The sequence below is a fragment of the Bombyx mori genome, chromosome 12, assembly GCF_030269925.1.
Source record: "Bombyx mori chromosome 12, ASM3026992v2".
Classification (NCBI taxonomy): Eukaryota; Metazoa; Arthropoda; class Insecta; order Lepidoptera; family Bombycidae; genus Bombyx; species Bombyx mori.
Window position 1 is genome coordinate 7,556,102 of NC_085118.1, and position 220,326 is coordinate 7,776,427.

Genomic DNA, 220,326 nt, shown 5'->3' on the forward strand with positions numbered 1-220,326 from the left:
AAATTTTCGAAAAAGTTCTTTATAATCGTCTCAATGAACACTTAACATCACTCAGTTTTCTTTCTGATCGCCAATACGGGTTTAGGCCAAAATCAAATACACTTTCAGCAACGATAGATCTAGTTACTACTATCAAAACAAACATTGATAAGAAAAACATGGTCTTAGGAGTGTTTATAGACCTAAAAAAGGCTTTTGACACAGTCAGTCACCCATTACTGTTGAAAAAACTAGAGAGCATTGGTGTGACCAATTCAGCTTACGAAATATTTAAGTCTTACTTGGAAAACAGGGTCCAGATAGTGAAAATTGATGATCATCAAAGTAATTCTCACCCTATTAACTGCGGAGTTCCCCAAGGATCCATATTGGGGCCACTTTTATTCCTAATTTATATTAATAATATACAGACAGTCGCACTACATGGTGATCTAACACTGTATGCTGATGACACGTGCTTATTTTACTACGGACACTCCATTCACGATGTATTATCCAAAGCCCAGCAGGACCTAGATTTATTATACAATTGGTTTCAGTACAATTTGCTGACTATAAATGCAGCTAAGACTTCTTACGTAATCTTTAAACCTAAAAATAAAATTATTCAGGATTTTGCACCGCTTACTATAAATGGCGAAAAATTACGAAATAGTAACGAAGAAAAATACTTAGGATTAACTATAGACAGCGGCTTGACGTGGAAAGCACACATTCAACATATCCAAAATAAATTGTCGTGTTTAACAGGATCTTTGCGCGGGACCGCCCAGTGTTTTCCTCGTCGAGTCTCTCTCATGATCTACAATTCGTTGGTTAAACCTCATCTTCAATATCTGATTGAGGTATGGGGTAGCACTGCTGACACGAACTTAAAGGAATTGCAGCGAACACAAAATAAAATAATCAAATTATTATTCCACTACGATTACCTGACACCCACCACAAAAGTCTATAGTGAAACCAAACTTATGTCTGTAAAACAACTGTATACCTATAGCACTTGTTTACTAATAAGAAAAATATTACACAAGGAGATACATTCTAAATTGACGTTTACTAAAAAAAAGGAACTTCAAAACTATCGTAATCGAAATGCCGAAAACTTAATCACTACCAGATCTAGAACTAACTATGGACAACGAAATATATCATCTGAGGGTGTCAAACTGTATAATATGCTGCCTTTAGATTTAAAAAATATCAAGTCATTGAATGTATTTAAAAATAAATGTAATGATTATATAAGAAAAAATGTTCCCATAATATAGTTTCTAAGATAAATTTGTTAATAATAATAATATCCATTTATTTCAGACAGTTACATCCATAGAAATGATAGTATTGTTACTTAAGCCTACGTTAATAACTAAAAATACTAAATTCAATTTAAAGTAATTACCCAATTCCATTAATTTATTTTCGTTTATTTAACAATAACTTCATATTTATACCTAAATATAAACAGGAAAGAAATATAATAAACAATGAAATGAAAAAACAACGAAACTAACAACCTGCAAACATTTAACCAATGCCACATCCATGCGAACTAGCTCCTTGTGGCGCCAATATCTACCCGCCACCGAGCGGCCGGCCGGCTGGTCGAGGCGATCTGCTGTGGTAATTAATCTACCCTGTTTATACATTTTAAGAAAATAATAATCTTTATAGTTTTTGTTAAATGTATTGTTTATAGCATAGCGTCGCATGTTGTTACTGTAAATTATTGTCATGTACTGCACGATCTGAAGTAATTGTAACTATTTTAATGTTCTCATTTAAGTGAATTTATGTAATTCTTTTGAGAATAAAGAATATCTTTAACCCGAATTATCAAAATAAAACAACTCACAAAAGTTGGTGTTTTTGCCAAAAAGTCCTTTGTCTCACTTCATATTCAAATTATTTTCGATAATTAGTATTGATTTATAGTAAAATGACTAGTAATGTCGGTAATTAGCGCGTTCCATTTACGGACAACAGACAAGGAATCGTGTATTTTTCACATAACATTTCGTTGTACGGACGTTATTTCCTTTGCCTATCCAATTGACGAATTATTTGTCATCTCAATACCCACTGTCAATTTCTGATTTCTAGTTTCTAGTTTCGTCAGTCAACCAGTTTGTCGGGGATATGGTAGATTCCTTTTAAAAAAATATAAAAATAATATAACAGTTTAATTTGAAGCTACCGTCTTTTTTTTAAATTCCATTGCAACAATGAAATGGACAGTGCATATCGAAGGGGGACCGATGAGAGTCAATCATGCAGCTGTATGTATTGGCGATAAAATCTATTCGTTTGGTGGATATTGTTCCACTGAAGAATATAAAGATTGGGAGCCAATACCAGTCCATATATTGAACACAGCAACTCTAAGATGGACCTCTGTAAACTATAAGAGATCAGACGTAGTCCCATTTCAAAGATATGGGCACACAGCAGTTGCCTATGGTCACAAGGTATGTAGGTATAGTCTTTCTTTTAGGCTATTGTAGTCGATGTTATTTGTATTCTGTCATTTCATTGTTCCAAACAGTTTAAATTCTTAAAAATATCTCGCCTATTTGATTCTTCTATACCTACTATTCTGTGTTCAGGTATATATGTGGGGCGGCAGGAATAATGCGGTAGCATGTGATACTCTCTCGTGCTTCGACACAAAGAAACTCGAATGGAGCACCCCGCAAGTGACAGGAATGGTGCCATATGCTAAAGATGGACATTCAGCATGTGTCATTAAAAATAAAATGTATATTTTTGGAGGATTTGAGTATCTCACTGATCAATATTCTCAAGAAGTCCATTGTCTTGATTTGGACACACTTCAGTGGACCTTTATAGATGCACAAGGCACTCCGCCTTCCCACAGAGATTTCCACACTGCAGTAGCTGTCGGAGACCGCATGTTTGTCTTTGGTGGTAGAGGTGATTTAAATAGTCCATATAATTCTCAGGAAGAAATTTATTGCCCGCAAGTATATTATCTAGATACAATAACAGAGACATGGGTAGCCTGTAATCCTACTGGGATTTGGCCAGAAGGGAGACGCAGTCATTCTGCATGTAAGTTATAATATTTATCTGGTTATCAAAGAATCTCACAAATATATTACATATAACTGTGACCCCTTTTAAGTGGGTAGCAAATCAAAAGTTAAGCTTAGCTTAGCATTATATTTAGTTATTTTTCATACATGTCTACAGACTGCAAATTATATAGACTAGCTGATGTAAACAATGTGCACTCAAGTTGTCTATCTTATTTTGCTGCTACTTAAGCTAATCTTAGTGTCTTGTTTTACTTTGTGCACTTGTTTCTCATCTTTTAGTGTCGTAACTACTCAATCAATACTTACTTCGCCTTGACATAATTGTGGATGTAGGTACATGCAAAAAATTTCTACTTTATCTACTATTCATTTAGCTGAGCTTTGCTGCAACTTATCTGTAACCAGCTTTAGGATAGAATTTTAAATAATGAATCTTAAAATTGCAGTATTGTAATATTTTAAATAGCTTATTTTTTAATGTAAATTAAATCATATGCTATTTTGTTGACAAAATGAATATAATTAGTATATTAATTTATATTAATATAATATTTAATAATTAAATATATTAATTTATAATTAATATTTATTAAAGTTACTTTCTTGTACTTTAGGGCTCTACAATGATTTCATGTACATTTTTGGTGGATTCAATGGAAATACCAGGACACACTTTAATGATCTTTATAGATACTCAATTAAAGGAAATTTTTGGCAGTTTATAAATGTGACTGGTTCAGTTCCTTGCAAGAGACGACGCCAAGCATGTCTTATTTATGAAGATAAGGTATACCTGTTTGGAGGCACAAGGTAAAATATTTTTTTCCATAACTGTCCTCAGACACACTTAATTACTATCAAATGTAGGAGACCATAGATTGTGCTGAACTGAATTTATCTTTTACTTTGAGAGGGTACAATTTCAACAAAAGATTTCAGTGTAAAAATAAATAAAATTTTCATTAAAACAAAAAAATACAGTACATCTTTCGTGCATTGCAATTTTAAAATATTTAAGGCTTGAAAAAGTTAAAGTATGAATTGATTGTATGAGAGTTATTCCACCATACAAAACATAGACACATCCCAGTTAGACAGCAGAAACAAGCTGGATGGTGATGTCTATTTGTGCAGTTTCACAATGCATAAATAATTACGCAATGAATAAAATTTTCACGATTTTGTGCTTAGATCACTAGATAGCTAGATTTCACATGACATCTTAATAGTTTAAGCCAAAAATTTCTTATTTGACTTATTGCTTAAAAATACGTTATGCCCTATGTACAAATACATATTTGTTTTTCAGCCCTTGCCCACATGTTAACAACAGGCCCATTGATGAAAATGATGCAAACCCCGAGAGATTAATTGATAACAGTGATTTACATATACTAGATTATACCCCAAGTCTGAAGACTCTATGCATCATAGCTGTACTTGCTAACAACCTTGACCAAAGCACACTTCCGCGTGATATAATGTAAGTTACATAAATGTATAATTAGTACACAACTTACAAATTTAAATTTGAAATCAGTATGTAAATTTCTCGAATTGTCCAATAGTGTTACAATACTACACACATAACAGTTATTTAACTTTACAATTATTCTTTCAGTATGGATATTTGTGCCATGACATTACCAAACCGCATCAGCAGGCCCATTAATCAAGCAGGCTGAAATAATCTATTAACTGAACACTTCTATTGATAACTTTGGAGCTTATAAATATATAATATGTAGTACCTATCAATATCAATATGGAAATGTTTAGTTGTTTTGATTTTCCTTTTTTTAGACTGATAGTTTAATATAGTTATTGTTTAAAGCTTGAAGCTACGTTATTTATGTATCTCAAGCAGTCTAGAGGCTGCTATTAGTCATTATGAATATATTAATAGTTTACATATAGTAAAATTTTGTATTTTCGATGTCCCAAACAAATAAATATTTGTTGTTCGAAATGTGTTTTATCTATCTGCAGATTTGAATGGTCTACAATAGTCTAAATAACACTTATGTACTTTTTTTTGCATAAATACAAATTCAAAAATCGATGACTATTTCAGTTCCTTCATATAAATATGTTTCTACGAATATTGTTTATTTTTATTCTTAAGACGGGTTGACGAGTTCACGGCTCACCTGTTGTTAAGTGGATGCCAGATCCCATCAACAACGTATGTATAGGCTGCCACCCACCTTGAGGCATAAATTCTAAGTCTATTTTTCAGTACAACGGCTGTCCCACCTTTCAAACCGTAACTACAATACAATACTGCTTCACGGCAGAAATAAGCAGGTTGTTGGAACCTATCCATGTGGGCTCACAAGACACGCTACATAAATGTATAATTAGTACACAACTTACAAATTTAAATTTGAAATCAGTATGTAAATTTCTCGAATTGTCCAATAGTGTTACAATACTACACACATAACAGTTATTTAACTTTACAATTATTCTTTCAGTATGGATATTTGTGCCATGACATTACCAAACCGCATCAGCAGGCCCATTAATCAAGCAGGCTGAAATAATCTATTAACTGAACACTTCTATTGATAACTTTGGAGCTTATAAATATATAATATGTAGTACCTATCAATATCAATATGGAAATGTTTAGTTGTTTTGATTTTCCTTTTTTTAGACTGATAGTTTAATATAGTTATTGTTTAAAGCTTGAAGCTACGTTATTTATGTATCTCAAGCAGTCTAGAGGCTGCTATTAGTCATTATGAATATATTAATAGTTTACATATAGTAAAATTTTGTATTTTCGATGTCCCAAACAAATAAATATTTGTTGTTCGAAATGTGTTTTATCTATCTGCAGATTTGAATGGTCTACAATAGTCTAAATAACACTTATGTACTTTTTTTTGCATAAATACAAATTCAAAAATCGATGACTATTTCAGTTCCTTCATATAAATATGTTTCTACGAATATTGTTTATTTTTATTCTTAAGACGGGTTGACGAGTTCACGGCTCACCTGTTGTTAAGTGGATGCCAGATCCCATCAACAACGTATGTATAGGCTGCCACCCACCTTGAGGCATAAATTCTAAGTCTATTTTTCAGTACAACGGCTGTCCCACCTTTCAAACCGTAACTACAATACAATACTGCTTCACGGCAGAAATAAGCAGGTTGTTGGAACCTATCCATGTGGGCTCACAAGACACGCTACTAATAGTAATTATGTAAATTAAACTTTTTGGTGGTTTTATTTTTGTGACATGATCTTATTCCTTCACTGGAAGTCAATCGTGAACATCTGTTCAGTATATGTTATATCAGAAAAATTATTACCCGCCTGCGAAATTCGAACGCCGGCACAGTCGCATCGCTAGATACGAAAGCACCGGGCGTCTTATCCTGCAGGCTACGACGACTTCAGAAGGAAAGAAAGGTAAGGTTAATGAAAAATAAAATAATTATATCTTATATATTTTATTATAACATTCACATTAACACAATCATTCGTCTTCTTTAACGACATGTCTCTTTTTCTCAGAAACAACCGGTATTGTCCCCTTTTTACTGTGGGCGCGTCTATTTGCTTCTTTTCTCTTCGTTTTCTCTCGGATAGTTCGTAGTTCTTTCTGCGCATTCAGTATGTGTTTAGGGACGTGTCTGTGACGAGCGATACGCTTCACTTGTGGATGCGTCGCAAACTTCTCCTTTAGGGCTTCCGCATAATTAAGAGCTTGTCTTTCACGAGGCTTAAGCTGTAATTAAAAGTTTTTTTTTTTAACTTTGTTCAGTGATGGCATTCACTACAAAGATGAAACTTGGTAGTTATTTTTGCCACTCTAGTGAAAGTTCCTGTCATAATAACTTTCAACGTACGATAGGTGGTGTGCGACTAGTTTCGAATAATCGGTGTTTTTCATACAATTAGCGATAATCAGTGGAACATGACTGGGTATATTACTAGGGGACTAGTAATATTATACAACTTGGATGGATATGAACCATTGTTCACACCATAACCATAATAGGACACAACCTGAACATATCATATTACTTATATAATTACTTACATTGGAAGTCGTCGTGGATAAGACGTCCGGTGCATTCGTATATAGCGATGCACCGGTGTTCGAATCCCGCTGGCGGGTACCAATTTTTCTAATGAAATACGTACTTTACAAATGTTTACGATTGACTTCCACGGTGAAGGAATAACATCGTGTAATAAAAATCAAACCCGCAAAATTATAATTTACGTAATTACTGGCGGTAGGACCACTTGTGCGGTAAGACCACCGCACGGGTAGGTACCACCGCCCTGCTTATTTCTGCCGTGAAGCAGTAATGCGTTTCGGTTTGAAGGGTGGGGTAGCCGTTGTGACTATACTGAGACCTTAGAACTTATATCTCAAGGTGTGTGGCGCATTTACGTAGTAGATGTCTATGGGCTCCAGTAACCACTTAAAACACCAGGTGGGCTGTGAGCTCGTCCACACGTCTAAGCAATAAAAAAAAAAAAACACATTTTTAAGTGTGCATTTTTTACAGAAAGACAATTTTGCTATACGATGTTCAATCTTAAAAGTAACTTAAAATAAGATCTAGAATCACCTGTGCTCGTTTTCGGTAATTTTTCATATAAATATAAAAAATTCACATACCACACCAAGTTTTTCAGATGCCCTGGCCTTCCACATTCTTATATTCATTTCGTCAGATCCACTCATTACATATTTATTATCTAGAGACCATTTCACGCAGGTTAATCGCTGCATTCTTTTTGTATGGTAAACATCTCGGGAGTGTCCTTTGTCATTCTGGAATATTCTGATAGTTTTGTCATAGCTACCCGCGACAAATTCACGGCCAGTTGGCGCATAGTCAACATCAATCACGGCAGACGTATGATCCATGTGAATGGCCACTGGTTCTTTTAGTCTCCTTACATCAAATGTGTACAAACTGAAAAAAGGTATATGAGAGTGAGCTTTTTTACCATGTTTTAGTTGTATAAAAAATTAAGCACTGTAGGCAAATAGAGGCAACTCATTATGGAACCATAGTCAAAACAGAAGCTGCCATGGTAATATCCATAAAAAGGCTATTACCACACTAATACATTGGAATTTCCTAGATGTTTAATATCTTTCCTACCGAATGCTCTATTTTATTATAAATAATAGTGAATTAATTAATTATATTCTGTAAGTAACATGCATAATGTAAAATTATATGTACACATTATTATCTACTGGTGTGACCATGAAAAACATCTACAGGTTGCTGGTGTCAAGCTAATTATTCTAGTGTACCCACATTTGCATATATCAGTACACAACAGTTAAAACTTGTATTGTCCCCAATCTTGTTAGCCCTGGACAGTTCAAATCTAGTAATGGGATAATGCTTTGATGGCATCTTTAAAGACTTCTAAAAACCACTTTTGTCACTCTGAGAATTGAGCAGTCAGGATGTTAAGTATTAGATAATCAGTAAATTTTAATTATCATCGATTAACAGAGATTTTGATTAATATTAAACCAGATACCACAATTATTTATGACTATAACTTCTACAGAGAAGCCAAAATACACATAACTCAGGAATTTTAACCAGTTTGGATCAGCTAGGTAAATTAAGTGTTCCAATCTGTTAAATGTTCTATAGATATAGTTCTTTATATTATGTTCAGAACATTTATCAGTTTTTTTCTGTATACTCTATATATAGGGTTTACAGAAAAAAAACACAATATTGCCATTTACACAAACATTACATACTCTTGGTCATATATACTTTAGTTTGAATTCAATGGCTATGAATGCTTAACTGGTTCATACATATTGATTGCAAATTAATAAAAATATAAACTAACTTATAGTCTTCATTAGCTACTGTAAAGATGAATGCTTCCATAGGGTTCCAGGAGAGTGCATTGGATCGTAACTCCAATACAACTTTCCTCAGAGGACCAGATTCACGGCAGTCATATAAAATAATACTTCTGTCACTAGCACAAGAAGCCAACAAATTGTATTCAACCTGAAATAATACAGAATTTCCTTTTTGACATCATATCAAGCCCTGTGTTCCCCGTGACCCTGTCTTCCCAACCTTGAATTATTCCTATTATTGTCTGACTTGTAATGCATTCACTGCAATAATATTCTTACCAGATATATATGAGTCGACTATTATCAAAGCCGGCAATGTGACTTTTGTACAATTATTGGTAAATCAGAAAAACGAATTATTGACTTTGTATTCCATTGGCAGTCACAAAACTCTTCTGAACGACATCTTAGATAAATAACAGGTTAAGTATTAACCTTTATTTAATGCAGGTTTTGAACCGTATTCTTTGAAGGAGACGATTATATTCAAATCAATCTGTATTGACATATCAATAAATTTTTTTTGTCTAAATGCACAGATTGCCACCTTTGATAATAGACGACTCATATACAAGGCTTCCTCTATTCATTTCTATAAATCTATTTTAAGTACTGTCAAACCAGAAAGTATAGCTTTGTTGAAAAACAAGGTTATTATGGCATAGGCTGGTTCAAAAATTATCAACATACATAGCTATTGTTGAATATTTCTATTAATAACCATAATAGAAGGGTAAGATATATTGTAATTGAGAGTTCAATCATATCAATATCTCAAGGTGGGACCACTAACTGCTACATACTAACACTTTAATTCTAGTGCATATGCAGCACTAATTAATGCTATATGTATTTTTTTTATTGCATAGATGTGTGGACGATGTGTGTGCTGCTCACAGCCCATCTGGTGTTAAATGATTAGCAGAGCCCATAGACATCTACAACATAAATGCTGCCACCCACCTTGAGATATGAGTTTTAAGCTCTCAGTATAGTTACAACGGCTGCCCCACCCTTCAAACTGAGACCCATTACTGTTTCACGGCAAAATAAGCAGAGTGGTGGTACTTACCTATGCGGACTCATAAGAGGTCCTACCACCAGTAAAATAAAAATAATTAAAATTTTAAATAAAAAATTTAACAATAAAAACATTTTTAAAAAATGTTCATTGACAAACATACCTGGTTAAATGAAACATGATGTAAGCTATCTACGCCCCATTTAAAAACTTTAATCGGTTCATTTCTTGTGTTCTCCCACAGTTGACATTGTTCACCACAGGTGGCAAAGATTGGTTTGTTTCTATGATGTGTTATACCAGACACCACTGACATGCTTAGCAACGTATTAGTGGGTTCCTCATCTTCCTCTGTGACAGCTTCAGCTTTCCACGTTTTAATAGTTTTATCATCACCAACACTCATAAAATGCTTTCCATCTGGATTGTAACATAAAGCTCTCACCCATCCCTCATGAGCAACAAAATTTCTTGTACACTTCCGTACAGTTAAGTCCCAAATACGTACTTCACCATCAAATGCTCCACTAGCTAGAACTGCTAGTTGGCTAGGATGCTTGGCCATAGTAGAAACCCCATCTCTGTGACCATCTAAACAACCAATAAAGGGCTTGGCAAATACCCTCTCTAATTTTACAGCATTCAAAGCACGCACATATTCACGGGGTGCTTCTAGTGGATGCAAGCTCGGGTCATAGTTGCGAGGTACTGGAAATTAGCCTTTAACTGTTAAAATATACAGATTATAATATTTTATCAATGAGACACTTTTGAGCAGTTAACTTACTTTTCTGAATATCTCGTTTCGTAGCGCGCAAATAATCTTCTGGGTTACGACTTATAACTTTAATTTTTACGTTAGACATCTTAATTTGAACTAGTAAACAGACATAAATATTAATTCCGAAAAATTAACAGCAGATTACAAATAAAACTAAGACTGTGTATGTAACAAAACAATATTGTTTTTAACATTAAAATCAGTAATAACACATAATATTAAATTCTAAAACAGGCAAGTATTAAGTACCGTACCGTACTCTTTCATAGAAATGCCATGTGTGTTGTGACTTTGACTGTTGTTTATTTTAAGTGTCAATGTCAGCGTTTTTGTTCATTGATACAGGCGAAAGGAACATAGTATATACCTACATTAAGTTTTTTTCTAAGTAATGTATCTATCTATCTTCTTCTTCTATATATATAAAAATGAATTGCTGTTCGTTAGTCTCGCTAAAACTAGCAAACGGCTGGACCGATTTGGCTAATTTTGGTCTTGAATCATTTGTGGAAGTCCAGAGAAGGTTTAAAAGGTAGATAAATATGAAAATGGTCGGAATTAAATAAAAAAAGGATGCGTGTACTTATGTACGTGCGTAAGAAGTTATACTTTATTTTTATTTTTATTTTTTAAATATTATATAATTAATAATAAATATTTAACGTTAATAATTTAATAATATTTAGTATGAATTATATTAAATAATAATGTTGTCATTTATATTACTAAATAATACATAGGGATAGTTAACCTCAATTGTATTAGAGCACTTAGGAAGGTTGATGAGCACAGCTTTTTCGCAAACATTTTATAATATTAATTAGTATTGATTTAAATATTCAATTTAAATCACTTCTGATTATCATTCAGACGCACATATAAAATTCGCAGTTGTATAATGAAAACAAAATGAAAACACGTGTTTTAAATGTAGAAACTCAAAGCATGTGGATAAATATTATAAATATAAATACACAATGAACAGAGGCGGCGTTCGTGCCAACATGCGCCACTAACAGAGGTTCCATTTTTGTTTTGTTTGTAGCATTTTTTCTTTAGTGGGCAACTTCATTTCTGTTAATTTTGTGTCACGGTGCGCGCGCATTTTTCGTAACGCGCCTAAAGAAGTATAACTTCAAAAAACCTGTGGTACTCAGGAACTGCCGCGGTAAAGCTATTGCATATCATTTTTTATCAACTTATGCAATTATAATTAGACAATGATAATTTAATATTAAAACCATAAAACAAGACCACGCTATATTAAACATTAATAAAAGCAAAACCTTAACTGTCCTCTTCACACTCATAAGCTAGACCGCGCGAGAGAGAGATGGGCAGACTTTTCATGATGCGCATGCAGTGTGACGTCACGCGACGCGCTTATTCACAAACACTACACAAGCGCAACGTGAATCTGTTGAACACGAACTCCATGGTAGGCGGAGTGAGGGGTGTAAGGTTTTTTCGTTACGGAATTTTATGATTCGGTCGCCGCGTTCAAGGCCCGCGATAAAAGCTATGCAATAGCTTAAAATAACAATTTTGTTTTTCCTTTGATGTGTCCCCCGTCGGACCGATTGCTTTTGTTTGTTTTAAGTTTATTTACAAAAATTTAAGTCTTTTATTTATCGATTGAGGCACTACGAAGTCTACTGGGTCAGCTAGTAGTCAATAAAATAGGCACTAACGTACAAACTACAAACAGACATTTTTTGGCGGAAACGCGAAAAGTGAAGTTGTGTGATTTGTTTTATTTTGTCTATTTAGTGTTTCTTCAGGTTTAAATGTGTAATATCGGTGGTATATTAACTATTTAATATGTGTGAAAGTGCACAAATATGGGAAACTGAAACAAAGCCGCTGGACGTAACTTCTCAGGATCCTCCAAAAAGTCCACTGAAAAAATTTCATTAAATGACCACCATTTTACTAAGATTATAATATTTCATCCCATATCATCTCATCTCATTTCACTCTACGAAATTTTTTATTTTTTTTATTCCGAAGATGTATTATCATAAAATTCCATATTAACATTTTTCATATAATTATGAATGTAAATTAAAATAAGACATGACCTAAAGGTCTTCGTTACCAGGTTACAAATCCCTTAAAAAAAACACATTTAAGACAAACACTGAAACAGTACGTAAACATTGCTAAGAGCTTTTTAACTCGTAAATTACGCTTTCTTAATAATTTGTCGATTAAAGTGATACATTTTAAAATATGAATTTTCAATTAAGTAAATTCAGTACGGGAACGGAAAATTAGAACAAATTGGAAGATTATGAAAATATAAAACAAAACGGCACACCCGGTTAGTACATACGAAAATCTTTTTATATAATTAGGTATTTTTATTCCATCCAATGATGTTCTCTGCTTTCTAAAAGTATACGCAAAACCTTAATAAATCGCCTAAATATACTATGACTCCGAAACTACTCTTACTGTGTTAAGCAATAAATTAAAAAATTCAAGTCAAATCACAATACTAGGATGATTGTGTAATGAAATAATTTTCGGTATCTTTCAAATATAAACAATATTAAATTATCATACATTACATGGTCTGAAAGATTGTTGGAACTGAAAGAACCCTTTTTTGTTAGTGCTTTATTATATTCAATGTGTATCTAATAATTCAATTTAATTATAATAAAAATTCCCATAATTCATTCATATTACAAAGTAGAAATGTAATGACAGAATGGAACTCTCAGAGCGTTCTTTGTTCTGAGGTGTGGTGTCTGGGTTATAGGGGGTTCCATCTAGCATTTCACATACCAGTCAGTAACTTATCTGAGAAATAGGTGATCATCATGCCTCGTAGTTTTCCTTCTTGGTCTTGACGCAAACAATCCGAGTCTCAAAACGTTTGTTTTAAAAAAATCGCTAATCCTGATAATCCAAGTAAGGATAACGGATCAAACTATTTAAAATATTGAATTGTCAACGGTCCTTAATAACTATGCCAAATGTCGAGTTAATCCGACGTTTTGAAGGGGAAATCATGTTCAAAGATTCCATTACATACCAACATACGTATGAAGCTAATAAAAACGTATTAAAATACGAATACGAGCTTAAACCGTAAAACTAATTTTAATCACAATATAAGTACAGTCAAACCTGGATAAGCGAGAGTTCAAGGGAGCACAATCTCATTCTCGCTTAAAGAGGTTTCTCACTAACCCGAGTTTCTCGCTAATGCTCCCTCTGAATTTCATTTCGCGATTTTCAAACGCATTCACTATTTTAAGTTTATCACTTAATGACAGTACTTTAATTTTCCGTTTTGAAATGATGCAGAACAGAACTTTCCTTCGCAATTGATTAACGATAAACTGAGTAAGTCCGGCAAACAGGACGGTACACAGGCACACGTGTCCACTCGAAAAGAATGTGATAAATTAACAACGTTATTTGGTTCTACGAAATAGAACAAGTTCAATATTGACGAGAAAACAATACAAAAACAATGGTAGGAAGTTTGACAAAAGTTCAGACTGAGTCATAAAATTGCAGATTTAAAATTTGTAATTTGTTCTGTTATTTATTCCTCCTAAATAATATAAATAAATGAAGCTTGACTGTCGCTTATAGAGGTATAGATAAGTAACAGTCTCACTTACGGAGGTCCATGAGGGAAAAACGACTCTCTCTTACAGAGGTTTCTGTTTCTCGCTAATAGAGGTTTTGGAAGCTTAAAATGACGGGTCCTGGCTATTATTCTCACTTATAGAGTTTTCTCACTTATCCAGTTCTCACTTACCCAGGTTTGACTGTACTTATATTACATTTAGGATATATTTACAGACCCACTGTTATGCAACGGGCACGATTTTCACATTTAATGAGTTCCCGAAATTTCGGCGTCGTTGCAACCAATTGTAAAAAATATTATTAATCGACGTTGTTATGCAAATTATGTAAGTTCTCGTTGTTTATCCACTTAAAAGTATATTTATTTGTACTAGTCTCTTGGTGTAATTCCTTTCGAAATGCGTAGGTTTATGTTAAATCTCCTTTTTTGGGCCTATTGCCAAATCTACTCACGAGATCCTCGTGTCTAAAGGGAGCGCCAGGAATGTGATGTTGTCATCGCCACCCACTAACTCTAATTTATATGCACTAACTGACTCCTCGACATTCCTGCCCAAACCTCCCGATTTTTTTCCTACCTATTCTAGTAGCCTTGGGGGAGTTATTCTAGATACACTGAGCTAGTAGGTGAGCTCACGGGGCTCAAACCGATAGTGTTGCTAATACTGGCCCTGGCAAGGGTAGTGCTTCGCAGAATCTATCACCGGATCGGAAACGCGACCCACTGGGAAGCTTCGGCGAGAAACTCAGTGGGCTGTGTCTATAGATTAATTTACTCGTCGAGACCTTCGTCGCAAGCGACGGGTTCGGCGAGGACGGCGACCGGTGCTTGAGGTACCTCAAAAGCACCGTTAATGGATCGGGGGGATCCGTAATGACGTGTTTAGGGCGACGTCGACTATTTACAATTCGGTCCACAGGATCTGGTATGAACGTTCCATGCCCGTGTAACACAGTACCCCAAAGAGATAGGAGGGACTTATCCCATCCTTTTTTTCTTCGGGCCGGGGCCGTACCTCCTACGGGGTCCCCACGCCTAGGGGGCGCGCGGGGTATGTGGGACTTGACGATCTGCAAGGTGCTGGGAGCAGACCGCGGGCCCAAGGAATGTTAGGGCTCTACCGCACTAAACGACTCCCCTGCACTCTTACACCCGCTGTCAATACTACAACCAGACACGCGGCGCCACCCCGAGGACGCCTGACCGACGGGTCGTCGAGGCGATAGTCGACGACCAACGACGTCGGTCTCCGCGGTAGGGCGGCCCCACCAGGCCGCCCGCGCGATGATTTATACCCCATCCTAACCTAACCCCGCCCTATGACTTAATGAAACTAGTATTCACGCAATGATCGAAATTCGACTTTTGGTTGAATTATGTATGTCACTCATAATATAGATTGGGTTTAGATATAATATTTTATCCATTGCATTATAATTTTTTATAGTTTTTATTAAACCGGTATTTCCTGTGTCATGTTATTTACCGTGTTCAAAAAATCATATTTTATAATCCAGGCTACAAATGATTTTATTTCGATATTTCCAGAAGCTTTTGCGTGAAAGTGTAACAAACAACCGTCCATCCACATAAAATTTTACATTTATAATAGTTGTAGATTTGATTTTATCTAAGCACGTTACTTTTTAGCGTAAATTAAAAACACCTATAAATTTAATAAGATAGTTTTATATTTGTAACAATAATTCTGCAGTTCTTACTTCCGCAAATTATATTCAACACCATACGTTATCTTTTGACTTACAGCTCCTTGGTTACCAGAAGAAGCATCGGCTTCATAGGAATAATAACTGACAAAAAAACATTTAAAATTATTTAACCTTCAATAAAATTTCTTAGTTTTTTAGTTTTTATTACGCAACAAATAGTAAAAAGTAAAGTGTATTACTGATAAGAAAGTTTACAAACAAATAAAATTAAAAACACTATATTTTCACGTACGTACCTACTCGTTCAAAAAACGGATTACAAAACCTACTCCCTTTAAAAATACATTATAAAAAAAAACATAAATACTAAAAAATACATTATAAAAAAAAACAACATAAATACTATATAAATATTAGAGAATGCATACATATTTTTAAATTCCGGTCAAGATATTAAGCCAAAGTGAATAAATTATTGTTTTGTCATCAGTCATACGTTTGAAAAGTTTTTAAAAGGATCGACCGTCTTGAAGTTGGTCAAGATTACATTAAATGATTCCAAATAGTATAAAAAAACTCAACAAAAGGAGGAAGAACTATAATTATATATTACTTTGTTATATATGCTATAATAAATGCGCCACTATCACCTGATTCATGAATTTAGGTACTGTCGAGTAGACCAGATAGTCAAGGCAACTTTATTCAAGGAAAATGCAACGTGTTTCCTTGATTTAGTATAAAGATACTGTGGGACACATTAAATCTAATTTATAAATAAACTAAGACAAAATGGTGAATAATTATTCAGTATACCTTGTTCAGTTCCTATTAACGAGCTTTAGTGTTATCAAATATATTTTTTCAAAGTGTCTTTGCTATAGATCTCAAAACGAATCCGCGTTACATCCTATATTTATCTCCAAGGAATACTGGGCTATTTTTAAAAACAACTCAATAAGCAGTCTTGAATCTAATTAAACTTCACACTTGCAACGGAGCCTAAGATTTTTTGTCTACAAATATCGGAAACACGCATGAGACGAATATGACGCGAGACGTATGACCCAGACCTCGAATGCCAAATATCTTTAATAAATATATTTGTTTCGATCGGAATCTAGACCTGTGGGCGCAGCAGGCTATTAAACATTAGAGCTATAAAATGATCTAATGTTATTTCTTAAACATGGCAGCTATGATTGTATAATCAAGTACAGAATTACTATTTGCTGACACAAATCTTAGGTGCAGTGGTACTAAAAGGTACTTTGAAATAAGTTTCAGTTTCTGTATGTACGTATATTAAATAACCTTTTAATTCGACCAAAAGGAAACCCCTATATGATCTTAAAAAATATCGTTTTGTTGGCGACTGATAAATGCAATCTAATTGTATTTCGGCGGAAATGTTTTAAGCTGTTTTGCAACAACTGGTAGGTACTAGATTGTTCTACGATCGATAAAACACATCAACGAATAACGTGGCACGTTCGCATGGGAGTCGGGACGTCACGTCATCTCGTCAGAAGCTTCATATGATAAGGTCAACCCGTTACTAGCTTCCGAACGAATGTTTTGTTCGTTGAACCGACCGACGTCGGGCTGCGTGGACGCACGTATCTTTGCCAGATTGTCGCTTTATTTAACGTTTATAATTGTGAATTGATTGCAATTCAATTTGTGGTGAATGAGGTTAAACTGCAATACGTTTTTCTAATAATCCTTAATGATGTACGTTTGTCTGTAAAACAATTTGCTGATCTGCAAGTTCTAGAGTAAGTAGAAGTAACATTTAGCTTATATTCCTTACTAAATAATCAGTCATAGTAAGCATAACTATTCTAAACTACATTAATTCAGTCCGTCTAACTGTACATGAGTATTTTTTTATTGTCTGTTTAATTTAGTAATTTTTGTTACATTTATTTAAATAAATAGAAACATCGATGAATCTGGAAAAATCTAGTAAGTACGAACATAAAAACAATTCAGCACACCACCCATGTCAAATGTTATCTAATTAGTTACAATTTAGAAACTTTGTAATATAAGTAAAGTGTGAATTGAGATAGTAGTTATCATCTATGATTTCGCATGAGTTTATTAAATAAACGAAACGAGGCGAGGCTTCGCGACATTTTAATCGAATCACAGTAAGACAACTTATTTCTAGATAGCACTCGCACTCTCCGAATTTGATGACATGTGAACTCGTCGAACAACGAGTACAAATTATTTAACCCTTCCGGATGGTGTTCTATTTTTCCCTTTTACAATCGTTATCAATTGGCACTCAACATTCGAGTTGGGTTGAATTAATTTTCTATTTCATTTAGTTTCATATTCAGTTCAAAATAGTTACACTCTAACAATTGGCTTATCTATTTCTAAAATGTTGACTAGAATGCGATCTTATGACATTATTTAATGAATATTCATGCCAGATTCATAGCACATGTAAGTTTTTAACCGCCTTTACCAATCAATTTCATAACACACACACAATATATTGTTATTTGTACCGACTATTATATTTAACGCCAAAATTTGCTTTTAATAATATTGCCATTATAAAGTACAGAATACAAAGATTAGTTCTATAGAAATCGAAGCTAACAAAAATTTTTTTTTTTAATCGCCAATGTCTAAATGTTTTAGATGCACACTTGTACGTGTACAATTTCTACATAAATATGTGAGTCAAATCTTTCGAAGATGTTCGAAGGTTCTTCTATTAGACCATTCCAAGTTTCTGCTGTTTATACACACTGTTTACTAAAACAATACACAATTGGTAGATTATGTTATTCGCCATAATCCTAACTTCCGTAAATTAATAACGTATTCGGAACCAGTGCTATTTATTATAGCCAACGAATACATATATACTTGAGATATTAAAAATACCGTAAGCAGTCGTTGCCCTGTAGACGGGTCTTCATTTTCGGTTCAAAAAATAAACAATATAAACTCAAAAATTTAACATCGTAAAAATATCTACCCAAAATAATTTTAGGTATGTTTAAAAATTAACATATTTTTTTTAACTTCGTTTGTGTCACTTCATGCTCAAATACTGCTGATTTCAAAAAAATATGTATTGGGCAGTGTGTTTAGGCATTCAAGTTCGATTTTAAGGACGGCTTAAAACTAGATTTTTTACAATAAGCATTGCTTAAAAATTTAAATATGTATAACATAACTCTTACATGGTTATTATAATTTATAATAATAGGTTTATTAATAATTTAAACTTTGTCATGTTACTTCAATCAATCAATTCTCCTATTTTTAAGTTGTTGATGTTTAAATTAGTTGCGATAGAAATTTATTTGAAAATATTAGCCTATCGAGGAAAATTAATGGGATACACTTTACATAATTATACAGCTCAGCATAATATTGACATTAACACGTATTATTAAAAAGTGTATATATAATAAATATTGTTAAAACAAAATTGAACTTTTATTTTTTTTATCAGACAAGAAATTTTTTTATCAGACAAGTTATTAAACCGGTCTGGTTCACATATTAGAATTGTTAAAATTTTCAAAATTTCTATTAAAAACCATAGCATAATTGAATACGATATGTATAGATACATTGTTTTCCACTCGGCAAAATGTTTTTGTAACAGTTTTCCCCGCATTGTAAGCTCGCCTGGGTAATTACAACTATCCTGCCTTTTTCTGCTGCGAAACAGTTTGAAGGGTGGGATAGTCGGCATGCAACACAACTTAAAATTTAACCTCAGTTCTGAGGGCGGTAGCCTTTAGATTGTGATTTCTATTGACTCTGGTAACCACTTAAGTTACATCTTAGTACAAAAAAATACTAATTAAAGTCGTGTATGTGTCATAGATTATTCAACGAATAGGTTTTTTTTTCTACCAATTCTAGTGACCTCGAGGGGTCATACTAAGTTAGATTCACCGAACTACAGGTGAGCTCACAGGGTTCTAACCTGAAGACGTTGCTAACACTATCCACAGCAATAGCAGTGCTTGGCAGAATCTACTACCGGATCGGAACGTAATTTATTGAGAAGATCCGGCGAGAAACTCAGTGGTGTAATATGTGTATATTATGAATATATATATGTACTATCAATGTGGTTAATAGTGCACGTAAAATAACGATAAATATACCTAATAGCGGACTTAAAATAATTATTAATATAATTAATGTTACATCTAAAATAACGTTTAATATGTATAAAACACGTACACGTAAAACATTTCTTTGTTTACAGATCGTTTTCATATTTATTTCTGCAAAAATGGAAACAGTAAGAGCGATAGCTTTTTTGCTTCTGTTTTTCTTTACTTGGGCCAAAGCAGAGCTATTCACAGCCATAACGGATGTTGAACCGCTACTGGAAACCCACAAGAGGATCATAGACGATTTAGATGATTACCTGCAAAAAGAAGAGAGGAGACTTTTCACTTTGAAGAAGTAAGCCTTAGCTGTTATTAATTGCACGTGTAATGTAAATTTGTAGGGCTCATTAGGCATATAGCTTCACATTCATCATCCATTTTTAATAATATCAGTTTTATAATACAACGGCTTCAAACCGGAACGCATCAATTCTTCACGCCTAAAATAAGCGAGGTGGTACCTACTAGTGCGGGCTTAACGAACCTAAAGGTCTAAAAAGATCCTCCTAATATTGAACGATTGAAATTAGAAAAGTAATCTCTTATCATTTCAGTCTTAGATGTCGACGTAATCAAATTAAAAGGGTTTTCAATTTAAAATCTTGACATTTAGTTTTTCTAGTCAATGTCAAGTCTCATCTACTACCAAAAGTATACGTTATTATCAGTGTCAATAAATTTGTTGGCAGTTGTCAGCTAACCGTAAGCACTTTTGAACACACTTCATACTGCGAACTTGTACTATTGTTATCGAAGCTATTGACGGAATAAAGAACGCAACAACATATTAATATGTACAAGCGTTCTTCGAACCTGGAATTCATACTCAGTGACGTCATGATTTAGTAATTTAGCCAATTAGATGGATAAAAATCGTTTGATTTTTTACTGTAGCTTTTTTTATTGCTTAGAAGGGTGGACGGTTCACAGCCCACGTGGTTTTAAGTAGTTACTGGAGCCCATAGACATCTACAACGTAAATGCGCCACACATCTTGAGATAAGTTCTAAGGTCTCAACTATACAACGGCTGCCCTACCCTTCAAACCGAAACGCATTAATCCTTCACGGCAGAATTAAGCAGGGTGTTGGTACCTACCCGCGCGGACTCACAATGGGTTCTACCACCTTATTAATTACCACCTGCTTAAACTAATTCCACCTTATTTGTTTCACAGACACTTGAATTTATATAAAAGGGAACACGAAAGGGCTATGGATGACATCCCTAACTACCTCGGCAACCCGATCAATGCTTTCACGTTGATAAAAAGATTAACGGCCGACCTTGATTTTATAGAGGATAGCATTAAAATTGGAACAGGTTTGTTAAGATTGAAGTCAAATAAACGCTAATCAAAAACAAAATTGGAAAGTCGAGATAAAAATTTTTGAATTTTATTATAGTCTTAATTAAATTTGAGGTTGGAACGTGAATCATTGCGATTGGCAAGTCAATAACTTGTATCGGTCACCGTTTACGATTTCGTATACTTACTTCTATTTTAATACAGTCATTAATTATATGTGATTATGTTAATTGAAAAGTTTTTATTTGTTTAACGAATTTGAAATTTTACTTGTGTTCTAAAATGACAATCAATACTTTTTAAGGGATTTTATGACCTGGTAACTAAGACCTTTAAGTCATGTCTTATTTTAGTTTTTATTCTTATTTTTATGAAAAATGATAATGTGCAGTGAAAAGAAACGAAGATGATTAATTATGTTAATCAACTGGGATGAAACTAAAGGAAAATAGATGATATTGGATGAAAAATAATATCAGTAAAATGGTGGTCATTTACTGAGATTTTTTCAGTGGACTTTTTGGAGGATCACGAGAAGTTACATCCAGTGGCTTTGTTTAATTTTCCCACATTTGTGCACTTTCACAGATATTAAACAGTTAATAAACCACCGTTATCACACATTTAAACCTGAAGAAACACTAAATAGACAAAATAATACAAATCAGACAACTTACTCCTCGCGTTCCCGTCAAAAAGTCACAGTCAACACTATTCATTGCGTTTGATTCTACCCTCTTTTTTTTAGAATACATAAAGAACGTCACAATGAACCACGTGGACGTGAAATATCCGTCATTGGAAGATCTGACGGGAGCAGCTCAGGCGCTGACTCGGTTGCAGGAAACCTACTATTTAAATGTACACGATCTAGCCGAGGGTATATTGAATGGAGTTTCATACAGGTAATTAATTGACTCATAATTTCTATTGGAGTTTTTTTACTGGTGGTAGGTGGTTTTTACTTGTGAGTCCGCATGGATAGGTACCACCATCTGGCCTATTTCTGCTGTGAAGCAGTAATGCGTTTCGGTTTGAGGGGTGGGACAGCCGTTGTAACTATACTGAGACCTTAGAACTTATATCTCAAGGTGGATGGCGCATTTACTTTGTAGATGTCTATGGGCTCCAGTAACCACTTAATACCAGGTGGGCTGTGAGCTCATCCACCCGTCAAAGCAATTTTTTTTTTTTTTTAAAGTTACTTTTTAATCTTGGACATCGGCTATTACAGTTTAGTACACGGCTTTCAATGTAATTTTTGTGTCATTGCACAGTGTCATTGATATGAATAAAGTATACAAATTTAAACGCAATCAGATGAGTGCATGCGAGGTGAACGAACGAACACGGAAACATTTTTTTTTTTATGTCTAAAACAAACAAGACGAACAAGTTTTTTGGTAATTTTTTATATAAGAATTTTTCATATCATAATTTTCGATGACGCAACTTCACAATATTTGGTAATCGTTAAAACAAAACGAACAATTTCATTGTAGTGTGCTCTCACTTTGCATCAAGTAGAAATATGTATTATCATACTAAAATAATCTCCGATGAATTATATGCCCCATATTTTTTTTTTCACACACATAAAAATATAATGATATTCATGCAAAACTGTTGAACGTCGCTGTGAATGTGAAAAGATAACAGATTTAGTTGTGTGTTGAAATTACATAATTAAAATTTATCAAACCCAACTAGATTGTTAAAAAAATCTTTATTTTACTGGACTAATTTCGGTAACGTCCATCAATCGGTGTTTTTTTCCAATATGTCTTTTTATGTTCCAGCCCTGATTAAGTTGGAACACAAGTCGAATGCATATTTAAAAAAATGACTAGTGCTCTGGGGATTTCCGGTACAAGCTAGACTCTTTCTGCTACCAACCCAAAAAATATCGATTATTAAATCAATTTTAACCAATAAACCGCTCCAAAATATCGTATAGAAAATCGGAACTCTATTTTTTGTGTTTCTTAATTGACAGCAACATTTTTTACGTAATTCATCATAGTCTCGATAATTATCTACCCAAATTTAGTTCCCTGCATCTAATCTGAATAGCGTGTATAGAAACCAAAACAAGTTTTCTTTTTTGAGATTAATCCGTTTCTTCAGATACAGACAGACAGATGGACAATACCTAAGGATTACGATTTATACAATCTGGACACTTCGACCTCACCGCATACGTGTGTCGATGGGGTCTCGGATAACAGCTTAATAGTGGGATGTTAGCTTGTCAATTCCTTTGCACATAAAAATGCAATGCTTATTAAAGTAAAAAGGAGAACGAACTTGAATTTGAATCGAAGTATTTCAAATGATTCATACCTATGCTGTTCTATCCGTTTTAGTTACATAATATGTATTCTGTAGGTACATATTATAGTTTACTTTAAAAAGTTGAAAACATATTCCCGAAGCTCTTTAAGAACTGAGAAATTGTTAACATTTATTGCGTATAAATTGTTATCATTTATCACACGAGCAACCATTTCATAAATTGGAATTGATTCAAGTATTTTTGTCTTGTCATATTTGTGCAATTAACAAGATCGCCACAAAAACAGGCGGGAACTATAACTTTTACAAATATTTCACACGCTCATACTAAATGCTAAAATTCAAATTGTACTTCGTAAAATTGAGTACCACGGAATAATTTTATAGCACTTAACAAATTATGAGTTGATTATTGTTACTAGGTTTTTATTTTTTTTGAACGAAATTAAGTAAACTTTGACTTACCTATCTTCATTTTTGGGCAAGATTATGTAAACAATATATGTTTTTAAACGACTATAAATGATAATTAAGAGATTCTGATAGCTTAATTAGGTATTTATGTCACACGTAATAAATCATTCAAATAAGTTTTTTTTAATACTGATAGAAGTAGCAGCTCCGATATGAATATCGTGTTACTTTTATGTAAATGATACATGTAACTTTTTTTTTAATATACAGTGTTTGTGAACAAATATTATTAATATAAAATATGATCAAACATACCGAATTAGTTACAGTAAAATAAAATAAAATCTAAAAAAATATTTTCATTTTTTTTTTGTGTTACGATGTACATATATACGTACATTTATTATTTGGAGAAGAGCAAACCTTCGTTGTCGGTTCTTTTCATTGGCGAAACTGCTTTTACTTTGGCGTAAAATCTTTCGATTTTATTGCAATGTGGATTCCAACGTACACATCTCCATCGTGAATTCGTCTGATAATCCAACTAATCATAGTCGTCGTGGCCTAAAGAATAAGACCAGTGCATTGGTATCGAGCGATGCAACGATGTTCGAATCCTGTAGGAAAGTACCAATTTTATCTAACGAAATACGTCTATTTTTCTTTTGTTTCCTACCTAAGCTTCATCGCTGAGCCTTGAGAGGCTATTTCAGCGTCACCTTAACTGGTAGGTGAGTTTACGGGGCTCAAACCTGACGACGTTGCTAACATGAACCCTAGCAAGAGCCGTGCTTCGCAGAATCTACCACCGGATCGGAAACGCGACCCACTGAGAAGATCCGGCGAGAAACTCAGTGGGCTGTGTCTGTGGGTTAATTTACTCGTCGAGCCCTTGACGTTCGACGAGAACGATGACCGGTGCTTGAGGTACCTAAAAGCACCGTTAGTGGATCGGGAGGATCCGAAATGACATACGTACTTGACAAATGTTAGTGATCGACTTCCACGATGAAAATAACATCGTGTAACATCGCACAGGTAGATACCACCACCCCGCCTATTTCTGCCGTGGAGCAGTAATGCGTTTCGGTTTGAAGGGTGGGGCAGCCGTTGTAACTATACTGAGACCTTAGAACTCATATCTCAAGGTGGGTTGCGGCATTCGCGCCGTAGATGTCTATGGGCTCCAATAACCACTTCACACCAGGTGGGCCGTGAACGTCAAGAATTAATGTCATTACTGAATGATTGTTCGCAGTACTCCTATGACGGCGAGCGATTGTTACGAACTCGGCCGGACTCTATACAACGATAAAGATTACACAAACGCCTTGGCCTGGATGAAAGAAGCGCTAAGGAAATATAAAGATGAAAACGTCATGTACCCGTTCACCGAAGTCGATATCTTGGAATATATAGGATTCGCATATTATTTAAACGGTAATTTTTTTTTAATTTTTATTAAATCTACGGGTGCTAGGCTATTTAGCTTAAGCGTCATTTTTGCAACTTTACAGGATAGTCGTTTAAAGCTTAAAATTTGGAAAAAATATCGTCTCAAAAAGACTTCTTCAGATAACTGAAGAGGTAAACTTAATTGAAGTTCAATTAAAAGCATCGTACCGTTGATGCTAATACCAAATAAAACGGACCTACAATTACAAAGATAAATGTTGCGTATTAGGCGCAATTTCGCTTAAACCAAATAGTTTTTCACCCATCGATAAGTTCGCAGCTATGAAGATTTTATTGATTTACAGGAGACGTCAAAACCGCTCTGGAATGGACTCAGAGACTTCTGTCCGTCGATCCGAAGCACGTACGAGCGCGGGGCAACATACCGCACTATCAGAAGACGATAGCCGAACAAGAGGCCGAATTAAAGAAGCAACAACGTGGGGTATACACGTATATATACACTATACAATTATTTTAATCAGGACTGTCCTTCAAAGTTGGAAGCATTATATGAAAGCACAAAAAAATAAGTAAAAAAAAAGTAATATTCCGGCAATGACAAATATAAACTTTGATGTATCTAATAGAAATGTTACCACATATATGCATTGGCAACACTGGCTGTAACGACGATGTTTTATGTCGTTATTTAAATCAGTTTTTTCTTTTTTTATTCTAATTTATTGTGTTGTCTATGGCATTGGTGAAATCAAAGTTTTCATGTGAATGATGTTATTTATAGGAAACCTCGGATGAGCCTGAAGAAGAAGATGGTCAAGATTACGAATTATCAGAGTACGCAAAGGAACGCAAAGTTTACGAATCGCTGTGTCGGGGAGAAATGGAAATACCCCATGAGATTACTAAGAGGTTCGTGTTAATACTAACATTTAGTAGCACTCAAACAAAATTAATAAAAATACATTTAAATACCCACCTTGTCTTATAATACCACCATGATAATAGTAGACGATCGCAAATCATTTTTTTTTTGTAAAAATCTACCATTCTAAATAAAATTCAGTGAAGCTTCCGTGGTCCTTCTTGATAAGAGGCTAAGTTCCCTTCTAAAGCGAATAGTTTATTTTACTATCGACCATTGGCAAACGTGCCCTTCCCCACTGGCACTGTTAGATGGTAGGTAGGTATCGATTCTTATAAAGAAAATAGCTGACCCGGCAAACGATCTTTTGCCATATAAATTATTTCTAGGAAAGATAAATAACCTATAAACCGACTGCAGTGCCATCTGCCGAGCTGATTTCTGAATCTAAACCATCCAGGGCGCCACTCAAAATGCATACAAAAAAATCATTCAAATTGGTCCAGCCGTTTAGTGGAAGCTCAGTAACAAACACACGCACAGAAGAAATATATATTTATATATATAGATACATCCGTGAATACGGACGAGCCCTAGACACGTCCTTACGGATAGGCAGCGTAGGCAGCGGCTTGGCTCTGCCCCTGGCATTGCTGAAGTCCATGAGCGACGGTAACCACTCACCATCAGGTGGGCCGTATGCTCGTCTGCCTACAAGGGCAATAAAAAAAAAAAATCCATCAGATCCAATAACTCTTGCATTAGACGCCTTCAGCTCTAATACTAGGAGCAGGTTCAGGGACCCCGGTAACCGTACTCGTCGAACTCGACAAAGAGTTCGACGTGCAACCTAATCCATGCGTCAGCCCATTGAGTTTCTCGCCGGATCATTTCAGTGGGTCAGGATTCCGATTCAGTCGTAGATTCACTCTTGAAGCAGCTGCTCTTGAGTTGTTAGGTCTCCTTCAGAGGCGCTCGGGTAGCTTTTAGCAAATCTCACCCCTCCTGGCTGAGCCCGTGATCGTCCACCTGTCCTGGTTGAAATGGAAAGCCCTCCGGGCCACCAGTAATCCTTCAATCATTAAAAAAAGGACGACTTGACAATCAATCGAAAATACCGTATAATTAAATATAGTTATGTTCGATTAATTGAGTAGTGGGTGGTGGGGCGTATTGTGATACCGCACTGGTAGGTAGCATCATTCTGCCACGAAGCACCGCGTACCGACTTCACCACGCATACTGTTTACGAAAACTCTGAAACATTAAAGTCAAAATAATCAATCGCGAGAAAAAAATTTTTTTTTTATTTCCAGTGTATAAGTATTGTTTTAATATAACTCTTAATAAAGTACTTATCTCTTCACTTGATAATAAATCAACAAAACACATGGCGTCTGTTGGCAAATAACTTGAATTCGATGATACTTTTAACATAAATATTGCAAATTTTGTCTAAATAAAACCTTACAAGTCTCTAAATAAAAAGTCCAGATCAATGTTTACAAAACAAACGAAACTACGTAATTGTTGGCTGAGCAATTTAAAAAAAAGGTTAAGCAAATGTAATACGTACGTACTTATGTATGTATTACCATCCGAACTCGGTATTATGTAGGCGTGGTATGTTTCATCAAACAAATTTGTTACATATTTAGAATAAGCGAATGTTTTAAATGTAAAACCGTATTATATGTATATTATGTATTTTTTTATTGCTGCTAAAGACAAACGAGATGATACGCCTGCCACGTTTTTTTTTTTTTTTTTATGATTGATGTATTACTGGTGGCCCGGAGGCCTTTCCAGTTTCACCAGGACAGGGCCTGCCATGTATAACAGAACTGGAACCTCGGTATTGTCTTAATGTGGGTAATAAACATTGACTTTTCTATGTCTATGGGCTCCGGTTACCAGCTAACATTAGATAGGCAGTGATACTAGGTCGATACCTAGTTAGTTAGGATATTATCAGCAAGAAAACTAGCCCAACTAAACCCACCCGCAATCATCTTTCATATTTTGTATTTAAATTAGCGACAGGCAGGAAATTAGAGATAGGTCCGTTACTAAGCCCGCAAGGGTATGTTCCACCGCCCTGTCTACTTCTACTGTGAAGCGGTAATACATTTCGGTTTGAATGGTGAGACAGCCCTTATACTGTACCCTTAGACTTCGAACTCATGTCTCAAGGTGAGCGGCGGCATTTTCGCTGTTGATATTTATGGGCTTCGATAACCATTTAACACCAGATGGGCCGCGAGCTCGTCCACCCATTGAAGCAATTGATATAGGCTTCATATCGTAGCGTGTAGGCGTCTAATTTATATAAATGTAAAGTTAATTGCGATGAAGCTAGTGTGAAATATAAAATAAATTCGGTCAAGCGAAGTCAAGCGAACTATCTAACGCGAGGAACACAATGGGTGAGCAAAATCGAAACCACGTGGACAGCCTTTATGTTTGTACATAACCGGGTAATGTATTTAAATTTCGAACGGCTAAAGTTAAAACTCGTTTTAATCAAACACTATACGTTCGTTGACCTCGGTTTGCTTTGTCGTGCAGGTTGAAATGTTGGTACGTCACCGACACGCATCCGTTTTTAAAGTTGGCCCCAATCAAAGTGGAGCAGATGTACGTGAAGCCCGACATATTTATGTTCCACGAAGTGATGACCGACGACGAGATTGAGTTCATCAAAAAACGAGCAAAGCCGAGGGTGAGTTGGAAATATAGATAATTTCCTGAATATAAATAACGGTCATAATGTGTTAATTTTTATAAATAAATAGTTACCGTCATACCATACGAATACTATACTTGAGGTATAGGGTAACTATACTTGAAACTTTAGAACTTATATCTCAAGGTGGGTAGCGCATTTAAGTTGTAGATGTATATGGGCTCCAGTAACCACTTAACACCAGCTGGGCTGTGAGCTCTTCCACCCATCTAAGCAATAAAAAAATTAAAAAAATATGTACAGTTGACAAAACACTCCTAATTTCAACTTTCTGACAACTAAATAAGTGACAATGTCATTATCCAACAATAACGCACTATTCTGTAAAATCAAAATATAAAATAAATAAAATCTCAACAGATTTCAGTTAGTCTGTTTCCCTGACCGCAAAAAGGGAACTGGCAGAGCGTTTTTGTGCAACCCCTTGGCTACCTTTGACTTGATGATTTCAAATAATTGGTCATAAATAAATCATACATTTAATAGGTATTTGGTAGTCGATGATACAATTAAAGCTTCACGTCTCCATTGTTGTTGAGGAGACCACTTCAGCAATTATATAATTTTTTTGTTAGATAAAAAATACAAAATGCCATAAAAAAGAAGTAGACCACAGGCCATGAATAAAATCCGTAATAATTTCTCAGTTCAAACGGGCTGTCGTTCACGACCCTAAAACTGGTGAGCTGACACCGGCCCATTACCGCATCAGCAAGTCGTCGTGGCTCCGCGACGAGGAGTCTCCGGTCATAGCGCGCATCACGCAGCGCGTCACCGACATGACCGGGCTCAGCATGCTGCACGCCGAGGAGCTTCAGGTCGTCAACTACGGCATAGGGGGACACTACGAACCGCACTTCGACTTCGCTAGGGTAACACATCACATTTTGATTTGTGTCAACTCAGTGTTTTTTTTAAGGGATTTTATGACCTGGTAACTAAGACCTTTAAGTCATGTCTTATTTTAATTTATATTATATTCTTCTTTTTATGAAAAATGATAATATGGAGTGATATAAAATGAAGATAATTAATTTGAGACATTAATCAACTGTGATGAAATTAAATTAAATGAGATGATATGGGATGAAATATAATCTTAGTAAAATAGTGGTCATTTACTGAGATTTTTTCAGTGGATTTTTTGGAGGATCCCGAGAAGTTACGTCCAGCGGCTTTGTTTCATTTTCCTACATTTGTGCACTCTCACAGATATTAAACAGTTAATAAACCATCGTTATTACACATTTAATCCTGAAGAAACACTAAATAGACAAAATAAGACAAATCACACAAGCATCGCCTTCGCCGCAATACTCATGTCCTTTCATTACTATACTGTACTCTCTTTAACCCCTATACCCCTACATATCTCAAAGAACGTTTCGAGTTCCTAGGTGATACGCATAATTTTTCTCTGATACCATCGGATAACCTGAGACTGAAAATGCCGGTGCATTCATTATCATTCTTTGACAATTCATTCACCGTCCAGGCGGTTCGATTGTGGAATGCTCTGCCGGATGCAGTGAGAAGTGCTCCAACTTTAAACTGTTTTAAAAGAATGGTGAAGGAACACTACTTATCTGCTTATAGTGCTGTTTGTTGCATCATTATCATTTATAATTTCCATACTGTTGATTTATTATGTGAGTGTAAGTATATTAGTATGTATTGTATGTAAGTATGTATATTGGTATATATTATATTATGTAAACGGTACATATCTGTTTATTATATGTATATATTTTCTATAATAATGTATTGTATATGGTACACCGCAACATACCTGCTATATTTTACAGAATTTCTGTAAATTAAACGGTTGTCTGGAAGAGATCGCTTTTAGCGATAAGACCGCCTATTGTACATATGTGCTTTTGGACTGTTTTTTTTTAATGTAAATTGTGTTGGTGTGCAATAAAGTGTATTCTCTCTCTCTCTCTCTCTCACGCAACATCACTTCTCGCGTTCCCGCCAAAAAGTCCTGTCAACTCAGTGACAGCGGGTGGGGTGACCAGGATGGACAGAGTTCGGAATGAATACATACGGGGGAGCTTTAAAGTCACATCAATCACAGACGAAATGACGGAATCTCACCTTTTTTTTATTTTTTTTTATTGCTTATATGTGTGGACGAGCTCACAGCCCACCTGGTGTTAAGTGGTTACTGGAGCCCATAGACATCTACAACGTAAATGCGCCACACACCTTGAGATATAGTTCTAAGGTCTCAATATAGTCACAACGGCTGCCCCACCCTTCAAACCGAAACGCATTACTGCTTCACGGCAGAAATAGGCGGGGCGGTGGTACCTACCCGTGCGGACTCACAAGAGGTCCTACGCCTTACTTGGTATGGCCATATCATGAGACGGGACGAAGATCATGTATGTGGTGAAGGTCGCATTGGGCTTGCCGGAACAAAAGAAAGGTAGAGGCAGCCCGCCATCGACCTGGTGGTCAAACATCGAAAGAGACCTTAAGAAAGCCCAATTGCCAAAACCGACTACCCAGGACAGATCAGCCTGGCGCCGTAGAGTGAGGAGACCCGACACCAGATAACGGGAACAGGGACGGATAATAGTAGTAGTGTCAACTCAGAAACTGACGAACGAGGACGATGCACCCGGAAATAGCATCGCGATAAAGTCCAGCCACATATCGAACGCGTGTTTTTTTTTTTTTCTGGCTTAGATGAGTGGACGAGCTCACAGCCCACCTGGTGTTAAGTGGTTACTGGAGCCCATAGACATCTACAACGTAAATGCGCCACCCACCTTGAGATATAAGTTCTAAGGCCTCATGTTTTAGTTACAACGGCTACCCCAACCTTCAAACCGAAACGCATTACTGCTTCACGGCAGAAATAGGCAGGGCGGTGGTACCCACCCGCGCGGACTCACAAGAGGTCCTACCACCAGTAATTACGCAAATTATAATTTTGCGGGTTTGATTTTTATTACACGATGTTATTCCTTCACCGTGGAAGTCAATCGTGAACATTTGTTGAGTACGTATTTCATTAGAAAAATTGGTACACGCCTGAGATTCGAACACCGGTGCATCGCTCAGCACGAATGCATCGGACGTCTTATCCGTTAGGCCACGACGACTTCAAAACCGTGTGTCGGTCCGGTAACCATTTCGATAAAGCGGCACGACATGAGAATCCTCTCGTTGTGGCAGCCGGTAACTACATAGTCGATGCTGCGGACCAAATGGTAAACAGTCGACTTCGCCCAAAACACGTCATTTTGGATCCTCCCGATCCACTAACGATGCTTTTAGGTAACCCCAAGCATCAGTCATAGTTCTCATCGTACCCGTCGCTTGCGACGAAGGGTTCGACGAGTAAATTAACCCACAGACACAGCCCACTGAGTTTCTCGCCGGATCTTCTCAGTGGGTGGTATATCTACCACCGGATCGGCTATCCTGCGAAGCACGGCTCTTGCTAGGGTTCGTGTTAGCAACATCGTCAGGTTTGAGCCCCGTGAGCTCACCTACTAGTCCGGCGACGCTGAAATGGTCTCTAGAGCAAGGGTAGGCAACGCGGCGCCCGCGGGCGCCATGGCACCCCTGGTCGATTTTTAATGCGCCCTGGCTGGACGAATGTAAATGTATGATAGCCAGAGCGATTTACTTACTCTTGTCAAACGGCGATATACAGCAAGTAGTCAGTTGAGTTTAGGATTGTGCATAGATTAGCAATTTGCTAACCTTGAGCGTATCTAATAACCCGCACGTATTTTTTGTTATTGTGTGATCGTATTTCGAATAGACCATGCGTAGACCGTGCATTTAAAACTACCAAGTAATCCGATATAATTATTTTCTTTCAATACCGAACAAAGCTTCATGACTCACATTTAGATAATTGTTTAAGGACCGGGAACTCTAAATATATCCCCAATTATAAGAAATTAGCTGAAAATATGGACACCCAAGTTTCACACTGAATTCTATGTATCATTATGTATGACACCAACAAAATAAAGTTATAAAAAAATCTGTTTTTAATGCCTATTGATACCTGTTGATTATCTGTAAAATATGCGCCCTCGATGATTTTCAAATTTAGTATTGCGCGCTTAAGGACAAACAGGTTGCCGACCCCTGCTCTAGAGCTAGACGATCAGCTTAGCAAATTTCTTTATCTCTAAAATGAGTTTTATACAGTAATAGCTCTTTATTCGCGGGGTATATAATATATTATGGTCCGTGAATATGCTGCGAATACAGAAACCGTGAATGTGGAATGGTAACTTACATTTATATGGGATACGTTCCTATATGACAATATAAAAACATACATTAGACACCGTTGTAATAAGGTTTATTTTACTTTTTTATTAGTCCATTTGACGACTCGTTTACACGCGCTAAGAAAAGCCTGCACTCTTCGGAAACAAGCCGGACTGATTCCAGTTTACAATAGGCGTCTAACCTAATCAGTGATTCCTCCTTCATATCAGACGACATTTGAGAATTTTTAGTGTCATTACTAATCTACAACTGTTATTGCAATTTTATATACTAACCACTGTATATTTTTTAAACATTAATAATATTTTTTAAACATTAATAATATTTTTTAAATATTAATACATACTTTTTCCCCCTACCTATTCGCTAGCAGCCTAAGGGGCTATTCCAGCTTCTCGCGGATGGGTAGGTGAGTTAAAATTTCTTGAAATTCGAACAGTGACATGTTTAAATCCGCAATCCGCAAAAATAATATTTTTTTGTGAAAGATAATCAAGTAGCCGGCACTAGAGTTCAACGAACGATTAATTGTTGTGTGAATTTACTATTTTATCGCTTCTTTGTTGCAGAAACGTGAGAATCCATTCACGAAATTCGGCGGCAACAGAATAGCCACCGTCCTCTTCTACGTGAGTATTCAAAGAAGCTGAAGATTAAAATCAAACTTATATTGCAATCATTTAATTTAAATTGATCTTGGGTACAATGAAACTCATTTTTCTTTTTTATTGCTGAGATGGGTGGCCGAGCTCACAGCCCACCTGGTGTTTAGTGGTTACTGGAGCCCATAGACATCGACAACGTAAATGCGCCACCCATCTTGAGATATAAGTTCTAAGGTCTCAAGTATAGTTACAACGGCTGCCCCACCCTTCAAACCGAAACGCATTACTGCTTCACGGCAGAAATAGGCAGGGTGGTGGTACCTACCCTCGCGGACTCACTAGAGGTCCTACCACCAGTAAACCAGTCTTATAGGATGTTGATATGTTGCTATTACCAAAACTAAAACTACATTTGTTAACAAGTGTGTTTGTTGATAACTCAAAACGGCTTTGATTGAAACTCGTGACAAGTAAGTGTTGGTGCATAGACGATGTGCAGAATTCTTCGAAGAGTGATCTTAATTCAACCATTTCGCTATTCCATTGGAAAGATACACATTTTTGGAACAATTTTATTGCAATGTTTTCTTTTAGAATTCAGTATAGTGAAGAGTACGGCAGGGAGAGTGTCCCCTCTTTAGATAAGTCTTAAAATGTTATGAAGATAAACCAAATTAGTTTGTTAAGTCACAAGTTTGTAGGATGGTCTCTCAGATGAGTCCGTGAGCACACATACCGATCTGTGAGTAGCTAAAATAGCCCCTTAGGCTACCAGCGATTAGGTAAGAAAAAAAATGTAAGACATGTGTCGTTTCCCCCCAATTTTTTCCTGTACAGGGTGTTAAATTCTGAAAATTGTGCTGAATATGGAATTATATAAAAAATCCTTGGAAGTATTTTTAAAACGATACTCTAATTCATCTAATAAAGGTCGGCCTCGTTCTCTTTTACTACTTCGTACTAAATTTGTAAGGGAATTTCATATCATTATAGGTAGCGGCTTGGCTCTGGTCTTAGTATTGCTAAAGTCCATGGGCGACGTTACCATTCACCATCAGGTGCTCGAATGCTCGCCTGTCTATAAGGGCAATAAAAAAAAAACAGAATATTGATTGTTAATTCGTTACTATAAACCGTATTGTACGCTTGTAGATGTCTGACGTGGCGCAGGGCGGCGCTACAGTGTTCACCGAACTTGGACTCAGTTTGTTTCCAATAAAACGAGCTGCGGCGTTCTGGTTGAACCTGCACGCGTCGGGCGAAGGAGACCTCGCCACCAGGCATGCCGCCTGCCCCGTGCTCAGGGGATCCAAGTGGGGTGAGTTCGACAAACACGAGTACTTTAAAAAAAAAGCGCGTGCAACTTGGTACACGTGAATGAAGTGTAACTTCTTTGTGTAGTATTGTGGTTTTCTTAATTTGTCCGTAAAAAGGGGGGGGGGGCGGTAAGAGACCCAGAAAAAAAAACGGCGCACGTGAATGAAGTGAGACTTCTTTTTCGATATGTATAATAGTATTGTGGTTATTTTAAATTTTTCATCTTTAAATAAGATTGCTCTTGTAATAGGGAATTTTGTGTATAAGAGATGCGACAACTTCAACATTTATACTATATATATTTTTTAAATTATAGATAGAAAAATAAATATATATATGTATATTTAAATACTTCATTAAAATATTGGACGCTACTCATTGCTAACGCTCGCGCTGGCCTGTAACAGGTATATTACGCGCATGCGTTCGAGTGCCACGCATTCACTCTCGCTCTGTCTCTTTCTAGTATGGTAGCTGTAAACGTTTAACGCAACCTTGTTGGAAGTCGCATTAGAAGTTTCACTTCAAAAATTCTGGAAATTTTGCTGAGAACCTACAAAATCAAAGAATAGCACAAAAAAATACTTGTATGCCGTCTTAACTTTGTAAATGCGTTGCTCTATAATACATTAACATAATTCAGAATATTAGTATCCTGGCCTATTACTGTTAATTTAACCCTTCCTATTATTTAAATTCTATCCATCCTGTATTGTCACGCTAAAATCACAGCCAAATAGGTTTTTTTAGCTTAGATGTGTGGATGTTAAGCCTGGTGTTAAGTGCTTACTGGAGCCCATAGATATCTACAACGTAAATTCGCCACACACCTTGGAATATAAGTTCTAAGGTCTCAGTATAGTTACAGCGGCTACCCCACCCTTCAAACCGAAACGCATTACTGCTTCAAGGCAACCAAATTATAATTTGTTTTTTATTAATTCATTATTTACAGTGTCAAATAAATGGATACATCAAGGCGGGCAAGAGCTGTTGAGGCCCTGCGACCTTGAGTACCAGGAGGAGGGCATCATCCGCAAGATTCCTCGTCCAGTGCCGAAGACATCCAGGTAGACTCCGAGCAACGTGTGACCGAACGGAACTGATCATAAATTGTTCGGTATAGTGCATTTTTTTTTTAAATAAAATAGATTAAATATTACATAGTATAATAGAATGTTGGGTCTGTGTAGTACACGTATTCGACTTCTGTGTCTCGTGCGATTTTACGAATAACCACAAGCATAATCGACTAGAATGCATAATTTTAATTAGTTATGGGTCAAGAAAGAAGATTCTCATTATGAAAGACGCCAAGAAAATTACGCCAACTAACTTTTAGGAGATGTTTTAAATAACCAATAATTTGAGTGCAATTTATACTATACTTTTAATATATTTATTAAATTGTTCCAATTTCTTTACTTTCCCCTATTTAGAACGTATAGTTTAAGTTAACGTTGATTTGTTTGATTGTAAAATATTAACAGTAAACTCACACCAGGCACACACAAAAAACCATCTATTGTTGCGAACAAATTCACAAATAAACATATCTAATAAAAAAAATGTTAAATAATAAATAAGTTGCAATGAAACACTAATATATTTTAACATATTATATATTATAGTGATATCTTAGAATAAACCATCGTGGCTCGATGGCTCGTGGCTTAGTGGTATCATGCCCTAATAGTTCAAGAAGTCCCAAGTACTTTATTTAAAACAGGCATAGCTTTCATGAATAGTTTTAATTGTTATGGTAATGCTGAAAAAACAACTAAAAAGAAAAATGATACAGTATACTTACAGATACATGATTATAATGCGCTGAAACAAAATGTACAATTTAATATTATTATTATTTTTTATTTAGAATGTAAACACGATGATCGACTAATGCTTGCCTAATTAATGACAGACATTTTTTTTTTTTAAATAATTTATTATTCGTAAAGTTTGTTTTAACGTAAGTAATTAATTTATAATACATATCTACTGGAGGCTCTTTCTCTGAATCTCTGTTGCAAAAATAATTAATATATTCATCAGAATTATATAGAATAAGACAAATAAAATAGTGATTATGTTCATAGCGCATCCATGTCAAGTTTTAACCATAAGAAAACAGATTACATTTTTAGATAAATTCTTAACTTTTGCAAGTCTGTCTGCTATTGATCAAGAAATGCGGGTAAGTTCCTGCCATTATATTACCTTAACTCATCCGTAGTAGAAATATAATTTTCACGATCACCATATCCACCCAGTCTTCCTGTCTTAATTTTACTAGTGATTGGGCGTATTGGAAGTCCCTACCAAAAGGTACTTGCTATTACTATATTACATCCTGCGTATTTCTATCACTAAGCATTCCATAGCGCGTTCCGTTTTGAACGGGTAGAGGAAAAAAACCAAGACTAATAATAATATTGAACAAATATTTACTTGGATAAGTTTATTTGCCATTATATACTGACGAATATAAAAGCTTCTAACTAATGATTATAAATTAATTTTATATAAACTTAATGTAAATAGTGAGTGTAAATTGGAATACATTCTTAAAAGAAAATCACTCATATTCTTAAAATATGATTTGCCTCTACACCAGTACTTTAAAATTATCAAATATAAGTTTAAAAACTGTTCCTATAACTAGAAAATGCATGAAGAAATATAGCAAAGAAAACCCTCAAAAGACCTCTAAAGACCAGTGACTAATCAAAATTTTGCATGTACTTTGAAAGATTATACGTCAATTAAGGCTATATACTTGTGTATGTATTGTACGTATTAGTACTACGTGTTAGTATTGTTAGTAACATTTACTAATACGTACACATTATTGACACCGCTTCATCCTTGTATGTCCATAATGTTAGTCATGATTTTTTTAAATGTTAACTTTAATCATTATACATTCGTGCTACATGTTTGTCATCTTCTATCTTGCTTTTTGATTTATTTTTATAATTAAAACTTAGTTGTGCATAATCAAGAGACTCTTGTACCATTAGTATATTTGTAGTTTTAAGTGAATTACATGACGAAAATAATAATAAAATGAAAGTACATATTATATTATTAGTTAAGACAAAGCCATTGTAATGCATTTAAAAATTGATATAAAAAGTTCAAATTTATTTTATTAATTTTAATAAATGTACCATCAGGGTCGACTATCTTTATAAGAAATAAACAACGCTTTTTAATATTTAATGTTTTATTTACCCAATTCCTCTATTACAACAAGTACATAATTTTAATAAGAAAACAAAATTTGGAACGAGCGTCTTTCACCGTAAATCAAAACTCAAGTATTTTTTTTTATTGCTTAGATGGGTGGACGAGCTCACAGCCCACCTGGTGCTATGCGGTTACTGGAGCCCATAGACATCTACAACATAAATGCGCCACCCACCTTGAGATATAAGTTCTAAGGTCTCACTATAGTTACAACGGCTGCCCCACTCTTCAAACCGAAACGCATTCCTGCTTCACGGCAGAAATAGGCGGGGTGGTGGTACCTACCCGTGCGGACTCACAAGAGGTCCTACCACCAGTATAGTACCATCAGTGTAGTATAGTAGCGTTAATGATGATTGCACTCAATAATTAGCGGTTTTTAAGTGCCAGGACTGGTGGTGATAACGCAAACGCACTAGGTAGTGAACGCGCGCTGTATAGAAATAATAATGACAATAATAAAATAAAATAAGTGTTACACGATAAATGTCAAATGACGAAAACTAAGTCAAATTATATATCGTCGTTGTGAAACCAAAATCTGCTATGTGCAATTTTTGAGATTTTTACTTTTTGAATTTTTCGTATAGTTCACAGCCCTATCTGCCGTATAAAAAAAACCGTTGTGTCTATAGCTTTAATATTTATCTATAGCTTTCATTTGATATAATTCTTAAAAATTCACTTTCATATAAAAATTTATACGAAAATATTTTACTCGTTAATTCAAAATAGAGTTTTTGCACATAGCAAATTTTGGTTTGACAGTGACGATATATCATTTACAGGTGTATGAAAATACCTAGTCAGGTCATAAATTCTGTCACATGTTTAATGTAAAATAATTGAAACAAGTTTATTCATTATGTAACCATTCATATACCAAAATGAACTTAACAAAACATAGATTCTTATGACACTAAAGTTTTTTCAAAATGACCTCCGTGATTTTGAATACAGGCCTTCAATCTGCGCGGCCAGTCGTCTATCGCAGCACGAACGAGGTCCATGTACCGCTTCAACAAAGCGCGGCATCTCTTCAGTCTCAGGTCCATTAGACGAGCATTCAAACGATGTCCTGTTTTTCTTCGATATGCCCGAAGCCCTAAGTCTTCATTTAACACCCTTTTCACCGTGGTTCTGCTTAACCCCATCTGAAGGGCCAACAGTTTCTGCTTACGTTTGGGATTTCTTTGAATTCGCGCCTTCACAGCTTTTATCACTGCTGGAGTCCTAAGAGACCGAGGGCGACCACTTCTTGACCTGTCATCTACACTAGAGCCTTCATTGTATCGTTTGATGGTACGATAAACGAATCTTTTGGTTATATTAAATTTTTTCAGTATGTTAAAAATTTGAATTGGCGCGTAACCGCAACGATGCACGCAATAACTGCAACACGGTCTTCTTTAAGCGTCTACTCCATATTTAAAAATGAGTAAAATTCTAAAAGTATACATTTTTATTTTCATGAACAATTCGAAATTCGAATTCAATAAATTTTTTTGTGGCCAGCATTCTAAAAGAAAAGTTTTTACTGTGTGACAATACTTATGACCTGACTAGGTATAATAACAATTCATATTCACATCAAAAATTTAATAACAATTCATATTCACATCAAAAATTATCTTATAAAACTCTCTTACACATATTAGACATCTCTCTACTCTAAACTTTCTGAGAATCAAAACATGTACATAGGTACTATATAGCATGCATGTAAAAGTGATCATTTACAGTGAAGTCGACAAATGAAAATTAAAGTTAGATGTCGCTAGCATAGCTTCATCCGTAGACAATATCTATAATGTCTATGTGGTTATTAGTTGTTAAATTGGTTAATTGTTTCTATTGGAAAAAAAATGGACAATACAGAGCACATTTTTCTGTGCATGCAGAAAGATTTTAGATCCATGCGTATTCTCACGTCTACTCTAGCGCTCACAAGTTTAATATCATTGAGTTCGCCGGTTTTAAAAACTTTCCTATGCTTCCTCCGATGTAGGTACTTTTAAACTTTAGAATGCCTCTATCACTTCCGGTATCCATGATATGTACCACATGCTGATATGTTTGCTAATGCAATAAAAATAATAAGAAATTTGTATCTAACAAAATCTGACGTTATTTACGCTAGTAATAAATTATTTGAGTTGTACTTCTCATTACATACAAGTGACGTAAAACTGACTCCCCTAAATGCATAAACGTCATAAGGGGGCGTCCATTAATTACGTGAGGCGTTTTTGAGAATTTTTTGATCCCCTCTCCTCCCTTGGTGAGATATCGTAAGATTTTTCTCAACTCCCTCCCTCCTCCTCTAATATCACGCGAGATTCTTCAAAACTTCTATTTGGACGGTAAACGTGTAGGATTATTGAGACAAAAAAACTTGCTCTGCGAAGTTCGGACGAATACGAACAATACTATTTTTCCAGATTTGTCCATATTTTATTCTAGAAATAATTATTCACGCAATTTTACACCGTTTTCTGCGAGAAATATAATTAAGTGATATTTGCCAAGACCCCCCTCCTCCCTAAGTGAGATTTGGAAAAAAATTGTTTGATTCCCTCCCCCCCCCTAGAAAACCTCACGTAATTAATGGACGCCCCCTAACTAGAGTAACACGGTGAAATAAAATTATAATAGGCCGCTCTGGAAACTTCGTGTGGCGCTCAAAACGGCTGGGTCACTTCACTGTACCCACAACATATACGAATTCATTTCAAATTAGGATTAATGAACATGCCAGAACTCGTGCATTCAAAGATAGCAGTTGAGGTAGTAGAGTAATTTAGGACAACAAAAACGTTACATATAGAATTATCTGTATACTGTACATAACATTCCTGTTGTTTATACATTACCCAAAATGTTCTTTCTTCATTATTAAAACCGCGTTTTTTTCTTCTTCTTCTATGAAGCTCATAAGAGTGTATCAGAACAAACAAAGTAAGTACATGCACGTTAGGACTTTAGCATTGCACACTACTGTGTTTGCTTTGAGACGCTCTATTGTCACTTGGTGTGTTCTTGTTAACTTCAATGGAAACGGACTTAGCTGTTCTTTGTTTCAACTCTGATTCATACAACAAAAATAGTTTGTTGGAATTCTGATATTAACACCCTAACCCAGTGTTAGTAACCACAGTCGGTATTGAACGAGCGGTTAATGTTCATGTATGAACAATGATATGATACATGAACAATGATACAATTCATGTTTTTTTTTTTTTTATGATTGAAAGTTTACTGGTGGCCCGAAGGCCTTTCCAGTTTCACCAGGACAGGTGGGCGAGCAAAGGCTCAGCCAAGAGGGGTGGGATTTGCTAACAACTGCCCGAGCGCCTCCGAAGGAGACCTAACAACTCAAGAGCAATTGTTTCGCGAATGAATCTACTACCGGATCGGAATCGCGACCCGCTGAGAAGATCCGGCGAGAAACTCAGCGGGCTGATGCATGGGTTAGGTTGCACGTCGACCTCTTTGTCGAGTTTGACGAGTACGGTTACCGGGGTCCCTAAGCCTGCCCCTAGTATTAGAGCTGAAGGCATCTAATGCAAAGGTTATTGGATCTGATGGATCCGTAAGGACGTGTCTAGGGCGTCGACGGTGACTGGCTCCTGCATGATCAGGATTCGGGGAGTAGTCAGCGGCGGCAACGATAAGGCCATTATCATGACGCATAGCCTTATCGAAGTATCGTTCCGACGCTGACTTCATGTATTTCCGAATTGATTCGAGGCCCAGGTCGTCGTGTAGGTCAACGTTCCTCACGAACCACGGAGCCCCGACAGCTAACCTGCAAAAGCGGGATTGTAGGGATTGGAGGGTGTCTATGTGTGTGCGGGCCGCGTGAGCGAACACCACACTCGCGTAAGTCATGACGGGCCTTATGCAAGTTTTGTAAAGTGTCACCTTGTTCCGAAGGGACATTTTACTCCGCTTACAGATCATGGGGCAATTCATGTATGAATCAATCAAAGCGATGTAAGTTTTTTAAGACACATCTATACTAATATTATAAAGCTGAAGAGTTAGTTTGAACGCGCTAATCTCAGGAACTACTGGGCCGATTTGAAAAAATATTTCAGTGTTAGATAGCCCATTTACTGAGGAAGGCTATATATAGGCTATATAACATCACGGTAAGACCAATACAAGTGGAGCACCCATTAATAACGGTTCAAAATATGTTGACTTTCTACGTAAATGAAGTGGGGGGTAAAATTTAGCGTTATGTCAAAGTAACTATTCCACGCGGACGGAGTCGCGGGCAAAAGCTAGTATTACATAACAGCTTTCAACAAAAAGATAATAAATACATACATATGTGCCGACGATAGAGTGACACGTAAATGTTATATGTAGTGGCTTGACTGGTGCTTTTTGCATTGTCTCTGTACAAGAAAGACGGTATCAAGTTTAGTAAACAACGACTCGGTGGGTGGAGCTTTTTGGCCTTCGTTGGTAATAAATAACGGTATATAATCTTGAAATAGTAAATTAGGTATCTCAACTTGAAAGTAACGCGATTAATTTTTATTTAGAGAGCGTACTTAATTTACATTTACAAGTTAAAGCAAACGTTGTGCAAATGCTATGAACAAGAAATTAACCACCAATTTTAAAATAATTTAAAATTTAAAAGTTCTTAAAGCTATGTTGTAGGTGGGCTAGCTCCAAATCGAAACGAAGCAAAAGATAGGAAATGATGTATTTACGAGTGACTATGCCGCCTTCAAGACAATACGCTTTCCGGTCTAAAAAGCATATCGGCTCTCCAATGTAGCTGAGCTGAGACACACCTTATATTTTAGCGGCATTTAGTTGATATTTGCCTCGTAATGGTAACTCCTTAATCTCAGCGAGCGGGCGTGCCTTTTTTATGATCACAATTATAAAAACAATTTTTCGGACTAAACGTTTTTTTTTAGTCGCACGCTATTACATAATTCTCAGCGTATCTGATTTTTAAAATTGAGCGTCGTATCGAACTCACCTATAATATTTTAATCACCTAATAAACTAGTGACTAAAATGGAGACACTACACACATGTATCAGCTGAGAGCTGGCAATAAACTGGTGTTGCACCTTAGTACTTCAGTGGGTAATGATGAAACCGGAGCTGTCTACTGTAAACATCCACTGAATGGAATTCGCGATGTCTGTCGCCCGGTTCTGTTTGCGATAATAATGTAATTATTTCAAACTTTTCATAGAACTACTAGCCACGCGTTTCAATGTTTTTTTTTTGTTTTATTGCTTAGATGGGTTGGACGAGCTCACAGCCCACCTGGTGTTAAGTGGTTTTGTGGAGCCCATAGACATCTACGACGTAAAAGCGCCACCCACCTCGAATATAAGTTCTAAGGTCTCAAATATAGTTACCACGGCTGCCCCACCCTTCAAACCGAAACGCATTACTGCTTCACTTAATTATGAACTTTAATAGGTTTCTGTATTTGTACAAAAATCACAATAACCAAATAAACGAAGAGAGAGCATGTTCTTTATTTATTTACAATAAGTATAAAGTTGATATTAGTGAAATTTACTCTGACGATGAATTCTGTGTTAAATGATTATGCCGAATCTATTTAACTATCAATTTCTATCTATCAGAGAAGCTATAATCTAATTTACTTAAAGATTTATACAAAATTTATTATTTTTGTATTTATTATACAAAATAATTCGAATACATTTAATGTCCGTATATCAATAGCCTAACAAAGGTTCTGAATCCGAAAGTGATTAAGATCGATGGCACTAGAATCGATGCGAGACAGAACATGAGAATTGTTTTAACCCTATACTAAAATGTATCTCTAAGCTTTTTACAATAGGATGTAAGAGGAACGCTACTTGAAGACTGGTGCTAGTGCTGTTCTAGATGGAAAGAAAAACTTAAATGCAATGCATCACAAATAACTGCCGCCAAAGCTACTTTCGATTTTGATTTAATTTACGATTACACGAATTCTTAATTTAATTTAAGATTACACGAATCTAAACGTCGATTCCTTAAACTCATAAGCAAGACTATCGGATATTATAACCCATTCCAACAAAAGTAAATATTATGATCTTTTATTTCTAATCTCGAAGTTTAGCTCCACCTCATATCTTTCTATGTGTGTTGTAGAAGGCGACTCAGGAAATTTATCGAAAAATTCATTCTCTAAGCATGCTACCTACTGCGATTGGCCAAAGCCATTATTACGTACTGTTCGTAGGACCTGCATATATAAAAGACAATCACAGCTTACTGGTGGTAAGGCGTTTTGTAGCCCCGCACATTTACCACACGGTACCTTTACCTCACCTATTTTTACCCTGAAGAAGTAATACGTTTCGTTATGAAGGGTGGGGCAGCCGTTGTACTATAAAACTGAGACTTAGCACTCATGCATCAAGATGGGAGGTGCTATTTTCGTTGTTGATATCTATAGGCTACGGCTAAAACAAAATTTGAAGTTTGAGATCGTCTTTATGCAATATAATTGACAGAATATATCCTCTTTATGATACTTATAGACTTCGATAACCACTTAATACCAGGTCGGCTGAAAGCTAGTCTGACCATCTAGACAAAAAAAAGCAATTATCTATTAACAAGATACCTAATTGTTCGCACGCGCTTGAATTGTTTTGCAACCAAAGAATCTCCGGAATTATTAAACAGGGCGACGCGTTGATATTTATTCTTTCTTAGGAATGTTGTGAGTTTTCAATAAGTCACGTGTCTGGCGATCGTATTAAAATTATCAGTATCGTTCACTGTCGTACCAAGAACCGTGGCGATGGGACAATTCATGGATGGATGGTTAGAGTTTAGGTACTATCTATTAATGCTAATATCTAAATATATTTAAATGTATATTGTAAGTTAGGCAAAGTTTTAACGATTGATTAAAATAACGATGTTGATGAGGAAACTATCTTATAACGAAATCTTATGATGTTTGTTCTTTTTTCTAGATTCTGTTTCTGTCCATCACCACCGGCAGGTATGAAAGTGAAGTAAAGGTATTTTCCATAGTGAAAATAAATTGTATTCTCTGACAAATGCCCAATCTAATTAGCAGAATCTGTTATTGTGGATATGCCTAAGCTAAGAAATTAGGTAGGCGAGCCACCGTTGTTGCTGCGTTAAATATTTTATCATACTATTGAAGGAAAATAGTGCGCTTTTAGATGTTTTCTATAGACGTGTATAGAGATTGTTCTTTGTTGTTTGTTCGGTCGTAAATAGGGCGAGGTTACCTGGGACTTCGAAACGGCGCATGTGCTAGGAAGCTCCCGGGCTGAGCTCAATGCATGAAGTTTCCGAGCGTATATAGGTACGTAAGTATTCCGAAGAATCCTCGACTCAATTTATGTAGGTACACATCGTTCACATGTAAAGACAATTCTTTCTAAAGGAATTTAATTTTCTCGACAAACACGTGAATTACGGTACATTTATGTAAGGTATTACGTTGATAAAATAATTTAGTCTTAACGGCTTACGCAGGGCGGTACGTAAAGAGCTTTTGGAATTTATTATTATAATTTGTTTACCTGAACAAATTAAATTGTATTTTATTTGTTGTATGTAAATGTAGCTTAAAATTTTTCGCCATATTTATCGTAATTTCGGTTATCATATAATTAATATACATACTAGCTCTGAATTAGGTGATCTATGCTAAAAGTCATGTTTCCTAGCTAGGGCAAACTTAAAAATCGTTCTCGCTTGAAGTTGTATGGTTTGTAAGAGTAATTGAAAAATGGACAAATTTTTTCTCTATTTACTTAAACAAGACAGGCTAATTTTATACCACAAATATCCACAATATTCGACTATTGAATTGTAGTTTGTAGACATGCACGCTCTAAAGGTTTCTACAAGGGCATAATACTGCTTCAGTGGTCGACCTTTGTTGTTTTACCATCAGAATTTCAAGATCACGACAGTTACGTAATACTAATAAAAACACAACCAGTAGTAATAATTTTATTCAAGTCCGACCAATTACTGTCCTTAACAGTAATCCACTATACTGTACACCGAAATTTTTAAATATAAAACGGTGATACATTTTACTTACAAACATGGAGATTAATTAAAATTTGTTTTCATAAAGCTAAAGATATAGATGATTTGTCTATGAAAAAAAAAAAACATTTTGGTGGCAGAACCTTTATTGTTTTAGATGCTTCACATAAATAAACATTATGAATTTGTCATTATGGCATATTACAATATTCAAAGAGTTAAAACATTTAAAATCTACTCTATTTAATAACATCAATACACATATTCAACACCAAAATTAAATACTGATTACAAGATTAACACATTTCATTCATTTAAGTTTAAAATACTACATCACTAACAGGGAACACAACACCTATTTTGGAATATTGATTTTCATAAACAAGTATTTGAGATATTAAAGAAAAAGGTAAAAACAAAACAAAAAACAATATAAACATACAGCCATGTCCCACATACCCTGTAGTTACACATATCTTGATTTTCACCACCATAATATTGTAAAAATAATATTATCATACTTATGAGTAAGGTAAACAGGATCAAAAATATAATTTTTAAATAGAGATTCATTAGAGCTTAACATATTATGTTCTAAAGAAATGTCAATAAATCAGACTCACAAGTTTTATTCCAGGAATGTGCAGGTCTTAAAGCTAAGAGGGGCACAGCTACGAACGTTTCATTCTAATTCATCCACTTTGGGGTATATAATTCTAAAGTTACCTCTAACACCGATTAATATTTAAAACATCAAACACCAAGAATATAGTAATTAAATTACGAGTAATATTCGAGACACATTGCGTTCGCGAGCTGACCTTATGGTTATAATTTACTTTTTCTAAATCACAATAATTATTCTATTCTCTTAAATAATGAAACTAGAAACAACTAAATAACCATAACAAAATTTGACAATTATAATGGCAAGATGTAACAGCCAGGTTTCTTAAGTACTTTTTTGAAGAATCCGCTACAATCTACTAAGAGCATAATTCATGAAAAATTAATTATGCTTCATCTGACAATAATCTTGACAGTTGTAGAAATCTACATTTAGATTTCATAGTTGCGAAACTTGGAGAGGACCTCAGAGGGTGGTTCTTGATTGCCAGTTCCCCAGCGTCCCCAGAGAGCAGCTCCACCCTCAGAAGCCCGACGTGTAGCAGGGTTACTGGGGCCAAGGCTAGATGGACCTGACGGCTTGCTTCCATCTCCTTCCAACATGCGATCCTTAGTATTAGGCTTGGACCAGTGCATGGACTGCTGCACATGATCTTTCATACCCAACCACTGCTTGAAGCCCATAGCTATACCACTACGACGCCACTTGTCATACAGAGCACGCTTGGATGGATCACACAGAATCTCCTTGGCTTCCTAAATAGAACATTAAGAAAAGATGAAACACAATTATAAACAACCAAAACTTATAATCTGGACATTAACATTATTTGAATTAATACATGCCTTCAACTTCTGAAACTTCATTTCAGCTTCTTTTTCACCATCGTTTTTGTCAGGGTGGTGTTGCAGGGCAAGTATCTTATATTCTGCAGTTATTTGCTCCACCTGTTCAAAATTACAAACATAATTCATTCAATCCCATCCAATACAGAGACAGTAAATATTGTATTTAATTATTTAATTTTAAAATGCAAAATAAATGTTTTTGTTTTTTTTTCACAATGTTCTTTCAAGTTACATTTGTATGGACTTGTATGTAATTATAGCATGTATATTGGTATCTAATTATATTGTGAATATTTAGGTGCTTAAGATATTAATTATAATTTAAAGTAATTTGTCAAGTTGTTTTTAATATTACTATGGGAGACCATGGCAGCAAAAAAAAAGAAAACAAATATGTACAACACAGGATGTCAATACTATTAAATAAACGACCAAAATCGAATCTAATTTCTATTATCTATCATTATTAATTACATGGAAACTAAATAAAATACCTGCATTTGAGTACATACATAAACCTAAATACCTACGTAAAACGTAAAGAGGAAAAACCTACAACCTACGTCATTCAGTTCATTCTCTTTCTCATAAAATCCAATTTAGATTAATAGTATCAAACCTATTGTGAAACAGATTAAAGTTAGTTTAAATATGATGTCTAGATGTAGGTCACCTGGGGCTCGCTGGTGAAATAAGGTCATTGAGCAGATCCGAGATAATCGATACCAACCTTTCTAACAATTTTGTAACATTCCTTTCTATGAAATATTTTTTTATAAAATCTATATAGGTACTTACAGTTGAGTTTTCATCACAACCCAGTAGGGCGTAGTAGTCATCATCTGGGTTTCTTTGATAATTCAATATTTCGTCTACGCCAGTCATTGTAACGACCCTCCCGTAGAAAACCCCAGCAAAGACTGACTCAGGCTGTCAGAGGGTGGAGGGGTGGCGGGCGGGGAGTTAGCTCTACTTTGCTAAATGAGTGAAGGAGGCGGAGGACGGAGTTACGTTTGAATTGGTAGGAACTGGGAGGAAAGGAGGAATAGAGGCTAGCATTGAGCAGAGACCCATTTCATTGACTCAGTGAGTCTTTTCATAATTGTTATTGTGATATTACTTAGTTTCTTTTTTCGACGCCTGGTTTGGTGCCGAGCTTTTTCTCATTTTAAGTGACTTATTGAGAAATATCTGTTTTGAGATTATTAATTGCTTTGATCCGTCGTTTAATTCTGCCCAGAATTTGTTCTATTCACGATTATTGAAGAGTAATAAACATCCCGTTATTTTCCTTACAGATCCTTTACAGATCGAAGATCTTTACTAAGTTCGGATAACCACTGGTACTGGTGACATAATGTGTGTTTAGATTACTTTAGATCTGTAGGGGTAGGGACAGAGGTTGTTAGGTAAACAAAATTCTACATAGTCAGAACTCAGAACATGCGGCTGCGCCCGCAAACTTCGTTGCCTATTACTTTTTAAGTACAGTCGCTAATAAACGCTCCGATTAATCAGTTGTCTTAATTAATTATCTCACTTCCGATAACGCCCTGAACCATTATAGAACACTACCAAAATAACACCAAAAGATCCAATCCTTAAATTTTCGATCTGGATTAGATTTAAATAACGAACAAGGTCGAAATTGACTTCTGTAAGAGTTGAAAACCTTGATGGGGGGCGGATCCATTTCAGATAAAATCAGAGACCCAATAACAAAATTTTTCAAAAATATTAATTCATTTCCGTTCAACTAAACGAAGTCTTAAGGAAAAGACACCCGAAGCATTCGTATCAAGCGATGCTGTAAGCTGATCAGCCGTTGCTGTAAAACTGAAACTTCAAACTCATGTCTGAAGGTGGTTGGCGGCATTAACGTGGTTGATATCTATGGGTTTTGGTGACCAATTAACATCAGGTCTGCCGTGAGCTCCGCCGTCCATTCAGCTTAGCAATAAAAGTAACATATAAGTATTGATTTTGTTTTAATTTTATTTTGGTGTACAATAAAACATGTTCTACTCTACTTTACTTATTCTGGTCCTATCTAGTCTGATCGCATCGTCACCTTTCAATCAGCCACACTGTCATCTTTGGTTCTCATCTAGTCAGCCAAAAAGCAGAGCATTTTTTTATTTATGTATTTTATTTTTGGTTAAAGTTTTTATAAGCATTTGTAGTATGTGCTCCAACTTGATTTGATAATTTGTTTTCTTATTATAAATATTACTTTTTTGTTTGAACTATTTTAGTTGTTGACTGAAGCGCCTGCAAGTGTTAAATACGAATGCAATGTCATATTAAATACTATTAGGACGAGCAAATGTCCAGGCGTTTTTATTAAAACAACCGCTATAACCTTTGAATGCATTTTTTATTGCTTAAACCAGTGTACAAGTTCACGGCCAGTGTTAAATGATTCATAGAAATCACAATGCTACCCATCTTGACTCTTGATGACTATACCTCAATTGTATATAATAGTAACTACGCAAATTATATTTTTTCCTAGTTTGATTTTTATTACTTACACGATTTCATTCCTTAATCGCAGAAGTCATTTGTGAACATTCTTAAAATACGTATTTCATTGGAAAACATTGTTTCTGTGGGCATTTGAAAATGATACGAGTACATCAGGCGTCCCAACTTAACGACGACGACTTCGTATGTTGGTGTAGGTCAAAGAGTATAGTAATAAGTAGGTGCATAATATAATTGTACGTCCAATCGATACTACTTTATTCTTTTGGACTTTTATTACTTTTGGAGTTTTATGTTGAGTTATGTAATGTGTGTTTTATTTTTTGAAGTGAAAACTTCTTTAGAATCGTTGTGATTTCAAACCGGATGCAACGGAAAAAACGACAGGTAAGAGACACAAATAGAAAAATGTGTAGGATGAAGCCAGCAAAGAATGAGACAGAAATATACATACTATTTAATACAGCGCCATCTGTGAGATTTTTTAATACTAACGTGTGTATGAAAGCTCTTGTAGTGAATTTTAATTTAGGATTATACGTGAAATTAAAATATCAATTCACAGAGGGCGCTACCTTACAATTATTTACTAATGACAAAATTTTACATATACTTAAGACGTTTAGGATAATTGTATTTTAATTTTGGAAGGTTTCACTTCTACCACGTGTGAATTGCACACATTTTGTATTTTTTTTTATTCCGTTTCACTATTTTCTTCGGTTTTCGCGACTTGTAAACATAATTAAAACTTCTTATAAGATATATTTTTTTTAATGGCTTGTAATGAAACCTGAATCGCGCTAACAACATTTTCAAGATAAGATTGCACATAGTATATAAGTTCCGCACAATCTGAGTTTCTCGCCGGATCTTCTCAGTGGGTCGCGTTTCCGATCCGGTGGTAGATTCTGCGAAGCACGGCTCTTGCTAGGGTTCGTGTTAGCAACGTCATCAGGTTTGAGCCCCGTGAGCTCACCTACAAAAGTTAGGGTTACGCTGAAATAACCTCTCAAGGCTCTCAGCTTAGGTAGGAAAAAAAAAAGAAAAAAAAATCAGGGTATCGGTCTACCGAACAATTTCACCTGCTCGGTGAAAAATCCCCCCTTTTTCGAATCCCCCAAATTATTTTTTTTTTATTGCCTTTGCAGGCAGACGGGCATACGGCCCACCTGATGGTGAGTGGTTACCGTCGCCCATGGACTTCAGCAATGCCAGGGGCAGAGCCAAGCCGCTGCCTATAATTGGTGGACGAGCTCACGTCCCTTCTTTTATTAAGTGGTTACCGGAGCCCATTGACATTGCTACGTGAATGTTGCCACCCACTACATTATAGTTTTGCTGATTGTAGGACGCTTTGCTATAATTCCACGGGTAGGTACTTCAGTATTACTATCATCATTATACTCGTACATACATCACCATAATGTAATATATGTGTCAAAGTACTTGACTTGGATGCCTCTACGGAACCATAGACCTATATAGTAGGGACACGACATATTGTTCTATACGTACAATTGCTTATATAAATAGCACCCATTTTGAAGGCACATACATAAACATATATCTATCTCGTTCTTACTCAGCACTTTACCTCGCAGGAAAACAATATAACAGTATTTCAGTGCGTACATAAAATGAAACATGAATATACGTAAATGTCTCCGTCTCCGTCTAATGAGGCCGAAAATCCGCCATGTTTAGCGCGCCAAATGTCATTGTCACGTCAGTTCGGCCGTCTGTTTTAGGTTGTACATTATTTATTGACTTTGATATCGATTTAATATGATTGCTTATATAAAATTTCTTATTTTATCATGCTTAAAACATACAAAAATAATAATTAAAACATATTTTATAGGATCTCAAGAAAGTCGTCGGAACTATTTAAATAAAATAGTTTTATAACACTATTATCAACTCGTTAAATATTTAATAATTAAGTGATTTTAGAAAGGAAGTCACAAGGAATGACGTTTGTAATTTTATTAACGAATAAATATTCTGTAGGTGTTTTTTTTCTCAGGCGGTCCCTTGATAAGTTTAAAATTTGAATCACTCTCAAGTGAGAGTGATTCAAATGGTGCGGCGTACCTTCCTTGAGGTGCGCTGCGGTAGTGTGTTACGGACTTTAGAGTCAGCAAAACAATTAAAATAGATTGTAATAGTCTAAGAAAAACACGTACTTAAAATACGATAACATTCAGCATGCTAGAAATGGGCAGATGGCACTGTACTACGCCATATCTTTATGTTTTGCGTCAAACGACAACTTTATAAAATCAGTGTAGCAAATGTTAAAAATCGTCATATCGTTTACTTGGCAAATTTGAAGCACGAACTCGTCTTAGATTTCACATAATATCTAAATCGCATCATCTTTGCACATAACAATATACTTACTTCCTATTAAAGTATAAATTCTACAAATACATTCACTCAACAATATTTAAAATAAAATGAGCCAAGAACGTTTATCGATAAAACCTACTAACATTAAAATCTTCTGGGCAGCACTAAAACCGCCATGTTTTGTGGCCAGATGACGTCACAGTGGCACGAATTTTTTGTTGACGTTTCATTTCCATAGGTTTCCTACTTCAGTGTACGGAACACATTTCGAAAAACGTTCTAAATTGTGGGACACATTGGATTAAACGTCAAAGTATTTTTAACATACCTACATATTTTATTATTGTACATTGCAATACACGGTCTGGCTATCAATACTCGCACAATAAAAAAATTATTACATTTGAAATTGGAACCTGTTATTTTCATTTAGTATCTACCTATTTATTCCGTTTAATCATCTTCGTGATTAAAATAGAGTGGGGCAACAGAGAACCGAATTGCTCTAATTACATGAAGTAGATATAAAGTCAAAATCATTTTGTAAATATGAGAGATGTGGATTTAATATTTTTGGAATGTTGATGTCCTTCTCCTTGCGTCGTTCTCCTTGTTACTGAGGGTCGTGACTCTCTCGCTGCATCAATCCTCTTGTACGACTGCTGCGATCCTTGGCCTCGTGGAGGGCATTGTGGAGCTTGACCGAGATATGAAAAAAATTAATATAACCTGTTTGTGACTAAAATATTCCGATAAATCCTACGCGTAAGTAAAATAAAATAATTTATAGTATAAAACCCAGAATCTAGTCGAATAATAGTCTGCTGCTAATAAGAGAAGCACCGGTTATTAATTAGTCAACCGAAAATCAAAATACAACAGGTTCATAAAATAAAACCAACTTGTCGGGCGGCATACCAGGGAAAGTCACAGTTTTTTTTTTGCTTTTGAGCAAAACACGCTTGGTGGAAAGGAACGTTTCTGACTGAAAACTGAATTCCTTTATATCATATAGTCCTGATCTACATACCTTTATTTATGCTTGATGTCTCTTTTAGATATATACAACATATTTTAAACGAACTATTCATTTGGAGTACCTAAAACATTTGATGCGAATGGCAATAACGAATTCTATCATAGAGAAATTGTGTGTTTTATTCGAAAACTGACCATTATTTCGAGGGAAATGAAACTGTAGGTATACTGGCAATGTTATATAAAACGTGAATGAAAATCATTTCAATGGAAGCTGCTATTTTTACTACATTTTTATATTAGTGTTATAAGCTAACACACACTGCATGTACAATAAAAGTTTGTGTAAAGAAATAAAAAATAATAATTGTAACTATAGTTATGATAAGGCTAACTGTAACATTCAAAGCTGGATATACCTACCATTTAACCTTAAAGGAGAGTCGTCAACAGGTCTAAAGCACAGAATACAGGTGACCATCAATACGTGCCCGTACACACGAGAAGGCTGACGACATTGCATATTCCATGCATGCTCTAGACATTGGCGTCTCAACGCGCTTTTGCATCAAAAATAGCCACTGAAGACGCGCTAAAACGAAGTTTACGCTCAGCCCGCCGACCGCCACGGCCGTGCGTTACACTCCGATCAATAAAGATCACGCGAACTACATTATATTACGAATGTTTTCTCTCGCGAGTTATGATTTAAATTAATCTTATGTTTTGTCGCCGTGCGCCCTGTCAACGAACGCCCGGTCGTACGAAGATCTTCCATCTTTGGCAGCGGAAGTAGCGGCGGATGTCCCGGCGATGGGTGAGCAGTGGCATATGTAATGCTTAACAACAATGCTCGCAGCCTCGTTCTCACATTTTCTATTCGGCGGGTGTCTCTGCCGAAAGTTTGTCAACCTTTTAATTTTTTGTTTAGATTCATTTATAATTCCTTAAGCAGATCTACACTGTCTATATGTTATACAGGGATATAACATCTTTACGTTGATATAACATCTTACGATTTACGTGCGATGACGTTGACGGCACTAGTGAATCTTTGGACGACCTTTTGTTTTTGATCAGTTGTTTTAACTTTTTACGATTAAAGATCTTTAAATGTAAATTGATTACGTGAGCATAAACAATTTTTCATTACAGTACAAGTTAATACCTATTAATATTAAATGTACAGAGACAGTACCGCCAATTTAACTTTCTTGTTTTCAAGTAAATAATTTTACAAGCAATAAGCTGAAAGTAAATATTATGCTTTGAATTTTTCTATGTGCAAATCTGAATAATAATTAAATTTAAGCTACTTATATATATGTTAAATGAGCAGCCTTACGTTTTATTCAAGCAACGAAAGTTTTCCGATAAGATAGGTAGATAACGTTCTTGCGTGTGTAATTATGTATCGGGTGTACGAGACATATCCCCGAAGACAAAGAATGGTGGCGGTAGTAGAGATTCATGTGACGATAGCGTAAACAAAAAAATATAGACTATACCCTACTGCGTGCTTAAATTATAATGAATACAAGAACATTAAAATAATAAATGTAAAACTAATAAAGCATCAAGTATTCGCATAGGTTCCTACTATGGATGTGACAAGGATACTGCAGTGCACACGAACGCGATCTGTGGCGCATTTGAGAAACAGTACAATACCCTAGTCGCAAAATTGAAAACAAACAACTTCTCTTTGCCGAGTGGGGCTACGATCTTTAATAGCGATGCATATTAATAATGTATTATACTAAAAACCTTTTAGAGTGTTTTTTTTTGTAAGCAATATTGTCATGTGATCTGATGTCGATGTCGATTTCAAGTCGTGACCTAAACGATAATATGTTATCGTATCGAGCGATGACTCTATGCTGATGTTCATATCCTGCATGCACTAATTTTCTAATGTACATACTTAATATACGAAATGTTCACGAAAAACTTCTATGATAAAGAATAGCATTGTGTGATAAAAACTAAATACGCAAAAAATATAATTTGCTTAACTGCTATACAACTAAGAGATAGACCTCAAGTTTCTGGGTGGCAACTTTCACGATCTTTAGAGTTTAGCTTTATCTATGGGCGCCAGTAACCTACGGAAATAAATTGTCATTCGGCTTCACGTAAGTTTAGTCAACCCGAAACGAAAAAAAAAAAGTTGTACCTAGTTAAAGAAAGATTGATGATGTAGAGATTGGACATGTCGTAAAATTGTAATTCATGATTTTAGGTTATTATTAAATAGATAATACCAACATTTTATATTCCAATGGATACTTAATACAATGACGATGAGATAAATTTTAATTTAACGTTTAAAAATGTGAAATGTCTGTCCTAAGTAAATCTCGGGCCAAATCGATACTTTAAGTTTCAATCATAATTATATAGTTTTGAATATTAAATACCCGATTACTTGACCTTCGAGCTCCACAAGAACTAGCCAAGTTTATGTTGTTTTTAGGAAACTAAATTTGAAAGCAAAATTAAACAAAACATACAAGGAGAAAACAATAAACATACAATAAATAATGTAATCAGTAAATTCATATAATTTTGATAAAATTAAATAATAAATGACACTATGTAGATAAGGGTGTATGAAAACAAGGGTACAACTCGGTAAAGTTATCGTCAAATCTATGGTACGTGTGACATTGAAGGAATGATGTACGGTTAGTCGCGCCAAATGCTACTGATACTCTTATGGTGACGGCTTGCTGGGCTCTATTCAAAGAAGGCATCAATTAATTGATTAACATGCATAGCTTGTAGCGGTGGGTTAAAATGGGCCCGAGTATAACGACTTAATCACTGGCTTCTGTAAATAAACCGATTTACCAACGTTGGCACGTGCGCATGCGGTTTGTTTACCTGCTCGTTATAACTGATCAATAGCCATAAGGGATTTTCGAGATGTTTACGAAGAAATGTTTCATGTAATACGTACTGTATAACGAAAATAGTACCTGGTATTCTGTTTATTAATCGTACTTTGATCTCTATCTCCTACTTGTCCAAGGGACAAAATGAGACATGAATTATTAAGAGCCCAAACAATAAAATAAAACAGCCGATTTGAAGAAAAGATTTTAAAATTATTTTTCCTATAGATGGGTAGACGATTTTAAAGCCTACGTGGTATACAATGATCACCGGAGCCCATGGGCATTACAAATCGAATGCCGTCACCTTGATTGAACCTTGATTCAAAGAAGGCTATCTTACTCATCGAACTGAAACGCATCGCTTCTTCGCGGCAGAAATAGATAGGATGATACCTATCCGTGCTGGCTTACAATACGCCCTAATACCAGTATAATCGACAGATCACGATGCTGCCCACTCTTCTATGAATGCCTCAGTCGCCTTTACGACACCCACGGGAACAGATTGATTCTATTCTAGTACAACATGACAGCCAAAAAATCACCTGCCCTTATTAATAACCGTGACGCAATACTGGTCCCATTGCGTTTATCTTCATGACGGTTTAGAGCATAATTTTCGCTACGTACCAAGCAGCTATAGATCGAGTCCCCTTTTCGGTGTTTCCGAAGAACATTTCCTAGAACTTAGGTTATCTATCTATCTATATATATAAAAACGAATTGCTGTTCGTTAGTCTCGCTAAAACTCGAGAACGGCTGCACCGATTTGGTTAATTTTGGTCTTGAATTATTTGTGGAAGTCCAGAGAAGGTTTAAAAGGTAGATAAATATGAAAATGCTCGGAAATAAATAAAAACAATAATTTTGTTATTCCTTTGATGTGTCCCCCGTCGGACGAATACCTTTTGTTTGTTTTAAGTTTATTTTATACAAAAGCTTAGGTCTTTTATTTATCGATTGAGGCACTACGAAGTCTGCCGGGTCAGCTAGTTAATAATAGTTATTAGCGACAGGTGGTGGCTTTTTTGTAATTTTACCGGTGTCCATAAATGATTGTGGACATTTACGATCATGTTAAAAATAAACTTATGTTCTTTCGGTGGCAAAAAACGAATGGGCACTGCTTAACAGTAAAACTTCACGAAATAACAGCAGGGAAAGATCGCTTTCTTTAATAAACATGTGGTACTCGTTATCTTCGATTTAGTTATATGTTCACAAGAAGTGTTCTTGTTCATTAATTAGTAAGTATTAAATCATTTATTTGTTGTTTCGTAGCAAGCTCGTTATGACGACTCGATAACCAAAATGTTTAACGCTTTCTAAGAATAATGTCGATACCTCTTTGAGGATTGATGTACCACATACCTACATGTCTATGCTTAATTAAACAGCGCAGTTATTATGAGAATGGTATTTAATATGCTATATGCTATTATATATATAATATTATAATAATTTAGGTTTTGAATTATTGTAATTGAAAAATGTTTTATGTAGGTATTTAATTAACCAAATTATTTACATATTCAATTTTGGCGGGCTTGCTATATTTACTACAGACTATAACACTTTATAGTGAACGCGTCCAGTGGTAGGTATAGGGTTGCCTAGGTACAATAGTGTATAATCTATGGGTACAATCCGCAATTTGATATCACAGCCAGAATGCCCGCTTTGAAACATAAGGTCGAAAACTTATTGACATATAGTTAATAATGTTAATTGATAAATAAAATTACGATTATGTGATACTTCAAATGGGTGATAGAATTGCCATTTCATTTATTTCACTGTTTATTTTATTTCTTGAATCACGTAAAGTCCATTTAGTGTATTGTTGTACCGCCAAAACTGATACTCGAAACTTTTACTGGTGGTAGGACCTCTTGTGAGTCCGCGCGGGTAGGTACCACCGCCCTGCCTATTTCTGACATGAAGCAGTAATGCGTTTCGCTTTGAAGGGTGGGGCAGCCGTTGTAACTATACTTGAGACCTTAGAACTTATATTTCAAGGTGGGTGGCGCATTTACGTTGTAGATGTCTGTGGGCTCCAATAACCACTTTTAATACCAGCTGGGTTGTGAGCTCGTCCACCCATCTAAGCAATAAAAAATATATGTTTTTATACAATAAGAAGTACATACGCGTGAAATGGAAAACTGTTATTCATTATGATATAGGTTATTGAACTTTGAATTTAGGTTGAGTAGGTGTTCATAAGCATCCGATATCTGGTTATTGTCAGTCTTACGATATAAATTTTATAACAATAGCTTCCACGCCGGAACTAGCTGACCCAGTTTTCAGAAGAAATGGTTATGTTTATTTACACACATCCACTTTCCAACTTGTGTTGTTGTAATGAGTTGTTGCTTCCTATTGCTTAAGTTTTCGATAAACGCGATCGTTACTTGTCGAAATGGCTAAAGGAACTTTGTGTTAGGAAACTTAGAATGTTTTATATCCCGTCTAGTTTTTAAACGTAAGCCACGTTTTAGCAGCAGTACCATTATTTAGAGTAGACAAGATAATCTAGCACATTTAATAATCTATTGCACAGAAAAAAGTTATATTATTGCAGGCACAGGGAAAACATACAGATTGTTTTCCCTGTGCCTACAATTTATATTACTTTTTAATAAATACATTACATTTAAATAAATACATAGGTACCCTATGTAATAAATAATTTTTTTTCACTTATTATGCTATTTATTTTTCATTTTATTTTTCAAAAACAAAATTAAATGCAAACGTGTAATAGAAATTTTAAAAAATTACAGCGTTTTATTAGATATTGTTTTACGGACCGTCGAGGCGGTTTACCCAGTCTTTGATGACTGGGTGAATTGTGGCTGAGGACGCCTCACCTTCCGTCTGGTGCAGGTGCTGACTGGGCACGGATGCTTCGGGTAGTACCTGCACCGGATAGGAGCTGAGCCGACGACGAGGTGCCACCATTGTGGATACGACCTGGACACGGCAGAGCAGGCGCTCGCTGTCTGCCCCGCTTGGGAGGTGCAGCGCGTGTCCTTGTCGCAAAGATAGGACCAGACTTGTCGCTGCCTAGCGTCGTGGCGTCGATGCTTGGCGGCGACGAGTCTTGGAAGGCTATGCTCGACTTCTGCGAGTGCACCATCTCGCAGAAGGAGGCGGCGGGGCGAGTGAGGCAAAGCTCTCCTCACTACGCAGAAACCCGCCGCCACCGAGCAGGGGGTCGGGACCGGGGTCCCGTCCGTAACCCGGCCCCCTAAGAGCTTCGGACTCCACCCGCTTTGTGCGGGGAGGAACCTAGGCGTGGGGCGGCGTGGTAGGTCGCGTTCCCCCGACCGCTCCGGGGGAAGGTGTAGCGCGGCACTATCAATCGGGCTCTTGGCCCGTCGACCGAGGGAACCGGCGCTTATGTTGCTGGCGGCCGCCGGTCCGGCGTCTGGAGGACGGCGGGATGGATGTAATGTGCTCTGCGTAAACTCTGTCCCGCCGTCTCAATAGCTCCAACTGGGTTCCCGCCCGGTCCGGGGTAGGGCGCCGGCTGTGAGCGGCAGGAGTTTTTAGTGAGGTTCGACTCCCACATACCCCACCTGCCGTGCGGGTGGGGATCCGGAGATTTTCTCCTGTGGAAAAAAAAAAGTATTGTTTTGTATTAAGTGATGCTTTAACGAAGAATAGGCGATCATTTGCGGCTACTAGGCAATCAGTTTTAGTACATACGTCAATTTTGTATTAGCTGATACCTCAATTCAGATAAAATAATGTAGGTATATTCTGAATTCGTTAATGATACTTTTTGTTCTCTAAAAAATCTACATATTAATTTATTAATATTAAAAAAAATACGTAAACATAAATTTTGCTTTGAATTAAATCCAGGAATGCAATTCATAATATGTATTATGCTGTTTTTATTTCTATGTTCTGAAAAGTAATTATGATTGAATTAGAAATTCGATTTTTTTGTTAAATAATTCCACGTTTGTTGTCACAATCCTTCCTTTCATTTTCTTCATTTTTATATGAAAAGGGAAATAAATAAAAATGGAACCTCGACAAAAGACGTTATAGCACCTAGCCACCATTTTCCCTGCACAAGTAACTATTGGAAATAAAATACGTTTTTTCCCAAGCTTTCGATTAATTGATTCTGATCGAACGGAAGCATCCAATTGTTTCTCCGGTCATCGGTCTGAGGTCCGTCTTACATACAATAGCCATCAGTTGTGAATGGGATTTATAATTCCTTTATCTTTGTCTGCTTTTATCTTTAACTAGCTGACCCGGCAGACTTCGTAGTGCCACAACCAAAAGGAATCCGTCCGACGGGGCCTTCGATCAACAGTTGTATTGTTGATCGAAGGACGGCGGACACGTCAAAGGAAAAACAAAATTGTAATTTTTATTTAATTCCGTGCATTTTCATATTTATCTACCTTTTAAACCTTCTCTGGACTTCCACAAATAATTCAAAACCAAAATTAGCTAAATCGGTCCAGCCGTTCTCGAGTTTTAGCGAGACTAACGAACAGCAATTCATTTTTATATAATATCTAGATTAAAATTATACGAATACTACAGATTTATTTAATTGAAGACTAAGTAAAGTAAAGTCGTTACGTTTAATACAGTTAATAAAGTTAAAGTTTGGTGGTGTTGGAGTCTCCTGGGAATACCAGACAGAATCTTAGTCTTAGTCGGTCAAATATCATTGCACTTGTCGCTGACGTCGTGGGTACGATGTCTAGCAGCAACGAATCTTGGAGGACGATGTTCAAATTCTGTGAGATCACTCTATCTCGCAGTAAGAGGTGGCGGAGAGTTACATACAGACTTTTTTCTCTATGTATCGATCTGCCACAATCGATCCGGAGCAGGCTAACCGCTTCCGCCCAGCTTCAGCTTCTGTATAAGGCGGCCTGAATGGTTGTCATGGACAATGTAGAGTCATCAGACATCCTTGGATTAGTCGTGTGTCTTGTTGGAGTGTTGACCGCGGTCGCCGCTTCTATTTCTTATGATTATTTCGCGGACGGAGCTTAGACGTTCGGGCGAGAGTGCAGGAAAGTCGTTTAGTGATGCTTTTATAAAAAAACTAGCTGTACCCGTCCGCTTCGCTGGGCATTTAAAATTAACATTATTATTTCTCACCCCCACAAAGATTCTCATCATTAACGCCCCCGCAACTGTTGTAGGGAGTCCAACACTCATATAAATATTAGCCTATCCATTAAGTACATGTATTTTCTAGACGGATACGAAGTTTCAAGTCGATCGGATGCATGGTTCAGTAGTTATAACGGCACATCCGTAAAAACCACTGTAAATTTCTATATTAGTATAGATAACTAATTAAATAAAAAACAATTTTTAGTAATATAGATTTACTCAGTCAAAAGGACGTTTCATGTTCTAATGAAGACCGGTTAAAACGGAATATCAATTAAGTAATTCTATTTTTAGGTCTAAGTAACAGCTGCTGGGTCTTAATCTAAATGTTGCTATTTCAATCAAAATTTAGTGCTTTGAGATAGTTCGTATGACTAATGAAGGATTTTAATCACACACCGAGGAGAGCTAAGCGTGCTCTTTGCAAAAATAAATCGCTGCACCGCATTCCGTGAACGCGCTGCGGATTTTGAACTCAGATCCAGTTATTTTAATACCGGTGACTAATGAAATTTATTTGTTGTGTTACTTGTTACTTGGGAATTTTCTTTAATCTAACCAAACGAGTTCGGATACTGAACAAATTTTCCAGCGTTCATAAAAATAAATATTTTCAATGGAATTGATATTTTTATTAATTACTAGCTGACCCGGCAGACTTCGTAGTGCCTTAATCGATAAATAAAAGACCTAAACTTTTGTCTAGATTAAACTTAAAACAAACAAAAGGAATCCGTCCGACGGGGGACACATCAAAGGGAAAACAGAATTATTATTTTTATTTCATTCCGAGCATTTTCATATTTATCTACCTTTTAAACCTTCCGTGGACTTCCACAAAATTAATCAAATCGGTCCAGCCGTTCTCGAGTTTTGGCCAGACTAACGAATAGCAATTCATTTATATATATATAGATTCGTTAACTTTAATCAGAGAAATCTTATGTTCTTAATTTAATTCAAGTGAACATTGTTTAACATTAGTAATAACAGTGGCATGATAATGAAATTGTACCGACAGGACCGCCAGCGGGTTCAGTATTTTAAAACGTTTGATGGTGTAAATCGTAAAGTAAGCTTTGTTTTGGAGCAGATGCAAGTAAGCACGGTCGCTCCAACATCTGGTGTATTTTTTTTGTTTCAACAAAACAGAGACGCAATTGTTGAAACCGTCGACAAAATTTTACCCATTATAAAATGAAATTGAAATCGTTTGTGCTTTCATGATATTTGTTTAAGCTTTATAATTTCTCGTCAATTAGTTCCTTTATTAGTTAATTATTTTCTCAACGCCTTTTGAAATTAAGATAAACGCCATTTAATAAGAAAAATGCATTCAATACGTACTTAAAATTAGGATAATCTAACTGCTATAATCTATCTGCTCTGCTACTGCTAAGCAAAATGGCTTCGGCTTCTATTCCTGTCGTTGGAAAAAGTTAGTCTTCTTTTTTTGGAGTATATGCCCGAATGCGACAACATTACCAAAGTACTTTTAAGATCTTTAAGCTCACGGGATTGTACGGTTGCTATATGTATGTTTAAAACTGGATTTCATCAATGTTTATATGAAATTTAATTGTGTAATTCTTTGCTTATAATTAACAATTAATTTCGGTAATTGGTCTTATTGGACTGGACAACAAAACTAGTTGTATGATCAAGAAGCTCACGATGTCATTCGACTTTTTGTCGCACTGAAATATCGCGATTTCAGAATAATAGCCTACGTCAAAGTTCTCATATTTCGGGTGGATGCAGTGAGGGATTGACACTGTAGTAACTTGTAAAAACATTTTTATGGATGAATGCAATTGATTGTTAAAAAATATGCCCTTCAATTCATCGTACAATGTAGTTAAATATCACATTGTAAAGATGATTTGTAAATGCATAAATTTTTTTAAAGATTGTATCTCTTCATTTTATTCTCTCGTATACATCTTTTAATTCTGGATAAACTAACAGATTTATATAATATTTATGTGCAAATGAACACACGTTAGTAAATATATGCGTATCGCAACAAGATTTCGTGTAATCAAAATAGATTATAGAAATAATTAAATCACAAAGTAGTTTTCGGCTTTATTAATTTCAAAGATTGTTCCTGTTTACTATTAGCTGCGTAGAAGGAAGTAGAGACAGCTATATTTAGACGATGCCATTCATTTATAACGCGCTCCGTCGCATGGTGTTCCATAGGGCACCCTCGCTGGACCGGACCGAGCTGTTATGAATGAGCGTCAACATTGTACAGAGTTAATTTACAAACAAAAACGCCTAGCGGGTGCTACCGACCTGGTCGTAAAACCTTTAATTAAACCTGAGACCAGGGTTCCCGATTTGGACTGCTCGGTTTCAACTTTCGTTTTTATTGTGGAATTTTTTCATGTACGCTGTTTTGAACACACATGCTTACTTAAAAAAATACGGAATATAAACATTTCGGCCCTTCGATATGAAAACGCAATTTAAAAACCACTCTGAAGTAATGTTCAAATGTTTGAATTTGATGGAAACGAATATTTAGAGCTCTCCCGAATTAATGGAACGCTTTCGTAGCATAACCAGAAGCATAACAGATTGCTCTCGTCTAGTCGAATGAAAAATAAACGTACAAACGAGCGGTGTCCGACGTTTCCAAACAGATTTGTGTAGACATCGCGTTTGGATTTGGAAGCTGAAGCGGGGTGTTTCCTGCGGGCGCGTGCTGAGAAAACTCTGCTTCCTCGAGAAAGGGCCGCACGTGTGCGCCTAAAAGCGTCGGATCGCGCAGGTGCGCTTGCGTCCCGCCGGAGATAGGCCACAAGCGCAGACACCGCCGCGCCTCCGACGGGATGTGTTGTGTTTAGTGAACGTATAGAGTGCTTGCACCATGGGTCCCCAATTCGAATACTGCCTGCGTGCGACCAGTGAGTTCCCAATACATATTAATGTTGTTGTGTCAACAGATTGTAAAAGTTCACAAGCTACAACCGCCGCGCAGTCACGGGCTTCGTTCGCGTTCAAAACTTTTATAATTTTCTTTCATATTACAAAAATTATATTGGTTTTCCTCTGTAATTCGATTGAATTCTGTTTTTAACGAATTTGTAATTAACAACGGCTCATTAGTTTGGCAAACAAGAAATGTTTCGGTACGGAGCTTTGATCAAAACTTTCAGGACGGGCTACGCACACAATATTTAGGTAATCTGTGGACACGACGATGTTTGTTACAAAGAAAGCCTTTTTACGATAAACATATTACTGATTTACAAAATAATCATAATAACAAACAAAATTCAGTATTACACTAACTATATAAAATGAAAATCATATTTACAGTAAAGTAATATTTATGGGAACACTTTTCAGTACTACGGTATAAAGAAGCTTAATAATAGTCTTGCTCTATCAGTCGATGCGCGCAAAATAGCTCGAAGAATACAAAAAAAAAATTAGTCATTCCTACTAATTCTAAAAACGTGCTGAACGGAATCATTTTCGCGTATTCTAAGAATCATGCTTGAATCATTAATCAAACCAATGTTTATCGAGAACGCAGTTATTCTGTTTTCTTAATTATTTTTTTAAACTAGCATCGTTTAAACAAAACCTGTACAAATAATAACTATCAACTCTTATATGTGTCTGTTTCAGTTACATAATTTTCCAACTGCATATTTATCAAATCTTTGATATATTTTACTAATATTATAATCGTAGCCGCTATAAATCGTAGCGGGCGTCCTATAAACCCACGCGGGTTGCTGTGAACATCTTGCCTAGTTTAAATTATCCTCAGTCCTCTATTTACCAATTATAAATACGCCGGATAATGCCAATGCTATAAACATCTTCGACCTCATGTCTCATTGAGTGGCGTTACGTTCTAATATACGTGGGTTCCGGTCATGGACGTTAATAATACAAATAAAAAGATCATTACTAGTACAACGAAGAGAATTACAAATGTAAAGTATTTATAAATAGAATAGAACATTATTCGCCATAGTGGTAATAAAGTGGACAGGCAATTGTTGTTCTTTAGTTGTTTTTATGTTCTACCATATGTTCCCATGGTGGATCCATTATCCTGCCGAACCCCTGAAATGAACCGAATATAATACTCCGCACATGCGGGCTCGGAGTTGGAACCACAAAAAATCCACTTAAGAGATTTCTTTCATAACGAAGATAAATTTCCAGAACAGAGCTCCCGTTAATAAAAATAAATAAACTCTCTATGTATGTATGTATGTGTTGTATGTATGTTAGCTGTTCTTGTATTTGGTCTTACATTTTAGTAGCTTTTTCGACTATTTAATCATTATTCAGATAATTAATTATACTCATTACAGAGCACGCTTTAATTTAGAAACCATGAAGTTATTTCTATTGAACTGTTTGACGTGTTCATGTAAAATATTGATTGTGAATATGTCTCTAACAAAATAGTTACGTACGTATTGAACGTACGTATACAAATCTATTCAATAATTATCAATATCTTCTATCTATCTCTATATATAAAACTGAATTGCTGTTCGTTAGTCTCGCTAAAACTCGAGAACGGCTGAACCGATCTGGCTAATTTTGGTCTTGAATTATTTGTGGAAGTTTAGAAAAGGTTTAAAAGGTAGATAAATATGAAAATGCTCGGAATTAAATAAAAATAACAATTTTATTTTTCCTTTGATGTGTCTCCCGTCGGACGGATTCCTTTTGTTTGTTTTAAGTTTATTTCATACAAAAGCTTAGGTCTTTTATTTATCGATTGAGGCACTACGAAGTCTGCCGGGTCAGCTAGTATTCAATAATAATTCATTAATATATTATACCTATATTCAATAATTATTAATATTTACAGACTAGGTATTAATATTTATCACCATACGCGAAGTACCGTTCTAAAGTGTTTAACGTTCCTCTAAAGATATCTGTGGGGTAGACAATAGGAGAAGATTGCCTTCAATTCGCACTTTCCGGCTTCGTAAAATAGGTCGGTACTCTGGCCCGCAGACGTAACAGAGAGCCGCTTGTAGCAGTTATTGAATAATTCCCGTGGAGCACGACGGTACCGTACACCGCGCAGGCCAGCTCTACGACACGAATCAAACAAACACTATGGCTATCGGTACATTGTTATAATTTAGACGTTGCCTATTCGAAGTATAAAACTAACAACTAACTAATTTATTGATTGTTACAGATAACCCTTCATACTTTGCGCTGCCGAATCAGGACATTCCTGATAGCGCCGAATCACATGGATCGTCGTCGGAGCAGTGCTCCAGGTCGGCCCCAAGCCGGGTTTGGCCAGAAAACGCACGTCCATTGGGATCGCCGCGCCGCAGAGAACCAGAGAGTCCGAGACGCAAGGAATTCAGAGCACTGCTGCGATCGTTGTCAGCAAGAGAGCCTGAACAAGCAGAAGCTTTCCTAAAAGGCCAACCGCGACCAGGAGACTGTGCCCCTGGTGATATGAGACACACGTTTACTGCCCCGAGAATGAAGTGAGTTTGTTTATAATCTACTAGCGACTCGCCCTCGCTTCGCTTCGGAAACATGAAATTTTATTATTGATTATTTACGACATCACATTAGAAACCTCAAAAATAGCAGTATTTCTCCACTACTTAATGGATGTTATTATATATATAAACCTTCTCCTCCAATCACTCTATCTATTAAAAGAAACCGCATCAAAATCCGTTGCGTAGTTTTAAATATTTAAGGATACATAAGGACAGACAGATATAGAGACAGAGAAAGCGACTTTGTTTTATACTATGTAGTGATCATCTAGTGATGATGTTATTGATGCTTTACTACTATCCAAGACAATCATCTCTAGCAATTTGAATGTTGAGTCTCTGAAATTAAGTTTTAAAATCTCATATCATATTAGTTGATGGTGCGGCTGAAGTGGCACTATTTTCGAGGGTTTTTATTAACGTAGCTGAAATCCCCAAAATTATTTAAAAGCAACTGACAAATCTCAAAATATCGGTCGGTAAATTTAATTCAAAGAGAATGCAGATCTAAAGGTACAAGTTGTTTTTTTTATTTTTCATTACAAAGGTCGTTGAACTAGCTCCCGGTTCATCTGGGTTTTTTTTTCATTCGCACTGCTTGTAGATGACCGTATGCTCATCTGATAGTAAGTGATCACCGTCGTGTAAGGACGTCAGCAATGCCTCAGGCATAATCAAGCCACTATCTACCTGGTATTCACCGGAACTAGCCAGTTTGCGACATGGGATCGCGACAGAATTAGCCAGGATCGTGGTTACCTACACACGCTGTCCTACTTTTTTTTTTTTTTTTTTTTTTTTTTTTTTTTTTTTTTTTTTTTTTTTTTTTTTTTTCCTACCTATGCTGATAGCCTTGAGAGGCTATTTCAGCTTCACCCTAACGTGTGTAGGTGAGCTCACGGGGCTCAAACCGGAGAGCTGCTAACACTGACCCTAGCAAGAGCAGTGCTTCGCAGAATCTACCACCGGATCGGAAACGCGACCCACTGAGAAGATCCGGCGAGAAACTCAGTGGGCTGTGTCTAGGGGTTAATTCGCTCGTCGAGCCCTTCGTCGCAAGCGACGGGTTCGACGAGGACGTTGACCGGTGCTTGTGGTGCCTAAAAGCACCGTTAATGGATCGGGAGGATCCGTAATGACGTGCTTTGGGCGACGTCGACTGTTTACCATTCGGTCTACAGGATCGGGTATGTAGTTTCCAGCGGCCACGACAAGAGGGTTCTCATGTCGTGCCGCTTTCTCGAAATAGCGCAATGATGCCGACTGTAGATACTTACTGACAGAGTCGAGCTCCAGGTCATCGTGGAGATCCACGTTCCTCAGGAACTATGGTGCTCCGACGGCTATCCTGCAGAATCGGGATTGAATAACCTGAAGGGGCTTCAAGTTGGTGCGGGCTGCGTGAGCGAACACTACGCTTGCATACGTCATAACGGGGCGTATGCAAGTTTTGTAGAGAGTTACCTTATTACGGAGGGACAGTTTGCTTCGCTTGCAAAGCATAGGGTAGAGACGTCCTAATATGAAGGCGGCACGGTCGCGTACCGTTTTAATATGGGGACGGAATGTCATCCCTCTGTCGAGGGTGACGCCTAGGTATTTGACCTGCGAGGCCCACGGTATGGGCTGGCCAAAGAGAGTGACGGGAAAAACGCTGTCCTACAATACGCCCGCTGAGTTTGTTTCGCCGGTTCTTCTCAGGACTGTGGCTTTTTTTGGAACCGGTGGTAGAGTTAACATTTTTATTTATATTTTGACATTCAACAAGAGGGCTATGCTGACATCCAAGTTGAAATAAATGATTTTGAATTTCAATTTGAATTTGCCCCCGCCACAAGTAATCATGTAAATTTAGAAATAATAATATGTATTGGATTTTATTACACGAGACTATTCTTAAATCGTGGAAATCTTGCGTGAACATGTCAAGTGCGTAAATACGCACTAAGAAATAGTACCTGCCTGGAGGATTTCAATACCGATGTACTCGCATCGCTTGATACACTGGGCGTCTTAATTTTTCGATTACCTACCGAGCGGATGTCATTGCTTGTTAGAACAAAGCCGCGATGCCGCGTGCTGGTACAAATATTGTTGTTCAGAAATTAAATATCATGACAAGAAATTGTTCTTAGCCTGGTACAGATTTTTGCCATATCTTTTTGAAGTTATACTTCTTTAGGCGCGTTATGAAAAATTGATGAGAGTGAAATTTTACGATGCGCGCGCACCGTGACACAAAATTAACAGAAATGAAGTTGCCCACTAAATCGCTCATTACAATACGACCGACGTAACTTGGCGAGTCTGAATATAGCCGCAGGTGAACTTTCGCGCATGTACACTCTTCAAAAGTGTTATTAGCATTCAATTTTTTAGTAATATAAATGACAAAATTATTATTTAATATAATTCATACTAAATATTATTAAATTATTAACGTTAAATATTTATTATTAATTATTTATTATTTAAAAAAAAAGAAATACATTTAATAAAAATAAAGTATAACTTCTTACGCGCGTACATAAGTACACGCACCCTTTTTTATTAAGTTCTTGATATCGCTACATCGTTCACTATGTTTTACTCTAGTGGACCACTATTGCAATCCCGGTCCAGAGATATCGTTTTTTCTTATTTTAATGAGTACGAAGTTCGAATGTTTAAGTTTGTAAACTGCATATATTGCTCTAAAACTTAGTACGCGGATCCACTTTTGCATAATAGGTACCCATGTATTAATGATTGTTTATTCCCATGACAGTATAGGTTAAAAAGAACTGAAATGGAAGTTCATTAGATTATTGTAGTTAACGTTTTTTTTTATTTCATTTATTACAGAAAGGGTAAGATAAGCACGTCAGTTGCTACACATGAAGGAATGCACGAACGCGAAGAAGTGTTTTACACAATTCCTTTACAAGGGAAAAGAAGACATTCCGTAGGGGGCTACCTAGCCACCGACGCGGCTGGTACAGGAGAAGTGACTTCTGTTCCTAGTGAAGTGCCACGGATGCCACCGCCGCGTTTTAATCAGAAAGACGACGATTCTGTTAGAAGAAGGAGGCCGAGAAACTTTTCGTTCAAAGGTAAATCACGACAAAGAAATAATCAATCATTTTTAGATTTCCGTAGTTTTAACATTCAAAAACCTCTTCTTTGAAACTCTATCAATTAAGTGAACCACTTGGGAAAATATCTTCTTGAAAACAGTGTCAGACGTTTGACCCTGTTTTTACCTTGACTTAGGAATCCTCCTCCAACTTTTATTTTTGAAAAATCAAAAAAGAACACAACGGACGCCATTAGATCAAAACGTAAACAATATCTAATCTAATTATAATTTGCCTATAAGCAATGAAAATTTTTCTCAAATGCCATTAGCTTATTATCATGTTACTACGACGAGATAAGCGATTGTTTATAAATAAATAAATGAAGCTTATCTATTCTTCGACACTTAAAAACATAATCGGAAACGATATAAGACGTGTGAAGGAAACTTTGGATGAAATTTAGACCATAAAAAGTGACATAAATAAATCGAAACACCCTGATTTGTTTGCTTGGGTGAAACAACAAAAAAACTGTTAAAGAAAACCAAACAGATAGGAAATCACATACGTTTGCGGAGAAATGTCTTGTGAATAATATATAGAGTACTAAAGGAAATCTTTGCAATTTAACCTATTAATAAGTAACATTAATTGTTTACGTAGAAACGAAGCTATGATAATAAATGAGTGATAAATGATCGTAAACAAGTCAATCGCGACGGGAACAGATAAATAGGGAACGATGCACCCGAGCTGCCCTTAGACATTAACTGATAAACATGTACATACATGCATAGTTCAAACTCTTGCTTACAGAGCGTAAAGCCTATTAAATGAGCGGCTCCTTTGATTATTACTCGATTAATTACCTAACACACCCTTGTTATCTCGAATAATGGATCTATTAAGATATCACGGCACTGGCTGGTAAAAAAAAAAAACATTTTCTTTCGCTCCAAATTTGTTTTTTTTTTCCATATCCAAATGAACAAATAAGTTTATGGCCCATAATGATTAATAGTAAACGGTTGCCAGTTGTTTATTGTGTACAAAACCAAAACTTGAATTTACTATTCATGGACCGTAACGATTACTTGGATATTAGCGAAGCGCATGACAAATACGATATTATTTTTTATTTGTTGATCGAAGGTTTTTATCCATCAATAATGTTTGGCCGTCGATAACGTTTCGGGAATATTGACACGGGCCCTTTTTTTTTTTTTTTTAAAAGATTTAGCCAAGGGATGGTCATTGCGAGCTACATAGTTGCGATTATGATTGTCGTGGGGGTTTTAGTATGCGTAGCGCGTGCGTGTGCGCCGCCGCCTGACGCCATCGCGCAGTCGCCCGGCGCGTCGGCTATCGTCGCGCTGCACATCATCGCAAACCGACACTTCTCCCTGTCACACTTCTGAGGGCTCTTGTTTTAATTCGTGCGCTTTCTAGTATTCGCCTGCAGTTCAGTCAGTGCAATGACAGGCGCTTAGCTTGAAAACGTGTTGAACAACGACTTCCTTCTCCGTTACTTTGTATATTGTCATGGAGGAAAAGATCTGTGAGACAATGGTCGATAAAAGTAAGTCTTTGTTTTTTTTTTTCTTCTTCTAAATTATTCAAAATTTGTTCACGATACGATTAAGTCGTTGTTGTTTAGTTTTTTTTGCTATTTGTTTTATACAGTAAAAGTCGGGTATATTATTTTCGTATATAATTTAAACAAACCAAACCAAATATATTTTTTCTATATATTTCAAAACTATTATGTTATTCAATAAATGTTTTTGGTATTTGTAGATACATATTTACAAGTTGTTATTTTCATTGGTGCATCCAAGCTAATTTTTCTAAAATTTCCTAGCTAATCCTAGTGAAATAACTTTTTTTACGTAATATATTTATAATTACTATAAATATATAATTAAAATTACTTTTATTTTGGAACCATGCAAATTAAATTAATATTAAATTCTAATATAAAATGTTTTGTGTACCTTATTCGCATAATGCACTTCTTATTGACGTCTATAATAACCTTCATTACCTACCCGACCCTTTGACGTCACGATTTGTTATTCCAAAATGTCAGGGCCCAAGCCAAAATCAATGTCAGAGGAACACCGTATGTCAACACCAAATTAGGTTTACCGTTGTTAAAATAGCCGTTAATAGAAATTGAGCTTTACGCCTTTGACCTTAGATGCTTACTCTATGGATATGTTTGTTTCCATGCTGGTATAACCGTGCACATTACCTATGCATGGCGTCAACTATGGCTGAATAAACATATTGTAATTTACATGCATCGAAGCGGACCCCGTAATGTATTCGTTTTGAAAATGCTAATGTTTGATCATCCTGTATATGTTAAGTTCTTTATTCTTTGCACAAACGCTCCCACGATTTTTACAAGAATGTAAAATTTTAATTATTTACAGTGTATAAATGAATTATTATTTACAAGTTTGTAAATATACAATTATTTAAAAAAAATCTTTAATTATTTAGTACTTACATATTTTTTCGGATTTTAAATAGTCATACTCATAAATCGAATTTAAATAGACTTCATTAAGAAATTTAAAGTATTATTTAAACTTGACAAAATATATTGATTAAAACATTCTATACATTGAGAAAAAAACCAACACATTTTATAAGCATTTCTTGTTTAGTTCTTTCTTTTTTTCGTTATGAGAAATAGAATGTATGTTATTGAAGGAAAAGTTTTCATCACTGTTGTTAGTGATTAAAACAGATAATAAATACAATGTCCTCAGACTTGAGACAAGGGACATCGACTTGTTATCGCGTGTGACCGCATTCAAGGCAAATATTGTATTGATAAACTCGTCATGAAACCTTTGTTAACATCTAACTCTACGACAATAATTTACTCTTTGATTCAATAGGGCTGTGTTTTGAGGCTCTCAAACTTATGATATCGCTTGAAATACGCTATAGTTATTAAATACATTATGTGAAAGCCAGCGCTTAAAGAAAACAGTGCTTAAATGTTACAAATAGTATGCTCCTTCTAACGTTCTGCGGATATTTCTTATGCGTACGCTATTTTGTGAAACCGAATCAATGGGTAAAACAGTATGACTCAAATATTTAAAAATAAACACAATTACGATATAATTAGACAGAAATGTATGATTTACCTCCTTCAAGCCGACACACGACCGAGAAAAAGGTTTTGAATCACAATGAATCACCCCGGTCTGGGAGACGCCAGATTTTACTAAGCATTAGCCATGTTTGAAGTGTTTTCATTGCGATTTGTTTGCGATTTTGAATGAAATTATATAATTGGCATTATTGAAAAACTTAAAAAGTCGTTACAGTTTCGATTGATTAAGTCGAAGAAAAAATGGGAATTGCGCTGTACTTGATAGCAGCTGTCGTGTTGTTGTACCCACAACACGTCATTAAGGATCCTCCCGAAGCTCCCGGCGAAGCTGATATAGCCTCTCAAGGCTATCAGCATAGATAAGAAAAAAAAAGTGTTGTTGTCGTCTTAAAACTTTCAACGACTGTCCATCCGCTCGACCCGCAGATCTTATTGTAATATGAAAATAAATAAATAAAGCTAAATAATGATTCGATAATATTTTGTAAGCAAAATAGCTATTGTTACGACAGTTGTAACGTCTCGGCTACCACATAACCCTAAGTGGGCTGTGGTCTAATTTGCCTCATGTACATCAATAATAAGAAATTAGTATAAGAGTACAAAAAAAGAAATAATTAACGAATTAAATGAGCTTCATTCACGAATATCAGTCTAAATGCTAATAGTCTCTCTATATCTGTTAGTCTCAGTAGTTATCGGCTTTATCTTGTGCTCATTTAGTGTGTACTCAAAAGGTTAGAATGAGATTTATATTTATATAATGTACACGTTTCACTATCCACGTTTTGATCCATTGGTTGTGTAATAAGAGAAACTTCATGGAACCTCTCTGTTTTCCGTATAATTCTATGAAATTTATTGGTTTAATTATTGAAAGTAAAGAGAGCGTCTATGCGAAGTTTCTCAGAAGGAAAACTTAACTAAATATAATTGGTAAATCCGAAAACTTTTCGAGTAAGTTCCATCGTTCAATTTATCGTGTTTACACGAAAACTCAAACATACCGCGTTCCCTATTAATTCAGGGAATCATTTGCTTTATATGTTTTTGAGAAATGTTCTCATTTCGCCTGAATCGAAACATAATCTTATTGATGTTTTTGTTTAATAGCAATAATTTGAAAAACCTTTAAATTAACTTGAAAAGCTTCTTTTTATACCTTTGAAAAATTATGATTAGCATTTTTGTTAACTTTGTTATACATGACTTTAATATAAAAAGCTATCAAAAAATAATTATGCGTGCGTAATGTAGTAGTAGTATTCAGATGTCCATTTAATGTAAGTGAGAGTAAGCTCTTAAGCCCATCTAGACAAATGTGCTCTTGTTTTGAAACACTATTATTAGTATTTTCTTCAGTTTTCGCGTTTCATAGACTTAATTAACATTACTTTTGCGGCTTAATCTCGCTTTTTGTTTAATTTTCATTATTTTACTTCCGACGTTTTCATATATTGCTTTACAGTTTTCGTGGTCTATGGTGGTGGTTCGAAGAGGTTACACAACCTCTTCATTTTAAAAACTTACAGAGTACACGATCAATAAGGTTTTATTTATAAAAAAAATATTTCATTAAGGCGGCTAATAATTAAAAAAATATTACGTTTCTATACGAACAGGAGGGAATATTAGAATGAAAGAAATAAACGCGGGGGATTATACCTGCAAATATTTTAAAGCGATAAATATTTTGTATAAGGTAAAAACTACATCGTCTACTATGTACCATGATGATTTAATATCATTCAGAACATCAAAGACGGAGGCCGTTCAACTGAAAACTGAAAGCGGTCAGTGAGCACGAATGATACAGATAAGCACAATGCATCATTTTGCTTTATTTAAATACACGTCAGAGTTTATCTATATATTAATACGTGAAGCAAAAACTTTGTATCCCTTTTTACGAAAATTGCGGCGACGGAGGACTATGAAATTTTCCATACTTATAGAGCATATAGAGAAGAAGTGCACAATGCTAATATTTTTTTTAAATAATGCATAATAGATACATTAAATCAATAAAGAAAACATTACACACACTACATACCATGTATTTGACGCACACACGCATGCATACTATTTATTGTCAAACTTTTGTTCTTGGCGTCTGTTGTCAAATTGAGAATAAATTAAAATATTGTTTGCTTTTGTTAATATTTTTTATAGTATAGTCTTGGCAAAATTTGTGATTATAGAAGTATAAAATACAATCATAATAGTGTACAAACTTACAAATCCAATTAATTATAGTCGAATTTCGACTACTGCGGCTCCTCTAGTATAATTTATAATACGAGAGCTGAATTGACACGTGCATGTAGAAGTACCTATTATATTTTTAAATACATTTGAAACTTTAATGAAATGAAAAAAACTTGGAGACGTAATTCATATTTCGAAATAATGGTTTAATGTTGTTTCGTCATTTTAAAATTGACTGCAATAGCAATTTGTCCAGCTTTGTAAAAATATCAATTTTGGAATCCCGATGAATCCCTTTTTTTCTACCTCTTCTAATAACCTCGAGGGGTTATACTAGATTTATGAACTAGTAGGTGAGCTCACGATGCTCAAACCTGACGACGTTACTTACACTGACCCTACACAAGAGCAGTAGGTACTTTGCAGAATCTACCACCGGATTGAAAAGGCGACCCACTGAGAAGATCCAGCGAGAAACTTGGAGACGTAATTCATATTTCGAAATAATGGCTTAATGATGTTTCGTAATTTAAAAATGACTGCAATAGCAATTTGTTCAGCTATGTCAAAATATGAATTTTGGAATTCTAATGAATCCCTTTTTTTTCTACCTCTTCTAATAACCTCGAGGGGTTATACTAGATTTACGAACTAGTAGGTGAGCTCACGGTGCTCAAACCTGACGACGTTACTAACCCTGACCCTACACAAGAGCAGTAGGTAGGTACTTTGCAGAATCTACCACCGGATTGAAAAGGCGACCCACTGAGAAGATCCAGCGAGAAACTCAGTGGGCTGTGTCTGTGGGTTAATTTACTCGCCGAGCCCTTCGTCGCAAGCGAAGGATACGACGAGAACAATGAGCGGTGCTTAAGGTACCTAAAAGCACCGTTAGTGGATCGGGAGGATCTGAAACGACAGATGAGTCCCGAGGAGTAGCCTGAGCCCGTACATTTTGCATATTTCTGTCACGTAACGGTCATGCGTTTCGATTTGAAAACCTAGGACTGCTTTTGGGCAATGGTTATCAGACTTCGATTTCATATGTGACTCCGGCAGCCAGGTCATGTTGTCCATGGGCTCCAGCAACCACCTAAGACCCAGCGAGTCATAAAATCGTACATCAGTCGAAAGAAAAAGTTACACATATGCACTGGCAAGTCTGTCTAGATTTTAAATTTTTTTGTTACGAAGAAATAGTGATTTTACTAAAACCCAACGGATTTCCTTACATTTAAACTTCGAAATAAATTCCTTAAAATGCAGCTCTTAAAAAAATTCGGATGCAGTTTCCGCCCTTTGTTACAAAGACCATCCATTCCAAAAATAAAGAATGTTTCTATACGTGCCTGTGTACACTGGGGGCCGATCAAAGAGGACAGAGAATTAAAATGTATGGACGTTATCTTACTTAATGCAAAACAGGTAATTTACTTTAAAGACCCTTTTATATGGTTTTATTTCCCTGGTCACGGAATAAAATAAAATTGATGTCTTTTAAATAGGTAAATGTGTTGAGGGTCTACCGCAGTTCGGATCGATACTAGAATACTAATACACTAATTATTTTGTGCTTATATTTATGTACGTATTATTAAATGTACATAGTTTAAGCGGATGTGTATGTTACAGTAATTACCAAAGAAAGGGCAGTGAAAAAAAAAGTTTTTTTATGAAATAACTGTCCTAATGCATTGTATACACGCATCAGTAACCACATGTAATTGAAGTGTCATATTCATCCCTCGTATTGGGCGCTGCATATAATCGGCTAAGTTATTCCGGGCGACGCTGATAGACGTTTGTCTATTTAGGAAACGGATATTACATTTAGTCGGGCCTTCATTTGGCGGCAGAGGTGGGTAAGTATAAACCGTATGAGTTTCCGGCGAGCGCGCGGTGCATAGCATATTTTGTAAGCAGCCGTTGCGTATGCACGGCACTGTTGCTATAAAAATTTTAACAGCCGTCGTATGTTTTCATTCGTGCATATAATAGAAAAGAAATAAGTATGTCTCTGGAACAACGTTTTACTTTTATTAGCATCTTGTTTTTGTCGTTATTATTTATGCTGACAGTATTCCTTTCAGAATATGGCTGTATAATTTAATGCCTAAGTTTAGAATTAAAAAAATAAGCACTTGAAATGACTGCGTAATCAAAATACGTATAGCGTTAGTCTTTGAGTGTACTGCAGTAATTAATCATTGGTCAAAGTTAATTGATTTCAAGTACCTACCCATTTAGTTACCACAGCGTAAATAGAACGAGCATGCCGGTACGGTTAACGCTCCGCCGAAATACATATATATTCTTTAATGGTTTTTCTTTTATAAAACACGTGTTAGATTAGATTTTTATCGTTAATATTAACAGCTGTATGCACACGGTGTTTACATAAATAAATCGAGCGGCATGCGTACAAAGCTTTACGACGGGCCTTCGTGAACTTCGATCCAGGCAATGACCCTCGTTCGATATCAAGTGAACGACATCTTTCATGTCTTGATTATCCCTTGACAACACTTCCTCTCAGTCGAAGGTATTAAATTTGATCGCTCTGACCGACCGCCTTTGAGATCGACGATTACAAACAATTTCAGTATTCAAATGTAGAACGATACAATGAACGTAACAGAAGAAATATTGCATACTTTAAGATAAACTTTAAGCAAGAAGCGTAGAAAATTTTAACAAAATAATGTTTTAATGATTTCTATTACTAAATATTCAAACAATCAAACAGTACACGTTAAAGGTATAAATAACTTGCCACGACACCCCCGTTCGAAAGAGTATCAGGTCTGATAAATTCATAGTCTTTAGGAAATATTTTTATAATAATTTTAAAGAATATTAGAAGTATATTTAACGTTTAAATTTGCATAATAATTCAACTGTGTTCTCTTTTCTACTTATTTCGCTAATTGATAACTGGGGTAATGAATAATATTCTACCCAATTTGGTTTCCTTTTTTTCTTATATATATTTTTAACTGAGTTATTCATATGGAAAAATAATCATGACAACGCTTGACAACAATGTTAAAAGCTCACTGAGGCATCAATTAAATTGTTCTCTTGTGTTCGTTAGCAAAATGGGAATTTCCGAAGCGAGCGACGAAGAGTTAATTGAATTTCCTGACTCAATTAACGTGTGTCCACTCGTGGCTTCCGTTTGACATTTAAGAGCACCGTGCACTATGTGATTAAATTGTGGTGGTCGGTGCAAACCAAGCACTTCTTTTAATTAAATAGGAATTCCATTGTTTGTGTGAAAGCTGCTTATATAAGCTAACAGAATTGCTGCTTCCATGGAATTTACCCGATTTACTTAGTGCGAAGACTGTTTCGCTTTAGGATGTTTTTTTTTGGTCAAGAGGAAATCGCCAGACTCCCACCCTCCACTGGGGATGGCGGGCGGGGTATGTCGGAGTCTAACCGACTAAAACCTCCTGTCGCTCAACAACCCACGTCCGAGCCTCGCATGAGACAGAATTAATGAAAAGGCAAAGGGGGGAGAGTGAAGCGTTTAATGCGGAGCACATCTCTCCCATCACCCTCCCCCAACTTTAGAATGTTATATGATATCAGTGTAGTTTATTACAGTTGATATAATCAGTGTAAAAATATTTTTATTTTACTAGAAAATAATTCGTGATTAATTATATGATTTGTAATGTTTTTTGGGTTACGTTCATCGGCACTGATTCACTTCTGAACAATAAGCCGATAAAGTATAAAGGTATAAAGATTATTTGGATATTAGGTATGTACTATAGTACATACTTTATAAAGTAATCCCACTATTGAGGTCCTATATGTATCGGTCTGATACTTGGGGATATTTAGTTTCATACTTACGTTACTTTACACACAAAGCATCACAAGAATATAATTTCGTTGTTGTTACAGAAATGGAAGATATAGCGATACTGTGGAGCTCGGGGTCTCCGGAGAGTGCTCTTTGGTCAGATTACTTGGTTGCCAGCTTCGACAAAATTATGTCACAAAGAGCCAGACACCATTATAGGTGAATAATAATAATAATCTTTAATATGGTCATTTTTAGATTCAAAATCGCAATGCACAATAATTCAAAAACCGGAATTGTATTGTATTAATTGTGTTTTTTATTAATTATTTTTTTAACAGGGTGACACCAGTGACTGCAGAGGAACTGTTGTCTTCCGATTCGCAGGAGAAAGTCGATAAACTGTCAAAAGCGCAACTGCAAATCGTAATCCTGTGTCCGAATTTAGCAACCAAAATGACTGATTTGAAAAAAGATCTCAACGCCGAAAATGTCTTTAAAACTGATAAAATTTTAGTCATGCTCCTCGGAGTTGAAAAAGGTCATATTATAGCTGAAAATTGTGAAGGTGAGAATCGTAAAGTTTTTAATATAGGTACATTAGCCACTACATACGCGTGCCTATTAGGTTCACACAACTGGATTAAATCTGCACACATAAACATTGAACTTATTTACATAAAATAATACATGATAGAATTCACCCTATTGGGTGTGAACACATCTTGCTTAAGAGCGTTTGTGCTTAAAATAGAAATATCGTTAACTAACATTAAAACTAAGACAAAGAAAAAAAGAAAAAGCTGCATATAAAAACTTACAAAAAACAATCAACAATAAAAATAAAAAAGTCATTGAATACATGAATTTAAAACAATATAGTTGAAACAATTTCCTATTTCAGAATATCCAACAATAGACCAATGGCATATGATGTCGGTACGCGAGAAAGACACGTCATTTGTTGACACCTTTCTGACGGCGGCCGTTGGAATTTTACGAACTAAAGACTGCAAAGATACAGCTACAGATAGAACAAGCTTCTCCATTGTACCAAAAAAAGTCAAAATAGTAAGTGACTTGCTAGTGTCTTGCAGAAAGTGAATGTAAATAACTTTCAGAGCAGAAATAGAATATAGTTTTTTTTTTTGTATGGAAGTTTTGCGTTTAGATCGAAGGTCATGTGGCTTGGCAAAATTTGATACCTAAATGATATTAAGAAATGTGTGAAAGTCACAATAAGCTCAAAGAAATATATTATACTTTTCTAATGTTTAAATTAGCATCTTGAATCTTACTTATAATTATATTTCAGTAATCAGTGTCGAACTCGTGAACTTTCAACGTAAATTTAAAAAGTTCCTAAAATGTGTCTTCAAAGTAAAAGGCGTACCGAATCCATCTCGAAAAGTCATTTATCTTCGTTCACAGGGACAGAGTCGCGTGATAGCGCTCCTTAACGATCCTATTCGAGAAGAAGACAGCATCAAGATAATGGTCGATAAGAAAGGAGAGGTCATACAAATACCGACCTTCAAGAAAAGAAACCCGTATACTTTGCAGTTTGATATTCCAGGTAAAAAAATATTGCAAGCAATATGTTGAATTTTTTTCCGTTCGTAATTTAGTATTATAATTCTCATCACTCTTACATATAAAATAATGTTAATAAGTGAATTAATGGAATTTTTGTTTGTTTAATTAGAATCATGTTTGGAAGTCTCCATGTTGGTGTGGGTTCGAGTTAGTAAAAACGGCCAGTCCCTCGGACGACGTCAGATCAAATGCGAGAGTCGTTTGCGGGAGCTAGATCAGCTGCTGCGGGCCTCCGATCATCCCTTAGAATTCATGTGCCAGGTAAAATATTAAAGTAAAATAAAAATGATGATGTTAACAGGTGGTCTTTCAATCAGTAAATCAAAAATCATTTAAAATTTTCCTATCTCTTAAAATTAACGTTAAATTCAATATAACGCTTTTATGTAATCAGAAAATAACATTATTGTTATTTATTTTATAGACGTTAGGATTCAAAACAACGAGCAAGGAACAACTGGATAGCTGGATGCTCAACGCTTTCCAAAAGAATATTCCACCGCATTTCAACCTTCTCTCATCGACGGACCAATTCAATCCAAAAGCAGACGTCTCCAGTGAGTTCAATTTCATTTACTTTGAGCTTAAGCATAGTGTTTTTTTTTAGTTTTTAGTCGTAGACATAATTAAAATTAATTTTACGTTTTAATCGCACGTCGTTTCGTAGTCACGTAATCACTTTAACTGTTCAAAACGTCGGCACTAATATGACCACAAAAAGTGTAATTAACCCGTACAAGCAGTTTTAACACGCTGAACGCCATAGGAAACTAGATGGCAAAAGTAGCTAATTTTCATCGCCCGTTATTTTTGTCTATCGCATTTTACAAATTTTGTATGAAAATCTTAAGTTGATAAAAATTACTGATTCCCTGATTTTTGCTTGGCTCGAATACTATATAGTACGCTAGGTCCATTGGTCGGTCCCCCATAGACACAGCCCACTGAGTTTCTCGCCGGATCTTCTGAGTGGGTCGCGTTTCCGATCCGGTGGTAGACTTGGGAAGCACTGCGCTTGCTGGGGCCAGTGTTAACAACACTCCGGTTTGAGCCCCGTGGGCTCACTTACACATTAGGGTTAAGCAGAAATTGCCTCTTAAGGCTATCAGCTTGTTGTAGTCCTAGGGTACCCCGCTGGTACATAGGGCCCTCACAAGTTGTCTCCACTTTACCCTGTCTTGCGCTTGCTCCTTGACATCACTCCAGGTCACGTTGGCAGTCCTCATCCCACTCTCTACGGTGCGTCGCCAAGTGTGTACAGGGCGACCAGGTCTTCTCCTGCCAAGCGGTTGCCACTCAAACGCGATTGATGCTGCGTTGACTCCACTGCGCCGTAGAGTGTGTCCTATACAACGCCATTTCCGATGAGCAATGTCTTGCGCGATGGGATTTTAGTCACATTTAGTCCAAAGGTCTTTATTAGAGATAGTGACTGGCCAGAATATGCGGAGTATCGACCTCAAGCACTTATTTACAAATACCTGCAGTCGGTTCGTGAGTGTCTTGGTCACTCTCCAGGTCTCACATCCGAACAGGAGAACACTCTTGACAATGGAGTCGAACAGGGTCAGCTTGATCCGACGAGTCATGACACTTGACTCCCAGACTGGTTTCAACTGCGCGAAAGCACCCCTGGCTTTCCTAATTCGTATCTATATCTTCGTCCGAACCACCCTGATTTGATATGGAACTCCCCAGATATGTAAACTTCTGTGTGTTGAATATCAGCTAAGGTAGAGAAAAAAATAATTACTTCAGTTAATATCAATATGGCATATATAATACATATATTTACAAAAAAAATATCACATAAAGGTGGTGAGGAATATCCTACTCTGCTGCATTGGGCGGCTCGTTTCGGGCTGGAGCGTGTTTGCTGGCAGCTGCTAGAATGTCCCGGGGGAGGAGCCGCAATCGCGATGCGGAACGTCCGACATCGCACTCCCGCCGACTTAGCTCGTGACTTCAAACACTATCGCCTCGCTGATATGCTCTCGGATCACATGGTAAATAACTTAGAACAACGTTAATCCAAACCCTAAATAATACATTCTTCTTCTTGTCCTTATCGGCGCATTGCAACGTGCGTCAGAGATTTCTTTTTGTGCTTCTTCTTTTGGTGTCCCTTTTAGTTTATCCTCTTTTGATTCTCTGAGTAATTTGATTTTTATTATTATAATTTAAAAAACATTTTTTTTTCTGTATTGTTACAATCAGAATATATATAGTTTATATTAATAAACATTATACAAGTGAATTATTTGTTTCTTTTCAGAAAATAAGCGAATTCTCCAACATGTACTATTATCTTAAAAATATGTCCGACAACGAAAAACAAGATAAAACAGAAGAATTAGAATCAAAAGAAGAGGACCTTCGAATTATTGAGACATGTGATACTGTGGACTCGCCTATCTGCGAAGATCCAGAACAAGATGTCATAGTGTCTCCCCCGGATCCCTTCAGCGAAACGTGCACGCAAAATTTGGAAGAAATTTCTGATAACTCTGATGAATCCGAAAAGCAATCTCGTGCGTCGTTCAAACTTCCAAAAGTCAAAGAACAACAACTGTACCAAAACGAATTGCCGTGTCACGACGACACAGCGGACAGGATCCAACAAGCTATTGAAAACGATTACCTCTTCCAGCCATCAAATATCAAAGTCGAAAGCCCGAAATTTAGACCAAATAACTTATATATGAATAGTTCCCGTCTCATGCCGCAACAACCAGAAGTGTTCTTGTACTCACCCACGGAAGAATCCAAATCGTTCAACATTGAAACGCCAACTAGTGATATTAGTCAGATAAATTTAAGTACCAAAGATATAAGGAGCAGCGGTAGTATTAAAACAAGTAAAGAAAACAGCCCTTTGACCGGCCAAGAGGAATTAGCGGAAATAATAAACGACTTCAAAAACAACGTTTTTACCATATCCGAAGTAGAAAAACTGGTGATGGAATGGAAAAACAGAAACGAAACTCAACAGTCGCTGAAAGAAAAACAGGAACAGTTGAACAAGATGCGGGAAGAATATGATAAAATTCAGCACAGGATTAAAGAAAACATGAAAAGACCGACGCCTTTTGAAAGAGTCAAGAAAATGTTCTCCAAAAACAAGAACAAACGTAAGTCAAACTCAAACATATCCGCCGCGGTACTAGTGAAGTAATTAATGATAATACACATACACGTAGAGGCTCAGTAGAAAGAAGTTCATTTACGTATCGCACCGCGACGGGGCAACGCAAACCCATCGTCGCCGGAAACATGTCTAGTCGGATCCAACGGATTCACTCTCGGTTCTTTTATGACCTTCAAGCACTGGTCACCGTCCTCGTCGAACTCGTCGATGAAGAGTTCGATGCGTGATCTAACCCATAGACACAACCCACTGAATTTCTCCCCGGATCTTCTCAGTGGGTCGCGATTCCGATACGGAGGTAGATTCTGCGAAGCATTGCTCTTGCTAGGGCTAGTGTTAGCAATTTCTCTCAGGTTGAGCCCGTGAGCTCACCTATCCGTTCGGGCGTAGCTAGAATAGCCTCTTTGGCTACCAGCGAATGGGTAGGGAAAAACATATACTTTTTTAATTTACTGACCAGATGGTTGAAAGAGCTCACGGCCCATCCTAAGCTAAGTAGTTACCGGAGCCCATAAACACCGCAGCTTGAAAGTTGCCACCCACCTTGAGCCTTGACTATATCTACACTGTAGATAATTACGAAAAAAAGATATCTGCGAATTTGATTTGATTACACAATGCTATCCTTTCATGATGAAAGTCATCGTGGGAGTCAAGTGCGTATTTTATTGGGTAAATTGGTACCAGCCTGTAGGTTTGATTCATAGTCGCATTAAAACGAGTACATCGGACGTCTCATCCTTAAGACCGCGAAACCTCAGACTTATTGTTTATTTGCAGATCACGAGAGCAACACCGGCACTATTGAAAAACGAAATGGCAATACGAGGCCGAACAGTAGCTTGAGCGACAGTAAGTGAACTGAAATTAAAAAATCATTAGGCACATACCTAGTTATAATAAAAACGCAATTACTTATAAGCGAACGTGTTTCTAGGTTCTTCTTCATCGGGCCGTCTGAGCACAGTTAGCGGGGGCAGTGCCGCCGAAACGAACAGCGTCCAATCTGAAATGGACGACAAAGCCAGATCGATCGTGAGTTTTATCGATTGTTTCAGCGTAGCTAAAAGAATGTAGGTCAGATATATTTTCTTGGTTTCACCTTGGCGGTGCTATCTGAGTACATTGTCAATATATTAACAAGGGCCAAGGGTGCGGCGGATCGTTAGTGAGAGCCATCAATCATTTCCCACGTGAAACCGAATTAATTTTCTAGAAATTAAAATGCAAATATTTTTATTTTATTTGCTATAAGGTCCCAAGGTATATGATGTAGCCTATTAATAAATGGCTCCCTTGCATTCTCGCCCAAACGTCTAAAACTGATCCCGGGAGAGATGGGAGGTTACAGGGAAACGTTTACTTAAGTAATATTTTTTTTTTAGATTTCATCAAGTACGCTCACGATGCATTCAGCTTGCGACAGCGAGAACAGAATGGATGACTACCTGATCCCACCACCACCGCGACCGCTCAATGGATGTCCACAATTCACCACATTCGGTCACCCAAAAACCGATGGTTTAAGGTAAGGTTTCCTTTAATGCAGCTGAGAAGATTACGTAGCAAAATGGCAACAAACGCAAGGTCTAGTCGAAGCTATAAAGTTTTCTTTTGTCCGATTATTCCGCAACGAAAATTTCTTCACAATCTACTTCTATAAGAATTAAATTCTATAATAAAGAATCAAATACGTGAAATTGACCGTATGTTTCATGATAGGCTTAGGTGGCGATGTTCATATCATGTTTCTGGTTCCGAGAATTGCTTAATCGTAAGACATCAATAATGTTTCTCGAAACAAAACCGGGTTTCACTGGTCCTAAAATAAAATAAGTGTTGCTTTAAAATATTTAAATTTCTAACATATCGTCCGATCGCTTTCAGGGGCCACATGGCGACTATAGTGGAACGAGAGACTTCAGCTTCCCGAGAAACCTTGGACTCCGACATGGACACGCATTTACGTTTGAGTTTCGGATCAAAGGACCGGTCGTCACACTCGAGATGCGACGACCGCGACGGCGCTCACATGTATATGAATATTTCCGTGACACATACATAATATCAAATGACGCACTGAATTCCTCAGTTTAGAGCCCCGTAAGCTCATCTACTCGTTCGGTTACGCTGGCATAGCCACCTAAGGCTACCTAGCTGAAGTAAAAAAAAAAGTACTGAATTCATAACATAGAGTATGCAAATAATTTGACGTTCCACAGACTATAACAAACTTATGAAATTTGTGCATTAATTTGATTGTTTGATAATATTTTGTAGCTTTAATAGATACTAGCAAATCCCAACGAATTTTAATACAGATACCTGGTCGTGAATGAAACGAAAATTAAAAAAAAGCGTTGCTATTGATTTTTTTAAATAAAATAGGAATTTATATTTCCGTATGTAAGTAATAGAAGACTGACATTTTATCCTTGTAAATATTATGTAAATATTTTCAGTATATTTAATCGTCTATTTATTTTTAATATTTCGGAATATTTTATAGTAGTAATAAGTAGTAGTTTTACAATATATATAACTACAATAATATGGTACAAATGTATACATTGTAATTCTGTGCGTGAAATAAAATGCATTTAGTTTCGAGGTCGAAGAATTATACATTAAGTGAAATTTGTATCAAGAATTATATTTCTTGCATTTATGTTAATTTTAAGTTATTTTTAATAAAATAGAAATTTAGCTATTTAGGCCTGGTTTTATTTACGCTCGACACAATTACTCAACTCCATTATGAAAAAACAATACAGTGAAAAATAAATCAAGAGACTACAAAGAACCCAAATCTATACTAATACTAGCTGACGCGGCAGACTTCGTAGTGCCTCAATCGATAAATATAAGACTTAAACTTTTCTATAAAATAAACTTAAAACAAAAGGAATCCGTCCGACGGGGGACACATCAAAGGAAAAAAAAGGGTGCGTGTACGCGCGTAAGAAGTTATACTTTATTTTTATTAAATTTATTTCTTTTTTTTTTATTTATATTTTAATCAATTTGAAAAACATCGATTAAACAACATCCTCAAACATGCATATTGGACATCCCTTTTCTTGACATTGTATAAATTCGGTAATTCTCGGTACGGTTCGGAAAGTTCACCTGCGGCTATATTCAGACTCGCCAAGTTACGTCGGTCGTATTGTAATGAGCGATTTAGTGGGCAACTTCATTCTGTTAATTTTGTGTCACGGTGCGCGCGCATCGTAAAATTTCACTCTCATCAATTTTTCATAACGCGCCTAAAGAAGAAGTATAACTTCAAAAAAATTATTATTTTTATTTAATTGCGAGCATTTTCATATTTATTTACCTTTTAAACCTTCTCTGGGCTTCCAGAAATAATTAAAGACCAAAATTAGCCAAAGAGGTCCTCGAGTTTTAGCGAGACTAACGAACAGCAATTCATTTTTATATATTATATAGATATAAGGTAGATAGATAGATTATAAAGCTGAAGTTTATTTGTTTATTTGAACGCGCTAATCTCAGGAACTACTGGTCCGATTAGAAAACTTCTTTCAGATAGATAGCTCATTTATTGAGGAAGGCTTTAGGCTATATAAAATCACGCTAAGACCAATACAAACGGAGCACCAATAAAGAATGTTTCAAAATCGGGTTTTTTTTCCTTTTTGAGAGCTTCCGCTGCGTGCGATGCGGAAACGGTTAAAGTTTCGCTAAAATAATGTAATATATTATCTCCTCTGTTTGTCAAGTAAATTTCTTTAATATTTTTTTTATTAATTGCTTATGAACTTCAGTATTAACAATAAAACAATGTGGTTTTTTTTTCGAAATGTCAATATCCACACAAACGAAGAAAGAAATAATATGAATATAGGTTTCCTCGGCAGCGATTACGGAACGGGACGCGCCAGCAGCGCCTGGTGCAGCGCCCAGACCGCCAGCGGGCGCATGTACGCGATGGAGCGGTGGTTGCCGTTCTCGTACAGCGCCTCCGGGGTCTCGAACGACAGACCCATCTGCGTCAGAGTGTGGTACAGACCACCCGCCGTCGCGAACGCCTCCTTATGCATACCTATGCCAGTTATAAATAGACATGAGGTTCGATAATAAGCCCCAATCTTTTGATGCGTTTTTTTTATTATTTATTTTTGACGTGACAACGTCTTATAATTCGATGGAGCCGGCTGCACGCACGAAAAAACATGACTCATTGAGGCGTTCCATTTAAGGCTTGAAGTGCAAGCGAGAGCGCGCAACGAGCGACAAAGAGGCACTATCGGCCTCCGCGTTCGGCAGCGTTCGACATGTGTCTCTCTCCTACTTGAGTGAGCGATGCATCCGCGTGGACAGCTGCTATACAATAATACATTTACATGTTTTCGCCAAGTATGAAGTTCAGTGAAAAGTGAATGTGTGTCAATTGTTTATAGCAACGATAATTGCGATAATTGAAAAATGAAACCATTCCATCAGTATTTTCTTATGACGTTGTCACGTTCAACTATCGTCAGTAAACCGACTTTACAGACAACCGATTTTTTTATTTATTCCTTAGATGGGTAGACGAGCTCACAGCCCACCTGGTGTTAAGTGGTTACTGGAGCCCATATACATCTACAACGTAAATGCGCCACACACCTTGAGATATAAGTTCTAAGGTCACAGTATAGTTACAACGGCTACCCCACCCTTCAAACCGAAACGCATTATTGCTTCACGGCAGAAATAGGCAGGGTGGTGGCACCTACCCGTGCGGTGGTGTTTACTAATTAAAAATCCCACCTTCAAAAATCATTAGCGCAGAGACACCGTACGTCGTGCCGACCCATATTTCTTCGCTGTGCATAGTTCGCGTTTCAATATGACCTTTGCCTTCTCTTACAAAGCCGTTGACAGCTCCCATGGTCCCATTCTTGAAATGCAACACATTATTCTCATAGATCGTTTTCAGTGCTTTTTGTACATTCTCTTCTGGAAATACGGACTCATTCAGTCCTGAAGCACGAAGGAACCTTGAATGAAATGAATATTTTCTAGGTTAAAAATAAAAGTGTAAATTATTAAAAGAGATATGTTAATAGAAATACGTTGTACCAGTGACCCGCCAACTGATCCGCCATGATTACATTCTCGTTACAAGGCTTGGTGTCGAAGCGGTAGTGTGTACCCGCCCAGAGCTTGTCTTGGTAGGCACGCTGCGCTCTCTGCAGCCATTCACCAAATTCTCGCTCGTCGTCCTCGTGACCGAGGATATTCGCCATCGTGTGCACCGCCTTCACAGACGCCACCCAAAGTCCGCCGCAATACGCGCTGCAGTCAAACTAAATGCATGAATAGGGTTCGCGTGACGTCATACTGTACAACTCGATGCGGCCCTCACCTGGGTCCCGTCATCACCCATATGTCGTAGGTCTGGTCGGGAGTGCCGTCGTTCTCGATGAGTCCGTCGCCGTCGCGGTCCCAGGCGGCGGCGCGGCGCAGCAGAGTGACGCAGGCGGGGTACATGTCGGCGAGATAACGTTTGCTCGGCCACACAGCGGCAGATGATCCGGTTTTCTCTTCACTCCTGTACGTGAAGCGAGTAACGCATATATGCAATCGAATAGTCTTCTTCTCAAGTGATCTATGCTACAATACCGATACTGTGATATGATATACATTAGTTACTATCATCTTTTATAAGTTTTAGAGTAAAAATAATTTTTCTCCTACCGACGCCGAAAATTCGGTTTTCGTCCCGCTGTACAGGGAAGAAAGTTTGTTTTACTCCTTGGGTACTGACAAGTGGGCATGCGCGTTAGTGTCTACGTCTGCTCTCACGCACCTAAAATTCTCCGTCATTGTTGTGCTCGGGTAATTTGCAATATTGTGTTTAGTGTAAAAGTAAAATAAACAAAAGGCAATAAAATTTAATAGTGAAGTATTAAACAAAGATGAGTTCACCAGACAGTTCTTATTCAATTAGTAGTAGTTTATTTTAAAATAAAAAAACAGTTAAATTGTTAATAAAATAGTATGTGCAACGCGGGAAAAAAGTAGGACATCTCATCCTGCGTGTTTGCCACCCTCGCCTTCGATTCGGGTGGCAATTTTACACGCGGGAGGAAATGTCCAACTTTTCTCCCTCGGCGCACAATGTACTATTACATAATTCTTCATAATAACGAAACTCTTACGTGTCCATGAAAGTCATCAAATGGTAGTCGCGTATCACCTGAAGGATGAATTTAAAGTTGAGATCTTTCCAATCACTCACGTCGTGAATATTGTAAGCATTGATGTGAAAAAAGGGCATATCGCCTGGAAGGTAAAACAAAAGGTTTCTTTAGAGACAGTCCAGTGTGTTTAGTGCGAACTTTTTAACGTTCTCGATAGCGTAAAAGTTAACTCAAATTTGTATGCAGTTCGGAACAGCGTCCCTAGCGACAAACGTAAGCAAACGTTCCAACTCCATACAAAGTTGAGTTAACTTTGACGCTATCGAGAGCGTTAAAAAAGTCGCACTAAGCACACGTAAGTTAATATTTAAACTATTATTTTAACATTAACTTTACCTGGATCACCTAAATCATGAGGTATTGAATCTTTGGTTTTATATTTCACTATTTTTCCATCATAGAGCGATTTTCTGCTTTTCTCGGTCTCCATTGCAACAGTGTCACGAAACATATACTGTATCACGACCTATATAACAAAACTTTAAATTTAATATCTCCCGAATGTTATTAGGGTGTTCATAATCGACCTGCACTTAAAACGCACTCTTAGTCCCAAAGCATTTTATTTACTTCAGGTTTTGCAAACGTTATATGTATACTGGTACAGTTAATCGCTTTCATATTGAGGAGTGAAAAGGTTATTTTGTTTAAGCGACATTTTACTTAATACGCGACATTTATCTTTGTAATTAAAGACCCGTTTTATTAGGTATTACTATCAACAATTCGATGTCTTTAATTGAACTTCAATTAAGTTTACACCATTCAAATAGATGAAAAAGTTTTTTGTTATATTTTTTCCAAATTTTAAACTTTAAATCGGTCTCTTGTAAATTTGCACAAACGTCGCATAAACCTTTGACCCCTCGATATCTATTATTTGTTTGTTAATTGATTATGAGATCGTTTTGATCTCGACGTGAAAAAAACCGATTCGCAGTAATCCTCAATTAAAGTACATAAAAAAACAACAGTCTTCAATGCAAGATAATATCATTCAGAATGCAATCATTTAAAATTGAAAAAAAAAAATGATAATTATGTTGTGTCGTATTCTATAATCTTACTGTAGCATTTGCTCCGTAACGATCTTGCATTTATTAATTTATTTTTATAACTAGCGACCCGCCCTCGCTTCGCTTCGGAAACATTAAAACACACATGAAACCAAAAAAAATAAAATAAAAAATAAAATAAAAAAAGTAGCCTATGTTCATCAGGGACAATGTCGGCTTCTAATGGAAAAAGAATTTTTCAAATCGGTCCAGTAGTTTCGGAGCCTATTCGAAACAAACAAACAAACAAATCTTTCCTCTATATAATATTAGTATAGATTTCCAACGTCTCGATTATTTACAGCATTTGTACTCACCACAGACAACTATGATTATGTTTGTCGACATTTGAATGTTTGTGATAAATTTTATTTATTAGTATAAAATGGCACACATCTAAGCAACTAAAAGTATCTTGAGACATTAAGCAGGTTGCTCGTTTGATCTTCACGATAAAAAAATCACAATTATCTCTTTTAAAAATCGTCACAGTCTAAAGCAGTGATTCCCAAAGTGGTTTATATCGACCCCTAGGGGTCTATGACAACATGCAAGGGGTCTACGTCAGCGAAAAAAAATTTGGGTGTCCACGATAGTGGATGTCAACACATACACTGATAGTACCTATTTACTTACATCATACTATCTTATAATATCAAGGCATCATTAGCCGAGGAGATTTAAGATTAACCCTTACAAAATTGACGCCAAAAGTTGATAATTTATTATTAAAGCATCAGGTTCATCCTTCTCACTAAAAATATTGACTTATTGCTTATGTTATTTTATTTATAGTTTATTTTATGTAACGTATATTTTACATAACAGATACAAAATTTTATTTTGATTAGTTTTAATTTAAATTCAATTAATAAATGTATAAATTAACATGTGTTTTTACTTTAAGTTTTTAACACTAACTTTACTACAGTTAGAAATTTACAGGAAATCAATATCAGGTAAGTAGGGGGTCTACCCAACACGGAAAAACATGGCAAGGGGTCTACGACACAAAAAAGTTAGGGGAACTCTGGTCTAAAGGATAAGACGCCAGGTACTTATTTCAAGCGATGTAACTGTACCGATATTTTGAACTTGTTGGCATGTACCAATTTTCTTAAGAAATTCCAAGTAAAAGGAATGACAATTTTTCATAAAAATAAGAAAAGTAAAAACATATAAGTTTTGCGTAATTCATTCTGATGTTCTAAGGTGAGTAAGGGCATTTATGTTGTGTTGTCAAGATGAATTATGAGATCGTTCACGCGACTAAGCATTCTGTAACCTCACCTGTAAATTAGGCCACAGCTGTGCCAAAGCAAAAGATGCGTAAAAATGGACGTCATACGAATTGTACATTCTGTATTCGTGGCCTTCTAAATAACCGAACAGACCAAACTCTTTCCTGAAAAAAACCGAATACTGTAAAATCAAATGCACTCTTCTGAAATACAATTGATTTTCATGCTTATTTATATTATACCTAGGGTCTGTATCCGGATACTCGTCATGAACGTCCAGCCATATCGTACCTCCGTCTGCTACGTAATAGAGTTCGTTGAATAACGCACTTTTCAACCAATCCGGTATACTCCTGAAATTTTATATACATATATTTATAAGTTGTGGTATACATACCGGATTTTAGTTTTTTGATCAAATAGCATTTTTATAATTTCGGCACTAAAAAGTAAAATTAATCGAAAATTATGCTATTTTCCTTATTTTAAGCGACACTAACTAAATACTAGATCGTAGAATCATTCAAGCTTTTTAATATAATTAAATGTCACATAATAAAATTAGGCAACTTAAGCATGAAGTTAAGAAGAAGAAAAATAAGAAGCTTTAAAGCTTTGTAACGGAAAATAATTTATGATTTTGTACTTGAGTTTTTTTTTGCACTAATTTGTCAAATTTTATTAAAGTTCTTACCCATTATTCAAAATCGATTCTTGCCAAACATTCAACTGCGTCTCCCAATTCGTAAAATTATTCAGAGCATAAGTAGCTATGTTCGAACCAGCGTTTCCATCGCTGCTGTAGAATTTTGTGTAAAACCTGTGCAACCGAGAATTTGTTTATTACTACTCAACCGTTTACTGCAGTCTACGTCTTGGTAATAAGATAGTCCAAATTGCATTATTACACATTCATTTCGTTAAACATTAGCATATTTAACGAAATGAAAAATTATATGGAAATTTACTGTAAACACGATTATGAACTTTAACAGCTTAGTGTAAGATTTACAACCCACGGAGTTTCTCCCCGGATCTTCTCAGTGCATCGCAATTCCGATCCTGTGGTACATTCAGTGAATCGCTGCTATTGCTAAGGCAGATAATAGTCAAGCCTCAGGCTGAGACCCTCGAGGCTATCAGGGATTAGGTGGAAATTAAGAAAAAGAAAAGTTTTTTTTTTGTTGTAATTCGGACCAAGTGTCGTGGAAGTAAAACTGACAAATTCATTGAAATAAGTCCTGTCACTTCTATAATTTTACATAAGCAAATGATACCGTTGAAAAAGCAATTTATTTAAATTAATATTACGTGAATCACTAATTGATCTATTTAATTTGTACGTTGTTTGTTACCTCTTATGTTTCTTTTCGTCCTTTCTGTATTTTATCGTGGGCATATCCCAAACGAGACTTAGTTCGGTTGAGCCCGTACTTTGCGGTTCCAGAGATAAAACACTAGAAAGCGCTATTGAATCGCCTGAAAAATTTCATCATTGAGGGTACGATCGTAATTAAATAAAAACAAAAAGATGTTCTTATTTCCTAGTTGGTTTGTTTTTGTTTAATTTACTTCCTTTTAAGACTAATTACTAATTGCATAGGGCTAATTTAAATTTTCTGTAGCTAATGTAACAATTGATTAATAGAAGAGCGAACTCTTTGCTCTTTACTCACTGAAGCAGAGTAATCGAACTAAATTGAAGAAAATCTTCAGAGGCAAACCACTCATCATCAAGTAAGCCGTGCTTCTTGTCTTACAATTACAATAAAAAAAGTGAGATATTTTATTTCATTAGTTCATAAAACACAGACTTACAGTAAATGACTTTATTTTGTTTTTGCTTATTTTCTTTCTCAGAACTACATCTTGGCGTCGGAACAGTTCTAGGATCGGGTGATAATTTTCCATGTTTCTGAATACATTCCCAAACGTAGTGTGATGTTTTAGCAGAGTTCCAGAAAGTGTAATCTTCGGTGAGACTTTGGCTTTCAATATTATTTTTACTTATTGTAAAAGTACATGGACTCTCTCCGATTTTTTGTCTAAGGTATACACCGCAGCTTTTAGTTTGGGTGTAGCTCCCGACCTCTGAAATTATAGCGGTCGCCAAATAAACCTCGTACCGTTGCTGGTAACAACTTCAAAAATAGTTTTTTTTTGTCAGTGCAAAGAATAAATTTTTGGCTTAAGTTGGTAGATGATTTTACAGAGAAGCAAAATAGATATATACAAATAGACCTTAGACAAACAGAGACAGGCAAGTTTCAATAAAATAGATGGCGGAGGAACAGAGGGCCCATGTCAAATAGTACTTAACACGGGCAATTTGGAGTACAAAATCCACTGGTTTTTACTGATGGTAGAACCTCTTGTGAGTCCGCGCGGGTAGGTACTACCACCCTGCCTATTTCTGCCGTGAAGCAGTAATGCGTTTCGGTTTGAAGGGTAGGGCAGCCGTTGTAACTATACTTGAGACTTGAGAACCTATATCTCAAGATGGGTGGCGCATTTACGTTGTAGATGTCTATGGGCTCCAGTAACCACTTAACACCAGGTGGGCTGTGAGCTCGACCACTCATTTAAGCAATAAAAAAAATGTCAAGTGGTAGTTGATAGGACATATCAGCGGTTAGAATATCTTGAAACTGGAACGAACCTGCGTTTTTACTTTTGTTCAGTACTTCAGTCCAGGTGAGTGTGACACTGACGTTTCTATGTTCATTGCTTACATTCAGTGCGCTGAACGCGAACACCGCACACGGTAGACTGCTGTCCTGCAATTCGTTGCAGATATGTTCTAAATACTTAGCAGTAGGAAGCGGCTTGGCTCTGCCCCTGGCATTGCTGAAGTCAATGGGCGACGATAACCACACACCATCATGTGGGCCGTGTGCTCATCTGCCTACAAGGGCTTTTTTTCCTACCTACGCTTGCCTTGAGAGGCTACATAAGCTAGCCTTGAGAGGTTATTTCAGCGTAACCTTAACGAGTAGGTGAGCTCACGGGGCTCAAACCTGACGACGTTGCTAACACGAACCCTAGCAAGAGCAGTGCTTCGCAGAATCTACCACCGGATCGGAAACGCGACCCACTGAGAAGATCCGACGAGAAACTCAGTAGGCTGTGTCTAAGGGTTATATCTTATACCTTTAAACGAGCAATTCTTGTATATTAATATATATATAAAATCTGAATCTCGGAAACGGCACCAACGATTTTCATAAAATTTAGTATACAGGGGATTTCGGGGGCGATAAATCGATCTAGCTACGATTTATTTTCAGAAAATGTTGTTTTATTCGTGTTTTCAATAATCAACTTTATCACTCTTCCCGACATCTATTGGCGAATAATAATACTATTTTTACTGATTTAAAGACACAACATGATGGTCATCATCTAGAAAAGCTGTTCAAAAATAAATACTTTAAAACTGTCGGACTACTTTAAAATTGACATAGATGGTGTTTGGTTACATACTTCGTAATTATGAGGTATGACCGGAGATATTTGTCGACAAACGAGTTTAATTCCGTATTTTGATAAATCGTACGTTGTCCAAGCTCTCGGATATAGAGCCGTGTATTCACAATCGGCGCCATTTAAGTTCCATTCCCACGATTCAGGGGCATTCTTGGGCTTACTGAAAAATAAATGATTTGGTAACGCAAACTACATTTTACAATAAATGCATATTCTTACCCTTAAATCAGAGGAAAGTTATTGATTTTTTTCTATATTGCATACTGAATGGAATCTAATATAAAATGTAAATGATAAACTTATACTACAATGTTATGTAAGCGCGAAACCATGGGACCCACGCTTTTTGTGTTACATTGCGGGCATTTCTAGAAATTTCGGTCGCGATTATTTTGATGCTATCGTTTGATTAATCATTGTTTTATTAGAGACGGGCTATACGACAAAGTGACGCGGTATAGTTAAAAAAACAAAAGAGGTGTAGTTGCATTGTATTGTTCGTAATCTGGAAATGGAAGCTAGGCAACGAATGTCTTGTTTACGGTTAGCCCTTTCTATTGCTAATGCTGCAATTAAATTATCCGGCACATTGCTGTGGTAAAGTGGTAAAGAGAATTTCAAAAGTCTTTCCACTAGTCTCACTCTTGGTAATAAAGAAAGCGGAAGTTGTTGCCGTATCGGTGCTCTGCTAGTTGCCGTGGCAATAGGCTGAATATAAACTAATTATAATTTCCAATAAAACAGTGTAATGAACTTTTTAAAAAACAATACGAACCTGTAAGTAGACAGAACGGTTTGGTATATCGTTTCGTTTTTATCATTTTTAATGTTGACAATAAACTGACATTCCGGTACTGTAACATACTCGTATAGACCAGGCTGTAACTGAAAACGGCAGAACTCGCCCTTAAAACCTCTTCCGATAGTACCTCCGCCTATACCCCCAATAGGACATCCTAAAACACCAGTTGCCACATTGTTTTAAACTTACAGATATATTGACATTATTTATTATTTTTTAAATTAACAATTCTGGATTGGTACGATTAGCTTATTACCCACGTTATGACAGTTACTACATAGAGCCTTTAAACAATAAAGTGACGGCTGTATTACTACGCACACGTTGTCAGGGGAAAGTCACAACCGCGTAGTATCTGATTTTACTGTCTCATAAAAAGCTAACTATTAAGACAAATGGTCACCAAAGAAAGATATAATTTCACGATAAAAATCGAACGCCTTATTCTTTAAGACGTCACCGTATTCCGTTATTCCCTATCCACAAAATTTAATCGGTTATTTCGTACATAGCTATTGTACTTAGAAATATTTTTGTCTGGCCCATGATTGATCTTCAACATCATGAAATAGCCTATACCTTTTTAAGTATATAAATACCATTACAAAGAATTCAAGGACCAGTTGAGTTTGTGTGTCTCAAACAAAGTCGAATACAATGTTATTTTTTTTTATTAAAGTAACTAGGAAGCAAAATCTCATTTACGTAATCAGAGCTACTAATAACATAACATATCAATATAATAATATAGATAAATAATACGATGTCTAATTAAATATTTTTAATGTTTATCATGAGATGTCGATATACAGCATTCATCCATAGTTGAAACCCATTAATACAGGTTATTGGAAGAAAATTTTCACATGATCTTCTACCACAACACAAACGAAATAATTTGACGACAACTTATGTTCTTGTAGTATTTCATTCGATCCACAATATTATATACATTGGTAAAATCGTTTAAATATCTTTTAATTCGATAATTGTAGTTACAAAACAAAGAGCAATAGATTAAAAAAATTAAAAATGAATAATCTTACCGTACATTCTCTGTGCTGAAACTCTATGCAAAAAATCCATAATTGGACGTCTGTTATTTAGCTTCATACCAACACAGTATTTGAAATATCTGTAATCGATAAAAAAATATACATACTATAAAATAATTATTTCTGTGAAAAAGTGTTAGAAAATTCATTAATACGAAAAATTATTTTGATTCCGAAAATCGACATTATCGTCTGGTTGTGCCTTTTGTTGCGGCTCCAGGATATCCTTCTCTACTCCTGTATACCTATGTGTGCCGTAACATACTCATACTATACTAGAACCTACATACGTCGAACCTACATAGTAGGTACATTGTGCACCAAGGGAGAAAATAGGATATTTCCTCCCGCGTGTAAAAAATAATAATAAAAAAAACACGCGGGATGAGATGTCCTACTTTTTTCCCGCGGCGCACATACTATTTTTTCTCCTACCAGGCCGACAGTTCGTAGAGTACCGAGCCGGGGTCCAGGGGCGAAGCCCTGGCAAGGGGTAGGGGGGGCGGAGCCGCCCCATACTCATAAAAAACACTTTAATTTAATACTTCACTATTAAATTTTATTGCATTTTGTTTATTTCATTTTTACACTAAACACAATATTGCAAATTACCCGAGCGCAGCAATGGCGGAGAATTTTAGGTGCGTGAGAGCAGACGTAGACACTAACGCGCATGCGCACTTGTACCCAGGGAGGAAAAGTTTCTTCCCTGTACAACAGGAGGAAAAGTTAGACTTTCTTCCCTGTACAGCGGGAGGAAAACCGAACTTTCGGCGTAGGTAGGAGAAAAAAATTATTCTTCAACCAAGGCTGAAATTCTTTCCCGTAACTTGTAGTCAGAGTCGCGTAGCTTGTGGACAGGACCAAGGAGGCGATTGAAAATATTAAAACTAAACTTATAGCTTTTATGAACCCGCAATCAAAGCGAAGCTAGCTACCTAGCAGACAGGTTTATCTTACAACGTAATTTTTGAGGAAGCTATACAAAACGAACTTTTATTATTATTACAGAACATAACTACTAGTCCAAGATCCCAGAGCCACTAGACTTCACTTATTTTCTGACGAACGAGATGGGTGCTGCTCAAGCACGCGGTTAGTCCCCTCTTGCACATGCTCAATCAGAGCTGAACCTGCATCACTGCTGTGGGACCTGCACAGGCACGCGTAGATTCGGGTACAACCCCCGTGATCTACGCGCAGCCACAAGAGGGATAGGTCTCGTTGTTCGAGGCCTCGTAGACGGCGACAACAGAAATCAGCCCGGACGAATACACACACCCCGGCTTTACGCAGGAAGTTGTGCTCTAATACGAAGCCGGCGTATTTAAGGTACGAGGTATCATCCGGAGCAGATATCTGCGTCTCCGTCAGAAACAGTAGGGCAGGCTGCGTCGTCTCAAGATGGTGGTGTATGGCGGATACTTACATTCGGTCTACGGATGTAAGTAGTAGACCTAATGTTAACGATTACTGGAGTTAATGGACAAAACAAGAAAAATGTATCTATAGATATTATGCCTATAATTTTATTGAAATAACGACCATTCCGAGGTACGTGGTTACTTCGCCAGATATGCCTATATTTATGATTACACATGCAACTAGCACGAATACTCTAGATAGGAATTGTCGGAGGGTGGAGGTAGTTAGATACGATAATAAGGTAAGGGTATTAATGGCTAACGATGTACAGATGATAATAAAATAGAATGAACGGTGTCATATATTATCGAAGGATCAAACGGAAAAGTGGCAGTCTGTAAGCTCGACGAAGAACATAGAAGATGGCATTAGCACATCCCACCTCCGGTTTGAGCCCCGAGAGCTCACCTGCACGCTAGGGTAACGCTACTTTAGCCCCTTAAGGTTAGGTAGGAAAAAAAGCACATCTTAAGCTTTTCAAATTATTATATTCCAGTGATAGATCTTTGGTGAAAATAATATACATTTTAATGTAGTTCGTGAATTCATGGCAAATAATAACTTTGTAATGCGTATCTTGCTAAAACAATAACAATACAATAGTAAAGCTGTTTGTACATGAACAGGGTACCTTAAATGAACACGGGCTAAATTGATACTTTTAGTACTTCTTCGGTTTAATAGTTCAACCTACTATTGTCAGATAAATTAATCTTCTTCTAGTCTTGGCTGTATAACCCGAAAAAATGTTACTAAAACATTTTGCCTATAATATGAATCAATTCTAAGGGAAAAGCTGACAGTTTAGGCAATGATGAATAAATTAGCAAATAGTATGTTACCTCGCTGTCAAAGGCATCACATCAAAGAGTTGCGAAGGACGTATCCCATGGCCTTGTTTGCTCTGCAACGGAAATTCATGATCCAACCGCAATTTCAATCCGAATTTAGGTGGTTGATCTAAACTGTTCTTTCTATCGATCTGAAGAGTCATAATTTTGTTACTATTATGGTGTAAAAATAAACACAGTAAAACAATCCGCGTAAGTCAAATCCACAACAATCATTGATAGGTCAGATTTTTTTACGTTAATTTGTAGCTATCAAAAACCAATTTGTATTACGATTAGATATCTAATTACTGTTCAGATTAACATGTAGACACGTGCAATCAGCTATGTAATACCTTAGTGATAAACTTCTTAATAGAGACATTGCTGACGTGGTTACAAACTTGTCACTGAAGTGTTTTCATTAACCTGCTATCGTAAGATAGTATCTAAAATACTTAGGTGATATACTTATGTGAAATAGGTGATACATTTTAAAAATATTCAGAGTACAATCATGAACATAATATGCACTTTACAATGCGTACTGATATAGTAAAATAAGATTTTAAAAAATTTAAACAGTGACTAAGCAAACCAATCTTGCATAATCGGTTCTTGGTTGAAGCATGCGTGATATTACTATGCGCATTTTTTTTTGTGATGTTATTTTACTTTATTGATTTCGCAATTTAGTGATATTTTTATTAATTCGAATATATTTGCAAAAAAAGTCATGTTCCAAATGACGAATAAGAATTTACTGGACACGTTACATATAACAAGGTGAATGACGTCACTAATGTTCAGACAAGAGGTCAGTCACTTGTATGACATGAAGGCCATTGATGAATGCGGAACGCAAGTCTGTTTTATGGCACGGCAATACAAAGCCGTGCAGGACACAATACCTCTTATAACCAGTGCTGAGACAGCTTGGGGAGTGCTTTGAGGAATTATTTAAGATGATCCAAACCTCTCGATTTTAACATCGCACCGCCCGCCACCGAGAGTTCCATACATATTACCTAAAACCACCGCGTTCAACCTTAGTGCATTTCGAGATATCTTTTCTGCCACGTACCTAATATTCGGCTTTGAAATGAATTCCGGTGTTTGCTGAGAGCTATGACATGTACTTCTTCAAACGAGGCTTGCGGAGAGTACTCATGCGTATGCAGCGGTTTGGCTCTGCTCCTGGTATTGATGACGTCCATGAACGACAGTAACCATTCACCATTGGTTGGGCAGTACGCTCGTCTGCCTACAAGGGCAATAAAAAATATTTTAATAAATTGATAGGGACTGAAATGATTTAATAAATAAAACTAGCTGCTGTACAAAAAAAACAATTTATTTGGCAACTATCCGATTTTAAATAACACAAATGATTTGTATAAGTAACGACTGTGTCATGATTTAAATAGAAAAAACAAACAATAGGTATAACCTACAATTTTTTTTTTTCTTTCTACTTAGTTATGGTACTTGGTTTAATGTAATATTTTAATAAATTAAATTTATTAATCAATTTAAAAAATGAACACGTTTAAAGCAGACACAGACGTGACTTTTCATAATAACGTGTACAAATTGATTTGAAATCAATACATCGGTAAACAAATAGATTAAATTACAACAATTTTCATAAAATTAAAATACAACATAAAATTTAAAAAATCTATAAAACAAGTTGGTAACTAATAAAAAATTTAAAATCAGTACCTGTTTTATTTAATATTTAAAATACTGTTTACAGTTTTGTCAGGGACTTTATTACGATTCGTACGTCCATCTAAATGTCTAAAGAATATTTTAACCTGTCTTAAAAGACAGACATGGCGACTGCATTATATAAAGTACCACCAAAGAATGCACCAATTCTTTATTCAGTTTTAATTTAAACAATACATGATGTAAGTAAAAACATTAATACTCTCTCGAACTCGACTCGAGTCGAAATTCCGTTGTTTCGTGTTACCCGGTAAGATCGAAAATACTTCTGCATTGTTATAAATTCATGTCACTTTTATTTTATTTAAAAAAAAAAATTAACCTTGCTAGTTTTAGGATGTAATTTTTAATACGGACATTCGATTTGCTTGATTTCAAAAAATGAAATCAACATTGTTATAGTCTGTGTCGATTAATACGTTTTACATCATAAAACTCCTACACAATCTAAAACAATATCAAAAGTATAAACTCACAAACTACTGATAATATTGTAAATTATTTTTTTATCAGTCCAAGAAAGAGACTAAGTAGTAAATAGTCAGAATTTTTGAAAAAAAAAACAAACCGCTTTTTTTTTCAATTAATTCCCGAAACGGTTGTCTTAGCAATCGTTTTGAAAGTACGTTAACTTGCCCATAGGCACAGCTCACTGATTTTCTTGCCGAATCTTCTCAGTGGGTTGCGATTCCAATCCGGTGGTAGATAGTGCCCAGCACTGCCCTTGCTAGGGCCAGTGCTAGCAACACCTCCGGTTTGAGCCCCGAGAGCTCACCTACACGCTAGGGTAACTATGATATAGCCTCTCAAGGCTTTTTTTAGGGGATTTTATGACTTGGTAACTAAGACATTTAGATCAAGTCTTATTTTAATTTATATTCTTATTTTTATGAAAAATTATATTATGGAGTGAAATTAAATGAAATAAGATGAGATGATATGGATGAAATTTCTCCCTAATAATCTCAGTAAAATTGTGGTCATTTACTGAGACTTTTTCAGTGGACCTATTTTGTAGGATGCCGAGAAGTTTCGTTGAAGTTAATAAACCACCGTTATTACATATTTAAACCAGAAGCTAATTCTATTAAGGCTGAGCTCGCGAGCTCACCTACCCTTTCGGGCATAACTGTAATAGCCCCTTAGGCTACCAACGAATAGGTAGGGGAAAAAAAGAACGAAATATACGAACGGAACGATTGGAAGATAGAAATAAGATTCGAATAACCGATTCGATAATTGAATATCATTAAACACAAGACGACTTTGCACTTTACGCCTATAACTATACAATTGTACGACTGACTGGCGTTGGAGAAATGATAATTGAGAAATGATGATTTTGAAATAATCAATCAATTTTCTTAAGTTATTGCATGATTTTAAATTTATCACAATATTATAAAATGTTATAAAAGTTGCATTATTATTGGAAACAGACAAACATACATACATACAATAGATTGGGAGGAGGGTTGGCTGAGCCTTTGCTCGCCCACCTGTCCTGGTGATACTGGAAAGGCCTCCGGGCCACCAGTAATCCTTCAATCATAAAAAAAAAAGATTGGGAGGAATAGAGACTACAGTTCGAATAGGGACAAATCTGGGATGTCACAATACTTTTGTTGGGTTGTTAGAATTTTAACTTTGTTGCACTGAAAACGACTTTGATTTGGGGTTTAAGAATATTATAGAGTTTAATTTAGTCATCAAAACTTTGTAACTCATAAAATATATTAAAAAGTTAATTACCTAAATTTAGGTACCTACCTAACAACTAAATAGTGCCAGCCCTATCGAAAAACTCTATTGTCCCCATACGTAACCTGATTCACCCCAAAGCCAAGGTGAATCGGGTCAAGCTATTTTTTTTAGTTTTTGTGTATATGAATGAACTATGTATAATAATGCATCTTATATAATAATTTAAGCCTCTGAAACCATTTTAATCTCAATTTTATTGGTATTAACCTAAGATAGACTATTGAAAATTTGTGTTGGAATTGGAAAGGGTCCCGGTTCCCCCAATCTACGGTATCTAATTATATAGCTACAAGGTGTCATCTTCGAATTTGTACTATTATTTAAATAAGTTACAAGGTAGTCCAGCTCATAGATCGATCCAGCACAATAAGAATCAGTGAGTTGTATTTACCAATATATTTTCCAATTGTTTATTTTATCGGAGCACTTTTAATTATTCTGCCACTGAGTTCATGAACAGAGTCCGCTGTTTGTCTGTTGCCAAAACATTGTAATAACAAATTTTTACATTTAACAAAACGTGTTGAGAACATAATAAGGTGATCAAATTCCCCAAAACAAAAATAAGTTCATGCGGATCGTTCTTGCAAGTGCGAGACTTGTCCGAGTCTTGAAAATAAATAATTTGTTACTAATCGTTCTTTTTATTATCTTCGAAGGTTGTAAGGGTTTACCACCACACTTTAATTATCATAACGGTCGATTCATTTTGAACCACACAAATTTAGAGAGAGACAGCCGTGAGGTCAAGGCTCTGAACCAAGAAGTACAGTCAAATTCTATAGGAACGGTTCCACGACTAAAAAATGAGTCTACGGGTATTCTTAACTTAGCTGATAACCGTTTTCTGGTCAAACAGGCGCTGGTTTTGAGATGATGTTATAATTGCGTGTTGTTGTGTGCGCGTTGATGCGGCGGCGGCGGGGCGGCGGCAGCGGGGAGGCGGGGGGGCGGGCGCGCCAGCAGCGCCTGGTGCAGCGCCCAGACCGCCAGCGGGCGCATGTACGCGATGGAGCGGTGGTTGCCGTTCTCGTACAGCGCCTCCGGGGTCTCGAACGACAGACCCATCTGCGTCAGCGTGTGGTACAGACCACCCGCAGTCACGAACGCTTCGTCGTGCATATCTGGAAATTGATAATGACGTCTTTTTTTAGCCTCGAGTGGGACCTTTGGCGGGAACGCGAGGAGTGAAGTTGGTGATTTGTTTTATTTTGTCTATTTAAGTGCACAAATGTGGGACGTAACTTCTCGGGATCCTACAAAAAGTCCACTGAAAAAGTAAATGACCACCATTTTACTAAGATTATATTTCATCCCATTTCATCTCATTTCACACATTTGATTTCATCCCAGTTGATTATTTTTCATAAAAATTAGAATATAAATTAAAATAAGACTTGACCTAAAGGTCTTAGTTACCAGGTCATAAAATCCCTCCAAAAAAAATTTGCCTCTCAAGGCGTTACCCTACGCTATCCTAGCGTGTAGATGAGCTCTCGGGGCTCAAACCTTTTTTTTTTTTTTTTTATATTCCTACCTAAGCTGAGAGCCTTGAGAGGCTATGTCAGCGTAACCCTAACTTTTGTAGGTGAGCTCACGGGGCTCAAACCTGATGACGTTGCTAACACGAACCCTAGCAAGAGCCGTGCTTCGCAGAATCTACCACCGGATCGGAAACGCGACCCACTGAGAAGATCCGGCGAGAAACTCAGTGGGCTGTGTCTGGGAGTTAATTTACTCGTCGAGCCCTTCGTCGCAAGCGACGGGTTCGACGAGAACGGTGACCGGTGCTTGAAGTACCTAGAAGCACCGTTAGTGGATCGGGAGGATCCGAGATGACGTGTTTTGGGCGACGTCGACTGCTTTCCATACTGTCCGCAGGATCGGGAATGTAGTTACCGGCGGCCACGATGAGAGGGTTCTCGTGTCGTGCCGCTTTATCGAAGTGGCGCATTGACGCCGACTGCATATACTTACTGGGGCTCAAACCTGACGACGTTGCTAACACTGACCGACGGGGGATAAAGGTAATTTGCGTTTTCTCTTTGTTATTATTACCGATTCTATTTTTGGAAATTTCTCTAATATCCTACTTTTTTTATTGCTTAAATGGGTGGACGATCTCACAGCCCACCTGGTGTTAAGTGGTTACTGGAGCCCATAGACATCTGCAACGTAAATGCGCCACCCATCTTGAGATTTAATAAGTTCTAAGGTCTCAAGTATAGTTACAACGGCTGCCACACTCTTCAACCCGAAACGCATTACTGCTTCACTACAGAAATTGGCAGGGTGGTGGTATCTACCCATGCGGACTCACAAGAGGTCCTTACCTTTACCACCTCCTTTCCACTTTCCTTCGTTTACAGAGGAGAAGAATTTAAAAAAAACACATTTTTTTAATACAAGTGTTACCTTCGTAGACCATGAGCGAGGCCAGGCCGTACGTGACTCCGATCCAGACCTCCTCGCTCTGCAGCGCGACGGTGTGCACGTGCCCCTTCCCTTCGGCCACAAATCCGTTCACGGCGCCCATTTTGCCCCCTTTGAACTTCATCACGTTATTGTCGAAAATTGTTTTCAGTGCTTTTCGCACATTCGCTTGCGGGAACACCGCTTCGGTCCATCCGGACGCCCGCAGGAACCTTGTGGAAGAGAACACATCAATGGCTACCTTAAAAACGAAATCACAACAAAAATACGTTACGCAAATTACCATATTTTTACTGGTGGTAGGACCTTTTGTTAGTCCGCGCGGGAGGGTGTCGCCACCCTGCCTATTTTTGCCGTGAAGAGGTATTGCGTTTCGGTTTGAAGGTTACGGCAGCCGTTGTAACTATACTTGAGACCTTAGAACTTATTAAATTTCACCGTAGTAGAATTCATCCATACTTCCTGGAGCCACAGCGTTCGTCTACAGTGCGTTTCCAGAGATCTTTTTTGCCACGTACCATCCGGCTTAGGAATGAGCTCCTCTCCACGGTGTTTCCCGAGCGCTATGACTTGTCCTTCTTCAAACGAGGCTTGTGAAGAGTACTCAACGGTAGGCAGCGGCTTGACTCTGCTCCTGGCATTGCTGAAGTGCATGGGCTCCAGTAACTACTTAACACCAGGTAGGCTGTGAGCTCGTCCAAACATCTAAGCAATAAAAAATAAAAAAAATACCAGTGTCCCGCCAATTGATCCGCCATTATCACTTTTTCGTTGGCCGGTTTGGTGTCGAACCGGTAGTAGGAGCCGACCCAGAGCTTCTCTTGGTACGCGGCCTGCGCCCTCTGCAGGCGCTCGGCGAACTCGCGCTCGTCGTCCTCGCGGCCGAGGATCTGCGCCATGGTCCGCACCGCGCCCAGCGCCGCCACCCACAGCCCGCCGCAGTACGCGCTGCACTCGCAACGATAACACGCATTTCAATCTATTGTCATAATATACAGGGTGTCCCAAAATTCAACAGGCATCGACAACAAAAATAAAAAAAATATATAATTAAAACTCGATTATATTAAATTACTTATGATTAATTTATATTTAATTGGGAAATGATGCCCAACAAAATTTTCCTGTAAATTGTGAGACAATTAGAAAAAATATATATTTCATCACTTAAAATTAGTTCAGCGCAATCAGACAACTACGAATGAATGTTGACCGAGACCGCGCTACCGTGGACATTATTGTAGTCCCAAAGGATTCTGTTTAAGGGAGAGTAAGCAACTAAATTCGAACGAGCGGGCTTTCTTATAAACAGTTTATATTTCTTCGTTCTTCGTAAGTACTTAGGGGCTGATATTTTTATCTGTGTTAAGAAATTAAGTGTGTCGGTTATACTACCCATTAGTTTCCCCCGGTTAAGAGTTATGATAGTATATAGATTTCGTGATCCGTATTAAGATGAAGTTTTTACTACAGGACAACAAGGACACCTCACCTGGGTCCCGTCATCACCCATATGTCGTAGGTCTGGTCGGGGAAGCCGTCGTTCTCGATGAGTCCGTCGCCGTCGCGGTCCCAGGCGGCGGCGCGGCGCAGCAGCGAGACGCAGGCGGGGTACATGTCGGCGAGGTAGCGACTGTCCTGCCACACGTTGGCGGGGGGGTCGCGCGGCTCCGCGACGCTCTCGCCGGCGCCGACCTCCTCCTCGCCGCTTCTGTACAGCAGCTCGAGGATGTCGGCGACGTCACGCGGCGCGCGATCCTGCGGCGTCGCGGCGGGGGGCGGCGGGGGGGACGGCGCGGGGGCGGGACGCGCGGACTCGTCGCACTGTCCCGTGGCGCGAGAGTACAGGTCGTCCTCGGTTCCCTCCCTCACGTCGTCTATGAACGGCATGGACCTGTACAACCTGTGATGGTCATGTGTCACGTTTAGAGAAACCTTGAAAACGTGAGAAAAAAACATACGATCTTCAAGTATCAAAGATCTTTTTACTGGTGGTAGGACCTCTTGTGAGTCCGCGCGGGTAGGTACCACCACCCTGCCTATTTCTGCCGTGAAGCAGTAATGCGTTTCGGTTTGAAGGGTGGAGAAGCCGTTGTAACTATACTAAAACTTTAGAACTTATATCTTTTTTTTTTTATTGCTTAGATGAGTGGACGAGCTCACAGCCCACCTGCTGTTAAATGGTTACTGGAGCCCATAGACATCTACAACGTAAATGCGCCACCCACCTTGAGATATAAGTTGTAAGGTCTCAATTATAGTTACAACGGCTGCCCCACCCTTCAAACCGAAACGCATTACTGCTTCACGGCAGAAATAGGCAGGGTGGTGGTACCTACCCGTGCGGACTCACAAGAGGTCCTACCACCAGTAACTACGCAAATTATAATTTTGCGGGTTTGATTTTTATTACACGATGTTATTCCTTCACCGTGGAAATCAATCGTGAACATTTGTTGAGTACGTATTTCATTAGAAAAATTGGTACCCGCCTGCGGGATTCGAACACCGGTGCATCGCTCAACACGAATGAACCGGACGTCTTATCCGTTAGGCAACGACGACTTCAAATCAATATCTCAAGGTGGGTGGCGCATTTACGTCGTAGATGTCCATGGGCTCCAGTAACCAATTAACACCAGGTGGGCTGTAAGCTAGTCCGCCCATTAAAGCACTAAAAACAAAGTGATAGTAAAGCATTTTGTAGTAATTCAGATTAGAATATCTTATATTGCTTCACTTCACAAGTTTATTTCATGCGAAAGACATGCTGCAGATAAAGGTTTATACTAAAGCTCACAAACTGCCGGAAACTTGACGAATCATCAATCCTCTTCTAACGCCCGCGTTAGAGTGAGATAGAGGAAGTTTTCAAACGAAAACGCATTATGAGTCATAGTGATTATTAAGGGTCAGTTTTGTTTGAAGTTTGAAAATAACGTGGAAATGCTTGAACGTTGATTCGGATTTCGTTTAGAAGAGTCAGAGTCTAAGGAAAACTCACATCGAAAGTAGCGCGAAAACCTACATAGCTCTTGTGCCATATGAAGGCGCAACGAGGCAGGCAGCGACAAAATGGAAACTAATTTTGCAAACAAATTTATTTATATTTATTTTATTTTATTGCTTAGCTGGGTCGACGAGCTCACAGCCCACCTGGTGTTAAGCGGTTACTGGAGCCCATAGACATCTACAACGTAAATGCGCCACCCACCCTGAGATATAATTTCTAAGTTCTCAGTATAGTGTTATTTTTATTAATCTATAATTCCATCCACAAAATGAATAAGCGCTTTCTCACCTAATTCCTATGAGTCTTTTAAATTAAACTGAATTATCTTACTTGTCATCGGTGAAGGGAGCAGCGTAGGCACGTAAGACTCTATAGTCCCGTATCACTTGAAGGATAAACTTCAAATTGAGATCCTTCCAATCGCTGACATCGTGGATATTGTAAGAATTTATATTCACAAACGGCTTTCCATCTGTCAACAAAAATTTTATAAAGTGACACACAAAAAAATATAATATATACACTTTTATGTATTTACTAGCGACCCGCCCTCGCTTCGCTTCGGAAACATTAAATTTTATTATTGGTAGGCGAGTTCCGCCATGTTGCGCGCGGTACGACAATAACTGCGGGTGACGCCGCGGGGCGAAGCTAGTCTAAAAAGCCTAAGTTACTCCTTATATCATCAGCTACCTATTAATGAAAGTCTCATCAAAATCGGTCAAGCCCTTCCAGAGATTAGCCGGAACAAACAGACAGACAGACAGACAAAAATTGTAAAAAAGGTTATTTTGGTGTATGTACCGTATATATTATATTCATATGCATGTAGTAAAAAGTTATTTCAATATTACAAACAGACATTCTAATTTTATTTATATGTATAGATTCATACTTTACCTGGATCGCCTAGGTCGTGAGGTACGGAATCTTTGATCTTGAATTTCACTACTTTACCGTCATATAATGACTTTCTACTTTTTTCACTTTCAAGACCTATAGTATCGCGAAACATATACTGCAGCGCCACCTAAAACAAACGACAATGACATCAACAATGTCAAAAGAATTTTTCAAAATCCATGCACTATAATGTACTACTACTCACCTGTAAATTTGGCCACAGCTGCGCTAGAGCAAAAGACGCGTAAAAATGGACGTCATATGTATTGTACATTTTATACTCATGTCCTTCTAAATATCCAAATAAGCCGAATTCATGCCTGAGATAAGAGAAATTTATGGTTTTAACAAAATTTTAAATGACATACATATATTTACAATGCAAATTGTTCGGCTAGCGATACAAGTGACGTTTTTGCAACTTTACAGGAGAGCCATTTAAAGTTTAAAATTTGAAAAAAATATCATAACAAAGAACACTTCTACGGCTATTTGAATGGAGTAAACTTAATTGAAGTTCAATTGAAAACATCGAACTCTAAATGCTAAAACCAAATAACATGCTACTGGTGGTAGGACTTCTTGTGAGTCCGCGCGGGTAGGTGCCACCACCCTGCCTATTTCTGCCGTGAAGCAGTAATACGTTTCGGTTTGAAGGGTGGGACAGCCGTTGTAACTATAACTATACTTAAGACCTTAGAACTGATATCTCAAGGTGGGTGGCGCATTTACGTCGTAGATGTCTATGGGCTCCAGTAACCACTTAACACCAGGTGGGCTGTGAGCTCGTCCACCTATCTAAGCAATAAAAAAAAACATGCACCTTTAATCACAAAGATAATGACGCGTATTAAGCGAAATGTCACTTAAACCAAATAGCATTTCACCCCGCGATATATATATTTACCTAGGATCCGTTTCTGGAAATTCGTCGCTTGCATCAAACCAAATCGTTCCGCCATCGGCGACAAAATAAAGCTCGTTCATTAAGGCACTTTTCAACCAGTCTGGTATATTGCTTAAATACAAATGATATTTATTAATTACTAGTTGACCCGGCAGTCTTCGTAGTGCCTCAATCGATAAATAAAAAACCTAAACTTTTGTATAAAATAAAATTAAAACAAACAAAAGGAATCCGTCCGTCGGACACATCAAAGGAAAAACAAAATTGTTTGTTTTTATATAATTCAGAGCATTTTCATATTTATCTACGTTTTAAACCTTCTCTGGACTTCCCCGAATAATTCAAGACCAAAATTAGCCAAATCCGTCCAGCCGTTCTCGAGTTTTAGCGAAACTAACGAACAGCAATTCATTTATATATATAATTGTGCAGTGACAATGATTGAAAGAAATTTATTTTACTTTATACTTACTAATTAGTTAAAATTGGCTCCTGCCATTCAAGAAGCTGTTTTTCCCAATTTTTGTAATGCTTTAGAGCGTAGGCAGCTATGCTCGCACCGGCTATGCCGTCACTACCAAAATATTTCGTGTAAAATCTGAAAATAATAATTCCACGATTGTATTGTTTGAAATAGTTCCAAGGTCAGGTAATTTGCTAATTGGTATATGTTTTTTTTTTATTGCTTAGATGGATGGACGAGCTCACGGCCAACCCGGTGTTGAGTGGTTATCGGAACCCATAGACATTTACAACATAAACGCCGCCACGAACCTTTAGACATGAGTTCTAAGATCTCACTTGTAACAGTACAACGGTTGCCACGCCCTTGAAACTAAAATGCATTACTGCTTCAAGGCAGAAATAGGCGGGATGGTGGTACCTACCCGTGCGGACCCACAAGACGCCCTGTCGCCAGTAATAAACAGGGTGTTTATAATTTTTCGTTCGAAAAACCACTATGCTAACCATATAATAATAAATATAAATTTTCAATAGGTTCACTAGGGCGGGTACGTCCGTCAACTGCCATATGAAAATAAACAGGATTCTAGGTTTAAACTTTTATACTTTTTACAATGCGGAATAAAATTGTACTTAATTTAGCAAATGCATAGTTTATCGCGTACATCACGATAACATTCGTGATCTTGTATTAAATAAAATATATTTACCTTCTGTGAATTTTTTTGTCGTTTCTATATTTAACTACAGGCATATCCCAGGCCAGACAAAACTCCGTTGAACTAACTCCCCCTGGATCTAACGATATGACGCTGGACAGGGCGACTGAATCACCTAAAAATATATATGAAAGTTATTAAGCTATTGCATAGCCTTTATCGCGGGCTTTGAGCGCGGCGACCGAATCAAGAAATTCTGAAACGAAAATAAAACCTAACACCCCCACTCCGCTTATCATGTAGCTCGCGTTCAACACATTCACACGTTGCGCTTGTGTAGTGTTTGTGAATAAGCGCGCGGCGTCCCGTCGCACTGCATGCGCATCATGAAATGTCTGCCCATCTCTCTCTCGCGCGGTCTAGCTTATGAGTGTGAAGGGGACAATTAATGTTTTGTTTTGTTAATGTTTATAAATATAGCGTGGTCTTATTTTATTATTGTTTTAATATTAAATTATTATTCTCTAATTATAATTCGATAAGTTGATAAAAATGCTATGCAATAGCTTTACCGCGGCAGTCCCTGAGTGCCACACGTGTTTTGTTTTGTTTTTCAGTGTCAACCTTGGTTAATAGTCTTGGTAGTAATTCGAAAAAAGTATAATGTTGCATTGATTGTCACAATCTTGTATTGAACATACATAATTTAAATGACACAGATTAGGGCAGAAATTCCCAAAGTGATCAATATCGGTTTCACAAGGGTCGACCGAAACGTAATCTAAATTTTGGGCATCGAAGAAGTCTAAAAATCAACCCCCATTATTTGTCCTTATCCCAACGAGTTCTTATTTGAAACTGATGAATGAACTACATGATACTGTACAAGTTGTGTTAAGTTTACGAACTAATTACAAGAATTATTAATATTTTCGTAGAACTTACTTTTGCTTTTATTTAGTGAATTTTATGTTTATTTTGTTAAATTATCAGAAAAAAATGTTTTCTAGAATTAGTATAGGAATAAAACTAAAGATTTTTTTTTAAAAATAATATTGTTTTGCCTATATGGGGTCTGTGGTATTAGTTTGTTTTGGAAAATGATTCTCTTGCCCAATATAGTTTGGGAATTCCTGTATTAGAGAATCAGGAAACCTTTTTTAACGAAATTCCTTTCAAATTGCGACTCATACTCACATTTATACAGTTTCTTTTTTTCTTTGTCTTTCTTTTTCTTTTGTGCGTCTTTGTCGGGAAGTTTGGGCGGCGGTGGAGTTAAGTTTGGATCCGGAGTTAGCTTCCCATCTTTCTTTATGCATTCCCAAACGTAGTTGGAAGTCTTCGCCGCGTTCCACAGGCAATAGCCCTGGTGGATCGTTTCGTCATCGACTTTCTTTTTCGCTATCGTAAACGTACATAAGCTTTCGCCGATTCTTTGCTCTAACGAAACTCCGCACGTATAGTCCTCAGAATACCTTTCCAAATCGATTTTATCTGAAAAAAAAAAAACAACTAATTTGAAAGTACAGAAAATCTCTGTATTTACGGGATATATGTTCCGTCAATATGCCGCGAATAGAGAAACCGTGAACACGGAATCGTAATTTACATATATGGGATTCTAGGTGGTACGTTCCTAGATGACAAAATAAAAACATACTTTAGGCACAGTTGTGATAAGGTCTATTTTACTTTTTTATTAGTTCATTTGATTCACGACTCGTTTACAAAAGATATTCGGTTGGACACCTACATATTGGAATTTTATCAGTGTGTATATACCGATGTAGCGATTAGATCCGCAAATTGAGAAATGTTTAGCCACGAATATATATAACTTGGGGTCGCATTTTTTTTTATCTGCGAATAGTAAAAACGCGAATGAATGAATCGCGCATAAGGAGCTATTATTGTATTGTTGCAATATATGCCCGCAAGCGATCAGACTCATGTATGTACACCTCTTATGTGAGCAGTATGCTTGGTTTCTTTTTCCTACCTATCTAGTAACCTCGAGGGGCTATGCTAGATTCACAGAACTAGATGTGCGTAGTGCCAGTTCTGTAACATTCTCGATAGCGTAAAAGTTAACTCAAATTTGTATGGAGTTGGAACAGCGCCCCTAGCGAAAAACTTAGGCTAACGTTCCAACTCCATACAAATTTGAGTTAACTTTTACGCTATCGAGAACGTTAAAAAACTCGCACTAGCACACTGAATCGCTTTGTGCCACCGTAGTTAGCAGCCTCTAAGAAATGAACATAATAAGTGCATAACATCAAAATCTCAATTGTTTTGTAATTAATAGCCGTAATACTTTTTTTATGATTGAAGGATTACTGGTGGCCCGGAGGCCTTTCCAGTTTCACCAGGACAGGTTTCAGCGACGCTGCCGTAATACTCTTTTGAACTAGATTGTATGACAGCAGAACTAAGCAATTATGACAAAAAATAATTAGGAATATGTAACATAGGACGAAAAGTGGTCTTGGATTGCAAAGTACTAGAATTGTGATGTAAAAAAATTAATGTTTCTTCACGAATGTATTATCTTTATAGTGTTTAGCTGCGTTCACAAAAGTAATCATTATTATAGAAAAAACTTCAATAAAAACAGAATAAACCTACATATTTACATACAATGTTACGTTGACTCATACAACGTTCGATTGTGAATCATAATTTCGTCGCCCAAAACACGTCATTTCGGATCCTCCCGATCCAATAATGGTGCTTTTAGGTAACTCAACCACTGGTCATCGTTCTCGTCGAACCCGTCGCATGGGACGAAGGGCTCGGCGAGTAAATTAACCTACAGACACAGCTCACTGAATTTCTCGCCAGATCTTCTCAGTGGGTCGCGTTTCCGATCCGGTGGTAGATTCTGCGAAGCACTGCTCTCGCTAGGGTCAGTGTTAGCAACGTCGTCAGGTTTGAGCCCCGTGAGCTCACATACTATTTCGGTGAATCTAGAATTAACCCCTTGAGGTTACTAGAATAGGTAGGAAAAAAAACACAATTCAACCTGTACTACAAGAGGCCTACTCTACTTTTTCTCGTTAATCAAAGCTAATTAATGATTAAATGATTAAGATTTTTAATTAAGAATTATTTATAAAGTTTCCTTATTCAATAACAACGACTAAGTACGAACGCATTTGGAAGATACTAATTATTGTTATTGCCAATGCTCTCAATCGTTAATTCGGTTTCAATTTTGAAATGTCAATAGAACGTTTCGTGAACGTGAATCGGAATTCTTAAGGAAAATTAATTTTGAACTGATATTACTTTACATATTTGCTTTTGTCATATCGGTCTGCCGATATCATGCTATTCGGGTCATACCGATAAATCTCCCAATATCATTTACCAAGTAAACGCGTTAACGGTTTAAAGTGAATAGATATCGACATTTTCAGAAGTTTTACACCTATTTTTTTCTGCTAATAACTCATAATACACTTAAGTACGCGAGCTAGGTAGGCGAGCTAGGTATGGGCATATTGAGTTTAAGCCTATAGATGTTTTTACAAGCCCGTGACCCCAATTTGCAAAAGTAATATACGGGTCCGCATAGATAGGTACTACCACCCTGCCTATTTCTGCCGTGAAGCAGTAATGTGTTTCGGTTTGAAAGGCGGGGTTACAACGACCAGGTGGGCTGTGAGCTCGTCCAACCAACTATGCAATAAAAATAAAAAAACCTGCTTACCTAATGACTTCTTCTTATTCGAACATCCCAGTACTTCGGTCCAAGTGAAACTGATGCTCACGTCTCTGCGCTCATCGGTGGTGTTAGTCGCGGTGAAAACAAAAACGGCACACGGCAAACTGCTGTCCTGTGGAATGTTAATGTAGAACAGTTTCTCGAAATTCAAATCTCGATTGATTAAAAGAGTTTTCATCATGATTCGTGTGTGTGTGTGTGTGTTTTATGTCTTTTTAAAACGCTTTTATTAACTTCAGACGTATGTATGTTTGGAACGGAATGTTTGAACATGATTTTGACCCTTTCAAAACGTCGGATTAACTCGAAATTTGGTATACTTATTAAGGACCGATGACAGTTAAATATAAAAAAAAAAATTGAAAAAAAAATATTGAAAAAATTTAAATTCAACTAAAAAATGAAAAATAAATAATAGTTTCAAAAAACTAACAAAATACGCTTTTATAGAAAATCCAACTAAAAAATAGAAAATAAGTTTTAATAAATTTGAATTAAAAATAGTGTAAGAAAAAATGATTTTATTGTATAAAAGCGTGAGGTGCTTTTCAGGATATTATCAAAATAACCCTTCTAGTCATATCTGTTCATATAATATTTATAACTACTGATACCATGCACTCCACGCTTTTTTTTTCTATAAAAGCGTATTTTGTTAGTTCTTTGAAACTATTATTCATCCTTGGCCTTCCCCGAGAGTAAGTTTTCAGGATCGAATTTCCTTAGAAAACTTGACGTTAAAACTTGAAATTTTAGTGCATTACATATTGGAATAGGCGTTAACATTTGAAATGTGTGATTATATTATTTTAGCAATTCATTAATCATGTGTACAATTACTTGAATTTTATTTCCTCAAAGGTTATTTTCAAAGAAAAATATTCGAAAAATAAATAGGTTTGCTTATCTACCTATCTATTGATAAATTATATATTTGTACAATTTCATAATTTGGAGCACACTTTATTTACTGAAAGTATCAGTAACAGATATCAATCCAAGATAAGAATAAATTTATGAATGAGTATATCTGCTGATTCGACTTCATTTTTTAATACAGTAATAGAAAATGCATGTTCGGAAATTTAGCATACATTGCCTACGACTTTACAGAATATTTAATGTATCTAAGATTATCGTGAGGTCGCAAACATAAATGCACACAAATCAATGTCACAATTAACTTGACGAATTAATCTCTGCAAAAAAACTGCTAACAAACTTATGCAAAGACTCTTTTTTATTCTGTTTTATTTCCTTTTGTAGGTAGACAAGCATACGGCCAGCCTACGACGTCAGCGATGTCACTGGCACAATCAAGCCGGCGACTACGCCTGGGCACTCTCCGAAAACTACATTTGAATAAAGTAGAGCAACATAAAGTGCATGTTATATCGCGCATGCTATCATCCATATCCATACAGATACGTGAAGCAAAAACTTTGTACCCTTTTTTACGAAAATTGCGCGGACGGAGGAGTATAAAATTTCCCACACTAATCGAGAATATAGAGGAGTGCAGAATGCAGACCTTTTTTTTAATTTTGCATAAAAAATACTTTATACATTTAAAAAACATTACGCACACTACCATGTATTTGACACACGCACGCATATATATACGCTTTTGTTTACTGTCAAACTTTTGTTATTGTTTAAAGTATGTGGTCAAATTGAGAATAGATTGTCTATAGTGTAGTCTTGACGAAATCTGTGATTATAAAAGTATATTCTTTGACAAGAGAATCATAATAATGTTCAAACTTATAATTTCCATTAATTATAGTCGAATTTCGACTACTGTGGAGCCACTAGTCCATATAGACTTACATTCCATCAATAAACAGCATATCATTTAGATGTGAGATGCGGTTTTAAGCGGTAGACAGCGGCTTGGCTCTACCCCTGGCATTGCTGAAGTCCATGGGCAACGGTAACCACTCACCATCAGGTGGGCCGTATGCTCGTCTGCCTACAAGGGCAATAAAAAAAATATATGCGTAAACTCGTAGCAAGAACCTCGCCCTTGTACTCCAGGCTTCAGTCCACCAGTGAATGATATTTGCAAGAAGATAGCCAGCTGCGATCCTGTCTGTTTTTGAGAATGGTTCAAATTCGCCCCATTAAGGTTCTAAAGTCCCCATAATATTTGCATCACTGATCATCAAAATTATGTAAATAATTTATGTTATTTTAAATAAAATATTCAAATAGTAATAGAATTTTTTATTAACATGTGAACGCCAAATGAAAAATTGGGTATTTTCATTCAGGTCACAGTGCTCACCAGTGAGCGTTATTTTACAGAACCGTTCGGGCCACGAGGGTCACCCGTAAATCAGGTGAGGATTACAACGTAAGCCTTTCCTACAAGCCGCAGATTTGCTATGAAACAAAACACGCCTGGAAGTAAGCCGCATTACCCTTTAACAGAACCAAACACCTTGGTTTTCAAATCTAATAGAAAGTTGTAATTTTTATAAAGATTATAGCCTTTTAAAATATCTTAAGAACTAGACAGTAAAAGTCAGTAATTTTTATCTTCCCTGCAAAATAACGCATTTTATAAATTTCAGAATTAAAATCTCAAGTTGATAAAAAGTAGTGATTCCATGCTTGTGGCTTGGCTCGAAAGGTATACTACACTAGGCCCACCAGTGGGCCACTTGTCCTTAGCTAACAATGAACATTTCACTAAAATTATCTGATTTGGTGTAAATTTTTATCTTATTTTTTAATGCTGATACAAGATACTTGTAATGTCAATAATAATCATCTAACCAAAAAATAGGATTCAAAATATCAACAATGTTTATTTTATATTGTAATAATACTAACCTTATAGTTATGAGGTATTACTGGTGATATTTGTCTACACACAAGTTTCACACCATATTTTGACAGATCATATGTTGTCCATGCCCTCGGATACAGTGCTGTGTATTCACATTTTGCACCATCAAGGTTCCATTCCCAAGATGCCGGGGCTTTCTTTGGTTTGCTAAAAATTACAAAGTATTATGTGAAGCAGCCATTACAAACTTCTTATTAATATTTCCATTATACATTTATATCTTTATACATCAATTTACTACAATCTTGCTGATAAAGAAAAATCATATTTTTCAGGGCTATTTGCTTTTCCATTATGCCGATTTAGAGTTCTTTTTGAAAATTAACTGTTTAAGACTGTATAAAATTGGACAAACACCCAAAAAAATATTTTATTTTAAATCTTAAAAATTCTATTTAAAATATTGAAAAATTATTTAAAAAACAAGCAGACATGAGTAAACAAAAATTCATAGCCTTCCTGGAGTTCAGAATTTACAATACAGTGAAGACTTAATAGTTTACAGACCTACCTGTAGGTGGAAAGAACTGATTGGAATATTGTCTCATTGTTAGCATTCCTTATGTTTACAATAAACTGGCATTCTGGGACAGTGACATATTCATATATACCAGGATGTAGTTGAAAACGACAAAATTCCCCTTTAAAACCCCTCCCTATGGTTCCACCTCCAATTCCACCAATGGGACATCCTAAAAAAAAATTTATAATATTTATTTTAATAATTTTACTTGCATCAAATTGATTTTTAGGTAATTTTTTACTTACCGTACATTCGCTGTGCTGAAATCATTTGGAAATAATCCATTATTGGACGCCTTTTACGCAGTTTTTTGCTCAAACAATACTTGAAATACCTAAGGAAACAGTTTAGCCATTATTATAAATTAACCAGCTTTAGTTACATGTTATCATGAAATTAAAGCATCATATTAAATCATCATATTATTATAAATTCGTTTAATTTCTTACCTGACTGAAAGCGGTATCATGTCCAGTATTTGTTTTGGTCTTGGAATTATAATCTGCTTGCTCTTCAGGGGAAATTCATGATCTAAGGGAAGTTTTAAGCCGAATTTCGATGGTTTGTCCATTTCAAAATCGCGGTGTTCTTTGGCTGCGGGTTCGATATCCATTGCAATACCTAATAAGAATCGTTTTTGGGATGTAAATTTTTTTTACAACCTTAATGATGATGACTGGATCTACAACATAACTAATATTAGTTATATTTTTTTCGTTTTACTACAATAAAAGCTTTTTTAAAGGCTGATTATTTTAAATATTATGTGTAGGTATTAACTATGCTGAGGACCTAATGAAATCAAACTTCAAACCCTATGACGTTTAAATCAAAGAGTAAGATTTATTTTGCTTCAATTTGACTGATATATCAGCAAAGGGAATGTTAGCCATATAGTCTACAATTAAAGAGAAGTAATCTTCTGTTCTATGTATTTTATTAGCCAAAAAGAAGTTCCTCATTGAATTAAAAACTTCCACCCGAATTTAAATTTATTTAAAAAGCTACGTACAAAGTTTAAATGAAATAAAGATTAAAAGCAACATAACTTGAGTCTACTCACCATCACGCTGTTATTTAAAGCTGAGTAGTACATTTCCTGATAAAGACTGGATGCGAAAGGCAGCAGCAGACTGAAATTAATGGAGTGCATGTGAAGAGCTACACTCAGCATTGTGCGGACACAGCTTGAAGAAGAGAGAGAGAGTATACTCACGCTATGCATGTATGCTATGAACTCCGCTAACCACTAATCATCATACAGTAGCATGTTTATAGTATGATTTTATAGCCCTCACTTCTATAATCGGTTAACGATTTGCTAAAATATTATGTTTAAATATTTTCATAAAAAGAAACCCACAGTAAGCAGTTGGGTGGTGGTAACTATTCGTGCGGGCTTAGAAATTGTTCTACCACCAGTAATTAAGCACATTATAAGTCAAGTTAAGTTATGGTTTAATTTTTAATAGAAGATGTTATCCCTTCACCTTGGAAGTCAATCATAAACATAATAATATGTTTTGCACTTTATTAGAGAAATTGGTACCTATCTGCGGGATTCGAACATCGTTGCATCGGTTGATACAAACGCACCGGGTGTTTTATTCTTTAGGCCATGATGACGTCAAAAGGCTTACCATTATCGAATGTAACCATTCAGCTCGGTTGTGCCACAAATACGGTAGGGACAGCCATTTCACAAAAGTATATAAATAAATTTCAAACATTGTAATTAATATACTTAAAATTACGAAAAGTTTTTCAAATATGAGGTGACAAGTTAAAGTTGTCTATTTTTTGTGTAAATTTAGTAGTTCTTCCTTATTTTAAAATTACGGCTTATTTACCTTTTGCCAACCGTGAAAGCACACATGTGGCAAAAAGTTAAATATTGTTGGATGTGAATTTTGGGGATATTTCAAAAAGTCTCAGTAAGGTCTTACCAATGTATTGAGGGGCTATTTCTTTTCATATTAACATCTACGGTGTTGATTTATCACAATTAATTCAGCTTTATAATTACTTTCATCTACATAATTACTAGTTCTATGTAATACATTTAAAAAAAAACAGATATGCCTTTGGAACCGATGATTGATTTATGAGCTATATTCCCTTTGCCTAGGCAATGAACGAGGAAAAGTTATCACTAGTGCTTACTCTTGAAGAATGACTCGATTGTTCCTCGAGTGAGCGAATATTTCACTGCAACCAACAATTCCAACGTGTTGCATTTCTAAAAAAAATGATTAAAATATAAGTAAAAATAGATAGAATTTTTAGTATGTTCCTTACGTAATAAGAGTGCCTTCCAGAAACGAATAACCTTAGCAGTGAAGGAATGACCTTAAAGTCTTGTCGAATAATGCCGGGATAATTAATGCCGTCTTTTGAGATGAGAAAATAAATTATTAACATTTCAAGAATTTCCAAATTTAGCAAATGAACTATTTATGCAACATATACTACTTTAATCGAATTCTAATAGTAATTACTATTGTATATATACATATTTTTCGTATTGTAATACAAAATTGACTTCATTAATGAAACGATCAGATCACGATAGAAGTACTCCGATTTTTGTATTCGGATCACGATTACGATATTCGGTCGAAAGTACTCGAAAGTCTACCTGACTCGGCCCATCCCTATAAAGATAACCAACAAAGTGTTCTCGATTAAATCAATTTTATTTCTATTAAATACTTTTACCTGAATGAATTAAGTGACGACATATATACGGTAAACTATTCATCAAAATGTTGGTTAAGACATTGATGCGTATGAATATAACTTATTACCACAGGCTTTTAATAAGAAGTATGTATTGTTCAAGGATGATGTACAAAATTCATAAATGTTGGTTACGGCTAAAAAGTTTTTTATATTCCTGATTTTATTTAGGTATTAGTAGCAAGCCAGCTTGGGATATATTGACGGGTATTTGCATTGAACGGTTACCAGTCGTAACTCCGCCGTTAACTGAAATGCAAAAAAAATATAAAGAATTTTTATTGACCGTAGAATTTGAGAAAAGCATGAAATCAAACCATGAAATTCAACACGAAAATGACAAGTATGTATGTATGTCTAATTAAAAATATAAAATACACTTTCATATAAATTTAATTTCAAAATAAGGCTAACACATGTACTTAACTGATAATCCAATACAGGTAGTTATTTTGAGTCTGATCTCAGGACCTCTGAGTTTCTAGGATCTCCAAAATTTATCAGTCTTGTCTTGTGAATGCTGTGTGTCCTTAAAACTTTTGTATGCAAACCATGTTACTTTATATTTTATTAGAAATACATTGCAGAAAACAAGCTGAACTTTTCAAGGCTGAATCCCAAGATGTTGATATTGATGCTGTTAATAAAGTTACCGCCCAAGATTTTGAAGATGCAGCAAATGAAGAGTATTCAAAATTTAAATTTGGAAATTTAGAAACAGGTATGAACGAAAAATTCATATCAAGCAATGCAACTCTGTTGGTATTGAGATCCCACAGGCAGGTACTGATTTTTCTAATGAAATATGTATTATGCATATGTTCACAAACAACTTCCCTGTTGAAGGAATAAAATGGTCTAATATAGGTTAAACATGCAAACATATAATTTGGGTTTATGACGACGCTTGTAGCTGAAAGGAAATATTGTACTTTTTGACTAAGCGTGTTGCTGATAATTCTATTTCTGTAATCTGACGAAGCGTGTTGCGGATAATAAATAACATGTACTTTTAAGTTATTAAAATAATATTTTGTGTATAAATAAAATTTAGCTGAGATTCAATTATTAAATAAAAATAATTAAATTTTGGGTAGTTATTGGTGATAGAGTGTGTTGTGAGCTTGCACATGTAGGTACCTTCATCCTGCTGTGAGGTAGTAATGGGTTTTGTTTGATGGACAGATATGTATTATAAGACTGGGACTCAGTATTGATATCTCAAGGTGGGTGGTGGCATTTAAGATGTTGTTGGGTCGTCAGCAAGTTCTTCCATCTAAGTAATAAATAAAAGAAAGCTTATAATAAACGAAGCATATTTTACACATATTATGAAAAACTAATTTATTTATCTTAGTTCTCAATTGCAAGAGCTATAATTAATAGAGCGGTTATTAATAGTTTTTCAATTGCTAATTAATTTATTAAAATCTAAAACGAAAAATAGTACAAATTCCATAAAAATATTACTTGCTTTTAGAATACCCAACTAAATGACACTACTTAGTTGTCTGGGTTAAACTTCTCAGTTAAACAGTGTAATATAACCAAGCTTCTCAGGTAGCTCACTAATAGCTTAACCAATGATCTGTGCTGATTGAACACTGTTAAATCTTATTGTAGATGCAGACAAAAAAGGTGACAAAACATCAACAGAACGGTGCTTACAACGACATCTAGTTCTTGTGACACAACGGAAATTAGGAAATGATTCAAAGACATTACTTCCTCAGGGGCATTGGCAGGAGGGCGAGACACTACGTCAGGTTAGATTATACTCTACACCACCCTTGTTTGACTGGTAGAGAATGCCTGAGGCCGGCCTCCGTCCGCTAAGTCTGCCACTGTACTTTTGTGCATACAGCTAAATAAATAATAATAAAATATTAAAATTGTAATATGAAGTTTAAAAACTGAAAAAAATGTACATAAATAGCAATTGATTTCATTCTTTTTATCCTGTTCATAATCGTGAGGTTATTAGAGTAAATTTATAAAAATATTTTATTCTCATTGGTCCTTAATGTGGGTGCAAATTTTCGAGTTAATCGTATGTTTTGAAGTTAGTGAAAATTATGTTCCAGCTAAAACTTGTAAAAAAATTTAAAAAAAAAATTGTTCTTATTAAACTCATCCTCCTCATCCTCGCATCGGTTTTCTCATTGCTGAGGGTCATGACTCCGTAGCTGCATCATTTTCTCATGTACAATTTCCTTCCATCTTATGCATTCCTTGGCATAGTTAAGGGCATCAAGTAACTTGTAGTTCAATAGCTAATCATTGTCTGGCCCAGTTACATTTTTATGAAACTTCTACAAAGAACATATTTATCAGCAACTAGGCTTTGTTGTTTTTATTGCAAATTTTCTTGTGCACTTGTAAAATATGTATAGTATAATAAGTAACATTTTATTTAAATTGTTGTTAGATTCAAGATGCCACTTTCGGCACATAATGCTACAATAGCACTCAAGAATAATTATTTTGATTAACTTTTTTTTTATTTGTTCCTATTTCAGACTGCTGAAAGAATAGTTAAGGAGCAAATCGGATCTGAACTTCAGATAAAATTTATTTCAAATGCTCCATGTGGATTCTACAAATATAAATATCCCAGTGAAATGAATGGAAAAGTTGGCGCCAAAGTATGTTATGTATATTAATATTTTTTTCTGGAATGTATTAATGTGATAGAAGCAGTACTTTTTTAGTTGTTAAACGTCTTTAATAATTATTACTCTGGAATAGAAATTTTAAGGTAAAATGTTATTGTTTCAGATTTTTTTCTACTATGCAAACTACAAAAGTGGCAATCCTACAAAGTCTAAAGTGAATTGGTTAACACGTAAAGAACTCGATGAAATGTTACCACAGAAATATAGTAATGCAGTCAAAGAATTTTTAATTGAAGAAACTTATTAAATATGTTATATTTTATAGATTAAATGTAGTTAATAAATGACAGAAGATAAAAGAAAAGAAATGCTTTATTACTCGTTTTTGTATGTAAATTTAATCTGTATAATTCTGAATGATTGATGAACTTGTTAGCGTGGATACTGATAGGCCTCCAATTGTTGGATTAAATTTAACTAACCTAGGTCTTGTATATGACCATATTATACAATTTTTTTATTATTTTTTTATTGCCCTTGTAGGCAGACGAGCATACGGCCCACCTGATGGTGAGTGGTTACCGTCGCCCATGGACTTCAGCAATGCCAGGGGCAGAGCCAAGCCGCTGCCTACCGCTTAATACTCTCCACAAGCCTCGTTTGAAGAAGGACATGTCATAGCGCTCGGGAAACACCGTGGAGGGGAGCTCATTCCATAGCCGGATGGTACGTGGCAAAAAAGACCTCTGGAAACGCACTGTGGATGATCGCAGTGGCTCCAGGTAGTATGGATGAACTCTACTCTGGTGGCGGGCGGTGCGATGATAAAAAAGAGATGCCGGTATCATCTCGAACAATTCCTCAGAACACTCCTATTATATTCATTTGTACTGAATTTTTACCTTCCCAAAAATGAAAAGCTTTGTGCGAGATGAAAAATACATTTTAGAAATAAAGTTAATTGAAATTTAACAGACTATTAATATAGCTACCAAATACATAACTATAAATATGTCACTAATAAATTAGATACGAATTTGTAATGCTTAATAGTGCATGTATCAATTCCTAATCATTCATCAGTACACTAGTGTAAGAAGACTAGGTTAACTGCAGCTTTTTCATGTCAATGAACCCTGATAGCCACTTGACACTAGTAAGTTAATATTTTCTTCACTTAATGTCTATAACTATAGCATATTGCAAAATGTTGGTGGCTATAACATTGGTCTTCATAAGTGCCCACATTTGACGTGTTAAACACAAGTTGACAGCTGATAGCATTTCATACCAGTTCACGGAACATAAACTTTCGAAATAAATTGCAGATGAAAAACAATATTTTACAGTTTTATGTTCAACTTATTGTATTAGCATCCTGTAGAAGTACTAAAAAGATTGTGTGAACACGTCTAAGTTTGCTTTGAAATGTAAAGTTGAAGGTCTGATCACTAGTCCCGACTATGAAAACCGCCTGTTTAGTGTTAGAATAGCATCATAAGTGTTCCTTTTTTCCCTACCTAATCTATGATAGCCTAAGGGGCTATTTCAGTTACGCACGGTTTGGTAACGCTGAACCTGGGAGGAGTTGCTAACATTAGTCCTAGTAAGAGCAGTGATTCGCTGAGTCTATCACCGCATGGGAATCGCGACCAACTGAGACTATCGGGTGAGAAACTCAGTGGGTTGTGTCTATAGACTAGGTTGCACATCAAATTCTTCGTCACATGCGTTTAGTTCGACGAGAACGGCGATCGGTGAAAAGTACCGAGAATGGATCGGAAGGATCCCATATCCCATATGAACTGCTTAGGCTGACGGCGGCTTTACGTTACTCTGTCGCCTGGGTCGAAAATCTCATGTGTTCGGGTTTGGAAGGCGGGGCAGTTATACACTCCTTTTTTATTTTTTATTGCTTAGACGGGTGGACGAGCTCACAGCCCACCTGGTGTTAAGTGGTTACTGGAGCCCATAGACTGAGATATAAGTTCTAAGGTCTCAAGTATAGTTACAACGGCTGCCCTACCCTTCAAACCGAAACGCACTACTGCTTCACGGCAGAAATAGGTAGGGTGGTGGTACCTAGCTGCGCGGACTCACAAGAGGTCCTACCACCAGTATAATTGAGACTGACATGTGACAATCAAGTTGTGATATCTATGGTCTCTGGTACCCACATTACGCCAGAACGTGAACTCGTACACCCAGCTACACAATTAAAAATAATTAATACAACATACATGTGTACACGTGTATATAGCCTAAAACAAAAACATCGTTCAAGAATTTTCCTCGAAAAATTATTTAATCTTGTATAAATTAAATCATCGTCTGTTTGTAAACGATTGCGGGAAGAGATCGAGAGCCTTGAGTGCAGTCAACACGTTCCGTCTTCATGTATGAACGTTCAAAGAAACCTCAACTCTTGTCTTAAAATTTTACGGTAAACATTCCGTTAGCTAAACACTCGAATGAGAATAATCTCGAATGAAGCACCTTATGTTGATAAATTTAAAGCTGACTTTTGTGGGGCATGCTCCGAAAATTTTGAGAGTAGATCGTCGAATGTTTACTCTTTAATCACGAACATTGTTTAAGAAAGCTTCTATTTCCATGCTTTACACTGAAATATTCGATATTCGCACCAAACAACATTTTCTGGGTAAATCTGTTAAACATAAGGTGATATTGATTGTACAACTCATTGAAAACATTGTTGCGCGCAAATTGTTAAAAAAAACAATAAAGCGAATTCTTGAAAGCACATTCTTTGAACACACTAGTATAGTTATTAGTTAAAGACATATTAACATTCGAACACCAAGCAATTAAATTCATAAATTTGTAATAATTTAATTTTTGTTTCGAATCGCCCACAGTCCAATAGGTTAGGGAACACATGTACCTTACTTGTTGAATTAGAATTGTCCTGGCTGGGATTGTCCTGGACGACGATTTTTTAAAGAGAATCCGTACCTACCGAACTTTGTTCGATTCCTATTAGGTAAGTACTGGTTGGTTTGCATAATTGTTGTCTACTAAGAGGCGAATGATTCCGTTTTTAACTTAAAAACTAATTGAATCTTCGACCTCATTTCTGAAATTGGGTGCATTTCACAGCCGTGTGATGGTGTGTATGTGCTGCAATACTAAAATCAAATGGACCGAGTGCCGCTGCTGTAAAATAGCCAGAAAAAAAGGGGTTAGTAACTTTTAAAATATTTCTTTCGTTTGTTTTGGCATCTTTTTTTCATAAGCATTTCGACAAAGCGATAGCTAAAAACTATTTTTAATAAACTTGATTCCAAAGAAGGATCACATTATTTATACGAATGGTGGAAATTACGAAAATGGACACTCATAAGCTACAGTAATTTATACCAACAATTCTTGACTTTGTTTAATAAATACGAATAATACGAAACAAGAATACAGATTATTTCAATAATAAAAAACAAAAACAGTCATTTTATATTAACTTGAAAGTTTTAACATAAGTATTTGTGGGCCCAGCGGGGGCCGGGACCGCTTCCCATACACAGAATGTATAATAATTAATTTAATTCTTTATACACTAAATGAATTTTAAAATTATTTCGAGTTTAATTAATTAAGTTTTGTTTAATTTAAAAGGATTTATTTGAAGCGGGTTGACTTTGAAAATGCGTACATTCTTAAACTAATTCCGAGTGTAAAGTCATTAGTGTGCCTCAACTTAAGTACTTTAAACATTGGTTAAGATTGATAGCTGTTGGAAATGGTCACATCCATGAGCATGGGTGACTGATCAACAATTGCGAAAATAAATATGTTTTAGACGTTTTAGTGAGTTTATATTTCTAAAGCGAAGACTACTGAGGGTTACCAAACGCGGTATCACATTACGCGCTATGCAGTTGAAATAAAGGTACAATATTTTTTGGGTTTGAAATAAGGATTGTCGATAATCCCATTCTCACGGATCGTTTGGAGCCTCTGGGTCTGCGGAGGGACTTCGGTTCCCTCTGCATTTTGTACCGTATGTTCCATGGGGAGTGCTCTGAGGAATTGTTCGAGATGATACCGGCATCTCGTTTTTACCATCGCACCGCCCGCCACCGGAGTAGAGTTCATCCATACTACCTGGAGCCACTGCGGTCATCCACAGTGCGTTTCCAGAGATCTTTTTTGCCACGTACCATCCGGCTATGGAATGAGCTCCCCTCCACGGTGTTTCCCGAGCGCTATGACATGTCCTTCTTCAAACGAGGCTTGTGGAGAGTATTAAGCGGTAGGCAGCGGCTTGGCTCTGCCCCTGGCATTGCTGAAGTCCATGGGCGACGGTAACCACTCACCATCAGGTGGGCCGTATGCTCGTCTGCCTACAAGGGCAATAAAAAAAAAAAAAAAAAAAAAAAAAAAAAAGGCCCATTTTGTCTGGTATAAATCAATACTATGAATGAATTGAACAATTTGATGTCGCGTTCATTAAAAGCAAACTTAATGCAGTGCTTGGAAAGGATAAAAATGTGTGCGTGTACTAGTGTACACACGTAAGAAGTGAAACTTCTTTATGGCCTTATTTTTCGAAAAATGATCTACATGCAACTTTCTAGAAATTGGTTAAATAAAGTTAAATTAGATAAAGTTTAAACAAAAGGATTTTATTATCATAGACATGAATACAAAAAAGTTAAATTAGATAAAGTTTAAACAAAAGGATTTTATTATCATAGACATGAATACAAAAAAGATGGCGCGTAACAGAAAAATGTGACGCGTAACCGAAAAATGTGACGGTAAATTTTTTTCCAACGCCGATAAGGAAGTTTCACTTCAATAATACAATTGTATTGATGAAATAAATTAAATCGGCTATGAAGTTCTCAAATGTAATCGTTGCCATTGAATGCTACGTCTTTCCCGTAACGCAATTGTTGCTAGTTAATTTATAACGCACTTTGCTACTTTTTTAAATAATCTTTTTAAATGATGACGTAATTTCATTACTTGATCACACAAAATTACCGTTCATGTTTCATCACTCAACATTATCACTACGGATCATTGAAATATCGGACCTAAATATATAGTAACATTTAATTTTAATAATTCAAGAAATTCCCCTCCACGGTGTTTCCCGAGCGCTATGACATGTCCTTCTTCAAACGAGGCTTGTGGAGAGTATTAAACGGTAGGCAGCGGCTTGGCTCTGTCCCTGGCATTGCTGAAGTCCATGGGCGACGGTAACCACTCACCATCAGGTGGGCCGTATGCTCGTCTGACAACAAAGGCAAAAATTTTTTTGCAAAAAAATTGAAACATGCATACTTAGCCCAATGCTTGTCCAGACTCGTTCCGTCTAGTTTTCATAATTGCTTTAGAATCATAAAGCGAAAGCGACAAGGGAGGAAGTAAATATCAACTTTCCTTTTTAAAATACCTAGTTTTATTATTCCGGTGGGTAAAAATACAGTGTCCGTTTGTAACTGTTCCTTTTCTTTCCTACCTAAGCTGATAGCCTGATAGATCAGTTCTTCGCAGAATCTACCACCGGGTCGGTATCGCGACCCACTGAGAAGATCCGGCGAGAAACTCAGTGGGCAAACTGTTCCGGTATTTTTTTTTTTTTTTTTTTATTGCTTAGGTGGGTGGACGAGCTCACAGAGATGCTCTTATGTGTATATTGTCAATATTTACAGCATTTGTTTTAAACTCACGGCAGCTTAAATGCAAGAAGTATTTTCGTAGCTACATGAATACAATTAGTTTGAAAATTTGATATGATTAATCCGAAACTTTCGCTACTAAAATGTAATAAAAATGATTTGATCCCGAGTGAAGTACTGTACTTAACTGATAATGTTTGAACATTTATATTATGTAGTTATCCGACGTGTGTTTTAGATGAAGAACATAATGTAGTAAATAATTGAACCAGCAAAATAAATGCGTACGAACCAGTAGTACCAAATGGTAGGAATCCGTATGGGTGGGTACAACAGTCATAGCCATTTCGGTTCCATAGAATCATGAATTTCGGTACCTATAAATGGTGGTAATTTTAGTTGATTGCTGATATGAACCTGATATGACTATATTAAATAAAAGTAATAAAATAGATAGGGGGTAACTAAAGAGTAATAAAATGTAGACCGGCTATAAGCTGACAAAATTGAGTATGGAAATAGTTTGCACTGTTGAACGAATGTAACCTACCTTTTATCACTGTTGAACAAAAGCCTCTGGGAACACCGCGAAACTGTTGGCGGAAATTTTGTAAAATACACCAAAAATTGCCGAAACTTTAAAAAAAAAGTTCAAATATTAATTTCTAATAATACTGAAATACGTTTATGCTTATTTGAAACCAAAAGTGCCATTACTGTAATCCGAAATCAGACCACCGACCGCTACGCGGAGCCCTCGTAAAAACCGTCGGTATTTTAAAAAAGACACAACGTTTCGCCATTGAGATAGCCCGTCGAGGAATTCGTCAAAGCACTTTATCTCAGCGTTCACAGTTCGATGGCGGTCCTTGTGTTAAATTACTACCCAGACAAAGTTATCGTGGACATTAAGTGAGCTCCTTTGAAACGATAGGAATGTATTAAGTGTCTTTACGACCATAATACCATAGTGAAATTTTACAAAAGACTTATGGAACTTATAGATGCAAAAAACAAATATACCGTTGGGTTCAATTTTGAATAAGGAGTGATTAGTTCACAGGCTAACACAAAAGTAAGTATGATAATGTTATCAACACTCGTCAGCTCAATGTACTCGTAAAATGTATTCACGAAGAATGCATAATGTTTTTGCACTATCTATTTCAAGTGAAAATAATGATGCTAAGTTCAAACAATGGATAATCCTTTTGTCCAATTTTCAATGGGAGTGTGGGAGCGTTTGAAATTGTGGTATCCACTCAGAGCATTCCCAAATTCGAGCTGACGTTTTCGGTTATGGTTGGGATATTATTGGTGCCTGCGATACTCTATTTCAATGAAAATATTTTTTATAAGAACATTATTAAGTCTAATTTAAAAATTATGTAGCTTTATTATAATCAATGGTGCATGGAATTTCAAATAGCCTGAGAAAGAAGCTTGGTATAGATATACTCGTATCTTAATTTACTAATAATTAACTAAAGTTACAAGCTAAAATTAAAGTAACATGCGATACATATGTGTTCTCCTACTACCCCAGTCGTGCTCCTCACGTCTGAGGGTCGTGACCACCTACAACCCTGAATTTTCGTCCTCACGATGATGTGCCATCTCATTTTGTCTTCGGCTACTCGGAGGGCATCGTAGATGGTCCAATCAAGGCTGATGGGCATTTGTCCAGACAAACGCAATGGGCTACGCCCTCGCGATTTTTACCCTTTCACTTTTCCAGTAATGAACAGTTTTACAAGATTGTCTCCGCCTTTCCTGGCACTGTGTCCGAAGTGCTTTAAGATTATCTATCATATGACATATCATATGTCACCTTGAGACACGAGTCGCAATTCTATAAAACAGCTACACCTCTCTGCAAACCGGAGCATATGACAGAAATATACAAGGACAGTACCTCCCCAAACGGACTTTTTTATTTTTATTGCACATGTAAGCAGATGAGCATACGGCCCACCTGATGGTTTATCGTTCACCGTATGACCCATGCCAACTTTCGGGCGGTGATAGTAATGTGACAAATACCTTCCCTGTATCGACAATAATGTGTACAAAATTAATTCAATCAAATACACAAATTATAAATTTTAAATTACTCGCTTACGGCCAGATAAGCTCAATAAAGCAATATCATGGTACTTATACAGATATAGTATACGTTACAAACAAGCGAGAAATACAGTTAAATTGTAACTTGAAGATGCGTGTGGTCACGTATGTACATCAAAGATACTAACTAACTAACTATATAGTTTATCTTCAAAAACTTTGACTTTTTTTTATTGCTTAAATGGGTGGACGAGCTCACAGCCCACCTGGTGTTAAGTGGTTACTGGAACCCATAGACATCTACAATGTAAAAGTGCCACCCACCTTGAGATATAAGTTCTAAGTTCTCAAGTATAGTTACAACGGCTGCCCCACTCTTTAAACCGAAACGCATTACTGCTTAACGGCAGAAATAAGCAGCGTGGTGGTGGACTCAAAAGATCCTACCACCAGTAATTACGCAAATTATAATTTTGCGGGTTTGATTTTTACTACACGATGTTATTCCTTCACCGTGGAAGTCAATCGTGAACATTTGTTGAGTACGTATTTCATTAGAGAAATTGGTAACCACCTGAGATTCGAACACCGGTCCATCGCTCAACACGAATGCACCGGATGCCTTATCCTTAAGGCCACAACTTATAATCCCGTCGTCAATCCTAAATTTTTCAATTTAAAATCGATACCAACTCGTGTATACATACTTCTTACTTGTTTTTTTTTTCTAATTTTACAACGAACATATTGCCAATGAAAATGACCATCGCAACGGATAATTGCAGGTAAGTTGCCAAATAAAGGTAATATCTACGCAGATCCATTAAAATTTAACTCATCCCTTATTTAAATCCTTAGTTTCCCTTTAAAAGAAATATGATGACGAATGAGATCAGAGGTGAAGTTACAAATTCCAGTCCTTATTAGTACCAATCTTAATCAAAAACTAATCATGTATTTATTAGTCGGTTCGTAAAGTAAAGAGTGCGGGTGTATACGTTTAAAGGAATGTTTCGGCTCGCAGGTACAAATGTGAGAGGGCGGGAGGGAGCCTCGCGAGCTGCCAGGTGGGCTCCCATTAGCAGCGGCGAGCCTCGAGCGGCCGCTCTTCATCTTTATGATAATTATTTTCTGTTTGTTTTCGTCGAAGAATCAGTCCGCCTCGCCGACCGACGAACGCTTCTCAGAACCAACTACTATTGTGGTAAATTAAAGCCGCCCGGACCCCTGCCACGACGAGAGATAATTCGACAGGATGCCGCATATTATTAATTGCACTATGACTTGTGGAAACGATGATTTAAGTTTAGTGAGTCATTCATTCTACTGGAACCGAAACAACCTGCATGCGTGGGAACACATAACGTATCACGATTTATATCAATCGACTCACCGTAACTCCCAACTTTTCGTCTTTTCATTCCATTTTGTTTTATGCTCAACGCTCAAATGGTTTAAATCTCATTAAATGCTCCAAGCACGCGCACTTACGGCGTGATTCAATTAACTTTTTTTAAGGTAAATCGATAAATTTACAATTAACTACTTCGCAAGTACTGAAGGTTCAGTTCATTAACTAGAGTTTAACAAGGTAATAAATAAGGTTTTCGAATGTACCTAAATCGATGAACAATAAAAGAAGAACCGTAAATAAACCAACTGCCCATAATAAAAAAGGGAAGATCGTAATGTTTACAATCTTGTGGCTTTATTCACTTTGTTATCCAATTTCATGCTAAATCGGGCGGTTAATATCAGCCTTTATCAGAGAGACTCACCGTCTGGCCGCTGTCCGCTCCTCCTCCCCTCACTTCCCTCCAAATCGTCCTCAGACAGACCGCCAGTCCGCACACATTTATGTCCTTGAGACACACAAGCTCCTATTAAAAACGCATTAACACTTTTGAATGAAAACTAACATTAATCCTAAGCTTACTATTCGTGATCGGTATTGTAAATGAGGGTGATCGTTTCTGTGTGTTGTTTTTTTTTTATATCTCTTTTGCAGCTTATGGTTTGCTTGTTATTATGTATGATAGCTCTGTCGATCGATGCTTCCTCAGAAACCTGCGGCAAAAAAAATGATGCTATACCTATTTGTTATTTATGAAAGAGACACCAGCAAAAACAGAAATCGTACACGGATCTCGACATATCTTCAAGAAATACCTGTCGATGCGATCCCTCTAAAGCACCTTTCACATTGGCAATTTATTTACAGCGATTAACCGAAAAAAAATGCAAAATAACTTTACAATAATGCATTGCTTCTACTAAAGCAGTCGTAATCGATATTAGATCAATAACTGTAACACTTTTATCAGTCGGTTTACGTCTATAAAGTTCATATATGTATATTTTTAAGGTTTGTTATAATAAATATAAAATGTTTTAGAAATGGTTGTTAAGTTTTAAAGATTTTAAGGTCACTAATGTTAGATGACGCGCCTTAATTTTCGGTGTGCGCTGGGAACGTGGAGTGCGCATGGTGCTCAAGAGTGCATCGGTTAGGAGGCACGACGGGTTATTAATTTTATGGTGTCGATGGCCGCACGCACCTGGCTGCGTCGGTCACTGCCGCTGCGACCAGCGCATTCTATACTCCCCCCACATGCCGGGATCAATCACGTAACCACCTATTCATACATTTTTTTTACGATACAATTATTAATAAACTGAAATAAAAAAGGCAAGCAACTTCCACAATGAACGGTAGGATGTAATAACGATGTGTTTAAAAACATACTCTCCGATGTGCAAATTTTATACTGTGCATGTATATATACGACTAGTAATTTGTTTCAGGACTTGTAGATTTCATTCTGAAAATGATAAAAAAAAATTTTTTTTAATGTATTAAATGTTTTAATATATTTTAGTGTATTCTAAATAAAATACACTTCTTTCCCACGCGTATACCATCCGGTGTTTAATGAAACATTTTTTTATTTCAAAAATTTTTTCATCACAAACTCTTCGCCACCTTAACGGCCTGTCGACGATGAGCCGCTAGGAACACATTCTTTTAGCGATCGGATAAGAGAATCTCAAAAAAATATCAGCTAATCATTGCTTAAGAAGCAATTTAAAGTAACTTTTTTAACATCGTTAATATATTTAATTACTTTTTCCTATTGCGTTATATGGGCAGATGAGTTTTCAATCCGCTTGATGCTAAGTTTATAATCAAAAACCCCCAAAAAAAAAACTCCACTGTACACCTTGAGGTATGCCCTGAATATTTCAAAACTATTACAATAAATAATGCAGGTTTAGGTGCTTCAAAACATGAATAACAAATACATATTACATTGATTGATTGATTTTTTTAAAAATAATTTGGCTCCAACGTCTTTGGCATTGATTTTGCCAATGTCAAAGTATTGACAAAAATGACCGGTACTTAGAGGGAGAGGAAAAAAAAATACTAAATCTAAATACAAATAAATTTGGTCGGTTTTTCCATACGCGAATCTGTGGTTTTAAGAGTGTGGTTTTATTATATTGTTAAACATTTTAAAATTAACCTAGTTCCGATTCAAATTCTTATATGTCATGATATACCTATTCATAGAGTCAAAATCTATAATACATCATGATTTACCTATATATTTAAGTTTTAGGTCCATTAAAATTTTAACCTGCACCTAGTTGACAATGAGGAAAACATCACAATCCATTGAACATGGAGAGTATGTGGACAGCATTCCCGTCCTAATCGAACTGGTTGAGAGCAGTGCGCGTGCATTACAATGCAAATGGCACAGTCGTCTACAGGTGCCGTACGGAACCTGAATTTCGTTGTACACAAAGATCATCATTTATACAGCACATATTATCGCTATGACAACCAATGCAGCGTTGATACTACTGTAGATTTAACGGCGTTTTGTATAAGCAGCGTTGTATAATGCATACAGTCGATGTTGACGAGAAAATTTGAATGATAGGTGCAGCGTTTGGTATTGGGTCACAGGTGTAAGGCTATACGAGACATGCGGGCGACAGCGTTTCTTAAATGATTTGAAAACGTATTAATTGAAGCCTAACATGTAGTGTTTATCTAGTATTCTGTATGTTGGTGTCAAAATCCTTATGAAATAATCGGGAAATATTTTTTTAAACTTTATGAATAACATCAAATCAAATATCAATTAAGTTTTTTTTTTATTGCTTAGATGGGTGGACGAGCTCACAGCTTACCTGGTATTAAGTGGTTACTGGAGCCCATAGACATCTACAACGTAAATGCGCCACCCACCTTGAAATATAAGTTCTAAGGACTCAAGTATTGTTACAACGGCTGCCCCACCCTTCAAACCGAAACGCATTACTGCTTCACGGCAGAAATAGGCAGGGTGGTGGTACCTACCCGTGCGGACTCACACGAGGTCCTAACACTAGTACAAAAGTAAGTACAGTAAGTCAGCAAAAATAACTAGATTATTCGCAAGCGAGACAATTTGGCATTGGTAGTGTGTATTGTGAGTCCGCACAGGAAGGCACCATTATCGTGCCACACGAGAAGGTGCCCTGCTGCTGCTTCCGCCTTTCGATGTGAGGGGCGAGACAGCCGTTATACAAACTATTGAGGCTTCGACCGTATGTTTTAAGGAGGATGGGGCATTCACGTTCATCTCTATGAGCTCATGCAACCACTTAACACAAAATCGAGAACTGGTTTATCTATGCAATAAGTAAAGAAGTAGGGTTATTTTTTATTGCATTAGATGGGCGGGAATAATCACGATTGGACTGGTGCTAAACAATTACTGGAGATTATATAGTAAGTGACATCACCATGTGATAACGCACGTACTAGATGAAGTGGAATCGTTAATAGTACGTACACTAATCCCCCTTATAGCACGGAACACTTATAACGCGTTTTCTTATTACGCGATTTTAGTACCTCGTATACGAATATTTCCCCATATAACGCGGGGATTTCACACGTTATATTTATGTGCTATGAAATTTATAATGATTTGTACAGTTCATAGTTAATTTCGTGTACCTTTACACATTATGTCAATTGTGTTGTTATAAAATTAAATTAAACGATTTTATTAAATTTGTGTTCCCAGTTATTAAGCTGTAAAAACATCGAGTATATTGTATTACATATATTTGTATATTGCGTGTTATATAGAGTCCTACAAGCGCGTTATGCGAGAATACTCCTATAACGCTATTCCTATAACGCGGAAAAAATCTACCGTGTTATAGGAGGGATTACTGTATTTGTTGAATGCTTATCCTGTTATTTAATACTAAACGTGCATTTGTTTCGTAACAGAAATAAGTAGAATGATACGAATCTGTGTAGTTCTGCAATAAATTCTACTACCAGTGCTTATTTTGCAGTTTGAAGTTCAAAGAAATAATTTTTTGATAGTTTATGATTGTATACGATTATATACAGATGAATTCGGAATTTTATATCAAAATACCGATTGTGTTTTTTTTATTTTACACATATTCGAATCTAGCTCTTAAAAAAAACTTACATCAGAAGATAATTTTATACCGATAACAGGTCGTAATTAAATTAAAAATGTCCTTGTAAAAAACAGCAAGGTCTAGCTTACGTCAAAAAAAAAAACAAAAGCTAACGACGAATCTTTTAGCACCTCCATAAAAACTGAAGCGTAACTACGTTCAATAAATTAATAAGTCATTGTCAAATGCCTCCAATTAACCAACAATATAACCTGAGTGAAGCAGGTAAACATAATAGAGCTGTTATGTATTTTACAAGAGAGCTTTGGGCATCCGCGCTGGCTCTCGATCGCATTATGCTTTTTTTTTTGGTATATTTTTTGCTACGGTCTTAAGTTTGTGGACTTTGTGCATTTTTTACGGTGGCGCTAACTTAAACAAAAGGTTTCGAACAAGACGAAATAGAGCGTGGTGCGAATTCCTTGCCAACACTTAGCCTCGCTTATTTACGCTAACGGCACAAAATCTTGGCACAACCACGCCAAGGAATCGTCATCTGTTTGGAATGTTAAAATCTTCTCCTATTTAAATAAATACATTTAAATAAACCGAAAAGCACTCGGACTTTGTTTGTGTTCAATCGTTTATGTGCTTAAATATTAATGGAGGTTGTTTTTGATTTAAAAGTTTAATTGTTTGAAGATATATATATTTTTATTGCTTAGATGGGTGGACGAGCTCACAGTCCACCTGGTGTTAAGTGGTTACTGGAGCCCATAGACATCTACGTCGTAAATGCGCTACCCACCTTGAGATATAAGTTCTAAGGTCTCAGTATAGTTACAACGGCCCCAGCCTTCAAACCGAAACCCATTACTGCTTCACGGCAAAAATAGGCAGGGTGGCGGTACCTACCCGCGTGGACTCACAAGAGGTCCTACCACCAGTGGTTACGCAAATAAAAAATTTCGGATTTGATTTTTATTACACGATGCTGTTCCTTCACCGTGGAAGTCAATCGTGAACATTTGTTGAGTACGTATTTCATTAGGAAAATTGGTACCTGCCTGGGATTCGAGCACCGGTGCATCGCTCAACACGAATGCACCGGACGTCTTATCCTTTAGGCCACGATGATTTCTATATTATTTGTACATGGCTGAGAGATGAGAGTGAACATAATTATTTTGAAGAAATACAAAATTTCAACGGGAAATATCGTAAGTAGAGTAATCGAACATGACGAATTGAACCATTTTATCTTGGATTGTGAAAAAGTTATAAGCTTATCGTTCTAAATCTTTAGGTGTGAAGATAGAGATAAATGTCTAGAATACTTGTTTCTATAGATTGGAGACACAGCTTTACGCAAACTGACAAAGAGAACTCTTAAACGCCTCAATTTCCAAGAAGTAGAAATAAGAGCAGCTTCGATTTTAATTAGATTCTATACACAATTGGGTGATTGTGAATAATTCTTATTACTTACTTTCATTACTTACTTACTTATTTCATTACTTATTTTCAAGGAAGACGATTTTTTTTTATTGCCCTTGTAGGCAGGCGAGCATACGGCCCACCTGATGGTGAGTGGTTACCGTCGCCCATGGACTTCAGCAATGCCATGGGCAGAGCCAAGCCGCTGCCTAACGAATAATACTCTCCACAAGCCTCTTTTAAAGAAGGACATGTCATAGCGCTCGGGAAACACCGTGGAGGGGAGCAAATTCCATAGCCGGATGGTACGTGGCAAAAAAGTCCTCTGGAAACGCACTGTCGATGACCCAGTGGCTCCAGGTAGTATGGATGAACGCTACTCCGGTGGCGGGCGGTGCGATGGTAAAAACAAACAACAACGATGGTAACAACAACGATGAAGACAAACCTTCAGATGAGCTACACGTTTGCCTTCTAAGCCAAAAAATAATAATAACCTTACCACTTACAGAAAATTGTGGTTGATAACAATTCAATAAAAGGATATCGAGCATTAGCTCACTGACACTTGTTTATTCGTTCAATACAAAGTTAATTTCTTTTACAGAAAATAATACCTGAAGCAATCCTACTGCTTCAATTATTAACAAGAAATTCACTGAGTATGGCTTTGAGGAATTGTTAGAGATGATCCCTTCATTTCCTTTTTAACATCGCGCCTCCTTTCGCCAGAACAGTTTTGAGATGTCTTCATTGCCACGTACCTTCCGGTCCTGGAATAAACCTCCCTTCACGCTGTTTCGTGCTATCACATATTCTTTATGAAGTGAGGATTGCAGAGAGTACTTAGGGGTAGGCAGTGATTTAGCCGTATCTTTTTGTTTTTGTTTAGTTGGGTGGACGAGCTCACAACCCACCTGGTGTTAAGTGGTCACTGTAGGCCATAGACATCTAGAACGTAAATGCGCCACCCAAGTTCTAAGGTCTCAATATACTTACAACGGCTACCCCACCCTTCAAACCAAAACGCATTGCTGCTTCACGTCATGAGTGAAGATAATCAGTAGCCGCCAGGTGGGCCACTTGCACGTCTTCCTACAAAGGCAATAAAAAAATCATACCATATTTTTGTTAAATTCAACTGACTTCAAATATATTGAGTGCAAATAAAAATTATCTATTTTGAAACTCGCTAGAATAGCGGAACGAATCTAGTAAACAAAATTAAATAAAACAATTCTCAACGAAATGTGGAAAAAAAAACCTAAATGACGTCATCAGGAGACAGGTATAAACATGGAAGATCTCTCAAACAAGTACCGGTGCAACATATTTTCAGAATGCGTGTTTGCGTTATCTCTGGAGTGGCCTTTGTGTACCTGTCAACTTTTCCTTAGAGCCTGTGTCGTTTTTTTCAAGTATTCGGTGTAATGTATTGAATCGGATTGTTTGTTGTCGGTGTAATCGCCGCTGACGGCTGGTGTAGGTAAGCGCCATCAGCGTTCCGACCCGCTTCTGTACCCGGAACTATTTAAAGAAAAAAAAAGACCTTTTCGAGATATACAATTATTGTGATACATTCCTTTTCATTACGAAATAGCGTTGCTTAATATTATCAGCTCGTAAAACGTTAGAAGGTAGCGGTTTTTGTTAGTAACTCATTGTTCAATGGCGTGAGTCATCTTGATAATTTTTATTTTATAGAAAAGTATTGTTTTTTGTCTTAAATTATCCATACAATAGTATTTAATAATGTTTCTAAGATTATCGTATTTCGAATTGTTTTATGAATTCTTTATCGATCGATGCATTTAAATTTGGAATAAATGGTAGTATCTATCCACTATTTAGTATGGTAAATCTACTGATTCTTATGTGGTTTTTATCTTTTTCATGGTGTTTCGAAGAATTTTGTACTACAAAAAGGTTTCCGAGATTTCTATAAATCCTGTCTATTCACAATCATAGGTCTGATTTGAAAAGCTATATAATAGGGCTAGCCCTATAATAGGGCGTATCGTTAATCCTCACCCGTTCTGATAATGTTGTGATGTATTAACTACAAAACTCTCCTCCTACCTTTATGCTACTGATCGTAAAGATGTATATCACCCGCGGGCAAATTAGCAGTTTTAGGTTAAATCAGAAGGTTACATGTTCGTATCACGTCGGGGTCACCATTTTAGGACGGTTAAAAAAAAGCGGCTCTAAATAAGATAATAATGTTTCGTTTAAAAATATACAATGTTTTTTTATAGGCTCGGGGATCATGGCCTCCTAGATTTTTTCGGTCGCGCATGCGCGTGATGGAACCAAATATTTCGGCACACCGTCCTGTGTAGGTAACTGTTTGAAGTATAAGAGCAATTGATACAATATTTTTGAGTCTTTGACTCATGTCTACAAGGTGAGCATCGCTATCCGCTGTGATGTCTATCGACTACAAAATAACCACAGATTATTTACGATTATAAACGAAAAAAGAAATATACCTACATACTAAACAAGATCAAGTATTCAGAGCACAAGTAGGGGAGACCGGGGCAAGATGAAGTTCGGGGCAGGACGGGAAATAAGCTTTTGTCCATGAATGGTAATCGTGTTCGGACCGGTAACGGCGCCATTTGCACGAAATTCAGACTGCGCAAGTGCGTCCGAGCAAAGCGAACCTATTGGATCTCGTTTTTGCGTTGTATAGGAAAAAAACTGATTTTGCAAGTGTTTTTATCCGGTTTTTGGTTAAGAAACTGATGTGCAGACATGTAAGTACTTGAATTAATATAATGTTTTAATCCTCAGCGTGTTGTAGTACTATAACACTTTAAATTCAGATTAAATTTTTGCGCCGGTAAGATTTAAGATTAGAATTGCTTCAACTTATTTGAATACATGCGGGTCGGGGCACAATGATCGGGGCATAACGGAATACTATCCCGTTTTGCCCCTTCCTTGTGGTTTAAATAATTTCTTCTGTGTACCCACTTACCTATCGATAGTATTGCAACCTCGTTAAGTAAGCGTCCATAGGCCACGGTAACCGCTTTCCATCAGGCGAACTGTAAGCTTCTTTGCTGACTTAGTGGTATAAAAAAAAGTATAAGTACATATTGTTGTAACTTCTACATAAGCAAGATATATCGTTGCTTTTCTCACAAAGTTTTTTTCTCAGATACAATGGTTCGGAACTATAAACAAAAAACAGCTCGTGGCAAATGGGACCCTGAAGCTCTGGGTCTTATGGGTTCTTAATAACAGGATGGGGCTTCCTCGAGCCTCTGCTACATATGATGTTCCGCCGCCGTGTAAGAAAAGCTCGTGATACTGTGGATGACGACACTGATTCCGGTAACTACTAAGTATGCAGGAAGCACGGTTAACCGGAAAATAACTTCGTGTAATAGCTTATCAGTTGGCTCAGCGAAATCATATAGATAGCCCGCTTAATGAAGAAACCGACATGGCAGGAGAAGATTGGCGTAAAAAACGAATACACAAAGTTGGAAATAAGAAGATAAAAAGAACTGAAAACAAGCATCAAGCTAAAAGACTGGCCAAAGAAATTGAATCGGAATATAGTTCATCTTAATTGGAGGACGGTGACTGGGCCTGCATCTATTGTGGTTACTTATACTAAGAGTCAACCGAGGGTTGGGCTATCTACAGTATTTGCCATGGTTGGGCACACGATTTCTGTGCCGAAGTAGATGAAGAAGACGACGAGGCACACATTTGTGAACGCTGTCTGCCCGATTAAAATACGTACTCCTTTTGCCCCGTAGCATTTCCCATCTTACCCCGTACATGGGGCAAGACGGGAAATTCGCCACATTATCGTTAATCATTATTTGTCAAAAAACTTCTGTGATTTTGCTTGATAAAATTATTAATTTTAAGAAACAAATGTGTAAGTGTTACTTATTTTCTTAAAGAATTTAATTAAAAAGTATAATTGTCTTTGTACAGCGAGTTTTGTCTTAGCTATCTCATCTTGCCCCGGTCTCCCCTACTAAATTTTAAAAATAATGTTGATAGATAAGGAACGAATCCCTTTTTTTTATGATCGAATGATTACTGGTGGCCCGGAGGCCTTTCCAGTTTCACCAAGACAGGTGGGCGAGCAAAGGCTCAGCCAGGAGGCCAAATCCCACCCATTTGCTAACAGCTACCCGAGCGCCTCCGAAGGAGACCTAACAGCTCAAGAGTAGCTGCTTCGCGAATGAATCTACTACCGGATCGGAAAACAAATCCTGCAAAGTCATCTGTTCTCAAACTATGATTCCATGTACTATGAGAATCAGAGTCTGATAAACATATTTGAATACCTTTAGAATTCCGAGTCCTTAAATCAGAAGAGCAAAATTAACGCGTTGATGTCTTTTGTACTCCTTTCGTTAATCGAAGCCTACTTATTACGTTAACACTTTTAATATTAAGCTAAACAGTATTCGTTTTATGAATTCTAATAAGATCTCAGTTATACAAAATGAAAACATAATACTGATCGATTTAAGGAAAATTTTCGTTTATTTAGATCATCAGCATCAGTTTATTTCATCAGTACCGGTATTCATCTATCGAAACGCATTATTATTCCCGGTCAAAATAAGCAGAGTATATCTACCCGTGCGAGTTAACAAGATGCTCTATCACCAATAATTACGCTTTTTTTTTGCGGTTTTCACTTTATTACACGATCATTTTTGGGAAGGAAGCATTAAGCTTGTGATCAGAAGGGCTTTCCAGTTTTACTACGGATAGGTGGGTGACCAAAGATTCAGCCGAGATAGATACATGATAGTATGTATTCCTTCATCTTGGAAATTGATGAACATGTGCTAAGTATAATTTAGGCCAAGACGGCTTCAAATTTAGAATTAAATTTTCCCAGCTACTATCCTACTCTCATCATTGGTCTCCTTCCATGGTATTGCCAGGGTACTGTGTGATGCCCCTCTTAATATGAGACTTGAAGAGATTTCTCAGCGACAGGCTGCGGTTTGGCTGTACCCCTGACATTGCTGAAGCGTCGATCTAATTTGCTTTCGGAGGCAATAAATATTAAGTGTAAAGCTCATCAATAGCAATGAGATACCTTTATGTTACTCATAATACATGTATTCTCACAAAAATTATCTCGTTTTATATTTTCAGTACAGAACAACAATTTCATAGTTACGTAATCCGAAAAAGTCTTACGACTGCGTTCGGCGTGGTGAATACACACAGGTACCCGACACTAACTCGGGCACCTACCAATTAGTGCCCTGCGCGTATACCTATTGTTGGTCGTTAGCCGAAAACGAATAATTTCTTGACCGTCGGCTGCGGCGTGCGGCGAGGGCGGGGGGCGAAGGCGCGCGTGAGGTCCGAACTCGCTTTGGCCGCGCCGCCGAGTCTCCCTAAACACCTACCTAAACGTGAGTACCTTTCCAATTAAGACAAACGAAGCCAACGAACCACGCACTCGTATTTATAAATAATAATAAATAAAAAACCGCTCGTACCTTAATTGTACAAATATTTATTGGCGTGAGCTCTATCGGACTCTGGGAAAAATAAATTGAAATAAGTGGCTGTTATAAATTGAATTCCTTCTTTATTAAGGCATTTACTCGGTTTCGTGAAACGCGCTGATTGGTCTTGAACTTGTTCAGTTCACGGCTATTTATAGATTAAAACAGATGAACGTACCATCGGTAAGGAAACCCCAGATGGATGGTTCCCTTACTATCAATCGAGCGAGAAGAATCTGATGAAATTCAATTGATTACTTAAAAAAAAATGACCGAAGCGTATCCTACACTCATTATAAAAATACAAAATAACAAGTCATCTCGAACCATCGGTAGTATGAAAACAAGATTTTGAAAATCGTAAGTAAATATTTGCTCCTCGACCGCTCAATAAAGAGAACAAAAAGAAAAAAAATCGTTAACAAGAGCAGTCCTGTGGGAGCGGCCAGGGATGAAAAGGGTATATGAAGGCATTGTTGGTTGGATAAAGATGGAAGACGCCACGCCCACAACCACCCACGTAGTCGTAAACAGTCCAAATCCTTTGCACGCTTTCATGTATCCCAAAACGAAATCGCTCGCAGCGTCACGGACCTCGGGCACTGTATACCCGTGTCTCGAACCCTAATCATAAGGACCACATTCCTTTGGAGTACTTAAATAAGTTATTCGGTGTTGTTGTTCTTTTACGATCGAGATCATAATGATAAATAACTCAGAGCATAGGTCCAGTTGGGAATAATAATTGATTTTGATGTCTTAAACATAAAATATCTTCACATGAATATTTTAGGGAACGTATTTTTAAAGATGAACGCACGTTGGGTTTTAACGTTTTATTTGTTCTTTTCGTTTGTAAACACGTTACTTTATATTGAATATGTATTTTCTAAAGCTTTTTTTTCCTACCTACGCTGATAGCCTTCAGAGGCTATTTCAGCTACACCATAACTTGTGTAGGTGAGCTTGCGGGGCTCAAGCCGGAGTGTTGCTAACACTAACCCTAGCAAGAGCAGTGCTTCGTAGAATCTACCACCGGATCGGAAACGCGACCCACTGAGAAGATCCGGCGAGAAACTGGCAGGCTGTGTCTATGGGTTAATTCGCTCGTCGAGCTCTTCGTCGCAAGCGACGGGTTCGACGAGGACGGTGACCGGTGCTTGTGGTGCCTAAAAGCACCGTTAATGGATCGGGACCATTTCTAAAGCATTCTGATGTGCATTCACCTTGTAGCTATGCTAATGCTACATTACTTTTACTAACAAAGTTTTTTTATAGAGTAATGATACAGAATCGTAAGATGTGAATAGGTTATGTTTTGTTATTTTCTTTCTTTGAAGACAAATATATTCAACTTTATTTATCAATAACAGAAACATTGTACATCTCGCAGAACGTTTTACTTAACAACTTCACATTGTCCAAAATTCTTCAGTACCATCAGTATCACAAATATAATGAAGAGAATTAACATACCAAACACTACAAAATATTTGTTGGTTACATTCAGAAAATAAAATGAAATCAAAATCAAGATTGAACTATTATTTTATCTGTTATTCTCGCACACTACCACATTTTACAAGCAAAAAATCTTTAGTTTGGAAATATTAATGGAATTTAAACTGAAATCCGGCACTCGGTCAATCTCAAGCCTATAATTTGAGAATCCACTTCGACACGTAATCAATGGGACCGAAGCGATAAAACCGTGCGTTCTCACATGGACACCGCAAGGACACGTAATTTGGGCCCATTAAAGATTCACTGCTAATGGGTTATTCAGAACAACACCACGCTTACGTTGGCTAATAGTTTTTTATTACGTTAACAGAGAGCCCAGCTGATTGAAAGTTGACGCTGCCGTAGACTTCGCAGTAAACCGCCAAACCGCCATTAAGCACCATAGAAAACTCTCTTTGAACTTCTTTGAAGTTTATTCTAAAGTCTCAACTTACATGCCAAATTATTTCTGAAAACATTAGTTTTTTACCCGCTCCAGAGACCTTTATCCATCTATGTACGTATGTCGCCAAAATAAACAAAAAAAAAAGAATGAAATCGATTGTTGTATTATTACATTCATCTCGGCTAAGGAGTCCGAATTAGTTTAGTGAGTGTGATTGAGTATTCGTCTACATTAATAGTGTTAATTAAATAAATAAAAAATCATAAGAACACAATTCAGTTAATAAAAAATAGAAACGTAAAATATCCGACAGCAACCGACTACTATTAATATGACAAATTGGTTTTCGTAAATCAAATGGCATTCTATTTCGTATGTTATTAGGCCTATAATTATGCTACATCCGGTACTATTTTGGTCGCTGAAAAGGCAACTTAATTGGATTTAATGTACAACTTAAGAGCGGCTCAAGAGAGTCGTGAAGGAACCGCACAGGTTAAAATTCGAAATTGGTATCTTATAACCAGCTTTAGATACTACCTGTTGAATAAAATTACGACAAAAACGAATTAAACACGATGCCGACGTTCCGTCTGCCTGGCTCAAAACAAATAAAATGAAAAAGGTGAGCGATGCATTAAGTGCATATAAACATGTAGCCGTAGTGTCAATATTTGCGGCAGCTTTCCCATGGGAACCTGCGCCTGTGTCTGCCTCTGCGCTAAATCACTTGCCTTCCGAACGACTTTCTTTTTTTTTACCATTGAACTGTCAATTTAGTATTCTACTACCACGTTGTTCGCCTAAAATCAATTAAAGAAACATCCTCGTGCTTTGTACCGTCAAAAATACGTACCAATTATAGAGTTCCATGTTCAAAATGGTAAAAAAAAATCGCTGATCGTATCATTTCTGCCATCAGTCGTTCCGTCTATCTTAAAGACATGGTCATTTTATCCGGTTGTCGATACAAATAAATAAAATTTCAGTTTGTTATGTCAAAATAATACATTTTTACTATAATACATGAGTATGAAAGAATTAATAGCCAATGTGTTTATTTTACTTTTTGTATCTGTCTGTGGGATCTGACTGAGGAGTACAGGAGGATACTTTTATTAAAGGAATTTTTAGATTCCACAGAAAAAAATGAGAAATCCGGAAATTTTGATAAAATTAGGCTCAAACAGACTGGTTATTAATATCAGATTGTCAAAGCAAAGTATGAACGGGCTTAACTCGTTAATAATAAATTTCCTCTGTTGAGGAACATTACAAGATAAAATAAAAAAACAAATTACATTAAATGACCAAGTTGACTGATTATTTAAGGGCGGTATTTTACGGAAAAAATTGCTATACGAACTTATATACAATGATATATCGAAATCCGGAGCAACAATTAATCACACTAATTATATAAGCCGGATACATATTATAGGACGCCTCTATTTGAAAAGTTGTTGTAATGGTAAGTCAAGCTTCCAAGTTCGATAGAAAGCGTGATAGGATTAGTTGTCTTCCTTCCTCATTATCATTATCATTAATTATTTTCCTTCTCTGCCTTACTCAGTCTCTTATTAGTTCCTTCCACACGCCGAATTTTGTAAAAATGTGCCGAAGCTGAAACCAGTTACAAACAAAACAATCCAGTAGGTCAGATGTTACAATGTGAATGCCGTCACCCATCTTTTTTCATCGTTGGGTAATCACAGTTTATGGATACCCAACCACGGAGGTAATAGACCAGGCTATGTCGGACTACGGTGCCTTCAGAGGATAAGAGGTAGAAGACCCTATTGAACCATGAGATTGAAGTCTCAATTTCGATAGGTTTCCCACCCTTTAAAACGGGACGAAAAACTGATTAGCGGTAGAAATACAAAGGAATGGGTAACTTACCCGAGCTAAGTCACAATAAGACTTTAAATTAATAAAAGTGGACAAACTTTTTTTTCTTTTCTTTACTTTCCACATTTTTCCAAACTATAACTTTATAAAGTGTGTGTGCAAGCTCATCTGCGAGACAAGAACGTGGACACGAAGACCTCGGTTGATGAGCGTTTTTTTACCAAAAATCGATCTCAAGCAATGTAGTACAATAACGTGGATCACCAACCACAAGGCCTTAAAGCCATCTAGTTTGCTCGATCATTTTAAGGGCTTTATTTAAAAAAAAACCATCATCCTGTCTATTTCTACCGCGAAGTAGCCATGCGTTCCGGTCGAGATCCGATTGAGATAGCCATTATAATTACTATTCACACTTAAACCTCGTGTTTAAAGGTGGGTTGTGACATGAACTCAACTCTATACGTTCCGTTAATAATTTAACACCAGAACGGCTACGAGATCGCTCACCCGTCAAAGCAAATCCTGGACTGAGCTGAGACCTATCAAATACGTTTTTCAGGTGATCCGTTCGCTGTTTCGCTTCGAGTTCCGATTACTGGCTGACTGCGTGCCATCTCTGTAACGCTTTTATAGTCGATACGACATCCCTAGAATTATCGAGAATATTCCACACAAGTCGAACATTGCGTGTTTCTGCTATCTAACAATAGATGGCGTTGTACTTCTCGAGCGTTCTAAATGCTACTATATCCTTCGATATTCGTTCGACTATTCGGCGATATATGGCGTTACTCTTACCGGCGTAACAATATCAATCGATGGTCACAGATCAGCGATATACGTCGTATGATGTCAGGAGGCAGGTTGAGTCGAGATAAGGTAATTGTGAATGCGTGTAGCTGTCCATGCGATATACGGCTGCAGGCAACTGCATGCCAGGTTCTTGCCACAACGTAATTTGAGCAACAGAATCCCCGGATTGTTCAGTACCGGTCTTCACAGTAGAGTAGAGAGAGTACAATTACATCAAAAGCAGTGAAAGTAAGTTTCTCTTGCTTCTTCAAAACAATAACTTGGACAGAAATCAGATGATGTAAAAATTTTATATAGCACTAAAACACAAAAGCGCATAAACAAAAAAGAAAATCGATATTTCTACGGTTTCATCTCGCATTTTTATTGTCATTTTTTTTAGTAAAAGTAGTTTTAATTATGTATATCTACAACTCACAAAGACCAAAAAAAACACTGTGATACTGAACTGCTTCATCGTTGCAATTTTATCTATTGACAATGGTTCGTTTTCCTCACCGCAAGCAAACAAAACGTAATTCCATTACACAATATTTATTACGATCAGCGGCTGCTTTAGTTGTGGATAACATTAACACTTAACATTTTGATTTAAAACGCCTTACCAGTTCAAATTAAAACAAAGGCAGTGAGTGAAATTTTTCATTAAGGCTTTTTGGTCTCATTAATGGTAAATCGACGAAATACATCTATTTCTTGAAACGATTCGAGCATCAACTGTGTGCTCAGTGCGAGTTTTTTAACGTTCTCGATAGCGTAAAAGTTAACTCAAATTTGTATGGAGTTGGAGCGTTTGACTACGTTTGCCGCTAGGGTTGCTGTTCCAACTGCATACAAATTTGAGTTAACTTTTACGCATGGAGAACCTTAAAAAACTCGCACTGAGCACACTGATGTACGATTCAAGTCCTACATCCCAAGTTCTACTTTCTGTAATATAATAATTTGAATTAAATCAGATAATCGGTACGTGAATGTATGTAATACGAACTATAATCAAGCAAAAAGAACATAAACGAAAAAAATCCACCATTTTAAATATTTTTATTTTGCGTCATCTCACAAGACTATTAAATACATACCGGAACTTTTTCATAAAAACTCTGTTTTCACACTGAGCCTTCTGTTCATGTTAAAGATAATCTATGCGAAACCTCTTTTCAAAACATTGTGAATAAAATTCTTATTGTTTTGTGCCCCGACTTTTCATTTTTAATTCCATATTATTGTTCATTGACATGAAAATATCAAACCTTGTATAACAAATACTATTAATTTAAAAATAAAATTAAAGAGCTTTTTATTTCGGTATCCATTACGTACAAAATTGATGCGTTTTAATTTTAAGGGATATTTTTTCAAATTTGTTTACTGGTGGTACGGCTTCTTATGAGCTTTCACAAGTAGTAACCACCACTTTGCCTATTTCTGCTGTGAAGTAGTAAGGCGTTTCGGTTAGAAGGGTGGAGTAGCCGTTGTACTGAATGAAACCTAGAATTCATGTCTCAAGGTAGGCGAGGAAGGCATTTAAAATGTTGACGCCTATGGTCTCTGGTGACCATTTAGCAACAGGTTTCAGTAACACGACTAAAGTTCTTTACGGCACATCATATTTATATTACCAAGAAATCTTACTTTTTCAAAGTAACGGATATCCTGTTGAAAGAAAAAAGATTATTTGTAACTAATTCAGATTTTAGCTTTTGTAGTAGTTGTTACAAATAAAATAATTAGTTATTTGTAGCAATTCTATTAGTTCTGTGCAGATGTGACTTATATTTAAGCTAGTTTTAAAATATCGATTAGTTAAATAATTTTTTTTATCTTTTAGCTCCCACGATTAATATTTAATCCAATCATAATTTAGTAACAAAAAAAAAAACAAAAAAATTGTTCCAATATTGGATGCTCGTAATTAATTTGTTTTCCGTACTTTTTTTTTTTTTTTTTTTTTTTTATGATTGAAAGTTTACTGGTGGCCCGAAGGCCTTTCCAGTTTCACCAGGACAGGTGGGCGAGCAAAGGCTCAGCCAAGAGGGGTGGGATTTGCTAACAACTGCCCGAGCGCCTCCGAAGGAGACCTAACAACTCAAGAGCAATTGTTTCGCGAATGAATCTACTACCGGATCGGAATCGCGACCCGCTGAGAAGATCCGGCGAGAAACTCAGCGGGTTGATGCATGGGTTAGGTTGCACGTCGACCTCTTTGTCGAGTTCGACGAGTACGGTTACCGGGGTCCCTAAGCCTGCCCCTAGTATTAGAGCTGAAGGCATCTAATGCAAAGGTTATTGGATCTGATGGATCCGTAAGGACGTGTCTAGGGCGTCGACGGTGACTGGCTCCTGCATGATCAGGATTCGGGGAGTAGTCAGCGGCGGCAACGATAAGGCGATTATCATGACGCATAGCCTTATCGAAGTATCGTTCCGACGCTGACTTCATGTATTTCCGAATTGATTCGAGGCCCAGGTCGTCGTGTAGGTCAACGTTCCTCACGAACCACGGAGCCCCGACAGCTAACCTGCAAAAGCGGGATTGTAGGGATTGGAGGGTGTCTATGTGTGTGCGGGCCGCGTGAGCGAACACCACACTCGCGTAAGTCATGACGGGCCTTATGCAAGTTTTGTAAAGTGTCACCTTGTTCCGAAGGGACATTTTACTCCGCTTACAGATCATGGGGTAGAGTCTACCGAGAATAAACGCGGCACGGTCACGGACTGATTTTATATGCGGGCGGAATGTCATCGATGCATCCAGGGTAACGCCCAGGTACTTGACCTTCCTGGCCCAGGGTATGGGTTGTCTAAAGAGAGTAATCGGGGGTGTGAGATTCCTCCTCCTAATCCGGGAGGAAATCCGTGTGGAGCTTCCCCTCTGAAATAGCACCGCAGTACTTTTCGCTGGGTTGATGTCTATGCGCCATTTTCGGAACCACTGTCCTAGGGCTAGGGCTGCGCTCTGAAGCTTCTTCGCGATTAGGGACTTATTTCTACTAGAATAGTAAACAGTCGTGTCGTCGGCGAATAAAGCTAAATGGGTCGGCGGCGACCGGGGAATATCGTTGACGAATAAGCTAAATAGGAGGGGTGAGAGGACAGAGCCTTGCGGGACTCCAGCTGTGAGAGGTCGTGGGGAGGAGCGGGTTCCCTCGACTCGATATCGAAAAGAGCGGTTCGACAAGAAGTCCCGTATGATGAGCACGAGACTATCCGGCACGCCCATGTTGAATAGTTTGAAAATCAAACCATTGTGCCAGACTTTGTCGAACGCTTTTGCGACGTCGAAGAAGAGAGCTCCCGTGTATAACGGTTTTGGTCGATTAAGCCCCACAAGAATGTGCTCCGTGAGGCGGTGCACCTGTTGAACGCATGAGTGATTTGTACGGAATCCGAATTGTTCATCGATGAGAATGCCCTTGGATGAGACGAAGTCTCTGAGGCGTTTGTAGAGCAGACGCTCATACAGTTTGCCTAGAGACATGAGGAGGCTAATCGGGCGGTAGCTCGTCGGATGATTTTTTGGTTTACCGGGTTTATGTATGCCGATAACGTCCGCTTCTTTCCACACCGCGGGAAAGATACAGTTCGCCATAGCGGCATTGAAAATAGATGCCAACATCACGATGAGTTGGACGGGTAGAAGTTTAATAACGCGGTTAGATATACAGTCGGAACCGGGAGCCTTGCGAGGACGTAGGTCTTTGATCAAGTCTTTAACTTCTATCGGGGTGACGGGTGGTAACGCATCCGATGGTGGCAAGGAGGCTCTGCGTTCTACCTCACTGTCTACTAATTCTACATGAACAGGGTCCACGGATTGAGTGCTGGGCGTGCACTGGGTTTGCAATGTATCGGCCAGCAGCTCTGCTTTTTCGTCATCATCGAACGCCGCGAGTCGGCCTGAGGGGCCTACGAGGGGGGGCATAGTTACTACCGTATCCGATTTGAGAGTACGAGCTAAGCGGTAGTAAGACCTTTGGGAGGGCGCGAGTCCTTCTAAGAAATCAGACCATCTGGCATCTCGGACTTCGGCGATGCGAGACTTTACGTCGCGTTGTAGGGCACGCATTCGAATACGATTTTCCGCGGTAGGATACCTGTCGTAGGCGCGTATCGAGGCGTTCTTAGCTCTAAGGAGTTCCCTAATATCGTCGGACAATTTGAAGCGGTGAAAGAAGTCCTCCGCTACAACTTGTTTCGATGACCTATCTAATGTCGAGGTGATGTGAGACGTTAAGATGTCTATGGCTTCAGCGGTATCCTGAGGAGACGGGATAGAGTCCGGGTTAAACGGGAGCGATGGTGGATCAGATTCAGCCAGGCTGATGCCCAGCGTGTGCCAATCCACCACAGCCCTCGTGACGGGAACGGAATCGGGAGCGCGACCGAGCTTCATAACGACGGGACGGTGGTCTGAATCTAACTCTGAAACTACTTCGATCGAGTGTAAGCGCAGAGTTACGTTTTTTAATAACGCTATGTCGAGTATATCCGGGCGATGCGCGATATTTAGCGGGTAGTGAGTCGGGGTTAGCGGAGCGACGATATCGAAGGCGAGATCATCGACTAACGCGTCAAGCCGCCTGCCATTCGGGGTTGTGGTGTGTGAGTTCCACCTGATGTGTTTACAATTTAGGTCGCCCGCCAGAATGACAGAGCTCCCCATACCGAGCAGCGCCTCGATATCACTGCTTAGAACGATCTTATCCGGTGGAAGATAAACGGACGCGATAACGATCGGCGCGTGTCCCGTCAGTGAGATTCGGCACACTGATGCTTCGATATTAGCGAGCGTGGGAGGATCGAGCGGGACGCAATGCAGGGCTCTTCTATAGTAAATGACGGTACCACCACCACGGGCAGAGAGCCTGTCGTTCCTGACCATGTTATAGTTCGCGATTTTAGGGTCACGGCGCGCGGGCTTAAGTAGGGTCTCCTGCACTAAAAAGATATCAATTTGATGGTCACGCAAAAAGTCAGAAACCTGATCACGTTGATTTGCGAGACCGTAAGCGTTAAAAAATCCTATCGTTACGGATAGGGGCTTTATTCTACTTATATACGCCATTGATTACCGGCGGAGTGAGGGGAGGACGTACGTATTTAATGACGCGTATACGTCGGCGTATTCCTGCACAACGGCGATAAAGTGTTGTGCAGTGGAGGCAGCGCGAATGGCGTCGCCCAAAGCGTTAACGCGCTCAAAGTTGATCGACTGAAAGAAGTCGATCGCTAAAGCGAGATTTTCGGACGCGGTCGGAGGGCAAATCGCGGGAGAGGGACGAGTCGCGGGGGCGGGACGAACCGCGGAGGAGGGAGTTGTAGCCGTGTTCGTGTACGGCAGCGGTTTTGCCCAGGCCGAGACACTGGGCACCGCCGCCGGAACGAACGCTGGCTTAGCCTGCGACGCAGAGGGTGCCGAGGCTTTGATGTCTGGGCCGGAAGCTCGGAGGCGGTTTTGGCGGGCGACGCGGCGATTTATTTTAGGGGCTCGGGGGCAACCACGGTAATTCGCGGGGTGACCCTGTGTTCGACACAGGACGCAGCTAGGCGGTTCCGTCGCGGTTTTTTGGTCGCGAGCGCAGAGGGCCGTGGCGTGATCGCCCAAACACTTAACACATCGGGGGCGCGCGTGACAGTTACGGGAAGAGTGCCCGTACAATTGACAGTTATGGCACTGGCTAGGAGTGCCTTTTTTATGGGGGGCTTCGACAGCGATACCAGAGAGCCTACAGACGGTCTGTGTGTTAAGTTTTCCGTACTACACGTACTAGAAAACTATGCAAAACCTATAACACCAAGACTAGATCCTCAAAGCCAAAAATCTTCCTCAAAGACAAGTACTCCCGCGGCACAAATCGGAGCACTGCGATTGCCGATAACCAAATTGTATAAAAGCGAAATATAAAATTCAAACTTAACTTATATTTCATTTTCTGGTTCCTAACAGAGGTAAGAAAACGGTTTATTTAAAAAATATGTTAACGTGTTAGTAAAGCACGGGTATCAGAGCGTGTATCTGAGTAGGAACGCTGCCCTGACACATGTAGGCACAGGAACGCGCGCATGCCCCGCAGGTACCTCGATGGAATGTCAGATACGCTCCTATAATGATGTTAAAACAAACTGTTAATCTATCATTAACGCGACTCGGGCCCCAAATGGGGCAGGCCCATTATAAAAATTTGTCCCATCCGTTTCGACCCAAATTTATGGTTATCGAGGACCCGTTTTTCTTGGTCCATCCAAGTTTTATTGCTTTAAGATTAGAGTGGGAACACTGATAACGATGTTTTAAACTTCGATACGAGTCGTTTATGATGATGCATCCAATGAATGAACTCGACCTGTTCAGCGTGGTAAACTCTTTTTGTATCCGACACTAGATGTTTATATAACCAACCATAGACACTTACCCACATATTATGCAGGTATGCGCCTACTTTCTCCTTATTAAATAACAATTATTTCTTGCTAACAACGTCAATGAGAGAAGAATTTTATTTCGACCAACAACAAAAATTAGAAAATCAAAATCCATTGTCGATTTTATATTTAAATGACGATTCTACGAATAGTTATCTAAAAAACCAAATGGTTACTCAATTAATAAGAAAGTGTACACTTATTGATATTCATTGATATTCTTTCAAAGCGCTGTATCACGTAACACAGGAGCCAGTGGCTCGATCGTAATGTATTGTATTTTATGATCGTGGCCTGCGGTATGCAAAACTCGCCTTCGATAATCTTGCGTATAAAAATACAAACTTATTAAAACTGTTTGCTTAGATAAATACTCAATTATCAACCTTAAGCCGATTCATTTCGATCGAATTTCAGATGACAAGTAAATGTGGTAGAATCTTTGGTATTAATGCAGTAAAGCAGTAGATACTGGTCTTCGTCGAGCTCGCGTCAATAACTTATTTCTGCAAATATTCCAGTGCCACGTACAAACATGAATTACATTTTTTTAGTTATTTATAACATACCCATACAAGTAACATATTTGTGTATCGATGTAATATAGTATAATAAAATTATATCAAATTGAATAAAGTCAAAACTAAAGATCGTTATTAATTTTGAACGAATTGATAAACAAAATCACCAAAGAAAAAAAGAGAATCTTTTTGTTTTAATATACTTTTTTTATTGCTAAGCGGCTAAACGAATATTCCTGATGTTATATCGAGTAAAAGTATAAAACATTTATGTATTAAAATTGTTTTTGCGATTAGTCTAGAAACAAATTGTAATATTCAAAAATATTGAAAATGTAAATGATGTTTTTTTTAATACGGATTATAATACCATCATTCCACTTATTGCTGCCTTGAGACAGTCATGCCGTCTTAAAGGTATAACAACTATTGAACAATAAAGTTGAGTTTCCGAACTAATGCCTCAATGTGGGTGGTTGCAGTCAGTTGTGATGTCTGTGGGCTTCAATGTTCATTTAACAGCAGGTGGTGAACTGGTTAAACCAATTAGTGCAATTAAAAAACTTAACCATTTCTGTTTTATCAAAATATTCAAAATTTTGACAACATATTATTCTTAATGAATGTTATTCTTTACATATCTCTCTGTATTGATATGACATGTCTACTCGTAATCCAGTTCAGCCCTAAAGCTCCGAAACCAATGTGAAAATTATGTATCTTTTGGACATCAGAAAACTTTGGAAAAACATAATACTCATTATTAGTGGCCACTTTGAACATTTCCAGGGCCCTGTTTCAATGACAGTATGACGAATGGCCTGATTGTTCCATAGATAATAACAAACGCGACCACTACCAGCTCGGTGTCCTGTCACCGTACAAAAACAAATAAGTCCTAATGATCGATCGGACCTCAGTTCGGGCCCAACGCAAAGGTTATCTCTCCGACTGTATCCGCACTTACCTGTTAGGAAATTGATAGGCTTAACAGTAGATTCTTTTGCGTATGACGTGGCAATTTTGACAGATAGTTTTGAATTCAACTATTAATTATGTAACAGTTACGTTATAAGAACATTATTTTGAAAAATGTATATACACATTTATAAATTAATTCCATAATAATTTTAACAACGGTTGAATGTTCGATAATCTCTGGTAAGCCTTAACAAATAAAATATTAACTATTTTGGGACCAATGCCTCTCAAAACAACCGTTGATAATCTGAACATGTGCCGGTTAAATATAGCAGTCATTGTTATGCACCGAATTAAGTCAGTGTGTCGATGCAAAAAGCTATTTGAATTATTTATAGTTGTGGTTACGAGGTAGTGCAACAATCCTACTAATAATAGATTCAAACGTTTCAGGAATTTAAAATTTAACATACATTTATGCCAACTAGTCACCAAACGAATACCGATTCGATTCAATCGATTATAATCACGGACATTTCAAGATTTATGTTCATTTTCTGTATTCAATTTTCTCTTTCGTTTTGTTATTGCCGTAATTTGTAAAAACTTAAAAACGCACTATTTTCTGTTAGTCCAATATAAATCAAAGCAAACCTAACCTACCTTGAAATAAACAAACAACATTCATTAAATTATAAACTTAATAAGAAGGCATATTTGTGTCTTTAGCTCAGAAATTCATATTGGTGTTTGTATTTGGCATAATTGAAATAAACGATACAATTAATTATTAATACCAAGCAATAAGCGTAGGTGTCGGCAATAATTACTGACGATAAAGTTTAATTTTAAGTTTTAGGTAATAATATTAAAATAGATACTTTATTTACACAAGAATAGAATCATTTCAAGACATCAATCATTAAATGTAAACTGCTAAGAGTAGTTTGATCTCTTCTGATCATCTTATAATTAATATCGATAAAAGATTCGGTAGTAGTGTGTACATAAGTATTTTATTAAGGTATTTGTAAAAATATTTCTGAACTAGGGAACTTTTATGCTTCAGTTGTTCTGCAATTGAATTTTTTTGTTTTTTGCAATTACAAAGTTTCACCAGTCGAAAATGTTTTCTTTTGTTTTATTTTTTGGATCTTTTCTGGATTTTTTACATGACAACAACATTGTTTAAGTAATAATAGTACTCTTTCTGAATATGTATACCTATGTATTAATTTACAGTGTTTGTAATGTTGAAGAAACAAATAAACCTTGTTATTACAAGCACATCGAGTATCTGACTTTATTAATAGTTACAAACTGCTCGTAAATTTTAGTATTGACAGTTTGTCAGATATGAATTGGTGTCAAATGACACGTGTGTCGTTCGTTTGTATCAAAGAGTTATAGGACATTACAATTTAAAATAGTATTAATAACATTTCTAACATTTTTGTCGGTCTGTCGAATTTATCATGATCACTGCTATGTCTTACTATATTGATGTTTAACTGTATTCTAAAAATATGATTGGTGTTTCTGCTTTGATACACTCAGTAGTACAGTAAATACGATCTGATTCTGAGTGCTCAAAAAGACGAGAGTGGAATCTGAGTCTGTGTATAAAAAAAGGTTCGTTTTGATGCCATGTTGGCTTTTGACCCTTGAAGTACAATGTTGCCACTTCACTACAAACTTCACGCTTCTACAAAAGTGTGAAGTTTAGAGTTATAATTTATTTAGGCTAGTTTATTTGAATCTTTTTTGATCAGATAATAGTAATCTTCACGATGATTTTATCAGAAAAACCAATCGCCATAATTATAACATATTAATTGCACTCAACATAATTCACTTTTTGTAATCCTTAAGTTCTCATAAGACCTAATGGTATACGTGAATAATTTTCTCACTTATTGTATTGCTATTGAAATTGATTTGCCATTTTCTCGATCTGAAAAATGTGTCATATGGTCTTCCTTTACCTCTATCGTCCATATCGGGGGTTATTTGGTTTAAGCAACTTTTCGTTTATTACACGACATTTATCTTAAAGATCCGTTTCATTTAGTATTAGTGTCAACAATGCGATGTTTTTAATTGAACTTATATTGAGTTTACCCCATTTAAATAGCTGAAGAAGTTTTTTTGTTAGTTATAGTTTTTCCAAATTTTAAACATTAAATGGCTCTCCTGTAAAGTTGATAAAATGTCGCATACGGTACGGTAGGCAGCGGCTTGGCTCTGCCCCTGGCATTGCTGAAGTCCATGGGCGACGGTAACCACTCACCATCAGGTGGGCCGTAAGCTCGTACGCCTAAAAGGGCAATAAAAATAATAATAATCATAAACCAAATAACCTTTCACTTCTCGATATCTTCTTCTTTTTTAATAAATCACTCGGCTCATCATCACATCGTCATTTCGTACTAAAATCAGCACGTCAACGTGCTATTACATTTGTAACTGAACTCAATAAAAAACGTTCTTAACCTCAATTAAGATTACGATACGTGGATGAGAGAGTAACACATTTCGAATGCCCTTCACGTCCAACGCTTCTGAGGTATTCCAACAATTCGTTCGAGAGTGTATCAAATGTTGATTCGAGCTATCAGATGATGGGGACATTCCGTTGCGGGTGTGGGCAGCACGCGCGGCGAGCGGCTGAAATGTGGCCGCAACGTGATCTCTCACACCCCGCAAGGTCGGCTACTGCAATGCGCATGCGTGACCTAACTGCTGCACTTGCAATTGCACTCCATGCGTGAATTACAAGGCATTATTAACACGTTCGCGTGAGCAACCTCATTTCTGAATATTGCTACTGCGGCGCACCTTTTTCCTATACAAAGTTTAGCAACGTCTAAAAACGTCACGCCGTAATACGTACATCTTATGATGAGTTTTTTTAGGGAACACGGCGGTGTAGGCTATGAAAATTGAATGTGTTGAAGCGCTAAGTAGATGCGCCATAAGAATTTTCCCATAAAATAGACGTTCGGACAAAATAAATATGATAATCTAGAGGCCGTCATATTATTATGACGTTGCGCCATTTCATAATTTTAAAAACACGACGTTGTAAGACGTTGTTTCTGTAGTAGTCGAATGGTCTTCAAAGATACTTATACATATGTAGTTGTCTTAAATGTGCTTAGTGGAATAGAAGGCTCGTTTGAGCCTATGGCCCACCTAATTGTTATCGTTGCAGTGATACCAGAGGTACATCCAAGTCACAGCCTTTAATGTGCTCATCCATTTATTTATTTACTTTGATTGCACACCGTATTTATAGAATCAGAAACTAAAACTTAATCCATTAGCTGACTAGAAATGTCAAAATAAATACGATTAAACAAAATCAAAGTACGTCCTTGCTAGGGAAAAATCTTAGTATTATATCTACAAAACTCAAGAACGTCCAAATTATCAAATTAACATTTTTGACAAATAAGTAGAAATTACATATAATTCAAATTTTTGATATTATCTATCTGTATTTCTTGAGATCGAACTGTTTTAAATATAATGTTATAATGTGGTGTAAATGTCGAAAAAAATATCTAGTACAATAAACATATTAAGTGAACCGGAAACGGAAGTTTTACACATACATACAAATCTAATTTTAAAATTTGTCACCTTCGTTTCCTTTTACTACTTGTTAAAGGTTATTGTTGTTGGCATTCATTCATTTTCGATGACAAGATCACAGCTTGCCTGATCTTTTCCGTTACTACTATAATAGCACATGGCTATCGCCTCCCGCTTTGAGGGGTCACGTCGAAGTGTACTTGTACGTTTGGAAATAATGGTTACATAATTTATATACTTAGTCTGGCCATAAATACTGTTACGATTAAAAATAAACAAAATATTACATTTGAATTTGGAATCTGTCATTTTTATATGATTGGTCATTTAGTTTTCTCATTTTGGTGCCAATACATTGTACAATATTTTGCGATATTAAAATGGAGTGGGGTGATAAAGAGAACCGAATCGCTGTGATTGCATTACACAAAGTAGGTATGGAGACAAATGCAATTTTTAAAACTCTCCATACGCTTGGTATTAGTAAAATGTTTGTGTACCGGGCTATTAATAGGTGCAATGAGACCTCCTCTGTTTGTGACAGAAAAAGATCTGGCCGTCCACGTAGTGTTCGTACGAAAAAGGTGGTCAAAGCAGTAAGGGAAAGAATTCGAAGAAATCCTGTCCGAAAGCAAAAGATTTTATCTCGGGAGATGAGGATAGCACCTAGAACCATGTCGCGTATTTTAAAAGATGACTTAGGACTTGCAGCCTATAAGAGACGTACTGGTAATTTCTTAACTGATAATTTAAAAGAGAATAGGGTGGTAAAATCGAAACAACTACTGAAACGGTACGCAAAGGGAGGTCATAGAAAAATTTTGTTTACGGATGAGAAAATTTTTACAATTGAGCAACATTTTAACAAACAAAATGACCGTATTTATGCTCAAAGCTCTATGGAAGCTTCCCAATTAGTCGACAGAGTGCAACGTGGGCACTATCCGACTTCAGTGATGGTTTGGTGGGGGGTGTGAAAAAGGTATCAAAACATCGGCACAAGTGTATCAAGATACCATTCTTGAGAAGGTAGTGAAGCCCCTTAACAACACCATGTTCAATAATCAAGAATGGTCCTTCCAGCAAGGCTCGGCGCCAGGTCATAAAGCTCGGTCTACGCAGTCTTGGTTGGAAATGAACGTTTCGGACTTCATCAGAGCTGAAGACTGGCCGTCGTCTAGTCCCGATCTCAATCTGCTGGATTATGATTTATGGTCAGTTTTAGAGAGTAGGTACGGTTTGCTCTAAACGCCATGATAATTTGGAGTCCCTAAAACAATCCGTACGATTGGCAGTGAAAATTTTTCCCATGGAAAGAGTGCGTGCTTCTATTGATAACTGGCCTCAATGTTTAAAGGACTGTATTGCAGCCAATGGAGACCACTTCGAATAAGCTTTTTATACTTTAAATTGTTTTATATTTATGATTAAACTAACACACTGTAAAAGTAATAAATGTTATTTGCCATAGAATTTTTTTTGTTTTCCTTTGTAATAGTATTTATGGCCAGACTAAGTATACTACTCGATTGGAAATAATTTAATGTCAATGAAACATGAAATAAGTTTCCTTAGTCTTTAATCTGACAAGAACAATTTTATCTTACTCTAAAATCACTACAAACTATCGCATAGGTTCAATCGGTTGTAGTTATGGTACATAAATAATTGTGTTGTAAATATTTACTATGATAATAAGGTGCGGTTGGTATTAACGTATCATAGCGATGTTTGTATTGCAAAATGGAAACGCACCAAGGAGTCTGCGAACGTACGGTCCTTGTACCTCGCAATATTTCCTTAAGTTATGCAAATGCGACATATTGACAATCAATATACTATGAAATATATGAAGTGGTCGTGTCAAAGGTACATTGCGCTGGGTGCGTTTATCGCGACATAGGGACTACTCAACTAAAATAAATGCTGTAATTTTATTTATTAGTGCAATACTTAGTTAAACGTGATTTATATCATTTTACAAATACAAAAAGAATATTTTCAAATAATAAAGGCGCATATTTAACCAATTCTGTTTGGCCTAACTTTTCTTTGATTTTCTTCTGATTTCGATGGGCTTAAACTCGTTTTGATTCTACAAACATTTTTAAAGGCAGACAGAATGCGATAACAGCGATACTAAGTGTAATTTAGTATGATTTATGATCCAAACAGAAGTCATTACCGTCAGAAGTTACAACAAAAATAAAGCACACGTATCGACAGGGCAGACATTGTGACTGATCGTGTTTATAGATCGACGGAGACCTTTAGCCTGTAGTAATGCGGCGGCACCTGCGGACCACGATAATAGCTCTCGTAATATATGAGATTTATGTCGGTAAATTAAAATGAAATGTCACTTAACATAATCAACACTCCCCGCGGTGAGACCGCACATCCACATAAGCCCCGCGATTCGCAGATGACTCATCTTGTTTTGCAATTCATTCTCGGAATCGACTAATAATTATAATAATTTATCTAGTCAATAAAACAATAATTAACAATCAGTAGTCATACGAGCCGCCGTATAAATTTCCTAATGTGAAACCTAACGTAACCTGACACCCAGTTCGAACAGGTTGCCGATACACCTGGCGAGGCTCACGTCAACTTCAATAATAGACCATTCAAATTAAAACAGAATTTTATTCCAGAAATATCGATTACCTATTTACATTCGTTATTAAAAAGCAAGCAAAAAAAACCCATTATAAAGTTTGACAAATTAACACACCAATAAAGAGATATCATGTTATTTTACACAAAGAAACGTTTTTATTAAATTTAACACTTGTTCGCAATAAATTAATTTTGGTCCGATGTTTATATAAAATTTTAATTTCTCAAAACATCTTTAGTAACGAAAACTTGTCCTTTTAATTAGTTTTTATGAATTCGATTGATGTATAAATTTTAAGTAGGTACTCACATGTAGAAAGAACCTTTGGCTGCGACAACATGATACTTGCTGACTTATCCAAATAAGGGCAGGTCGTTGATCCGACGTGGTTGTCTTCTTTGTTAAAAAGCTTGTGTCTCGTGCGTGAACGTGCGCGGAAAACGAATGACAATGAGTTATGTGGACAGATCTCAAAAAGGCTTTGTTCATTAGTATGTCACTATTTAAGGCGTCCCAAAAATTGTCATATTTGCTTTTCTTACTTACTTAGTAACGCCAAAAGCTCAGGAATCGTCGAACCTGTTTAAAACTACATCTTTATTAGTCTATGGTACAAAGGAAGAAAACGCTTTCGTATTTTGGGAATTTTAGGCCATGAATTCAAACCAAAAAAATAAAAGCCACATCATTATGGTATTTTTTTTTAGGTGCCATTTCAAATAAATAAAAATATAGATATCACGATAAAAACGCAAATTAAAATTGAATAAACAAGTTGGTCGGTCGAATTTGGCAAACTAGATATATTATAAGGTCATTTTATGAATATGGATATGTATTTAAAGTGATTAAAAGGTTCATGTTACACGGTAGATCAAGTGTCGTGCCAGCACGGGGTCGCGGGTCGCGCCTGCCAGGTGTGCCGCCCGGGACATTAATCGTCGATCCAACTTTGTATAGATCACAATCGGAACCAGTTTTATTATTTTAAAGTTGTAAATGACGCAAGTGTTGGTGGTGCGCGCAGGTGGGTGCGTGTACGTTAACATGTGACCGTGTAATACAGTTCAAAAGAATGGCTAACGTAGACCTAAACGACAAACTATGCTAAGTGATAACAAACTCTTTATATATTTGGATAGAGTTGCTTGTTAATTGCGAAGAAGTATCCATGACATAGCTTTGATAATTTCAATGAGCAAGCTCCTGAGAGTAATAGGATTTATGAGATAAATATTTCGTGCAGTATCGAAGTATTTCAGAAGATAAAGCCAAAGTGGTTCCTAAAATTTTCAACAAGATGAAACAGAATTTTACGCATAAGTGCTATGCATATGCTATACAAAGTACTGTTGCCGTCTCTAGGCCGAAGCTTTTGATTATCAGATGCCGTCATTTGACTTAGTCAACCTATATAAAAGTGGGCTGTTCAAACTGCCCATAATTGGAATCTCGCAGATCGCTTAAAACCTCTATTTGAACAGCATGACAGAAAAGCTATCCATCTTTCGAAAAAAGTTTATCAACGATAACAGTAGATTATGTTTTTGAGGCAGAACAATAATTTTCACCAAATACATCCAGATTCAATTTTTCAATCGTAAATATATATCATACTATCATACTACTGATGACATTATTCGTTTCCGAAGCTAAGTATAAGTAGTTGAGTGTAACTGTAGGAAGTTCATATTCCGTGAACCCGTAATCAAAAGCGAAAGGAACTGGCGCCCCCGCATCATACGCGACAGTCGACCTCGCCTGAGAGCTATAATTTCCTTTTCTGTTAGGCATCACAAAAACTATTAATGTTACTTGAAAGAAATCGCAGTCATCTACCCCAAACTACGCTCCCCTGTACTAACGATACTAAAGTATACACATACTTATAAACAATTAAATGTACGCATACATAGATATGAAACACTCAGACTAAGAGCAAACATATCTGTTAGACGAATGATGGCCGATGTGGAAATCGAACCTTAGACCCTCGGCCCAGCAATCAAGGTGCTAACTACCACGCCACCGAGATTGTCACATCGCAAGTGACAAAAAATATTACCGTCACCAACTGTCTCGATACTGTCGGTCTACAAACAACACGATTCAAGTTGTCCGTTTCACAAGGCCGTGAGTGAGGTGAAACTCGACACGATCAGGCGGCGCGGCGTCGTCGCTCGGCGCCCTATCGTCTGCCAACTGCCTATCATTATTCCCATCCAAACATTATTTAGTCGCTCTTTATGTTGAAATCCTATTTAAATCTTTAATCGTGCAATGACAACTTCTCTTATTGAGGTTGAATGTCGCATTAGCACCTCGAAGGTTTTTTTTTATTATTGCTTAGCTGGGTGGACGAGCTCACAGTCCACCTGGTGTTAAGTAGTTACTGGAGCCCATAGACATCTACAAAGTAAATGCGCCATACCCACCTTGAGATATAAGTTCTAAGGTCTCAGTATAGTTACAACGGCTGCGCTACCATTCAGACCAAAACGCATTATTGCTTCACGGCAGAAATAGGCAGGGCGGTGGTACTTACCCGTGCGGACTCACAAGAGATCCTACCACCAGTAATTACGCAAATTATAATTTTGCGCATTTGTTTTCTATTACACGATGTTTTTTTTTTATATCTGTTTGTTTTCGCTGCAACAATATTAGCTCTCGTAAAATGGTCAACTGAATAAGTTATTACAAACATTGGTGCGGCATTTGAACTTAAGTAAATGAAAAGAACTCGTACCTTAACACTTACTGATAATCTAATAGCAAATTAAATCGAAAATTTATTTACAATACTTGATAACGCTTAAATCGGGATTCCATTACATCTGTACCAGTTTTCTTGTTCGCAGCTTGTTGGTGTATATAACACGAGAGATATATCACATTGCGCCAGATCATCGCTCTCTGACAATCACAATTACAATTGCACGTATACAGTTCATGATATCCTCGTATCATATTTGCACTGCGCTTCCTCGGTCATATTATTTAATTTTAAATTTCCAAAGAACACGATAACAAGTGTTCTCTGCGTCAATGTTATCTTCAACATTACGTGCATCGAATGTTGACATCGAAAGGCTGGACGGATATCTACTCTTTTAAAAAACACGATAAGGTTCAAAATTGTATTAGTTATTTTTGGTGTACAACATGTTACTTGTTTATGCATTAAAAGTATTTATTTTAGATATTTTAACTCTATTATCTATGTATGTATATTACAGCGATTCGAATTCTGTCTAATTAAAATGTCGGGACCTGCTATAAATGTAAAATATACATGATACGATACAATCAGCCTTTCGTAATGCGAACTGAATAATTTATGGTAATATTCAAAAATCTATATTATTATATATAAAAATGAATTGCTGTTCGTTAGTCTCGCTAAAACTTGAAAACGGCCGGACCGATTTGGCTAATTTTGGTCTTGAATTATTTGTGGAAGTCCAGAGATGGTTTAAAAGGTAGATAAATATGAAAATGCTCGGAATTAAATAAAAATCCACCGTCGGACGGATTTCTTTTGTTTGTTTTAAGTTTATTTTATACAAAAGCTTAGGTCTTTTATTTATCGATTAAGGCACTACGAAGTCTGCCGGGTCAGCTAGTATTTTAATAAAAATTTGAATTGGAAAATGTATATAGGATATTTAATCGTTTAAATTCACGCTATCAAGAGATTCCGTGGATGAGATTCGCGGAAGAACGGCGTCCGTGCGTCTGCCTCGCCACACCTGCCGTGGCCGCGGGCTATTTATAAACCAGAATGTACCTTACATAGAATAACAAATCGCACGCACTTTTCATTAAAACTGTCGATTCGCGTGTTTCGTTTAAAAACAATTAAATCTAAATCAAAATTTATTTGTATATCCGTATTGTTCATAAAAATTAGATGAGAAAAGAGGAGGGTTGAGTTTGACTTCGACCTTTCCACCGTAAAACAGTCAACGCCGAATGTCGGGCGGCTGTTAATTAACCGGATCCAAATAAGGCTTTAGCGGCCTTGAAGAACTAAATCTCTTCCAAAAGCACTGCCGTGGAAGGACGCGGGACCCCACCATGTGTATTTTCCCAAGAAAGCCTCTTTGAGGCCACGACGCGCTGCATTGAGGATTATCGATGCAAGGAGGAGGATTGTTCATAACGTGATAACATTTGTATAACGAACGCAGCTATACCTTTATTTAAGTAGAATAAAAATAACATAGTTCATATTGCTTAAATTTTATTTTATTTTCAAACATTTTCGTTCAATTAGCTTTCAAACAAAATAACTTAAATCCGGAATGTATTGTCTATTTTTTTTTTCATTTTACACTATGTGAACTGTTACATGAACAAAAAGAAAAAGAAACCTTAATGGTTGCAATACAAGTCCTAAGAATAACGGAATCTACGCTGCTAATCTAGTCTATCAAAAGGCCCTAGTCTCAACTTCCTGGAATCGTGCTGTACATTACTCTCTAGCAACCTTCTATAGTCGACATAATTATTATCCACAGACAGAAACACGTTACACGGTCGATATGCTCAGTTAAATATTATTCACTTGAAGCTTTTGCGCAGCATCATAGAACAATAATTTTCCACGATATGATCGGGCCTTGTATAATCTTTACGACAACGGCGGTGAACGTAATTACGAATCTTAGGTGTGTTGTGTGCTCAGTGGTTTGTCAGTTATCGACACACGTATGAAGTAGCCTAACAGTAGTTGAATAAATATTGTTTTTAACGATCAGTGCAGCCGATGTTTGTGCACTATGTGTCCGACATGTTTACGTAGCAGTGTTTAGATGTCGGCGGGCTGGCGTTCCGACGACGTTCGAACGGTAAACACGTGAATCGGTCACTTCCAAACACGCTCTGATATTTGCTCACAGACCAGTTCGTGTCTAACACCACTCTCTACATCTGTTCGGGCACATTAACTAGAGGACTAATGTCTTCCAACATGTATACGTAGCGCATATGTGTTTATTTCTCTAACAAACTTCAACGGTGTTTTAATTTTCACTCTTCATTGACAGCAATTCACTGCAATTTAAAGTGTTTCAGGAAGTTGTAAATTCTTTTTAATTACTGGTGGTAGGACCTCTTGTGAGTCCGCATGGGTAGGTACAACCACCCTGCCTATTTCTGCCGTGAAGCAGTAATGCGTTTCGGTTTGAAGGGTAAGCAGCCGTTGTAACTATACTTGAGACCTTAGAACTTATATCTCAAGGTGGGTGGCGCATTTACGTTGTAGACGTCTATGGGCTCCAGTAACCACTTAACACCAGGTGGGCTGTGAGCTAGTCCACCCAACTAAGCAATAAAAAAAATTTACGTTGTTTTAAATTCGTTAGGTTAAATTCAAGAATTCGAACTGGTCACATTGTAAAAAAAAAACAAAAAGGGCCACGTCACGTCCTTTATTAGAGGTCAAGTGTGCGAATAGCACTCGTTAAGAGTGAGCAAGGTGAACTGTTAGACAAAGGCTCATCGCGCGCAGAACTAATTAGGCTGAACGCTAAGAAGAATTCCCCCCGGGCGTTGTGGTAATTGCAGAGCGCGCGCGCCGCTCCGAGCCCCCGGCACACCGATCATTGCGAACGATGCTTTTGCTTCCAAGATTTATTTACATCCGGATTCTCAATGTTACAATTAATCGTCATTTCGAAGGTTTATGCCAGCCATACACTTTATATTTTTTTGTTAAATAAATTTCTCCACATGAGAGTAAATAAAATTCAATCAAATTGCACTAATTATTTCTTTATTTATCTAAAAATTAAACATGTTTTCTGAAAATAGCTTTACATAGCCTCTGTTTCATATATTTCGTGTATATTGCGAAGTAATTTTCAGATTAGCCCGTTATTTCATTTTTAACATGGTACCAACACCAAAGCAAAATTTAATTCGAATACATGGAATTATTGCCTTCATCCTATTAAGAATCCATAGATTATTTATGCCACGTACCGTACAGTTCTTGATTAAACTCCCCTCTGCGGTGTTTCCTTCTTCAAGCCTTAAAAGTGCGTCGCGGTTTTATTTTGTGCCCCAATTAGTTATGGAACAACACATGAGCATTGAGATGAGCCGTACGCTCGTCTACCTTAAAAACTAAATTTAGTAAGTAAATACATAGTTCTGTTTCCCTCCAGATTGAATATTTAAAAGTAGTTTACTTAAATTTACAATATTTAAAACAATGTAATATTTGGCTTCATTTTAAAACTTATTTTCCTTATATGATTGGCCTGGTGTATTTCGAATAAATTCAACGATTTCAAATGTTCTTATTCACGTTAATTAATTCAAAAGTAGCCGTAAAAATAACGTCACCAGTTCAATTACTTGCTCAATAACGGCAGTCGATCGAAAAAAATGTTTATATGCCGTGAGGCTGGCCTAACACAGTGACAGAAACTCGGTCGCCATGCAAGGTTAAAACCAGTGTGGGCTGTAGGTACATTAGACGGTTGTGATGACAGATATTAATTTATATTATCGTGGAACACTCTTCTTGATCCTTATCGTTGCTTTCGTTTCCAATCAAACATTTAGATAATTCCAAATTCGTTTACATTTGCAATGTTCAACATTTTATTTGCCGGTGTTCTGCGTCTAATACTTAAGGTGTTGAACATAGGGTGAAAAGATTTTGTTATGTAACTCTGTTCGAATTTACTAACCTAGTCGTGTTACATAAATTTAGGTCGTCATATCGATAGTTATGAACATAATTAAAGTGATATAAAATAAAGATAGCGGGTAAAAGTTGTTGTAAAAAGTGTGACAACAGTTTCGATAATTTTCTTCACTTCGTCAGTTAAGAAGATTGTGCATTAGCGTGCTGGTCTGAAAAGAAGAAAGTGACGATTAACAATTTTTTTATTTGATGTACTGTTGTCTCATCCGATTCGATGGGTCCTATGATCAGAACGAGAGTAAGTATATTGAATATCAGTGATATATCTTGCGCAACTTAGCCTCGCAGTAAACAAGTTTTGCAACTACCGCACTTTATCATAATAAATCTTAAAATAAAACCATTAGTGTTCCAAATCAGAGAGATCACTTGAATAGTGATTTCATTGACTGTCAATCAACGGACACTTGAGTTATGAGCCTTATACCTCAAATACTATAGTATCTAATCAACTAGAGTTTTCTTCGGATATGTAGGCACTATACATATTGTGAGTAAATTTGTATGTTAGTTTTTGTGTAGTATTTACGTGGTCAATGCGGTCGGTTTGTGGTCGGCCTTCGCTCTACCGGGCACAAGACGCTTGCTGCCACTTTCACTCAGTCACCGCTACACACATCCGTGAATACGTTAATACGTTTTGGATGCGGCAAATCGTAACAGCGACAGATCTTGCAAATTCAATAAACTTTCGACGACTCAATGTCATACGTGGTTCTCGAAATATTTAAGCTTGTCTGCTCTACAATAAATTGTTTATAATGCTTTGTAATAAATTATATATTAATAATGTTGCCATGCATAGAACCGTGAAACCTAAATAGCTTAAAACGCCTAGTACTTATTTATTGAATATAGTTTATGAAGTTAGTTAAAATGATATATGCAACCTCACTATTCTAAAAAACAAATAGTCGCAGCGTATTTTGGATGCCACATCCAGAAACTCTCTAAACGATTGTAACACGTTTTATATACATATGTATATTCGGAGATAAGTGCATACACAAACTTCAAAAATACGTTTCGAAAATATATTGAGATAACTTTGTTATGATGTAACAAAAAAAAATCCTAAGAGCATTAAAGTTTCAAAAAGCTTACTCGACTAAAAAGAAGACTAGAGGTCTCTCGCAAAGTTCAAAAGAAAAAGAAAAAGCTACAACACAACGCTTTCTTTAAAACTACTTGTTTTCTAACAGGCAAACGAAAACCTAGTGAATTTCAATAATTAAATTAATTCAATCAATTTGGTAGATATTAAAACAAAAGAAACAAATGACGGTTTAAAACATAAAGTTTAAACGTCACTAAATAAATTACACTATTTCTTTATATTTTTTGTTTTTTTTTTAAAGTATTATCGTAAACATAAGTGTGGTCGTGACAGCACACATAGAACGTGCGTGTGCGCATTTCGAAACCGGTGTTGCGCAATACGGTCGTCGTCAAGGACGCGGGTTCGTTGCCAGAAATAAATTGCTGTTTATGTCTCTACTTTAGAGTATGTAGCCTCTTGTGCACTATCGCGGTTATGATAAGTACCACGGAAATCTACCGAGTATGATAATGCAAAATCTTATTTAATAAATCTTCTATATAGATTTTCGCCGCATCGTTATCGAGCAAGTTTCTAATACCTTAATGCTACCACATGTGTTGCTGTGGCTGTCAACAAGTGTTAACCGCAAATACTATCTATTGCTTACTGATAGCAGTGCGTCTTGTGAGCCTGCACAGGTATGTACCACTACCCTGGTTTGAAGGATGGGGCAGCCGTTGTACTGTGAAACTGAGACTTAGAACTCATGTCTCAACATGTGGTACATGGCGGAATTTAAATTTTTGGTATCTATGGGCTCTGGAAGCCATTTAACACTGAGTACATGCACCTACCTAAGCAAAAAATAAAGAATGTATTTCTGCTTTAAATTGGTTGTTTGTTCGTTGTCTAGGAGCTTGCATGTTGTTTCGCCGACTTGATTGACACTTTGTGTTTGTACATAGTTATCGGCTCTTTAGTAAATAATGTATATTACCGCACTATAGGTAGTCTGCGTGTCATTTCAATAAGCAATTTCATGTTTAAATTGATCGCTTTTCACAGAAAATGGTTGCAGGAGCTGCTAAAAAATGTAGTTGAGATTTCAACACCTTCCTAAATCTTCCATATATATTTATATTATTATTACCAGAATAACAATGATTTAACGTTAGACTTATAGACCTTACGTACGTTTGCTTCATACAGGAAATACAAATCTCAACATTAACGGAAACAACTTTGGAGCAAGCTAATGTTCGTGAACCCGCAATCGAAGACGAAACAGACCCTCAAATCGTCCTTTATACTCAGTCCTGTCATTCCAAAACCGCTGTACTATAGACTCGGTAGACTTTTTTCTTCTCGACGACGACGACGAGCTCACAGCCCACCTGGTGTTAAGTGATTACTGGAGCCCATAGACATTTACAACGAAAATGCGCCACCCACCTTGAGGTATAAGTTCTAAGATCTCAGTATAGTTACAACGGCTGCCCTATACCCTACAAACCAAAACGCATTACTACATCACGGCTGAAATAGGCAGGGCGGTGGTACCTACCCGTGCGGACTCACAAGAGGCCCACCCCCAGTGAATAATAATGACTTGGAGCTAACTTGGCGCGTAGAGCAAAGAATCACTGTATCTATACGCTCTCGTCTTTAGAAACGACTTCTTACACTTAGCATGCATTATAATACCTGATATGAAAATACTCAATTTAACATTCAGCTAAAATGCACTAAACCCTGTTTCTCTGTTGCTGATCTTAACTTTCACTAAGCACCTGAATGTAGGTTGGAAAAGTCAACATAATACGGATACATATTTTTTTCTAAAAGACAACAGTCATCATAGGTTCGCTAATAAAACTTATCAGTCGAAGAGATTCGAAAGTAATAGTATTGTAATTGAATTAGAAAATGTCTAAAAAAATTAATACATTAAGTTATAAAGATATCATTACTGATTTTCTGATTTAATACAATAAGTTATAAAGATATTTTTTTGTATAATTATTGATTTGCTAATTATAGATCTTATTTGGATGTTTCGTGAACGTTTGGGCTGCCCGTCGGATAAATAAAGAGGGTACCACATGTGTTAAGAATTTTTAAATGAACTATACTGAATGAAAATTACATTCGAGCAGAAAAAAATTAGTGAAGACAAAAAAATATTAAAAATACCATTATGTTAAGATGATTTGAATGTTGTGAATTGTGTATATTCTATTGGATTTGCCGTTCTTTGGAAATAATTGGCTTGTCGCTGGCGACTCAGAATCGGCTGTCTAGATGAGAAGTGCAACAGAACCGGCATGTGGCGTCTTAAATAAAACCGTTACACGAGACCACGAGACACCCGCGCCGATAACTCGTATGATTAACAGTAATTAAAAATTACACCTTCTTCTCATTTGTTGTCAGAGCTTTTGTAAATCTTCTATATGATTTTCTAAAAAAAAATATTCTACGGTTTATTACTGTGTTTATTTTTTATTTTCAACGACGAGAACCAAATAATTTATTTAATGATTAAAAACCTCCGGATTCTTACTATAAATGAATAAGACTGCAGTGACGGACAGATGTGATATTAAACTTAAACGAATATTAAACGAGCTTAGAACCCTAGTTTAGAAATTAAGAGTAAAGTAGGCCCAAATATTCGTCGCCATGGCAACGTTCCGACACACAACCGCCAAACAATCCGAATCGCTTTCACATTAATGATGCGACCACCGAAAACCAGAAGCTGCATAACCAATAAACAATTTTATATTTTTCTGTTCAGTTTCTGTATCGAGAATATTATTTCCAAGCTATGTACACATCTTCCTAGCGGTTCGCGATTCCGATTCGGTAGTAGGTTCATTTGCGAAGCGGCTGCTCTTGAGCTGTTAGGTCTCCTTTGGAGGCGCTCGGGTAGCTGTTAGCAACTACCCAACCCTCCTGGCTGAGCCCGTGATCGCCCACCTGTCCAAGGCCTCCGGGCCACCAGTACTCATTCCTTAAAAAAAAAAAAATATACACATAATATATAATGCATTCTAATCTTCATTTCTTGCTTGTCCACACATTTATTTTGTGCAAAGTTAATGTGTGGGATCACAATCTTCGGATAGTGCCAAACACCAAGTCTAGAGTCAGCTATTTCTTCTAAAGCAGTAATATGGAATTATCGCTGATTGTCAAAACTAGTTTTCATAATTATTATGAATTAGGCTCTGTAACGATCAAAGTAAGTCTTGAAGCAGGTAACGCTAATTGGATTACTTAAACCTATTATTAAATTAAATAAGAAACAATAAGCGTGTTTGTGGATATTGTGATTGTAAAACTAACTTTAATAAGTTTACAAGTTATAAAACGATCAATCTACATGTATATATGTATACTAAATGATAATTTATTAATGTTTCTTTTGGGTTTATCTATTTACTGGAAACTTTGTTCTACTCTTTTTGGTTTTTTGGGTGGGTTTTTGTCATAGTACTATCAACGCATGTTAGGGAGCGTTATTAATACTACTATTAACAAACTGATGTTTTTCATACATTCGGTGACAGTGACAGCAGAAGCTGGTCCAGTTTCACTATTTAAAAGTAATTTGATTCCTAGAATCTTGCACGGAAAAAATATCGTCATATTTATGTGATTAAATTTAGGTATATGGATAAACAACAATAATTTTGTCATAAATGTATTTTGATCAAATAGACTAATACACTTCACGCATTCGACGGCTTCGCTTGTTTCATTACGGTAGCCCGTCTATAATTTATAATTATTGTTGACTGTTAACTATCAGTTATTACTATCACATCAATATCAAAACATAAAACTGTCACTACGACCCTAGTCCTTAATTGAAATTAGACATGTGTAAACAGCTTGATGAATGATAATTATATAAATCATTGAAGATTGTAACATTGGATAATGGAAAATAGGTGGAAATCCAAAGTTAATCCATAGTAGATAGGATAAAAACGAGAAGAATTAGTGAAGAATCTCTATCCTTAGATATTAGTATTAAATTGATATCGCACTCTTAAATTTTACAGCTATTCAATAAAATAGGTTGGTCTCTGTCTAGCATGAAATTAGCAAGGGTATTTTTTCTTTTCATCAGATTTTAGTTTTATTTTCATTGATTGGTTGAAATTTAATTACCGAATGAGACAGTAAAACATAAATTACAAAAATACGGGATAAACGCAATCGTGAGGTTATACCTACTACGAATATATCATGATAGTATAATATATTATGTGATACTTTCTTTATTATGCAAAATATGATGGATAGGTGAAATATTATGGGCCTTATGACGGGAAACAAATTAATTAATTAATTATTAATATTCTAAGATTGTAGTAGCACTATTTATTTATTAACACTCCATATGTCCACTGTTTATTTATCAATTTAAGCAACCAAAGAACTAAATCTTTGAAAACGTTAATACATATTATATGACAAAATTCAGGACATACTTTATTGTACTGAAAATTCGACTCTGTGGTGATCACATTTCAAAAACTCATTATTAAACATCACCCTATTTATAAGACACGCGTAAAACGCTGTCTATCAACATGTAAAATATGTATGTGTGTGTTTGTGTGTGTATGTTGATAAAGTTGTTTTGTAAAAGCTGACAAATTAAGCTGAGCTGAGCGTCGACTGCGTAAGACGTTGGCACGTGTCGCCGCCCTTATGGTGAAAGTCGATTGTAATTGAGGTGTGTACTCTTACGGGACAAACAAAATGAGAGCCACAATCCAATTTTTGCTAGTCACTAATTGGTGTTGTTTATTTCGTTATTAAAGAATATTTCCTTCTTTCTTTTTACTAAAAACGTACGTAGTTTTTTATTTCTTCGGATAAATAAATATTAAAGTTGTATTTAAAAGGTTTCCGACTCTGGAATGAGCTCCTTAACCTGGTGTTTCCCGGATGCTATGATACGTTCTCCTTCGAACGAGGCTTGAGGAGAATCCTTTGTGATAGGTGGATGGTCATTGCTAACGTCCATGAGTGACTGTGACCACTCACCATAATGGAAGATAATAAAAACTCTTCAATATTTGAGTCGTCTATTATCAAAGGCGGCAATCTGTGCATTTGGACAACAAAATTTTATTGATATGTCAATACAGATTTATTTGAATATAATCGTCTCCTTCAAAGAATACGGTTCAAAACCTGCATTAAATAAAGGTTAATAATTAACCTGTTATTTATCTAAGATGTCGTTCCGAAGAGTTTTGTGACTGCCGATGGAATACAAAGTCAATAATTCGTTTTTCTGATTTACCAATCATTGTCCAAAAGTCAGATTGCCGCCTTTGATAATAGTCGACTCATTTTACCGATTTTTTTAAATGTTCTCGTTATAAAATCCTAATTCCGAGACATCTAAATCTAATCTAAAATCACCTAAACATATTTCACTAATTTCGTGTCCTAAATGCATTCTGCCGGCATTCTTTTTATTAGTATGTATCTTCGTCATCGTAGCGAGATAAAATCTACACTGATATGCAATTCGGATAAGTCATTAATGTAACACGAATTCTAAAAATGGAACTCATATTATTAAAAGTCGGAAGGTGCATTAATGGTTTTTCTGGGTGGATCTTTATGTCAGCATTATAGTTACATACTATTAGCAATTTTTTCTTAAAATTTGACTATACTACATGAATTGTTAATTTTGAGGTCGTCATAGCCTAAAGGATAAGACGTCCGGTGCATTCGTATCTAGCGATGCAACGGTGTTAGTCCCGCAGGCAGGTACCAATTGTTCACGATTAACTTCCACGGTGAAGGAATAACATCGTGTAATAAAAATCAAATCCGCAAAATTATAATTTGCATAATTACGGTGGTAAGACCTCTTGTGAGTCCGCATGGGTAGGTACCACCCTGCCTATTTCTGCCGTGAAGCAGTAATGCGTTTCGGTTTGAAGGGTGGGGCGGCCGTTGTGACTACACTGAGACCTTAAAACTCATATCCCAAGGTGGGTGGCGCATTTACGTTGTAGATGACTATGGGCTCCAGTAACCACTTAACACCAGGTGGGCTGTGAGCTCGTCCAACCATGTAAGCAATAAAAAAAATCTATACGTTCTACAAACCTTTACCGTCATAATTTGCCACTAAAAATCATTTAAATCATAAACTCACTATAAAGGAATTGTGGAGTTTAGACGCGTTCCATTTCTCAACAAACAGAGTACGCAGAATGGCATTTCGTGCCAAAATAAAGCAGTTACTTAGTACTTTTCGAAAACTGCGAATACATGTGGCTCACTGCCAAGAGTTTGCATTCTCACCTGCATCAACACATGTCCTATCAAAAATTTAATTTAACGAATTAATTAGTTACTTAACGGAGTGTCGAGTATCTGTGCTGATGGTGATGCGTCAAAAATTAGATTTAAACATTTCATGACTCACTTTGGGAATTTATTTAAAAGCGTATATTTTTATATTTTTGGTAATTAATTCAGGATATACTAGCGGGAACACACCCAAAAAAATCATCAAACTCAGTGCAATCATTAGTGGTGTTTTTCACTGGAACCATTTCTAAAGATGATGAAAAATACACGTTTATAAGAATTAGGCATTAATATCTATGCTTAGCCAACTTTTTTAAGATACTACTTCTATTAATAATGCATGATATATGTATATTTCTAAGAAAGGATTAAAATAAATAGTTGAATTGTCCGTGATTGTGAACAGCAATATCCCCATATATCATTTTTAAACCAAACTATCCCTTTATAAATAAATATATTGAAAAAGATATAAGAATATGTTTGAACTAGATCACACAATTTATTGAAAAAAAGTTTTTATACAATTCGAAGTTCGATTTACTACGTAAAAAAACATTCGACTCGTGATTGAATCCTTAAGAATTTCGATGATTTTATAATTGATTTTTAAGTTAGCTATTTAAACGAGTAGTTGCGATGCGCAGTGCCATGCAGCAATCAACCAGCAACCGAGGCAGCGTAGCGGAGTCACCGGCCAACGACCGCACGCCATCTCACAAATATTCCAAGCATGCACAAATTAAACTGGTTTTTTTTCCTTCATAACACTTTATAACTTTTGCATAAATACATTGTAAACTAAAATAATTTTGCAGTACTCGCTTCGAAGTATTTACGCGAGGACGAACCACGGTCCGCAAGTTTGTAACGATTAAAGCGCCACATCTATATTTAGAACTAGCTCGTTCTATATTTAAATCGTCGGAGATAGAGCGGCGTAGTGTTAGAAATGTTGAGGTATACATGGAAAATGCTACGTAAAGCATTGAGATACAGTTTCGTTTGTTACGTCGATGCTAACTGCAGGCTGGTGTTGAACTGGTCTGTCCACAAAACAGGACGGTGCCTAGAGCGCACTCCGGTCCCTGTGTTTCTCACTTCCGGAGCATTCTTGATAAAACTGTGAATAGAGATTCAGATTATAGCTCTAAACCAATTTCAAATGTTTCAAAGTGCCTTAGGTACTTCGATCTAGTTTAAAAGTGTGTTATTAATAATATTGATATGAAACTAGAATAACTACTTTAAACGTATAAAAACTCTTACAAAGTGTCTCTATATATCTCTATATCCATCTATAAAAGTATGTTAGTTATCACAGTACTGACGGAAAGACTAGGTCAGATATTTTCAGGTATTGCATGCATTGGGTACTAGCCCAACATTTTTTTTAAATTATTTCTCAGCTACAATATTATACAATAATCAAATATGAAATAAATTAAAATATATTGAAGGATTACAATTTTGTCTGTTAGAGAAGAGTTTAGAATTATGAAATTAAAAAGGTAATTTTCTTAAAACCCTTTTTTTCCTACCTTTTCAAGTAACCTCAAGGGGTTATTCTAGACTCACCGAACTAGTAGGTGAGCACGCGGGGCTCAAACCGGGACTGTTGCTACCACTGGCCCTAGCAAGAGCAGTGCTTCGCAGAATCTTCCACCGGGTTCGGAAACGCGACCCACTGAGAAGATCCAGCGAGAAAGTCAGTGGGATGTGTTTATGAGTTAATTTACTCGTCGAGCCCTTTGTCGCAAGCGACGGTTCGGCGAGGACGGTGACTTAAAACACTGCATGAGACTGTTTGCTTCATGTTCTCTTTATAAATTACTAGCTGACCCGGCAGACTTCGTAGTGCCTCAATCGATAAATAAAAGACCTAAGCTTTTGTATAAAATAAACTCAAAACAAACGAAAGGAATCCGTCCGCCCGGGGACACATGAAAGGGAAAACAAAATAGTTATTTTTATTTAATGCCGAGCATTTTAATATTTATCTACCTTTTAAACCTTTTCTGGACTTCCACAAATTATTCAAGACCAAAATTAGCCAAATCGGTCCAGCCGTTCTCGAGTTTTAGCGAGACTAATGAACAGCAATTCTTTTTTATATATATAGATATATACAACAACAACAACGATAACAACGTTGGCTTATTGGCTCCAAACTAGAATCCCATATACTATGCGAACCTTCGACTGATATACATAAGTCACCCATGCAAAGAGTAAACAAGCCTGTTCGTCACACGAATGTTGTAGGCATCGAATACATAAACCTTCGATCTGCTGGAGTTAGGGGCACTACTGCGCCACAGAGTCTGTTAGTACCATCAGTTTTTTTTTACTTATTTATTTATCATTAATCACAATATTGGCCTCGCTAGGATCATAATACATTTACAGTTTAATATATGTATAATTTAACTTAAAATTAATTTATATTTGACGTGAAGCAGTCAGTCATTCCGGTTTTAAATTGGGGAAAGCCGTCATACAATACATTTGAGACTACGACCTCAAGTCTCAACGCGTGTGGCGGCCTACACGTTGTGATACCTATGTGCTCCGGCAGCATCCAGATGAGCTATGAGTTCGTTGTTCCATCTAGTCAACAAAAAAAAGTCATGGTAACACCAGTACTGAAATTATAAAAATTCCAGATGTGGAAAAACGAAAATTTTATAGTAATTGGCCCATTGAACTTCACATTGTCTTATTTCTTTCGCTTAATAGAAGACGAAAAAAAATCTCCCTCCTGAATAGAACCCAAAATCGCGCTCCAGTTCGTTTGTAGGTTTTTGTCCCAAGGGAATGCGAGTTGTCAGACTTTAGTCTGGTCCGTAGGCCGACAGCGCGGGGGGCCTTTACCTTTCCCTTTTGTTTTTATACTCGTGCAAGAATGCAAAACAATTATAATTCCCTCAGGGATAAGTCGCCGAGCACCTTGCGAACCGCACGCATAATCACACGATTCTCTTGTCTTGTATTGTAGCCCATTTGGATTGTGGTTAAAAATCACGAGCTTAATTGGATTAAGGTGGATTTTTCCAAGTTTATTAGCGAGGGAATTGGTTTTGAGAGCTGCATACTGTTGTAGAAAGACAGGGAGTGGTCAAAGTGACCGCGGGGTTGTGTGAGGACGCAAAGCGGGCGGTCACACACAAACATCGACGCCAACCAATCCATTTACGTTAATTACGCTGAGATGGGGATAAATCGGCGTCCAGCCGTCCACCGCCGAGTTACGAGCGAGCCGACTATAAAATAAATTATACCCACTTCGGTCGCCTCCACTCAGTTTTTTGTGTTCGTGCACAGCGAACGAGAAAAAAAAAAAACAAAAGCAGAATCTCGGGAGGACGAAATACGAGGCAAAGACAAAGCTTGAATTTATCTACTGATAATATAGACGTAGGGTGGTGGGCCCGGCAGACGTGGAGTTGCCGGGTGGCCGCCAAATTATACGGCCGAGCATTCCAGCGGTCCGGCAAAAACATGATATATAGCTGACTTGTGACGAAATATTTGAAATTTGGAGACCTGCTTGCCACGCTCTAAATGGAATTCACTTTAAATATTATCTCTAGCATTCTTTGTCGACGACTTTATAAGCCTTCATTGTCAAGTTATTTATTCACAACAATAAAGAAAAACACAGTCAACTGATTCGAACTGAATTATTATTTTTTATCTCCTCAAGGACAGATTTGCCTATGATGACGAGCTTGTGTGGTAGCCGTCACTCATGAAATGTTAAGCTACTTCTTAACGCTAAGAGATTTGTCATACATCATTATAAGCAGAATATATCATATTACTCTGGGAATACCATATACTTCATTCCAAAGTTGGAGGGTAAGTGGCAAAATCGATTTCTGGAAACTCCTTGTCGACTAGATTTTGTTGCGTTCTAAATAAAATTCACGGAGTTGGTGTGCCCTTGAAAAAGTGGAAGACGAATGGATTAAATAAAATCTTTTCTCAGTCCATTCCACTTGAAATGTATTTTTTTTTTATTGCTTAGATGGGTAGATGGGGAGCCCATAGACATCTACGACGTAAATGCGCCACCCACCTTAAGATATAAGTTCTAAGGTCTCAAGTATAGTTACAACGGCTGCTCCACCCTTCAAACCGAAACGCATTACTGCTTCACGGTAGAAATAGGCAGGGTGGTGGTACCTACCCGCGCGGACTCTCAAGAGGTCCTACCACCAGAAAATATGTATGTATATATGTATATACAGTACGTATATACAAAAACACTTTCATCATTAGTTCTCTACTGTGCTTGGGAATACACAAACTAATTATTTCAGGATTTACACAACACTGGACTATTTGATTTAATCTATACTTAATTCATAAAAACTACTCCATTCAAGTAAAAATTTCCTCATTCGTTATTGTAGTTTCTAAATTCGACTATTTTCTTTTATTTTATGTAAGAAATAAATGTAATGTAACTAATCCAATAATAATAATGTAATGTAACTTTTGACTTCATAAAATTTGAGCAGGACTCTTTTATAAAAAGTAAAGCAACAAAAAGTTATATACTAACATACATACATACATCTATAATTCTAGGTAACGAACTGGATACAATTAGTTCCTTGTTTTTGTGAATTACTAAAATGACATGTACAGTAATCCATTCATTTGGTAACGACCTTGTGTTGAATTAGCCATATGACCTACACTAACCTAAGGCCCAGTACACGCGGTCATTCCTGCGTCCACTTGTTCATATCGTTCATACGCATTGGTACATGCTGCGAATGAAAGGCTCGTTTAACGGTCATATTTTGACTACAAGAGCCTACAGGCAACCAAAGGTGAATGAATTTTCATGAACTTATGTTTAATATATAGTGTTTAATATAAGTATTAACTAAACTTTAGATATAATTTTTCTAATGAAATACATACTCAACAAATGTTCACGATTGACTTCCACGATGAAGGAATAACATCGCGTAATAAAAATCAAACCCGCAAAATTATAATTTGTGTAATTACTGGTGGTAGGACCTCTTGTGAGTCCGCGCGGGTAGGTACCACCACCCCGCCTGTTTCTGCCGTGAAGTAGTAATGCGTTTCGGTTGGAAGGGCGGGGCAGCTGTTGTAACTATACTTGAGACCTTAGAATTTATATTTCAAGGTGGGTGGCGCATTTATGTTGTAGATGTCTATGGGCTCCAGTAACCATTTAACACCAGGTGGGCTGTGAGCTCGTCTACGCATCTAAGCAATAAAAAAAATTATATAAATAGTTAGTTAAGTTGGTTCAATCTATTTAGTTAAATAATCACGACTGATTTATTAACAAATGTAAACTTCTCAAAGTTTCCTGATACATTGACGTTCAAAGGGCTCCTTAGATGAATTTCACAATAGGGATCTTTTGCAAGTTTGCCTCCGAATGCCACAGCCTTTTAATCGGGAATCTGTTCGCTAGATGGCTGGAATCTGTGAATCACTATACAACTATTAAAGATAAGTTATTAAAATCTGTTAAACACTCCATGTAATTAGGCATCTAAGAAAATTCCGATGTATATTAAGTGTGTATATTAGATTATTTTCAAATAGTTCTTTTTTTTATTCCTAGTATAGGTGAACGAGCTTACAGCCCACCTGGTGTTAAGTGGTTACTGGAGCCCATAGACATCTACGACGTAAATGCGCCACCCACCTTGAGATATCAGTTCTAAGGTCTCAGTATAGTTACAACGGCTGCCCCGCCCTTCAAACTGAAACGCATTACTGCTTCACGCTAGAAATAGGCAGGGTGGTGGTACCTACCCGCGCGGACTCACAAGAGGTTCTACCACCAGTACAAAAGTAAGTTCTTCAAAATGCTACGAAAGATACCTTGACAAGAAATAAGACGCATATATGTATGTCTATATTTTTTATTGCTCTTGTAGGCAGACGAGCATACGGCCCACCTGATGGTGAGTGGTTACCGTCGCCCATGAACGTCAGCAATGCCAACTGCCACTGCCACTGCCACTGCCTGCCTCTTCGTGGACATGCGCTGCCTGCATCGTTCGTTGTGCAAAGGGAGGCTTATGTTCAGCAGTGGACATCTATGGGCTGATAGATAGATAGATTATGGACCCGGAGAATGCTGAGACAGTATACCAAAATATAGCAGCAACAGCGAGTATCCGAGAGATAATAGTGTAAAGAGAACAAGAATATGAGCTGGTCGTAGGATCTCTTGTGAACTGGTGGTAGGACCTCTTGTGAGTCCGCGCGGGTAGGTATCACCACCCCGCCTATTTCTGCCGTGAAGAAGTAATGCGTTTCGGTTTGAAGGGTGGGGTAGCCGTTGTAACCATACTGAGACTTTAGAGCTTATATCTCAAGGTGGGTTGCGCACTTACATTGTAGATGTCTATGGGCACCAGTATCCACTTAACACCAGGTGGGCTGTGAGCTCGTCCACTCATCTAAGCAATAAAAAAAAAAGATAAAAACCCTACCTACCACCTAACTGTTGAAGGCCAGTTAGTAAGTTAATATAAATTTTCTCAAGCAAATTTTTATAACATCTAATTTTCATATTTGCTACGTATGTTTAAACTTGTAATATTTTACTATTGATAAATATTTATCCTACAATCTTGAATTTAAGCGCAGTAGAAAAACTGCAAAGAAATGTTAATAGCGCCACCTGAAAATGTATTTTCAAAATTCAATAAATAAAGATTTTATTTAAAATTTTATTAGGTGACGCGTTTTTTAGAAACATTACTCATTGTAATTATCAGTATTGGCTTATCTTATAGAGATTCTTTGAAAATAGTTTATTATCATTCATGAAAATGTGGACTCTGAGCTTACAGTAAGTTCTGTATATTGCATCTACACTGTTAATCTTATTGGATATTAGGTAGGAACAAATAAAGAGTTTGTAATAATTACGTAGTTTATTGTATTTTCATTTTAATAGAATAATAATTACACGCATATATACAAGATTAGATATGTACAGTTTTGGTGACCTCCACTATATTTACACTGAGTCCACATATAATAATCACTAGGTCCACACTGGGCGTGGGGCGTGCCTTCGTCATCGGCAACCGCAACCCATCACCATCATATCCTGATAGTTTTTAAGCACCACTTGATTATGTTCGTCCATATATAACATAGAAATAGGCGATAGTTGTGTTGGTATACAACACGCTTTAGGCACTAAGGCTGGGTCCACTGAATTCACTAAAGTTTGCACTATTGCGTGATTAGTGCCATTTAGATGATCTGCGAGCGGGAACGGGCAGTCACCCTGACAGAAATAAGCTTCGTAACCAGGAGGCGCGACAATCCAGTCGCTCCAGCCGACTTCCGCGAAGTCGACAAACAGTGGCCGCCGCTGGCAGATTTCACGAGCTTCTTTACGACGGTGGTGAGGTCGATGACCACGCCGTTGTGTTGCTCTTTTATTTCGAGTTAGACGCGACTCCCCATTCTCGCGTGCTTCTCTGGCTCGCGCATCTTCAGTGTACAGCAACAGCAAGGGTTGCTGAGAGCGCCATTCTTCTTCGTCTTCGGTCGCTCGTCTTCGAACTCTTACGTGTGGCCGTTTTGCATCAACGTTGTGTTGGCCTTCTTCAATAACACGCACTAATAGTCCATGGTTTTGATCAGTTTCAAGGAGCCACCGTCGCACTGCGTCAATGGCGTCTGCTGTCACTGTGCCCTCGCCTGGCAATAATGTCACGGAATCGAGAAGTCTTAGAATTGGAGTCGTTTTCCCTCGACGACCAGGACGTACAACGTCATATAGTAATAGGCGCTGAGGACCCGTCTCTTCAGTCGCGCGATGAAATTTGAGATCAGCACCACGAGCTACTTCATCAGAGGGTACTCCACTTAGGTTGAAGAATAGGCGAAAACGATGTTCGCCTGGGAACCTCGCATCGAGCTCCGTCGGTACGTGCTGATATGAACGGGCCGTGTTTGCCGCAGCGGCCGGTATGGCTCCGCTTGCCTCGTAAAGCATTCGCATGGCGCGTGGTATAGGCGGTACTGGAGCGGATCGACGCGACGGTCTCTTCGGCAGACCCAACAACGCCAATAACTGCTTCTCTGCAGCAACACGCGTCGCTTCGTCGAGGCCCGCGGCTGCGCACAGCGCCACCAACGCGCACACCACCGCGCATGCGCACGCCCCACGCATAATTCTCCTCGACCCACCTGAAACCAAAAGAATAATAGACGTTAATCATTAATTAATACGAATATAGCTTAGAAATTATAAACATTTTAAAACTTAGTAAACTGAGTTTCAATTATCTTAGCACATTATCATGAGGAAGTTTTGAGACAACGCTATAAATACGTTAAAGTGAACGTCATCGGAGTCTTTCAAATGATTATAAATTATGTGTAATGAATTAGTTTTACCGCGAACCGAGAACTTCCTGGAGAAGCACATACATTGATGCGTTTTACTAGTTAAGAGTGAGCTAACAAAGAGTGATAGTGTTAGCAACCGGCAGTTGTTTTTATCTATAAGTATTTTCTAACAAATGCACTGACATGCTTACAATGTAGTACACTCGTGCATAATTATTATTTTATATACGATCATGGATTCTCTGCAAGCTAATAATCTTTTTCTAAAGCGTATATATTTCGTGTTTGGTAGTTTCGTCTGATTGGTTTGTTTACATCAACATTTTTTTTTCTTTTAATACGCACGTTTAACATATTTTTTTTCATATTATAACTAGGCATTCAACATATTACATGACACCAAACAGTACGTCAAATAATATTAACATGTTTATGTAATGCAATGCCACTTGGTAATAACTAGCAGCACTTCGAATAAGAATAAATTTAGTATTGCCAAATACACACTCTAAATAAATGAATTTCGATGTTCATATTATAATCACAAAATGTGGGCTGTATTAAAAAGATTAACTAAAAAACCTCCTAATTAAAAAAGTTTATAGAAAAAAATATTGTTCTGAATTTTTTAGTGGGAACTTTTTTTTGCTTAAAATTTGACCATAAATTCCATTGAAATATGTATTTTACAATATCAAGTAATAGAGCACGAAATTATATAAATTCATCTGAAGGGGCTAGTCATTTTTGAATGTAATTAATATCAAATAAAGTGAAACTTTCAACTAGTTGCAGAGACGCCTGAACCGTTATCATATTATTTTAATATTCATATTAATCCTCCTTGGTGATCAAAGATAAATCAAAATAAGAACAAAAAAATATCAAACAAGTCCATTATACGCTGATATCAACCGTAAACAAGGCTCTATCATAAAAGCGCTTTCCAAAACTGTCGTGTAAAAGACATCAACGGGATGCATCTATATTTATGAATAAATTCTTTTAACACCATGTTATTCACCAATAATAAAAAGTAAAAGAACACAAAATTTGTACTAAATGTGTTCTGATTTGTCAGTATCAAACAAATCTGGAGATACTCAAGACTAACTAAATTGCGATACGTAATAAGTGCGGTCTAGATGTACCCGATCGAGAGAATTAGGACGATCTGGAAATTTAAATGAGGACTGATAGATTTATATGTTTGTTGTTATTGTGTTTTGATCATTCTAGCTCGGTCGACCGGATTGCGGCGTACGTATTTCGAAAATAATGCGGTCAAACCGGCCGCGGGCGCACGACCACTCGCCTCTCTCACTCACCCAAAATTTTAACGCATCCAACGTAGACGGGTACGCAAAATCCGCGATATCCTCGCGAGGGATTCGCACGCAGGGTCAACGCTTCGGGAAGAGATTGACTCGCACTAGTTCACGAACGAAGCAACGGCACATAACAACGGAGTGTGGTAACATGACTGGCGCGATGTGCTCGGCGTGCGTGCTCGGCTGGGTTACAACGCATGACGTGCTCGCGACGCGGCTCTCGCGGGCGGAGTGAGCGCCGGCGCCGTGCGCGCCAGACGCGACGGCGTCGAGCCCACCCGCGGGCGTGCCGCACTACGCCCCCGCCCCTCCCGCCCTCGTCTCTCAACCACCATCGCCTCTAACACCCATTTACATTCCTATTCATATACCTCAAGGAAAAACAGTCACGAAAAAAAAGACGAACACTCCATAAAAGAGTCGCTGTAACCGGAAGCAATGCATTCTTATTTTCTAATCTATTTTATTGAATCGTCTCACATTTGCAGCAAGATCAACTATAAGACAATCCATTGTGAAGACGAGATCACTACAACAATGACTCTACGTTGCTACGCCGCTACGAAAGCTACGATTTTTTCTAAAAAGCAATAGGGGAAAATGTGTCTCTTTTAATATTTTTTTCCCCTCGACATCAGATACATTAGAACTTTATACAAAAGGAATGAGATTGAGTTTCACAAAAAATGTGTTTCAGATGTTAACTTGGTAAGGATTTACAATTCAGAAAGAGATAACGCTACCATTTCTTATCGGCAAATGTAATACCTGTAAAGTTGGTCTCAACACGTCTGGCAGGTAGGATGTTAACTTGGTGCGTAACATTGTTTTCACTTGCGCACGCACCTGTCCTGGCAGATGACATCCGACAATAGACGTTAGATTAAATATTGTTCGAATAAAAAACGCTTACATATCTAGGCGATGACTGTACCGAGAAACAATGATCGCCACTTTCATTCAGGTGCTAAGAAAAATATTGTCAACAAAACGCAACGCGGCTTCATAACATTAAACACAAATACGAGGCACGTGAAAGTATTTTTTTATTTATTAATCAATTCGATGCATTCTTCGTATAGCAAAATCGCCATTTTTTTATTATTACTTGACGAAATTGTCGCTTTAAGTAATAGAATAAAATTTAAGAAAGCGCACAATGTTTTAATAAACTTAGTTTTTTCACGGTTGAAATGGTTTTTTTTTTTCCTGTAAAATTTCAAAATAATACCTTGTGTATCTATTTTAATTACGTTGTTCAATTATTTTATTATAATTGCATCTTACCATTTTGTCACAATTGTTAATGCTTTACTGCAAATTTAAATATGAACAAGACAAATTTACCGAAAGTTCATACTCTATTAAATAGTATTTTCTTAAGTTAAGTCTTTAATTTAATGGATTAATTATATCCCTGGCGTTGTGGATGTCCATTAACTATCTGAGAAAATCTGGAGGGCTGTAAGTTTATCTGCTTCATAACCAATAAAAATACTGAATGAAGTAGGTATGTAGTATTTTTTGGTTAAGAATATTCAACTTTACAGCTACAATAATAGTAATAAAAAAAAGTAAGAATATAGCAAATAAAATATTAATAGTAGTTAGTGTCAAGAATCCTAAATCAAAATAAATGTAAAATATTCTTCGAAACTCATCGTAGACTTTAAAGTAATTACATGTAGAGTAAATTTTTAATTTAATTAAAGTGCTTTTGTAGCTTTGAAATTATTTTGGAGACCTGAAATTTAATTGTAGATTCAATTAAAAATAAAAAATTTATACGTATTTCGAACCTTTTCAAATTCTTATAATATCCTTGTAATTCAACCTTGTTCACATAATTATGATTGAAATTGGTATGAACTATCAGTTTCTCACATAAAACTTAACAGAAATCACTAGCATCTACACCTAAAATCACTAAAGATACGTCTTCACCTCACGGTAGCTAGTGTGAGACTGACAGAAGGTGTGCAGGATACTTAATGTATATACTAAGTGTCAAAGAAAAGTGTCGTCATTTTTACTAGGAAGACGAAAAAATAAACCACCTGTTCTTAGAAAATATTGAATTTCACTGTCTGTTTGTGGCTAAAAGGTCAAGTATTACATAATTAAAAAATATATATAGAGGCAGTTTTTTTTTATAATATATCGTTTTTTGAATTTTCATATAATTTTTTATGATTCAAATAATTATAGAAAATTCCTATATTTATTCTCTTTCAGGCCTATGATATGAAGTTAAGTATTGAAGAACACTAAATGTAGAAGAAGCAAGTCAAATAAATGCCGTAGATAAACAGATTGAAGTCCATAAATAACATGATAGCCATACTGGTAATGAGGAATATTATGAGCCTGTACGGGTAGGTATTGTAATACTGTTTATTACTTCCGCGAAGCAATAATATGTACTATACAATCAAGATTTAGTTCTCGTATCTCAATAGGCGGCGTTCACATTGCATCTCCAGTAACCATTTAATACCAGGTGGGCTGTCACCTAAGGCACGTATCAATGCAATAAAAAAAAGAATAAAGTCGCCAAAAGAGTTTTGTGCGAGACGACACACGACTACCAACAACTCGATACGACGAACCATTCATACTAACTCGTAGTACTCGCAAATATCTGCCTCCGTAATCTAAACTCTGATATTGTCGGATTTAGTGAATTCAACTGACACATTTATGAAATCGCATTTCATAAATACATCTTACATTCTAACACAAGATTCAACCCCCAGGTCAATGAAGAGGTACAGTCAATCATTTGATACGATTGTATCGATTGGTAATTTTACTTTTACATCCGTCGTCAATATCGCTTAGACACAGTTAAACGGGGATTTTAAAAAGAACAACTTACCCTGAACCAATATGACAATTGAATTGTCACCGACCTACTTACTAGACATGTCGCGAAAGCTGTGAAGAGAGCTAAAGTTCCAAAAAATAAGAATTTTGTAGATCATTCACAACCTGATGGGGAACAAATCAATTGATAAAAAAAAATCTCGTGAAGATAAAGTAGCAGTATCGTGCAATAATGATATTACGCTCAGAGTGAAGTGCTAGAGCTCTAGTAAATTCAAGAAATGTAGAAAGAAGAAAAAATAAATGAAGATCTCTTGAAATTTATATGGATGATATACTTTAGGTAGTTAGTACAGCCGGTAGGCAACGGCTTGGCTCTGCCCCTGGCATTGCTGAAGTCCATGGGCGACGGTAACCACTCACCATCAGGTGGGCCGTATGCTCATCTGCCTACAAGGGCAATAAAAAAAAACTTTACAATTTTTGCTCGAATTTCTGCCGAGAATCATTAATGTTTTCAGTAGGTGTATTGTAAAGCAATTTTTATTCAAATGCAATAGAAAATTCGATCCTACACGCCTCAAGGCGAACAGTCGTGTTAATCTTGGAAGTCCCTGGACTGCTGTTGTTGTCTAAATCTAATATGTCTAAAACTAAAATAAGGTTAAAATGCTTCATCTTGCCTAATAAACAGTTAGTTTAGTTAGTTCCAGCCAATAAACGTTTAACAGTTATTTTAAAACGAATTTTTAATTGGATTCCTAAAAGGACGATGCTGATGCAATTTTAATGAATGTTTCAACTAATCAGTACTGCCATTGTAACGCTGAACAAAGCTTAACGATAATTAAGTCACTAGCTAATTAAGCTTTAAATGTGTAAAATTCAAATTGACCCATACCTGCATTGCATTTAGTTAATAAGCAATTCATAACAATTTTTTACTAAGAAGGCAAGTACATCGATCAGTGCGGTAGGCAGCGGCTTGGTTCTGCCCCTGGCATTGCTGAAGTCCATGGGCAACGGTAACCACTCACCATCAGGTGGGCCGTATGCTCGTCTGCTTACAAGGGCAATAAAAAAAAAAAAAAAAAAAGTTATAATATAGTTACAAAGTTGTAATTATAATAGATGAAACAGCTCACGTTTATGATTTGACTAAAGGTGTGAATTGGAATAAGTAGTTTCAAAACATCAAAACTTGATACCTTAACTGTGTAGCAAGTAAGTTATTAATCGTTCGTACGAAAACAGGTGCGTTATTATTTAATTAGTTTAAATATGGTCGGACAGTAGGTTTGTGCTAGTCAAAGATCATTAAATTTTAATTTATTAAGTTGGCTATTAGTTTCTGTACAGTTTAAATTATAATAAATTATTATTCTCAAGTCTGTTCCACGCCATTAATTCGTTTATAATGTAAATTTAGCTTTAAGGTAAATCTTGATAATTTTGGTTGCAGATACTATTTAGTAGTTTTAATGTCAGAGTAAAGAAAGTTCAAGCAATACGAATAGTAAGTATTTTAAAATACAAATATACTACATAGGCTATTTTCAAATAGAATATTATAATTTATTTGAAAATATAACCTACAAAGTTTTGAACTTCAACGAAACTCGTTACAGAAGTAATAATAATAATAATAATTGAAACTTCAAGAGTTATAAATTATACATATACTACATGTACATAGGAACTGTATTATTAAAATGTAAATACGAACGTGTGCTACAAACATTAGCGTTACATTCGAATAGACAAATAACCCAGTAAGCTTTTTCAAGCTGATGGACGGCACAGATAATAAATTTTAAATTTAAAATTTAATGAGATCTTATCGCAATTATCTTAAGCATTAAATCATTTCGCAAATCACGGTGATTGCTACTGGCTACTGCATTTGGCTACCGAAGCCGTTACGCGAAACGTATACTGTCCAATTAAGAAAGAGCTACAGCTCAGATAAAAAGCGATGTAATTTGGAGGTCTTTGAAATCTGTTATATTATAAAGATGTTTTTGGCGCGCGTCTCTCGCTAGTCATTATATTGAGATATACACATACATGCTTACAGCGAAAGTTTGAAATATTTTACGACCAGTTCTGGTTGCTAAGGTTTTTAAAAAGTATTTTGAAATGAGTTTTTTGATTATGTTCGGAACATCCGCCATTTACCTTAAGTAATTTCAAGAATTAAAATTCATAAGTGATGGCCAAATGATACGACTTAAAGACTGAAAAAATATTGTTTTACTATCCATTTCATGGTATCAGATTTTGATAAATAACTTGAGATGTTACAAGCCGGTTTTTTTTATAATATAATTTTGTATGAATGCATATTCATTCAAAATAAAATAAAAAATAAAAATATGCATTCATACAAAATTATATTATAAAAAAAAACGAAAGTTACGCGTTCTTACATTTACGTTCGCAAATGTGGAGAATCTTACATTAAAATCAGAGCACTTATGTGCGTTGATGGAGTAGTCGCCGGAGCCACACCGTCTACACCCACGACCGGTCGCGTCCTGCCACGTTGACTCATGGCCAATTCACGACTCATATACGTAATTAGCCCATTAGCACGCACGTACCGAATAAATGCTCAATTAGATCAACGACCGTCGGGAATAGCTCGACAGATTACGTCCCTCTTGTACTCTTAGGACAGTGTTCTTTACAATTGACAGTTCGTTCCCATGTTAAAATCAACACTTAAGAATGCAATTTCTTAAGTAGTTTCTTCCCCGGTCAATGTAATAAGATATGTTTCTATTTTACTTCCTTCACTTTTGATTCGTATTATCTTAGATACTTACATTTTTTATACACAAAAATGTTAAATTTACTTAATATTATTACTTTTTCCGCAAAATGATCTGGATCTTATCCAACAATCTAGGATTTGATGTCATAGAAATTCTATTCAATCTACTGTAGAGCCAAGAGATAAACGCAGTAGTTGGTGGGTATAATAAAATATTAAATACATAATTAAATACCTATAATGGAAAAAATAAACTTATTTTATAAACAGAAGAAGAAGCGAATACCAGAAGATAATAGATTGTGCAAAAAAGGGAGATAGGAAGAAATTTGAAAGACGCATGATGTAAGGAACGATTTTGTGAGGAACGCTTTTATTACTGGTGATAGGACCACTTGTGAGTCCGCACGGGTAGGTACCACCGCCCTGCCTATTTCTGCCCTGAAGCAGTAATGCGTTTCAGTTTGAAGGGTGGGGCAGCCTTTGTAACTATACTGAGATAGTTTATATCTCAAGGTGGGTGGCGCATTTACGTTGTAGATTTATATGGGCTCCAGTAACCACTTAACACCAGGTGGGCTGTGAGCTCGTCCACGCAACTAAGCAATAAATAAAAAAAAGAAGATTTCCCTCAAAATTTGCGCTTAGGTGTCTAATATCCAACATTAGAAAAAAAGGTTCTGACTCTTTATGGCGACATAATATATGTAAATGTTTCAGATGCCTTTGATGAGTGATAATACACACACATATATATTTGTATATATATTTAGAATATAAAGGGCATAAACAAAACTATTTCATAGTGAAGTATCTTATTGGTCAAATAATAAAAAGGTTTTACATAAAACGTCGAAAACAACAGGGACACAGGGATAAATAATTTTAATTTAATTCTATTTAATAAGGTATAGCAACTCATCAATGTTATATTATCGTTTATAGCAAACATTATAATTTTGCGATGTTTTGACCTATTCCTATTCACACAGTGTTCACGTGATGAGAAATCGAAAATATATTTCTTTTAAAATTTTTACTGTTAATACGAGACACATTGATTATGGTATAATAGGCATTAATCTGACACTAATCACCGGCACATACATTTGCACGTTATTATTTGAATACCAACGTTCATCACAAAGATCAGTCGAGATTATTTCTTTTTTAATAGCATTAAGGCTTGGACGAAACCGCCTGTATGTGGATATTCTTAGTTTGTTGCAGCAATCAACTAAAATTTTTGATCGGGTCATATTTAAGTATTGAATGTTATTTTTTTGTGACCAGTAAGACTAAAAATCTTTATTTGCAATATTAAGTACATATACAATGTATATTAGTTCTAAATTTTTTTTTTATTATTTTAATTAAAGGTTTTATGTGTTGCATAACAAAAAAAAAAACGAGGTGTAAAGTTGTGTATTTAGTTGTAATTTTTTTCCGCTATAGAAAAGTCACTTTCACAACACTTTTAAGTGCACACAACGGCATATTTTTTATCTCCATAACAGCTGTTTTATATCAACATTCCACATTATCCCTGAACTTCAATTTCAACACCGCAAAAGCGGCGAAATTCATATCAAAGGGAGTAAGTACATTAAACTTTATTAAAATTTAAAAAAAAAGATAGGTTTCGCGATTTCTTGGTGATATACATACATAATCACACAGTGTTCACGTGACGAGAAACCGGAATGTTTTCGTAATTTAAATTCTATATTAATTCTGTAGCTATGCATAACATAACTACTAGCAAACTAACAGCCCATTGAGTTCATAACGCTAAATAGCTCTCCGACCTGGGACGTGATTTCAGTCTCCAGGGTTCCTAAGTTTCCATGGTACAAACTGCGCCTAGTAAAATAAAATATTACTAAATATTTGTTAAACAAAACTGATTTACTGTTCAAACTGACTGACAGCTTTGGGGTAGAAATATGTAGGGTTTTGGACAATTTTGGGCTCACAGTACAAACATTAGGTACTCAAATTTAAAATTTTCAGGTTTCAATCGTATTGTAAGACCGGCGATGTTTTGATTACCTCTTATTTTATTGAAATTACAAGATAACTACAAAAAAGTAAACGAAACTTCGTATTAAATGGAACCACATCAACTTTTTCATTCGAATGTGTGAGGCGCATACCTTATGAGAAGAACTAAAAAAATCCTTAAGAAATAAACTTTACACTGCCCAATTAGTCCAATTAACATTTTCTAGGAGCTGCCTCGACGAATGAAATAATTTCAAACAGTTAATTTTAATTGAAGACATGCGGCTAATTGTTTTACCACATAATTTGTCGCGCGTTTTTCACAAGTGCCATTTGACGTCTTGTTTTTGCGATAATAATTTTAATGGCATGGAAGAAAAGTCAGACGCGCATATGAGTATTCATTATAAGCTAAAAAAATATACCTGGTACTAAATGATATTATTTTGAAACGAAAGTTAAAGCAATGGATTTGGGCACACCATTTGTAAAATGATTATTTTATACTACAATACGAATAGTGTAAATTTAATATTGTTGAAATAAGCAACAAATAATTTTGAGAGTATTGAAAAAATTGAGTTGAAAAAATGAATTGAATTGAGAAGTTGAATGATTGAGAGAAATCGAATTGAAAATTGAAAAAACTTCACTCCATGCTTAACATTTAATACAAAATGTTCCTATCACGGAATTCCTGGGATATAGTATTGTATAGAGGTTCTTTTTTTATTGCTTAGGTTGGTGGACGAGCTCACGGCTCACCTGGTATTAAGCGGTTACCGGAGCCCATAGACATCTACAAAGTAAATGTCGTCACCTACCTTGAAATATAAGTTCTAAGGTCTCAGTATAGTTACAACGGCTGCCCACCCTTCAAACCGAAACGCATTACTGCTTTACGGCAGAAATAGGCAGGGTGGTAGTACCTACCCGCGTGGACTCACAAGAAGTCCTACCACCAGTAATTACGGAAATTTTAATTTTGCAGGTTTGATTTTTATTTTGAATTATTGAACATTATTGAACATTTGTTGAGTACGTATTTCATTAGAATAATTGGTACCCGCCTAAGATTCGAACACCAGTGCTTCGCTCAGCACGAATGTACCGGACGTCTTATCCTTTAGGCCACGACGACTTACCTGCTAGAACCATGAATATATGCCTAAATTGTTGTTATTTCATACTATAATACGCCGTTACAAGCGTTACTGAGCTGAAGCTGTAGACCTATTAATTAGTTAAAATAACATTATAAGCAGGAAAATAAAATAAAAATCATTTACCTACTTCGTCTTCTGACACTGGGACATATGGTACGTTTGATAATGCGTCTCGCTCATCACAACCTTGACAAACACGTTATGCTAACAGAATTTACACATACAAAAATAAAACGTTACATTATTTTATAGAGAACGAGTAAAATTTTAATAGTAAGATTAATTAAATTTGTTGGTCTTATTATCAGAAAAAAGTCGGTTGAAATTAATTTCCTATCAAAATATATTGTGAACAGATAGGATTAAATATAACAGCTATTTCAATAAACTAATTTGGTACATACACAATTAAATTTTAATTTAAACATTTTGGATATTAATCATGCTATTCTTAGATTTTAGCCTGTTTGTATATGACATTTAAAATTTTACATGACATTTCTTAAATAACATGTATTAATTTAAATAATTTGTATTTTTTTGTATTGCAATTGGCAAAGAGCAAGCCTTGAGTATGTCAACAATTCTGTTCCGATTCTTCTCAATGCTGAAACTGTGGAACCCAATCGTAATAAATTCAAAAAGGTATTTATTTTTAAGTATGTTTTTTCGGTAGGCAGCGGCTTGGCTCTGCCCCTGGCATTGCTGAAGTCCATGGGCGACGGTAACCACTCACCATCAGGTGGGCCGTATGTTCGTTTGCCTACAAGGGCTATAAAAAATGTTTTAAAAGCGCCTTTAAGCCGTCATGACTTTATGTAATGTAAGTCATGACTACATCAAAATGCCTGTCGAGGAAAATATCTTTCGTTAAGTTTTTTATTGATGTTATCTATCGTGGTGTAAATTATAAGACGCCCAGTACTCACGTATCAAGCATACAGGTGTTCAAAGCCGTATGTATACATGTAGCAATGCCCCTAACGAAATACTAGAAGGTGCTTAACCCATATTCTAATAAAAATCAAATGCATATAATTTATCAATATTCGTAATTATATGGTGGTGGGGCGTTACGGGTCCAAGTTGTTATGCATTCTTGTCTGAAGGCTGGAATGGCCAGATAATTGAGACTTCAACTTCAATAAAATAAAATAAATAAAAAACCCACCAATAATAAGTAGGTGCGAAAAATTATTACGGTGCAGATTTTTAGATCAGACTAATAACCTAATCGTGTTATCAGACTTTATAAACAGTTTTTTTTAAATTCCAAATTAATTAACATTTTATAAGTTAATTACTTATACATATTAACTTATTTATTTTGTGCAAATATATAAATAGCAAAAACACATTTTTCAAGTTTTTATCATGAACCGTTCACCCAGTCTGCGAGGAACCAGCGAATTGCTCGACGGCTATGCACGGTCTTCCTTAGAACTTCGATGCTCGGACAGCGAGTTCGGAATGTGACACGTTTCAGTCACGAAAATCGCTCCGTCACTGGTATATTGCAGCGAGCGCCACCATCACCAGATAACAGAGTTACATCCAGTGTGCTTAGTGCGAGTTTTTTAACGTTCTCGATAGCGTAAAAGTTACCTCATATTTGTATCGAATGGAATCGCTTACCTACGTTTGCCGCTGGGGGCGCTGTTTCAACTGCATTCAAAATTGGATAAAGTTCGGCGCTAGCGAGAACGTTGAAAAACTCGCACTAAGCACACAGGTCTGAACACACGCTACCTCGAAGCAAATGGTGCTGTATTATCATACCACCCTGACCGCGAATACCCACTGCGAATACCGCAGTATTGCAACGCATTCGCGGGTCAGGGCCATACGGAGGCCCCTTAAAATACCATGGACCGCACCACGAACTCATTGAAGCGGCCGGTTAGTCTAGTACAAGTCTTTACACTTCTAATTGCTTTTTTTTTGTTAATATACCTAGCTGAGAGCCTTGAGAGGCTATATCAGCGTAACCTTAACTAATAGGTGAGCTCACGGGGCTCAAACCTGACGACGTTGCTAACACGAATCTTAGCAAGAGCCGTGCTTCGCAGAATCTACCACGGGATCGGAAACGCGATCCACTGAGAAGATTCGGCGAGAAACTCAGTGGGCTATGTCTGAGGGTTAATTTACTCATCGAGTCCTTCGTCGCAAGTGACGGGTTCGACGAGAACGATGAGCGGTGCTTGAGGTACATAAAAGCACCTTTAGTGGATCGGGAGGATCCGAAATGACGTGTTCTAATTGCTTGATTCAATATTATTATACACCTTGGTGGCCTTATAATAGATATATATATAAGCTGCGATGCAACGTTGCAATATTTACATACTTTGACCTATTTGGCATCTTTTATAATTATTTATATGTATAAGTACCTTTTTATAATTTCCTGATTATGTTTGAAACCAACATAGTATTTATTTCAGTTGTCTCCCACATTTATATTTAATTACCAATTAAAATTTATAAATTAAGTAACATGTTTTTCTGTCCGGACAGAAGCTGTTACGTTTTTTTTTTTTTTTTTTTTTCCTACCTAAGCTGATAGCCCTAGCGGCTATTTCAGCGTAACCTAACTTTAGTAGGTGAGCTCACGGGGCTCAAACCTGACGATGTTGCTAACACGAACCCTAGCAAGAGTCGTGCTTCGCAGAATCTACCACCGGATCGGAAACGCGACCCACTGAGAAGATCCGGCGAGAAACTCAGTGGGCTGTGTCTGAGAGTTAATTTACTCGTCGAGCCCTTCGTCGCAAGCGACGGGTTCGACGAGAACGGTGACCGGTGCTTGAAGTACCTAAAAGCACCGTTAGTGGATCAGGAGGATCCGAGATGACGTGTTTAGGGCGACGTCGACTGCTTTCCATTCTGTCCGCAGGATCGGGAATGTAGTTACCGGCGGCCACGATGAGAGGGTTCTCGTGTCGTGCCGCTTTATCGAAGTGGCGCATGGACGCCGACTGAAGATACTTACTGATGGACTCTAAGTCCAGGTCGTCATGGAGGTCGACGTTCCTGACGAACCACGGGGCTCCGACGGCTATCCTGCAAAAACGGGATTGAATAATTTGAAAGGATTTTAAGTGTATGCGGGCCGCGTGAGCGAACACTACACTTGCATAGGTCATGACGGGGCGTATGCAAGTTTTGTAGAGTGTCACCTTATTTCTAAGGGACATTTTACTTCGCCTACATATCATCGGGTAGAGACGTCCTAGGATGAAGGCGGCACGATCGCGTACCGTCTTGATGTGGGGGCGGAATGTCATCCTACTGTCGAGGGTGACGCCTAAATATTTGACCTTCGGGGCCCACGGTATGGGCTGGTCGTACATCGTGATTGGGCGAACGGCGGGGGCGGGGGTGTTGACGCGCCTAGTCGGGAGAGGGATGCTCAGCGTGGTGTTCGGAGGGCGACCCCTTTTGAATAGCACCGCTGTGCTTTTCGTGGGGTTAATGTCGATGCGCCACTTCCGGAACCACTGTCCCATGGTGGTAGCTGCGGTCTGAAGTCGTCGATGAAGCAACGCCTTCTTCCTACACGAGTAGTAGATGGCGGTGTCATCGGCGAAGAGCGCCAGATGGGTCTCCGGAGACCGGGGTATATCGTTAATATACAAACTGAATAGTAACGGGGAGAGGGCGGAGCCTTGCGGGACTCCGGCTGTGACGTGACGGGGCCGGGAACGCGTTCCCTCGACTCGATATCGGAACGAACGGTTCGACAAGTAGTCTCGTATGATGAGCACGAGCCTGTCTGGCACTCCCATGTTATACAGTTTGTATATCAAACCGTTGTGCCAGACTTTGTCGAACGCCTTCGCTATATCGAAGAAGAGGGCTCCTGTCGGAATGGGTTTCCGCCTGTTCAGCCCTAGTAAGATGTGCTCCGTGAGGCGGTGCACTTGATGGACGCACGAGTGTCTGGCGCGGAATCCAAACTGCTCGTCTATAAGAATTTTATTCGCGGATACGAAGTCCCAGAGGCGTTTACGAAGGAGCCGTTCGTAAAGTTTGCCTAACGCCGGGAGGAGACTGATGGGGCGGTAACTCGCGGTTTCGTTCTTCGGTTTGCCCGGCTTGTGTATGCCGATAACGTCCGCTTCTTTCCACGCCGCGGGAAAGATGCAGTTCGTCATAGCAGCATTTAATATGGTGGCCAACATCGTTATCAGTTGGGCTGGTAACAGTTTAAGCGCGCGGTTGCGGATGCCGTCGGAGCCGGGAGCTTTCCGTGGTTGTAGGCTATCGATCGCCTCCTTGACCTCGGAAGTGGTAATGGGGGGTAACGCGTCCGAGGGCGGCAGGGAAGCTCTGCGCTCGACCTCCCTGTCGACGAACTCGGTGTGTTCGGGGTCCGCGTGTTGAGTGCTGGTGGTGCACTGCTCTTGCAGTGCATCGGCCAGCAACTCTGCCTTGTCATCGTCATCGTAAGCCGGTGATTGGCCTGAGGGGCGTACGAGAGGCGGCATAGTGGCTATAGTTTCGGACTTGAGGGTCCTAGCTAGTTGCCAGTATGCTTGGTGAGTGGGCGCGAGTTCTTCTAAATAACTATCCCAGTTTTCGTTTCGGGCGTCGCTTAAGCGGGATTTGACCTCCCGCTGTAAGCGACGCATCCGAGTCCGGTTTGAATCCGTGGGATATCGATCGTAGGCCCGGATTGCCGCGTTTCTGATTCTAACGAGGTCCCTAAGATCGGGGGAAAGTCTGATGCGGTGGAAGCAGTCCTCCACATCGACTTGTTTCGAAGATCTTATGATCGCCGTCGAGACGTGATCAGTGAAGATGTTTATGGATTCGACGGTATCCTCGGGGGATGGAGTTGAATCCGGGCCGCAAGGGAGGATTGGTGGAGCGGTGTCAGCTAAGCACGTGCCCAGCTTCTTCCAATCCACCATGGTCCTCGTATCTGGTTCGCGGTTGAGTGGGCGACCGAGCTGCATGACGACAGGTCGGTGGTCTGAGTCGAGTTCTGACATTGCCTCGATGGAGCGTAAGCGCAGAGTTACGTTCCTCAGTAGTGCCAGATCTATTGTGCTCGGACGACGCGCGGCGTTGTACGGATAGCACGTGGGGGTCGGGGGGTTGAATACTTCGAATGTGAGGTCGTCTATGAACGCGTCGAGACGCCTACCGTTCACATTCGTGCGATGGCAGTTCCACCTAGTGTGGTGGCAATTTAAATCGCCTGCCAGGATGACCGCGTCCCCCATACCGAACAGTGTCTCGAGGTCACTGCTCAGGAGGGGTTTGTCAGGGGGGAGATAAACGGATGCGATGACGATCGGCTGGTGTCCCGTCAGCGCGATGCGGCACACTGACGCCTCGATATGTAAGAGCGAGGGAGTATCGAGAGGGACGCAGTGCAGGGCCCTCCTATAGTAAATGACAGTCCCGCCCTTGCGGGCGGAGAGTCTGTCATTCCTAACCATGACGTAATTCGCGACTTTGGGGTCGCGACGCGAGGGCTTTAGGAAGGTCTCCTGCACCAGAAGGATGTCGATGAGATTATCGCGGAGAAACTCATATACTTGATCGCGCTGACGCGCGAGTCCGTTAGCATTATAAAATGCTAACTTTATGGAACGCGGTTTTTCCCTACCGTTGCACGCCATTGATTACCGGTAATCAAACCAGCGTGCGCTGGACGGACTCGATGACGTCGATGTACTCGAACGTCGCGTTTAGGCGGTCTTCGGCCGTGACCGCTCTGCGCATGGCGTCGGCGAACGCACGCATGCGGTCGATATTTATCGCGGCGATGTAGTCGCGAATAATTGTAAAGTCGTTTACAGCAGGCCGCGCGGGGCCGGGGCGAGGCGCGGGACCGGGCGCGGGGGCGGGGCGCGGCGCGAGCAGGGGCTGGGGTGCCGGTGGTTTCCCTGCCAGCGTGAGCGGCAGCGGTTTTGCCCACGCGGAGACGGTGGGCACCGGTGCCGGCACGAAGGCAGGCTTCGGCGCACGGGGCGCCGAAGTCTTTGGGCCGACGGTTTTTGGGGGCGCGTTGGCCAGACGCTTCCGCGGGGCCTTGGGGCATCCGCGGTAGTTGGCTGTGTGGCCCTGCTTCTGGCAGAGCACACAGCTCGGAGGTTCGGTCGCGGTCTCTTTGACCCGCGAACAGTCGGCTGTCGCGTGGTCACCGAGGCACTTCACGCACCGCGGACGCGCGTGGCAGTTGCGCGCGGAGTGGCCATACAGTTGGCACCTATGGCACTGACCGGGAGTGCCTTTTTTGTGTGGGGCCTCGACGGTGACCCCTGATAACCCGCAAACGGTGCGGAGGCTTGAGGCAATTCGTTTGCCTTCGGCGGTTGGTTCCAACGCGACGAGAACCATGTTATACGCGAATTTATCGCGCCCGCTGTGCATACGGTGCACACTTACTATCGGGTACGCTTGTCTGATTAAATCTTCTTTGATTAGCTCGACGTCGAGCTCTTTAGGTACTCCGCGTATTACTACGCGGAGCTCGCGGTCCTCCTGGAGTGCATAGGTGTGGTAGCCTATGCTCTCCTTTCGGAGGTAAGAAGTGAGGGCCCTATGGTCGCCCGGCGTTGCGACTTTTATTTGTATCCCGTGCGCGAGATTACGCGCTTGGGAGTAATTAATTTTGTTGGCCGTAAGGGCCTGGGATACCCGGTTCCACGACGACTTTTCCCGCAAGATGACCGGCGGCGGCGCGGGAATTTTGCGGACGGACGCGGGTTGGGGTCGCGGCGACGGGGTTGCGCGGCGAGGGGAGTCGGGAGAGACCACGACTTTTGGCCGCGACGCGTTCGCGGCCTTGGGTTGTTTCGGCGCCGCGGACGGTTCCACGGCGCGGGCGCGTTTTTTCCCGCGCGTGACGGTTTGGAACCCATCGGAGGTTCCGGGTTCGGGGCTGGCGGCCGACTCGAACTCCATCTCCGACTCGGAGTCGGAGCCGGAGCTCGATGCCGCGCAGGACGCTATCGACGCGGGCGCGGGGGTGGGGGGCGACATCGGCGAGTCTGGGATATTCGCGGCGGCGGCGAGCGGTGCGCGGGACTGAGCTGCTAATTTGGCTTTATGGGCCTTAAATTGAGTCATGATGTCCGGGCAAAACTCCCGGACGAAAAGGACGAACATGGCGGGGTCGTCGTCCGCCATGGTGGTTGTGCCCAGGGGGGGCGTCCCCGGGACTTAAAGCAACTCGCCGAAAGGCGAGTCCCCTGAGTGGGAGTTTAAACCCCCTGCGCTGTACCAGCCAGCAGTGATTTGCAGGGGGGGGATGCCTATGCCGTGAAAACGGCAGTCAGCTGGGATTGGGGTGGAGAGTTTGGGAAGGTGGGGGCCCCACTGGGTTGTGAGTGCCACAACAAGCGGTGATCGCAGTGGGGGTTAGTCTCGAAAGAGACTGTTTTTTTTAAAATGATAGATAAATAAAAATAATAATGACAATGGATTGGATGTTTTGGTGATAATATGAAATTGTCGTTTTCGATTGCAGAACTACGAACTCGAATTACGCTTTACTGAATCAAGGTCGCGATGCCAGCGACAGAGCGTCCGGAATGCAAAACAAAGTCGCGATCAAAGCGACAACGACGATGTCGTGCAAACTAGACACACAATCGCGACAGCAGCGACAATTATTCAGGAAAACGCGTCCGGGCTCAACAGCGTTGCGATCGGAACTGCGAGCTGTTACGGTTAAACTTGTTATTGACAGGTCACATTAGCAATCGTAATTGTTTTTTTGCAGATTACAGACACTAATAAAACTAAGAACACTAGCTTAAAATTGTCCGTCACTATGAAATATGTATTTTCAAGATTTCAAAAAAGATATTCATTGTTATCATATCAGATTTATTCGCGCCGGTAAGAAGCTATATTTGTTTACATTTACTAATTTTCTTAGTATTGCTGCATTTTCATTAAAATCTAAGGTTTACAGATGTGTCTTTCTTTGCGTTTGGTTAGGTTTCAGGTAAAATTCAATAACCGCGCTTTTCTTTGGTATCCTCAAAATATTTAAATATAAATAGATAAACTTTTGTATGTCACTCGCATCTATGAGGAGATCGTGATCATCCGTTCTTGACAATTTATTTTTTTACCATTTCCCATCATCCCACATGCGGGCATAAGAATGTTTCGAAAATTTGTTTGTGAAACATTAGTGAGCTCTCTTATTAAATCTTCGCTAACCATTGAAAACGTTTGGTATGAATTTCAATTTTTGTTTGCTATATTAATACCAAAGGAGACACGAATATATATATAATTGTGTAAAATAAGTTTCAAAAAAAAAAAAACTTTTATCATTTAGTCAATTTATGCGGTTTGAATCGAACGGTCGCCGAAGTCTCTTGGACCGGTTGTTGGTCAACGAGTATTACGCACACATAAGAAAGCCCGTACTACACATAAAATCTCAAACCTGCCTTAGAACTTTACATTTATCACTGACGGTACCGTCCAAGTTTCTGATATAGATGCCGATGCCTTCAACAATGAATCTATGGATCGGATCCATTCGAGTGAGTTTATAAATGACGCAGTTCATACCGTGATCGGTAGTAGTAAATAAATATTATCAACACGTGCACGTTTATAATGCAGAGTGATATAAAAACAGCATTTTGTTATTCGTTATTTAAAATTAATCAATAATAGCAACTGTGCGCGAACTTTGCACATGTTTGCATCGAGCGTTAGGTGCTAGTTGATAATTAATAGTTATTTGTTTAACGAACAATCACGAGGTAAGTACTTAGTCTGGTAAAAAATATACATAGTAAATTCTAATTTAATCGCAATGAGTATCCTGAAATACGTAGTTAGAAAAAAAAAGACCACTGCTATATCTGTAGAACGATTTCAACCTAATTGTAGTACTGGAAAAGAGAATGACAGAAGAATCGGGACAAGGAAAATTGTATAAAGGCTTCGATTCAGATAGTAAGATGAGTATAACTCTAGATGAAAGAAAGATCTTTAGATTTGCAGCAGCTTTAATTATAAAATAGCAAAATCTAAATATACATTTCTATTGCTATGTTTCCCTACAGCAACTAGGAGAAGTTATCCACCTGGTGTTAAGTGGTTACCGGAGCCCATAGACATCTAAAACGTAAATGCCGCCAGTCACCTTGAGACATGAGTTCTAAGGTCTCAGTTTTCAGAGTATAACGGCTGCACTACCCTTCAAACCGAAAGCAGAAATTAGCAGGGTGGTACCTACCCGTGCGGAATCTCTAGACGTCCTACCAGTAAAGTGTGCCATAACCAGCCATAGTAAATGTCAGCTTAAATTCGCTCGGTTTGTCACTTTGGTATTTACCTACACGTATGCTATCCTATTTTATTATTTAAATGTACTTATTTTTCAGCACTCCTTTGCTTTTTTCCTTAGAGATGATTTCTGTTTTACATTAACATCATTAACTCTGTAAACAGACCCCTCTCAATTCAACCATCGGTAACGCGCCTTACCTAGTAGTATGGAGGGTAGAGGTAACGAGAACCGCTCTGTGTGTGTGAAAAAGTGTCCGTTAAAATCTGCTAAACAAGAGTGGCGCTACAGTACCAACCGGGTAAATTAAAAAAAAAGCCGCTGAAAATTATTAAAATGAGATAGAGAAATAAAAAAGGACGAACGAACTGTAAGCACTACAAAATCACAAAAAGTGTGTTATTTAAAGCTGGTAAGAAAATGCAATCGATGTCTCCACGCTTTACCACAGCAATAATTTTAGGTTATATTGATGAAATTACTTTGGACTACGTAAACATGTGAGGTCTTGTATATTACACTGTCACTAAGTACTCTAGTCATTAAATACCTATATTAACTTTCCTAACTCAGCATACTTAAATCAGATAGCAACTGCTCAATTCATATCATACCCTGTGCCTATGCTAGCGTCATTCTCAAGGATTTTTGAACTGTTATTTATTGCTGAAAGTGGGACACTTTTTCAAGCTTCTCCCATAAGAGACGGTTCTTCTTACCTCTACCCTCCATACCCAGTAGTTTGAAAACTGTCAAAAAATTGGATTACAATTTTTGTTTTTATTTTGTGTATGTATTTTAATAAATAGTTAATTATATTATCTATACTAATATTATAAAGAGGAAAGATTTGTTTGTTTGTTTGTTTGTTTCGAATAGGCTCCGAAACTACGGGACCGATTTGAAAAATTCTTTTTCCATTAGAAGCCGACATTGTCCCTGATGAACATAGGCTACTTTTTTTTATTATTTTTTTATTTATTTTTTTGGTTTCATGTGTGTTTTAATGTTTCCGAAGCGAAGCGAAGGCGGGTCGCTAGTTATCGATAAATAAATATAGTGTATTAGATTAAGTAGGTACAGTCGATCTGTGTAAAAGGAGGCACCACTGTGTCAATCAGACCATGGAAACCGTCGGCCTTCTGATGCTCACGCTTCAGCGACCACCAATCCGAATGAGCGAGGGAGTCGTTATTTATACATACATGACTATGCTCATAGCGATAAATAACAGCATAGAGATGAAATATTGTTTAAATATATTTGTCGTTTATACATAGTAAGCAAGTGTTTTTTAGGTTTTTTTATGCTCGAAATGGAAAAAATTGCACATACTTGAATTGTTATTTTAACTGAGTATACAATTGATAATTCAATTATTAGATAACCTAGTGGCTTTCTGGTTTTTCCTTGGTGGACTGTATTTTATTGAAACTGTATTAATGTAACATTAATGGAATTTTATGTAGAATGTTTATGTTGAACGTGAGAAAAAACAACCCTGTTTATTAAATAAATGCTTTTTTTTGTGTTTATAAGTCAAAAGAACTGGTTGACGTACTTAACACGACTATCAATAATGAAAGCAATACTTTAAAAATTTTTTTTAAAAGGCGTTCATTGAGAGATGTCTTTACATAAATTGGCAGTTTTTTACCATACAGTATCGCATTTTTTTGGCATGCCTACTCATTCTGAGGCAGTCTATACTCTCGTATAAGCTTAATTTAATATGACAAAGTAAATTCAAAAGAAGGCGCATGATGCTATGACAGCGTACCAACAAATTTGTATGTAAAAAAAAACCATACGAATCCCGTGTGCACGAAGGCTGTAAGGTTTTTTGTAGCTTACATATCCATGGTCGAACACAGAAGACGGCTACTATAGTCATTTCCAGAAATGCTATTATGCCTGACATCAAATGGTGAGGATGGTGCGGATTTATAAAAAAAAGCAACAAAAACCACAAACCACTTTCAGAATGAGATTTATAAATTTGAATAATTATTGATGGTAGATCAACTTGTGAGCTCCCATACATCCTCCCATCCTGACTATTTTTGCCAAAAGATGCAATGCCGTTTTCCGAATTTGAAACGTTGGACAGCGATTATAAATTAGCCATTTATACCATATCTTAGCCACATAAGATTGAATGAAGACCTCATTATCCAGGGTAGCTCGAAGCCTTCAATTTTGCAATGTGGGTTCCGGTATACGAATTCAAGGTAATGAAATTATTACTATTTTATACCTTTAAACGAGCAATTCTTGTATATTAATATATATATAATCAGAATCTCGGAAACAGCTCCAACGATTTTCATAAAATTTAGTATACAGGGAATTTAGGGGGCGATAAATCGATCTAGCTACGATTTATTTTCAGAAAATGTTATTTTATTCGTGTTTTCAATAATCAACTCTTGCCGACATCTATTGGCGAATAATAATACTATTTTTCTTAATTGAGAGAAACTAACCGCTTTAAAGACACAACAAGATGGCGTTATCAAAAAAAAACGAGCAAAGCTCGGTCCTCATCCAGTTAATAAATAAATAAGTATTAGGTAATAATTTTTTTGAAGTGGTAAGAGCCAATGGTTTTTCCTTTAACTCTTACCACTACTGCCTATGTACTATGTAAATGGGAAATAAATAGAGTAAGTATTCAAAGTTTATCCTAATAAATATTTATATTTTTTGTAATAATAATAAATGCTATAGCGGTGGCTATCATAGAATAGAAGCAATATGGCAAAAACTTGCATCGCGCTAAGAACATTTTCAAAATAAACTTTAATATTTTTACTGGTATTAGGACCTCTTGTGAGTTCGCGCGGGTGGGTACCGCCACCCTGCCTATTTCTGCCGTGAAGCAGTAATGCGTTTTGGTTTGAAGGGTGGGGCAGCCGTTGTAACTATTCTTGAGACCTTAGAACTTATATCTCAAGGTGGGTGGCGCATTTACGTTGTAGATGTCTATGGGCTCCAGTAACCACTTAACACCAAGTAGGCTGTGAGCTCGTCCACCCATGTATGCAATAAATAAAAAAATAGAATACAGGTTTCGAAAACAAAATTCGGACCAGAAGTAGATCCAGTGAGCAACAACACTCGCTCGGTGGAAGATTTCCTTTTGTTGTTACCCCAAAAATCCAATACTTCACTGTCAACAAAGTTATTTTAATATATTCATTAAATCATATGCTTGTACTTTCTCGCTCTACGTAAGGTTGTTGACTTTGCGATGTAAATAACCTCTGAACGGTAATATTATTAGGGAAATTTGGTCAAGGCATGACAAAATGAATCTTGCGTATCTTATTTGAAATATTTTAAAATAAAAGTTTGACGGTACCAATAAAATTGACTTCGAGAAATTTACTGACTTTCCTACAATAATAGATAACTAATTTTACTTATTTTATATCGGGTCTCTATGGATGTGGTACTAAAATTGTGTCTGTAGTATCATTTATATGGTTTAGTTGTAACAAAACATTAAATTTATTGTACTTTAGTTAGCTTAGTACTATACACGCGTATCAACATCGAACTCGAACAAAAGCAAATTACGTACAAAACATTTGTTTTCCTGCTTTGTGTTTACCCATTCTTCTGTTGGCTGCGTAAAGTTTACTAAGTAATTAATTAACGTATGTAATGAACGTATAGAAATTTATTTGTTATTTTAAATCACGTCATCTCGGTCCGATAACGACTTTAAAGAAAACGTCACCGGTTTATCAACTGCTCGTGATTTAATTGGAACAAGGTAATAATTTACATACTTGTCTTCATTTACTTGTGTATTATCGTTTCGTTTGTTAAATCTTCATAGAAAATATTCACACGACGTCTACTGGTTTTGTCCGAGTCGCGAAATACTACATTTGAAATTCAATTATTTTGATTTCTAAGCGGTCAGATCGACTTCTTGAATAATAATTAGTGCACGCCACTCGATGCTACTCAGAAATAAACGAAAAAGAAAACTTTTCAAATATTAACTATTATAAAATATGTATAATACAAGAGTATGATTTCCTTTACAGCTTTATCTCTTGGTTGCTAGTTGTTGGACGCTGCTTGGTTTTAAATTCACATGGAAAGCATATGTGACATGACGTGTAATAAGGATCTTAACTAATTGTTAAAAACATCATACTTCACGTTTGAAGTCTACATTATAGCAGCTTAATCTTTTCCCAGTTAACCTTAAAAAGATTAAGCACAAAGAATGTGAACTTAATAGATTTAAATACAGGAATAACATACGTCGCTCATCGCACGTTATGCAGGAGAGGGCGCTGGGGCGGCGGCTCCGGCGCTGCGGTGTCGCCAGTGGCGGCCTCCTCGTGGCCCACTCCACTCAGCTGAGGGCCTCGGGCACAGCAGATCGAAAGTTCAACGCAAGATCGAGCGCGCATATGTAAATATCGGCACATTTACAAGCGAAAGGGTTCACCAAAGCGGCGCACTAACGCATCGTTGTGCGGGAACCAGTCCAGTGAGATTCCTACAGTTTCCGAATGAAAAATGTCGAACGAACTCCGGGTTCATCACTCGACACGGGTGTGTGGTGCGCGACACGGTCGCCGCTCGACTGCCGCCCTCCTCTCACTACCATACTGTTGGCTGGTATATTTATCGCTTAATTATTGGACTCGTCTGTGTAACAATTATGAGGCAGGTCGTCGTGTGGCAGGCGCTGGCGGATGGCGCGCGGCGCTATCAAGTCTGCGGTCATGGGTTGCGTCACAGCGCAGCACCGCGTAGCACCCGCATCGTACGCGCAACCTTCCAAGATTTTATCTTAAACCTACACAAAATCATTGGCCCGTTTGCTCTGTATGACTGATGCATGTATGATTTAGATATGTTATAAAGCAAGTCCGCAAATATAGTTTCAACAAAAACATCTGCTTACTCATAGGGACATAATTATTTATCTCGATATTATTAGTACATGGCTCAAGTAACCGTTTTTAAGACTCCTATCAAATATATTAAAATAAAATTCATTTCTTGAAAGAGCCGGAGTTGATCACTTTCCAACAGTTCGCATGTTTGTCATAGAGGCAATAAAATTTCATATTTGTTACGGCATCCATACATACATTATAAACGTAACTGTCAGTATTGGTAAGAAGGTAGGCCACCGAGGTCTCTACCTACTAGCTCCTAATTTCCCATCACTTGACCGTGTTGTTTACCCCATAAGTTCTCGCTCTAATTGATATTTCGAATATTGGCCGTAGTCGTCTTATAGAACCGCTCGAGTCGATGTCATACTATGACCTCTTTCTGCTACTGAGCATTACTTTCGATTTGAGGACTGAATTAGTGTTAATTCCATTACAATTAGGTCTCTAATCTCATTGCTGAATTTGGACGGCACCATCGTTTTCTGGGAGCTCTTATAACAGGTTACCAGAATGCACCGTGAACTCTAACACTTATCAACACTAATAAAAATTATTATCGACTAAATTTGTTTATGTATTGTACCTACATGCTGAGGCAAAAATAAAAAAAACATGTGGTAGAGCTACTCGCTACTCAAGTCCTGCCTTGAACACACCAAAAGATCATAATTTGAAATTTTATTTTACTTCTATCGCTGTTGCGTTCTGCCAGCACGCAATGGAACACGAATAACACAAAGGCCAACTGCTTTCGGTTTGAATTGAAACTTGTTTATACGTACTTATGACAACTGAAGACACTCTTTGTTATAATTATACAATCCACACTTATACGATTGCGTTGACAGAAGAGTGCAGTGTGTAATTAATAATTATTTCGGTACTATCGGTACTTTTATATTGTATTCTATTATATCAGTCCATAAACGTCCACTACTGGATATAGGCCTCCCCCAAGCCTCGCCACAAAGATCGGTCCTGCGCTGCCTGCATCCGTGAAGACGTAGCGTGGGTAGGCCTCCCACAAGATGAACCGACAACTATTGAGGTTCGAGTGGATCAGCTGGATGCAAACACGGTACTTATAACTTTAGAATAGTAATAGTTAAGAGAGATCTTTATAGAGTCATATGTCTGGCAGTGGATTTTCATGAACTAATTATGATGATTAGATAAGATTACTGCAGAGTAGAACACCGAGCTCGATAGCTGCAATTGGAGTTGGATATAACCATCAGTGAACGAATGTAGGCAAATCAAAAAGTGTAGTATTTATTATATAATGCTACACAATACACGTGCTAGAATACCAAATTAGTGTGTGTCAACTAAAAAATTAAGGCATGCTTTAACCTTAATCTTTATACGACCTACGCTTCAATAGGACGCATGAGACAAATTAGAGGTCACTACGCGTTACATGCATATGCATGTTTATCGAACACAGGATAAATACGAAGTCAAGAAATCAAAGTAGGTAAATAAATGATGTGGCAGGCACAAGGCACTATATTGAATTTTATTTGGAAACTAAAACAAAATGTTGAAGTTATCATACTATAGTAACTATTTCGCCGTATCATGTACCTACATAAAATTTTATGACGTACCTAAAAACACTCACCTATCCATGTTTTCAATTTGAAACTTCTATATGGAATCAAATGGAAGTAGCTGGTATTTGGGAACCCCAGTCCGCGGATAGAAGCAGTACCTACCCTACGCAAAGCCGGGCTTGTGCTTTATAAAGCAAAAGTCTTTACTCGGAGGTCAAGCACCATTTCTCTCTGTTGAAGACTCCAATTATTTTAATAGTCGATTCACCGTATTCGGAGACCTTCCTTATAGAGTTCTTCGCTTCAGATACAAGTTTCGATCATCTAACCTGAATTGTGTTTGTCTATAGCTTACCCGCATCGCAATAGAATAGAAGCTAGTACAATGAATTGGCACGCTGAACTATTTCTATCATCGCCTCCTTCACAAGCACTACTTGGATCGCTCAAGACATTGATTAGCTTTAAGATGTAAGGAAACGCAATTATTCAACCTCAAAACATAATAGGCGAAATTTAACCTCCAGGCATGCGTAGAATCTAAACCTAAGATACATAAGATCGAGATGCTCGAAAAAATCGGGGCGCAGACTTCATGTGCTCACCGCTCAATGCAGAAATAACTACCTTAAAAGTCAGTTTCCGACACATTAGTCACCGTTAGTATTTTTTATTTATGTCAGAATATACTTTATTGCCTTTTACGATTTAGAAACGCTTTCACCATGTATGATATAAATATTTTGTATTTTAGAATAATTGAAGTTAATGCAGTGGCGTACCTAGGGGGGGGCGGTGGGTGCGGTCCGCACCGGGCGGCACTTACCCTGGGGCGGCATTTTTAGCATTTACTTTTAGTTGTTTAAAACAATTTATTCATTTCATATTTATTTTCTTTCTTGAATAATAAATGATTATTATGATTATTATAAGTTTAATATTTGATTTATTGAAGTGAAACTTCCTTATCGGCGTTGGAAAAAAATTTACCGTCACATTTTTCGGTTACGCGTCACTTTTTTCCGTTACGCGCCATCTGTTTTGTATTCATGTCTATGATAATAAAATCCTTTTGTTTAAACTTTATCTAATTTAACTTTTTTGTATTCATGTCTATGATAATAAAATCCTTTTGTTTAAACTTTATCTAATTTAACTTTATTTAACCAATTTCTAGAAAGTTGCATGTAGATCATTTTTCGAAAAATAAGGCCATAAACAAGTTTCACTTCTTACGTGTGTACACTAGTACACGCACACATTTTATAAATTATGATTAGCTATATGATTTCGAATATTATTCATCGGTGTATATAAATGCATATTAGTGTAAATTTTGAATTCTAATTCAAGAACAAGGTAATAATTTGATTTTATTGTATTAATAAAAATTCTTTGAATTCGTAAAAGTATCTTTTCGATTTTGTTCGGCAATTTTTCCTAACTAAATTTTTTTAATATCAGTTTATAAATGTCATTTCTTTTGAAAAGTTTATATGATTACTTTGAAGTAATATATCAATATTTTTTTATTCATCGATTTTTCTTTTGAAAAACAGGGCCGGCGGAAGGTGCTCTGCTAGGTCTGCAAAGCATTAGGGCGCCGGCATAAGAACTATCTTTTTCAAACAACAAAATCTAAACGAGACAAAACTAAAATACTGACGAAGTTACAATTTCAGAACTCGCAAATAGATAAATATTCTCAGTCCGTTTTGAAGAATTGTATTTGGATTGATAAATTGCTTAAAAACCATTTTGTTCATTAGCGATTCAATCTTTTAACAGTGAAGAGTGAAACAAATTATTAGGGTGCAAGTGCATTTGGGGAATTTATAATTGTTAAGCATATTGTATTACGTATTGTAGATATAGATGTTATTCAGCGAAGTAAAATAACTTTGCCGTTTTCTATAAATAATATACTATTTATTTCGGCAAGTTATATTTTTATTATATATCCCTAGGATGAAACGAGTAAAAGAAAGCGGTGCGTCATTTAGAAAGAAAAGAAAGAAAAGGGAGGAAATACAGATTAAAAACACTGGAGCACTACTCAAATACATCTCTCATAAGCCAACTTCTAGTTCTTTTAGTATTGTTGCCTCAAATACGGGTGAAGAAGCAGCGCTCGAAGGCGAAAAAACATTATCCAATGTTGTTCAAGAGGAAAGACCTGTTTCACACACTGGCGAAGAAGTAGAAAGTTTATCAAGTCCTAATGAAGAATCTGCTGCACAAATTATTCTGTCTGTTTCTATGAAAGATATTGGATTATGGCCTAACAAAATTGACGACAATACAAGAGTATTTCTGGTACATCAAGGTCCCTTTTTAATTCAAAATTTAGACGCCGACTTCGGCGAAGGAATAAAACGTTCTAATAATACAAGCAAAGCCAAAGGTGAAACAAGAAAACTGAGTCGGGACTGGTTTTTTCAAATTTTGCCTAATGGCGAAAAGCTCTTAAGATCGTATATTACCATCGAAGAAAAGTATTTATTGTTTCTGCTGCAAACTGTTTGATAATCTTTGTCAAGCAGGTTTTAATACGGAAAATGGTTTTAACAAATGATGGAAACTTAATCCTAAAATTAGTCAACATGTGGTTAGTTCGCTGCACATCCGATCATATTACAAATGGAAGGGATTAGAAATAAGACTTGGAAGTGGAGCAACTATTGACAAACTACAACAACAGAATATTGATAAAGAAATAAAAAAAATGGAAGGAAATTCTAACAAGAATACTTGATATAATTAGATTCTTAGCAAAACAAAATTTGGCATTTCGAGGACATCGTGAAAGTGTTCATCAGGCAAACATCGATTTACTCGAAAATAGAGAAAATTTTCTCGAGGTTGTTGACTTATTGGCTAAGTACGACCCAGTATTACGAGAACATGTAGTAAAAATTAAGATGGGTAATAAATATAGTCTCTCTTATTTGTCGCCGAAGATTCAGAACGAATTCATAGAGCTATTGGGAGGCGCAGTCAGAAAAACAATTATGGATCAAATAAAGCAGGCTAAATACTTTTGTATTATATTTGATAGCACTCCTGACATTTCACACAAAGATCAAACCAGTCAAATTATTAGATAATATGTAGTTATTGAAGGTAGCGAAGTTAAAGTTGTAGAATCGTTTATTGACTTTGTAGAAACTAAAGGAAAAACTGCTGTTGAAATCACAGATATAATTTTAACGAAATTAGAAAATGACGGTTTAGATATAAAAAATTGCAGAGGACAGGATTACGATAATGCTGCCGTCATGGCAGGAAAGCGCAGCGGTGTTCAAACTCGCATTAAAGAAATATGTAAATCCAAATGCAGAATTTGTAGCATGTATAAATCATTCCTTTTAAACCTGGCATGTTTGCACGCAGCTTCTACAGCTATCAATTCCATCACATTTTTTGGAACTATCGAACAGTTGTTTTCGTTGTTTTCTTCCTCCACTCATAGACGGAATGTTTTACTTTCGGTCACTGGTCAAGGTGTTAAACGTAGTGTAGAAACTCGCTGGAGCGCTAGAGCTGCCGCGGTAACGATAGTAAAAAAAATTTTTTTTTACATTTTAAGCGCTTTGGAAAAATTTACATCTGAAGAAGAACATGGGAATCCGTTCTTTTGGAAATTAATGACGCTCAAAAATACCTGAAAATAAAGAGGTTAAATGTCCACCAATGCCATATAAAACTAAATTCTTTGCAAACACATTTAATGGAACAAAGAGATACGCTAGTACAAAACGCTGTTATAGCTGCCAAAATAATTTGTGAAGAGATGGAAATATCTACTGAGCGTCGAGTTAGAAGGAGAAAAAATATGAGTGGGGAAAATTCGCAAGACGTGGGGCTATCCTTAGAAGAAGAAGTACGAAGAGAAATGTTTTCATCTATGGACAGAATTATAAAGGAAATAAAAGAACGCTTCGATCAATTGCATGGTCTTGTAAGAAAATATTCGTGTATAATACCGTGTAACCTACTAAATGAAGAATTTGAATGTCAAATAAATGATTTGATCGACATTGATAAAGAACAGTTCCATATTGAATGAAAAAGGATCCAGGTTTTTATGGCTGTATCTTTTATTACGTATTTGTATGACTGTTTGAAGTTAAAAATGTATTTTTTTTTGAAGTGAAACTTCCTTATCGGCGTTGGAAAAAAATTTACCGTCACATTTTTCGGTTACGCGTCACTTTTTTCCGTTACGCGCCATCTGTTTTGTATTCATGTCTATGATAATAAAATCCTTTTGTTTAAACTTTATCTAATTTAACTTTATTTAACCAATTTCTAGAAAGTTGCATGTAGATCATTTTTCGAAAAATAAGGCCATAAACAAGTTTCACTTCTTACGTGTGTACACTAGTACACGCACACATTTTTGAAGTGAAACTTCCTTATCGGCGTTGGAAAAAAATTTACCGTCACATTTTTCGGTTACGCGTCACTTTTTTCCGTTACGCGCCATCTGTTTTGTATTCATGTCTATGATAATAAAATCCTTTTGTTTAAACTTTATCTAATTTAACTTTTTTGTATTCATGTCTATGATAATAAAATCCTTTTGTTTAAACTTTATCTAATTTAACTTTATTTAACCAATTTCTAGAAAGTTGCATGTAGATCATTTTTCGAAAAATAAGGCCATAAACAAGTTTCACTTCTTACGTGTGTACACTAGTACACGCACACATTTTTTTTTTTTGAAGTGAAACTTCCTTATCGGCGTTGGAAAAAAATTTACCGTCACATTTTTCGGTTACGCGTCACTTTTTTCCGTTACGCGCCATCTGTTTTGTATTCATGTCTATGATAATAAAATCCTTTTGTTTAAACTTTATCTAATTTAACTTTTTTGTATTCATGTCTATGATAATAAAATCCTTTTGTTTAAACTTTATCTAATTTAACTTTATTTAACCAATTTCTAGAAAGTTGCATGTAGATCATTTTTCGAAAAATAAGGCCATAAACAAGTTTCACTTCTTACGTGTGTACACTAGTACACGCACACATTTTTTTGAAGTGAAACTTCCTTATCGGCGTTGGAAAAAAATTTACCGTCACGTTTTTCGGTTACGCGTCACTTTTTTCCGTTACGCGCCATCTTTTAATTAACGGCTGTATGTTCTGAAGTATGGATGCGCATTTGAGAAACCGACCTCATGTCTCAAGGTGGGTCACGGAATACATTTTGTAATTGCAATAATCCCAGGTAACCCACTTAATATCACGTGGACCGTGCTATTATTGTTATTACGTAAAATAATAGGAAGAAAAGTACCAGGGTATTATGATATCAAAGAGATGTATTATTATAACTTTACTCTGACGTACAGCCTTCTTTATTAATTAACGGCTGTATGTTCTGAAGTATGGATTCCGATTTGAGAAATTGACCTCATGTCTCCAGGTGGATTACGGAAATCATTTTGTAATTCCAATAATCTCAGGGAGCCCACTTAATAATATCACGTGGACCGTGCTATTTATTACTGTTATTACGTAAAATAATAGGAAGAAAAGTACCAGGGTATTATGATAGCAAAGAGATTTATTAATAATTAACGGCGGTATGTTCTGAAGCATGGTTTCGGATTTGAGAAATCGACCTCATGTCTCAAGGTGGGTCAAACTTCACGAACCTCAGGAACCCCATTTAACACCACGTGGACCGTGCTATTATTATTAATTTATAGGAAGAAAAGTACCAGGGTATTATGATATCAAAGAGATGTATTATTAAAATGCTGTAATAATCTTAGTAGCAAAAAGGTAAAGTGAAATAATTGTATTATTTGTATTCATGTCTATGATAATAAAATCCTTTTGTTTAAACTTTATCTAATTTAACTTTATTTAACCAATTTCTAGAAAGTTGCATGTAGATCATTTTTCGAAAAATAAGGCCATAAACAAGTTTCACTTCTTACGTGTGTACACTAGTACACGCACACATTTTTATTTTGTAACTGTTTGCATTGAACGATAGCTGTGATTTTGAATATTTTTTTTTTTTTTTTTTTTTTAATAAATAAATAAATAAATAATATTTACTAACAATCACGCCACGTTAACTGGTCCCGTGATAAGTTCGTAAAGAACTTGTGTTACAGGTATCAGATAACGGAAATAAATGTAAGATTTTGAAGTGAAACTTCCTTATCGGCGTTGGAAAAAAATTTACCGTCACATTTTTCGGTTACGCGTCACTTTTTTCCGTTACGCGCCATCTGTTTTGTATTCATGTCTATGATAATAAAATCCTTTTGTTTAAACTTTATCTAATTTAACTTTTTTGTATTCATGTCTATGATAATAAAATCCTTTTGTTTAAACTTTATCTAATTTAACTTTATTTAACCAATTTCTAGAAAGTTGCATGTAGATCATTTTTCGAAAAATAAGGCCATAAACAAGTTTCACTTCTTACGTGTGTACACTAGTACACGCACACATTTTTTATTATACGCATACATATATTTACTATACATCCATAACCCTGGAAAAGACATTTATATTTATCATACAAATATCTTCCCTTGGCGGGATTCGAACCCGCGACCCCCTTGTGTAGTGACCATGTCACTTACCACTACACCAGACGGCCGTTAACGGACGTATCTACACTAAAAGAAGAGGTAAAACATTGGAAAAACGGGGAGAAGGGCCCTCTTGACCTGCTAAAATTTATTCAGCAGTATAGGTTGGAAAATTCTGTTCCCAACATTGTAATTTTGTTAAAAAAAATTTTAACAATTTCAATCAGTGTCGCTAGTTGCCAAAGAAGCTTCTCAAAATTGAAGTTGATAAAAAATTTTCTTCGTTCTACAATGAGTCAATTAAGACTACAAAATCTTGCAATATTGTCAATAGAACAAGAAATTACATATAATATAAATTTTGAGAGCATTATACACGATTTTTCTAGTATGAAAGCTAGAAGAGTAGATATTATATAAATATGTTTACGAGTGCATACAAATAAGTCTAAAAAAATTTACTCTGTGTATTAATTAATATTGATTAAATAACTTCATAATTTATTTATTATGTGTATTAATTTATAAAAACCACTATTTGATTGACTTATAATAGAAAGGGCGGCAGACTGGAGATCGCCCCGGGCGGCAAAAGTTCTAGGTACGCCACTGAGTTAATGGAAACCTTTCAAGGTTTTTCTATAACGTTCTGTACACGAGTAATTAGGGAAATAACTCGTAATATCGTAAATCCCAAAATTTATGTTGCACATTTTTTATCTTTCACCGTGGAAGTCGTTCGTAGAATACATTATACCTATACATTATATATATATATATTTATTTACTTTTCTCCTTCGAGATTTGAACACTGGCATAGCCGCATCGCTTAGTACGAATACATCAATTTGTCATTTAAACGATAAGTCTAGTATGTAAAATAGCTATGTTCACGACATTTTTGAATTGATAATGCTGTTCAGAAATTTTTGACGGCAATGAGAAGTGTTCTGTCACGTGCTTTTTGTTTAATTAGTTAAAAATGTGTAAAATAGCGACTACTAAAAAACTATTCAGTATTTGTAGGAATGCGTAAGCATGGAAAGCACTACAAATAAAATAAAGAATGTGGCATGCAAAACTTTTGCAGTTATCTTGCGTCATTCAAAAGAGAAAAGTTTCAACTACAATGCTCGAAATACGTAATAGTTTTGTGGAATCCGATTTTTATGTTAAGATTGTAGCACATATCTCTATAAACTTTTGAACTGCTATTACGACTGAATGTGATCGGTAAATTTTGCACCAACAACGTAAGGTACAGAAATAGATATGCCACTATTCCAGGTTCGAATATAATACCATAAACATAATAGGCGAAAATTAACATACCTGTTTCAAATTATTATTATATGTATATATTTATATAATTATTACTGCCAATAAATATGGAAGCAAAATTATAAGTATTTAAAATAAATAATATAATAGTAATAACTAAGCAAATTTAAAATTACATTTTGTAAATTGCATGTGGTGGTCTTCTGAAAATGAAAAATTTTAATGTTTTAATTTTAGTGCAGCCTCTGTTGAAAATACTAAAGAAATACATAATTGGATCAAAATTGAAAATATCTAAAAAAGAAA

The 220,326-nt window shown here is 37.0% G+C and overlaps 10 protein-coding genes, 3 long non-coding RNA genes and 2 other non-coding genes across 24 annotated transcripts; 7 read left to right on the top strand and 8 right to left on the bottom strand.

Moving 5' to 3' along the window:
• Nucleotides 1-2,076: 2,076 nt before the first annotated feature.
• On the top strand, nt 2,077-5,884 carry LOC101743184 (kelch domain-containing protein 3). Its single transcript, XM_038014548.2, has 5 exons — nt 2,077-2,468; nt 2,607-3,072; nt 3,674-3,869; nt 4,369-4,542; nt 4,681-5,884. Exons 1-5 carry the CDS (start codon nt 2,226-2,228, stop codon nt 4,742-4,744), a joined length of 1,143 nt encoding a protein of 380 aa, XP_037870476.1. The 5' UTR covers nt 2,077-2,225; the 3' UTR covers nt 4,745-5,884.
• A 626-nt stretch (nt 5,885-6,510) lies between these two features.
• On the bottom strand, nt 6,511-11,049 carry LOC101743321 (DDB1- and CUL4-associated factor 13). The gene is made up of 5 exons (XM_004929435.4): nt 10,752-11,049; nt 10,128-10,672; nt 8,925-9,091; nt 7,711-8,011; nt 6,511-6,804 (listed from the first exon to the last, which is right to left on the bottom strand). The coding sequence occupies exons 1-5, from the start codon at nt 10,828-10,830 to the stop codon at nt 6,553-6,555; spliced, it is 1,344 nt and encodes a 447-aa protein (XP_004929492.1). The 5' UTR covers nt 10,831-11,049; the 3' UTR covers nt 6,511-6,552.
• A 6,550-nt stretch (nt 11,050-17,599) lies between these two features.
• On the top strand, nt 17,600-37,210 carry LOC692683 (prolyl 4-hydroxylase alpha subunit; the record flags this gene model as incomplete). The annotated part of the gene is given in 12 exon segments (NM_001043730.1): nt 17,600-17,806; nt 20,287-20,489; nt 21,372-21,517; nt 22,252-22,408; nt 25,471-25,652; nt 25,973-26,112; nt 26,413-26,540; nt 29,062-29,215; nt 29,887-30,111; nt 34,078-34,137; nt 35,266-35,431; nt 36,386-37,210. Coding segments are annotated over 11 exon segments (1,653 nt in total). The 3' UTR covers nt 36,505-37,210.
• Nucleotides 37,211-41,459: 4,249 nt separating this feature from the next.
• Nucleotides 41,460-41,564, bottom strand: Mir3327 (microRNA mir-3327). The gene has a single exon (NR_107607.1). It is a non-coding gene; the product is annotated as a microRNA mir-3327 (primary transcript).
• A 41-nt stretch (nt 41,565-41,605) lies between these two features.
• Mir3338 (microRNA mir-3338) lies at nt 41,606-41,712 on the bottom strand. Its single transcript, NR_107617.1, has one exon. It is a non-coding gene; the product is annotated as a microRNA mir-3338 (primary transcript).
• Nucleotides 41,713-46,859: 5,147 nt separating this feature from the next.
• DnaJ-12 (DnaJ (Hsp40) homolog 12) lies at nt 46,860-49,203 on the bottom strand. Of its 2 annotated transcripts, none has more exons than XM_062671311.1 (3): nt 49,006-49,203; nt 48,201-48,306; nt 46,860-48,110 (listed from the first exon to the last, which is right to left on the bottom strand). In XM_062671311.1, exons 1-3 carry the CDS (start codon nt 49,090-49,092, stop codon nt 47,791-47,793), a joined length of 513 nt encoding a protein of 170 aa, XP_062527295.1. In that variant the 5' UTR covers nt 49,093-49,203; the 3' UTR covers nt 46,860-47,790. The 2 variants fall into 2 exon arrangements, with proteins under 2 accessions (XP_062527295.1, NP_001037016.1); NM_001043551.1 differs by having other exon boundaries at nt 46,860-48,114; nt 48,205-48,306; nt 49,006-49,105.
• A 5,357-nt stretch (nt 49,204-54,560) lies between these two features.
• Nucleotides 54,561-87,288, top strand: LOC101745970 (phosphoinositide 3-kinase adapter protein 1). Of its 4 annotated transcripts, none has more exons than XM_012693255.4 (15): nt 54,561-54,844; nt 67,291-67,594; nt 70,460-70,707; nt 79,934-80,051; nt 80,174-80,400; nt 80,737-80,903; nt 81,264-81,408; nt 81,538-81,689; nt 81,853-81,985; nt 83,244-83,434; nt 83,704-84,559; nt 85,357-85,428; nt 85,514-85,611; nt 85,962-86,104; nt 86,464-87,288. In XM_012693255.4, the coding sequence occupies exons 1-15, from the start codon at nt 54,841-54,843 to the stop codon at nt 86,639-86,641; spliced, it is 3,036 nt and encodes a 1,011-aa protein (XP_012548709.1). In that variant the 5' UTR covers nt 54,561-54,840; the 3' UTR covers nt 86,642-87,288. The 4 variants fall into 4 exon arrangements, with proteins under 4 accessions (XP_012548709.1, XP_012548708.1, XP_021205828.1 ...); XM_012693254.4 differs by lacking the exon at nt 54,561-54,844 and adding an exon at nt 64,789-65,008; XM_021350153.3 differs by lacking the exon at nt 54,561-54,844 and adding an exon at nt 67,084-67,215.
• Nucleotides 87,289-88,311: 1,023 nt separating this feature from the next.
• Nucleotides 88,312-101,170, bottom strand: LOC101746114 (non-lysosomal glucosylceramidase). 2 transcript variants are annotated; one of them, XM_038014326.2, is made up of 17 exons: nt 101,042-101,170; nt 100,698-100,837; nt 98,422-98,510; nt 97,349-97,529; nt 96,571-96,733; nt 95,747-95,864; nt 94,906-95,178; nt 94,443-94,566; nt 93,782-93,907; nt 93,330-93,440; nt 93,137-93,251; nt 91,128-91,257; nt 90,750-90,873; nt 89,954-90,139; nt 89,668-89,883; nt 89,356-89,585; nt 88,312-88,645 (listed from the first exon to the last, which is right to left on the bottom strand). In XM_038014326.2, exons 2-17 carry the CDS (start codon nt 100,712-100,714, stop codon nt 88,464-88,466), a joined length of 2,385 nt encoding a protein of 794 aa, XP_037870254.1. In that variant the 5' UTR covers nt 100,715-100,837; nt 101,042-101,170; the 3' UTR covers nt 88,312-88,463. The 2 variants fall into 2 exon arrangements, with proteins under 2 accessions (XP_037870254.1, XP_037870253.1); XM_038014325.2 differs by having other exon boundaries at nt 100,698-101,111.
• An 851-nt stretch (nt 101,171-102,021) lies between these two features.
• On the bottom strand, nt 102,022-120,505 carry LOC101743464 (non-lysosomal glucosylceramidase). 2 transcript variants are annotated; one of them, XM_012693240.4, is made up of 16 exons: nt 120,120-120,505; nt 119,916-120,004; nt 119,659-119,839; nt 119,132-119,294; nt 116,279-116,405; nt 113,761-114,057; nt 112,615-112,738; nt 111,912-112,037; nt 111,440-111,550; nt 110,738-110,852; nt 110,530-110,659; nt 109,960-110,101; nt 108,109-108,519; nt 107,349-107,564; nt 106,599-106,828; nt 102,022-105,307 (listed from the first exon to the last, which is right to left on the bottom strand). In XM_012693240.4, exons 1-16 carry the CDS (start codon nt 120,281-120,283, stop codon nt 105,063-105,065), a joined length of 2,871 nt encoding a protein of 956 aa, XP_012548694.2. In that variant the 5' UTR covers nt 120,284-120,505; the 3' UTR covers nt 102,022-105,062. The 2 variants fall into 2 exon arrangements, with proteins under 2 accessions (XP_012548694.2, XP_012548695.2); XM_012693241.4 differs by having other exon boundaries at nt 108,109-108,510; nt 120,120-120,483.
• Nucleotides 120,506-122,282: 1,777 nt separating this feature from the next.
• LOC101743603 (large ribosomal subunit protein mL46) lies at nt 122,283-125,392 on the top strand. Of its 2 annotated transcripts, XM_012693279.4 has the most exons (6): nt 122,283-122,496; nt 122,581-122,752; nt 122,997-123,130; nt 124,033-124,175; nt 124,929-125,054; nt 125,188-125,392. In XM_012693279.4, exons 1-6 carry the CDS (start codon nt 122,436-122,438, stop codon nt 125,329-125,331), a joined length of 780 nt encoding a protein of 259 aa, XP_012548733.1. In that variant the 5' UTR covers nt 122,283-122,435; the 3' UTR covers nt 125,332-125,392. The 2 variants fall into 2 exon arrangements, with proteins under 2 accessions (XP_012548733.1, XP_021205806.1); XM_021350131.3 differs by lacking the exon at nt 122,283-122,496 and having other exon boundaries at nt 122,581-122,756.
• A 1,918-nt stretch (nt 125,393-127,310) lies between these two features.
• On the bottom strand, nt 127,311-141,864 carry LOC101743743 (uncharacterized). Its single transcript, XR_009974478.1, has 7 exons — nt 141,698-141,864; nt 140,998-141,145; nt 134,676-134,806; nt 134,518-134,601; nt 130,965-131,049; nt 127,935-128,201; nt 127,311-127,692 (listed from the first exon to the last, which is right to left on the bottom strand). It is a non-coding gene; the product is annotated as an uncharacterized LOC101743743 (long non-coding RNA).
• Nucleotides 141,865-184,849: 42,985 nt separating this feature from the next.
• Nucleotides 184,850-210,434, bottom strand: Dpp (decapentaplegic). 3 transcript variants are annotated; one of them, XM_012693075.3, is made up of 2 exons: nt 209,971-210,434; nt 184,850-186,141 (listed from the first exon to the last, which is right to left on the bottom strand). In XM_012693075.3, the coding sequence occupies exon 2, from the start codon at nt 186,122-186,124 to the stop codon at nt 185,015-185,017; it is 1,110 nt and encodes a 369-aa protein (XP_012548529.1). In that variant the 5' UTR covers nt 186,125-186,141; nt 209,971-210,434; the 3' UTR covers nt 184,850-185,014.
• LOC134199836 (uncharacterized) lies at nt 196,704-204,344 on the top strand. The gene is made up of 2 exons (XR_009974479.1): nt 196,704-197,051; nt 203,896-204,344. It is a non-coding gene; the product is annotated as an uncharacterized LOC134199836 (long non-coding RNA).
• On the top strand, nt 208,578-212,898 carry LOC134199832 (uncharacterized). The gene is made up of 3 exons (XR_009974474.1): nt 208,578-209,467; nt 209,960-211,698; nt 212,527-212,898. It is a non-coding gene; the product is annotated as an uncharacterized LOC134199832 (long non-coding RNA).
• A 1,246-nt stretch (nt 212,899-214,144) lies between these two features.
• Nucleotides 214,145-214,702, top strand: LOC101743274 (uncharacterized). The gene has a single exon (XM_038014424.1). It carries the CDS (start codon nt 214,145-214,147, stop codon nt 214,700-214,702), a length of 558 nt encoding a protein of 185 aa, XP_037870352.1.
• Nucleotides 214,703-220,326: the final 5,624 nt, after the last annotated feature.

What these genes read in the sequence shown, in the direction of transcription:
- LOC101743464 (XM_012693240.4), bottom strand. Translation starts at nt 120,283, where the DNA reads ATGGATATCGAACCCGCAGCCAAAGAACACCGCGATTTTGAAATGGAC. An exon ending in ATGATACCGCTTTCAGTCAG is followed by an intron (nt 120,005 to 120,119) that starts GTAAGAAATTAA and finishes CTGTTTCCTTAG; the next exon opens with GTATTTCAAGTATTGTTTGA. An exon ending in GAATAAGAAGAAGTCATTAG is followed by an intron (nt 114,058 to 116,278) that starts GTAAGCAGGTTT and finishes TTTTTTTTTCAG; the next exon opens with ATAAAATCGATTTGGAAAGG.
- DnaJ-12 (XM_062671311.1), bottom strand. Translation starts at nt 49,092, where the DNA reads ATGACTGGCGTAGACGAAATATTGAATTATCAAAGAAACCCAGATGAT. An exon ending in GTTGTGATGAAAACTCAACT is followed by an intron (nt 48,307 to 49,005) that starts GTAAGTACCTAT and finishes AATTTTGAACAG; the next exon opens with GTGGAGCAAATAACTGCAGA. An exon ending in GTTTCAGAAGTTGAAGGCAT is followed by an intron (nt 48,111 to 48,200) that starts GTATTAATTCAA and finishes CTATTTAGGAAG; the next exon opens with CCAAGGAGATTCTGTGTGAT.
- LOC101743603 (XM_012693279.4), top strand. Translation starts at nt 122,436, where the DNA reads ATGTTGGTTAAGACATTGATGCGTATGAATATAACTTATTACCACAGG. An exon ending in ATTTGGAAATTTAGAAACAG is followed by an intron (nt 123,131 to 124,032) that starts GTATGAACGAAA and finishes ATCTTATTGTAG; the next exon opens with ATGCAGACAAAAAAGGTGAC. An exon ending in AGGGCGAGACACTACGTCAG is followed by an intron (nt 124,176 to 124,928) that starts GTTAGATTATAC and finishes TTCCTATTTCAG; the next exon opens with ACTGCTGAAAGAATAGTTAA.
- LOC101743321 (XM_004929435.4), bottom strand. Translation starts at nt 10,830, where the DNA reads ATGTCTAACGTAAAAATTAAAGTTATAAGTCGTAACCCAGAAGATTAT. An exon ending in ATCATGTTTCATTTAACCAG is followed by an intron (nt 9,092 to 10,127) that starts GTATGTTTGTCA and finishes GTATTATTTCAG; the next exon opens with GTTGAATACAATTTGTTGGC. An exon ending in GTAGCTAATGAAGACTATAA is followed by an intron (nt 8,012 to 8,924) that starts GTTAGTTTATAT and finishes ACCTTTTTTCAG; the next exon opens with TTTGTACACATTTGATGTAA.
- LOC101746114 (XM_038014325.2), bottom strand. Translation starts at nt 100,849, where the DNA reads ATGACTCTTCAGATCGATAGAAAGAACAGTTTAGATCAACCACCTAAA. An exon ending in TCATACCTCATAATTACGAA is followed by an intron (nt 95,865 to 96,570) that starts GTATGTAACCAA and finishes AACGAATTGCAG; the next exon opens with GACAGCAGTCTACCGTGTGC. An exon ending in TATCCGGATACAGACCCTAG is followed by an intron (nt 93,252 to 93,329) that starts GTATAATATAAA and finishes GGTTTTTTTCAG; the next exon opens with GAAAGAGTTTGGTCTGTTCG.
- LOC101743184 (XM_038014548.2), top strand. Translation starts at nt 2,226, where the DNA reads ATGAAATGGACAGTGCATATCGAAGGGGGACCGATGAGAGTCAATCAT. An exon ending in GAGACGCAGTCATTCTGCAT is followed by an intron (nt 3,073 to 3,673) that starts GTAAGTTATAAT and finishes CTTGTACTTTAG; the next exon opens with GGCTCTACAATGATTTCATG. An exon ending in TACCTGTTTGGAGGCACAAG is followed by an intron (nt 3,870 to 4,368) that starts GTAAAATATTTT and finishes TTTGTTTTTCAG; the next exon opens with CCCTTGCCCACATGTTAACA.
- LOC101745970 (XM_012693254.4), top strand. Translation starts at nt 64,972, where the DNA reads ATGGGTCCCCAATTCGAATACTGCCTGCGTGCGACCA. An exon ending in TTTGCAGTTTGATATTCCAG is followed by an intron (nt 81,409 to 81,537) that starts GTAAAAAAATAT and finishes TTGTTTAATTAG; the next exon opens with AATCATGTTTGGAAGTCTCC. An exon ending in TCCAAAAGCAGACGTCTCCA is followed by an intron (nt 81,986 to 83,243) that starts GTGAGTTCAATT and finishes TATCACATAAAG; the next exon opens with GTGGTGAGGAATATCCTACT.
- LOC101743274 (XM_038014424.1), top strand. Translation starts at nt 214,145, where the DNA reads ATGAAACGAGTAAAAGAAAGCGGTGCGTCATTTAGAAAGAAAAGAAAG.
- Dpp (XM_012693075.3), bottom strand. Translation starts at nt 186,124, where the DNA reads ATGCGTGGGGCGTGCGCATGCGCGGTGGTGTGCGCGTTGGTGGCGCTG.